The sequence below is a fragment of the Vicugna pacos genome, chromosome 6 (genome assembly GCF_048564905.1).
Source record: "Vicugna pacos chromosome 6, VicPac4, whole genome shotgun sequence".
NCBI classification, from domain to species: Eukaryota; Metazoa; Chordata; class Mammalia; order Artiodactyla; family Camelidae; genus Vicugna; species Vicugna pacos.
Genome location: NC_132992.1, coordinates 68,343,303 through 68,569,481, shown reverse-complemented (window position 1 = coordinate 68,569,481; position 226,179 = coordinate 68,343,303). Strand labels below are relative to the sequence as shown.

Sequence of the window (226,179 nt, the reverse complement as noted above, 5' to 3'; positions counted from 1 at the left end):
TGCAGGGACATGTTCACAGCAGGTTAATTACCGCACCAGCATCCCAGGGGCCATTCAACATGTCAGGTGGATCCTAACGGAGGCCAATGTGGACGATGCGGCGTCTGTGACCATCATTATAACTTCTACTGCCCACCCCTCCTATCCCATGAGGATGGAGAAGAATTCTAAGGACCAGACTGGGCACCGCGGTTTGGAGCCTCAGGACACAGACAGACAGTCAAGGACTCAGACAACCGAGGTAACTGTTATTTGTTGAGTGTGAGCCCCACTTACATGTCAGGCGCCTGCTGGGGGATCTGCAGACACAGGGCAGGGATGGGCTCTGGAAGAGGAGTGGGTCCCTCAGGGAAAAGCTGGTGGGCCTTGGGAGCAAGATAGCCTCCACGGTGGGGAGGGGCTGTGGGGTCACCGGCCGGGAAGCGGGAGCCGGAGAGGGCGGGGATTTCTGGATGTGTCTGAGGTTAGAAACTCTTTCATGTTCAATGAAGAAGAGGAGAATGGTGCGTGCATGTGTGTGTGTGTGTGTGTGTGGGAGAGAGTGAGAGAGAAATGATTAAGAGATCCAAAAAAAAAAAAAAGAGAGAGAGAAAGAGATCAAAGTGCTGCATAATTAGAGAACATGCTGGACTCTGATCCCATTTACCTGCTACATGTTACCTACGACCAGGGGCCCCCAGCCAAGCTCCTGTAGATGGAGGGAGTGGAATGGCCCCCGAGTAGTCCCTGAGGGGACTGAGACCAGGGTGGACAGGACTTAGGACAGCCAGCAGGAGGCCTGGCTTCAGGAAGGGGTGTGCCCACCTCCCTGCAAGTCCTCCTGCAGGAGAGGAGGACGTGCTGGGCAACCAGACAGCTCAGTGTGCCAGCCACCACCCTCAGTGGCAGCCACGGCCTCAATTCCTGCTCCAGGGCCAACGGGTGAGAGCCTCCAAGTTCCTCTTTATGAGGAAATTCCAACCAAAACCAAATGGCTGAAGCTGATTCCATCCCTGGCAGTGGTGGATTTATCAGGGAGGGACCCCCAGGAGAGGACGGCCAATGCCGTGAGAGTGACATGGAGGCTCAAGCCACTTATTTTAAATAGATGAATGAATGTGGTCCATGCTGGGGACACAGCATAGCAGTTACCCACATATTCTTCTTAATCCTTACACAGACTGGGACATAAATTATTACTATTATTATTGTTGTTGTTGTTATTATTATTATTATTATTCCCATTTTGCATCCCTGCTAAGTCTTCATTCAGCAAGCTGGTCAGCTCTGTGCTCACCCAGCCCTGGGGATGGGAAAGGACAGTGGGGTGGGGAGAGAAAGTGGCCTTGAGGAGAGCGGATGGGCTGTCCAGAGGTGACAGGAAAGGCTGGGTCCTACAGTTCAGGGCCAGCATGACAACAGACACTCAGACAATCCCCAGGGAGCCTCAGAAGTGCCTGAAGGACAGTGGGGTTCCAGAAGCTCCCAGGATGCAGGTGTGAATCACCCTCATCTCACTCTCTAAGGGATGGCTGACCCCTAAGGGCTGGGAACAGGGAAACTTGGAAAACCTGGACTGTGTGTACTCACCGAGTCCCCAGTATGTGTTTGAGCATCACAAACTTCATATACATTGCAGGGTTTTTCCATTAAAATTTAAAACAAATATATGAATACATGCTTATAAAAATGCGAAGAGGGCAAATGTGTGTGGAACAAAAAGTGAATCACCTTTGACATGTCCCACCGTCCTCTTTTGGTGAATTTCCTGTCCCTCCTTAGAGATGGCGTTTCTCCCATGGTTGAGGGTTTGGTGTGGGCGCTCCCAGACCTGTTCATAGACACAGGAGACAGCATGTGTGAGTGCTTCCTAGGAACCAGATACTATTGAGTTTACACACAGACACACACTCACACTTTTTAAAAACACATAAATGCGATCACACTACTTTTTTTTCTAACTTGCTTTTCATTTATTACATTTTTGAAAGCTTTTCAAGTCACTCCTTATGAATATGCTGCCTTTAAAAACAATATTTTATCTTAAAACAGTAGTGTGTGTCTGTGGTAAGCAGTTTAGTCAGAAGGACGAGAAATGGAATGTAAAAGTTTCCTGACCCCCCATTTCATTTTGCTCTGAAGTATACACATCCATTCATTATCTAGGCACCTGAGTCACAAAAATATATTTTCACATTTTTTTAATGCAGTAGTTTTGCAACTCCCTTTTCTCATTCATAGATCTTGGGTATCTCCCCTCATTAGCAGATACACATCTGTCACATTCATTTTTAACTGCTGCATAATATTCCACAGAACAAATGTATCATTCTCTATCTAATTGGGCTGGTACTTGTGAATGTCATTTAGACTGTTACTAAGGTTTCCCAATGATAAAAAATGCTACAGTGAACACCCTTATGCCTACATCTATGCCCATGTATATTAGTGTTGTGTTGGAGATTGTTCAGTGGTCTCTGTTAACCAACCTCCTCTGCTTTCTTTAGTCATATAGCCCCTGGATTTTTGTGAGCACATGGCTGCCCAAAACAAAGACTACACTTCCCAGCATCCCTGCATTTAGATATGAACATATGATTAAGTTCTAGTCAATGAGATATTGCAGAAGTGCTGAGTGCTGCTCTTGGACTGTGGCCTAAAGGAGAAGGGGTGGGCCCCCTCAACCCTTTCCTCATGTGGAAGGAACTGCCTTCTGCCATGCAGATGAGGGTGACACTCCAAGTTAGTAGAGCAAAAAATGTGGAACCTAGGCCCCCAATGCCATAGAATCATGCCCCCACCACACCACCCCAGCCCTAGATTGATTAAGCTGAGTTGTTATGTTCCAGAAAGAAATGTATCTCTACTGGGTTTAAGCCACTGTTATTTTGGGAATTATAACAACCAATCCAATATCCTAATTAAAATTAATATATTCATAAGATTAATTCAGAGCACTGGAATTGCTACATCAAAAAGTGTATGCATTAAAAAAATTGATTTTTAATGCCAAATTGCCTTCTGCAGCTATTGTACTAATTAGACTCCCACCAACAGTATGTGAAGGTGCCTGCTTTACGACACCCTTGCCCACAATGTCCATGATCAAACTTAAAATATTTGCCCAGGACTTAAAAATACTTCCTAATTTTAAAATTTGCATTAATTAAGTCATGATGGAAAGTCAGAGCCCTTGCCTATGTTTGTTAGCCTTTTTATACATTATCTTCAATCTTTATCAGAATTCTAAGGCATGTTATCCTTATTCCCACTGAGTTTACCCCTGAAATGTTAAGTAACTTGTCCAAGATGGCACAGCTGGTGAGTGATGGTGCCAGCCTTGAATGCAGGTTGGACTCACTCTGGGCTGGAGACCAGACTCTTTCCTGCATCATACCCGTGGCCTTGCCAGGGCTACCCCGACCCCCACCTGCATATTTATTCAGCAAGTACTCAGGGGCCCAGCTGGGCAGACCAGCCTCCACAACAGGTCCAGCTGGGCCCACTGGAGCACCCACAAATGAGCACCGTCCGCTCTGACTCCAAGTAGCTGGGATTTCTGAACTCTCACGTCAGACAGAGGTAGCCAGGCAGGCCTGTTCTGCCTTTGCCATGGAGCGAGAAGGTCTCACAAGCATCTTCAAAGGCTTTTTCCTTTTGGTTGTGTTTATTATATCTAACACCAGTGGAGAAAATTATCTTTCCACGTAAAGGTTGTAGCAGCATCAACACCCTACATTCCAGGCAGAGAACAGCATCCTGACCAAAAGAAGAGGTGCCTTTAAACTTAAGTTTTAGTTTCTTCATCTTTATGTTGAAAATAATTAAAGCTTCTCATTTTTGGAGGGTGTGCGTGTTAGAGAGGGAGAGAGAAGAAATCATAAATGTTATTAAAAATGTCTCTTTGTACCGACTCAATCTCACAACCATGGCCCTAAGCTGTAGGCTCCCCACTGTACAGTTGGGTAGGTCTGAGTTCAGAGGGGTCCGTGAGCAGCCCCTCCTTGGAGGCAGTGAGCAGTGGAGGCGGGAATTGAACCCCAGCAGGGGTCAGGGTGAACTTTTTAAGCCTCCTCCTGTCCTGGTGGCCTTCTACCACTCAGTGAGCTCAGGCTTCAGATCCCGGCCTGGGCATCCAGCTGATGGTCCCTCTGGGCTCCCACGGTATCCCCCACACACGCACGAAGGCATGCATGCACACATGCCCTGCAGGGGCACCGCCCTGGGCTGGGGCTCTCAGAAAAGGCTCAGGGGGATGTGCTCTCACTCAGCCCTCGAGACTCCTTAATGCAGTCAACTCCAGCGTCACAGGGTAGATTCCCTTCAGGCTGTCAACAGCGAATGTCCCCAACACAGACCCCTGCCAGATCCCTGCAGCCATCACTACGAGACATGGAAGACTTGGGGTCAAGTCACTCAGACAGACAGGAATTCAGGCCTGACGGAACAATACACAGGTCAAACCCCGAGTTACCGCCTTTAACGAGCTGAATTTCCATGTTGGGGGCGGTGGGGGAAACAAGCAGAGTATAACATTCTGTTGCTGAACAGAAATGAGGTTGATCTGGTTGAACTCTCATTTTACAGTTGACACAAGAGTCTGGGTAGTCCTGCTCAAAGTCACCGAGGGAGTTTGGAAAAGAGCCAGGACCTGCCCCCAGATATCTCCTTGTGACTCGACTACACTTTTTTTTAAGGTCTAGCTTTTTTCACAAGGGAACTGTCACACTTTGTTGGGGAAGCCAGGGGCTTGTAGGTTGGAGCTACTGGCGTCTAGTGGGTACAGATCAGGGATGCCGCTAGACGTGGTGCAAGGCATTGGAGCCCCACAGCAAAGAACTGTCACATCTAAACTGTCATTGTGCTTGGCCGTCAGTGGGTGTAGGCAACCAGCGAGGCTAATCACCCAGGCCTCCAGGAAAAGTGGAATTGCAAGAGGGGAAAAAAGGTAGTAGAAACAAGTTACAGTTTAACAACCCCAGTGTTTGGTGAGAAAATGGGAAGCATCTTTTTTTCTGACACCAAGTCTGTGGAGTTTGCCCCACACCAACAAGCAATTCTCTGACACCAACTGGTTGTCCAACAACTCAGTTCTTACACTGCCTGGAGCTAGCACAGACCCCACAGGTTACGGGCTCAGTCTCCCAACACTTCAGATGACAACCCCCCCCACGTCAGATGCCAGTCACTAGTCCCAGGGGCCACCTGCTCTTCTGACCCACCAGCTATAAGCTCAAGGGGTTCCCACAACTCCCTCTTCAGCTTTGGTAATCCGCTAGAAGGATTCCCAGGACTCGGGAAAACACTTTGCTTCCGTTTACCAGTTTGTTATAAAGGATCCAACTCAGGAAGAGCCAAGTGTCGTGGAAGAGACCGGCAGGGTGGGAGGGGGCTGTGCTGAGCTTCCTCGCCCTCCCCGGGCGCACCGCCTTCCCAGCACAGGGAGGTGTTCACCTACCCGGAAGCTCTCCAAACCCCATGATTTAGGGTTTTTAATGAACATGTGATTACATAGGCATGTTTGATCAGATCATTGGCCACTGGTGACTGAACTCCATATCCTCTCCCTGGGATAGGGAGTGAGGGGTGGGGCTGAAAGTTCTAACCCTCTAATCACATGGGTGATTATTCTGGTGATCAGATCCCAGCTAGGCACCCCCCCCACCACGTATCATCTCATTAGCATACAAGACAGTAAATTCCAAGGGTTCTGAGGGGCTCTCTGTCAGGAACTGGAGACAAAGACAACATACTTCTTTTGTATTTTCTCACAACAGGTTAACTCTGAGCCCTAGAGCCTGGGCTGAAGGGGAGGGAGATTTGAGTCAGGAGACGAGCACTGCGATGTGAGTGTCCTGTGTAGTTCACAGCCTCCTGTGTGGTTAGGTGAGCCTCGGGCTGAACAGGACGTGGGTGGTGTGGGGCCCCCAGTACCTCGATAGGCTGTAACCAGGCTACCAGATTGCTCAGAAGCCAGGCTTTTTGTAAAAGTTGCAGAGACGACATAACAAGCTTAAATTTTTACTTTCTCACCTTCCAACTGTACAATTTGCCGACGGAAAGAGCAACTGAGTTTGCTTTCTTTGTAAACCCCCAGGCTGAAACTGAGAGGGAGCCTGCCTTCCCTTATAGTGTCATTTATAACATCTTCCAGGACCCAGCAAGAAGGCAGGACGTGAACCCCACCAGGCCAGTCTCCTTGGTTGTGGGTAAAAGCTGACTGTGGTCACAGGTGATATGTTTCCTGTTGTTGGTGGTGAGATTTCATAGGGGCCTTTTCCTGTCTTCACTCAAAAGGAAATGCATTGACACCAAGGGAAGTGGTAAAACCATGGGCCATTCTATGTTTTAGAAATCTGATATTTGGAAACCTGCAGACCTGAAGAGTCAGGGACTTTTTATGAAGATCTGATACACAAGGGCTATCCAAACAAGGAGCTGACTCATTAGGAAGTGTGGTGTACCATTACCTAAAACCTCAAACCACAAATGTTTCACCTCTAAATTTTGTGGACTTTGTTAGACAGACATTTTTGTTAGGCACTGTGTGAAACGACGGGGTGTCTGGTTTCTTTCCCCTCCCCACAGTGACTACATGCATCTTTCGTAATATGCCCATGCCATGTGGTCAGCTTGCAAGGAAGAGTTTTATTAATGAGTGTGTTCAGGGATTTTCAAATGGAAGAACTTACAGAAGTGCAGAGTAGCTGTTTACACTAAGTGAAAGGACATATACTGTATGATTCCACTGACATGAGGTACCCAGAGCAGTCAGACTCATAGAGACGGAAGGCAAAGTGGTGGTTGCCAGGGGCTGGAGGAGGAGGACGGGGAGTTAGTGTTTAGTGGGTAGGGTTTTAGTTTTGCAAGACGGAAGAGTTCTAGAGATTGGGGTGGTGATGGTTGTACAACAACGTGGATGTACTTAATGCACTTGATGGTGCACTTAAAGCGATTAAGATGGTGCATTTTATAATAATGTGTATTTCATCACAACTTTAAAAAAATACATTCTTTTAAAATAAGGAGGGGTAATAGCACAGGGTTGTTGTGGGGATTAAATGAGTGAATTAGCAGTTCTCTATTAAGGTGCCCCCCTGTCCCCACACACACATAACGTGTTGGGCCCAGAATGTCACAGAGCTGAGGCTGAGCAGCCCGCAGTGAAGCACCCAGCAGAGTGGCTCTCCATCAACAGTGGCGGTGACTGCCATGGAGTTTGCATGGAATTTATCATGCCCCAGAGTTCCTGTTGCCTATCCCAAGGAGCCCAAGGTTACCGATGCAGAAGCACCCGGCAGGACCACCGTAGCAACAAAGGCCTTCAGGGTGAGCCTGCAGGTCCGAGGGCACGTGGCAGTTTATGGTCGTCAGTGGAGTCATAAGGATCCTTCTCCACAAACCTAAGCTTGTTAACAATTTTATATGACTTTATTTTCCTTCAAATTAATTTGGATCACAAACCCTGATCCCCCCAAAAGTGAGCAGAAAATCTGGGCCTCTACAGGGCCAGATGTCCAACGAGGCTCCTCAGGCTGCCACCTGCCCAGGGCTACCTGGTGGCCCCTTCCAACCTGTGTCAGCCCAGGAAGGCCCTCAAATCTTGGCTGTGGCCTGGAGTCCAGGGTCAGGGTTCTAGCATCTCCAGGCCTCCATGAAGTCATTCTCCTCTCCTGCACATTCCATCCCCAGCCGAGGCCCTGCAGCTCCCCTGACTGTGAGGAACCTGCAGATCTCCACCCTTTCTCTTTGTGGGGAATGCCCTGCTCCCCTAGCAGAACCCACCCCAGGCCCACCTTGGGCACCTCGGGGCAGACTTGGTGGCTGGTGGGTCAGCTCTGAGCTCCAAATCCCCCTCCCCACTCTACACATTACCTTTCTCCTCTGTCAGCTGGTCCCTCCTGGGCTCTAACAAGAGGCCAGAGGGAGACTACAAAGTAGGAGGCAGGGGAAGGACAGCCCCTGACTGCTGGCCCCCCGTTCTGTCTCCAGCTGTTCATCAGCTCCAGCTGGGTCACATCCCCACCGGGGGAACCAGCACCACAGCTCCAGGCAGGCCCGGGCTCCACCCACCAGGTCTGGGCATCCACCTCTTCCCCTGGCTCTCGACTCCTACCTGCAACCAACCGCGGGGCAGGAGCTGCTTCCTGTAATCCCCACCCCTGTTCCCTCAGGGCCCTTTCCACTCTGTCCCCATCACCATTTAACCAGCACCTGACATTACACTTAATCAATCACCGAGCATGGCTTCTGTCTGGTGTCCTAGATGGCATGAGTGGCGGGGCCACCAGAGCTCCTGCCCCGGCCAAGAGGCTGCACCTGTGGTGTCACCAGGAAACTGCCAGGATGGAAATGATCACTCTGAGGTGTCAGAAGCACTTAGACGCTCCGCAGCCCATTAACCTTGTCACCGTCACCTGTCCCTGCCTGTCAAGGTGGAAGCAGGGCAGCGGCTCCCCAAGGACAGGCTGAGTGGCTGAGATGTACAGTGCTCCCCGCAGGTCCTGGGAGAAGCCTCACAGCCCCAGGGGACGTCCATCTCCTGTGAGGTTCGGCGAAGCGCTGGAAAGAAGTGCCTTTGCACAGCATGGGCTCGGCAGCCCCGGGGTGTTTTCAGGGGCAGTCTTGGCTGCAGCTGTGGGGCCCACATCGAGCAGGAGGCTGGGACTCCCAGGGGCATGTTAACGGGCACAGGCATCCACAAAGTGTGAATCCGGGGTGCGTGGCCAGGGCAGCTACCTGGGTAGACCCTGGATTCAACCGGCTCCGAGAGCTTTGTCAATCAAGTATTTTTGGTTCCTCCTCCTCTTCCAGCGCGTGTGTGTCGAGGGGTCCGAGCCCACCCCGACACACACCTGTACTCAGCCTCTCCCCTGGCGAGGGTTGAGCTCCTGCTGCCATCTGGTGGCAGTTTGTGTGGGGACACTGGAGAGGCAGAGATCTGCTCCCCAGTCCTACACCTCTGCTTGCAGAGACGGGGAGCTTTCTTGGCATTTCCTTCATGGACAGAAGGAAGACCCGCTCTCCAACCCACCACTGCCGCTTGTGAGGGGCTCACCTCTGATGGGACGCGCCATCCCCGCCATCCACAGGCAAGACGTCCTGTCCCCATGCGCAGTGCAGTTCAGGGAGATGGGACACATGAGGGGGCTGGGGGGTGGGTCCCTGTTGAGAGGGTAGGTACCAACAAGCTGGCTCTGTCCTTCCCCAGTTGTTCAGGAAGTTGTCTCCTGTTCAGCCAGGGATCTGGGCATCTCTTCAGAGAGGGAAGTACAAGCTCCAGAACTAATGAAAAAGCTCCACGACATCACAGGGCTGTCTTCTCCTCTTAGTTGCATCCCCATTCATGTTGCACAGTGAAATCCACTGGGGTGGGGTTTCAATTGTGAGCATCTTGAGGTCAAGGACTTTTCACATTATAATCTGTATCTAGCAGAGGGCTGAGCACAGAGGAGGTATTAAATATTTCTTCAGTAATAGACCTCTAAGCGATCAGGTCAACGTATCCTGTCAATTCATCTTCCAGAAGCCATTCTCTCAGCTGCAGCTCTCCTCTCGGTCCCCCGGGTCAGTGGATGTTGTGTGCCACCCAGGTTTCCCTTCACGGTCACATGCTGATTCCCCTGAGTGTTCCACCCTAAGTCCCTCCCCAGGAACTGCCCTCCTTCCAAAGGAAGCTTCTTACTAAGGTTGAATCTCCTCCTGCAGGCAGGCCACATCCAGTAAGTATTCAACACTGGTGGGGGTGCTCCAGCCTCTGCACCTCTAATGGAGGAACTGGGACAAAGCCGCAGGGCTTCCTGTGGGATGGGCTGAGGCCTTTGCTCTGACTGCATCGCAGCTCACCCACCTCTGCCCCAGCACGCAGCCTTCACCTTTCACCCCCACAGGCTGAGGGCTCTCAGCGCACAAACAGCAAGAGGCTGAGGACACAAGCTGTACACCAGAAACTGACACATCAATTGAAAAAAAGTGACCAAACATGAAAAAAAAAAAAGAGGCCGAGGACATTTCCTGGCCTATTTAAGGCAATCGTTACAATCAAAAGAAATCAAGGAGGCTGAGGGAAGCAGGCCAACCAGGATTTAAAAAAAATCTGTTTCCCAGTTTCTGGACCTGGGCCTGTTTTCAGACCTGGAACTCAGTGACTAAAGGAAAAGCTGGGTCCTGCAGAGGAAGGGCCCTGCGATACCACAGCAACGTGTACAAGATGAGTCCTTCCCCAGGGGCCCGCGGGCCAACGTGAGTGTCCAGAGAGCCTAAGGACTGGCTGGACACAGAAGCAGGCTCTGAGCTGACACTGATGTTGAGCACCCGAAGCATCGCCGTGCCCCTGTTAGAAAAATGGGTCAGGGAAACACCTGGGACCACATAAATAAAACGCAATCAAGTCCTAGTGCAGGTCCGGCTCAGCGTGGGCCCCCCGGCTCTACAGCCTTGCCCGGGGTTCTTTTCCCCCAGTCCCTGAACGTGTAACCAGAGTGGACATACCTGGTAGTCAGGCAAACCAACTAGTTTCAGCCACACGAGGGAAGGCCAAGTGGAAGTCTACGAAACTTCCCCGACACCACGCCCCCGACCCAAGACAATCAATCGCAACACCCTGAGGATGAGAAGAGATACAAAAGGAAGAGGTGGTGGCCCTCGTATTCCCAGCTGATTCACTAGTCAGGTCCCCACGAAAACCAGACACATGCAAATTAACACTGCTTCAGGTGCATGGTGATACTTGGTATATGGTCCCTCTGGCAAACGTATTCTTACCCATCTCTCTTGAGGCCACAAGCATTTGGGTTCATGGGAGGCATACTACTCTATACATCTGCGTTCTTGCCCCAGGGCTGTAACCTCTTCTGCTCTCCATCGAAAGGTCGTCTGAAGGAAGCTGGACCGTGTAGAGAGGCTGCAGGACATCACACTGGTCCATGACATTGAGGACATGTCAGTCAAACTGGATGAGCAAGAAGGGGTAAGTATGTAGGAGGTAAAGCCTATAAAAACTCAGGAGCCTGCTGGAACATCCCCTTCAAAGGAAGGGAGCCTTTCCCTCATTACTAGAAAGGAATCAGAATGCCCATAGGTCAGTGTGGATTCTGAAGTCTGTAAAGTCCATTCCTGGGAATATTGCTCTGACCCGTTCGCCAAGTCACATGGAAAGCTCCGAGTGGGGCCCAGAGCAGAACGACCCTGCAGCCAGTTCAGGACGCGGCATAAACAGCCTTGCCACTTTGTGCATACTACCTGGTATAGCTTACAGTACTCAAGGCACCTACGATGGGAAAAGCTGTCATACAGAGTTTGCGGTAAGCCCAACTGGAGAATGACAAGGTAGACCCATGGGATTCTGGAGTAAGGCCGTGGCATTTGCACCAGCCCTGGTTTACTGCTGGGCCTCGGTAGAGACTGACCATGTGACTCATCAGACATTAAGCCATACCTCCGAGCAGGCCCAGCAGCAACCCATTCAAAGCTGGAAGTGGTGCAAGGGCACTGGACACGAGCAGGGATGAGGGCACAAGCAGGCTGCTTGTGCAGGTGGCCCACACCGCCCACCATGGCATTCACTGTCGCACGAGCAGTCACCTCAGCTCGCATCTACGGCCAAGGGCAGGGGGATGTAACCAGCACCCCAACTTACAGAAGAGGGACAAAGCCAGGTTTGGTTCACAGACGGGTGCGTTTGATATGAAGCTGGGAGCCAAAAAGGGACTGCTGCAGCAGGGTGGCCCCGCTCAGGTGGCCCTTTAAGACAGCGGTGAAGGGAAACCACTGCAAGGCAACAGTCAGGCTTCCCAGCCATCCACTTTGTGTGCAAGCAGAACAGGCCCAAGGCCAGAAAAAACATGAACTGATGGGAGTAGCAAATGGCTTGGCTGACTGGCCAGAGACCGAGGAGGAGAAAGATGAGGTGGTCAGGGACAAGGGTGGAGGAGAATGGACGATCTACAGGAGTGGCCATGGTGTCTGAATGCATGTTAATGGTGCCAGAGAGCATCACTAGGGAAGAGGCACGAAGCAACCAAATAGTCCAAATGATCCAGCCGGCTGTTGTCTGCCATCGTCATTAGTCACACCCGTGCCAGCAAAATGTGTGCCTGGAAGGAGCAGCCATGGTGACAGCCGTGGCAGCTTCACAGTGGGATTCAGCTCACCAAAGCCAGCCTAGACACTGGTGCTGCCAAGTGTTCAACCCGAGTGCCGCAGAGATCACTGCTGTGTATCGTTTATCGACTCAATACCCACGCCTCAAGGGGAACCGCCACCCACTTGACAGCAGCGTGTCTACCTTGGACTCCTTCCAGTCTACATAGGGCAGCTACTTATCTTGACTAGAAGTTATGGGCATTGATCTTGCCTTCCCTGCTTTCAGGGCTTCAGTACTATGATCATATGAGGGTTTACAGAGTGTTAGACCCACTGACACAGGATTCCCACATGGCACTGAATAGGACCTTGGGATTTTACAGCAAAGAGGGTGTGACCGTGGGCACACAGCCATGGAATCCACTGGTCCTGTCGTATACTGTAGAAGCTGCTGGTCTGATAGAACAACCGAGTGACCTTTTAAAGGTGCAGCTGAGACGGCAGCTTGGAAATGATATCCTGTGAGGATGGGCACCACCCTTCAGGATGCAGGATACACCCTAAATCAATGTCCATTCTAGTGTTTCTGTGGCCCCAGTTGGTGGAATACTCTAGACTGGGAACCAACCATTAGAATGGGAATGGCCCTGCTAGACATCTTTACCAATGACCCACTTGGTACATGTGCTTCTTGCTACCGCAACTTCAGGCTCTGTGGGTCTAAACAACCCGGTTATAGCAAGGGAATATAGCAAGAGTCCCACTCAACTCTAAGCTGCAGCTACTGCCCAGTCACTTTGGGTCCTTTGTGCTACGAAGTCACCACCGCGTTCTTTCCTTGGTAGGAGGAAAATCAGGAGGCAGGGCTGCTGCCACACACAGGGGGGAGAAGCGACAGGCCTGGCATCCAGGTGATACCCTTCCCCAATTTAAATGGAGTATGGTCGGTCAAGCGGAGCAGCCACTGCTTGAGAAGGGCCTGGTGAGCAGGGGCTCAGAGCTCTCAAGGATGAGGGAGCCTGCGTCACCCCAGCAGGTAACTTAGGGGCAAGAGCAGGTAAGCACCTGGACCAGCAGGGGTGCTCGTCGAGGAGAAATCTCAACAGGGCAGTAGAGGAGGGAGACCCGCGGATATGAGCAGTGCAAGAACCGGGTGTTGTGGTGCTCTGCCCAGACTCCACTGCAGCACGGAGACAGCCCTTCCCCCAAGCTGTTGGGAGCGTTGCCTTCCCCAAGCAGTGCCCTCAAGACATCTCCGAAGGGCCACCGCAGCTCCAGATCTCCCCATGGATTTTAACTAAAGCCTTTGTTGTAACTGAACTGAGAGTTCATCAACCCAGCTGCCAGCGCTCCCTCACAGATAGCGTCCTGGGAGAGCACTCCCCAGGAAACTTCCTGTGCAAAGATGGCAGGCTCAGAGTCCCCTTGCACAGAAGCCAACTCACTGGAGTCAACGCCTTGGTCCGGGCCAACACTGCCTCAAGGCTGAATTCCTCAGTAGCCTCCAATGACCTCCTGAGGGCTTCCCTGGCAATTCCAGTGCCCTGGACACCACTGAGAGGAAGGTACCCCAATCTCGTCTCCATCATGCCACTTACTATGTATATTATCTCAGGCCAATTACCAAAAATAAGGTAGAAAGCACTTGTATGTCAAGGAAAACTATGCATCGTCTTCAGCAAACCCTCTGTCCTATCAGATTCTGATTCTGTGGGAATTATTTTATAATTTTGTAAAATGTAGGTATCTAATAAGACATGTAAATTATGTCCCCTCTAGTGGAGGTTCAAAGGAACTCCCCTCAAAAAAACAACAAAAAAAGTGTCTCCATTTTACAATTCATTTCAATATTCCTTTAATCCATATAAATTTGTGCTCTTAAAAAGTTTTCCTTTGAACACACCATAACATGTGGTTAGTTCTCCAGACAAATGCGTCAAGTAAAATCTTGAATATGTGTACCTTTTTATATCTGAGAACCATGAGTTTACCTTTTCCTGAAAATTACTTTTAATCCTCAACTTCCACATACATAAGACAACAGTAAAAACATCTGCAGGTTTGTTGTGAATTTATCTGGCGGACAGTAGGCACTCAAGTGCTTACTGCAATAAGCACTTTTCAAAGAAAGTCATTACAACTTTACAGAGTCCTTTTGCTGAAACTTGCAATGGAAATATATTTTCCAGAGTCTTAGATCTGGCAAGAGTTACCACACACCAACCCTTTGCCAAAGACAAGTCAGTGTCTTCAGTTTCTTTCACTAATAGATTGACTGTGTCTAGTCAGTCTGCCATTGTCACTTACTATCTTCCATCTTTGAATATTAAATATTTCCAAGATCAGTTTATTTTACAACAATCCCTTTCAGGCTACACAGACCCCAAATTTTAAACTTCCTTTTTAAAATTAGATTTTGCTTTTAATTTCCTTAAACAGTTGTTTGCTCTTAGCTTAAAAATAAGAGTGAGAAATTTTCCCCTCCCCAATCTGATGGTGTACTTGGAGAAAATTGTTCAACTACTCCTAGTCGGAAATGTAACAGAGCAAGAGGTCGAGTCGATTTGTGCCCTCTGACATGAGAGATAAAGGCACTTTCCCAGGCTTAGCTCAGTCCACTCCACACCTGCGGTTAATACCAGTTGTCCCCAGTCAAAGCAGGAAGGGCAAGGTGCTGAGTCATCCATTAAAGTGTCTAGGCAGAAGCAGAAGCTGACGGGAAGGAAAGCTGCAGCCTAACACTGTCATAGTAACAAACCCGGAGCAAGAATGTGGCAACAGAAGAAATATGGTCTGCTTGAAATCCAGAAAAAGGAAGCCCAAGACCAAAAATTGACAATGTTTATCACAGAGTAAAAAAAACCTGAAGCTGATGGACATAAATATTCTATTGCTAGAAAAGCAGAAAACTTATAAAGCATACTTTTCCCAACCCAGCAAAAAATATGTTTTTGATTACATAAGGAAGAATCACACACTTCCTTGTGCTCTAATTCTCTGTCCACGCACTAACTTCCAGTGACCTAAGTGGCCTATCAGTTACCTTCTGATCCGAGGCTGGGAGTGCCCTCATCTCTAGGACTGCAAACTAATAAACTGGCATTTTGATCAACATACTGAACTTCTACTAGGTTCATTATTACTAGTTGGTCCTGAAAAAAATCAAGTTTCTAAGAAACTTAGGTTCTGACAAAATCAAGTGTAAGCATCGACTCCTGATCGGGCCAAAGCCAACCGTATCTGGCAGCCAGTCTCTCTCCAGAACCACCCTCTTCACGTTCATTCTTGCTCGTCTGCCATCTTACTCCTTTACCTAAAACATGCTCTGTGCAGCTTTAGCTACAAAGTGATGCTGAGGGAAATTTCATCACGAAAAAATGCGTCCTAAATCTGACTTTACTCTCCATGTTATCTAGAAGTGGAGGGGCTGAGGATCTGGCACTTTTCAGGCCCAAAGCCCCATTTTTCTTTGGCTTGCTGCTTCGGCCGCAGGCAGCTGAGCCAGGGCTCGCTGTGGCGGTCACAGCGCACCACCCGGTACCTGGAGACACCAGAGCTTTCCCTACTTCAGCACTTGCCACTTCTCTGGCCCTCTCACCCACGGCCCTGATAACCTGTTGGCTCTCCTTCTGACCTGCATTCCCACAGGGTGACCTAATATAGGTTGAGAAACAGAGATGTTAACAAGGGACATGTTAGAACTCATGGAATTGGATAGTTTTCTGGTTTCCAGAAAGGTAAAGATATTGTCCAAGTGATACCTTTTTTTTTTGCCTCCTGTCCTCTGGCCTCATATTTTCAAAGAAAAAGTCAGTCTAAGGTCTTACAACATGAATCATAAGCCTCCAGATTCGATGGTTTTCCACAAAGAAACCATTTTATTTCTCCACTCATCCCACTCAGCTCAGAAGATTAACCTTTAAGAAACTACCACTTGTCAGACTTTAGTGAAGTATCAAAACAAAACTATTAACAACTATCTGGAAAACTGTTAAAAAAAACCCTCTCTTTTCCAACTATATGCATGACAAGGTTCTCTTCAAAAACTTCAACCAAAATAATGTAATGCAACTCACTGGATGTAGCAGCAGACAGGAGTTTTCAGGTGTCTTACGCAATTTTTAAAATTTGGAAGCACTATTTTAAATAAAAATGTTTTGTTAATGTGTAATTGACTTTATTATTTATTAATTCAGTTAGAAATAACACCTTTGGTATTTGTCGTCTTAATTTTTAAAGCAATGAATATTAATAAACCACATAAAGAAAAGCTCTTGGTGGGGGGGAACTAATTTTTTTAAATGTAAAGCTATTCCAAGAACAGAAGGTTTGAGATCTACAGTGTTAGAAAAACCTGACTTACCAAAACTAACTAAAAAAAAAAAAAAAAAAAAAAGAATAGGAAATCCGAAGTCTTTGAGGAACTGAATCCATGACTAAAAGCCTTCTCCTAAAGACCACCCTATGTCCAGGTGGTTTCACTGGTGAATGTTTCCTTTTTCCCCAACAATTTAAGGAAGGAAATAACTTACATGGAGAAAAGCAGAGGCATGAAGAGATGTAAGGCGGCCTGAGAAAAAGGGCAAACATCCAGATCTACATCCACCTCCGTTCTGCTGACTTTCTGTTCGAGGTCGGCTACAGATGTATCCTAAAACAGACACCTTATTTCTTAGGTGGTCCGAGTTTCTGTTTCTTGAAAACAACACTCAAGCTCTGAAAAGCTATGTACAGACTTGTTGAGGACGTTGTGGTCAAGTTGCACGCACTGTTAGCAACCACACACTCTGGGGAGTGGACTCTGGGTTCAGAGCTAAGCTCTGATTTGTCTGAGCCCATCATGGTGACTGCTCTTGTCAGTGACTGGCTCAAAATCAGGACACAGGGACAAGTCAAGGATCCCACATATGTCAAATCTTACATTAACGAGATGCAAGGAGAAATGCGCTCAGGCTTCTGGGAGATCTTCCCACTCAAGAGCGGTAACAGGAAGTGTTTTTTTCCTGAATGATGATGTATGCGTATGGAATGAGGTCCAGAAACAGACTCCAAGTTCCAGTCTGAAAAGAAAGCCAGCATACATAGGTGGGTAGGGTTGAGAAAATTACAGCCATACAGAGCTGGAGTAACATGAATAAACCAGTTCCCAGAGCCCATCCTACCTTCATTTTACAGTGAGCCCATTTCCTGTTTCAGCAACTTTGAATTGGGTTTTCTCTTTCTTGCAACTGTAAGCATCCCAAATGAATTACTATTTCAGAACTCACCACTTACAGAAGTACTTTCAATACTGTGATTGTACAAAAGGAGTCACTCCCACAGTAATAAGCCAGGCAAATCTGCATTTTGTCTAAAGAAAGGTACACCTTACTTTAGCCGTTTGTGCTCCATTGTTGAGCTCCCTCTGGAACATGCTGTATTATTAATCGGTGTGCAAGTGAGAAGCAGCGGGGTGGTGTGTGAGAGCAAACCCACTCAGGGTATCACAAACACAGAGGCACTACCTGCGATCTGTTTACACTCAGTGCTGTCCCGGGATGTTGACTATCTGGTAAAGGCAGGTCAAGAGTAGTGCTTGCTTCAGGGCGGGACTGGAGACCTGGAGCGTTCTTACACGGGCCAGTTACCATGTACTCACACAACGTTCTTGGGAACAAAATGGGACCTTGGACTAAAGGATGACCTTTTCCCTTTCTGGTACAGTTTACTGGGCACTGAAACTGAATGCTTTCTTAAAAGATTTTCAGACAAGATGGATTCATCTCTAGCCGCTTGCTGTCAACACACTTTCTGAGAAACTACAAAGCAACCTAGGGATCCTCTTGTACCAAACTACATTTTCCCAAGTATGAAGTTCAGTTATATTTAGTTTCCTTTAATAAGCACATATGAAGAAGGGGAAAAGGAAGTAAAACAAATATTTTGCGTAATAAGTGCTGAATACCCCAAATGCCACCAAGTAAGGTCATGTCCTTACTTCACAAAGTGCTTTTTCCCTTCCCCAGAGGAAAAAACACCAACATGCTGAGATTCATTGGCTACAGGTCAGCAAGACATTTCTGGGTCTTTTGGGGGAAAAAATCCAAAGTAAACTGCACTTTAAGAATGAAAAAGAGGTTTTATGGGACCCAAATTACATGTCGACTGCCCTTTGAATCTCTGACTCTTAAGATTATTAATGCAGTTTACACAGAAAATCCCTTTGAAGATGTATTTCATTTAAGCAGTATGTTTCCTGTGCTAGAAAAAATACTATCCTTTAAGATTAAATACCATTACATTTCCAGGTGTGCCACTGTGATCCCAAGCAGGAAGACAGCAAACTGTTTGGGACCCTGATGCAGATGGCACCCAATCTGCACCCTGCTGGTTTTGGTTGTCACTGACAGATAAAATGACTCATTAAAGGCTTAATGCGTGATTCAGTCAAGAGTATATCTATTCTCATTGACAGCATGCATTTTCTTTAATATACATGACATTAGTAGGTTAGCAGACACCTCACATTAGCATCTGCCCAATTTTGATGACCATGATCCAAATGTTTTCCCCATTCTCTGTACTGTCATTTAGTGTAACATTGAATATGTACACATTTTCTCCATCCTCCATGTTTCATCAAATACTGTATCATTAACAGGACACATTCGGGTAAATTCCGAAGATGTAAACTACAACCTTTCCGCCAAGTGTGAAAAGATATCCTTTTATTATGAAATACATACATTTCTATTATAAGCTGAATCCCATGTTTATAGGCCGAAGCTTCTGTTTAAAATGATTATTTCAGAACCAAGTACAAGTCCTAAAAATATACTATGCAGAGCTTAATACGGTATACTTTAATTTTTCTTACTTTGACAAAAATGGGACAGAAGACAAAATGAAAAAAAAAATTTATTTCTTCAGTGTTTTATCCACTGTCAATACTGTATCTTTGATGCAATATATTTGCAAAGAAAAAAACAATCTCAGCTTTTATTTTCCATTTTAAACAACTAGAATATTTACAAGCTGTTCAGAATAACAAACACTCAGACACGCATACACACACACTCACAGACACACTTGAGTACATATATTCTTATCTCTGGTTTATACTGAATGCTGGTAGAGGCAATGAATACTTTCAGAGCCCACGATCAGAAAAAGGAAACCCATTTTCCTTCCTCACCCCTACCTTCCTAGAACCATTTTTAGTACTCCTCCTTCCATTTCCTCATGCAGAGCTCATTGCCAGACTTGTATAGAGTTAAGGTAATCATTTTTTACAATTTATTTTTACTTAAACTATATAAGCTTTAAAAAAGCATAAGCAGACGTGATTTTCCCACCACTTCTATGATTTTGGTTGTAGGTTCAAGCTTCATATATAAAAAATCTTGTTCAACCACAATTACACTAAACCCACGAGGCATCTGGAGCAGCCATCTCATCCTCTACTGCTACTCTGTTCTGAATTCCAGGGTATCGCCCCATCTGTGCAAATAACAACCAGGAATTCATCCTTATCACAATCTCAGATGACCTTTGTTCCTTCTAGCTTGGCTCCACTGAATCATAAATTGTCAGGTACAGAGCTGAGGCACAGGAAAAAAGCTATAACCCTATATAATAGGTATGTCTTAGAACAGAACTGTCATATTATAACCTTGCGATGACAATCAGCTCTGGTTCCCCCAAAGAATGTTATGTTGCTTCCATAAAATGGCAGATAATAAAAGTTTAGCTCACAAACAGAACTCATTTTCTCTAATTTGGAAAGAATAGGTGGCTGATGGGCAATACAGAGATTCTTATCATACATAATTCTTGACAGGATGACTCTGGTGAGATAATTTAAAGCAGGAAATATGCCTCTGTAAGAAACAAAATTAGCAGTCTATTCACATACCTTCCAGATCTGTTTGTATGATAATTTCTTTCCAATCACAATTCTTACCTAAATATTTAATGAGTGAAAAATGAGAAGGCCTGGGTGTTTATCAACCAGATTTTTAAAAGAGAAATGAAGAAAAGAGAAGCTGGTTTTTAAATACTTAATTTAAAGACTATATATATATCCAACATATTAAAATTTATGCTGCACAAATAAATGGTAATATAATATCTAAGTTTCCTCTTTCTCCAGAGTAATATAAACCAAATTTCCACATAAGACTGAAAGTTCAAAGTCTGTTAATAGAGTCTAAGTATCACCTTAGTCTTTATTGAAATTATTCTCTTCATGCATCTTGGAATTAAAGGAAAAGCCTCTAGAATAAAAGTGGATGCTTTATACCTCATCTAAATAAGGTATCACGTCAAAGGGGAACACTGACTGGGTCTTTGTCCAAGCAAAGTTGTTCCATGTGATTACATTATAGTACAAAAAAGAAAAAGAATGAATACTGAAGACTTAAAACAAAACTAAAACAAAAAAAGGGCTTTGCCCATACTCGTGAAAAAGTAACTAAAACAAATACGAAAGTAATTTATAGTTTTATAGTTAGCAAAAATAAATTCAGAGAATTCTCAAGCAAAAATTACTGTTATCTTCTCCTCAAGTCACATATTTAGGAAAAAAGGTTTCTGATTTTCAACTAAAAGAAAAAGATTTTTGCCTTTGGGCATATCTCAAGTTTAAAAGACCCAGTTCTGGATGAATGTGACTCGATGCAGAATTCCCAAGCAGAGGCAGAAGGATGCAGCAAAGTGGAATATATTAAGGCTAAGCAACCCTTGCTTAGATTTGAGGCTGTTTTTTATATTTCAATATGAGATGAAAAAAATAAACCAACCCAGGAAGGAAAATACACCTTCTTATTGAGTTGCAGTTTCCTATGTAAAAACTTGTATTTCCATTGCTTGACATTTGGTACACTGAGTAATTTTCTGTATCTCACTCAGGACAGAAATATTGTCTGACTAACTCTGTTTCAAGGTTCAGTAGAAGTATCTCAGATATATTTGTAATATTTAAAAAAATACTTCAAATCTAATGGAAGTTAATCTTCCAATAATAGAAACTCAAAGAAGGCAGAACACAGATGAAGTCTGTTCACCCATTCCCTGAAAGGTAATCAATCTCCTCTTATCTTAAATACATACAGCCTCACCATCTACTCCCTCAAGCCCCTTAAATATCAACATCTTATACTACTCTAGACTCTTGGAAAAATTACAGTTCTTTAGAAAAAAGTGAACATATAAAGTTTCATCAAGTATTGAAAAATGGTGTAAAAAGAGGGCTCACACCAAGTTATAAGCTGGAAGATGAACCAAAAATTTAATTTTGAGCTATAAAATGATCTTTACCACTGAATAAGAAAAAAATTACAAAAAAGCTAACAATTTATAACTTATTCCAGGATTCTCTCTAGAGGTGGGAACCCCCCACAAAAGAAACCAAAATCAAATGAGAAGAAAACCGGAAAGACACCAATAAAATTATTTAAAGCAAGTGAAAAAAATAAAAAAGCTAGTGTTTTAATTACATATTTTTACTTTCAAATTAGGGAATTCTGAAAGTTTTGGCAATCGTGAACTAAAGACACTAATGTATGTGTGCTGAAGTCTTGTATACCAAGGAAAAAGTTAAGCAGGGAATCTAAACAAATAGCTCACGATTCTCCAAGGCGGTGTGGGATGCAGAGACAGAGTAGAATAAGACACATATGATCAATTTAATTAATGAAAGTGTATATATTTCTATATAACAATTTAGATCAAATTATTCTTAAGACATGAATCCTTCTTCAATGATCAATGCTTCCCGTGATGCACTTATTAGAGACGTATTATGATTTTAAAAAGACTGTAAGTTTTAGACTTAAAAAGTAAGAACAGGGCTCCTTTTAGGGTTCCTAATTCATAAATTCACTAAAGGGCTATCTGATAACAAAATGCAACTTGTTTTGAAAAAAATGTCTATTAACTATCCCAAATCAAGACCCAAATATTTATGTTCCATATAAAATCTAGCCTTGCATTTGCAATCTGACTTTTTATAGTGTGTGATGTGTTTAACAACTGGAAGCAGGGGGCGGGCGGCTAAGGAGAAAAATAATTCTAGCCCCCTGACTGAATCATCTGAAGTTCAGATTTCTTTTTACCCTGTGTTGAAAAATGAATTATCTTTTAAAAAAAGAAAAAAGAAAGAAAAATGCATTATCTTCGATTTAAGACTGAAAAGGCTCTATCTATTTTCTCATCTAGACAATGACCATGAAGAGATCATAATCATCTCAGAAAGGGTACAGCAGCAGAGAGCGTAAGTCTTCTGAAAAAATTTAAAACAGATAAACAGATCATATATCCAGTTTCAGACAAAAAAAAAAAAAAAAAAAGACCTGAACCTTAATGGCATACTGTAGACTTGCCAATGAGGCAAATACAGATTATAATGATAGTATCAGGAAAATTCATTTTAATCGGTCAGAATTTAGAAAGGGCACCTTTGGGTGAAGGTTCAGTAAATTATCTGACAAATATTTTTCAACAATTGGTTTTATAAAGTGTGAAGTCTGGAAACATCAACACAAGGCAAACTGGGTCCTGAAGAACTGCAAAAATTTAAAATTAGAAAAAGGAAAAATAAATAGGTTTTGGAGTGAAAATGCACTAAGATACTATATATTAGCTATCTACCCCTTTACTTTTCACTCCTCCTACTGAAATGTTATGCTATACTGGAAAATTACATCAGAATTAGCAGGAAAAACAGCTTCTCTTTCCTGTTGCCTCATCAAAAGATGCTTTAAACCTGTGCTGTCCCACACAGTAGCCACTCAGCACACGTAGCCAGCGACTGCCTGAAATACAGCTAGTACCACATACTGAGATAGGAATATCTTCAATATAATGGATTAAACAAAATGTATGATTGAAATTAATTTCACCTGCTTCTTTTACTCTCCATTCACAGAGGGCAGAAAGATGGCTGCTCCTAAATGCTCAGATGTACAGTCTTCTTTGGAGTTTCATACAAAAAGAGAAAGTATTCTGAAGGATTTAAAAAATGCCAAAAGTTGAAAATTAAATCTAAATTGCAGTTCCCACCTAGTCCAATTGTAAATCTGAGTTATATATTTCCCTGAATATGTATTTAAAAAAATCAATAAAATTTAAGTTATGAGACAACATATGAATTAAGTCAATTTCATCACAGTTATAAATATTTTAAATTACAACTACACACTATAAATCACAGGAAAAAAATTCAAGTAATAGAACAAGAAGAGCAGAGGAAAATAAAAGGCGAAGTTATTAAAGCGGGATTGAGCAATAAGAACTGCACCATTTAGATAATTTTGTTTGAACAGATTTTACTTGATTAACTGAACTGCATATGAATAAGTTCAAGAGCTAAGACTCTTAAAATAAAAGGCAATCAATCCTTTCTTTAAATTCCTGGACATTCATCTTCTTGTTTGGAAAGCAAAAGTATTTTCTTCCCAGAACTGACCCAGCAGAGCTTGCTCCAAGTGGGAGAAGCAGAGTGGCCGGGGCCCTCACGGCGCTGGAGCCCATCCGAAATGTGGACACGGGAGTGGCAGGAGTGTTCACAGGACCGATTCACCGACTGTTGGCTCCGGGAAATGCCAGTGATGAAGCTATGTATATCTTGAGATTGAGTGTTCACTTTAAAGGAAACATCCAATTTCCTGGCATGAAGTACAGACTACTAACAGAAAAATGAGCAGCATGATTCCTGCTATGTATGTTTATCAGGAAAGGGAGAGGGTTAATCCCAAAGGCAATTTAAATAAATGGTATTTTATTTTTATATATAAATAAATGCTCTGAGAAATCTCAGACTTTAGTGCATTGTTGTAAAAAATTAGTGCAGTTTTTTTTCATTAAAGTTTTTAGCGCTCAAGGAATAAGATAAACCTGTGTCTGTTCATAGTCTCTTTCCCTGTACATTAAACTTTTATACTGCTATATGTTAAACTGAAGTTTTCTACACTGATCTGTTTTTAAAAATCAAGGTAAATGGATTTCATGTTCTATGACAAAACATGGCAATTATTTTTGGCAAAGAAATTAGAAAAATATGAGATCATAGTTTAGAAATCAAGAGTTTGTTGATTTAAAGCATAGGCAATGCATAGGAAAGGATGTATTTTAACAGAACTTTATCCTTCATGCAAAATGTTTTCTCGGCAGCTAACTTAAAAAAATATTTCAGCTTTATTTGGGGATGGAGACAGTGTCAGAGTCAGGGTGAATGGTGAAGGAGAGGTGCTTAACCAAGCCCACTCTATGTTCAAGTCTCTCCTGCAGGATCAAAGTGATACCCGCAGGCATCTTCTGCTAGCTCCTCTTTTCTTCCAATGTCTTGGAATTTTGAGGGAAAAGAAATGTAGTTATAAAACACTGGCTCACACTTCAGCCCCAAGTTCTAGTACCCCAGTTTCAATTACAGTCACGTATTTATCATCAATCTGGACCAGAAGTACTGTCTTGTCGATGTGGGATCTAGTACCTGGATCTCTGCTGCAAGGCACCCATCGGTGAATCACCTAACAATTCAGAATAAAACAAGCAGTTAGTGGCAGAGAACTTGCATACACTCGTAGCCTCTATCCTTAAGATAAGAGGTAGTAATTCAGTTTGATAATTAAGCATAAGTAGATAAATCAGCTAAAAACATGCATACAAGTCAGTTATAAAAAAGGCTATAAAAAAGTCAGAACACCAGATAGCTAGCTTCGTAAGAGAACTTACGTGGCCTTCCATGCCCTCCTGAGGACTCCAGTCTTTCCAGCTGTTTCTCCCGGCTTTTAACCGAATGCCCTCATCAGGCCACTGCAGCTCTTTCCTTTTTGACAGGTTGATCCCATCCAGAATTTGACTGGGATCCACAATCTACATTGTAAATAAACATGGATCATTTCCAATTCATTTCTCCCCTGACGATGAAAAATTACATACTCCCAAACAAGACTTCTTTCACAGAACTCTATGTGTCTCAAATTCTCCACTGCCTACAACGGAATAAAAAACACCCGAAAGGGCCACCTCCCGAATTCCTTTCAGCCCACGGTAGACTTTCCTGCCATGGCCACCACAAGGCAACGCCTGAATAGAGCACAAATACCACCAGGGAAAAACTGCTTGCTTTCCATTTTGATGCTGGCAGAAACCTTTTGTCAACATTCAAAAATGTTCTAGTCTTCAAACTATGTAATAAAAAGTGTCTTTCCACAAGAGTCTTTTACTCAAAAAACAAGAAAAAAAAAAAACAAATGAGGAAGAGAAACGGCGGAAGCAGAACCGCGTGGGCTTACTCACTTGGACTCTGTAAATCACCTCCCCCTTTCTGGCATGTGAATTATTGGCAGGACTTAAGGCGTTGCCCGGCTGTGCATCAGTGGCACTGCTCTGACCTCCGTCAGTCCCAAGAAGGCCCGCGAGGGTGTGATGTTTGCAGGCTGGGATGCTTTGGCTGGAGCTGCTAGAAGAAGGCAGGCCGTGCTGCACGCAGGCCACGCCGCTCTGGCCGGAGGGGTCCATCTGGTTGACCACAGAGAGGCGGGACTGGATGGAAGACGGCAAGTTCCGAAGCGATATCTGACTGGTGGACGAGCGCCGACAAGGCACGAAGCCCGTGGTGGACATCCGGAGAGACGAGTGCCGGCTGCTGTAGCAGTAAGAGGACTGGCTGGCCACGGAGGCCCGCGCAGGGGACTGCCTGGCCAGGCCCGACTGCACGGACTGCGAGCTGTGGCTCGTGCCTGCGGAAGGACAACCGGCAGCACTCACTCCGAGTGCAACGACTCTAAATTCCTTTCTCTGTCATTTCTAAGACGTTCCCCTTGAGCTTCTCACCTTGAATCAGTCGGTGAATTCACTGAACTTAACATTTATACCTAAACCTTTTCAAGTTGCCAAAAAGAAACAAATATCTGGGTGTGTTTACCTGTGTGGTTTTCAGAATACAATTTTTATGTGCTGAAGCTTTTTAAAATTCAAATTCTGGGTCGTAGAAAACCACAAATAATTTACAGCGAATAGCAGTATTTAAGGTTGAGTTAAATCTAAAAATTTCTTTCATAGAAATACTTCAGAATATCAAGAATACCTCTTTAATATATCAGAAATGAAATCTCTCATAGAAATCAGACAGAAATATTTATTACCTCCCTTGGGGAGAAGGAAAATTTTCTTCTGTAGGATACAGAAAGAACTAATCATAAGGGAAAAGATCAGTAAATTCCTCTATACTAAAATTAAGAAACTTATCATCAAAAAAAGTCAAGCCACTCTTCATAGGAAGAGAATGAAAAAAGATACCTCTACTATAGAAAACTGACAAAGAGCTCCAATCCAGAATATACAAATGTAAGTAAGAAAAAGATAGCCAGATAGAAAATTGGGCAAGAGACTTCACATGCACTTGAGAAAGAAGAGCTAATAAACTCATGTAAGCTTCAAATCTCAGGTATTAGAGCAATGCAAATCAAAACAATACAGCCAAAGACCACTTCCTCCTGTCTTTCTGAGAGCGCAGGGCGCAGAGGAGGGATGATAATGTTCAAAGCTGGTGAAAGTTTACATGATGGGCATTCTGATACACAGCTGGGGAGAGTACCAACTGGTTAAAAAAAACACTGGGGGAAAGATTTTTTGGTATTATGTATCATGAGTCTTCAATTTTCTCATTAACTTTGACTTTATGATTCCATTTTTAAAGTTTCCAGCCTAAGAAAATAGTAAGTGATTTATAAAGATTTATATACAAAGATTATTACAACATTCAAAAGAAACCGAATCATTGTTCAACAAGAAGTTAAATATATTAGTTAAAAATTATTAGCCTTTAAAAATGATACTTTCAAAGAAATGCTACTTCAAATAATATATTTTCATATATATATATATATGTAAAACAATTAATATAAACAAGTAGGAAAATGTCCAGCTGGGAATCAAACAAAATATTCTATTTCAATATTTCCAAGTAGGTAATACATCATCTTTCTTAGACACATACTACCTGATCCCCCAGTGGGGAGGCTAACCTTATACATATACACAGTTTTGTTTCGTATTACCTAGCGTTGGAGGGTGAGATGTGACAGGCGGATGGAGCCCTACTCCCGATCCCTGGCCTGCATTTCCCGTGCCCCCTTGGGGCACACCGCTGTGAGGATCATTGGCAGTTGTTGCATTGTTACTGGTGCAGGAGGTTCCACCCCCGGTATCAGAATCTTCAATATTGCCGCCACTGTTACATCCAGCTCCACAACCTTTTCTTAACCTAGGAACAAACACCAGAGTAGGAAGCACCATCCCAAGATCACTTCGATAAGTATTTTATTCTTTTTCTAGCTATTGTGAACATTTAATGCTACTAATGTTCACCTTCCAAAGTCTTTATGGTTCAATCAACATTAGGAACAAAGAAGTCTGTTACCTTTGCATACTGCCCTTTTATATTCACTGCCTCAGTTCTTTCCCATTGACTTCACATTTACACACGCTATCATCTTTGCTCTACCACAGTAAAGAACTGCACATAACAAGTTGTAATTAAGATCACAGCTGGAAACAGAATTCCTGCCAGTGTATACAGACCTGAAAACCTAACTGATTTAAATTAAACCTAATTTATGCGGTAGTACACCTGAAGAGAGCTGCCGTAATCATTTCTCTTCTCCGTTTTTTAAAGTGTAGGGTGACTAACTCTCCTGGTTTGCCCATGACTGTCCGGGTTGGCACTGAGAATCCTGCACCCCAGGAAACCACTCAGTCCTGGGCAAACGAGGCCCTTCCAGCATAGCATACATTTTTTAAAAATAAAATTTCTTTGAACACTACCCTGGTCTGTGTTCTTCCTTCTGTTTCAATAAGGACTGATGTTGAAATGGTGAAATTTTACTTTTTAATGTTGGATATTCCTGGAAGAATTTGAAAACACCTATTTAAGAATTCGCTGCTCTAATCCTGTTTTTCTTAAGTTCTGATATTTAAGTATCTGAACAACTCTTAAGAAACTGAAAATATTCTGTTACTTTTCTTTACCATCCACCAAATAATGATATTCCTACACCATACATTATCATTTTCTAGACAAAAGGCAGAGAAAAAAATTCATGTGCATCCTTGAAGATATTACAGATGCGAGATTCAAGTGTTGACTAGCTTGTTAGAATCTGCATCTCATAATCAGGAGTTTCAGTGTGTATACTGTGCTCCCCCTACTGTTGGAACGAAATAAAAAAAAAACAGAGTAATCAACTTGAACACGCTTCTCATATTTTTCTCTAATTTGCCCTGTGTGCTGACCCAGACATTCCAATAGTGGCAATATGCTGTAATAGAGTTACAAAAAATTAAACAAAGAGAGGGAACTATTCAAGATTCTACAAAATGCTAGAGCAGTAGTTCTTAACCAGAGTTGTACATTTAGATTTATCTAATAAGAGTTTGAAGACACGAATGCTCAGACTCTACTTCCGGAAGTTCAGCTGTAATAGGTTATATTGTGCCATGGCATCTGTATTTTTCCACAAGCTTTCCAGTGATGCTAACGCTGCTTAGATGAAGAGGGTCAGGACACACCACCACTGTAAAAGGCAATCCTATGGCTCACCTGTGCCAGGTTGACACTATGAAGTTTCTGATATTTCCCAAGCTGATAGGTCCCCCAAGAATTTCTTTAAGCTGTTCATGGCTGTCAGAGTAAGAAGTTGTCAGGGGTGAGACAAAGATCGGGTAGCCAATAGGTTGATCACAAGATGAGTTTATCATGTTTCTCAGAGCTTGCTTGGCATTTTGGATGCTGCCTCTCTCTGGGTTACGGTTACGTAGAAAAACAAGCTCCTGCTGCTGCCCTGCCCACAGACCTCGGACACACTCCTTATTCACCTGGAAACCGGACACACGGGAATTAGGTTAAGGGGCCAAGCCTGAAATTTATATAAACAGAGGAGCAGAAATGGGTGGGATATGAAAGACATCACCATTACCAACTGTGAAAAGCAGGAAACAAAGGTAAGCAGGGCACATGTGAACAGGAGTTAACCATGTTCCACTGTCATTAGCAGGCTGTTACGTAAGAGGCACCTGCGGCGCTCTCCCCTCTGTATCCTCCTAGCTGATGTCAAAATATTAAGCAAAATGTAGTCTATGTAGTTTTCCAAATTAGTGAATTTTGTAACTAAGATAAAAGATATTTTTGATAGAAATGAGAGGTAACAAATACTTAGAGAGTGGAAAGAATGTTTGTGACTTTGGGGGTTGATTAAATGAAGAAAAAGTAAACCATTACAAACTATCAAAATAAAAATTTCAGGGATTAAACCTCCAAAAGCCCTGAGATGTTTAAAAAACCAACCAAACAAAAACAAAAAACCAAGTTAATGTTAGAGTGAACCACTCACAGTTAGCTACTGGTCACTATTAAGTACAAGCTATAGTCTTATTTTGCAACCCAAGAATCACATCATATTAGCAATACAGTGTGGACATTTTAATAAGAGATGCTACCCAAATAAGCACATGGGCTTAAGACTGCCACAACAGGCAAAAGACCGCCAAAATAGAAATAAACAAAAAATTTAAGGCTTTAAGGCACATGAGAAAATTTCAAAGGACAAAGTAAATTACTGACAAAATAAATTAAGTGCACATAAGCAACAACCATTAATGCAGTATGATCATATTTTTTTTTCTATATAGGAGTTTCAACTGCTTTTTAAAAGTCTGGATTTTTTTTTAAGACGTGAACCAGTGCCTCAAAGACTTACTTTAATGACCCTGAAGCTCAGGTAGCGCCTGTTGAGCATGATGATTTTGTACTCATTGGTGCCGTCGTCCATGACGTGCCGCAGAGCCAGCAGGGAGGGAGAGTTGGCCAGGACGGCACTCCGCCACGCGGGGTCCCCTTCGTGGGCTATTACGAGGTTTTTCTCATGAGATACAATGGCTTCATAGAGCACAGTAGGGTCATCGTATTCATCTGGAGAAGTGAAATGATCCTATGGATAGAAATAAGAAATACATCTTTTTTAGGAAAAGAAGAGTGACTTCCAGTATGAGGAAAGTGTCTGTGATTATTAAATCAGTTCCTCAGTTGAAGGCCTTAAAAACTGGTTTATATATTTCAAACCAGCACATGTTAATATTATTAGAGATAAATTACAGATTTTTAAGCTTATTCAGGTTGGGAATTAGCACACTACTGCTATACTACTTTTGTAAATTCCTCAATCCAACCCCATCCTGTAAGTTTTAGCTAAACCATTTTTATTTCCAATTTTTACATATTTTGTTTTCCTCATTCAAGTTGGTTTTTCATATCTGTATTTTTTTTTGTTAAAGGATTCTCTCACTGTGATCAGTTAAGGAAGGCTAAAAACTACAGAAAAGGTCCCTAAGTTGTGTTTCTTTTTAAAGTAGGCACTTTTCACATAAAGCCACATCTCTAGAATGGCTTTAATGTACCATTTTATTCTGCCTCTCATCTAGTTAAGGCTCAAAGCTATGAGCTGTGAGGACAGGTTAAGGGTCCTAGTCCTAAGGAAGCTAGTCAAGTCTTCCCCCCAAATCCTCTTGGTCTTAGTAACTAATTATCAAATGAATGAGTAGTTATTTAATATCAACCATGTGCAAGAGTCTGTGGAAGGCAGCATGGATGAAACAAAGGGGTACATGAAATGTATCTCCCATTCAGAAACCTACAGATTAACAGAGGATACAGGACACGTTCCCAAATAATCATAAAACAAATCTGAATTTCTGGGAATGGTGTGTTAAGAAGGAAATATAAATGCTATATTGGCTGCCCTCATATTTATAACCAAGAGGTTGATAAATTTTTACATTCAAGTAAAATAACTCATTTGTGCTCAAGCCAATTGATGGGAATGTGCGCTTCCTGGAGGGGAGACAGGTGAGAGCAAGAAGGCAATAGCCCCAAGGGTGCATCTCCAAGTCTGGGTTCACCTACAGGAGAATAATCTGAGTATGCACTGTACACTGAGTGCACAAGGGCACAAGTTCTCCAAGACACGATTTCATCTAGCTGTCATGACAACCTTGTTAAATAGGCTGAGCAGGTAATACCAGCATTTTACAAATATCAAAACTGAAGCTCAGAGAGGCTTAGCTGCTTCCCAAGTCTAGAAAATTAGTAATGATTGTACTGCCAGGACTTGAACGCATTTTTAAGGTATTTTTTCATTCAGATTTTTAAAATGAAAAAAATCTTTCAAGTCTAGTTGACGTGAATAGAGAGAGCTACACAATGCAGGTGGTTTTGAGCTGGGTCTTAAAGAACGAACACAATTTCAGTGGATGGAGATGGCACTGTGCGAGGAGGGGAAAGGGCTCCAGGCAAGACAACCTGCTAGTGCCTCGTCCGGACTTCTTTTACTAGGCTGGTGCCCTCCTCTGTCCACTGCTTTGAGTGTTGGCTCTTAACAGCTCACAGCTGTGCCCTCTTCTAAGAACTGATGTTAGCTGATGGAGCTGCCTGAGTAGGAAACACCACACGAGGGTTAGTCTCCCCTTGTTGTGGGGGTGCAAGGAAGGTACACAACATAACTCTTGGTGATATTCAGACTCCAGAGCTCCCTTTAGACTCTAGAGGAGGCCAGAATTCAGCGGAAAGACATTTCTGCTGGGTGTCTTCCCTTGTTCTTTCCTGCTTCTATCACTTCCTTACAGATTTTTCTGACGACACCCTCCCAATTAATGTCCTGCACAAGAGTCCTGGACTCTGACTCTGCTTCTAGAGGTATGGCCTAAGATAGCATTTATACCTTGAAATACCGAGACAGTTCTTGACTTCTGTACCTCATACACCAACCACCCTAACCTTCCTTCTAAATACTGAGTCCGCTTTCCTACACCAGCAGACAGCTAGATGTCATAAGACGTGCTCTTTCAGCAAGTAGTTCCATTAGGGGAGGAACAACATCGTTGTTTAGTAGGACTAGTACAGTTATTTGAATGGAAAAGAAAAATGCAGAAATAGGCAATAATCATATTCTTAAGAAAATGGACACAAGGTTGAAAGTCATTAAGCATGCCCAAAGTGCAGAATGCTTACTCTTGCCCAGATGTTTCTTTTCACTGGGCTTAAAAAGGTTGAAAGTTCTATGTATATCATTCAGCACTGTTTTATTGGCAAAGTATGTGAAACAAGCAGAATGTCCATGAATAGGGAAACAGCTGAATACATGGAGTGGAAATTATACTCTGAAATACTACAGAGTCATTAAAAATGTGAGGCACATTAGTATTCCAGATCACTGTATACAGCATGATTTACATTTTACAAAGGAAAATATTTATACATATAGTTTGAAATGTCTATATGAACTTGGGGAAGTCATCAACTTATTGGCAGTGACTGCTTCTTGGGCATATGGAATGATGGGGAGATGTTAGCTAGCTCTTGGGAGATGTTTGCTTTTGAATGTTTTTCACCATTTCTAAAATAAATACAAAGAGATAATGTTCCCAATTCGTCAAGGAAATTTTTCAGAAGCATTCGAGAAATACACTGGAGGAGTTATAAGCAGATACAAAGAAAAGATTTTTTGAAAACAATGAAACTCATTTAACATTCATCGGCCATCAAGCACTGCGCTCAGTGATGAGCACGTGAGGACTGATAAGAAATTACCCCTGTCTGCAAGGAGATCACGGGACTGTAAGGTTTTCACTGTGTAGCTCTTGTATACCAACCAAGCTAGACTCTGGTTCTAACAATCATGTAAATACTTAAAGAGACTAGTAAAAAACAAAAAATAAGGAAATAAGCTGTTATTTTATGAAATGATTAAATAGAGGACAAGAGAGAATACATGAAAAGGACAATTTGCTTACTTTCTCTGAGTTTTGGTTAATCTTCATCTACAAAAATTGGGATTAAAATAATTTCCTGGCTTGTGGGTGACACAATGTGTATGAGAGTACTGCTACAATGTAGGGCACTGTAAGATTATTATACAGGTAACAGTTTTAATTTCTAAAGTAAAAACATGTAACACACTAGATTGGAGAATTAAAAACTAAAAAAACTGTAAAGGAAAAAAGCAGAAGTTAAAAGAACACCTGTGAAGTGCTAAAAACACTATCAAAGACTATGTCTGAAACAAAGGTTAATGGAAATTTTGTATTTTTAGTTCTCTGGGAACAGAATCTCTCTTTTACGAATCCGGTCTGAGGTCTGGTTTTCATACAATAAATTGCATCCATTTACGAGCACAGTGAGATGCCCATGACAGCTGTGCACACCCAGGTAACCACAGCTACGACCTAGACATAGAACACTTCCACCCCGCCGAGTTCCTTCCTGCTCTCTGGCATTGTCTCCACGTCCTAAGCAACCACTGATGTGCAGTCCGTCACTACAGATTGCTCTGGCCTGTTTTAAACTTTATATAAATAATACAATATGCACTATTTTTATGTCTGGCTTCTCTTGCTCTGCATAATGTTTGAGATTCATTCTTGCTGTGGTATTTCACAGTAGATCATTTTTTATTGCTAAGCAATATTCTGTCTGTTGCTGAACGTCTGCGTTGCTCCCAGTTCTGGGCTATTAGCACTAGAACTGCTATGCACATTGCGTGTATGTGAGTCTCTGTGTGGACATGCACTTTCACTCTTTTGGGTAAATATCCGGGAGCAGAACTGCTGGGACATGTGGCAAGTGTGTACTAATCCTTCCTTTTAATATATAAGCCTCTTGCGGATTTTCATGAGTCCCTAACATATGAACTTTGGAGATGACCAATGCTGATTTACATCCCAGCCTGCGGGTCCTTCACGAGCAACCCACTGTCTCGTCAAAGTGATGCTCAGTGAACGGCTGTTGCTTGTTACCTTACAGGTCAATCTCACCCTCTTAATAGTGTATGTGAATCACAGGGCTCGCACCTGGGTTCTCACTCCGCCTCCCCCAGCCCTCCATGGCTCCCAGTTCCTGACTCCACCTCCTGACTCTCCCTGTTCATCACTGCTGTTGCCAGTCATGGCTAATGATGACAGTGTGCTGTACCCAAGTGTGCCTGGCCTGATCATAAGGCAGAGAACCACTGTCACAGGCACTAATGTTCCAGCTAAAAAACATGTAAGGAAATGGACATGGCAGCAACAGGCAAGAGCCTTGTAGGGAGAACCAGGGACAGAGACCTAAGGTGTCAGAAAGCCCAGAGAGCCTGTGCTTCAGTTTCATCTTAGCCACATGGAGATGAAACATCTGTCATGACGTTCAGAGCTAACTGAAGACGTCTGTCAAGAGCTGACAGATAATTATGCTACATAAAGGAGTATTTCTTTTTTTCTTCTTTTTTTATGCAAGTATCTTTTTTTCAACATTTTTTGACTTATAATCATTTTACAATGTTGCGTCAAATTCCAGTGTAGGGCACAATTTTTCAGTTATACATGAACATATATATATTCATTGTCACATTTTTTCTCTGTAAGCTACCATAAGATCTTGTGTATATTTCCCTGTGCTATACAGTATAATCTTGTTTATCTATTCTACAATTTTGAAATCCCATCTATCCCTTCTCACCCTCCGCCCCCTTGGCAACCACAAGTTCATAAAGGAGTATTTCTTATGTAGTAGAGATACAACTGGTACTTTTGAGAAATTTGAAAATTTAAAAAATACTTTAATATGAAGTCATTATCTTTTTCTTTTAAATACAACGAATTTTGTCTCAATGCTCTACACTATTCTGAAGATGGACAATTCTATTTGATCCTAAATGTATATTTTCCCCATCATCTTCAAAATAGTATTCTATTTTTCACAGAGATTTTCAAATAATATAATCCTTATCAGTAATGATCCTAAACCGTATGGGATGTTAACTTCATTTCAACACTTTGGACCATCATAAAATCACTCAAACAGTAATTCACCCTTGGGGGGAAAAATTCAATCTGCTTTGATCACAGCAGATGCATTTTAGGGAATACTTCACGAGGTCTCCATCATCAGACTGATAATTACTGACAAGTGGAATGACTAGAGCAACAAGTGCCAGTACTTAATTTCAAAATATATTCTTAAAATGATCCAGGGCTTTGGATATGCATTCTGGGGCCTCGTTTTAATTTTACTACCTTTGTAGGGTTATTTAATTAAGGCTTAATCTGTCCTAACCATCTATTATTCCATATAACATGCTACGTGAAGCTCACAGTTCAGTAATGGCAGCACTTATAAGACTCGAGACGGTGTCACACTGCGTTGGGAGTCAGCTAACATTCACCCATAGAAGGCGCATGAATTACAATCACTACCATTACAGGGACCAAAGACTTTTATTTCCAGTTTGTCACTGCCTATATTTTCCCTCAAGTTCATGCCCAGATCAGTCACTCTCTAATGTTAAGATTCAACTTTACTGTTAGAAACACAGGTTCCAGCTCATAAGATTTAATATTGTGCCATCACTCATGTTTTTCTTTGTTTTAAATCAGAGTATTTCTCAAAAGGCTGGTTCCTAAGAAACGTAATTTGGAAGTCAAGTGAAGAAGTACCACTGAACACCAGTAATGCATTAGAAATGTCCTCGTCTTACCTGGTGAAGCTTAATGGACATACGAATTCCAGGCACTACTACTTTTCTTAGCAATTCCATGTCAGCAAAGATCCATTCATCTCGAATTGAAGAAATACGGAAATCTCCCTTAAATAGGGCATGCAATCCATAGAGGAATGACTCTAAATTACTGTTAAGATTGGAGATAAAAGTTTACACATTTTGACAAAGATCTTCCATCACAGTGATTCTAACATCTGGTTATGCATCAGAATCATCAGGGAGTGTTCTGAAAACACAGAGGCGAAGAACGAATGTCAGCACCCCTGAGTCAGAATCACAAGGGGCTGCTCGACCTGGGACCCCTGTTTATGAACCACTATAATAGCGAGTCCATGAAAATGAACAACAGGCAAAGTGTCTACAAGTTAAAAGAAATTAAGGAGGGCTTAATGGAAAACATGTAGGAATCACAGAAGAAACATAAAACCTATGGTATTACTTAATTCAAATTCATCCGGATTTATAGGCAAGAAAACCAGTTTATATTAGAGTCTCAAAGTCTAATGTACCATTATATTAAAAGTATAAATGCTGTGAACAAATGTAAGGACATACAGAAAAATAAAAAAAGGTGAATTGTTAGAAAAATAGATCTATACAGGAGAGACCAACCATATGTTATGGGGTGATTATTTTTTAAAATGTCTTAAATCCATAAAATTCTCGTTTTCTTGGGGGAGGGGGAGGTAGTTAAGTTTATTTATTTATTTATTTTTAGCGGAGGTACTGGGGATTGAACCCAGAACCTCATGCATACTAGGCATACACTCTATCACTGAGCTATACCTCCCCCAACAAAATTCTCATTTTCAATGGTTGCCCAAATGTGTGAATTTTAAAAGCCAGATCTGTTAACCACTTAGAACTCTACTATGTTCAGCAAAAAAGATCTATACAATACAATATCTGAAGACACATTTGCAATAAATTAGCATAGAATGCTTTCATAAAAAAAGATTTTGCATTTTTCGGATAGAAATACCTTCCTTACCTGGACATATGGTGGGATGCAGTCCCCAAAGCTCTCCGTCCTAGAACACAGAGTCCATAACAAAGTGTCACCAGAGATGAGTCTTTGTCCACATCCAGTGGCTTTAAAAAAAAAAAAACAAAGAATGGAGTGAAGGGGGTCAAAAGGTACAAACTTTCAGTTATAAAATAAGTAAGTCATGGGGATGTAATGTACAGCATGGTGACAACAGTTAATAAAAATGTACTGTATATTTAAAAATTGCTGACAAGAGTAGGTCTTAAAAATTCTCATCACAAGGGAAAAATAATTCTGTAACTATGTTTGGTGAAGGATGTTAACTAGACCTGTAAAATGTGTGATCATTTTACAATATACACAAATATCAAATCATTGTGTTGTACACCTGAGACGAATTAATGTTATGTCAATTACACCTAAAAAAGAAGGGGAGGGAGGGAGGGAGGAAGAAAGGAAGGAAGGGAGGAAGAAAGGAAAGAAAGGAGAGAAAGAGAAAGAAAGAGAAAGAGAGAGAGAAAGAGAGAGAAAGAAAGAGAGAGCAGAAGAGCACTGGTTACCAGAAAGGTATATAAGTCACAAATCAGAAGACATCTATTTAATAAATCACAGAGGTTAAGGAACTCAACTAGTATACTTTCTAACTCTTCAAATAAAATTTCTAATGAAAAGAAACTTAATAAAACAGCATAAAAAGAAGTATGAATGTGTATGAGGAAGTTCTTTGGAATCTTTAAATGAAATCTAATACTTTATGATACTGGAACATTTTTTAAAAATAGCTATATTGCGGAGTATTAGGGTCTTAGCTAAACATCTCAAAGTACTTGTTGATACACATCAGTACTGATACTGTTCTCTCCTGAAAATACAACATTCTATTAATCAGTTATTTCTGGACTTAACTTGGCAAGCAGGTTATCAGTGACAGCTGCATTAGCCTATTAGTGACTATAACCATAGTAAAGAAAGTCAGATTGTTTTCTGTAGAATATTGCTTCCCCTCAACCTTTTAATTTTTTAAATAACTGCATACTTTGATTACTAATATACTTATCATATATATGAAATATATACTTTAATAATTACATGCATATATATACACACACAAACAAAATGGTATACCTTATATAATACTAAAGAAAATTTTGAGGGGAGGGTATAGCTGAGCAGTAGAGTGCGTGCTTAGCATGTACAAGGTCTTGGGTTCAATCCCCAGTACCTCCATTAAATAAATAAATAAAATAAAAATAAACCAAATTACTACCCCTTCCAAACCAAACAAAAATATTTAAAAAAAAATTTTTGGAAGCATCTCATTTACGAAAAAACAATCCAGCTGAGTGATTCTCACAGTGTAATCCTAGGACACAATATTAGCGTCATCTGGGAAATTATTAGAAATGCAAATTCTTCAGCCACTTCAGACCTATGAAGTAAAATTCTGGAGGTGGGGGCCACCAATCACACTCCAGGTGGTCCTAACGTCTGTTAACCACTGAAGAACCATGGATATAGGGTGATGATGAGCTTAAGCATTCTAACTTTGCCAATGGCATACATATTTGGCTTTATAAACCATTAACTTATAAACAAAAAAGGGCAGCTGGCTAAGACAGCAACTTAACATAGACTGGTTAATTATTACCCTTCAGTTATTTAGTTAACAACAGTAACTGTGTAGGAAGATCCTCTAGTTTCTTCCCAATTAGAGTGGTTTTAAAGATGTATCACCTCTTACAGCACTTATCCTAGTTTCATCAAGCAGGCTATTTGAAGGAATTTTGGGTCCAAGTTACAATACAGTAGATAAAGAATTTGAGAGTACTTGTTTTAAGAAAGAGGAAAGAAAAATACAGGAGAGAGTGGGTGTGTACAGACCTGAAGTTATGTAACTAAAGGTGGTTATAATGGATGATGAAATTATGGATAATTTTCTTCCTTTTCTATCTCCCTCCCTCCCCTACCCAGTCAACTTTCCATGCTGAAACTGTATTGTTTCTGTGATTGAAAAAAAAAATTTTTTTTTAAATTTAGTTGAGGCTTCCGCATCTGGACAAGATGGAGTAATAAAGATCAGATTTGCCGTTGGACCTTAAAGATCTGGACAGAATACATGAAACAATGGTTTTGAGACACTGGATGTTAATCCCTGAGAGATGGGAAACAATCAGGTAGCCCTACAAGAGTTTCCAGGCCAAACCACAAGGAAGAGGAACACAGGGAGAGCCTAGAGGTCTCCAAGCGGAGGAGACAGCTGCGAGTCTGGGGAGGTCAAGGTGGCCAGAGTCGGCAGGGCAAAGCGCCAAGGAGGGAGATCCCTAGAGAGAGCAAGCTCTGGAGATCTGCAGAGGGTCCCTCTTGGAGTCTTCAGCAGATTAACGTTCAGCACATGCAGCAAAGGCCCAAGGCTAAGAAAAGAACCACCAGAAAAAAGCAGAAAGGAACAACGGAAGGTCTTGTGACTGGCTGGAGTGCTCAAAAGAATACTGCCTTGGTAATGGGGAGAAATTAGCCCCAGACTAAAGGCTGCTTTGGTCCCTTCTACGAAAGCTTAGAAGTAAACCCTGAAAGGATCAAAGTGTTCCCAAGGAATTTGATTGTGTCACACAACACAGTTCAAGAATATTTATAGGAATATAAAAATATCCAGCAATCATCACGGTAAAATTCATGAAGTCTCACACCCAATCAAAAACTGTCAGGCTTGCAAAGTAGCAGGAAAATAGGACCCACAATGAGAAAAAATAACCAACTAATCACTCAATCAAAAGTGACCCAGAATTGACACAGATTAGAATTAGTCAATAAGGACATTAAAAGTTATTATAACTGTATTCCATAAGTTCAAAAAGATAGAAGATTGACAGCATGCTAAGTAGAGACATGAAAGATTTAAACAAATAAAGACATAATCAAACCTCAAGAGATACAAAATGCAATGTCTGAGAATAAAAGATACACTGGATGAGATTAATGGCATATTATACAATGCAGAAGAAAAAATAAATAATCTAAAAAATACAGCAAGGTTGGGTATAGCTCAATGGTAGAGCACATGCTTAGCAGGCACAAGGTTCTGGGTTCAATCCTCAGTACCCCATTAAATACACACACACACACACACACACACACGTACAGAAACTATGAAAAATTAAACACAGAGACACAAAAAAGACTGAAAAAAAAATACAGAGCATCAGTGAACTGTAGGACAACTTCAGGCAGCCTTATATAAATGTTTAACTAGAGTCCTCCAAAACAGGGAAAGAGGAAATGACAGAAAACATTTGAAAAAATAACTGAAATATTTCCAAATCTGATAAAAACAATATACACCTAAGGATTCAAGAAGCTCAACAAACTCCAAGAATAAGAAACCTGAAGAAAACTGCATCATAATTAAACTGCTTAAACTATCAATGAAGAAACTCTTAAAAGCAAGCCAGTGAAAAAAGACACACTATTATACACTGTACACACAGGCGTATATTGCTTTTTTGCACTTTGCTTTATTGTGCTTTGTAGATACTGGGTTTTTTGGGGGTTTTTTTGTTTTTTTTTTTACAACTTGAAAGTTTGTGGCAACTCTGCATTGAGCAAGTCTACTGGCACCATTTTTCCCAACAGCATTTGCTTACTTTATGGCTCTGGGTCATATTTTGGTAATTCTCAAAATATTTCAAACCCTCCACCAGCAAAACGATTATGACTTGCTGAAGACTGAGATGAAGGGTAGCATTTTTAGCAATGAAGTATTTCTAAATTAAGTACTGTACATTGATACTTTTTTAGACATAATACTATTGCACACTTAGCACAGTATAAACATAACTTTTATATGTACTGGGAAACCAAAAAATTCATGGGATTTGCTTTACTGTGATAGTCAATTTATTGAGGTGGTCTGGAACAGAACCGGCAGTATCTCTGAGGTGTGCAGTGTACCTTTATTATTTGTGTAGAGGAACAAAGATACGACTACAGACTTCTCATCAAAAACAATGCAAGCCAGAAGGCAGTGTGTAGCCACATCATTAAAATACTGAAAGAAAAAGTAATTGTTTCAATCCTAGTAGCTCTGTTTTGTTACTGCTAGAGAAGGCATGTGGCTTACATCCTCAACTACATCAGAAATTCTCATAAAGAATTCTTGATAATACTAACAACAGTGGTGAAAGAAATGTATTGTCATTTAAGAAAGAGGGAGCAAAGTCAAGTTGAGAATCCTTCCAATTAGCATTCCAGGCAATTTTAATGCAGTTAATCCAGGGCCACACGTACAAAAACATTTCAAGCTCTTTAGAAGACGGGTACAACTATCATATGAAAGATCATATAATATACATAAAATAAAGGAGGAAAGAATAATGTTTTATTTCTGTGCAATATGCAAATTAGAAAACTATCTTGGGGGAAACTGTGGAAAAAGAGTCTGGAGGCAACTTTTTCAACATTCTGGTAAGGGTACCAGAACTTGGGAGTCAGCAGATCCTTCTGGTTTAATTCCCTAGGAGGAGGCTACGCTGGGAATGGTGATTCAGAAGACAGAAAGCACAGTTTTTAGGAGGTAGGGCTAATCTTGCACAATGTAAAAGGAAAACTGGGATGTGAAGGGATTAACATTAATTTTCCTGTTAATTTTCTTCTAGAGGGGAGTACAAGAATAGAATACAAGCCAGACTGCCCTAGTGATACTAAGCTATCTGAAGAGACTGGGGATACCCAAGTTTGGAGGTAAACCTTCTGAATGCATAATTTATCAGCCATTAAGAGGGTAACTTCTTTGAGCTATGTCCATGACTTTGGCAATAATCCCTAAGAGATTATTTATTCCTTAAATTTAGGAAGGATTGAGCCTGTTTCTAAGCAAGTATAAATTTCTAGCCCAGGTGACCATGGTTAAACCAAGCAAAAGTAACCAATATCGTCCAAGCCAGAGAAGGCCATTAGAATAATACGGCCACTACCCGCCCCCACTCCCGCCGCCCCTAAAGAAGTCAGTCCAATGCAAGGATTTGAGGACAGTATGCAAAGCATTCTATTTCATTTATGAAGAAATTAAACTGCTTGTTATGTGTTTGAAAGAAGAGATTAGCTACAAGGTCCTCCATTTCCAAACACTGCTGGTCCTTTTTCTGAGCCTCTTCTTAGGTTATTTTATTCTATTCTTTATTCCTTCTTTAGAAATATGCTACTCTGCTCAGTATCCATTGTGCATCCAGTATAAAAGCTGTTCAGCGAGGAATTACAAGGATGCTTCCTTTCTTACTGAGGAAGTAAGGAGAAAGGAGGCTGATATAATGGGAAATCTTATTCCAAGTAGGTGTAAAGGACTAAACCAGGTGCTACATCTCAAGACAGACAACGTGCACATCCCAAACCATGATGAAGGCACTGGTTGTCAAAGTGGCTCATGAGGCTCCACGATATGGAGCAATCCTGTACGTAGGGATGCCGGTAGTTAAATTGCACAAAACTTGTGCTTGGAAAGCGTAGTGGTGGAAGAATTAGATTTTGGAACCTAGGCCTTGGTACTGTGGTTATGCTACATGGGGTCTATCCAGTGGGGGCAACATTGTCACGAGAGCCATGGGACCTAGAAGGGAAACTGGTAAAGTCGATAATTCACCTTACCTTTAGGATAAAACAAGTTGTTCTGAAATGTGGGTTAGAAAACCCCTGAATTACAATCTCCTGTGTAATACAGATTTTGGGTTCCCAGCCTAGAACTACAGAATTAGAACTGCTCAGACGAGGTTCAGGAATCTGCATTTTTACACATTCCTATGTCATTTTTAGCCATGCTAACATTTTAAAGTCAACAGTCTTGATGAGCATTGTCCAAACCTACATGGGCTATTAAATTTAAATCAATTAAAATTAAGTAAAATTTAAAATTCATTTCCTTAGTCATATTGGCCACATTTCAAGTGTCTCATTACTGCCTGTATGTGGTGGGTTAGCAACTACCACACACAGCAGCACAGAATGTTTCCATCATGGCAGAAAATTCTATTAGCGCTGGTCTAGACTTTGGATTTGGGACAAAGATGTTAAATTATCCCTAAGTGTGGTATGTGTGTCTGAGGGGTGGGGATGTTCCAAAAATTAGTCTTTAAGAAGGTGTTACATGCAATCTGTAACCTAGATCTGTGTGTATGTATGTGCATGCACAGGGTGGAGGGGGTGCTGCTGGGACAGTGAGATGACCACACTGCAGATGAAATGACAAGGGAGACCACTTTCTCGAACCTGTTTTGGCAGAATTGGCTGGTTTGGCCCAAACATAATGAACATAATGAACCAGACAAGTTCTCTTACCCAGAGAGTCAGAACGAGGAAAGTCTAGAAAAACTGATCTCTTTGGAAAAATAGAATCAAAGAGTTATCAACAAAATAAACACACTCTACCTTTGCTCTCCGGGAAGAGCAATACTCTATCCAGTTGAGGTAAATCACACAGAAACTCTCCCTGGATATGCCTGCTAGTCGGTGGTCATAGTCTTCATCAATGTTTGGATTAAATGTAGGGTCCACATCAACGTAATTTCGATCTGCACACAGACGTAGTCCTTCCTGCATTGTCTCATTAGCGAGCCACTCCTCTAATTTAGCAGAGGTTGTAACATAATAAATGATACCCTAATGAGAAAAAGATTTTAAAAATTCAGGCTAAGTCACAATCTGAATTAATTCCAGTTTCTTGGTAAATTAATTCCAACTGTTTATACGGATAGTATGAATCAAAAATACACCATTCTAGCTCAATACTGTAAGTATCCTATTTTAAGAATGCTATAGTAATATACCTCAGGACTTCCTGGATGAAAAAAAATTAATACTTTCAAAATCACAACCATAAATTCAGCAAGGCAACTTCAAAACAATTCTAGTCTACTGAGTTTAGGATCTTCTAAAAACAATTCTAGTCTACTGAATTTAGGATCTTTTAAGAGAGGTGAAAAACCTTTATTGTGGTGCATTTAGAGAAATCTGTCATAGAAAGCTATTAAACCATTTTGTGCTCCTATGTTAAGTTATAAAAATATAACTATAATAAAGTAAGGTCAGTCTCTAGCTTCCTGAGGTTGGGTTTAATCAAACATTAAATAGAAGACTCATGGGTTCAGCCCAATCAGCATAAATGAGGTGGTACACAGAGGTAGTAACACATGAATCATTAAGATTTAGCACACATTTTCCTCTCGAAAATGTTGGCTTCGCCTGTATAACCATGCTGTATTTCTGTAAAATCTTCAGCAAAAATAGAATACCTGTGCAGTAAAGAACTAACCTTGCCCAAAGAGAGGTTTGGCCTTCGCACTTGGGTTCTGGGGGGTAATCTCTAGTCCTTTGGGATGACCTGCCTGGTAAGAGGCTTTGTTTTCTATTATTATTATTTTTTTGTTCAAAAAAGATTTTAATGGAGGTACTGGGGATTGGACCTTATGCACTCTACCACTGAGGTATACCCTCCCCCCAAGAGAGTCTTTATTTACCTGGAGGCTTAGAACCATGAAGTCTAGAGGAGCTGGAGACCAAGGCTGGCCAGGTGGGTGGTCAACCAAGTCTAAGTCACTGTGTATCAATAAAAACTGCGTACTGAGGCAGGTCCCTAGTTGGCAACACCCTGTGGGTACTGTCACATGCCACTGTTACTGGGCACAACTGCACTGGGAGAGGACAACTAGGAGCTCATGCCGCAGGGTCTCTGGGCCTGCCCAATGTACCTCGTCCCTTGGCAGGTTTCAGTCTGCTTCTTACCATCTAACCGTGAGTATAATGTAATAAAATCTGACCGTGAGTATAAGGACTTTGCTGGGTTCTGTGAGTCCCTCTAGCAAATTACTGAACCTCAGTGGGGTCTTGGGGAACCTCCCAAATCTTGCAATACTTTCAGTTTACTGAAAGCAGTGCAAAGCAGTGGCTAACAGCCAGGGCTCACACAAGCCTGGGTTTTAAATCCCTGACTCCACGTGCTAGTTAGAGGACTTTGGCTAAGTTAACTTTTGATCTTTAACTTGTTTATCTGTAACACAGGGATGTAATATTCCTTTAGAGAATTAGGTGAGACACATATATGGGCATGCATGCACATGTGCAGGAGGGTATTCCTTAACATGATGCCTAAAACACATGAGCTCCAAATGGTAGTTATTCGTATTAACGAACAAATGTAATAAGTTCCACTAAAGAAAGAGACTGCAAGAACTTCACAGGTATATTTTACTGACTTGACTGGATAACAGAGAATTTAATCACTACTTGCAAAGCACAAGTAAAACACACACACACACACACACGTGTCTTTTCCAAGAAAAGCTTGTGACTGTCCGAAGAGCTAAACAGGCACATACTCTTACCTTGACGTAGTAAGTGGTGAGTACTTTCCGAAGATCAAAGACTTGAAGCATGGAAGCAGCACTGTTGTCAGTGATGCTATAACCCTCCAGAATATACTTGGTGACTATCACTTCCCAAGCCAGCCAGCGCTGGCTAAATGCAGCATTAAATGAAAGCACATGAGGAACATGGCCAGGTTCACAACAGCAAAATCCTTCATCTTCCTCAACCCCTTCCGTAATGGCCTCCACTTCCCGCTGTTGACAGTAAGTACCTTAGAGAGAGAGAGAGAAAGACCACTGACCATTAAGGTGAAAAAAACATGAAGTAGAAAAACGAATGCTTCAAAGACATAAGAAATTTAGAAAAAAGACAGATTCTGTAACAACTGAAAGTAAGTGGGTGACTTGCCTCAGACTGTTCATTAGCAAACCGCAGCCCGCTCCCAGACCCCAGGCAGGCTATACTCATCTTCTGCGGAACCACAATGCACATTAGCACATTCAGAGCTCTGAGAATTTGTGCAATAAAGTAACCTCCTTAATTCTGATTTGATTCCCAAACTTTTCAAATTTGGGTATACAATTGTATTCGTATCAAATGAAGGCCAAATGAGTAAAGGTACATCTCATGAAGATTTGAGTTAACTTGAAAACAGAAGGGAAACAAGAACTGAGTCATTCCAGGACACACAATGCAGACACACACACAGAACTCAAAGAGTCTGAGCTCTATTCACCAGTACCAAGTCCGTGCTGTAAGCAGAAATACATTTTTTTCTGTTGCCAATTCCAACAATACTTGGATAAGATTACATTATTGGCATTTGAGGCTTACCTGCTGATAAAGTTTCAATTAGGTACGAGGTCTGATTATTTTGCACTAGCAAATGATTCTTTGAAGTTACATTCTTTTATTACAAGATACTTATCCAATACAGGCATTCTCTGCATTAGTGTTATTGAAATTAAAATGCAAAACCAGATTAAATACAGAATTAGACCCACAGCAATTTATGCCAACAAAATATCATCTATCACATTAATGTTAATTTTTACTTCATTCTTGCTTCCATTTAATTTGTAAATTCCTTACATTATGTAAGGACTATAAAGTGATTATACCTAACTTTATAAAGGCACATACTATAGTTATATTATAATAAAAATAACTTATGTGGAAATGCACAATAATTCTTTTTCCTTTACAGAGAAGATATATACCCTTCATGTTGGAAACACTGCTTTGAGAGAAAAAGACGTCATGAAATTTAGCCCCAGCAGTTGGTGGCGGTGGTATGACGAAAGATAAGGCCGAAGAGGCAAGCCTGGCCAAGTTGATGAGCTGACCTGTTTAGTACTCCAGAACCTGCAACAACGCTATTATTTCATTTTCTTGTTTAGTTATGTTGGCGAACACTTCCAAAATTGCATTACATTGTGGTGACAAGAAAACCTCTGTCAGAACCTGGCACTAACAGGAACGCCTGCTGTGGCTGAACATTACACGTGATACTGAGTATAGCTGTATTAAAAACAAAGGATGCACATAATGTTATAAAGTAGTTTTTTAAACCAATAATGGAAATGAAATTTAATCGATTTGCTTTTTAATACTTAAGCTCAAAAACGAAAAATGGATGAACTGGTGTGAGATACTTAAAAAAGTACTGCTGGTTTCTCCTTATCCTGGGCTCTGAGGATTTTTGCATCTGTAGGCATAACTGAATTAAACTACAGTTAGTTTTTTAGCCAGTTCAGTCATACACTGCCATCAGTATTACAGTGATTTAAAAATAATCTTTGAGAAATTTTCCTTCCTTATCCGTACATTAGAATAGATCAGAGAGGGCAGGACAATTATTCAATTTCCAGAAGAAACTTTCTGAGCCTGGGTTTTTAAACTGTGGCATGAGGTTGGGTCTGTTCCTTGGTTTTATATGTTCATTTGTGTATTCATTTTATTCATTTGGTCATCCTTCTGTGAAGTCAGTCAAAGGTTTTTAAGTAAAGAAAATAATATAATGAAAGTGATGTTTTGTGCAGAGGACTTTGTTAGCAGTCCACATAGAAGAGATGTGGCAGGAGGGAATTTGGAGGTTTTGACATTTTCTCAGGAGAGACAGAATGAGGTCCGTGTTCAGAGCAGCAGAATACACAGAGTAACTGATTAACTGCTTTTACTCTAACATACAAACTCCAAGAATATTTTCTACCCCAACATGCCCCAGTAACATATTTTGCTTAGAAAATAAAGTCAACAATGAGCACAGGAACATTAATAATAGAAAACAGAATTCTGAGACGTGGAAAGGTATTCTAGAACATAGTATCTGTGAGGAACTGTTACTAACTGTTTCCTGGATTAGCTAGGTCTTTCCGTCACAGTGAATGCAACTAGTGAAAATAAACAAAACTAATAATTATGAAAACTAGACACGTTAAAATTAATTTGAGTAAAAACTGGAAGGAATCCCATCAGCATAAAAAATTCTGACCTATTAAGTTTGACCCGGAAAACTGTACTTGGCAGAAGTACCATTTACACACAAGAGTCACATTTGCAAACTTGGTAGAAGCTGTAACTAGGAAATTCTGATATACAAAAAACACGATTAATAAACTCAAATCTTTGACAGAAAATTTACATGGAAAAGAATCTTGAGAATATCAGTAAAATGAAAATGAAATAAATATGAAGAGGTTTAACCAAGACCTATAAGAAACTGACCAAGAAATTATTTTAGTTAAGTATCATTTAAAATTTAGCATCCACTATGAGAGACAATAACATCAAAGGAATTAAATTGGCTCAATGGAGTATACCTCAGAAAATTCATCAAAACGCTCAGAGGATCCCAATATCTGCCTGGCAAAATATTGATACTCTTAATTAACATTTTGAGGGGCAGGAGCCGGATGGGACAGGGGCTAACACTGTGAAGGAAAGAAAATAACCAAAGATCACAACAGCACTGGAGCAAAAATAAAATCATCCCTCACGAATGAAGAGAAACGAGAAAAAGCTATATATACTTAGATTATTGAATCATTCTACAAAAGTAATTCTGTGTTCTATGCTAACTGCTGGATAGGTGCTGGATACACAATGATATACAAAGCACATGTGATTCCTGCCCTTGACAGCTTATCATCTATAGCAGAGGTTTACAAAATACAGGCCTGGGCCAAATCCAAGCTAAGAAGAGTTTTTATGTTTCTAAAAGGTTGTTTAAAAGAAAAAGCAAAGAAGACTTTGCTAAGGAGCATGTGCACGGCTCCAAAAGCCTCAACTATTTTACTGTCCAGGCTCTTTATAGAAAAAATCTGCCAACCCCTGGGCTAGAGAAGAAATAAACTTTAAACAAATAAATATAAAATTATAACTATGCTAGGTGCTCAGGAGGTAACGACAGGGTAGTATGAGTGCTAATCACATGGGGCAGGTGGTCAGAGAAAGCTGCTCTGAGAAAGTGATATTTAGACTAATACTTATAAATAGAGGTGGAAGACTGGTGGGAGGAGGGGAGATGGCTGGCACTTTCTGGGCAAAGTGAAGGGCAGTAAGGAGGCCTTAGGAAAGAATTTAGGGGGAAGGTAGAGCTCAGAGATAAGCACATGCTTAATATGCACGAAGTCCTGGGTTCAATCCCCAGTACCTGAATTAAAATAAACAAAGCAATCAACCTAACTACCACCCATCCCCACCAAAAAAAAAAAAAAAAAAAAAGAATTTAGCACAGCTAAGACACCGAAAGAAGCCCAGAGGGGCTAGGGTGAGGAGGGTGGTATAAAGCACAGCTGGAGAAACTGGCAGAGTCCAGATCACAGAGTGCCGTAGGAAACGTTAAGGAGTTTGAACCCTATTTTAAAAGCAATGGAAAGCCACTGAATATTTCAAGCATCGAGGGGGCATGATTGACTTTAAAAAGTCACTACAGCTGAGTGAAGATTTACAAGTACTTCTTCCTATTTAAATTCAGCATGCGTTCAGAAAATAAGGGGTATTGTGTTCCTAAACTGATTTGAGTTTTGTTTGGAAAATTGTGAGAATGTGAATGGCAAAAGATGTAACCAAAACTTTATCTGAATCTACTTGGTACCAGAGAGTAAGCTGAGAGTGAGAATTTGGATCACTTTTTGATTTGGAGAATTTCTCATCAATATGGTGGAATGAGTAGCTGATAAGAACCCTCTCCCTGCCTTTACGATTCACACACATAGAAATGCTAGATAAAACAGCCTCCCCACACGTATTCGTGAAAAAAAAAAGTTAAATTAAAATTAAAAAGCAAAGGTGAACTCTTCAGGTGCCAACAATTTAAAAAGAAGGTGAAGTCATAGCAGTGGTAGGTGTAGTGGTGAGTGGTGCTGACTTTTGGGTGAGTCTAGTTGGATTAGATTTGAACTGCACTGATAAGACGCTAGAAGAGGTGGAATTAAAGTTCTGGGTTTCTGATGGAGACAGAAACAAACAAGAACAGGACACTGTGAAAAAGAAAGAATGGATTAGAAAACAATTACAAATGAATATTAAACATGAACATTTACTACCTTGAGTATTGCACAAATAAAATCTTATTTCCAGTAAATGGAGTAACTTTAGAGAAGCACTTGCGCCTTTAACAAAGATATTGCGTAACAAAGGGGCAAGTCATCTGATTCAACACCAGGGTAAAGATAAAGCTATGGGGTACAGGTCTGATTTGATCCTCTTATCTAGTCAAATGCCTTCTTATTTCCTATTTCAGATTAAAGACACCCAAGGCATTTCCTAGAATAGATCAAACACAGCTTGAATGCTTTCTCTAAAAACTCTCAAGTCCAAATGTTCCCTAGATTGGAAAGATATGCATTAACAGGACTTTCAATTCCTGTAAGTTTCTGTTCATGCTTCCAAGATATTTAACGTACAGCAGCTGATAACATCAAGTTGAGATGTTTCTGAATGCATGATTTTCCGTGTAGAAATAGCTTCATTTGTCATTATACAAAACTGTTGATGGCTGGGCTCGGTGGGGAATAAGGAGTAACTGCTTTATGGGTGTGAGGTCTTATTTTAGCGTGATGAAAATGCCCTGGAACAAGACAGAGCTGGTGGTTGTACAACACTGTAAGTGTACTAAATGCCACTGATTTGTTCACTTTAAAATTGTTTATCTGATGTTATGTGAATTTCACCTCAACAACAAAAAAACTGTTGAGTTACAAAGGCTTGGCAAGTAACTCGGTTAGCTAATTTCTGCCACATTCTATGCTATGAGCCATCTGACAAACATATGCACCTGGTCACAAAGACAGACTAGCAAGAGGGCCAGCACAGAACAACAGAAATTCACTATCAGCAGGAAAACAAGTCTGTTATACACCAGTGGTACTCCTTTCACATGAAGAGCATACAGAGCATACCGCAAAAATGGTTCTTCTCTGAATGTGAAATTTGGAAAAAGCCTAAAAATTACTCTTTAACAACTTTTCTCACTCCAACTTCAAAGATTAAGGATCTAAGTTCATAAATTTTGATTTGAGATGTAAACACATAAAACTCAGATGTCACAGGAGTATATTATAAAAATAAAAGGTGGGATATCTTACCCCTGAATTCGAGCCCCCGCAGCTGGAAAGTCACCAGACCATTGCCTATCTCTATAAGGTGCACTAACGCATTGAGGTAGTCAGAGGCAAGAATGAAACAGTCCCCTGTACTGTGGTTTCCCCACCGTCCTAGGAGCAAGTCACCACAGAGACTGTGTTGCAGGGATCTGGTTAAATGTTCATAAAAGATGGAATTCAGATTGTTGTCATCTGATCCTACAAGAAAGGATTAAAAAAATGTTAAATTTTATCTTAAGTCCCCTTAAGGTTGTTAAAACTATCAAAAAACTAATTTCCACTTAGGGTTATATCTCTATTTCTTTGACAAGGAAGGTAATACTTAGATACCCTTACAATTTCTATATAAAAATGAAATACAGGCTTAATGGGAGAAGTTTCAAATTTAGAGTTAGGAGTCATATAACCTCTCTGATCTGTGATTCCCACCCATAAAATGTGGGAATTGGATTAGATGAAATCTCTTTAATAGTTCATGATCTTTTCTATTACTTTTTAATTAACCATGGCTTATATTAAAACCATGCAAGAGAAATGAAAATGATGAAAGAAATTCAGAACTAGAACAAAAAAGCATACTGGTAAAGGAAGTGGGTAAAGCAATACAAGATCTGAACAAATTGGATAGTCCTAAACAAAGAGACGCTCATCAGTCAAAAAAGCTGTATAATGAGATGCCTAATACTAGCTTAAAAGAAGTAAACTGTATATACAGAAATGGCAAAGAACCTACAAAATTTATTAATCACCCTTTAAGAAAAAAAAGTTGGGATAAAACATCACCAAATAAATGAAATGACCATCTTTAAAAGTAACCCATCCAAAGCAATGATCTATAAATGGGTGCCCAAAGTATAAAATGAAGAATGGCAAAATACACTAAGCTTAATAATTATTTTAAATTCAGCCTAACTAAGCAATAAAATAAAAGGGAAACCCTAGGCTCTAGCTTCAATAAAACAGTTGTATTTAATGCTCTGTCTGCCCATTACAAAAGTGTGCATATTAATTCAGGACATGATCTTTCTGATATGCAGGATGGGGTCTTCAGCTTCGTAATTCCATGTCCCTTACAAGGACATACTGGAGCTGAGATGGTTGTTTTATCTACCAGAACACGACACAGTCATTAACATCAAATAACCAGTGCTCCTTAATCCAACTTTGTAATCACGAATCAACATGATTATTACAATTTAGTTTCTCAGGTAGAGCATTTGAAGCGATCTGCAAGTAAAATGAATACAAATATTCCAGTCTATTGGGAGTCATATTTTTCTTAGTAAAATAATACACTGACAGTCTGGCTGATACATTAATCTTTTATGGTGAGATTCACCCTCTCCGTGCCAGATTACTAACAGGTGGGCTAACAAGAAGATATTTCCCAAAAAGAACCAAACTTCAGATAATGGTAACACTACCAAAATGTCACCCACTGAAGCCCTATCTTAAGTGGCTGTGTGGCTCCTCCAGATGACATCTCTGACACCATGAACTAAATGAAATTACGTATTTACCTAAATATGTGGGGAGGGAGGAGGCACATTTTTCATAAAGTAAGTATAGGTCAGATTGCATACTCTTTAAATTACACCTCACCAGTTTAACTGTGTTCCTTTTTAACCTATGTAAGAACAATCTTCAAATGGCATTTTTTAATTACTATCGGCATTCTTAAAATGCATTTTATAAAAGATGGGTATATAAATTCTAGATCTAATTCACATATACTTTGCTGAAGTAAAACAAAATAAAGCAAAGCAAAGAATATTTAGTTTTTTTAAAAAAATGAACTTTGGATTCCATAGAGGATTCCCAATAGGTTGGGAGTGAAATATATACATCTACAACAGATTCCTTAGACTTGCTTCTTGACTCACAAATAGAGCTGTTACCTGGATTTCTATCAAGCTGGGAAGCCAATCTGGTATTTGAATGATCCACTCGTTTTGTGCTGAAAATGGCAAAATAAAACATATTAAGGAGATTTTTATATTTTTTAAATGTCTAATAATTAACAGGTAAAAAATATGTAATATAGATTAAATATATATTATTCCTTTATGAAAATATCTGGGAAAAATCTATGATTAAATATTGATAAAGCTCTTCAATAGAACAATTTTAGGGGTAAGGATTTATTTTTTACTCTTCCAGCTCCACCATATATAAACACAGTTTTTTCCTAACTGACGTTTCACTGAACACCAAATATAGAAAGACAGTCATGAGTTTAGTGTAAAAAGACAAAACAAAACAAAAACTGATCGCTATGAAAAACTGCATACAGTGCATGAAACACTCCTTGCAAGGGGAATGACTAGTGGCACAATGTTCTTTAGAACAGTGGTTCCCAAAATGTGGCCCACAGAACCTGGAGCAGGGGATCAAGATCTTTTCAGGGAGTTTTCCAAATCAAAACTACTTTTTGCCTTTTCTAACTGGGTTACAATTGCACTGCTGGTGCAAAAGCAATGGTGAGTAAGACTGCTGGTGTTTCAACATAAATCAATGCAGTGGCACCAAACTATACTATTTTTCATTGCCACCCATGCACAAGAATAAACAATGAATAAAAATTCAAGTTTCACCTAAAAATGTCCTTAATGAAGCAATTAAATTATTAAATCACAGCCACTCAATCTTTTTATATTGTGTGTGGCAAAATACACATAAAAGTACTTGTGCTGTATTCAGAAGCAGGATGACCGTGTCAAGGGAGAGCATTTGTGAAATTGTTTGCTGCACTATCTGCTTTTTTCCATGGAAAATGTTTCTACTTGAATGGCTGACAGATATAAACTATGGTTATTCAGACTTGAGCATTTGACAGACATTTCTCAACTGAAGAACATGCCTGCCATTTCAAGGAAAATAACTGACAATATCTGTTGCCAATAATTCAAGGTTTCAAGCAAAAATTAGAATTTTGGAAAACTTTTATCTACCACGATGAGCTTGACAGCTTCTCAGTACTTCTGCCATTTTCTTTTGAGATTGGTGGTAATATGAATGAATATATTTTTAAAATATTGTATAATGAGTCAAAATTTGGAAGATCTACATTACTCACTGAACCAGTATTTTCCAAATGATCAGTAAAGATGTTATAAAAGTATGCATGGGTAAAAGATCCATCCAAAGAATAAGACATATAAATAGATTTTGATGTAATACAGTCCCCAAAATTCACTGATACAGTTTTAGATTCCACATTGCCACTAATCTTTAGGAAACACCATCTGTCAAGTTTTTGTGAAGAATTAAAGAAAAATATCCACAATTGTCTAAAAAGGCTATTAAAATACTTCTCTCTTCAAACTATTTATCTGTGTGGGGCCAGATTTACTTTATATGTTTCAACCAGAACAACATACTGCAACAACAGATTGAATGCAGAAGCAGATACGAGAATCCAGCTGTCCTTTAGAAGCCAGGCATTTAAGAGATTTACAAAACTATAAAAACAGTAACATTCTTCTCACTGATTCTTTTTGGTAGGATGGGAAACATAGTTATTCTTCATGAGAAAAGTGTTATTTATGTTAACATGTAATGGGTTTATTGTTGTTATTTTTGTATTAATTAATGAACATTTATAATTCTGAGTTTTGATTTATGATTATGGTAAATATTGGTAGGTAAAAACCCCTATCAACGAGTCCTTGGAAACTTCAATAAATTTTAAGATTGCGGGTAAAGGGGTTCTGAGATCAAAAAGTTTAGTGTCTGCCACAGACATTATTATGGACTAAATTTAAATGCTGGCCCGGAAAAAAAAAAAGGATATAAAATACTGAAATTCACCAAAAAGGGAAACACTATGTGTGGTTTAAGGTAAGAGACCAGAGCAAAAGTTTCAAATCCGTAAGCCAGTTCATTGTTAAAAAGGTAAGATTACCATATTCACATATCACATGTGCCAGTGTGTGAATGTGGAGAGAAAAACAGTCACAGAGACAGCCAGTAGAATTATAGTTAGTACAAGCTCTTTGTGAATCAATACGTTAATACATACTAAAAGCCTTTAAAATGTTTAAACTCTGTGACTCAGTAATTCCCCTTTAGATATTTTAAACTAAAAAAAAAAAAAAAGAAATTTGGAGAGGTTATACACAGGATAGTTACTAGACATCAGATTAAACAGTTAGCCTAAGGGACTAAGCTTAAATAGAAAACACTTTATCAAAGATGGTCATCAAAAACTTATCTTCATGAAAAACCAGAAATGACCTACAAAAAGTTAATCTCTAGAAACAGCTATTTCTTAGAAAACTATGAGATAACTATGAGTGCTATAATGATGCAACACTGTATAGCATACAGTTTCAGTGTATTACTACTGTGGAACAATTCTAGGAAATAAAATTAAAGGACAAAAAATGAGTATATTCAACTAGAACTATGTTTTTAAAATCATATAAATACAAAAAAGGTAGAGAAATAGAATAATTATTCTGACTTCCAATTTTATATAATTTTGAAACTAAAAGTATTTATAAAATTTTAGCAAAATATTTCTATACAAAAAATTAACCATGAACAATTTATAATAATGCTGTTAATACTTTTTCCTAGTAAAAAAGATAAAAACCAGTTTTCAAATGCTTTTCTTTTACTCACTTATAGTCTCTCTCCCAGAATTTCACAGGTCGCACATATGAAGTGATGAATATTGCACTTCCCAGAAAGGGGTTCAGTGGAGTAGAAAAGAAGGCTGATACGGCAGCCTGGACAAACAACATGGCTGAATCTATGGGAAAACTGGTTAAGGACCTTAATATTCATGAGTACATGCACGCACACACATGCACACACAAATACACATACACACAAATACATCTCACAAACATGTTGCAATTATAGCAATTAGAAAAATGAGGTTCATCAGAGGAATAAAAAAAAGGTGTCACTAGACAGTATAACAGGTCGAAGTAGAAAGATACAGCCAGGAAAGTACAGCCTGACAGGATGCTTTGAAGGGAACCAAATAAGTATCTGCTAACATGTACTTGGTAAAAGTCCACGTATCACTCTTGGGTAGAGATGCATGGTTTTAATTTTCCAGAAGATAAAAACTAAAATTTAGATACAAAAAGTCTACGTATCAACATCTATGTGGTCACTAACCTTCACATTTATTTAGAAAATACTTTTAAGAAATGATGAGAACAGAAAATGTTGAACATAAAGTTTAATTATAATCATACCATTATGCAAAATGTTTTAAATCCTCATTCATTTATAAATATTTCACATTTTGCATACATTGAAAATTCCTGGACTTACACATAAACATAAAAATTTTAATCAGCATTACTTAATTACAAAGCCTTAATACTTTTCTCATGTTTAGATGATCTATGGAGCACAGATATTAATACAAGTTAAATAATCAAAATCAGTACAGGTGTGGACTCAAAAGATTGTGAATTTTTGAAAATTTATCATATAGTAACCTGTCTGTATTCTATGCCTATGAAAGGTTATGGCCACAAACCAACATTCTCACCAAGACTATGACTGCCCTTTCTTACAAAACTTTTATTAGAAGGATACGGGGCACAGCAAAGGGCTGAGCAAAAGCATGGAAAGCAGAACCCCATGTAATTTGCCATGGGGCAATGTAAGTGTACACAAACTGCAACTTATAAAGGAGCTCCCAAAGCTGCAGGAGGAAAAGAAAAATGATCAGTCAAAAGCTTATCAAATTTTTTAATTAGAAAATGAAAAACCTCTAAAATGTATTTTCTTCCAAATAGGGAAATGACACTGAAATTACTGGCCATCCGCATAAAAGGAAAAGAAGTAACAACTGCCAAAACACTGCACGTTTCTCTTTTTCTTTTTCTTTAATGGAGGTACCAGGGATCGAACTCAGGACCTTGTGCATGCTAAGCACGCACTCTGCCCCTGAGCTATACCCTCACTCCTTGCACATGTTTTTAGGTAAAGTTAGTTAGCTGACTTATGGGTTTGTGTTTCATCTGTTAAAAAAAATCCTGTGCTCTCTATTGGTTAGTTACATTATTATCATAAGAAAAACAAAGACAGGCAGGAAATCTAGATGTCTGTAAATCTTGAGCAATACACATACATATATATTACATTTATTTATTCTAAGACATTTCCCTCAAATTTTAGTGCTTTGAAAACCATGTATGTTTTAAATGTAATGTCAAAAGGAATCTGAAACCTGCCAGTCAAGGGATCCAGCTGTAATACAGCTGTCATTGCTGGTTTGCCTAAAACTTAGTAGCGTGCATTAGGCATCTGTTCACAGTCAGAATTGTCGCTGCCAATGGAAACGCAATACATCTTGGAATCTTATTTAAATTAGCATCTGTTTTGTTGCTGAACACGTTTTCAACACTGAAACAGAATTCCTGTGTTCGCCCAGGACTGCCTCTGCATGCGAGGCAAGGCAAGGCCCCGTTCTCAGAATGGATCACAAAATCTGAAAAGCAAGAGGCTCTGTCTAATTCAGTGCCATGATTCAGGCACCAAACACCTCATATTTAAATTATTTAGCTGATTTACAAATGAACTTGTTTAATTTCCAATTTAAAAAAGAAACCACAAAATCAACCAACTAGAAAGTGCAGATGAACCCCTACATTCTTTGTCATGACTCAAAATTACGCTGGCAATCCTCGGTATTAACATGATCAGGATGACAGGAAGTAAAAGCAGCATGTGTATTATCAAGATGTCATTATAATTGCTTAAAAACAGTGATTCAGAACACTCTTCAGTTTCTAAATGTGAAACAGATTGTACTCAAATTTTGTAATATTTAAAAAATGATACACATTTACAAGGATAAATGGTTAGTGGATAAAAATATTTTTGTATACAGAGTAATTCTTTTCTTGAAAGATTATTAAATCAATAGTACATCTTACAATGGTATCTTAAAATAGAAGATACATCTAAAGAGATCCCTTGAATATTACTTGCTTATTAGTAACACTGTTAAGATCTATTCAAGATCCCTTGAATATTACTTGCTTATTAGTAACACTGTTAAGTTTGTAACCATACAAAACACAAACTCCTTACGGGTGGAGTTTTCTGTGTTTTGTTAACCAATGCAGCTTGAGCACCCAGAACTGTTCTGGAACATGTTATGCTTTCAAAAACAATTTGCTTAACAAATGAAAGTATTAAGAAAATCCAAACTAATGTGCGTTAAGTGTAGTGACTATTTTAAGGATTGTTTATATTTTACTACAACTTTCATTCTTTCATTTTTTTCCCAACCCCGTATAAAAGAAGTTTCAATACAATTTCCAATGTAAATATTAAATTCATGAGAAATCGCATGCCTTTTTATACAAACAATTCCCTGCTTAACTTTCTGGCTTCCTCCTTTGGTTAATCTTGCTCACTACAAGAGGAAATAAATGATAAAAATGCTTACAAATTAGTGACTGAACAAATACAATACTGCAATATTTTAGAAGCTATTTATCACAGTATTTAGCTCCATGTTTTGAAACTGACTATTACTAAAACCTTGTTCGGATCCATGGTTTTCACTGGTACTTCCCCCATCCTAGGTCAGACCTCTATCACATCTAAGTTACTGTCACAATCTCTTAAGCTGTTCTCCATACCTTTAGGTTCTCTCTTCCCAAACTTATCCCAAATGTGGCTCACCAGGCTAACTTTCCTAAAACTGGGCTTTCATTGTGTTTTGCAGCTGTTCATATGCTTCAGCTTTCTGTTACCTATCAAATGGGATAATATATGTCAAAGTCCTTTGAATGTGGTCAGTGTTAACATGAAATCTAAACTCTAATATACAAATAATCTGCACCATCTATTTCATTTAGAAAGCTGGTTTGGCAAAAAGTTTCTTTAAGTGGGAGGCAGAAGTTTCAGGTTTTATCGTCTCATTTGTCAAAGGACTAAAAGCACCTATCTCATGGGTATGTAGCATATTTCAGAAACATTTAATAAATTTCAGAATATTCCATAAGTAAACTAATTTCTGATTGCTCCCATGTGGCCTCAGAGCCCTCAGTATCTACCCTCTTCATTTAGCTATCAGGTTATTTCCTCCCTCCATCTATCCAGCAGCCCAAAGACCAGTTCAATTATTATCATGTCTATTTCTAAAACTATTTAAAACCACACCCCCTTTTGGAAGATCCCACATACTAAAAAATGTATACTTGCTAGAGTTTCTCTAATTTTTCCATGTAGCTTAATCTTACCTTCCTAGCTACAGTAAGAAATATGTCTTCTGCGGATCATAGTGACTGGCATTGGTTCGGATTCTAATATGCACCTAAATAGTTGGCTGACTGAAGAAAAGGTATTACTTAAATGATAATGAAGCATAATTCTCACTAAATAGCATACTACTTAGGGCGACACATTTTACAGATGGGGTTATTTCTTTCAGTGATAAATTACCTTGTTGAAGAGTATGGACATGAAGAAGAGATCCAAAAGCATGGTCTCTGAAAAAGCTTCATAGTCAATTTTGAAAAAGAGCACAGTGAAGATGACTGTGACATACTGATAAGTAGGGCTGCTAAAGGAGGATCGCAGCAACTTCAGACCAGCAATGGTGATCATTAAAGCACCTAATCTACAATACAAAGAAAGCAAACTCATCAGCTAGTGACTGAAAACTTCAGAAACTCTACTAACTTCAGAAAGATCACCATTTTACTTACTAAACTTACTTTCTCTATGTATATACATCAAATTTAAACCTTTAAAACCATTATAATATTCTTTTCTAGTAATAATGTATTATGATTCTTGTCTATTATATAAATAAGCAGGTTTAAAAAAATAAGTTAACAGCACTGCAATTCTGACATTTGGTTCTCCAGTTTCTCCATATTTCTATTGCTTTAACATTAGTAACATTTAGCAAATAAACAATAGCAATGCTTACCCAACAACAAGTACCTAGTGTAGGGGGTAGGCCTACAGGAAGACTGTATAGGCAAGTGGCCACCTATATGGCCTGACTTAACCACAGTACACAAAAATAACCATCTCCAAAACTTACAATCTAATATTAAACTTGTTTAATAAATGTCATCTCATAAAATGGTAGCTGACAATGAGCAGTCTGGAGTAGTAACATGCCAAGAGCAGAAACAGATGTTCAGAAAAGGGAAGTCACAGATAAAATTTCACCTGAATTTTCTACACAGTGCTTTATACCAAAGAGATACTCAAAGAGATACTCAACTTTGTTACTTGGTCAATAACTTAAGACATTGCTTACGACAGCCCCCAGCAGTCACACTTGGATTAGAGAAGCACTGCACTTACTCTGTATCCAGTTTTTTTGGACTAGCAATTGTCTCTGCACTGCTACTAAGTTCATTGAGAACAATCAATGGATAGATGACATTCTTCTCCACAAAAAGAAGCCACACGTGAAGTTTCTCAAACCACATCACAGTGGCTGCATCTAACAACAAAGCAATATTAAGTCAAGAAGACCATGTAACTTAATGTATAGAATAGTTCAGCAACATGAAAAAAAAGGAAAATCTTACCATTCAAACTCAGCTCACTATAAATAATGTATGAAATCTAGTACTTCAATCAACTATCAATTTCTATGAATTCTGAGACACATTCAACTCAGATGTAACTTAAGTTTAGATGAATTTCATTTTAAACTTAATTCCTGAAACCTAAGTTTTTTAATCGTAACCTTTCCACATTTATGCCTATAACTTTTGGAGAAAAGGTTACTGTCTCTTTCCCCCAAAATATAAATGATCTATTAAATTATCCATTTTTAAAGATACAAACACAGAACAGATGCGAAAGTATGACATGTTTGGGTTCACACACTTTGTAGGAGTTATTTTCATTGCCAGTAATACTTTTTCGAGTATTTTAGTATCTAATTTCTCTGGGGAAAGTGTCTAGGCTATGCTGAGGTTCTCCGACCATCTGAAAACAGTGTCACCCGGCTCCAGGAAGTTCTCTAGTGAATGATGTTTTCCTTTCAGTTGCTAAGATAAACTCTGCTAATGCCTAGTACTCCTATAAGTCAAAAGTGTTCTATTGACTCAAAATTTCTAAAAATGTAGACTAAATATTTTAAGATAAGAAATAAACAATATGATCACTGATTTACTTTAACAAAAACTGCTCTTTAAAACAAACCAGATATACTTGCTAACATTTATATATGAAAGCAATACTAACAGTTACCCATCAAAAATAATCATTAAGTTGTTTTCCTTATGGTAAGAATGGGTAGTTTCTTACAGCTTCATGTCACTTTCTCTTATTACAAGAGCACACGGTTTTTAAAAGGTCTGCACAGTGCTATTACTACACTCTACAAGTTGTTTATTTAATTATCTATCCAGGACCAAAATGGTGATAAAAATTACAGTGCCATGATGCTTTAAGAAATTTTGTTAAAAGGCCCAGGAAATTTGCTTTGAGAATGCAAAGTCAAGTTTAGTATAGAAATCTTTCAAAAGCTTTGAAGTTCCCTAAAGTTAATTTACCTCCCAACAGCTGAGGAATTTAACTTCTACAGTAATTCATTAATTGAAGAAAAACCTTTGAGGAAAAAACATTGGCTTGTTTAACCACGGGTATATAATAAACAATGACATAGATATTAACTTTTATTATTTCTCTAAAATGAGGAAGTATAGTTTATGACAGGCTGTGGAGCCAATGAACAGGACTGAATACTTGTAACAGGAAAGAAAAGTCAGGATTTAAAGTGGCAAGCAAGAAGCTTGACTGGCCTTCTACTCCTTTTTAGTCATTTTATACATCATCCCAAATATAAATGAATAATAGCAATTACAAACGTTTTTCACTTCTTTTTTCTTGCTGAACTCTTTATCTACCCCTCTCTGGTAGACAAAGCGTCTCTGTGAAAACAGGAACAAAGGTCTCTCTATTCCCCCTATGCATTCAGTTAAAAATATTTCAAACAGGCTGCCTGCATATGGCAAGGAAAACTGAGGGAAAAGGTAGGGACTGGAAAGAGAAGTCAAGGACACACATGAAAGGGTTAACCAATGAGAGGTCCGTGAAGAATAATTTAGAGAATTCTGTGGGAAGTTGGGATTGTAGCACTGACATTTATACTTCGACTGGAAGGAAAGCATCTTGCAAAAGGTCTGACTCATCACAGCATCAAACCAAAGCATCAGACACAAGCCAAAGTGTTACTTGATGTGACCTACTTAACTGTCACCTGTCAACAAAGTAGAAGAAAAAATCCCTAGTCTTAAAAAGAAAACTGTTGATGACAGACTTACTTCGAACCTCATACTGATTATACTCCACCGTCTTCAGCAGAGGGTGAGAGAAGCAGTGCCAGGGCAGCTGCTTCCGGACTTGAGGCAGCACGTAATGGGTCACAAAACCTACGAAGCCCACCAGTGCATACAGCACGTACTTGAGCGCAGGCTGCAAGGAGAATCAAGTTAGGGAAATTAGAAGTGATTCTAAGAGCCACAGGACAGCCTCTGCTTTAACAGTTCAACTTGAGTCCACTTCAGAATCAAAGAACCAAACACGTGTCCACAGTTAACATTTTTATATTATGTAGTTTTCTGATGAATCAGCTATGAAAGTTAGTGACTGTTCATGTATTATCATGTACTTAAAATCGTATTAACTACTTTCTTTGGTGTCTCACACTGTCAGTATACTCAAGAGTGGCCTGAGGTGTATTGCCTGCCACTCCAAGAATGTTCTATGTGACTTGTAGAGCAATGCACTAAATTGTTCTAACTAGTAGAGATCAAGAACATGTAAGTCTATAAGTGAAAAGCAGAATAGGATAAACACAATGTATTCTTTTTCTGCTGTCTTCACATGCTTTGCAAGAAAGTTCTCATGTATGACTAAATTCACAAAAAAATCAAGTACTACCTTTCAAATGTTCAGATAGAAAGTCTTATGTTTAGAAACCGAAAAGGCCTATATTTGGGCCCTGAAAACACACTGGACCTTACTAGCTTGTGAGGTACTCAGGAATTAACAGTTCAAATTGGAAGAGAAGAAAACAGGCAAAAATGTTAAAATTAAATAATACAATCTTGGCTTCTGGACAAATGAAATAATAGAGATTTATTCTCCCACATGAACCAAAACAGAGTAAGATATATGAACCAATGGTTTGCAATATGCTAGACCTAAGGAAACAAACAGTGAACCCTCAGAGAAAGGAAACAGATAAGGCCAATATTCAGTTTACTGCCCCGAGGGTTTCCAGGTTGTAGTGCAGGGAGGGGACCCATGTGATGTCTCCTGAGTTGAGGAGATGGAACTGTGAGCCTGGAGAGACCAAGGCAGCTAGATTCACCAGACAGACAGTGCACCAGAGAAAAGTGCATGGAGAGAGAACTTGGAAGCTCTGCTGAGGGTCTTCAAAGAGTATCTACAGGGGCCAGAGTATTCAGGGGACTCAGAACATGTGTGTGAGAGGAAACTACACATGGCCAGAGAAAGAACCACACCCAAGGATTAGAGAGAACAGTACCCGGCCTCACGCAGGGCTGGCCATAGTGCCTGTTCTCACACATCAGACTGAAACACTCAAGATTCCCAGGGCACTGGTCAGGGTGCTCAGCAGGGTGTTGCCTCAGTTGTGTATGGAAAGGGGGGAGAATATTAGCCCTACATTAAACACAGCCTTAGTCCCAATTAAGCAATCTTAAAAGTTAGATCTGAGAGGATCAAACTGTTAACAAATAACTTAACAGTGCCCCCCCAAAAAGTTTAAGAATATTTCTAGAAATACAAAAATATCCAATACCCAATAAGGTAAAATTTATAATGCTTGGTATCTAATCAAAAATTACCACATATGCAAAGAATCAGAAAATTATGACTCATGGAGGAAAAAAAAACAATTAATCAAAACCAACCCATATGCAGCACAGAAGTTAGATTATGAGACAATGACATTAAGAGTCAGAAGTGAACTCTGTATGTTCAGAAAGGTAAATAGAGGCATGAGAGAGATAGAAAAGACCTAAATCAGACTTCTAAAGATGAAAACTCTGAAGTTCTGAGATAAAAAATACACTGGATAGGATTAATTGCAGGTTACACATTACAGAAAATTAGTGAACTAACAACAAAGCAATAGCAATAGGAAGTATTCAAAATTAAACACACAGGGAAAAAAAAGGAAATCAAATGAACAAAGCATCAGTAAGCTGGGGACAAATTCAAGAGGCCAAAGATATATGTAACTGGAGTTCATAAAGGTGGGGGGAGGGATAGCAGAAGAAAAGGGAAAAAACTTGAAGTAATAATGACCAAAATTTTCTAAATTTGATGAAACCAGGCCACAGATGCAACATACCTCAAGTAAAAAACATGGAGAAAACCATAGGAAGGTACATCATAATCAAACTGACAGCACACAGAAATACAGGTCTGCACAAAAGAACCAAGAGCACAGACAAGGGCGATGGCATGGCCGACAGCTGGGCAGACTGCACTGCAGGGGCACCAGCCACACAGGCCTGACTTAGAGGACGAGTTTCTAGACTTCCAGGGGAACAGAAGGAGACTGCTGGGGGTTTCAGAAGGGGTGGAGGCCTGAGGGCATACTGTGGTCTTGAGTACAACTTGGCTCCCACGGTCCTCACTTGCTGGTATTTATGTCTGCTTGCATCCCCTTCCACATTGTACCAGGGTTGCCCTCTGTGACCAGTTAATACAGAAGGAGTGGTGGTGTGCAACATTAGCCACTCCGTGAGGAAAACTCAGGCAGCCTACGGTGAGGACCATGTGGCGAGGAATGGAGTGCACTGTCTGGCCAATAGTCAGCAAGGTACTGAGGCTTGCTAACGGCTTCAGTTGACTGCAGCCACTTATGATTGTAGCATCGTAACACATGCTGAGCTGGGATCATCTAGCTAAGCCAGTCCCAAATTCACGATCCAGAGAAACAATGAGAAAGTAAGCACTTGTTAAAACCAAACAAAATGCCATATTTTGACATTATGAACAAACAGTACCATCAAATCAGAAATGAATCCAAACCAAGTTACTTTCCCCCAATCAAAAGAACAAAATCATTCCTCACCTGCAATACTGTGAACACTGTGCTTACATGAATAGCAAAATACAGCACACCAATTACGATGCATACTACTAGGTCAGACTGTAAACGCTCACTCTGTGGAACAAACAGAATTATCAAACATTACACAAAATTTTAAAAATCTTTACTCCCAATGATCAAGTTTAAGAAATAAATTTTCAATGATCCTATTCTGTAGCACTTACAGATATTCCTTACATATAATAATTAACTGTAATAAGTCTTATTTTCTTCCTCAAATCTTCATATGTTGGCCGGACACTGCAATACCAAGGGACTTAAACTAAACTTCACTAGTCCCACACAGCGTATAACATATCATAACAAAGTCTTTTTAAAATGAAGATTTCTTCCCCTCACTGGTCTGTAAGTTTTACTTTTACATATGGGAAAAGGAAATGAGATAGTTACTGTATGTTTATAGGGTATATATCCTTTTGGATAACAAAAATGTGTATTTTCACTGGCCTTTTGAAATGTTGAAACTGTATGCACAATGTCCTATTTTACTTACTGGATTTTGGTTATTTTAGTGGTTGCAGTAAAACTCAGAAACCTCTTGATATCTTTGGTCATCAACTGACTCACAGATTCATGCTTTTAAGCTAGACTCAGAAATATCCTACTATATTTAACATGAAATGTCCTTTGCTAGTATGGAAACTCAAGTCAGAAAAACTATATTTTATCTTGAGGCAGTTTTGTACTTTTCTAAAGTTTTCTAAAGCATATGTGAACAGCTCAACTTCAGTGAAGGTAAATATTATGGGTAATTCAAGACCTATATAAATTTAGTTGTTCACAAATGAAAATATGTAAGATAACTTGGAAAAAGAACATTTTGTGTTTTGTCCCATAAAACAGATATGAATCTGTAGAATTCATTTTTTAAATAATTACTAAAAGAATGCAGGTAACACTAAAATTTACTAAATTAGAAAATTTTTAAAAATCACTACATTTACTTAAGTATATTAAATTAGTACAGGCTATTGTCCTCTCCTTCAATCTGGAAAATAAACTCACACACACTTTTCAGACTTGAGAAATGATTAGCATACTATTCAACATGGAAAGAATCCTTGAGGACTGATCATTTCTTACATGTTAAAATTGGAAATAAGATCATCAACCATGTACAGCTCTCTCTAGTTTCTCCCCAATTACTAAAATTGTGTTACTTCAAAAATGATCATGACAATCTGTCTAAAATTTACAATTTTAAAAAGCTAAGGATTTTTAAAAGCTAAAACTTACAACAGAATTTCTAAGTTTTTCAGGCAGTGGATCTTTTACTTCAGACAGAGGGTCTTCTGGATTTTTCTCTTCTGTTTTTGGAAAAATCTTGGATTGTACCAAAGAGCTTTACATTAAAAAAAATGAGAAAATAATTAATTTAAAAATACATTTATAACCTAAAAACTAGTTAGCAAATAAACTTTGCTTCATAGCAATAAAATAAAACTTCATAGCAAATAAAGTTTATAATAGAAAACCAAGTAATCCAAGTATATTTAATCATTAGCAAATGACAAATTCTAAAAAGTTTAAGATGCCACAAATAAGCATACAATAACAATATTTTTATTAAAATATAGTTTTAACACTCAGGAGAGAAAAAGCTAACAAAACCTCTCACAGCCAGTGGTGGTCAGAATGACCTAAAGTTAACATATTTTGAAACCAAATATAGACAAGTTAATAGTATTTTGACAAGGCACTGGGAAAACAGATCTTGGAAGTTAAATTTGAAAGAAATGCAAACTTATTTAAACTTCTTTAATTCAGTAACAACTGATTTCACTTACAAAAGTACAGATGGATCACTGCTTTGTCGGCTGAGATGATAGGACACTGCCACTAACAAACCACAAAAAATGGAGAAAAGTACTGGAACATGCTGGCCATCCCAAGAATCCTGTTAAAAAAAAAAAAGTTTGACAGAATAATACGCTCCTAATTCATAGTCATATAATCCTTTATGTCAATACTTTGGAGAAAGATAACTGAATTCAATAACCTTCTTAGCCGTATTATTAATTGCATTTTATTCCAGACAAATTTAATGTTACTGCTTTCTGATGAACGAGAACCTGGCCGCTAGATCGCCTCCAGATTTCTTTGGTGCTAAAGCTCTACTACACACTATGAATAGTACATGTGTTTCTGGTATGTGTTGCTGTCAATTTCTTTCATATTTTAAGTGGTATTAAGTTTACAGCAAACTACAGTCTCCCTTTTGAAAAACAAAAGAACTTGGTGTAGCAAATTTCTGATTACATATAATGGAGTAGGAAAAGGCAACACATGATACAACACATTAGGCAGACAGACTGCTGACATTCGGTGCGCTACTTCTTGATGCCTTTGTTCATGTAACATGCCACTCTATCCTCCAGAGCACTGAGCAGATAGTCTGTGTTTCCTGAATGAATGAACTGCATATTACTAGAAATAAACAATACAAAGGCTGGCTTCTAAGGCCAACCAAACATGTGGGTGTGGATATCCATGTCTGCTTTGCTCACCGCAGGATCTCTGGAGTCTACAAGCATGGCACCTAGTATAGAATAGGTAACACTGGTAAAAGGAAACAGTTCTTAACAGTTCTTAAGTATGGCCTGAGAGGTGAACACCTTTGTCTTCCTCTGAGGATTCAAGAAGGGAGAATGGCAGGAATGGGTAATCAAATGGTAGTTTATTATACAATTTGCTTCTTCTTTTTCCATTTAATAATAGTCTTGAAAATTATTCCACAAAGCAACAGAGAGATTTCTTTTTAATGGCTACATGAAAATCATCATCATCATCATATTATGTGTTATCACACTACGTGTCGAGCCCCATTCTCAGATCTTTATAAATACTTCCTAAATAATTCTTACAATCATCCCTGGAGATTTGTACTGTTACTCCCCAATTTATAAATGAGGAAATTAAGGTACAAATGGCTTATATAATTTGTCCAGTTAAGTGGTAGAGCCAGGAACTAACCTTCCTGAGACGCCTGAATTCACTGAGAAGAAAGTTACACAATATGTGAAGAGTTTGAGAACGAAAGAGAGTTATATAAATACATATGAAACACAGTAAAGGAGAAAATGAAATGTATGCAGGAATATATTTGCATGGTGATAATAAGGTGAACATATTAGGGGTATGAAGGAGACTGGGTTGGTTGACAATGTATGAGGTGAGAGGTGAAAGAAAGTTAAGCCTACAACTTCCACAAAGTGAAGTTCATGAATAATGCCTAAAACTTGACAGAATACAAGAAGTGGGTGTGTAAATTAGTTACGCAGGGACATGGGAGCAAATACCAAAAGAATCTGCTCAAAAAATTAAAAAGAGATAACTCTGAGTAAGGGGTAAAGGGGTGGGGGGCCTTCCTGGTAGTAAGTCTTGTAGAAATATTGGACTCATTAAAAGATAAGCATGTACAACTCTGGTAAGAATTAAAACTAAAAAACAGACGTCTAGCACAACCACTTTGGAAAACTGGCAACTCCATTTTAGGTATCTACCTAAGAAAAACGAAAACATATGTCCACAAGAAGACTTGTACAAGAAAATTCATAGCAGCCTTATTCATGATAACCCTAAATTAGAAAGAACTCAGACGTTCATCTCTAGGACAGTAGATAAACCATGACCTATTCATACAGACAAAATAAGGAGGATTTAAAACTAAATAGGATACTTAATCTGCAATAAAAAGGAACAAACTATTGATACACATAATGTAGATTTATTTCAAAAATACATTAAACAAGACACATCAGCTACAGAACAGTAAATACAGCACGATTCCATTTATATGAAGTTCAAGAACTGCAAAGCTACAATAAAAGCACCTGGGCAGAGGGGCTGGGAGAGAACAAGAGCAACTTTCTATTGGTGATGAAACTATTTTATATCTTGATAGTGGTGCATATTACATAGGTGTGTGCATTTGTCGAAACTCATCAAAGTGTGTACACAAGATATGTGGAATTCGCTGTATATAAATTTTGCCTCAATTAAAACAAAACAATATTTAGAAAAAAACACAAAATGTCTGTATCTGACAAATGCTTGACATTACTTTTTATTGTTCTCAGACAAAAGAAAAGCATACTTAAATTGGTCTCAAAATTACTTATCTTGTTTAGATTAAGAATTTGGAATAATCACACATACAATGTAATTCAAAAATATGTAAGTCGATAGTAACTACTACCTTCATTGAGTACTAACTAGAAAAACAAAGAGCAAAACAAACCCAGCCACCTCTGAGTTTTTAATAAACTCCTGATTCAAACTGGGAGGAAATTCAGAAACTATGAAAAACAAAACCACTTAGGGAAGTTCACCTTGATCAAAAGATTAAAAGGTGAATTTATTCTACACACTGTAGCAGGTCTGAAAGTTTCTGCTTTATCATGTAATGCCAAAATTCTAGTAATCTCTTAAAACTATGTAAACATCTAGAAAGCATACACATACTAATAAGAAGCACTAAAACTGTCTTAGAAGAAACATTTTAATGTTTAATAAGCTTTAATGGTTAAGGAAAAACAAAAAAGTAAACACAAAGAAAGCAGAAATCAAAAATGATAGATGTAAAAGTCTATATTAGTGGATAAAAAGAAAAATTAAACCATTACTAAATATATGCCATAATGCCCCTCACTGAGTCTAACTGTCCATCAGTAACCTCTATTATCAACTTGCTGTGTATTCTTCCATAAATACTCTATGTATATACATGCCATCAGATGTATTATAACACACACACACAAAGGAAATATCCAGTTTTTGGCATAATGCCTTCTTTTTTATTAAAAATACACACACACAAGAAAATGTGGTATGTTTATGTACACACACACACAGAGGAATGTTATTCAACCTTAAAAAAGACAGAAATCCTGTCATTTGCAATAACATGAATGAAATTGAAGGACATTATGCTAAATGACATAAGCCAGACAGAGAACAACAAATACTGTACGGTACCACTTATACGTGGAATCTTAAAAAAATAAAACAAAAAAGTCAAACTCATAGAACAGGAAAGTGGTTGCTAGCAACTGGGAGGTGGGGGAAACAGGGGAAGGTTCATAAAGGAGTACAAACTTTCAGTTATAAGAGGAATAAAATTTAGGTGGGGGATGGGCAAAATGGGTAAAAGGGGTCTAAAGGCACAAACTTCCAGTTACACGATAAATAAGTTCTAGGAATATAATGTACAGAATGGTGACTATAGTTAATAATGTTGTATTGCACACCTGAAAGATGCTAAGAGACTAAATCTTAAAAGTTCTCATGACAAGAAAAAAATCTGCAACTATATATGGTGATAGATGTTAATTAGATTTATTGTGATCATTTTGCAATATATACAAATACTGAACCATTATCTAAAACTAATATACTGTTATATCAATTATGCTTCAATAAAAAATTAAAATAAAAAAATTTTAAAGATGATTAAGGTCTGAGGACCTAAAGTATAATAACATAGTGATGACAACTGATAACACTGTATTGTACAAATAAAATTTTCAAAGAGAGTAGAATTTAAATGTTCTCACTAAAAAAAGGTAAATATGTGAGATGATCAAGGTGTTAACTAGATGGGGGAATCCTTTACAAAGCATATGTATATCAAATTATCACACTGTACAGGTTAAATATCTTATTATTTTATTTGTCAACTGTATTTCAATACAACTTGGAAAAAAACTGTATGTCTTGGAAATCATTCTATATTTACACATAAAAATCTGTTTTATTCCTTTTTATGGCTGTATAGTATTCCATTGTATGGTCATACCATAATTGATTCAACCAGTTACAAATGACAGATATTAGGTCATTTACAGCTTTTGCTGTTACAAACACTGCTATAGCGAAAACTTTGCACATAATTTTTGCTCATTACATAATTAAATCTGCAGATTTATTACATTATAATGGTGAATATCAAAGACTAAAACAGTCTAATACAAGTGCAATGGCCATGAAAGAAAGAAAAGACTTATCTTCCTTCCTGTCTTAGGACACAAGGTTCTGGCAATTCTACAATTGTTGATCTTCTGTATAATTATAGTTAAACAGGCCTTTAGAAAACTAGAAAACTTACTATACTGTTAACTTCTAGGACTGCAACTTCCAAATAATGACCATTTATCAAAACATGTTCTCCAAACATAGATCTAAATCCTTTATACAATAGGATGGTTTATAGATAGCATACTTGGGAGAAGCTTGGATTTGGATCTCATTGCCTCCAGTTCCTTCGTGGGCTGAAGGTCATCAACTATCTCCCTCTCTACTCAATTTTCCACCTCTCCTTTTAAATGCAATCAAATCTCAGATCTTTTTTTTTTTTTTTAATAAAACCCAGAAAACAATCCCCATCATGCACAGGTTTTCCAACTATATCCTAGAAAGAGTAGAATATATTTTCATAGTATCTATTCAAACTTACATTGATCTAGCTTCTTTAGCCAAAATACCAAAGAAGCTATTTTGTTAAAGTCACCAATATCCTATTAACTGCCAAATTCAATAGAATTTTTTTCAGACTGTATTGCCTCTGAAGTTTCTTTTGTCGGATTCTTGTCTATCCACTGCTTAAATATTGGCATTTCGCAGGGTTCTATCCACATCCATTTTCTCCTGCCAATTCAGACTAGCAGTCTTTTTCTTATACTTAATTTAACCAGTTGATGAATTCTAAATCTTTTAATCATTACCTTAAATAACTTAAATAACTACCAGAGACCCCAAATATATTCATTGTATCCAATTTTAATTAAGTTCCTCATAATATCAAGACTGTAGCACAAGAGTCTCCCTACTTCTGATCCTTTCTGCTTATATCTGAGTCTCCTTCACACTGGGGTCAAGTAATCTTTCTAAAATGTAACACTGATCATTTCCTTACTTTACTTCAAATATTTTGATGGTCTTCCATCCCCAACCAACACGTTCAGGAAAAAAGATACTTCATAATCCAGCCACTGCTTACCTTTCCAGCCTTACTGTAGGCCACCTTTCCTCATGTACCCAAATTCCCAGAGATTCCAAATTGTATGCTGTTTCCTGTACACAACACACTTTCTTTATAACTCTATGGCTCTTTATCCCTTATTTGAACTAGCTAATTCCTATTATCCTCCAAATTTTGGTTAAAAAACTACCCCCTTGGAGAATCATCTTTAATCCCTTTGGACTGAATAAGGTAATATTTGTATGCCTGTAACATTCTGTTTTCACAGCCTTCATCACCGTCTATTAAAAGCATCGGTTGACTTGTTAATCACAGTTAACATATAAGCAACTTAAAAGCAGGAAATGGTATTTAGTACAGAACAGGCACACAGTAAGCACAGTAAATGCTACTGAATAAATGAAGCAAGGAAGGATGCCAAGAGTCACTTTTCATAGCCCTCTCAATTCTATCATTCTTAGATTGTCTTGCATCAATCATAAAAAAATAATCATACCAGGCGTTGAGAGTTGTTTATGAGAAATCTAAAACTTTTACATTTACAATTGGTGATAATTGTTTAAAAACTGAACTAATAAGGCTCATCCAGATCCTTCTAAACCAATAATGACATTATATTTCAATGCAGTAATTTTACTAGAATGTATCTTAAACTGAAGTCCTTGAACTTGTCTTCATATGTTTAAAAAAAAAAAAACCTTGATATAAACAGTGGTTACATGTATTCTTAACTAGAAATCTAATTTTAGTATATGTGCTGCTGAAGCGAGCACTCTTAATTAGAAATCTAAAATTAATTTCATATTCTGTTATTTTCATACCCACCTCTACCTCAGACCAGCCCAGTTTTTAATAATGTTTCTAATATTAACATATGATTATTGCATGAAAAGATTTTTTTAATAATGATTAACTATGAAATTGCTTTCAAATCCAAAATAAATGAGAATGAGAATAATGTCCAACATATGAAGACCATGGAAAATTAAATGAGGTGGTACTAGGAAAAAAAATCACTATTAGTCAATTTAAAACAATTTTCATATGGAAAGACAGACTTAAAGACAAAACATACTCCATGTGTTGCTCACCTTTAAAGCGCCGTAACACAATCCATACAGTAAGGCTACCGCCACAATGCTACAGATGAAACTGTACAGTGCTGCAAGCAGGCTCGTAGTGGCTAGAGAGGAAAGGAAAAAGGAGTCAATATTTATAAACATTTATGGGAAAAAAGGTATCTTAAAAGGTCAATGAAAAGTATTAAAACTGGTGCAATACTGACTATAATTAAATATCACTTGTTTGATTTACAAAAAATTCAGTTTCATCTGTCCTTTCAAAAAATTTTGAAATGACAAAGGTTTACAATCAACAATTTCTGATGCAGGATAAAATATATTCACCTTGGAGGTAATATACAGCAGAAAATAGTTATACCCATATTATGCTTCAAGAATGTTATTTTCTATAAGCATGGGAAAATGAAGCTCACAGAGCCCGAAAAGGAACTAGAATTGTATTAAGTATTCACTGAAGATATTAGTCTATGTAAACAGAACTTAGTGTTACCCACAGAAGTAAATTTATATTCCCATGTGTAAATTAATTCTCACAAAAAAGTATAGATCTGACTAACTACTAACAATAACAACAAAAATAGACCTAATGGGATTACTGATAATAAGGAATAGAGGATGGCTAAGATAACTATCCTTTATTTTTAAAATATGAATTAGACTTTCTTTAATAGTAATTTTCTATGGTGATCATAAAATAAATATAAAGGAAAAATTTTTCTTTAGGAGATATTAAAAAACTAACACCTTGCACAAGTTTATAAAATATAATATGATGACACCCACTATTATAAATTACCTACACTAAACCCTCTCCATAGTATTTAGATGAATGTAGCACCTGCAATAGTCCTTAAATACTGAAATTGTTTTCTACTCATTAAGCTGTGCTGAAGACCAGCCCAGTCTTAATTTACGCTCCTTCAAAAAATTCTCAAAACATTAAAAATGCTCTAGATACATAGCAAATAGAAAAAGCTTAGTTCCTATTTAAAATTTAAACCATAATACCAACACTTTATCAGCAGAGATAATTTCAGTGCACATACTTGGAAGACATGGACTGCAAGTGTGAAGTATGAATAGAAATAAAGTGTTAAGTTCAGTAATTTCTTTCCCTTTCATATTTTTTTCTCTAGTTGTACACTCATCTTTCAGTAGAATGTTAGATGGTTAAACTAAATAAAGGTATATTTTAACCACAGTGGTTACTCAAAGAGTTATTTTCAAGTTTTGTAAAACATTATCTATTCCAGAGTAATTCTGGTATGATCTACTTTATTTTGAAAAGAAAATGTACATATAACAGGGGAATAAATTTTTAAGTATATCAATTCACACCCACATATTCTACTCAAAAAATAGAGATATTTCTAAAAATCTTACTTAGTAAAATGCTTTTACTAAAAGCATTCTGATTTTGGTGTTTCCATTCTAAAGATAAAACAAAGCTCTGAAACCAAATATTTAGACATATTAAATGTTTATAGTGGTTCAAAATCCAAATATAATGCCAGGTATCTGAACTCCATCTATTTGGGATAAATGATCTTTTATAAATATTTCGTAAGTCTAAACAGGCTCCAAATAAACTCACTATAACATTTACTTTTAGACAATAATATTTTAACACCTTTACAAATCAACTCCATTATTCCTGGATCTTTCACTAAAGTAGCAGACTTGACTATTTTTTCCTATACAAATTAATTCCTATTCTGTCTTTAATTCTTAAATAAGTGTCTTTTTCTTTCTAATTTCAATTCTAAAATGAAAACTGGAAAAGCATTTTGATGTTCATTTTATTACATAATGATCTGTAAAAGTAATACTGTAATCTGTAATTTTCATAAGGAAGTACTCACCATTACCACCAAAGATATGAATATCCAATTGTTCACAAAGGTACATTACAAATGTATTCACCTGAGGCAGGAGACCAATGAAAAATACTATTGGGAAACAGAGTGTAAACACTACAGAAGGAAAGAAAAGCAAAGTAAAAATAGTTTATCACATCCATCCTTTTGTCTACCTAAGATCATAAAATAAATGATAAAAAGAAACCTGAGTTAATATAAATTATTAAGCAATTTTTTAAAATTACTTAAAATTACTAAGAAAATTTCTTAAAATATACCATTTTAAATTATTTCTCTCTATATAACTGCTTGAATGTTAAATAATCTTTTCAACTATAGTTTTAAAATAATGTCAACCATTTTCACATAATAGGAAACTGAGATAACGAATTCAAAGGAAATCCTTCATTGCACCTGCTTTAACAGAAGAATTACAATAATATTTGTTCATCATTAGCTACTTTCATTCCTATTAGCCTTACAGTTTTGTTCCTGACTGAGAGGATTACAAAAAAAACAGCAAAATAAGCCCATTAAAACTAGTAATTGGTCTATTTATCACTGCACGGTTTATATATAAATAATGTTACGATCTAAGGTACATTAAGGATGACTCACCTATAACTAAATCCCTGGCTGATATAAGCACCAGCGGATTGGTGAAAGTTATTCCATATAATTTGAACTTGGTTGTAGTAAGGTTTCTGCTACCATAATCCAAGAGCCAAATAAGACCACAACACAAACAGAAATAAACTGGTCTACTGTAGGCAATGATACGATTATGACCCTGAAAATGATATCAAAAAAGAAGTCAGTTTAGTTAATTTTAAGAGTCACAACTGGCTACTGAGACCTTTGAAGGCCTATATTCTAAGGATTCAAAACATTTCCACATGGAAGTCAGGTTTCTGACTGTGGCAGAAGGGAATTACAAATATGGAAATGAAGAAGAACAGAATAAACCTACAATCTTGGGATGAAATTAGAGGTATTAGTATGAACTCATTATTTTTAATATGCATATAAATAGATATAAGAATAGATGTGTGTGTATACGTGTATGTGTGAACGTAAGTGTATACAAATATTTTCTATCTTTATTCACTGAAAGGACCTAGAAGCAGTGACATCCTAGTAATAAAACAAAGGTAACTAGAATCCAGACCTTAGTTTATGAGAAACATTATTCACTAAAAAGAACCAGAGATCCATAGAGAAAAGGCTAGTTTGGGGCCAGGGCAGGGAACGTCTAAGATGAGCCTGGGACGTATTGTTGTGCCAAAAAGGAAGAATGTACTTAAAAGAATGATAAGGATAAGTCACAATGACACCAAGGGCAGTCTGATGGATTCCCAATGGCCAAATCAGGGACAGTTTGAGCATCGAAATAATGATAGTAACATTATAGTTCATTTAGTAAAATAAGAAACCACGAATACACACCTACAAGAAAAGAGAAAGTTCTTTTAGTAAAAAGTCAACTAATAAATGTAGAGGGAATGATGTTAATTAAAAAATCACTATTTGGTAACCATCAAATAATAACTCATTCAGGCAAGAAACATAAATAGATATTAAAAACAAGTAGGCAGAAGTTTGCAGGGTAGGGGGCCTATATATAATCTCAAAGTATCTCCTATGATATACTTATTAACTTATTATTACAAGAGAAAAATGATAACATTACAGTAGGGCAGTAGTTCTCAAAGGAGTAGGAGGGGATTCTGCCCCCTAGGAGACATCTGGCAATGTCTGGAGACATTCTGTTTACCACAGTTGGGGTGGGGGTGTTACTGGACTCTAGTGGGTAGAGGTCAGAGATAATGCTAAATATCCTACAATGCACAGGACAAAGCCACCCCAGCCCTATTGCTTAACAAAGAAATATCCAGCCCCATAGGTTAACTTTGCAGAGTTTAGAAAACATTGTAGGCACCACCCTTAGTCAACAGATTAAAGTTAACACCAACAATGAAAGGATAAACCAACATCTTGTGATTCCTGATATGACGCGCTGGGAAGAACACATCACTTTTGTAATATTCCTACCAAAAAAGCAGAGCCTGTGCCTAATAAAGAAGAAACATCAGACAAACTCAAGTTGAAGGATTATCTACAAAATAACTGGCTGTACCCATCAAAAATATCAATACTGTGCAAGACAAATACTGAGGAACTGCTCCAGATTAAAGAAGGCTAAAAAGAACAAATGTACAATCAGGGATTTTTGATTGCCAATGAGAAAATAATAACATAAATCTTAATTCAATCTGACGTATAACCAAAAAAAGGTTTTGATGAATGTTAAGGAACTGTAAGTTATAGGCATATTGGAGTGACTTACATGTCTGGGAGAAGAAGAATCTGGTTGAACACTCTAAAAATGAAACAGAAAGATAGATTATACTACTGAAGACCTGGTAATTTTACATTAACCTCCAAAATACTTGAAATAATTTCAAGTAAATATTCCTCCCATAGCTAACAAATGACCTACATTAATTCCACTGAAACATCAACAGAAGATGAAACATCAGCTCCAGAACTGCTGTCTCTGATTTTACAACATTTCAAATCTTCCCTACCTCTTAAACTTATTATGGTTAATTAATAATTTGCATCTAGCTTTATGTTTCTGAAATGGCATACAGCTGACAGATCCATCTTAGTGCCTAGCCCATTACAACATGTAAGTACAGTTAAGGTAGAATGCTTTCTTAGGGTAACACTCCATCACAAAATATGGTTAGCTTATAAGAATTCTAGTTCTGCTCACAAATTCCAAGCTTACTGAACAGTTCAGTGGTATTTGAATTAAATATATCATCTGCATTTTCATATCGAACTCATCAAATAAGTTAAGCTGTATCCTTGTAAGAGAATTTATCAATGTTGCATAGAAACGTTCAAAAGATATGCAGCTACCTCCCAAATCATGATTTTTCTTCCAAGCTACGGTTCATTTCCCACAGCATACCAAACAATTTCACTAGGTTGGTCTATCACCATCCTACAATTCTACATTGGACTAAGCTCACTGAGTTTGGCATGTGACCCTTGGCTGGATATGAGACTAGGTAATCTTTAAACTCTTTCAATTTGAACATCTATCCTCTAAAAGCTCTGTTCTCACCTTTCTCATTTCTGTTTATGACATTACTATTCTTCTAGTCAACTAGATTTTAAAAATCTAAAACATCTGAAAGTTTCAGTCATCTTTTGCCTTTTCCATATCTAACCAGGTTAAGCAGTGGATAAAATCAACAGGACAAGGGACATTAGAACTAGGCAATGAATTTAAATGTTTTAAGTCAATAAAGGGATGGATTCAGGTGATTTGAAATGAAAAGCAAGAACAAAGGCCAGAAATTTTAACACAGAATCACCAAATGTAATAAGAGCGACTTATTGTTATCAGGAAGAGAGCAGAGGCTCCAAGATTGGAGTTAGTATACTACTATCAAAGCAAAGAAACTGGGAAAGGAAAACATCAGAAGATGATGACGTGCCATTTTCAGAATGTGCCCAGCTGCCTGTTAAATATACAGGACAAATGCTTCTGAGAAAGGTGAAGCCTGTGAGATATAAATCTGGACATAATTCATATACACGGGCAACAAAGTAATAAAAGAGGATGACTCCACTGACAAGGAACTGCAAACCGAGAAGAGGGCCAAATAAAACCTGGAGAATTTGCATAAATTAAGAAGTGGTCAAAAGAAAAAAGAATCATCAATAAAGGAAAATAAAGTCATTTTAAAAGTAGGATAATCATGAGGGTAGTATTAAGTCACAAATTAATAAGGAGAATATAACAATGGAAGAAAGTATTCACAGGTATTTAAATGATGCAGCACTTAGAGAAAGAAGACTAAAAACAGAACAGAGGTTAGGCAATTAGAGATTATTAGCCCACAGAGACTATAATTTTTGGTACTACAATGAGGAAAAAAGTATGGATGGGTCCTGAAGAAATGGAGCAGTTGACACAGGTGGCTTACACCATGTCTACAAACAGAAAAAAAAAAAAAAGGACAGCTGATGGTATAAACAAAACTAAAGAAACAGTTTTCATGGGAGAGGGCTCTGTATGAAGCTAGACAAATAGTAGGGGAGGGTATAGCTCAGTGGCAGAGTGCGTGCTTAGCATGTATGAGGTCTTGGGTTCAATCCCCAGTACCTCCATTAAAAAATAATTAACTTAAAATAAATAAATACATAAATAAATAAACCTAATTACCTCCCCTCCTCAATCAAAACAAAAAAATCAGGGGAAACTAAATAAATAGCTTTAAGAATAGGAGAGGGTTCTGCATGTTAGTATATATCAGGCAAATAATCCATACGAGCAAGAAAGGAAACAGTCCATGTCACTAGCCTAAGCTAATTTCACAAGGAAGGTGAAAATTTTGGTATCTGATTCTCCCACTTATGGAAAGCTTAAACTTGATAACATTTGCTATTTTAGAGTCACTACGTAAACAAAAGCAGAGCGGCATCAACCTTCTGCTTTGTGTATCCTAAAAGAACGTATGTGCTAGTTTTGACATTACTGTACCCAGCAATGACGAAGTTTAATAAATTTCACCTACATAATAGAAGTCTTAAGATATGAGAGTGGGGGAGTTAATATTGATAAATTAAACAGAAATGAATCTAAAAAATTCAAATTCTTACTTTTAACAAATGGCCAAATATTTTCTTTTAATGTAAAAAAAACTTGAATGAAGCTTCATTTACATACCATTATTTTTTAAAGTTTACATGTCCCTTTTTTCCCTAACCAACATAATATACATCCAAGGAAAACAAATCCAAAAATTAATATCTTAGTATAATTCAATGAATGATACAAAATCTGCTTTTTAACAGAACTATTATTCCGAAGTCTGAAAAGAAAAGACATGCTGGTACCTTAAGTAGTGAGTATTGACAGCTGGCTATCACCAGGCAGAACTGTAAGACCCAGATATCTCTGAAGAAGCCTTGTATGAGGAGAATAGATCCCAAAAAAGCCACAAGAATAGCCAAGATGACAGCTAATACATTCTCCAGGATCTCACGATTTCTGTAGACAGAAAAATTTGTAAGGATATCATCTCTATGTGAAATTAATGAAAAAAAAATTAATGAGAGTGAAAAAAGGGAAAACATCAATATGAGTTCCTATTACACTTGCTAAGATTTTTTTTTTTGGTGCTGAGTTTGAAGAAGGTTTTGGATCATACTGGAAAAGTATGTTTCAGTTTATGTGGAAAACTAGCACAAATTCTTATGTGCAAATAAACCATGCTATAGTGGATTGTGAGGTTCTAATTATAATGCACAATATAGTTTTAATTCCTATTTTATAACATTACTCTTCTTAGCATCTACTTTTCTGTCAAATTTGTTGCCAAATAACTAAACCACTTGGATGGCAAATAAAGGAGATATACTAAAATACAAGTTTGAAAAACAAAATCTCAAAACAGCTTCTAGACAATTAAATTGAAAAGTTATTTATATGACAAAGTTTGTAACCAAATTTTGATAACAAGTGGTTTCATTTCTCCCATCTCTAAATCTGAGATAATCTGAAAATTTATTAAGATTACTTCAGTACAAGCTCTTACATATACTGAGAATGAAAGCAGTGATAAAGACCATCAGTGCTACCTCTATCAATGTTGCTGAGACAATTCTACATTTTACTAAACTGACACTGCAAAAGAAGCAATATGATGCCCAAGACACTACACATGGTAATGAAGGTGATTTTTATATGTCAAACTGAAAATAAGGATCTGTCTCATTACTTCTTGGGGAAATTTTATCCGCAAAATATTAAATATGCACTAAAAGTCTTGGTTTTAAAGAATGTTTACTGACACAGGAACATGCTCAGTGCATCTGCCACACAAAAAAAGCAGGACAGAAAACTGCACAGAAGACATAAGTTCCATTATTGAAAAAACATACACATAAAGGTTTAAAAGCACAATCTATCAGTACACACTACTAATACTGGTTCTCTCTGGATGGAAGGATTATGGCTGGTCTTCTACCTTAAAATCTTTCTAAATATTTACCCCCAGAATGGGTGAAGAATTACTTTTATAATCACAAAAAGGATTTTATTTATTTTTTACTAAGTCAATGCCCTATTTACAATCATCAAGTGACCTAAAAAATAGAATCCACGAACATCTCTGTACTATTTCATTTGATAGTTCTCCCAGATTAAAACAAGTTCAATAGTATTTTCAAATCAATAACCACTAGTATTTTCATTTGTTCCTCCACAGCAGCTGCAGAATTCCAGATCTGCTGATCCAACGATCCCCATCAGTCCTGCTACATTATATTCTGTCCATGTCACTCGTCACAGAACATGTGCTCTCCCTTTAGCTTTTGTGTACATTTTAACTTTGATGAATCCCATGAATCCCAACTTGTTCTTTCACTGATCTTGTTTTTGATGTCACATATGAGCAGTTTAGCCTACCCCAAGGTCACAAAATTCTTATCCTATTCTGCTTTTTTCTGAACTTTATGTTTTTGATTTTACATTTAGGCGTATGATCCATTTTGAGTTAGTTTTTGTAATAAGGTACAAGGTAAGGATACAAGTTCTCTCTCTCTCTCTCTCTCTTTTTTTTTTTTGGCATAAGGAAATCCAATGGTTCCAGCACTATCTGTTGAAAAGCCTATTCTTTCTCTACTTCACTGACTTGGAATATTATTTTGACATTGTCTAGGCCTGGAGTTTTCCTTATGGGAAGGTGTTTAACTACAATGCCCATTTATTTAATAGATATAGGGCCATTAAGGTAATGTATTTCTTTTAGAATGAACTTTGATAATTTCTATCTTTCAAGAAATTTGTCCACTGTCAAATTTATTTACGTATAGCTGTTCATAATATTTTATTATCTATTTAATACCTGGAGAATCTGCAGTGATATCCTATCTCACATTCCTGGATATTGGTTATTTGTAAGCTTTTTCTTTCTTTCTTTTTTTTTCCTGATCAGCTTGGTTAAAGGCTTACTAATTTAATTGAGCTTTTGGTTTCCTTGATTTTTCCCTGTTGTTTTCTGTTTCCTCGTTGATTTCTGCTTTGTGATTTACTATTTCCTTTCTTCTGCTTACTTAAGCTTAACGTGTTCTTTTTCTAGCTCCCTAAAGGTGGAAATGAAGTCAGTGAATTGCCATTTCTTCTTATTTAGTGTTATAAATTCTCCCAAGTACTGTGTTAGTGGTATCACAGAAATTCTAAGTTGTGTTTACTTTTCAGTTCAAAACATTTCTAATTTCCCTCTTTATTTCTTCTTTGATCTATGAATTATTCAAAAGTATTGAGCTTCCAAATATTTAGGATTTTCCAAGGTTTGTTACTGATTTATAATTAACTCCACTGTGGTCAGAGAACACACTATGTATGACTCTCATCCTTCTAAACTTGAACCTTGTATTATGGCCCAGAAACATGGTCTACCTTGGTAAATGTTCCGTGCGCACTTAAAAGAACGTGTATTCTGTTGTTAAGAGTGGAGTATTTCATAAATGTCCACCAACTTAGATTGGCTGATGGTATTGTTCAAGCCTACTATATCCTTGCTGATTTTCTACCTGTTCTATCAATTGTTGAGAAAGGTCTGTTAATTCAACTATAAAGCATTGTTTTAGATGTAGAAACATTTAGGATGGTTAAATTCTATCGATTAATTGACCCCCTTGTCATCATAAAGTGACCTTCTTTTACCTTGGTAACTCTTTGCTCTGAAATCTACTCTGTCTGACATTAATTCAGCCACTCCAGCTTTACTTTAATTAGTGTTAGCATGGTATTCCTTTTTCAATCTTTTTATTTTTAACCTATTTCTGTCCTTATGTATAAAAGTGCATTTCTTGTAAGCAGCAGACTTACGTCTTGGTTTTTTTCTAATTAACAGTTTCTGATCTTTCCCAACTATCATCTTGTCATTTATCTTCTATCAGTCTGTTTTTGATCTTTTTCCTTTTTCTGCCTTCTTTTAGATTAAGAGAGTAATTTTTATGAATCTATTTTATCTTTTTTAAAAAAGTTACTAACTGTAACTCTTCCGCTAATTTAGTGGTTGCTTTAGGGTTTACAGTATACATTTTATGAGAGTCTACTTCATGTGACGTAATACCACTTCACATACAGCATAAAAAACTTAATAGCACACACTTTTTTATGTCCCTTCCTGGTCTTTATGCTGTTGTTTCCATGAATTCTACTTTTACTTATGTTATAAATCACATGATACATCATTATTATTTTTGTTTAAGCATCCAGTTATCTCTTAGAGATTTACCAGTAAGAAAAAAATCTTACATATTTATCCATGTTACTTACCATTTTGAGTGACCTTTGTTCCTTTGTGTGGCTCCCTATTTCATTTGGTATTACTATCCTTCTGTCTGAAAAGATACCCTGTAACATATTTTGTACTGTGAATCTGCTTGAAAAAAATTCTTTCAGTTTTCCCTAATCTGAAAACATCTTTATTTCATCTTGGTTTTTAAAAGATATTTTTACTTGGTATAGAATTCGAGATTGACAGTTTCTTTCTCCTTTCAATACTTTAAAAACGTTGCTCCATTATCTTCTCACTTGCATTATTTCCAACAATAAATCTGGTTTCTTCCTTATAGTTGTTCCTCTGCACAAACTATGTCTTTTTTTCTCCTGTGGTTTTTAAGACTATTGTGACTGGTTTTGAGCAATTACGTGCCTTGGTGTAGTTTTTCTCATGTTTCTTGTGCTCAAGGCTCATGGAGATTCTTCAATGTGTACGGTTATGGTTTTCATCAAATTTGGAAAGTTTTCCATCACAATTTCCTCACAGTTTTTTCTCTCTCCCTGTCTCCTGAAGTAGTCTCATGGCTTACTTTCATTTTGTTTATATGCTCTTTTTGGGGGGATAGGAGTCGGGGAATGGCTCTGTTTTCTTTGTTTCATTTTGCATAGTTTCTATTGCATGCTTTCAAGTTCACTAATATTTCCTTCTGTAATGTTTATGCTTCTTCTGTAATGTCTAATCTACCGTTAATCCCATCCACTCTATTTTTCATCTCAGACATTTCAGCATTCACCACTAAGGCTGACTTGGGTCTTTTTTTTTTCCCCCCTAATATCTTTTGTGTCTCTACTTAACTTTTATTAACATGTAAAGTGCAGTTATAACTGTTTTAATGTCTTTGACTGCTAATTCTGGTATCTGTGACCATTACAGCTTGGTTTTGGTTGATTCATTATTTCCCTCTTTATAAACTATGTTTTGTTGCTTCTTGTATGCTTGGTAATCTTTGACTGGATGGCAGACATTGTGAATCGTAACTTTTTATGTGCTAAGAATTTCTGGATTTCTAAAAATCTTCTTGAGCTTTGTCATGGTACTTGGAAACAATCTGATTCTTGCATGTCTTGCCTTTACGACTTGCTAGGTGGTTCTGGAGCAGTGCTCATGCTGAGGCTAATTACTCCCGACTTTGAAAGCAACACTTTGCAGTACTCTGCAAAATGCAGCACAAAATAGGAATCATGAGCTTCTTTAATCTGGCAAGTGGAGACAGGCACCACTCCCAGACCTGTGTGCCAGGCACCATTTCCCTATTTCTTTAACATAATTCTTAACCTGGTTTTAGCTATGTTCCTCATACATTCTCTTATCAATATTCTGCTGAACAGCTGAGGACACTCAATACAAATCTGAGGTTCTCCCCAAGCAGCAATCCTCTCTATGATGTCCTGTCCTATAGACTCTAGCTGCTCTGGTCTCCCGGGAGTCTTCACTCCATCTCCTCAACTCAGGAAAGCTGCAGGAGTCCACTTCAATACTTCCTTCCTATGTCACAGCCTGGAAACTCTATAAAAGCAGCAAGCTGGGCAACAGCAGGGATCACATAATCTGCTTCCCATCCCTCAGGGATCACCATCCTTTGCTGTCTGATCACCAGTGTCTTGAAAACCACTGCTTCATGCATTTTATCTGTTTTTTGCTGTTTCAGGTAGGAGAGTAAACTCAGGTCTTGTTACTCCGTGTCCACTGAAAGCGGCATTTGGTCACCAAGTTTGTAACTGACTAATGTTGTTTACTCTTAAGATTAATGCTAAGAAATAGTGAAACAGAAGCTTCCTCTTACATCTTTTATATTTAGACTCAATTATGTATAACCTTTTGATCATTAACACCTCATATTCACTGGCTTTTAAGTACAACTACATGATTCTTATTGATAAAAAGGATTTTTAAAATAAATATATTAAAACTGCCACAGAAGAGTGTTTAATGGACTCAGGGGAATCAGTTTTTGGAGGCCCTATTAACTAACTTAAATTTTATCTCAAGACAACCAAAATAGAAAACATTCTCCAACATGGAAACCAAGTCAAAACCTCAAATGGTAATTTGGGACATTTCAATTTAAAAATAAAATCTGCACACATCTTTAATATCACAGCGTATTCTCACCTATCAAACAGGGCCAAAAGTGTGAGTCTGTCAAAGTTAATGCCAATCCATAGCTGGGGCAGGATCCAAAAGCGGTAATAGTGTTTAACTTTTTGGGCAGCTTCTTCTGTTGGACCGTAGGTAGCTGCCAAGTCAGGACTTAGGTCAATGTCTTGTTGTTCCAACAAATCTGTATCGATGGTCAATAGTCTGTTCAATCGAATCTGTGGAAGAGAGAGCTAAAAGAAAATCAGCATTGAAAGGCTTAAAATATCTTTAATCAAGTCATGATTCAGGGGCTACCCAAGAGCTTGCAGATTACCTAAGCCCCCTGAGTTCTCCGTATTACTCCACTCTTGTGGGTACTTTGTGATCATTAGAAACTACAGATGACAACAATAGGAAATGAACTACAATAAAGCAAATCAATTGATATGCATTTTGGAAAGATTTTATTAGGAAATATTTGAAATGTTAGCATTTTAGCCCTGTACAGCTAGTGAATCACTAAAAACACTCACAGTGAATCATTAGTAGCTTCCCTTCTCCCTGCCAGATTTGAGGACTTGTTTCATTAAGCAATGAACCTCACTATGATGTTAATTCTAAGCTCCTCTGCATTGGATTCAATGCCTTCAATTCTCCTTACAGTCTGTTATCACTGTTACTGCTGTTTTGAAATCCCTCCCACTTTCCTTTATTTTTGTCTTGGCAGGCTGCTCATCTGAGACTGTACAGATTATTACCACATTACATTTCTTTAGGCTTTTAACTCATCCATTCACCAGTTCAACAGTTTCCCCTTCCTCTGAAATGATCAAAAGTTTACTGTCTCTAGCACAGCACTAACCAGCATTTTGCTATTCCAAGGCTCCCATATCATTTAACAGTGAAAAATGCTACTATGCCATTTTATATAAAGGACTTGAGAACCCCCAGATTTTGGTATCTGCACGGGGTCCTGGAACTGATCCCCTGCTGATACCAAGGAACGACTATAACCATTTCCCCATTTCTGCTTTCCTATGGAGTTACCAGAAATATACTGCAGTAAAAAAAGCAGGGACAGTTTTTATTTTTCAAGCATACATGGGAGTATAGTCAAGAAAATTTGCTTCCTATATATAACAGCCATTTCCACCTCTAAGCATTGACAAATACCTCCCCAAACACTTGTTTTTCTTACGCTCTATGCCATGGTTTCTCAGTCTGGGCACCACGTATTCTCAGCCAGATACTTCTCTGCTGCGGGGACTGTGCTCTCCGCTGTAGAATGTTTTACAGCATCCCTGCTTCTATCCACTAGATACCAATAGCATTCCCCTGGTTTTAACAAGCAAAAAGATTTCCAGACAGTGCCAAATGTTGAAAACCACTGTTCCATGCCAATTCACATCTATAGTTTTAAAACCCTGCTCACAATTCAACATCTTCAGGAAGCCGCACTAAATTCATTTACTCGTATCTCATACATTGTTTATAAGGATTTCATCTGTTTTATCTTTTCTAAGAACCTCAAAATATACATCTTGATGGCAAAGGCAGTGTTACCTTTTTTAAATAGCCCACTGTATCTCATATGGCATTTTTCATACAGTGATATCATCACTAAGGCTCCCCTACACACACTCATATATGAATAACAAAGAGTTAACCACCAGTCAGATAACTGTACCGAAATCCTAATATTCAAAGTGTAGTTTTAAAATTGGCACAGTTAAAAATGACACAGATTGTGACACTGGTGAGTAAACGGACCTTTACATACCCTCGAAAGTGTAATTACTGGTTCATACATAGCTAATCAAACTCTATGGTACTCTATGTTTGTTTCTTAACAAAGGATTTATGAGAAGAGATCCACCTTGGGACAGCAAAGGTGACCTTGTCATAGTTTTCAGTAACACTGATATTTTGTAACTTAATTAATTTTCTAATTTGTACAGCTACACGATCCGGAAATACATCATTTTATAAAAATAAAGGAAAACCTACCACATCATGTGGATAAAACCGAACTGAGGTAGAACTGGATACATGAGAATCCGTGTCACTAAAATAAAATGAAAAAGACTTCAGGGAATAAACAGCTTGTCAAGTAGTAGAAAGAAAAATAAATCCATTAATAATTACATGGTATCTACACTGTCTTCACTTTTCCACGTAAACTTCAAAATACAAACGTGAAGTTTCCTAGAGTTGTGATTAAGAGCATACATAGCCTCTGGGCCCGAGTATCAGTACTCAAATCTCCCCACCAACTGAATGAGAGCTTGGACAAGGTATCCGACCTTTTCATACTTCAGTTTCCTCATTAGTGACATAGGATAAGAGTACCTCTATAACAAGGTTCTTGTGAACATTGTTTAAGAAAGCAATTAACATATTGCCAGAAGCACAATACATTTAACCTATGATTTAATAGGCTGGAACACAGCAATTCAGTTTCCACAACTCAGTCAAGTTTAGATGTCAAAACTTGAGACCTTACCACATTTATGGTGTTAGGAACTGTTTGTACCCTGAATTATACTGAACATAATAATAAGTGCTCCCATTGCTCCTCCTCCTACTGCTTCCACTGGTACAAAATCATCTAAACGCTCCAATTCAATCATTTTGAGGGGATGAATTCCCAAACTGGACTAACAGAGTTTAAAGAGTGTAGCTTTCTAAATGTTCTATCTTTTCAGCATGCTAAGTGACCACAAGAGCCTATTGCTATAAATGGCCCCTTAGAACTGAAATAACTCAGTGAATGCTGCCCATAGATGTGCAGCATTTAAATAGGTGTGTCCCATTATTAAAAGGAAGTCTTAAAATAAGAATCAAATGACCCTCGTGGAAAAAAAAAAAAAAAGAAAACCAATCAACAATAGATTTCAATGCAGCAACTAGAATAGATGAGTAAGTATAAATTTCAGAAAAAATATTAATACATATTAAACTGTAACTGCTTATGTTATATGATCAAGATTTCTATTTCTTACTTGCTTTTCTCCTAACCTGTTATCTTATGTAATTCCTTACTAAGGAAAGGAGAGAAAAGAATGTATCATATGACCCATATTTTAAGAAACTCCTCCTTCTTAGAGCTGGTAAACAAATTTTAAAACAAAATGAAAGATGATCATTTAAAAAGACACTTGACCAAGCCCCTCACATAAATTTAAAAAAAGTTTGATATTACACGAAGAAAAAGATCTGATGGGTTTGAACTTAGTTGTGTAAATATTTTTCTAATAAGTTTTTGTTCATACTATATATATGTGTGTGTGTATATATATATATATATATATATGGAGCGAGAGAGAGAGTTAAATTTGAAATTGCGGGAAATCTCTGTCCCACATCAAGACTCAGGAAATTTTCAATTAATTTTTTAAAATATATAATAGCTTTTGTTTTAAGAATAATAAGCTTTCTTTTTTTTCTATACCAAAAAAATTCTACTTTAATTCTTTGGAGACAAAAGTATAAAGACAATTTATTTAAGCTAATATAAACAAATGCTTTCAAATTAACTCTTCTATCTCAAGGCTTTAGAACTTTAAGCACAGCAATTATACACAAGTACATAGACTCTCCGAATATGACTTCACACATACCAGATATTGGATGCTCTTCTTGCTGCTGGTTCAAAATTCACAAGTGACATATCACAGCCACCAGTCTCATAAAGCGTAGAAGAGAACTTACCTAGCAAATAAATGATTTTTTTAAAAAAGCCATTAGAATACTCAGAAATTTTCCTTCATGAAACACTAATTTTAAATTTATTACAATTCAAGAAAATGTATTATAACCTTCTTTTTCCAAAATATTTAAAAATACAATGAGCTGCATGTTATCAGCATGACGTAAGTTGAAAAGGAATCCTAAACAGGGGGGCCAAATGTCAACATATATAACAAAGGATTAAAAGTGATTTTAGTCAGCTTTGTGATAGCAGTCTCCTCTTCTCCCAGCACATTCTCAATTCAAGTAATAATATAAACAAATTTAGTGTTAAGGTTCACCTGTCCACTACATACAAAAGGTGAGCGGCCTTTTGGAAGACTTCTTAAGTTTTAAGATAGCTCAAACTGCAAGACAACAAATTTGTGTGACTTTCAGAGTTTTTTTATTTTGTTTTACTTTTAAGAAATGAAAAGTATCAAAATGGATTTAAGGAAGTTCAGTGAATGAGTAATGTTGGCGATAATTAAATTACTCTATTTAATGATTACTAGTTGTATGATTCTATAAGAACTCTACGAAAAGATTTAGGAACACCTATGCTACAGCCAAATATCTCTACAAAACTGGTAAGAGGTTTAGAAATTTTATTGGTTGCAAAGGAATATAGGTTAAAAAAAAAAAACCTCTCTTAAAATGAACCGTGTAAGATAAAATGATTTCTGATAATGGAAATTTAAAAAATCTGAATACTGTCTGAAATGCATTCTTCACCATATCAATGGTGGGCAGGGAGCATAAATAAATGAATATAAACTTTCAGTAGGGCAATGAGATGAGGATTGTTTGGATGTAGTCCAAGCTGCCTTTTGAGTATTTACGAGTTTTCTGTTATTACTACCTAGAATTACTGAGGTTATAAATATGAGAAATCTAGACAATTTCAACTTGGTGGCAAGGCTAAAAGATTTCTCTTCCATGACTACAATGAAAACAGTATACAATAAGAATTATTTAAGTAAAATCCTTGAAAAATGACAATAAAAGGTCCCCATAATATACTAATATAATGAAGGGTTCACAGAACATTTCAACAATTACTTCAGTCTTTAAAAGGACTAGAATCAGAAAAGGTACTTTATTAAATAGGGTTATTTGAGTACTGTCTATGGGTCATAGGCAGAATATGAAAATATTTTATCTTATTCTGGTGTTTTCTATAGTAGCCTTTTTTTTTTTTTTTGGTCAGAAGAATATACTCCTGAAATAAATTAGAGGGGGAAAAAAGCATTCCATGAAATGGAATTATTTCAGCTTACTCGCTGTTTTTCAGCATGCTGCTTATCTAAAAACTCTGCTTTTTACCCCTCTTTTACCCATGAGTCATTCACTCTTAACACCTCTAACAGAAGCCAGAGTATGCAACTAAAATAAAATGATATAGTTTTTTGAGATGATAGGGTGGGTTGCAGAAATTGTTTATTAAAAAAAACTTAAAATACTGCCTTGACTGAGGTTTTAAAATTCTTTTTAAATGGTAATTTTTTATGCTATGCTCTTTCCTCACTTTGCATGGACAATCCAAGACTAACTGTGCTACAGAAAAAAAGAAACATCTTACCAAAACCACAGATTGCATAAATGCAAAAGAATTATAAAACCACATTAAATGACTAAATCACAGAGTAACAGAGCTGGGAGGGCTTGGTTAACCGTGTGTGACGTCCAGTAAGAATGGAATGCATAAACATTTGTGTTTATATCACATTAATTTGTGTGTATTTTAGGAATAAGTTAATTCTATATTCAATAGAGTTTAAATTATTGGACTATATTCTGCGTATTTACATTTCATGGGATTTTTAGTAATGTAAGTCCTATTCTTGGGATACTGAAAATAACAAATATCTATATCCAACTGAAATCAACTAAAAACTCTTTGTAATTTTCAAATGAAACAATAAAAAGAAGATCAAGTCATTAATACAACTATGTTGTCTTTTATGTATAGATGTCTAGTATAAAACTAATATGAAATAGGTACATTATATAAAAAAAAACTCCCCCCAAAAGCTTTTTAAACAGAAAGCAAGCTAGAAAACTTGAGTAGTTTTACTATTACATAAATCTACAACTCGGAATGCATACAAACCAATGACTAACAAGTAATAAAATTTAGAAATTTAAACAAGACATAAAACATGTTTAAGAAAAGGGCAGCCATAATTTCAACAAAAGTGCATGATATCAACTGTGCCTTTTTCTTCCCCCTTGAGAAGCTTTTGTCTTCCTACTAACTTTACAAACACCTTCAGTGTCATTAAAAGTATACATGGCACATGTCAGAACAAACTAACTTTGTATTAAGTTTTCATGGTGTATTTCCAACTTAACTCTATCAAAAGAACAGATTCTATGCCCTCTTTGTATCTCTTGGTTTGGCAACCGATAGCACTTCAGAAGTAACAAATTTCATTCAGAAGATAGCTCAGAAAAAAAAAAAATACACCAAAAAGTGTTTAAAGTTTCAGTGAAAAACTTTGTAGCATTTTAATAAAATATAATATACTAAAGACATCTTCAAAAATAACCAAAACAAAAATAAGTAAATATTGCTATCGGTTTATAAAAATTAAGAATATCTTAAATTTGTACAAATCTTGTTCATATATAGCAATTTTACATATATTTCATTTGAGAGTAAAACCATAATCAGTTAATCTTTAGTAAATGTGCCCTCATTAATAATCCTATTTTAATAGAATATTTGGTATTAAGAAAAATACTTCAAGTTAAATATTAATTATTTCTAATAAACATAAATTGGGAAGAAAGAACTTTCTATTTTCGTATCAATGAACTATGTCCTCCTCACATGAATTATGATTATAAACTAAGTCATCTATCTCATCATAATTCAACTCCCAGGTCATAATTAATATATCTAATAGTAGGGCTCTGTCATGATTTTAAAAGAAAACATTAATTTCTGACAAAATAAATAAGACTGGAATTTCAGACTTAATGATATTGGTTATGAGATAGCACCTCTTAAGATAAAAGAAAAAAGGTAAGTATCTGGTATTTCTGTTTTGAATATTCAATAATGATTGCTATTATCTACAAAAATTAAATTTAATTACACAAAACCATATTTTTTTGAGGTAGGAGAATTTCAAATAACCACAGGTCAATAAATGTGCTGAACAACAGGAATATGAGTAAATTGAATAGTGACTTAAAGAAAAAGGACACTTGACATCCTTCCCTACAAGCCATGAGTGATAGATCAGACAAGCTCAAAATAAACACTGACAAAAGACAAGGATACTAATGAGATTCTCTAATTAGTCCTATCAATAAAAACCCTTGCCACATAGCACAAAGCCAAATGAATGAAGACTGTAAGAAATTCTTACTGCATTCTTAATGCCATTCTCATTTTATTTGTGATCTTAGGAAGCGGTGGTTACTAGAAGGTCAAATCATCCGTAGGGTTTTTCTCATCTTCCCGGTATCAACAAAGAAGGTCTCAAATTTCTTAGATGATTTCCTTCCTTAGACCTGTCCCTCACCCCCATTCATTCTGTGTTCTCCAAGCTAACCCTGGTACACTGCTTACTTCTCATTTTTCTAGCATTACTCTTAGGACAAGGGTGGAGGGGGGCTGCAAGAGCAAAAAGAGAGACATACAAGGGAGGCAGCTTTACAAGTGTTTCTAGAAGACTACAGGGGGACTACATACATCTTTGTGACTAACTTAAGTACCCTACAGAAAGTGCCTTTTTCTGATGGCGATGAGTGCTGTGTTCACAATGCCTTCTCAATGAATATATTACAATTTTAAGAGAGAAGGCTTTGACAAGTTCCAATTTCTTGGATAGCAACCCCCTTATTACCACGAATGGTGGTGGTGTCTACAAGTCTCTGAGGAAACATGAGTTTCCACCCAGAAACAACTCATTTTACTGTTGCTTATAGGTCCCCAGACAGGGGTCAGCAAACTTTTTCTGTAAGAGACCAGATAATAAATATTTCAGGCTTTGTGGGTCAGATAGTCTCTGTTCCAGCAGTTCAAGTTGGCCATCACAGCGTGAAAGCAGTCACATAAAACACGTAACATAAATATTTATTTACAAAAACAAGCATCAAGCTGGATTTAGCCTCCAGGCCATAGCTAGCTAAACCTTGCCCTAGACCAAAAGCCTTAGTCCTCTAAAACCCTCTTTAACTTTTGTACTAAATGGAAAATAAGTCACTGTGCTACTTACAATTTAAAGTTTCAATATTGAGAACCAGTCCTTCTTCCTAGAATGTGCAATGCTGTGCTAGGTTTTTAAAACAGGAGAAGAGTAAGAAAAAAGGCAGGCATGAAAAGAAAGAGATTGGTTTAGAAGAGAGCTTTTGAGGACTCATTAAGGAAAGACAGATAACTCTATTGCTTGGTAAAAGTGAAAGAGATATATATATACTGATGTATCATACTACTATGGTCACTGCTCTCCAGTTCTGACTTAACACAACATGCCTTAATTCACTGTTAAGTCTAATCTCTGGATCAGGTGAACCTTCCAGAAGTGAATGTACAACTACATATTCTGGTAGAATTTCATCATGGCGTATTACTTTCAAAGGGACAGGTCCTCCTTATCTTTTGGTAAAATAATCCGTAACAATTGACAATTACAAATGATTAGATAAACCACCCCCCCCAAAAGCCACAGAATGGGAGAAGGTATTTATAATTTATATCTGACAAATTAGTTTTATCTAAAATATAAAAAGAACTCTTATATGTCAATAATAAAACAAACAATTTTAAAAGTGAGTAAAGGACAGGGACACACTTCACAGAAGATCTATGTCTAGCCAATAAACACGTCAAAAGATCCTATCATTCGTCTGGATAAAGAAGATGTGGTATATTTATACAACGGAATACTATTCAGTCATAAAAACCGACAACATAACACCACTTGCAGCAACATGGATGTTCCTGGGGCATGTCATTCTAAGTGAAGTGAGAAAGAAAAATACTGTATGAGATCGCTCATATGTGGAATCTAAAAAAACAAACAAACAAAACATAAATACAAAACAGAAACAGACTCATAGACATAGAATACAAACTTGTGGTTGCCAAGGGGTAGGGGAGTGGGAAGGGACAGACTGGGATTTCAAAATGTAGAATAGATAAACAAGATTATATTGTATAGCACAGGGAAATATATAGAAGATCTTGTGGTAGCTCACAGTGAAAAAAAAATTGTGACAATGAATATATGTATGTTCATACATAACTGAAAAATTGTGCTCTACACTGGAATTTGACACAACATTGTAAAATGACTATAACTCAATAAAAAAATGTTAAAAAAAGATTCTGTCATTCTTAGTCATAAGAGATATGTAAATTTAAGCTACAATGAGATACCATTACACACCAATTAGGACTAACATTTAAAAGGCCAACAACAGCAAATGTCAGCAAGAACGGGAACAACTGAACTTTCACACATGCTGGGGGAATGCAGAACTACTTTTGAAAATAATTTAGACATTCTATTCACAATAGCCAATACGTGGAAGCACCACAAACTTTGTCCATTGGCAGATGAATGGATACACAACATACAGTTCCTACAATGAAATACTCAGCAACAAGGAACAAATTGCTAACACATGCAACAATATGATGAATCTCAGAAGCATCATGGTAAGTGCAAAACTAAACACGAAAGGCCACGTATTGTGTGACTGCATTTATATGAACTTCTAGGAAGAGGGCAAAACATAATATGATAAAGCACGTAGTAGATGCCTGTGGCCAGGAGCCGAGGAGGGATGGACTGCAACAGGGGCACCATCTTTTGAAATGATGGAAATGTTTCTGTATCTTGATTGTGATATTTCATAGGTGTGCACATCTATTAAAACTCACCAAATTGTACATATTAAATGGATGTAATTTATCATGTCTAAATTATATGTCAATAAAATTAATTTAAAAACAAAGAAGAAAACAATACTGGTCAGGTAGAAGGATGAGCATGAGACAGCATCTGTCAGTGAAATTCCCACAAGTTACCAACCAAGGCTTTGGAGAGTGAGTGACGTTTGTTGTTTCATTTTTGTGTTTCATTTTTAAAATATGATGCATCAAAAGATTCAAAACTAAATATACAAAATGAAGAAAGTTCCCCCACTCCCCAGAGACAGCCACTGCCAAGACCAGTTTCTGTGTTCCTCTGAACCCTTTTACCTACATTTTGTCCCAAGACAAATGGCTCATTCTCCTAATACACACTTACTAAAATTTACTTCTTTTGCTTACTAAATAGCTTAACTTTTCATGTCAATAATACAGACATACCAAGTTCTGAAAATTATATTATGTTGATGAATAATCACCAGGGGCTCTCTAGTAACAGGCATTTAGATTGTTTATAATTTTTTTTTAAATTACAAACAATGCTCCAATGAATATCCACGTACATATATCTTTGCATGTTTGTGAAACTTGTGGGTTAAAATATATAGGTATTTTTTTGGTCTATCATTCTAAACCGCCCTCCAAAAATGTTCAAACTTTCAGCTGTCTATTTCTCCATACCCTTTCTAACAGTGGACATAACTACACATTCAACAGTTGAAAAACATCATAATCCTGTTTTTAATTTGCAATTTTAAAAATGAGCAAAGCTGAGCTGCTTGCCTGTAATTGCAAGCCACTTGTATCATGTATTTCTTTCAACTCTAAATTTCTCTAGTTCACTGATCTTTATCTTACTGATTTGAAGTGTTTATTTTCTTATTGTGGTAAAGACTGATGACTGACCCCCAGTATTCATCTTCTCCTATTCCTTTTAAAAATAGGACCTTAACCTTACTGAATTTTCAGCTGAGTCTCTCTCCATCTGCTTAGAGATATTTCTCAGCTTCTTGCAGCTAGAGGTTGCCATGTGACTACGTATGAGCCCATGGGAGGTAAGAGAAAGTGACAGGCACATTTCCCAAGTCACAATCTGAAAGACACACAAGCTGCCCTTCACAATTTTTAGTCTCCTCCCCTCCCCCTGCTTTCCTGTTTGAGAGGAGCAGTCCCTATGGCCCCGGCAGGGAAGCCATACCGGAAGATAAAGAACCAACCTGTCTGTTAGGGACAACTCCCAACAGACGGTCATAAGAGGAATGTAAATTCCTTTATTTCAGTCACTGATGGGGGATGGGGGAGGGCAGGCCTCTCCATTACAGACTCTAACCTATATTCTAACTAATGCACATACTAATCAACTTTAATTTAGAATCTTAAGAATGTTAATATTAGAAAGCAATTAATCTAGTGCTTCAATCTTTACAATATAGACTAGCAAGAAACAAATTAGATATTTCAACTAGTCCCTGTTATCATCTGTAACATTCCTAGAGAAGTTCAGGTGTCCAAAACTTTAAAAAATAATATGCTAGCAGTCTTTCCATAGCAACAATGATAAACTTCTAAGCATTTCTAGGAAGTGAGGGTTAAAGTAGATAAAACAAAATGTGTCCAGGTTTATTTTTAATTTTAATACTTATGGGGATAAAACAGACACTCCCAAACCCTGCCAGATAAAGTATAAACTGGTACAAGCTTTTCATAAAGCAATTAAGAGTATACATCAAAGTCCCAATAATGTTTCCCCTTGACAGATGATTCCATTTCACTGTGGTTACCCTAAGGAAATAATCACAGAGTACAGAAACATCCGTGTAAAGGATGTTCAACAGAGTGTTTATTACAACAGAAAATATCAGGAATCATCCTGACGACTAACAATGGGGTTAGTTAACTGATTAAATAAATTATAACAAATAATAATGTTAATAATAATTATTATTTTTGTAATTGACTTACTACTGCCAGGCACTGTTCTAACTGCTTTGATATTTTAATAGATATAATCCACACCAAAAACCTATTATTATTATTATTACTATTTAGTATTAGTACTATTACTAAGTACTATCATTGCCCCCTCTTTGGTACATGAGAAAACCGAGGCACAAGTAGAGAAAATAACTTGTCAAAGGTCACCCAGCTAGTAAATGGTAGAGCCTGGATTTGAAGCCAGGAAGTTTCACTCTAGAGTCCACGATTCTATACTATCTTTCAAATAGATCTCAGTGATATTTGCAGTCACTTAAAAACAAGTTAAAGAATATAAGTAAATGTTCAAATGTGCTAAGTGGAAAAAACAGGATGCAAAACTCATACAGTCATGCAAAAGTCATACAACATGATCCCAATTCTGTTTTAGAAAAGTATATACATGCGGACATTAAAAAAGAAAGGAAAAAATTATAAAATGTTAATAGTCACTATCTCTAAGTGATGAGATTATAAACGACTCAATTTTCTTCATTATATTTTCCAATATTTCTACTTGCATTTTTGTTAAAACTAGAATGTGCTTTTCCCATCTTTTACACTAAGAAGTATAAATAGAATATATCCCCCTAAACTCTTAACACTTCTTCCTTCTAGAGATAATGAAGCATTTTTATTATTTCAACAAAAAATAAACATTTTACTTTCACTTATATATACTTTAAGTGGCCCTTCCCCCCAAAAAGTTACAAAAAATAGAATTTATACTCAAAAACAACAATAAAAGACAAAATCAAAGTTGTTGCAAAAAAGAATATAAACTTTTTTGTTTAGATGAATGAAAATGATCTACTGTAATGGAGGAGATCAAAATATACACTCCAAGGTTCCTTAAAGGCATCTTGACTTTGTATTTACAGTAATGAGGAAATGTACCTAACGACATAGCTCAAACCTGGTTTGAGCCAGGTAAACCAGCTCATAGCTGATTACAGAGTAGCCCATAAAATCTATAATCTTTTGTAAAATACTAACTGGTAAAAATCACTGAAAACATTATAGGTCATCTAAGTCTCTGTGTTTTAAAGTTAAAAATTTTAAAGTCTCCAAATTTATTTCTGCTTAATAATGCATTGCTACTATAAACTGCTTAATGAGGACAATAGGGTGCTGTCATATTTCCTTCAAGTCTCTTTCCAGAACTGACCACATTTTCAAGTTAATTCTATAGTAAAGTGGATTATCTCAAAGAATACCTTCTTTGTAAATATATGTACAGTAATGAAACAAAAGAAAACCTTAGAAAAATCAATTCATTCATCACTTTTTAAACCTCTAATACATTAATGAAATTAAGAAAGTCAAATTCGAGGAACACTACCTATGGTATTACTATATTTTATATTTATGTCTTAATAAACATAAAATTCTATTGTCCTCATTTCTTACCTATATTTGTTATTTTTCACACAAAAATAATTTTATATATACTTTTCACAACATATCCTCACCACTGACCACCACTAATTTCATATGCATTAAAAAACAACTAAATTTTCCTGTTTTATCTGATCTTACTTAGAATATTTCCCCTGAGGTGTTGTGTTACACATTAAGAGTTCAACTATCAACTATAATGGAATGGTTCATGATTGCATCAATTTATTAGCCTTAATTTACAAGCAGAAGCTCGGATGAACATAAATACTGAGAAGTGATTACCAAGTTTTACAGAAAAAGCTTAATAGATATAAAATAAAGCATTAAGGCACCTGATTTCAGAGTCTCTTGTGTGGCTTATCTGGGCACTAAGCCACAGCTTGTTCTACTTAGTGTAACTGCAGTTTAATTCAGAATATAGTATGAAATCAACTGCAAATAAGTAAGTTAAACAAAGTCTGTTTCTTTTTACAGGAAAATTTACCTTTAAGATGTGATTTTTAAAAAAAGAACATGTTACACTGAAGGATTTAAGAAATTCTTTGAGAGTAATTTCCTTCTCAAAATGTTAACTTCAAAACTTATCTGTTATAATTTTTTTAAACTAAGTATGCACGGAAATGAAGTCTATAAATAAGAAATGAAACCATCCAAATTTTTCCAGTCACGTTCTAAGTGATACTTATAACTCAGTTTTTAAAATTAAAATTAATTATGATGAACAACTATGCAAGTTGAATATAGACGATGAAAACACACTCTCTTCTGCTGAATAAGCTACTAAAAAGATTCTTATATACCATCCATCTTCACTGAAGTTTTCCACCATGTCCAATGCCACCTGGTAATCTTGAAATGCTAGTTAAAATGCAACAGAAAAATAAGGATTCTCAGGGTTTAATACAGAAAATGGATGTGGTTATCTATTATGACCACAAAGTAAAAATGTAGAAAACACAGTTAAGGAAAACTTAAGCTTGGAATTAAACAATGCCTGACTGCAAGTTTCCTTTAATCGAAAAACGCTACTTGCTTACTTTAAAAGTAAACAGACAATTACTATGTGTATATGCAGACACATACAAACATTTGTATGCACTCAAGCATATACTGGCACAAAAAACAGATACATGGATCAATGGATCAGAACAGAGAGCCCAGAATAAACCCATACACCTATGGTCAATTAATCTTAGACAAAGAAGGCAAGAACATACAAGGGAGAAAAGACAGTCTCTTCAGTAAGTGGTGTTGGGAAAACTGGACAGCAGCATGTAAATTAAGAAATTAGAACACTCTCTCACACCATACCCAAAAATAAAATAAATCCAAGAATATATACATAGCTCATACAATTTAATAGGAAAAAAACAAACAACCCAATCCAAAAATGGGCAGAAGACCTAAATAAGCAACTCTCCAATGAAGAATTACAAATGGCCAATAGGTACAAGAAAAAATGCTCAATATCATTAATTATCAGAGAAATTCAAATCAAAACTACAATGAGGTATCACCTCACACCAGTCAGAATGGACAACATTCAGAAGTTCAAAACGATAAATGCTGGAGACGGTGGGAATGTAGTTTGGTGTAGCCATTATGGAAAAAACAGTATGGAGATTCCTCAAAAGACTAAAAATAGACTTACCATATGATTCAGCAATCCTGCTCCTGGGCATACATCCAGAGGGAACCTTAATTCCAAAAGATACATGCACCCCAATGTTCATAGCAGCACTATTTACAATAGCCAAGACATGGAAGCAACCTCAATGTCCATGGACTGATGACTGGATAAAGAAGATGTGGTATATTTATACAATGGAATACTATTCAGCAATAAAAATAATAAAATAATGTCATTTGCAGCAACATGGATGGACCTGGAGAATGTGACTCTAAGTGAAGTAAGCCAGAAAGAGAAAGAAAAATACCATATGATATCACTTACATGTGGAATCTAAAACAGAGACAAACAAACTTATTTGCAAAACAGAAACAGATTCTCAGACATAAAGAACAAACTTGTGGTTACTAGGGGAGAGGGGATAAATCTGGAGTTAGAGATTTGCAGATACTAACTGATATATATATAGAACAGATAAACAACAAGTTCATGCTGTATAGCACAGGGAACTATATTTGATACCTTGTAGTTACTAATGGTGAAAAAGAATATGAAAACAAATATACGTATGTTCACGTATGACTGAAGCATTGTGCTGTACACCAGAAATTGACACAACATTGTAAACTGAGTATACTTCAGTAAAAAAATATATATATGCGAAAAAAACCCTTCAAAATGGCTTAAAGACTTAAACATGATATAAGACATCATAAACCTCTCAGAAGAGAACATAGGCAACACATTCGCTGATATAAACTGTAGCACTGTTTTCCTAGGGCAGTCCACACAGGCAAGAAAAATAAAAGCAAAAATAAACAAATGGGACCTAATTAAACTTATAAGCTTTTGCACAGCAAAGGAAACCATAAGCAAAACAAAAAGACAACCTATGGATTGGGAAAAAACATTTGCAAACAATGCGACTGACAAGGGCTTAATTTCCAAAATATACAAACAGCTCATATAACTCAATAACAAAAAACCAACCCAATTCAAAAATGGGCAGAAGACCTAAACAGACATTTCTCCAAAGAAGACATTCAGATGGCCAACAGGCACATGAAAAAATGCTCAATATCACTAACTATTAGAGAAATGCAAATCAAAACTACTATGAGGTATCACCTCACACCAGTCAGAATGGCCATCATTAAAAAGTCCACGAACAATAAATGCTGGAGAGGATGCAGAGAAAAGAGAACCTTCCTACACTATTGGTGGGAATGTCATTTGGTGTAGCCATTACGGAAAACAGTATGCAGATTCCTCAAAAAAACTAAAAATAGACTTACCATGTGATCCAGCAATCCCACTTAGGGCATATGTCTGGAGAAACTCTAATTCCAAAAGATTCATGCACCCCAATGTTCATAGCAGCACTATTTACAATAGCTAAGATATGGAGGCAACCTAAATGTCCATGGGTAGATGACTGGATAAAGAAGTTGTGGGGTATATATATATATATATATATATACACACACACACAATGGAATACTAATCAGTGATAAAAAAGACTAAAACAATGCCATGTGCAGCAGCATGGATGAACCTGGAGATCATCATACTAAGTGAAGTAAGCCAAAAAGAGAAAGAAAAATATCATATGATATCACTTATACGTGGAATCTTAAAAAAACAAAACAAAACAAAACAAAGACAGATTCTCAGACATAGAAAACAAACTTGTGGTTACCAGGGGAGAAAGAGGGTGGGGAGGGATAAATTGGGAGTTCAGGATTTGTAGATACTAATGACTACATATAACATAGATAAACAACAAGGTTCTACTGTATAGCATAGGAAACTATATTCAATACCTTGTAATGGCCTATAACGAAAAGGAACACATCTATATAAATAAATCACTATGCTGTACACCAGAAATTAACACATTGTAAATTGATTATACTTCAGATAAAAAAGTAGTATAAACATGGTATACACTCCCACATGTAAAAACTTCACATTTAAAATTTTCAATTCAAGAAACTAAATTTGGAAGGAAGCAATCCTTTGTACTCTACACTTTCATGGAATGTCATGGCTAACTTTAACATATTTGAGTATACAGTACCCAAATTCATTCACACAAAATTATGTTACTTCTGTTAATTAACATCACATAGATAATTAAACTATGCAACAAAAATATTCTAGTGGGCTATATTATAAAAATTAGTGTCTCTACCAATTCCTCCAAGTTCAGCTGTAGTTCATTTTTAGAATCTTCTGTGGCCAACCCTACATGCCATGAAACAAATAGATACACACCATCCACTGATTGTGTGTCTTGTGCTAATTATTATTAAGCATTCAATTTGGCAGCTTTCAACTACCACATGGCCAAGAACAAACTATTAGAAGGCAGTTAACACAAAAAATAAAATCCAAATGTCAAGAGAATATCCTGAATATTCACCAGTAGATGCTAAAGTCACCTCCAATCAGAAGAGGCTTTTTATCCTCAGAACTATTGAGATAGTTGACATGTATATTAGTCTCAATAATTTGCATGTGGCTTCAGGACAGAACTTTATAATTAAATCTTGCTTAGCAAGTTTTTGAGCAAATTAAGAATCTTTACACAGGAAAATCACCTACTGTTTCAATTTATTCTTGATTTCACTTAAGTTTAAAAATCCAAAATGGATCAAAACTAAGCCTTTTATTTTAGCTAATCTACTACCATACCATCAATGGACAATGGTGACAGTGACTGTAATTTACATTCACAAATTGACAAGTCCTCTGTTCACAGGAACTTTGGGTTAACCTAAGAGAAATGTCAGTAACAAGATACTATTTACTGAATATATTTGCAACTAAAAAAGTAACACTATTTTCAGTCAAAGCAAGTAACTAAATTGAAGTCTACCTCACGCTCTCAAACACCTTCTTTATAGACTCTCTTGCCTCTTCAAATTACAAACTCAAAAGCATTTTAAAATTAAACTGCTTTATTGACTTCTCACTTTATTTATAAATCACCATACATTCTAATGTATAAATATATCTGATGACCATTTTCAACTTTCTATAAGATTTGCTAAAGATGATTATTTTCATCAATATGCGTATCTAATACTTATTAATTCTCTCTATAGCTGAAGAGTTTTACAAAATGAGAAAAGGGTCAACAAATAAATAGTGTATGAAATTTTATTATGCCTAATTTGGGCATCCTATATCATATATCCTTCTAGTCGAAGCATCAACTGGATTATCCTCTTTATAAATGAAAGACAGTTATAACATGGATAAACAAGATCATAGTAAGCAAATACAGTATTTTCAAGTGTGTATTTTTGAATAAAAAGATCTCCTTATTATATTTACTTAAATTACTATTAACCTGCATTCTGAGCACAAGAAAGTTGATCTGTACAGAGAAACAGAAACCAAAGTAGTATGAAATCCTGTCTCTTTAAGGCGCAAAATTGATAATCAAGTGGATATGCATCACTGAGGTTTTATATTATACCACCCCTCTGAAAATTAACTACTTAATAACTTTATATTTATAGATGTATTAACAGGAAAAAGAAAAAACTTTATAAAATCATTTTTGTTATTAATATAGAACCCTGATGTCCTCAGAGTACTGCGTTTAGAATTATAGTAAGTCCTACTTCAGATGATAGATATTGAAGTAGCATACAGAATACCTAAAAGAAAGATTATACAGTAACACACCATTAGAAAGTATTTTTGCCTTTCCTGCAGCACATTCAGATAATTCAAAGGAATTACGTTTTAATCAAAATAATTTAATAATAATAATAATAATATTTTTAAAACTCAACATTTCACCACATGTTACAAATGCCAAGAAATAATAGAAATGTCCAAATCAGTACAAAAGAACACTAAAGCATGAACATTTATTAGTGCTTTTAACTACCTACTAATAACAGACACGCTCAAAAGAAAATGTAGAGAAAAAAATTGAAACAGAAAAGGGACAAGCAAAAATCAGATTTTCCTCACACAGGGCAAATCCTATAAAAAGTGTTCTTATGCATAGTTTCTATCTCAGGAAAGAACCGCAATCATTGTTACCCGTTATCTGTTACATCAAAGTTTTATATCACCAAGATTACATAAGGCCTGCATACCAAGTTCATCGTGCAAACTGCTGCCGCCTACAGCAGATGCATTGTCATGTGATGCTTCTAAGTGGAGACTCCCATTTCTCACCAGCAAGGAGGCACTAGTACTGAGCACTGCAGCCTGGGAAGGGGGGCGGGACTGGACTTTGACCTGGGCTGTGGACTGCTGGCCTTGCTGACCATCTTGAAGGCTAGGAAAAAACATGGATTGGGGAGACATTACAGGGAAGAAAAGAGAGAGGAACAAATTGCTAGAAGTCAATACAGAAAACTAATTTCAAAAAAATAAAACCGCTTTCAATGTAAGAAAGAGCTAATGAACTGCAAAATATGCAGATTATACTGCTGGCTTAAAAATTCTGGTCCTTAGAAATCTGATTCATGGTAATGAATATAGAAAAAAGTTTAATGTGTATGTAAATTAACCAATCTGTGCCATCTTTCCACCTCAAGTCAACAAAGATCTAGCATAAGGAAAAAGAAGGCAGCAAAGAAGAATTTCAAATACGTTAAATATATGTAGGTTGTAGCTGGTCTCCCACAGATAAAACCTATTCTTCAGTTCAATATATACTTTTATTTATAACCTTGATATAATTATTCTAGAACTGTTCTTCAAATTAAAACAAAATTTCTATGCACTTGAAAACCAAAGAATCTTCATCAAATGCAACCAATTTTGCATTTGACAATTTTGAATCAAAAGAAAATTACAAACTAGTGAAAACCAGAATAAAAAGCACTGACTCAATCAAGTGAAATGAAAATGACTGCTGAGATGCTGGAAGAAGCATAATGAACATAGAATGTGTTTTTTCTATGAGAAGACTACGTATTTCTGAAATAATGCCACAGGCTTTATATACAAGGTTACTTAACAACAATTATGTTCCCTTAATGAATTTTGTTATTATCCTTTCCAATTCATATCAAGGTTTTATTACAACCCATCATTTTAGAAAACCTTAAAAATAACCTGGAAACTAGTAATTTCTCAAGGCATATTACAATCTTTTCTAAACTTTATAAAAAATTTTAAAATACTCAGTATTTTGTAATTATAAATTTATTATTAAATTTATAAAAATTATCTAAATTATGCAAAATTAAGAAAGCATATTATATTCTTATTTTATATTTTTATATTTTTATTTTAAAACTATGAATTTTAATTTTCTTAGTTTAATACTCAAATTTAAACTAATGAAAACACATGAAAACACTTTGAGTATAATTATTACATGTCATTCTCTACATGATGTTCAACACAACTCTGCATTTTTACTAAAATTATCAGATCTTTTAGGAATTAAAAGAATGCTACTTAGAATAGCCTTATTCTGTAACTTTATCATTTTCTTGAGTATCAACTTGTCTCTAATCCTCTGAATTTAATGCAGTGGTTTCTCGGACATCTACAAAACAACAAATTATTCTGCTGCAGGCTGTGAAGAGATAGCTGAAGTACAGCTGACCCTTGAACAACGCCAAGGGTTAGGGCGCCAACCCTCTCCAGAGTCAAAAATCCAGGTATAATTTATCAGGCCCCTCCTTATCCACAGTTCAACATCCAAAGATTCAACCAACCACAGATCATGTCACTCTGTAGTATTTTTTACTGAAAGAAGTAGGTAAATAACTGAATCAATGCAGTTCAGACCTGTGTTGTTCAAGGATCAACAGTAACCATAAAATAAAAGACTAAGTAGAAAAAACTACATACGTTGCTTAACCCTGTGGTTACGGCAACAGAATACACTCTGGAACTATGGTGTCTAACACATTAGGCACATGTGACTAAAAAACTAAAATTTTAGTTCTTCAGTCATGCTAACCATATTTCAGTGCTCAAAAGCCACGTAACATAGCTGGTGGCGACCATGGCTACCACAGCCACCAGAGTGAGCAGAAGCTAGTAGTCAGTCAGTGTCTATCATGCTGCACAGAGCAGATGACAAAATATTTCCACCACAGAAAGGCCTATTAATTACCACTACCTACATTTTTCAGGCTTCTTTTAGAGCCAGTGAAAACTATATACTTTAAGCAGAGCACAAAAGTGTATGCAACATATGAAAAAATCAAGTCTGTAAAAATGCTGACCTGTCAATGCTTACCAGCACTAATTTTTAAAGTCATAGCTATAAAAGTAATCATTTAATAACTTCTTTGGAGTAGAACCTTTGTACAATAGAACTGAATCAAGAGATGATCTTAGGATAAACTCATATATGTTTGTATAAAACAGACTTATCATCTGTAACTCTTCCTCAGAAACTATCTAAACTTGTCCATAACCTTATCAAAATTTCACAAGGGAGAAAATTTGGAGTAGCTCAAGTACCCTGTCACTTCAGATTCAGAAGACACAATTTTATAATATATACTCAATACATTTTCCATCTATTTTTTCAATTAAAGTCATAAACAAAGGTGCTATCTAGTAGTTGGATGTATTTTAATGTGCATGTATTCAAGAATACACTAATCTTCAACATATCCAAATATATAACAGATTTTCAAAATATTAGGCAATACATGAAAATCAACTCCAGAATAAAGAAACAAAGAAAATTAGACAAAATCTATGAAGTTGTAAATGTCAAGAATTTGAACATCAAAAGCTAGACATAAAATATTTATGTCCCCTGAATTCAAATTTTCAAAACTCCTTCAACAAGGAAAAAGCCTATTATGTTTGCAGAAATTGCTAAGAAAATATTCCTGGAGGGCTGTCCTTCACTTTAACTAATAATTGACAAGAATTAATCTTTTTCATAGTACCAATTACATATCAAAACTACCAGTTTCAGAAAAGGCAGCAACTATTTCACAACACAGCAGAAGGTAGATATTTAAGTCTCTAACTATCAGTTCTCAATAACATCACTGACATGCAATCTTATTAATTAGATAGCTTTTTCAGTTTAAACAATAGGAAAATATAGTTGGTCATGGGTCTTTCCTTCCTCTGTATCACTTACTTAGTATTTGACATGTTCTGCCTTATACTGTTAGTCATCTTTGTATCTTCCCAACTAAAAAATAAACTCTAAGAGTATGATCACATTATTGCTATGAATCTTCAGATCCTGAGGAACATCTTGAACACAACACCAAACAGCAATTATTTGGTGGATTCATTCCTGAGCACCACAAAATGGCCCCTATGAATTCCCAATCATGGACTCAGTCATTACTATGACCTTATTTGCTTATAGATCTTTCAATCTCACATTAAAAAAAAAAAATCTAAGTAAAGTTTTTTTCCCTTCTCCCAAATGCACTGATGGGTTATACTCATTCTAGTCCATTAACTGGAGTTCTGAAAGGTATCATATTTAGGTTGATAAATACAGAACTCTTAATAGTATAAACATTTTAAATACTCATCTTTGTTTTTATCTCTAGTAACTGGAAGAACTAACAAGGGCCTATAAGGCTAACATAACATTAAAAAAAATAACTTTAAAAATAATTCTGAAATAAGATATCCTAACAAGCATAAAAAATACATGCAAATTCTCTTTGAGAGGAAATTGATAATTCACTCCCAATCCTTAGAGACACACATTTTACCAAGTTGCTTTTTAGACTGTCGATTACTTATACTATTCATTAAAGTTTAAAATAAGCTAATAGATTTAATTGATATTTATAGAGTAAGTATAATTGAAGTATTATCATATCTGTTCCATTTTTTTTGACAAACAAGTTTTTCAAGTTTTGCATGACCATGCTACATTTGTCTAAAGATGAGATTATCATTACATAATTCACACTGAAAATTAATACCACTATAATTTATCTGAATATTTTTGCAATTAAAAAGGATGATTTTATTAAATTGGTGTTTCCCCTAATTCCTCACGGCTAAATTTTATCTTATTTCATCCATAATGAGATTAGTCTACTTAAGATACATGCAATCTTTGTACTGGAAGTATCATGGAACCCTAACAAAATCTACATGTTGACTACTGGAAGAGCACTTTCTAAAAATCCTAATGTGAGCCATTTACAAATAAGTTTCATGCCATATCCTCATTTGAATCGTGATATATTTAAAACCTTAGAAGAACATAGATAAATCCTATGTGGTTGACTGGAGTTAGAATACAGTTCTTTAATATTCCACCAGGCAGAGAAGAGGGAAGAAAATTGTCTACATTTGTTTGGTGAGTAAGATCCAGAGAGTGAAAGGATTTAAGACTAAAAAGAGATTTTAAAAAAAGAATTAAGTATCAACATGGAGTGAGAAGGTAAGCAGAGAAAATGTCTATGGCAAGTATTATTCAAAAGGAAAAAGAAGGGGTTAGAAAACACAAAATACATCAAGTAAAATGAAATACTGAACTCTTTCTGCAGGTTGGGACTACAACCCAAGTCCATCACACAAAAAATGTTAGTTCAGGGAGCAAAGGAAATAAAAGAGGAGGGCTCACAGAAAGCAAAAGTGCTCAGAAAAAGCTTCCAGACCAAATGTTTCTTTTCATCAGTTGTACTCCCATTTTTATATTTTAAACAGTGGTTTAACTAATCCATATTCCACTTTATAAATTATGTATTACGGCAGGATTAATTAGGAACATGACCTATGAAAGATAAAGTTCCTGACTGTAATGTAAAGCCTAGAAGAATAATCAAGACTTAAATCCCAGGAATATAGAATAAAGCAGTATTTTAAAGGAACAAGGATTTTGCTACTCTCCTGAGTAAGATTTTAACAGAGGAGGGATTTCTCTCTTCCAACCTTCCATGCGTTCAACATCAGTTACTTCACCAAATGTTCTCCCTTTTGAATTTCAAATTAAAATTTAGGAAAATAATGTGGGTAATGGTGTTTTGGGACAGAGATTAATAAAAGTATATGGTATAACAATATATGCACTGCTTAAGCAAGTACATGTATTTTTGTCCATATTTATATTCTTAAAGCACAAGACTTTTGAATAGGTTTTTAATTGAAGTCATAGACTCTTAAGATTTAACACAATTGAGAATAAAAAAGTTACTAAAATTTCGATAAAAACTATGCCCAAGATTATAAATAGATCCTTTTTTAATTAGGAATATTGGAAAAAATTTAAAGTTTTTGTTCAGTATATTATAGAGGTTGAGAAATTCAACACAAATGTACACACATGTACACACACACACACCCCCAATTAACCATAGTTTACCAAAAATTAAATATTCTAGTGCCCTGTCATTTACTAGGTCCTGGCAATTCATATTCAAGCAATTCAAAATATATCACATTTTAGTGAAATAAAGTAATCAAACTGGTTCATCAAGCTAAGGTCAGTTATCTGTTCCTCCTCAATGAGCTCACCCATCAGTCCGTATTTGTTCACACTGAGCACTGTTCAAGATGCTGGGGAACAATGCTGCATTAATACTATTAATCTGGAGTAGGAAAAAAAATGAAGAGCTGACTTAAGGCCTCTACATTTTTATAACTGCTCTAAAGTGATTTTTCTGATTTAAAACTGGCTAAACCAACCAGATCATTTGTTTAAATAATGCAACGTAAGACATGCATAGTGCAATAGGCTCATGGTCACATGCAGAGAAAGCCTAAACAGCTTACAGGTATAGGAGAGAAACTGGAAGGAAAAAAACAAAGCTATTTAATAAACACTTTCTTGCAAGTGACAGAACAGGTTAGAAGGTCTGTTACATGCATGCTAAGCTTGGTGGAATTTTAAAATACCATACCTTAGGGGTGATCCGATGAGCAATGTAGGAGGGGTAGGGTTACTCCCTGCATTGTGCCGGCGCCGTACTGCCTGGCGCCTAAATGTGCTGCGTTCACGGCGAAATGACACCGCCTCCTCGTTGGCCTGTGCTGCTGCATCAAGACAGACTTAGGTCAAATAGGAGCCTAGGTCAGAGATGTTAATAGCAGCTGAGCCTGTCTCTCCCTTGACTTCCCACCCTCAAAGGTAAAGCAAACCTGACTAAGCCCAAAGGTTTTCATATTTTCACTGTTTATCATATCAGGGAATCTGCATACCTTTTTTATTAAAGATAATTGTTTCTTTAAAAATAATGTTTCTGATCTATTATCTGGCCTCACCATCTTCTCTTCAACTTCAATTTTCTATTTTAAATCTGCTGTTTTAAATCTTAAAGTCTCATTTATTTAGTCCCATATTCCTTCAGTAGCCCTTTAATTAAGTCAGCCTTGTAAGTATAGTATGTATTTGTTAGTTCTGACTAAAGAGAAAATGGCATTAGTTTCTTACTTTCATGAAGACAGCAAAAGCAGCAGTGGTAGTACCTCGCTTGTGACAACAAGGACTAGGCAGGAAGTTTATCTCATGCCACCCTGTGCCACAATTTTGGCAGCATAAATGAAACCAATGACTGCTAGGTTACACAACTAAATTTTTAAACATTCAATTCAAGATACCATGAATATATATTAACTGTAGAGTACTTTGCTGCCATCAAACTTTTTGCCCCTGCACTGGCCCCTCTACTTTAGGAAGCATAAATCAGCAAAATGGCAAGTTCAGACACCCATAGCTTAATAAAACAAATACACACTAAAACCAAATATATAGCAATGAGAAAATCACAATCAAGGCTTAATAAAATTACATAAAATTTTACAAAACCATACCAATTGACTGATTTAGGTTTCTAAAACAAAATGCAGATTGATGTTTATTCATTTGAATCTAAAACAATTGTTTCTTACGGTGATTTAAATATTTTAAGAACCATTTTGATTTTAAGAAAGGGTATTTTGATACTACACATGAATAAAGGCAAAACAACTTAGTTCAGAAAGACTTTTTTCCCAAAAAAATGAAAACTGTTTTCTTTTAGCAAGTATGAAATGGATCACAAAATCAAGAATGTTGTATTTCGATTTCAGCTCTATTACAAGCTGTCTTGACTTTAAAAGCGTTACTAATTCTCATTATATTGCTTAGCAACAGCCATTTCTATCAATTTAAGTGTTGACTTTAATAAACTATAGTTCTAAATGTTAACATTTTTATCCCCTCCCCAGGCTGTCCCAGTAAGTATTCTTTGTGTAATTAAACCATTATAATTAGAAACATACAGATTACCCCCAGAAGGTATGGGCTTCTCTGTCTTTAGGCATTGTTTTCTTTTATTAAAGGGATGACAAGTACAAAATTATTTCATCCACTTAGAAAGCTTCTGACAGTAAGAAGTGTAAGTCACAAATCAGAGGACAGCAATTTACATTACCTCTAGCCTTTTCAGCTCCCCCACTACAGTGAGATTCTAAAGTTAGACAATTAAATCAGAATTGGGCTTTGCGGCTTGGAATCCAAATCAAACATGACTCCTGGAACTGCTGTTTTTCTTTCTCCAGTTTTACTGAGATTTAATAAAAATTCCATTAAATGTGAAAAGGCTGTTACTTGTGATGTAAAAGCTATATATACCAAAATTATATATGACCGATAAGAACAAATAACGTTGATTAAATCTCGTTATTTTGAACTCAGTGTCCAATATGGTAGCCACTAGCCATATGCGGCTATTTACACCCAAATTAATTAAAAGTAAATAAATTTAAAGTTCAGTTTATCAGATTCATGAACCACATTTCAAGCGCTCAACAGCTACATGTGGCGAGTGGCTCCCATTACCAAACAGTACAGATACAGAATATCATCACAGAAAGTTGTATTGGTCAGTGTTGACCCAGAAAGTCAAGGATGCCTTTTTGTCACCACAATCTACAAAGCATACTGCGTGCTCTGCCTATTCCTGACAACCAAGACCTCAATAAAGGAAACAGCAACGAGCACTGTCACAAAGAAGAGAACATATAATATTGGCAGAGCAGTCACTGATGAAGGATAAAACAATGCAATGAAGACAAGCCACTTGAAAGAAATGAAAAATTAGATGAGTGATTTGTATACCTGTTAACAATTCTTAGACATCAGTAAGGTTAATTTGGGTTATGAAATTTTAAATCACTATTTTAAATCTCAATTCAAGACTTATTTTTTGAAATTATGTTGAAGATTCATATTCTATTGTAATAAATTACTGCTCAATTTACAGATCAATTTACTTCATTAAGAAACTTTCAAACATTCTCTCTAGTTTTAGATATTTTGTTTCAACCAAAATAAAAGAGTAAGATTTACCCAGATATAATTTACAGAAAATAATTTAATCCATAAATGTACTAAAATTATTCAAAAGGATTTAGAAAAAAGCAATATAAGACACTGGAATGCTGAGAATAGGGAGAAAGGAAACAGGAAATGATTTTCTTTACTATCTCCTTTCTACTGAAGACTTAATAGGGCTAATTTTAAATAAAAGCTAGTTATTCCATAGTACTGGTATGAAAAGACAAACTAGTGTCCATTTACAGTCACAATGTTCTTTGGCTTCTTCAGAAAACATATTTCTTTTTGCTAGTAACACATCATTTTATATTTTGTCATCTGCAAAATAACTATTAACACTATTTTCTTAATAATAGTTTAAGAAACACGTCAAGATGAAAGTTTAGACATCCATTGAACAATGTATTAAAATGGAGTTATAATTACTGCCTGTGTTACAAATATCTAATGATAAAAGAATATTCAGTGTTTACTAAAGCCATTACTTCAACAGTAGCTAGGATCACACATTTGACTGAAACACTATGCTATAATTTATGGTCAAAACAAGACTAAACCGTGCCTCCCTGGCAAAGTGAAACTTATACAGAACATCTCCACTTGGAACAGGTTCCAGTGGGGGTCCAGTTCAAAGAGAAAAAGTGTCTTTAAAGCTTAAAATAATTTGCTGTAAGCATATTTAGTCACAAGTTATAGCCTTACTTGATGAAAATTCACTTCTACAATACAACTGCAAAACAAATATTTTAATCCTTTATAAGAGAAAGAAAACAACAAAATCTTTTAACTAGGAAGCCAGAGAAGAGAGAAAAAACACGTTTTAAAACCTGGTTTTGAAGTTGACATTTTGACATTGCTTAAAACTCAGTATCCCCTGGCAAAGAATGAAATTAGCTAGTACAACAAGAGTATAAAATGCAAGTAGTAAAAATTTAGCACTCTAGGTACAACTAAATTTTATGCACGTGTAGGTAAAAGAAAAAAATCACAAACATTCAAGCGATAAAAATTATGAAAGACATAACTTTCAAGGGCAGATAATTAGACAAATGTGAGCTTTTTAATAATTTTTTTAGATTATAAGAGTCTTGATTTTCTAATCATTTCTTTGTGTTAAAAAAAAAAAACTTCAAGGCGGGGGAGGGTACAGCTCAAGTGGTAGAGCGCATGCTTAGTGTACACAAGGTCCTAGGTTCAATCCCCAGTATCTGCTCTAAAAATAAGTAAGTAAACCTAATTACCTCCCACCCCAAAACAAAACAAAACAAAAATTAAAAAAAAAAAAACAAAACTTCAAGAGACTGAGTTATGATCACAGTAAGTTTAAAAGAGAACTTCAGATAATTTAGCTCTTTAATTCTGGGTTAGTGATACAATCATTCAATTAAGTTTAAACATTTACTGAGTGCCTAAGGGCAACTCATGCATAAGGCACAGATATCCTAAGACATTTTAGACAGCTGTGGTCTGAACTATTCCGAAAAAATCACAAAGAAAACAAAATACACACCTCCTACCTGAGGAGTTACTTCCCATTTATTTCAATGAGTTAAGGAAAATCCTACACATTCTATTATGAATTATATTAATGCACTAATTTTTTAAATGAGGGTGTTAAAACAATAGACTAACAGGTTGTTTTACTCTGTGAAGGAAAACAAGGGAAGTATTAAAGGCACTAATATACTTTCAGGATGACTGGGTTACACAAAAGAGCATAACATGGCAAGGTAAGAGGTGAGGGTTGTTCATATTCTATTCCAAAAATTGGAAAGTTATGAGCAAAACTATGTATAGAAAAAGATGCATGCCACTTAAAAGTGACATGAATGATACAGCTGACTGCTTAGTGAAAGGATTCATGGGTGGTAAATTACTTTCTAGTTGTTATATCTTGCTATGGCTAGCCTCTTGCGATAGCTCAATTACTATTAAATGAATGAATAAAATTTCAGACAGAAGAAATTTCTCAAGAAAGGTGTTGTTTTCAGTGAAGAGTGTCTATTGCAGGAAAGAAGGGATAAATCTGGGAAGATAATAAAAGTAAACGTGTTTTGGTATCACAAATTAATCAGAAGCAAGTTGTTTAAGCAAACATTTTAAAGAAAGAAAGATGAAAGTATGAAACAAATACATATACATACCTCAGAAAATTTAAAAAACATACGCAAACATTCTGAAATACACTGAAATATTCTTCAAGGTAAAAATTATCTTACTTAAAAATAAAGTTACTACATGAAGAAATGAGTATTTCAGTGATTTTGCAAAAACAGTTTTAAAGGAAGTATTTTAGTCTAGGCATTAAATCTATTTTATCTCAACAGCTTTTCCCTTTCTTTCCATGTCAGCCAAGAACAATGCTAACATCAGCGTGCAAGGATTTTATTCTAATATGGAAACAAATGCTTATAAGAATCCATGGCACAACTTCTAAGCATTCATTCTGAATTAATTTCCATCTATGAAAATATTTTAAGGGACACTCTAGTTTTTGATATGCAAATCAACAAGTAAAAAAACAAACTTATCAGCTGTGTCTTGACTTAAAGAATTTACATATGCTTATTGATACTTTCCATAATCCCAGGCAGCCAAACAAATGTCGCTGGGTAGATGAAGTTAAATGATACTCTGGACTCATTACACAGGACAGCCCCTAAATGATATAGTTTAAGGATTACTTACTTTCATAGGTGGTACCTAATTTCTTTGAATCCTTTGCATATTGTCTGAAAGACAGACCTCTCCTGGAAAACTGTACTCAGAAACAATTTTGAATATATTTTCAGGAGATTCACTCAGTCAGAGGTCATTAGTGAAGAACATACATTTCAAGTGACATATATGAAAAGGAAAGCATCCTTATAAGTGATTAAAAGGCATCAGTGTCTTGGTTCTCATAGTAAATCTACATACAAAGCATTTTTACACAACCAAGCTTGTTAGGGTCTGATCATTAACTGTGAGACAGGCTGAAACAGTTACTATTACTGTTTTACAACTGAGGCACAGGTTTAATGGCTTGACAGACTGTCCACTTAGAAATTAGAGGTAGTATTAAAATGTAACTGTTAGATTCCCTATCTAGAACGTTACTGCTGCTAGAAAGAATGGGTTGATTTGGGAATTCTATACATAAACCCTTATTTGCCTCATCAATAAAATACCTTTTTTCTTGATACTGTTTTAAGAGACCATAATTTTTCCAAGTAACTGAAGCAGCCAAACCTGTTTACTACACAATGAGCATTCATCTGTGCAGTTGTATGTCTAAACTTTCTACTCAGTATAGACTAAATAGAATATAATCTTTCCCTAATGTATCTGGGTTAGTCACAAATACATTTATTAGAGCATTATACTTAATACAGCATTAAGCTATGATACAATGATGTCCCTGAACATATTAAAAGAGATAATTTGCCCCTGCATTTAATGGCCCCCCCACCATTGTTTTTTTGCTCTGGTTTGTATGGTTATTCCAGCTTCTGAAGAGTTAGCAGTGGATTTCTTCCGCTGTCATCACTTTGCCTCTACAAACACCCTACCCTTGCTACTAATTTCCTTCTTCTAACTTACCATGTGGAATGGAAAATCAAAAAATCAAGTTCATTAGAATTTAGAGTCCCTCTATTTAGTAAAATACAAAAGCTTTAATTCACATATTCTTGTCTGTCCAGTCATCTTTGTCTTTTCTTCCAATGATATTTAGGATCAGAATAACCAAAATAAACCTTCAGTTTACACATATGGCACAAATACTTATGAATTGTTTTTCAAAGAGATTTGGCTTTTCTTTAAATAAAGCAAAACTCCCTCAACAAAAGAATATCTTTGGTTCCCAACACAAAAATATTATATAATAGGATCCTATTTGATGCTCACAGAATGGTGACCCAAACATTACATTCAAAATAATTTTCTCAAACAGAAAAACAGAAGTTAAGAAATTCAGAAAAAATACCAAGAATAATACAGCAAATATAAACCTTTCCATTCTGGTTGTTCTTTATTGTCTGTTGAACCATGCAGTAAACAAGTTTAAGTGACCCAAAAGAAAATAGGATACTTTTCTATCATATGCAACTTGCCTGTACTTTTTTATTCTTAAAATATTTAGTCATAAGTTATTAATGATACACTTTGTAATTATTACAGAAAAAGTAAAAACAAGAGATCAACAAAAGAAAATGCCTGAGTCTGAATCTAAAACATTTTCCTGCCTAAGCACACACAGAACATTACCGATGATATCCAACTTTAACCAAAATTCTTGATTAACGGTGAGAAATCCTATGACAACAATCACTTGTTCTATGACTGAATATCAAAAGATAAATTACATGACATATTGCTACCAAAATAAGATTAAAATCCATATTACTAGATTAGATGTCAATAAAAATGTTTTTCTTTTTGGTATTATGTAAGGAATTAGGAATTCAGGGGTTTTTATTTTTTACTATATTGAGTTTCACAATGGCACAGAGTATTTCTAATCTATTTCTATATTTAATCATTCTCTTCAACTTTAAGGACAGGATACATTTGAGTAGCCTAACAAACTGGTCTGTAAAAGAGAAACAGCAGCACTATTAAGCATTTACTATGTGCCAGGCACTGTCGGGAGCATTTTACATCAATTAACCCCTATATTCCTCACAAAAACCCCATGAGACGGATACTATTATCATCCCCACTTTAAGATGCAGAAGCTAGGGTTCAAAGAAGGGAAGCAGCTTTCCCAGAGTCAGGACTATAGCTGAGCCCAAATACTAACACAGCTGTCATGACTCCGTGTCACTGTATTAGACAACCTCCTATTTTAGAGTATTTCATTCTAGTACTTTAAAGTACATTTCCTAGTTCCATTCTTCCATACTACCAATACCATTCAGCTTAAAGACAAGACAAAAAGAAACCATGAGAGAACTCATCAACATATTCAAGTTCATAGTTCATTAGGATGAAGTCTATTTACGGATTAAGTATAGGCATATGAATGGTCAAGCAGTATCCTGTGCTGTGTTGACACATTTCAGGAGTACAATATATAAAGTAAAACAGACAGCCAAGAAAAATTTCTCCTAAATTGCCAAAAGGACTAATAGCATTCATATAACATTTACTACCTATTTGAGATTCTATATAATTTTAAAATAATGAAAACCAAAGTATATCCCCTCCCACACCTCCAACCTTCCAAAAGGCCCAAAGAAGACCCTAATAAAATGTGAAACCAACCAAATATAAACCCAATATATTAAGCAGTTTAGTTTTGCTCTTATTCTAAATACAATGATGCTCAAACAAAAATAGCCTTGAAAATACCCTCCTTTGGCAAAAAAGATGTTTTTGAAAAGCCCACGGATGATTACATTTATTCCTTCTAAAGCGCATGGAAATTTTCAGTTCATTATTAATCGATAGTTGATGGCTGGTTTATTTGTTTGTTTTAAAAATAAGAACACAAACAAAAGAAATGAAAAGCTGGAATCCAGAAAAATGAGGGCTCATATTAGTCAAAGATCTGCACTCAGAAGCAAGTTAAGACCTTTCATATAACTTTTCCTAAAAAACAGAACCCCCTACATTCCCTACAGAAAGGAAATGACATTTTAAATACAAAGACGTAAGATTTACTAGAGCTCTTATATATATTTTAGTATTTAAATTTCAACAATATTTAGAAAGACAGTATTTTTCTATCATTACGTATTAACTTAAAATTGATTTTAATGATGACTTTAATAAAAACTAAGCTGTAATTTAAACCCAATGATTTCTTGAATACTGTGAACATATCTGATATGATCTGTGTGGGAAATCACTTAGAGCATTTCAGACCTTTAATAAAAAACAGAATGACAGCCACATCAGACTTGAGGGAATTTAATTACTATATTGTTACCAAATGGTTATAATCACTTCAAATATAATTAGTTCTCAATATTTAGGTTTGATAGACTGTTTCCTTCTTTAGGTACCAAAGATGTCTTTTTTTTCACATTCCCAATAGAAATTAATCTTTGTTAGGACCTATACCGAAAGAGAAACAAGAGAAATGTTTACCACATTATAGATTTTTAAAATACTGTGGGTGAAATTAGAATTCTTTGGGGGAAAAATCACATTCCTTATGTTTCAGAATGTTTGTAAAAACAAAAATTCAGCTTAACTTTTCATAACAGATTGAACGTTACTACCGCAATAGACTATAATCTTTGAAACTAAAGATATAAGCTTTATTAAAGGATATGGGGTAGAGGATAAAGAAGCCACATGCTAGCAACAGAAGACTTCATTCTTCTAAGTCTACTGAAGAATAAGATTCCACATTAACCAAAACAGAATAAACAAACTATTCTGGGCAGGAGGAAGTACCAAGAAACAACTCTGAAATAAAGAAAATGGCTAATACACAATGACAATATAAAATCACCTGTCAAGTTTCGCATAATTTCCCATAAACCTGAATAAACTATTACTTTAACCAAAACACCATCACTGTTATTATAGGAAGCATCATATATCTACTAATGGATAATAAATGCCAATATAAACTACACGTATCAATTTAATAAACTTTTATGTGAAGTTACAGAAAAAAATAAAAAGTTTTTAATGCCTGAAACTTGAGTAAGCAAGAAGTAAAGAGACAACAAAAAAGAGCCACAAGTTTTCAAAGTACACAGTCAGAGCTAAAGCAATATTTGAAAAAATCTTATATAACAGGTTGAATGATCTAATTCCAAAAGTTCAGTGGCACATAGGGTATAAGAGCTAGCTAAAAATGGCTCAGTGCCCTAATAAAATTCTACATTTTGTTGCTGCTGTGGTTGTACAGTGGAAGAAGGCGGCCAATTTTTTGTTATTCCTGGTAAAACATTAACAGGCAACTGGCTCAGGAGAGGTGAATGCCATCGAGAACAATTCGATACATTTAAATAACAACTGACAAAACATTTTCTTGGTGTTTACACCAAAACCTTTTCTAAGATAAGCATCTCCCTCTTCATGGAAGTTTATTTTAACAACACAGTAGAAGAGGGATATTAACACACAGTATACTTTAGTAAGGATTCTACTCAGTAGTACCAAAACCTGCAGTGACTCTCTGGGAAATCGCCTGTAATTTACTTACCTCCACTGACCGTGTCTTGCTCTTCACCTTCAGGAAGCGCAACCTGGCTTGGCAAGCTATTCCTAGAGCGAGTGACTGTCTCTAACTGGGAAGCCCGTCCCAACAGAGATAGCTCATCTAGCACCTCTCCCTCTTTGGCCTCGAGATCCGATTTTGAAGTGGTTAAGGGTTTTATACTTTCGGGTGCCATTAGCCTACTAGAGTCGTTCAAACAGGCTACTGTGCCGCTGTCTAGGCTCAGCACTCGGGCCCGGGTCTTGGCACTATTTGTGCTGGAAGTCCGCCGTGCTGTCCGCTTTTTGCCAGCCCCCTCAGGGCCCAGGTGGGCTTTGTGTGTGTGCTCGGAGTCAGTGCCCCTTTCTTTAGGGGCATGTTTGGTCTTCAGGGCACTGTACCTGCCCTCAGGAGACTGACACGAATGAGAAGTGGTGCTGGACGAGCTATCGCTGCTGAACTGGTGAGCAGACTGAACACTCGATGCTCTGCTCAAGTCACTTTGGTCACTGGAGTCCTCGTCATGACAGAATACAGCACTATGTGGCTTGGTGCCAGATACCCCTCGAAAGGACACATAGTCCCTATGCCGACTTGAATCAAAACTGCTAGCCCGTTTTTTTCCTGTCCGTCTCCGGCCTGACTTATGGGCAGAGGCTGTCCGGTGGATTAAGCTAGAGGATTTAGGCCGTACATCCCCTTCCTTCTGCTTTCCACCATCTTTACCAACTTTGGAATCCCCTGAAACAGCTGACTTATCGCTCTGTTCCTCTTTGTTTTCAGCAGTTTTCCCAAGAGGCGTGCCGCCCTGTGAAGTAAATTCATTTGCGTGGGGATTTTTATTGGCTTCTTCGGAGGCAGAGGTGCTGAGATCTTTCTGACTGTGCATATCATCAGAGGTCTTAGACCCCTGGGCCTCCTGAGCCCCACTATTTGCACTCACTTCCAAGGCAGTCTGTTCACTACTAGTCCTTTTGTCGCTGGCACAGCTACTCTTGTCCTCTGGGTCAGCACAGCACTCTTTCTTCTGACCACTTTTCGTCCCGACTTTGGGAGACTCCTCATGCTCTGACAAGATGCTCTCTATGTGAGTGGAGCTGGTCTGTTCGCTTTTATAGCTGCTGACGGTACTGTGCGTGTCGCGGTCCGTCCCACTGCAGTAGCTCTCCGTCGACCCACTGCTGCGCGTGCTCAGACTCCGCAAGCTGTCCATGCTTTTGTCTGCTTTCAGGGGTCTGCTCTTCCCACTTTTTGTAGGTGGCTGAGAATTACTGCTCTTCAGCTCACCAACAAGCTGAAATTCCCCAGATAAACAAGAATTTTCCACCAAGGATTCTTTGGATCCAGAATGAGGCTTGGAAGATTCTAACTCACTAACTGGATCTAACCCACGTCTTTGCTGATACAGAGGGAAGTCATTCAGGGAAGTGTCTGGAAAAGCCACAGCAGAGCTGGAAGTCCGTGGTACACCTCGCGGCCGGTGATCTTTCCTGTAAGAGTGTGAATGTAAAGGGACGAGGGAAGCTACTTCTGTGTCACAGGCGCTGGACAGGGACTGATCAACATGGTGGTGGTGGCTCTGATTTGGCAGGCTCATTTTGTCACTGAAATCCCTTGGTAAGTCCTGTCCACATGAGGATAAAGAAGGCTGAATGGAGATGAAGGAATCATTGGACACCAGATGGAAGAGCTTCCGATCAGTTGCCAAATCTGTTTCAAACACATATTTGGAAATGTTAACACAAATCTATAATCTGTTTTTCTACTGTTTAACAATGGGAAGAATTCACAGCATACAGTAAATCAAGCATAAAGAATTCTCAAGTAGCTCACTGAATAACAGCTGGCCATTCATTCCAAAGGGCTGGTTTCTATTTCACAGCTATACAAAGAAAGCATTCTGCTAATGGAATGAACTGAAGTTTAAATCATCAAATAGTCTAAGAAATTGTTCTATAAACTATCAACAATCAAATAAGAGGCAATAAAGAATTATATTAAAATGGACCTGGATTTCTATGCGAGTTCTATCTCTAACTTAATAACTGAGTAATCTTGGGTGACCTTTCTAAGCCTGTTTCCTCATCTATAAAATGTGGTATCAATCTCACTGAGTACAATCTATTTCTAGAAATATGTACTAAAGGATAAAATCTGAGTTAATGACAGACACTGCTTAATACAATGCCTGGTACAATTACTGGTAGCTATCATTATTTTATCTAGCAAAATAAAAAAATCTTTTTGAAAAACTGGTATCATTGTTTTACAAATCCACAAAAACCTAGAGTAATCAGAAACAAGCAAAAAAAAAGGCTGACCAATGCCCAAACAAGATATGATATAATGATCTAAAATATTTTACTGTTCATAATGGTTGAAAAAATTAAAGCCATAATTACAGCATAAAATAATGCATTTTATCTTTCATCATTGATGCAACAATTATAAAATGCTTCATGAAAAAAATATAACCCCCTTTACTTGTAGGACTATTCCTTTAAACCTCTAGTTTTGGCAGTGATTAGTTACTTGAGCTACTATATATACTCTATACAAATATAAGTACAGATATAAATAAATCCATCTATCCAACTACCTACATTGTAATTTATCTTGAAATAAAGCTTGACAACCAAATTGCAAAACAGCGGACTTTTTACATACATATAAGGATGGTTATATCTGCAACTGTTAGTTCAATAAAAACAAATATTATTGTCTTATCTGTCATAACTACATAGGAAAAATCCAATAACAGATTCTATAGTAAGTCAGATTCTTTCCAGTAGAGGTATCTTAAATAATAAAAATACAGATTTTCCCCTAAGATTAATATAAAATAAGGATGAACTACTAGAAATATTTATGCACTTTAAAAAAAACTAAATGTAGATTAGATTTAAATAATTAAAAACTAGAATGTACCATACAGATTGTGATTTATAAATGACGCCACTCGGCTTTATCTCATGTTTTGAAGTCCTCAAGATAAGTGAATCCAATGTTCTTTTCATTTGTCCAAAACTGAGTCACTGTACTTGGGTTCTTATAGTCTCTAAAAACCCAAATTAAAAAGTCAGCACTGATGACTGGGGTATTGTACTGTACAACAGGAACTGACACATTGTAACTGACTATATATACTTCAATTAAAAGAAAAAAAAGAATCAATGAAATTAGTTGCCTGGAAAAAAATAATAAAAATAAATAAATAAATATATTTTTTAAGTCAGCACTGTGTTTGCTTTTCTGTAGTATTAATTTATAACACTATTTCTAAAAACTCTCAATACATATCTCTAATAAGCAATCATGGAATGGTGCAATATTCACATTTAAAGATACGAATTTTATTTAAAAAAAAACTCTAAGCAAGAAGTTAAAAGTCACTAATTCTAACATACAACAAAAGGCTTTAAAACGATAATAATGATCAACTTCAGGAGGTTTTAGGAAATTTTCAAATAAATATGCTTTCTTATACATTTCTTACTGGTGGTAGCAATATAATCTAAGACAGGCTCTAATCAACCCAGAGGGATACTATTTTTCATCTAATTAAACTTCTTTTTCAATGACTGCTACCAGTGCTGTTCAGGATAAGAAAGGTATCTCACATACTGCTCATGGTGGTACAAATTGATGTAACCAACCTTCTGCAAAAGAAATCTGGCAAATAGAGCCAAAAGCCTTCAAAAAGTACACTTACCCTTTGATCAGTAATCTATTTCTAGAAATATGTGCTAAAGGATAAAATCAGATATGCCTACAAGGTTTTTAGCAAAAAGTTGTTCATCTCAGGTTGTTACAAAACTTCTTAAAAATAAAAGTACAAAAATGTCCCAAAAAAGAGGTTGAATAAATAATGCTGTCTTATTTTTAGTGTCATGAAGGCACTCAAAATGTTTCAAAGGTTATATAATATAAGAAAATACTTAAGTGAAAAAAATGGCACTCCATAAAAAATGTGATTCCAGTTTGTCAGAGTTAAAAAGGATAGTAGGGGTGTATGTGCATACATTTGTAGAAAAATAATACATCATATTTAGCCATAAAAAGGAATAAAGTCCTGATATATACCACAGCATGCTAAGTGAAAGAAGCTAGATCTAAAAAGCCACATACTATGTAACTCCATTTATATGAAATGTCCAGAATAGGCAAATGCATAGCAATGGAAGATGGATTAGTGGTTGCCAGGGGCTGGTTGGAGGAGGAAATGGGGAGTATAATGAGTATGAGATCCTTTTTGGGGAGAATGAAAATGTTCTGGAATTGGATGGCAGTCGTGGGTGCACAAATCTGTGAATATTAAAAACCACTGAACTGTACACTTTAGAAGGGTGAATTTTATGCTTTGTGAATGATGTCACAATACAAAGGGGAAAGTGATACGCCAAAAAAAAATTACCAACAGTTATCTCAGTGGCAGAAGTGTTTAATTTTAATTTTCTTCTTCATACTAAACTGTATTTTCCAAAATTAACATGTATTACTTTTATAAACAAAAATCATACTTCCCTCCTCTTCTAGATCATTCTCATCAGTTATAAAAAAAAACAAGCTGTTATTTCTCTTACATATTCTTACAAAATCAAATTTCCCCTCTATCCTCACTTCCCCTGCTAGCTATCACCTTACATCTCTCATCTCCTTTACAGAAATTCACCGAGTAGTCTATATTCACTGTTTTCAGTTCTTCTCCTTTTACATGTATTCTAATCTGACTCCATGAAAAAGCTTACCAAGGTTACCAACAAGCTCTACACTGTTAAAGCCAACGGTCAAGTCTCAGTCTCACATAACCTGACCTATCAACCAGCAACACGTGACAAAGCTGATCACTCCACTCTCCCTGAAATGCTGGGGTCCCTGGGATCCAACACTTCTACCTGACTAGCTGCTCTTAGTCTCCTGGATTTATTACACTGGAGTGGCTCAGAGCTCAAGAGTTTGACCTGCTCATTTTTCTTTCATACTATCTTTTGTTGTAGGTCTCATCGAATTTTCTGGCCTCATAATAACTAAAACTTGGAGATAGCTGTGATCTTCGGTAGGGAAGATGTGAGTGAGGCTGGAGAGGGAAACTGCAGATAATACCTCTTAGAAGAGAAAAAGTAGAGGATACACCCCCACATCCTCAGTTTTCTCCCAATCATCCTGAATCACATTGGTAAAACAAGTGCCAACTAGTCAACTAATTGCTAAGCAACTAACTAAAGGTCACTGTCCTGTAAATGCAAACCAGCCAGAAAGTCAGAAGAGCCCCCACTGATAGTCAAGCCAGAATAAATGACAGCCACTAGGTGGTGCCAAACGGTAGCCAAAACTCTACCTGTTTGGGTCAGGGATTCAGGCTACAGAAACTCCAGGCCAAGTAATCACATTGGCTCTCCCTGTTAGTTTACCAATTTCAAGTTAACCCAACCCCACAATTGACATACTGATTCTTTTTTTTTTTTTTTGAATTTGTAAACTGAAAACTTCTAAATTTAAAACCTCAACCCAGATTTCTCACTTGAAATCCAGACCTTAATTATCTACTAATTATTGCTGCTTAGAAGTCTAGCAGCATCTCATACCTGGTATGCCCAAACTGAACTCCCTCTCTTACCCTCCACCATGCTGTCCCCACCCTAAATCTGCTCCTTCTTGGCCTCCCCCCTTTCAGTTACCGGGGACTCCTTTCCTCCCCAGTGCTTAACCCAAAAGAGTCATCCTTGACTGCTGCTTCTATCACATGATACATTCAAATACATCAACACATCCTCTCAGTAACATCTGCCACACAGTCAGACCACTTCTATTCCAATTACTGCAATAACTTGCTCACTGAGCTCCCTGTGTCAGCCTTGCCTCTTTTAATATATTCTCAACACAGAAGCCAGAATGATTCTGTCAAAAAGTAACATAGATGATGTCACTTCTCTACTCAAAAACCCTTTAGCAGTTCCTCATCTCACTGGAAATTAAAAGCATAATCTTTCAAATGGCTTATCGGCCTATATAATTTGGCCCCTCACCTACCCTGCATCAGACACGCTGTGTTCCTGCCTTAGAACTTTTGCCCGTGCTGTTACCTCTGTGTGAGGCAGCCTCCTTCTCCCCAAATATCCTGACAACTCACTCTATCACTCCTGCAGGTCTTTGCTCTCAGCAAGGGTATCCCTCAAGCACTCTATTTAAACTCACAATTCCCACAGTCCCCAGCCCTCCCTATCCTCTGTCTCTATCACTACATACACACTTATTTATAACAGTATGTTTCCATACTAACAGTATGGAAGTCACATGAGGATAGGAATTTTTTTCTATTTATTCCCCAATTTATTTCTCGTACTTAGAACAGTAATAGGTACATGATGAGTACTCATAATAATTGTTAAATGTTAAACACATGGAAAAAGATGCCATGATAAAAGCAAGTTATAAAACTACATGAAAGCAGTTTAGCACAGTGATTAAAAAAGCAGGATTTAGAACTAGATTTGAATTACAGGACTGCCACTTTGTAGCTGGGTGAATTTGGGCAAGTTTCTTATAACTCCACTCTAAGCCATAACATGCTCTCCTATAAAGTGAGAATAAAAATGGTATTTACTGCAAATGCTTGTCATGAAGATTAACTGAGTGAATGTGTATAAAGTGCTTAAAAGAAGACCTAACCCAGGATTTGATAAAATGAGGCCTCCAGAGCCAAAGTGGCCCTCCGCCTGCTGTTCTAAGTACAGCTTTACTGTAATGCAGCCATTCCTGCTCATTTATATGTTGTTTACGGCTCCTTTCACACTACAACGGCAGAGCTGAGCAGCTGCGAGGGAGACACATGGCCCACAAGCTTTACAGAAGTGTGCCGCCCCTCTCCTGGGCAGTAGCACGCACTCAGTGAGCATATACGTTGTTATCTCAGTCAATATGTATCTGCAAGGGTAGATCTGTGTGAATATAATTCCCAGCCTGCCAGATTACAACATTCTTGCTCGCACAAGGTGCTTTCCAGATGAAAACAGACATATGACCCCTAAGTCTAGTGGCACCAGCCCCTTTAAGATCATTACCTAGCTTTTGAGACACGCTGATGATTATATATTATTAGTAGAAGGAATACTGTAATTCTCAAAAGTAATTAATTCACTTTCCTTTTTACAAGAAAATAGCTTCTATACCATAAAATATGTTTAGAAGTATTTTTAAGGGAGGGAGTAGTCGGATGTGAAGGGTGGTCCACAAAAGCAAATGAACAATGAATGGGTTCTGTACTTCCAAAAAAGCGAGTGACAGTGATAAACCTAAAATTCCAAGTACCAGTAACAAAACATGCTTGTAAGAATTGAGCCTGGGTAAAATACTAAATAGTACTAAATTAATGGGAAAATGTTTTAATTTAGCAATCTATCTGTAATCTCATAAATCAGTTTCATACTTAAATACAGGAAATTTATCGGCCTGCCTGTCTACCAAACATCACGCATAGCTAATAAAAACAACAGACTGGAAATAGGGAGACAAGTTTGTAATCCAATTCTGGCTTGTTGATTATATAATCTGCACTTGAAATGGGTATGACACAGCCCTCCTTTCATGTTTAAAAGTTAAAAATCAAATTTGAAAATATGGCAGTTCTTTAAAAAAAAAAAGGAACTCTATAAAATCCAAAATACTCATTTATAATGGAATTGAGTAAGGAGAAAAAAATATCACTTAAAGCCAAAATTTCTATTAAAAATCTGCTACAGGAGGGCACCATGTTGGAGGCAGGCATAGTTTCTAAGTCCAACAGCAAGTTACTTCTCTCTGTCAAAAGACATTGTTGTTTCTGCGATTGGGCAACAATGCAGCAGCTGGCATTTAGAGGTCATACCGAATGGAAAAGAACAGTTTAACATACGAGGTTATCACTGAGCTAGGCAAGATTCTCTGACCAACAAAAGGAATAGCAGATTCTTATCTCCCATCTCATGTTCATTCTGGGGCATATGCTCAAAAAGTTTCTCTGTTTACTTGGCAGAATATGTATACAGGAATTTCAGAAAGCTAAAAGTACTTATAACTCTTACTGTTATCCTAGCAAGTCATTTTGTTCAATGTTTCTAAAAAAAACCATATCAAATTGTTATAAACTTCTGCCAAAATATGAGCAGCATACTGTACCAACTCACCCTAGTCACCACAATACATAATGTCACCAGGAAACACAATGTTCTTACCTTGCTCTTCACTTCCTTCCTTACAAAGACTAGAGCTTTGGCCCAGACTTAAACTGATATCATCAGAAGTCTTAGCTGTGTCTGTATCTCCTACAAAGTTAAGAGAGACACATGAAGATATTATATTAAAAGTAAAGGCTGTACAGTATGGCATAAAAGGAAAGATATCAAGGAATATAGTAGACACCTATTAACTACAGCAGTTTTTGTAAATCAAGGGTTATAATAATGGAAAATGCATTAAACTAATGAGCAGTATCATGGACTGTCAGGTCACATAATTATTCTCGTAGTGCTACAAACCAAATAATATGGAAAGCTCCATAACATTAGCTAATACAGCTATTTCTTTAAAAAGAGTAGTTTTAAAAAGGAAATGCAAATTATGTAATAACAACTTGAAACAACATAAAATTCCCTCCCAGGGAAAATTAGTAAGTTGTAAAATTACAGTGTGAAAAATAATGAATTTAATTGAAATAGATGTATTGAATAAAAGGCATATATAGGAAAAAATTTTCCTTTTTTAGTGTCTTATTTGTGTTCAAAAGGTTTCACATTAAATTACTTAGTTTTCCATGAACTTCACCAAAACCCATGAAAGTATTTTCCCTCAAGGAGGAACTTTCTCATAGATCAAAATTTAAAATTCATACAATGTAATGCAAATTGTCATGTACTTTTATGAAATTTGGATGATGAAAGGGGAACATAATTTAAATCAAATGATTTTAATGTTAAGATATATAATTTTATCTACAAAGTAACTGAGAATTATTTTTCATTACACGTGAATAAATGATACTGTGTTACCTTTATTACGACCAAAACAGAAATTTAAAGTCAGAGGTAACTTTCAAGTTAGATCACATCTACCTTTAATGGTTGTTGCTGTTCCAAGACGAGAGGAACCAGATCCAATCTGAAAACATGACATGAAGTAAATCAAACTAATTAAAATGCTAGCTATGCCATCAATATAAACTAGCAAGATTACCAAATGCAGTTATATTATCAAAATATGTTATCAGTCACTTTTGCCAATATTAGAGATGCCTGGTAGGCGTGTTGCATCAGAGCCATCGCCTCTGTCTGCTGCGGCACATGCTGCGCGTACAGCACAGACATGCTGGGACACTGTATCCCTCTGCACGCTCTGGACTCCCAAGGGGAGAGCCTCTAACCTCAAGCAATCCGTGTCACACAGTTACTATTTTTTACTTGCATCATAATATGTTCAAGTTATAAACAAGAGTAGAACTAGGTGTTAAGTCTATCTGAAATAAATTTAGACTTATCAGAGCATATAAAGGCAAGTTTTGGAGAACAAATTTTATATTAACATATGCTATAAAGGGCAACCAAAATCTTACTATCAAATTGTTAAGGTATCAATATGTCCTTTCCTGAGTTCCAGACAAAAAGTAAGTACTTCTTTGCAGACTGCTATTGACATATTTTTAAAGAATAAAAAACTAAGGCATCCATAAAAAACAAATTTTTAGCATAAACTGTAACAGAAAACTAAAATCTGCTTATATTCAAAATGATACCACAATTTCCTAAAATTTCATAGCCATTATTTATTATACAACCATAAAAATCACATAAACAACTACGATAAACTCCATGAACACATTAAGGAAACCAAACATAACAACATGACAGTTACTAAATGAACAAGTCTAAGTAACTCTTTCTGTAACCCGTTTTCAAGGGGGATTCAAGAAGAAAATAGTTAAGCAAACTTAACATCTTATAATAAAATTAAGAATAGTTAAATAATACTTTATATTTTACCAAATCTTTCCTTTTATTGATTCAGCGGGACAGGAGTACACAACAAAAATTTGTCAAAATATAGGTTGATACTGACTTTGAAGGAGCATGAGGGATTTTCTTGATCTGGATGGCAATTAAATGGGTGCACACATATGTAAAAATCCAGTGAGCTGTATACTTAATATGTGTAATCTATTGTATAAAAGTTAAAACGTCAGTGAAAAAGTAAGTAAAAATAAGAATTTAAAGGTTAAAACTATTAAGAAACTCTTGATGTAACCAGTAAAAAAAAACAATGAACTTCGTAATATTTTTGAACTGTTTACTAAGTTTGATTCTCCTTAAATTTCCTAATTCCTGCTTTCAATTAGCCATAAAAGGCATTGTAACTAGACAGAAAGAAAAAGGCCAAAAAGCATTTTACCGCAAAAGAAGTTTCATTCTTACTACATCTGCTAGGCAAGTTATTAAACTAACATGTTATTTTACTACTAGAATAATAAACACATAAACTCCTATGCAGAATTGTAAAAACAAGTAAGCAAACAAAAAAACACCACTTTATGCATACCCTTCTAGGAATTTAAACTTTAAAAAAGCTTTTCGAATATGCATATGGTAGTCATGTGCTCACATCTCAAAGTGTTTCCTTTTTCTCTTCTTAATAAGCTTCCCACTTTGTTCAGATGTTGGGCATGTATCTTGTGATTTATGAGAAGAGGGCACAGATCTGACTAGCCCTAGTTCTGGTCAGTGAACCAACGGGAGTCTGCTGGAGGGCTTCTGGGAAAGGCTTTTCCATGTCTGAGAAGATGATGACCACGGACAACTTCCCCGCCCCACTCTGCACCTGCTTCTCACTTTGCAACAGGATCTAACTGAAGCCTCTGTGCTCATCCTGCAACTCTAAGGAAAAGCCAAAAGAACCAGGGAAATTCCAACCTGGAGCCCTAAGATTGTTGAGCTGCTGAACAAATGCTATACAACCACCTCCCAACTTGGGTGACAAAAATAAACTCCTATTTCTTCAAGTTACTTAATTAGTTGAGTTCAATTATTTGCTGACAAAAGCAATCTTAACGGATATAATGGATGGCTATATTTTATTCCTCATGTTTATCTATCTATATTATTTAAAGTTTATTGCCCCAAAATATAACAGAGTCGTGACTGCTCACATTTGGAACAATAGGGGATCGGGACTACAATCCACAGTACATACAAATAAAAGAACGCAATGCATTCCCCAAAATGTCACTGTAGAAAAACTCTTAATGACATTAACACTCATGATCTATTCAGTAAGGAGAGTCAAGTTCCAAAGAGCAAGCACACTAAAATCCCTCTTTGTTTAAAAGGTTTTTTTGATTATGACATTATGGATGATTTTTATTTTCTTCTTATTGCTTTCCTTCATTTGTTAATTTCCTAAAAATAAATACATTTGGAAGAGGAAAAAATTACCACAAAAATGATACCTTCATATATTTAGAGGTGAAGTTTTTACTTACATGGTTTGCACAAACTAAAATGGTCCAGCATTTCTTCTCTTTGATAAGTGCCAAAGGAAAGGTCCAGGAAGGGTAACGGACGTCACAGAAGAAAAATTACTTCCAACTAAAGAGCCATCAGGCAAGGTCACCTCCTCCATGAAGCCTTGCCCCTCTTTCTAGCTAGAAACAATTATTTTTCCTCTGAAAAAATTCCTATGGCATTCTTATGGCAACTATTACTTTGTATCTTATACTTATAGTTCCTTGGTAACATGTATCATATTTATAACTTCAGTTACTTCCAGACTTCTACTATGAAATTGCAAACTCTGAGGGTAAGACCCACTCTCCAACCCAAACAAGTAAAATGCCTGAATACTATCAGACACTAAAATATTTAAAGGAAGAAAAGTGACAAATGGAAAAAGAGGGAGGTAAAGGACATTAAAAAAAAAAAAAAGGAGGGTGGGGAGAAAGGAGAAGGAGTAGAAGGTGGAGGAGAGAAGGGCAGTGGAGGCAAGAAGGAAGAATCACAATAACTATGACAGAGTCACTATGTTCAAGGAGTACACTAACTAGTACAGAAGACATTTATAGACAACTGTGATAAAGCGTCATAAGTGCCACGTAGTCAAACAGGTACAGGAAACATGGTATCTCTGTACTGGTAATAACACTATCAATATATTAAAAAGCCCAACTTTACTTCCCTACTTCAGCTTCCCTAAAAGATAACAATAATTATGTCAATAATTTCTTTCGTCATAAACAGTATAAAACTAAAACACCAAAATCCAAGTAGTATAATAGCCTCTGATATCTGCCCCTTTTTAATCCAAGAGTTAATATTTTAAGAAAAGCCAAATAAGGTGTTCTGTGCATTTAGGTGCAACCATGCTTTAATTACAGTCAAAATGGGACTCCCTCCCTAAAACAAGCAGGGCAAGTTCCAATGGACATAATGCCAAGGGCAGCTACCGAAGGAGGCTGGCCCTGCTGTGCCCCTTTCATCTGTCCTATCAAAAAAAAATTTTAAAGGTTTGGTTCTCTGAAAGTCTGTTGGAAAAATGTAGGCTTACTCCTGAGGGTAAGCTGACATTGCCAACATTCATCATCAAGAAGAAAGGCCAGGTTTAATTAAGAATACAAAACGTGCAGCCATATTTAAGGACCACGTCATTTCATTCTATAAAAAGAGACTGAGAAAAGTACAAGACCAACAAAAAAGAGGATCAAGGACAGCAGCACTTTCCTTCAAACCAGCACTGTAAACATTCAAACTTAAAACGTATCAGCCTAAATAAAATGCCATAGCCCTTTTCTACGTTTGTTTGTTTTTTTTAACTGGGACCTTTCCTACTCCATCTGCTTGTTACAGAAAGAAGACAAACTTAAGGACCTGGTATAGCTGCTCTACACCCAATCACAGCTAAAACTGTTACCAACATGCATCCCCTCGAAGTCTAAATCAGAATTTGAATTTGTAAATTCAAATATAGGCAATTTTCTATCAAAATATGTTAGGAAACAGGACCCTATTCAAGATTCTGATTCACAGAGTATGGTGTTTTTCATAATACTTTTCTTAGAGTAGGGCTAACAACGTGGAATAGTAGAATGCTGCGGGACAGTCAGGAGAACTGGCCTGCTACTTGTCCATTTGTGAAATGAGAAGCAGGCCTGAGTCTACCACTAAATGTCTATTATCTATCTAGACAAATGTAATCAGCAGTCGTAACTGCAAGTCGCGGTGCAGAAGGCAGAACACAGACAGCAGAGAAGAGAAGGCAACCTCCACTGCGGAGACCTGTCAATGACTACACATCATCGTACACCAAAAACTAAGTGCCAAATAAATACCAGAAGGATAGGCTTCATCTGCAAGAGAAAGGGGCCAACACCACAGAGTCTCTGAAAGTCTTGAGGAATAGGGGATGGTTTTAACAAGAGTTAAAGTCAGGCCAGAAAATAAAGAGGACGAAGTCTCTGGAGCAGAAAAGAGGAAGAGGAGGGAAGAGTGGTTTCAATCCACAAACAGTGCAACTGGACAGAAAATCAAGAAGTGGGGTCTAGTCTAGACCCTGATATAACTCAGCTGCTCCTTCTTCTATATAATAAAAGTGCTGACGTAATGACCATTGAAACTCAACAGTTACCTCAAGTTTTAGTATAAGAAGCCCTCTGAAGTTTCTCACTAAGTTTACTACCTTATGCTTACAGAATTTTATTCTAGCTGGTGTGGTCACTGCTGAGAAAGGCAAGCAGCAATAACTGGGACTTTGACTAGTGTGGGAGATGCTTAGGATGAAAAAGAGAAATACAGCAGCAAAAAGGTTAGACAGCATGAGAGTACAGCTGCCTTCAACCGAGTTCTGAGATAATACTTTCAGTTACTATTTTAAGTTAAAAGTTACATAGCAGAAAGACATCAGAATTGGCAAAAGCAGATCTGTATTCTACTCCCAGCTCCATTAACATCTTGAACACTGTGAGACTCTGAGGTTAATTTTTTTTTTTTTGCCATGTTTAAACTAGGTATAACCACTGACATCCATACTTCTCCAGACCCTGTGATGGGAAATAAGCACAAACTACAAGTTCAGTTTCCCAAGGGCACTCACCACAACTGTCTTGATCAAAACTATCCCCAGGCAATGACATATGGTATGTGCTCAGCAACAAGGTACTTAATTAATGTGAAAATTCTGTTTAAAATATTGACAGAAGATGATCAGTAAACAATCAAAAGATTATTAATCAGCAAGATAAACCTAAACACCAACTGACTGTTACAGACCAGAGAACACCTAGGACCACCATCAAGAGGAGGGAAAAGCAAAACAAAACAGCACAGGTACCCACCTGGTTGCCTGGATCCAGGCCAGCGTAAGAATTTCTTGAGCTGCAACCAACGGGGGGTGTGGCCTCTCGAATGAACTCAGACATTTCAATCCCCCCACCAGGATCACTGCAGGAAAAAAAAAAACGAGAAAAGGAGAGTAACTGTCAACATTCTGACTTCAATGGTTTTCTTTTTGCATTTTTTTAAGTTATTATACTTTTTTCTGTAAAACAAAGAGGTTTAGATATTTAACAGAGCAAATCGAAAAAAAAAATCATCTTCTTTTATAAATCTGACCATTGGAACTATTTTATAATCATGTCATACGCCAAAATATTTAAAACTCTCTCCCAAACTGTTTATACAATCCAACATTAGAAACTGGCCTTGATTACAATTGCAGCACACTAAATATAGCACTATTTTATGATATGTGCCATAAAACCACTCCAGCCAAGCAATGACTTGCCTTTTGTTTCCCAACAGCAAAGAGAAATTGGTCAGTGGTAAACACAGAAAGTAATCAGATCTCATAGGACCTGATCTCCCCATGAGCACGGTCTGACTGAGCTGCGTGACACCATAAGGAGCACGCCTGAGAACAACTGTCCTGGTCAAGCTATTCGAACTTGTGTTTTTTAAGTTAAGAGAATTTACCTGGGATATAACTTATTTTACAGAACCAGAAACCTAAGTTTGAGTTAGAAGGTACAAGTTAAAAAGTGAGAAGATGCTATACAGTTATGAGAGGCAAAGGAGAGAAAAGTACTAGGTTCAAAGAACTGAGGAAGCCCACAGACGGTACTTAGAGATAACAGGATCCCAAATCAGGAAAAAATATCACACCAAACGTCAAAACACTTAGACAATTTTATAATAAGTTTCCTCAGGAACACAACTTTTACAACAATTGAGGCCTAAAAGTTACCATAATTCCATTTTCTGCCCATAGTTTTTTTTTACTCATTCTACCTGGTATACAAAGTAACTCAATGCATTTTTTAGCTATTATTATCAAAGATAAAAGTTCTAGTATGTCCGCTGAACTTTACGGTGGATACAAGCTGTTTTGCCATCCAGCATCTAATTCAAACTCCTGGTTAACAACAACAAAAAGCAACCTGAAATTCTTCTGGTGAACCACCTCACCCCAAGCTCTCAGATGGAGGGGTGAGCTCCACTGGCCAGAGTCAGTCCACATATCCCAATCTCTTAGTCATAACAATTAACATTTCTCGAGTACGTACATGACCTAACTCAGGCTAGCATGAATCAGGCCAGCAGTGTCCTATTGTTGAGAGAGGAAACTTCACTGTGTTTGCTGAGAAGACTTAAGTCCTGGACCTGCTGTAGCCCTTTCACCACCATTAAGGGAAAGCCTTAGAAGCCAACTAAAAGAAAGGAGCACAGCCCAGTGAAGCGAACCATGGAGATGTCTGAAATTCTGCACCTTGCCACATTTGAAGACATCCCTCAACACAGACTTTTCAGCAATGTGAGCCATAAATTACTTTAAGTCTGCGTGGATGGGGTATTCCAACAGCTGCAGCAAAAGGTACAAGCAAAATAGAATTTGCTTACAAGTATACCTTCCATTTATGTATTTATCATTATAGCTGTCTGAATTCTAGTTGTTTGTTTTTTTTTAATTAATGGCCTCATAACTATCATATCCCTGTTTGCTTACATGGCCCCTAACTCTAGGCCACTGACTACAGTTAGCTAACTAATGTCTAAGAATGGAAATTAGCTTTCTAACTTACTACCCATTTACAGAAATAAAACATACTGGAACTCAGTTACAAATTGGATGGCCGGCTCTGCATACAAATGTCCATGTGTGAGAAAAGTAGAATATGTTCAAGCATGCTGGCCAAGTTGGTGTTAAGTCACATAGACTGCCAAGGCCAGAATGAGAAATATTCTTCTAATCTGGCAAAATCTTAAGTCTGTATATACAGGCAGCTATCACTCACTGAACAAGTGATGAGTAATACCCAGCAGTATTACTGTTAACTCCACTGGAATGCATTCTCTAATTCAGACTGCAAAGAAATCAGGAGATGGAAAGCAAGGTGAAGACCAAGGAATAAAATATTCAATACCACAGAAAGGACAGAGAACCTTCATCTTGCCTTGTTTATATGCATCATCTTTAATGACATATAATTCATATACCATACAATTCATCCACTGAAACTGTGCAATTCAATGATTTTTAGTATATTCACAAAGGTATGCAGCCATCATCACAGTCAACTTTAGAATATTTTTATCATCTGAAAAATAAAGCCATTTAGCTATTACTCCCCAACCGTTCCCACCCACCCTCTGCTTTCCACCACCAGCCCTAAGCAGCCACTAATCTACATAATGGCTAATACTAACACTACTAGTCATAGTACTAAACTCTATAACCTGCCCATTCTGCATTTTTTTTCATATAAATGGAATCACATACTATGCAGTCTTTTGCCACTGGCTTCTTTCACTTAACATAATGCTTTCAAGGTTCATCCATGTTGTAGCATGTACCAGTGCTTTCTACCTTTTTATGGCTAAGTGATATTTTACTGTATGTATAGAACACATTTTGTTTATTCACTCATCAGTTGATGGACAATCTTGCCTAGTTTCATACATCACTTCTGATAGCAAGCCCAAATGATTACAATTAGAAGGTAAAGTTATAGTTAATAACAAAGCAAATATTTACTAAGTACTTATTACATTCCAGTCATAGAAGCAAGTGCTTTATTTGCATTTTCTCATGAAATATTCCTAAAATCTATGACATAAATACTATCATCCTCATTTCACAAATGGAAAAAAACTGAAAACCAAAAGGTGTGAAAACTTTCCTAAGATCTCAGAGGAGACATAAGCCATGACACTGGTATATGCAGTTCAGGTGGGAAAGGAAGCTACAAACAATACTCATTCAGCACTCTACGATGTCTTATCATATCTGTTTCTTCTGTTTTTCACCCCACCCACTTGAATGTAGGTACTTATAAGCAGCCAGGACTGAGACAAGATTCGAACACCAGGTCTAACTCTAAAGTCTACAGTCTAAGACACCATTAATGTCTTTTAACAAATAGGTACTGAAGTGCTCTTTCCAGTTCAAAACCAAAAGTAAACACCATTATCTACGGAAAGTTTTTAACTTCAGTGTTACTGACATTTTAGGCCACATAATTGACTGTAGGAGACCATCCGGTGCGCTGTTAGGATGTTAGCCGCATCCCTGACCTCTACCCACCAGATGCCAGTAGCACTTCTCCTTGTTGTGATAACCAAAAATGTCTCCAACTATTGCCAAACATCTCCCAGGACGCAAGATCATCTTCAGTTGAGAAATAATCTACAAGTAATGCACAATGGTCAATACGGGGGAAGGGGGTATTAAGGGAGCAAAAAGAGATGAAGGAAAAAACAAACAGCTCCTTTTATAGAAAAACCAAATCCTCTTGCAAATTTACTGTCCCTTTTTCTTCTCTATAAATTCAGAAGTAGAGTTTTCAGTCAGCTGTAGGTGTCCTAATGTATAAATTAACTAAGTAAAACTTTTCTTTATTAGCAAGACTTGCAGATTTTCAGCAATGGAGATTTCAGCACATACCTGGAAAGTACAGTAGTTTACAATTCTCACAGAAGCAAAGTGGTCTACTGCAGTAAGCAATACACCAAATTCAGGGAATCTCTACCTTTATGCCTTAACTTCCTCATCTGTTAAAAAAAAAAAATACCAGGTACAGGGAAAGGCAGAAAAGCAGAAAGGGTCTAATCTGAATCATAAAAGAAAACTTCACAAATTAATTTGCTGATTATTAGTATCATTAACTGCTCAGGCTTTCATTAGAAACTTCATAGGACCATTACAGTACTAAATTCATATATCTAATCTAGATTAAAAGGATGTTCATAAAGGTATGAATAGATGAAAACGAAGTCTCTAAACAGAATAAATCTTCAGAAAATTCAGCCCAAAATTCACTTGCATACCTTTTAAATGGATCCCTAATTTATAATACTGCAAGCATTACTGTGTAAGAAACAGAAAGAAAAATCGGTCTGTCTCCAAAACATTCGTATTCAAATCTTAGAATTCAATGTGTTAATTTCCTCTCCTGAAAGGTTAGAAATGTAATACAAATATTAATGACTTTGACTCTTTCTTTAAGACAAAGATTTAATAAGCATTTTTGAACTGCTATACCATGGCCAATGAAAGCCAGAAGCACAAGCTGTCACTCCTACTGTACTCACTCATTCATGCAACAAGCTGACAGCTCTAACACAACAAGCACAGTGACAGGAGTATTTATTTTCCTGCTCATTTCTGTTCCTCAGAACAGAGATTTGCAAGTGGAAGAGTGGGGGAGAGGAGATGTCAAAAGCAAAAATCTACAACAAAGAACTTATTTATTGGGGGGGGGGATTTAGGTTTATTTATTTATTTAACGGAGGTACTGGGGATGGAACCCAGGGCCTCGTACATGCTAAGAATGCACTCTACCACTGAGCTATACCCTCCCCCAACAAAGATCTTATTTAATGGTGAAACTTAAAAAACTCTTTTTAAGATGAGAAAAAGACAAGGATGTACACCAGCACTGTTTCAGTTTAATCATGTGCTAGGAGTCATAGCCAATGAAAAGGTAAACAAGAAGCATAAAGGCTAGAAAGGAAGAAACAAAACTATCATCATTTATGAAAAGTTAGGAAATAACCTACAAAGTTTTATCAATAAGGGAGTTTAATAAGGTTGCTGGATATGAAGTAAACTGCTACAAATAAAGGGAGAAAAACAAAAAGTAATTATGAAAATTATATAATAGCAGAAAAACTACAAAATTATTTGGCAAATTTAATAAAAGCTATGCAAGCCTTTTAATGGAGAAATGATAAATCTTTACTGAAAGACATTAGAGAAGACTAAATGGAGAGATTCAATACTGTAAAGATATTAATTATCAGCAGAGGAATCTACATATCCAACGTAATTCCAATAAAAACTCTTAAGTTCTTACAGACTTTGCTCAGCAGACTCTAAAGTTTATACCATAGAGCAAAGAGCCAAGAATAGCAAAGTCACTCCTGAAAAAGAACAAGACACAGGTTTGCCCCACCAGAGAGCAAAAGTCATGCTATAAAACTACAGTAATGAGGACAGTGTGATAACAGTGCAGGCACAAACAACTAGATCAACAATACAGGAGAGCGCCCAGAAACATACCCACCAGATACGAAAACTTATGCATACTGCAGCTCACCAAGGAAAAGACAGTCTGTTCAACAAATACTGATTAAACTGGTTATTCATAAAGTAAAAAACAAGAAAACAAGCCTTGAATCCCTACCTGGTAACAGACCAAAATAATTTCCAGTAAAATAGAAATGTACAACAGAAAAACATACAATTTTTACAAAGACAGCACAGGAAAATGTCCTCCTGATCTCTGTGTAGGAAATAATTTCTTAAACAAGATACAAAAATGTTAATTAACCCCAGTAATGCATATAACCAATAAAAGAACAATATAATAAATACATTTTTTAAAACTCCTTCTTCTTAATAAGAAAAAGAGAACTCCAAAGAAAAGTGAAAGAAGACATGAATGGGCACCAGAAAGAACAGAAAACTTAAATGGACCATACATGTGACAGAGGATGTTCAACTTATTAGTTATGAGAAATGTTAACTAAAGCTCAAAATGAGACACACCTAACACTCACCTGTTAAAATGGTAAATTGTTAAAGCTAACCAATATCAAATATTGATGAGGATGTGAAACAATAAGGACTTTTGCACACTAATGGTTAGAGTATAAATTGTTACAATCATTTTGGCAAAAAGCTTGGAATTACCTAATAAAACTGAACATAAAAATACCTTATGAATCAGCTTACATATACTAGATAGACCAAGAAACATACACAATTATGTTATCAGAGAAAAAAAAAAGAATCTGAATGACTATCAATAAAAGAATGGATAAACTGTAATCTGTTCCTACAGTGGTGGATGATACAACACAAACATAAATGACAGCTATAAACATCAACATGGGTAAGTCCATAAAATGCAAAATTCTGCACAAAAAAAGCCCTTCACAGAGAAATACTTATGCATGATTTTCTTTAGGATATTCTAAGGCAGACAAAATTAAATAATCTATGTTTAGGAATATATACAAAGACTGTATAAAGAAAAGCAAGGAAATTATTACCAAAAAATTCAGTATAATGGTCACTCCTGCAGGAAAAAGAGTAGAATGAAATGGGAAAGGAGTACATGAAGACTCGTATGATAAGTGTATAATGTCCTATTACTTAAGCTGTGTGGTGGGCAACTAAGTATTCACTTGATTATTATTCTCTAAACTATACATATAATTGATACACTGTTTGGAAATATATTTCCCAGTAAAATTTTTTGAAAACTAAAAGAAAAATAGACAAATTCAGTAACAGAAGCAATTAAAAATATATACAATTATCCAGAAATAATAAGAGTTAACAATTACTGAGCGGTTACCATGTACTAGAAATGGTTCTAAAAATTAAAAAAAAACAAGAAAAAACCAGAAATGGTTCTAAGTACCTTACATATATGGCCTCATTTATTCTGTCTAGTAATCCTATGACACAGCACTATTATTTGTCTCATTCTTCAGATGAGGAAACCAAGGCATAAAAAGCTTAAGTAACTCCCCCAAGGTCATACTATCAGGAAGTGATTCAAGCCCCTGCAGATTAAGTGCAGAATCTACATTCTGTTTGCCTACCCCCCAAATGAGGGTATGTATTTCCTAACAGAAATAGAATAGATTTTAGAACTGTGAAGAATCCATCAAAAAAAAAAATCTGAAATTTTAGCAGATTAAAAGTTACTTAAAAGACAAGTGAGTAAGTGGATTTATATACACCATGTCTCTAAGTGACACTTTCTGTTTTAAAGGTTAAGTTCTCTCCAAATGCAATACAATTATCATAAAAATTCTATTGAAATTTTCTGGAGGATGAGCACACAAAGGAACACCTCTCAAAAAACTAGCATATGCATGAGAATAATACGGAAAGAAAAACAATGAAGAGGGATTCAGATTGCTCCGTATTAAGCCTATTAAAAGCCATAAAAATAGTATGTTATAAAACAAAAAGAGAGGTCAATGGGGCAGAAAACAAAGCCCAGAAATGGACATAACACAAGTATGCTACATGAAAAAGCAAGCACTGAAAATTACTGGGGAAAAAATGCATTATTTAGTCAATGTTGTTGGTACTAACAAATCTAAAAAAAAAAATGCATTAGAATGTTTTCAGATTGAATACAATTTAAGAGGAAAAAACAAAATGAAAAAATACCGAAAGAAGATACAGGTGAATATTTACATAATTTGGGAGAAGAAAAATATCTTACAAAACTTGGTATCAAAGACAGAATAAACACTTATAGAATAGAATAGATCAGAAAAAAATTGTGGCATATAAATACATAAGTTAAATGCCACAAAGTGAGGAAAAGTATTTGACACAAAAGATAGGATTGATATCCTTCATAAATAAGAATCTTTTCCAAATCTATAGCAAAAAACTAACCAACAAGAGAAAAATATACAATTCACAAAATAACAAATATAAATGGAACAACACAAGAAAAATACCTCCATTTCACTGGTAATCCAAAAACTGAAAAATTAAATAATGAGATATGTACCCGTTTATGGAAATACTAAGTACTCAGTGTTACAAAAGTACAAAAAAAAGAAGCCCTCAAACTGCTCATCACAGTAATTAAAAGGTAAAAATCATTAGAATTTGGCAAAAGATATTCAAAATTTTTTAAATGGGTGTAGCTTTCTAGTAATCCTACTTTTGCTAAATCATGATAAAAAATTTACTCATTTAAAATCTAAACATCACAATGATCTAATATTTAAATTTAAATTGGAAGATAATCAAAATAACTAAAAATTAGATAGCTAAATTACGGTAATATCCACAAAACAGAATACTGTTATCATTAAAAATATTATCACTGAAAAAATGTTTCACTAGTTCAAAATATTTCCTGAGTACCTATCAGTGCCAGACACTGTTTTAGAACCTGGGAATATAATAGTTTGTAAGAAAAACAAGGCCCTGACTTCAAGAAGCTTATAAATGCAAACAAATGATTAAGTAAGATAATTTCAGGTAGTGATTAACGCTATTAACAAAATTACTACAAGGGTAAAAAATCTGATCAATAAACAGGGTAATCATGTTAGGGATGGAGAAAAATGTAACTGAAAAGGGATAAATAAAGCCTTTGAGTCCCTGGAGAATACATAGGAACATTACCTTTCTTAACAGACAAGTGCCCACTTTCAGTGACATTATTTATATCTGGACACCTGAAATATCTCACAGCATTCTTAATGGGAACATGGCACCGTGGTTAAAAGCACAGACTCCAGAGCCTGACTGCCTGGATTATTCGATCTTCTCACCTTACTGTCACACCTGTAAATCAGGGATAATAACAGCATCCATCTCAGAGAATTGCTCTGAGGACTGAATAGGCTAAAGAGAGCTCACACAGTTAACTGTTTAAGAGCTGTTAGTGGTACCTATGACTTCTATAACATCACAATAACCTTTTGACTATAATATGGTAATTCCCTCTGTCAGAAAGAGAAAGTGGGACAGATTGTGACTGAGAGCAGCAGGGGGAATATTTTAGCTGAGACAGGAAAAGAAAGCCTCCAGGAGTGGGGTGTCATCTACAGAGCTGAACCCTAAGAAGTCAGTTATGTTAAGATCCAGGGAAGGAACGGCTAAGTTTCTAAGGTGAGAACACAAAATTGAAAAAACTTCACAATAGATTAAGTGAAAAACGTAGATTATAAATGTCAAGTAAAATATTACCACAATTTACTTAAGATCTATACATTTTATTTATATGTATAAATAAAAACTAAATGCTTAGATTTATAAGCCATATTTTACTCTTTCTTTAAGCTGATTTTCATTGGTTTTGGTCTTCAGTGTGAATAACTATTATGCTATTAAGACTATTACTGTTCTGTCATGTTATTTATTAATAAGGCCAAAGATACTGATTCATCCCCAGATAGCCAGTTAGCTTTGCTGTGATCTAACGTGACAATCGTACCTGTCACTGTATCAGTAGTATTAAGACTTACCACTGCCTTAAAACTGCATGAACAGAACAGGCGTGGCACAATAATCACATCACTGTACACCCGCATCACTGTACGTTGTTACAGACCCAGTGACATAGGTTTCCTTACCTGGGGCCATTGCTGTCTTTTCTCCTTGTTGAACAGTTGCCTTGCTCAGCTTTGGCTCGCTGATCTGGGAACTCGTTTGCGTTCCTATCTACAATTTCTCCAGCATCAAGTGCTCTGTGGAGTCGATAGTTGACCATCTTCAGAACAATGAAAACAGCAGCTATCACAGGACAATAAATTGCTACAATAATCATGGAAGAAGGAAGGGCCTTTAAGAGAAAGAAAATAAAGACAGGCATTTTAAAATACTTTATTCAACTAGAGAAACTTGTAACCAAAATAATAAATAAACATTCTCACACAAAGCAACAATTGTATTCCTAGCACCAAGTTGTAAAAGTACAAGACAGCACTACCGCATACAGTAGCCAGCAGCTACGTGTGGCTGTTGAGTGATTGAAATGTGGTTAGTCTAAATAGAGATGTGCAATAAGAATAAAATAACACTGGATTCTGAAGACTCAGTATGAAAAATAGAATGCAAAATATCTCAATTTTTATACTGATTACATGTTGAAATATATTTAGATTATACTGGATTAAATAAAATATAGTATTAAACTAATTTCACCTGTTTCTTTTAACTTATTTTTAAGGTGGCTACCAGAAAATTTTAAATTACGTATGTGGCTTGCATTACATTTCCATTGGACAGCACTGGTATAAATAAAGTCCAAGCCTTCAGAAAGCTTATAATACATATAGAAAGTTAAGATATCCCATTACACAATACATGAGTCAGACAGGGTTGTGATGCAAATACATTTAATCCCTGTTTATGCGTTCTCTGTAACCTTTTTGAGAACATAAACATTCTTAATGTTCTAGAAAATCCTAAGTTTAAAAACGGTCATGAGAATAACCTTAGAACTGTGACTAAAACCAGATAAGACATGGTAGACATGAAAAATCCAAATATGCTTTATTTTAAAATACTTAAATGCTCAATATACTTAAAAACTGTAATCTGCCAAATAAAAGAATACATAATAGAATGAAGCACTAAACAGATTAATTAAAATAAGTCAGAAACATCCTGGGCATGGGGACTGCAGATCCATCACACCTAAGGATTCCATAATGTGGACTTGAATCTGGAGGTGCCAGGCTTGGAGACCACTCCACTTGGAAGGCATGGTCTCAGAGTCTGTGTTAGCAGAGACCACCAGGCTCCATTTATGCCCCTTTTCATGAGAAAAAAATCATTTTCCGTATAGGTCTAGATCCCACATATTTTCATAAGATTCCACCTCAGTCATCTGAGAACATGGCTCTCAATTTACTTGGAAAGGTTATGCTCAAATTGCTTGAGAAGGTAAAGGGAAAAGGTTCTGATGAAACAGACTGGTTTAGAATACAGATATGATAAAAGTTTAAAAAATAAGAAAGTTACTGGGGAAAGACAGAGTGTGGGTTGGAATTAGGAGGGGGGAAAATGTAAAAGGCCACAGTTTAATACTTTTGGGTTGAGTGTGGGCATAATAGGTAAATATTTGTTATTTTTAAATACTTAGGTTAAAAGCTCTTCATATTAGTGTATCTAAAAAATTAAACCGGTGAATACAATTTAAAATGTCACTGAAAATCAGATTTAGGCTCATAAAATGTATTGAAAATTTTACAAAATCCCTAAGTATCAGGTTTAGAAGAGGTAAGTACTTCAAAAGATCTGTTAGATAATTTAAGCACTTAAAATGAATACAAATTTATGAATGCAATTTAAATTCAAGGGATCTTAAGCTATTTTTAAAAAAACCAAACCTCTTAAAAAATGATTGTTAAAATCTGTTCAACTTGTAAAGAGCTGAGTTTAAAACTCTAGGTTAATTTACAGCTTTAATAAATCTAAATTCATTGTAAAAAAAAAAAAAACCAGTTTCATGAGTAACCTTTTCTGAGCAGAAACATACAAATTTACACAATAAATTTCAAAGTAAACATGCACATAAATACATATGCATAATTCTGCTTTGAGTATTTACAGAAGTTCTGCATGATACTGATTTCCATATGATGTTCACCTAAGAACTGGAATTCTTGGAAATCATTTAGTTCAACACCCTCATTTCCAGACCTACTAGCTTTGAATGACTCAGCCAAGATCACTCATTTTAACAACACCTTCATGACAAAATTAAGCAAGGCTTTTACACCTGTCACTGCAACTTTTTCACAATATACACAATACCAAGTCCATTTTCAAATGTAAAGTACCAAAGAAAAATAAGTCAGTTTCATCATTATTCACAGTAGTCCATATTAAGATTAAAATGACTGGTTATATTAATTAAGTGGATAGAAAGAGAACAACCTCACCACTATTATTCAGAATGGTTGACAAATTCAATGGAAATGTTAATGGCCCCTCCAAATGGGAAAAGATAAAAGACTAGTTAATACAAAATGGTCTATCATACCTGCCTCTACAAAAAGAGTCAAAGATTATGAATGCTTAAAACAGGTCTAAATAAACTCTTCCCCTGCTATTACAACTCCTAAGAGTAGCAGATAACAGTGCCAAGAAACACACTAAAATGTGCAAGATCTATATAGTAAGTACAGAATTTCTTTTTTTAAGACAATGAACATTGAAAAGACTGAAAACAAAAATTTAACCGACCACTTCAGTGGAAATCAGCGTAAGCCAGATGATTAACCTTACACTGTGCAGTTTCACTGCTTAAACCCTGTCAGCGGTACTTTTTGAGGTTTCTAGGTGACAGTGGACAGCTGTGCTAGAACAGTTTCACTTTCCCCAAGGAGATGAAAGTGCACACACACTGGGCTGTTGTCTGACTTCGTTTAAGCTTGTTCTTTACTTGATTACTTCACTAGACTCTCAGCTGAAACCAGCACAGATCACCATACTAGCATCAAATCATAAATGGATCATAAACCCTCCCTATAACTATGCTTAACTTACATTACAGGAAAAATTTAAATGGTGTCTGCCTTTACATGGTTTCAGTGGTCCCCTAAAATCAAACACCAAAAAACTAGAAACTACTTACATCAACTATTCCTCAGTTTTATGGATAATATTCCAAAAGGGCAACCAAGCAATATTTAGTACTCATTTATATATTTTATTAAATTAGATTTATCAATACTGTGTTTTCAAAGAAAGATTTTCAAAGACACTGAGAATTCTATTTATCAGCAAGCAGTACCTCATGGGAAAGCAGGTCCTTTTTCTGAAGAAAAAACCTTGAGTAAGAAAAAATTGCTTATGTTTCTGTTAAAAATACAACTGTTGCTTGCTTAGCATGCACAAGGTCCTGGGTTCAATCCCCAGTACCTCCTCTAAAAATAAACAAACAAACAAAACCCAATTCTAAAGTAAGTATCTATTTTGAAAATTTTTCGCACATACTTATTGACTTAAGGTTAACTATGTTCCATAACAAACAATACCCTGGAAAGTAGTAGTATTTCCAAAGGACATGTTTCATCTTCTTAGGTTAATAGTATTTTATTGTAGTTGTCATCTTTACATTAGTGATGATGTAACCAAAACATTAACTGCCCTCTGATTTAAATAAAAGCCCCATCTATGTTACCTTCATGTAAAAGTCTATGGCTACAAATTGCTTATGTAGAAAAGCTGGTTTTACGTTTTTCCTAGGATACCACAGTGGGCAGTGGAGAGTGAAGCTGGTGTAGCAGGTGGTGTAACACGGATGGACAAACAAGATCGTTATTAAGTAACTAAAAAGGTCATAGCACCGCAAGCTCAAGATAAAGGCCTGCAGTGCCTTCTTATGCACCTTAAACATCTATATATCTTAAACACCTAATGTATCAAAAGGTTATAACATCAAAACAGACAATCTGGGTGTTTTCCAATTCTATTATGCTACAATTAACTTCATGATTTTTGAGATTTGCTTATTATGTAGTTACACTCAGGTATTCCAACCAGTTCAGTCAAATCAGTGGTCTATGCTTAAAACTTAACAGAATTGACAGATATCACCCACAACTGAGGCCAAGGCTGTGAAAAAAAAGTTTAACAAACCTCTTAAGCCATCATTAATGCAAGACACTCCTATGCTTGTCTTTTTTCTCCCAACTATTGCAACTATTTTATTATTTCGGGCTTTGTTTACTAAACTCCTGGTATCAGAGGTTTAATGGGCATTCAAGCAAACACGTGAACTGTGTATTTTAAGTAAAGATTGATCATATTTTAATTTCTTAAACTGACAGATGAATTAAAGACTTTCATGTAAAGAACAAAACTTTAAAACTTTTAGAAGAATTATCAAAGAATATCTTTATAACCTCAAGATATGGAAGATTTCTTAACCATCATTCTCAAAATATACACTATAAAGGACTGACAAATTACAATTCAGAACTTCTGTTTAAAAACAGAAAGCCCAGAAACAAACACACACTTACAAGCCAATTAATCTTCGACAAAGGAGGCAAGAATATACAATGGAGAAATAGACAGTCTCTTTAGCAAGTGGTGCTGGGAAAGCTGGACAGCCTCATGTATAGCAATGGAATTAGAACACTGCCTCACACCACATATTAAAAATAAACTCAAAATGGTTAAAGACCAAAGGTCAAAATATGAGATATGACACCAAAAGACTCCTAGAAGAGAATGCAGGCAAACATTCTCTGATATAAATTGTAGCAATGCTTTCTTAGGTTGTCTCCCAAGGCAAAAGAAATAAAAGCAAAAATAAACAAATAGGACCTAACCAAACTTAAATGCCTTTGCACAGCAAAAGAAACCATCAACAAAACAAAAAGACAACCTACAAAATGGGAGAAAATATTTGCAAATGAGGCAACTGACAAGGGACTAATTTCCAATATCTTATAAACAGCTCATACAGCTCAATATCAAAAAAACAAACAACTAAACAGACATTTGTCCAAAGAAGACATACAGATGGCCAATAGGTACATGAAAAGATGCTCAATATTGCTAATTATTAGAGAAATGTAAATCAAAACCACAGTGAGGTATCACTTCACACCAATCAGAATGGCCATCATCAAAAAATCTACAAATAATAAATGTTGGAGAGAATGTGGAGAAAAGGGAACCTTCCTACACTGTTGATGGGAATGTAAATTGATGAAACCACTGTGGAAAACAATACGGAAATTCCTAAAAAAAAAAAATAACTAAAAACAGAGTTACCATATGATCAAGCAATCCCACTTCTGGACATTTATCTGGAAAAAATGAAAATTCTACTTCAAAAAGATATATGTACACCAATGTTCATAGCAGCACTATTTATAATAGCTAAAAGACCTGGAAGCAACCTAGGTGTCCATCAACAGATGACTGGATAAAGATGTGGGGTGTACACACGTATACACACACACACACACACACACACACACACACACACACACACACACACACACACACACACACACACACACACACACAGACACAGGAATACTACTCAGCCATAAAAAATGAAACACTGCCCTTTATAGCAACATGGATGACCTCAGAGAACATTAACTAAGAGAAGGAAGTCAGTCAAACGTTATATGATATCACTTATACGTGAAATCTAAAAAAAAAAATAAATGAATATATCTACAACACAGAAACAGACTCACTAACACAGAAAAGAAACACGGTTACCAAAAGGGAAGGGCTAGGGATAGGGTAAAATCAGAGGAGTATGGGACTTACAGATACACACTACTATATATTAAATAGATTAACAACAAGGATTTACTCTATAACACAGAGAACAATATTCAGTATTTTGTAATAAACTACAATGGAAAATAATCTGAAATATATATACATGTAACTGAACCACTCTGCTGTATACCTGAAACTAACACAATGTTGTAAATCAAGTATACCTAAATTTTTAAAAAAGAGAACACCTATTTATTGAGAGAAACTATAAACTGAGTGAAAAGGCAAGCCACAGACTAGAAAATTAATTAAAACATGTATCACTGTATATATGTATGTGTATGTATATAATACACATATTATATAAAGAATGCCTCCAAAATCAATAAAAAAAAAGGGCAAACAAACCAATGAAAATAAAGGACTACTAGATAGACCTTACATATAAAAAGAAGTATGAATAGCCAATAAAAATAACATATGAAAACATGTTCAGCTTCATCAGTAATGAGCAAAATGCAATTTGAAACCTCAACAAGCTATTACTTAACATCCATCTTAAGGGACGAAAATTAAGAAATCACACAAAATTAAGTACAGAGAATCAGAATTCTTATAAATTGCTACTAGAAATTGATAGATACATCACCCAAGATCCAGCAACTTTTCTCATATGCATAAAATTGAGAGAAACTCTTGCACTTGAAGCACAAGATTTTTACCAAAACATAGGGAGAAAATTCAATTGAAAATCAACAGGAAAGTGGTAAACTGCAGACTAGTTACCAATGGAATGTAACTATGAAAACTACAGCTACATGCACAACATGAACTGCACAAATACAGTATGTATTATACTCCAAGTGTAAACTTACGCTTTACTGTATTTTGATTTTTTGTAATAAGCATGTATTTTTTCACAATTAGAAAAAAGAGCTAAAATTTTAATAGTGATAAAAATTTTCATATTAGAAAAAGCATATTAGCTTTCATCTTTTACAAAGACTAGACCTATATTCTTCACAATAATGGAATACTTATCAGTAGGTCAAGTTCCACAACAAAGCATTTCTCACCCTAATCCTTATTTGTAAGTTTTTTTTTTAATCTTAACTCTCAATTATATATCCCTGGGAATGAGAGGAAGTGTTAATGTCTGTCAGAGAGCTCTAGATATTCAGATCAAATACAGACTGACTGTAGTAAGCCTCCTTACTGAGAATGTGTTAGATACTTTTAATAAGATCATCCCTCTTGAAAGCTGGATGGATAGAAATGCAAATGAAAAGTACAGTGAAATATCACCACGCACCATTACAATGGCTATCATCAATTAAAACAAAAGGGAAAAACCAGAAAACAACAAGTGTTGGCAAGCACGTGAAGAAACGAAACTTTGTACGCTGCTGGTGGGACTGTAAAACGGTACAGCTTCTATGAAAACAGTATGGCAGTTCCTCAAAACAATTAAAACGAGAATTGCCATATGACTAGAAATCCTGCTTCTGGATATTTGTCCAAAAGAATTAGAAGCAGGCACCTGAGTAGACATTTGCACACTCACATATAAAGCAGCATTATACCCAATAGCCAAGATGTAGAAGCACAGCAAACGTCAAAGAATGGATGACTAGATAAACAAGATGTGGTCTACGTGTATAATGGGTTATTCAGCGTGAGAAAGGAAGAAAGTCCTGTCACATGCTACAACTGGATGAACCTTGAGGACACTGTGCTAAGTGAAGTAAGCCAGTCACAAAAAAGACAAAACACTGGATGATTCCACTTTTATGAGCTATCTAAAACAGTCAAATTCATAGAAATAGAAAGCTGTTAAGAAAAAACTGAGTAAGAGTTTTGTTTCCAAGGTCAAAACACTAAATTCATTCAAATTATTCTTTTTAAGTCCATGCTTCTCTCCTTTTGTGGTTTGGGATCTTTGAATGCTGCCAACTACTAAGGTACTTCTACTGAGCTACAACATAAATAATTACTGACATATTTAGAGAAAAAATTAAACTTAAATCTTCCTTAGCTTTAAAGTTCTATCTGCTTTGTCAATCTGTAGCAGAAAAGGGAGTAAAAACAAAATGGTAGCAAAAAAGGTCTGTCTGGCAAATGAAAGCAAAATTTAACATAATTGGAAAGCAGTATGCCTTATGCCCTAGGGATGACATGGGGAACCACAGATACTAATCCTGTCATAAATTACAAATTCTATTCATAAATATTTGGACTAGCTTTTCTTAACAGTTTTTCAGGAAAAGAAAAACTAAAGTGGTAACAGTAAGGGTGCTGCCTTCCTTCCAGAGTCTACCCCTAAATCCGTCAGTCCTATGGCTATATCTCTGGGTACAAATAGCCAATCAGGCCAAGAATTAAGACCTATTTTATGTAAAATATGCTGAGATAGCCAGCTGGCCTGGGGTTCTAGCTCTTCTACTGGGGTTCTAGCTTTTCTAGCTCTTCTAACCTGAAGGTGGGGGAACACTTATACTTAATCATCTTCAAGGGAAATCCCTTTTGACTTATTCACAAAAAAAGATAAAAGGATAAGCTAATTCCTACAAAGTGCAGAATTCAGTTCCCTATCTGCATCACTTTTCATTTTGGCAGAGAACGTCGGGGGAAAGTGAGGGAGGTCTTAGTAACCAAATATTGCCCATAAATTGTAGAAAATGACTGTTAATTAGGGATATGGGAAGAGGTGAGATCAGAAAGAAAATGGATGTTTTTAAGTCTTACAGTTTTCATACGCAGGCTGCCCCCAGAGGACTTAGAAAAGGCCCTCACATCACAAGCAGGGCTCTAGGGATTCAGCCCTCTTGCCACAGTTTCCTTCCGGGGCTGAGTTAAGCATTCCAGGTAGATACTTCCTTTCAGAGGATGCGGCCGCAGAGGAAAAGGGAGAAACTGCTCCAATGTCAAGATTCAGGAATAATTTCCCATAGAAAAAAACCAAAAAAATAAAATTTTCTGTAATTCCAACTACACAATGAGTCAAACTGATTTCAGCGAGCCATCTGGGAACCTCTAACAGACTCAGAATACACTTTCCCCAAAGGCACTGGTTTACAAGTGAACTATTAGAACTTGAGCCTACCCATATTTCTACAGATGTTTCATCTACATAATAAATATGTTAATATGAATAGAATAATTTAAAATACTAGATACTATCTTTTTCTGTATACATATCCATTTTATATTTATGTCATTCTAAAACACATTTGTATTTACATTTTTACCTACAGAAGAATGTTCTTCTTAGGAAAGCAACATTCAAAAATATATATTAACAAGCTGAAAAGGGACCAAAAATAATATCGTACATACAACTCATCATGAATATCTGTTTATTAGGGGCTAAAGATGGGCAGCTTAAAACATGTATGAGAAAGCAGGGCACAAATGTGAAAAATAAGGGATGAAAAAAAAAACTCTAAGAAATAAAAGGATGCATACTAATAAACTAAAGTAATTTTACATACTTTATAGGATTTTCCTTATTTCCCAGCAAGGAAAGAAAAGGCTTTTAGACAATTTGAACTTATAAAAGTACTTAGATATACTATATTCCCACCCTCCTTTTTCATAGAACATTTCTGTTCAATTTACTCATATTATCTTTAGCAACAGAGCTTTCTTCTTCACAAAAACCATCACGAGCTCCCTAATAGAGACTTACACAGTACATCGTCATCATCTTGGTATATACTGTTGAAGTTATAACACTTTTTGAATGTACATGATGCTGTTACTGGAGATCTTGTTTACATAAATACTTATTTGCATTTCATTAGGGTAATGAGGTAATTCATCTCACAAATGGATATTCCTATCTCTGTATGTAACACAACATTCAATACTTGCAAATTATTGTTATAACCCTAGTAACAGTTACTATAACTAGTTAAATTTTTTAGAATTAAAAAAAAAAACAAGCTGTGTTGCTGAAAACACAAAAAAAGCAATTGGGGGAAAAAGTGAGCAAGCAGCAGGTAATATAAGAGACTTTGTGATGAATCAGATAACATAGTAATTCTTTCTTTGCTAAGAGACAGTTGTGGGAGGACAGGGAGGAATCTAGCCTTATCCAGGCATACCTCTGAGATACCGTGGGTTCAGATCCGGACCACTGCAATAAAGCAAGTCACATGACTTTTTTGGTTTCGTTAGTGCATATAAAAGATGTATTTACACTACAGTTCATTAAGTGTGCAAGCATTATGTTTAAAAAATGTACACACCTTAATTAAAAAACACTTTACTGCTAAAAAAATGTTAACCATCATCTGAACCTTCAGCAAGTCATATTTTTTTTGCAGGTGGAGGGTCTTTGCCTCAACGTTGATGCCTGCTGACAGATCAGGGCAGGAGTTCTGAAAGTTGGGGTGGCTGTGGTCATTTCTTAAGATAAGACAAGTCTGCATTGATCAACTCTTCCTTTCACAAACGATTTCTCTGTAGCATGCAATGCAGTTTGACAGCATTTCACCAATAGACCTTTCAATATTGGAGTCAGTCCTCTCAAACCCCGCCCTTGTTTTATCAGCTAAGTTTCTGTAATACTCTAAATCCTTTGTCATTTCAACAGTCTTCACCAGGAGTAGATTCCATCTCAACAAACTACCTTCTTTATCCATTAAGAGGTAACTCCTCATCCATACAAATTTTACTGTAAGTACAGCAATTCAGTCCCATCTTCAGGCTCCATGTCTAGTTCTCTTGCTATTTCCACCACATCTGTAGTTACTTCCTCCACTGAAGTCCTGAACCCCTCAAAGCCATCCATGAGGTTGAAATCAACTTCTTCCAAACTCCAGTTAATGCTAATATCTTGACCTTTCCCCATGAATCACATGTTTTTAATGGCATCTAGAATGAATACTTTCCAGAAGGTTTTCAATTAACTTTGCCAAGATCACTACCTATGGCAGCTATAGCCTTAAGAAATGTTTCCTAAATAGTAAGAGTTGAAAGTTGAAATTACTTCTTGATCCATGGGCTGCAGAATGGATGTTGTGTTACAAACGTGAAAATCACATGAATCTCATTGCACATCTCCATCAGAGCTCTTGGAGGGGGTCAGGTACATTGTCAATGAGCAGTAGTATTTTGAAAGGAATCTTTTTCTCTGAGCAGGAGGTCTCAACAGTGAGCTTAAAATATTCAGTAAACCATGTTGTAAACAGATATGCTGTCATCCAGGCTTTGTTCCATTTATAGAGCACAGGCAGAGTGGCTTTAACATAATTCTTAAGGGCCCTAGGATTTCTGGAATAGTAAATGAGCGCTGGCTTCTACTTAAAGTCACCAAATGCATTATCCCCTAAAGAGAGAATCAGCCTGTCCTTTGAAGCTTTGAAGTCAGGCGGTGACTTCTCCTCTCTAGCTACTAAAAGTCCCAGGTGGCATCTTCTTCCAACAGAAGGCTGTTTTATCAACATTGAAAATCTGATTAGTGCAGCCACCTTCATGACTTATCTTAGACAGATCTTCTAGATAACTTGCAACAGCTTCTGTATCAGCACTTGCTAGTTCACCTGGCACTTTTATGTTATAGAGACGGTTTATTGCATTAAACCTCATGAAACAACCTCTGCTAGCTTCAAATTTTCTTTTCTTCTTTTTCTTAAAGTGAAAGTTTATTTGGAGAGATACACATTCCATACACAGAATGTGGTCCATCTCAGCAGGAAGAGGGGCCCAAACTTTTCTTCTGCAGCCCCTTACCTCTCTGAGCCTACAGAATTGAAGAGTTGGGGCCTTGCTCTGGATCAGCCTTTGGTTTAAGCACATGTTATGGCTGGTTTGATCTCCTATCAGATCACTGAAACTTTATTGCATATCAGCAATAATGTTGTTTCATTTTCTTATTATTCGTGTGTTCACTGAAGTAGCACTTTTCTTTTTCTTCAAGAACTTTTCCTTTACATTCACAACTTGACTCTGGCAGAAGAGGCCTAGCCTGTCTCAGCTTTTGACACACCTTTCTCACTAAGCTTAATCATTTATAGCTTTTGATTTAAAGTGAGACATTTAAAGTGAGAGAGTTTCAGCTGAACACTTACAGCCCATTGGAGGGTTATTAATTGGCCTAATTTCAATACTGCTGGTCTCAGTGAATAAGGAGGCCTGCAGCGAGAGAGATGGGGGAATGGCTGGTCGATGGAGCAGTCAGACATATATTTATCAATTAAGTCTGCTTTTATACAGACATGGTACGTGGTGCCCAAAACAATTACAACAGTAACATCAAGGATCAAAGATCACAGATCACCATAACAAATAATGAAAAAATTTTAAACATTGCGAGAATCACCAAAATGGGACACAGAGACACAAGCTGAGCAAATGCTGTTGGAAAGACGGTGCCATTATTCTTGCTTGATACCAGGCTGCCACCAACCTCAATTTGTTTAAAAAAAAAAAAAAGCAGTATCTGTGAAGTGTAATAAAGAGAAGTGAAGTTCAATAAAATGAGGTTTGCCTGTATTAAAATATATATAATAATATGACAGACTAGATATGGAACACTGCAAAACAAGAACAAGATGGTAAACAGGAAAAAAAATAGCGTGTATTTTAACAGCAGAGCTTTCCCTCAATTTCCATAATCATCTTTAGATTACCATTCAGAACAAAAGGAAAGTGAAAAACAACAGTCACGTAATTCCAAAAGGGTCTCCAAACAATTCCTGTCTAGAATTTCTCTATGAAGATAGTACACTGAAGTTCAGGAAATTTTCAAAAATGAAGAAAGAGGTAGGCCCTCAAATATGAAGATTCAACAATCCAAACTACATAGGTGGAATTAGTAATTGATAAAAATCCTTTCTAAAGCTAATCCACCTTTCCCTACGTGTTGAAATGGTTTTCTGATGAGACTAAGGTACCTATTCTCAATCCATTAAGCAGCAGCCAACCTAAAATATAATTTAAAAAACCTGATACATCTGGAAATTGTAACTGGTTATTATGTCAGGACAGCAAATAAAAACAGAAAGGTTGAGATATTTATGCATCTAAATTGAAGAGGCCAGTACAGATTTATCTTTCAATATTATCCAGATGGCATTACCTAGAGACTGATTCTATTCCTTACCCAAAAATTACCCAAATGAAATTATACAAACATAAACGGAGAGGCACCAATGTTTTGGTTTATATACGTTTTTCTGAGCAAACCTAACCAACCAGGAAGGAAAGTAGGGTACACTATACTAAGAACTATCTTGATTCATATCTTTTTGTAACTTAGTAACTTGACATTTTGGTATATGAATCACTCTTTCATTAGTTCAATCAGTCAAAGTAAATCCCTGAATAAACTGATAAAAAAATTCATCTAAATGGTAAATATGAGGAACAGAAGCTGTCTCACAAAGTTCAACTTAAATTGCTTGAATTATTTCTTTATTCTATTTGTTTCTAATACATTCTATTGAAACAATTTTTCAGGATTTATAGTAAGTGAAAATAAGAAATCTGTCAGCATGACTTTGCAATTCAGAAGAATAGAAGCTAGGTTATTATCTTTGTACTATACCTCACAAAACAATAGTTCAGGATATATTCAGTGATACTATCTTATAGGCAAAAACACATAAAATAATGGGGTTCTTCCTACACTTACTAGCTGTACTCCTATAACTATAACGTACTATACAAGCATAAAATGAGTAACAGTAACTCAAATTTAAGGCTTAAAAATCACAATAATTCAATAACAAAAGTGTTAAGTCAAAGTAAAACTACAAGGATCAAGTAAAAATAAATATTTTAAAATAAAATATGACTACATACAAAAAATTAGGTTATGGCTTATTGGAAGATGGCGGAGTAGAAGGACGCTCATAAGTCACCCTCTCCCACAAATACACCAAGACCCACATCTACAGACCCACTCAGCCAACCAGAGCACCTGCGGAACTCCGACAGAACATCGCCCTCTTCAAAAGATAAAGACGCCAAAACTCTGGTAGGAGAAAAAGAAAAAAGAAAGAACAAAAGGCAAAGCAGAGCGGGACGGGTCCCGCGGGGAGGCAGCGGCAAAGGAGGACTGGCGCTCGCTTGCTGGGTCTCCCCTCTCCAACTGAGAGGCCAGCGGGACGGAGGGGGAGCCTCCGAGGCTCGGATCTGTACAGAGCAGCCCTTGTCTGACAGAACTAAGTTAAACGGGCACAGAGCGTCCCCCCGACACCCAGCCTGAGACGCGGGCCGGCAGCGGCGGGCAGGGCCAGGCTGCACAAGCCGGGCGGAGGACGGGGGCTGCTGCACGGAGGCAGCCCCGGGGGACTGCAAGGGGCTGGGCGCCGTGGCTGTGGGTGTACAGGACAGAACAACCTGGGCCCTCCATAAAACAGCAAGGTTGATGTGCTCTCAGGGGAAGGGTGCATACCCCCATCTCTGAAAACCTGCGGAAACTTTTCAGGGGAAGAGAGGCGGGGCTCAGGCAGAGCCGCCATATTCTCCGGCGCTGAGCACCCAGGCGGGGGCGGGGGCGAAACCTGCATCCCACCAAAGGGCTTCGCAGCCTCAAAGGCCAGACTGCGACAGGCCTACAGCCTGGAGCAGATAGGATCCTTCCATCCTGGTCCCTCAGAGAACTTGCTCCACAAAGACAAACAAGGAGCTGGGTCTTGGCTCGGAGCAAGGACGAGGCTGTCCCTCCGTCTTCCCGGAGCCCACCCGCGGAGCGCCGACCAGGGCGGAGCGCGTAGCCGCACAGAGCAGCGGAGCTACTGGAGGCGCAGGTAGAGGGAGAGCGGCCCCCCGCAGGTCGGGCAAGAACACAGCCCCTGACCGAGGTGCTGGGAGGGGGCACGACCCGCCCTCCTCCCTGGCCAGTCTGCAACATCTGACTGCGGCATCCGGAGGGGCAGTGACCCGCCCGCCCGCAGCAGAGGAGAGCTGCACCTGACCCCGTGTTAGGAGGAGGCGCGATCAGCTTGCCGACAGGTGCTGGGAGCAGCACGGAAGGGGGCGTCACTGGAGGGCCTCTGAAAACAAGCTAAGCTTCCAAAACAGGACGAAGAAAGACTTCATATTAAAAGCACACAGACTCCAGGAGAACACCGACAACCCTTTTTTTTTTTTTTAATCTGTTTTTACCTGTTTTATTTTCTATTACTCTCAATTTTTACTTCTTAATTCATTTCTATTTCTCTTGGGTTTTGATGTCCTGTTATTGATTAGACACAGGTTTCAAATACATCTATTCATCTCCCCACCCCTTTTCTTTTAAAGGTTTTAAAAGGACGTCTCAACCCGATTAATACTCTGCTTCAACTCGCTCTTCTATTATTCATTATACACTGTTTTCAAACTCTCTTTCTCCCTTCTTTTAAAAATCTTTCGCTCTCTCTCTTATTTTTTTCTTTTTTTCCCCTAAGTTCTATTCCTAAATAGGCATTAGATAGATAAAATCCTTAAGATCCAAAATAGACAACTGATACTCCATAAACCACAGTGCCAGAGAGGTATGAGCAAGATGAAGAAGCAGAGAAACCTTTCCCAATTAAAAGAACAAGAGGAATCCCCTGAAAGAAAGATCAATGAAATAGACATCGATAGCCTACTAGATCAAGATTTCAAAAAAGGAGTCATCAAATTGCTGAAGGAATTAAAAGAGATAGTGTTTAGAGATATAAAATATGTCAAAAATGAAATTGAAGCTATAAAGAAGAGCCAAGTAGAATGGGTAAACTCATTGACAGAGATGAGGAATGATCTAATAGCTGTGCAAAGCCGACTAGGTAACGCAGAGGAACGAATTAGTGATCTAGAAGACAGGGCAATAGAAAGCACCCATTCAGAAGAACTACAAGATAAGCAAATAAAAAATAATGAAAATAGCATAAGGGACCTATGGGATAATATAAAGCATCCCAATATTCGCATAATAGGGGTCCCAGAAGGGGAAGAAGGATCAAAGGGGATTGAAGAGGTTTTTGAAGAAATCATGACTGAAAACTTCCCAAACTTAAAGAAGGAATCAGATATCCAAGTACATGAAGCTCAGAGGGTCCCAAACAGGAAGAATCCAAATAGACCCACACCAAGACATATCATAATCAAGATGGCCAGAGTCAAGGATAAAGAAATGATTCTAAAGGCAGCAAGAGAAAAGCAAAAAGTGAATTACAAGGGAACCCCCATAAGGCTCTCAGCTGATTTCTCTACACAAACACTACAGGCCAGAAGGGAGTGGCAAGATATATTCAAAGCCCTGAACGAGAAAAAGATGCAGCCTAGGATACTTTATCCAGCAAGGCTATCCTTTAGGATAGAAGGAGAAATAAAGAGTTTCACAGACAAAAAAAAGCTGCAGGAGTTTAGCAACACTAAACCCATGCTAAAAGAAATATTGAAAGGGCAATTCTAAATAGAAAAGCAGCAGGATGCTACAGAAATGAGAAACTCACAACTGGAAAGGTGATAACTCATGAATTACAAATAAAGAAAACATACAAATCACTGAGAGTGGGAGAGGGAGGCAGGGAAATACAGAATTTTTTTCTTTCTTTTTTAAATTTTTTTTAACAGTAGGATGGATTTGAGATCATGTTACTATCAGTTTAATAAAAACAGTTATAGTAATGGGTTAATAGATTTACAAAAAAGGGTAACCACAAGTCAAAAATTTACAAGGGAGTCACAAAAATTAAATAAAATCCATGATAATACAAAGGAAAATTACCAAACCACAAAAGGAAGAAGAAAGGAACAAAGAGGATATACCAATTCAACTGCAAAGATAAGTTCAAAATGGCAATAAACACACATCTATCATTAATTACTGTAAATGTTAATGGACTAAATGCTCCAGTCAAAAGACATAGAGTGGCAGACCGGATAATAAAGCAAGAACCTTCAATATGCTGCATACAAGAGACCCACTTCAGGGAGAAGGACACATATAGATTGAGAGTGAAAGGATGGAAAAGGATATTCCATGCAAATGGAAAAGCCAAAAAAGCAGGTGTTGCAGTACTGATTTCAGACAAAATAGACTTTAAAACAAAGGCCATAAAGAAAGATAAAGAAGGACATTTTATAATGATTAAAGGAGTGATACAAGATGAAGATATTACACTCGTTAATATATATGCACCCAATATATGAGCACCTAAGTACATACAAGAATTACTAACAGAGATAAAGGGGGATATTGATGGGAATACAGTCATAGTTGGAGATTTTAACACTGCATTAACATCACTAGACAGATCTTCCAGAGAGAAAATAAACAAGGCAACAGAGAAATTAAATACTACAATAGGAAAACTAGATTTGGTGGATATTTTCAGAGCACTACACCCCCAAAAAATAGGATATACATTCTTTTCAAGTGCACATGGAACATTTTCCAGGATCGATCATGTACTTGGGCACAAAAGAAACCTCAACAATTTTAAGAAGATAGAAATTATCTCAAGCATCTTTACTGACCACAATGCCATGAAACTGGAAATCAACAACAGAGAAACAAAGGAGAAAAAAAGAAAAGCATGGAGATTAAACAATATGTTATTGAAAAAACAATGGATCAATGAGGAAATCAAAGCTGAAATTAAAAAATACCTTGAGACAAATGATAATGAAAGCACAACCACTCAAAACCTATGGGACACAGCAAAGGCAGTGCTAAGAGGGAAGTTTATAGCGATACAGGCCTTCCTCAAAAAAGAAGAACAATCTCAAATAAACAAGTTAACCCACCACCTGAATCAATTAGAAAAAGAACAACAAAAAGCCCCAAAAAGCAGCAGAAGGAAGGAAATAATAAAGATCAGAGAGGAATTAAATACAATAGAGATTAACAAGACCATAGAAAAAATCAACCAAACCAAAATCTGGTTTTTTGAAAAAGTAAATAAAATCGACAAACCTCTGGCCAAACTCACAAAGAAGAAAAAAGAGAGAGCACAAATTAGCAAAATAAGAAAGGAAAATGGAGAAATTACAACAAACAAAATAGAAATACAGAATATCATACGAGAATATTATGAAAAACTATATGGAACCAAACTGGATAACCCAGAGGAGATGGACAAGTTTCTGGAAACATACTGTCCACCAAAACTGAATCAAGAAGAAACTGAACACTTGAACAATCCGATCACTAGAAAGGAAATAGAAATAGCAATTAAAAACCTCCCTACGAATAAAAGTCCAGGACCGGATGGCTTCACCGGGGAATTCTACCAAACATACAAAGAAGAACTCATACCAGTCCTTCTCAAACTCTTCCAGACGATTGAAAAGGAGGGAATACTCCCAAACTCATTCTATGAAGCCACCATCACCCTGATACCAAAACCAGGCAGAGACACTACAAAAAAAGAGAATTATAGGCCAATATCACTGATGAACATAGACGCCAAAATCCTCACCAAAATTTTAGCAAATAGAATCCAACAACACATAAAAAAGATTATACATCATGACCAAGTGGGGTTCATCCCAGGGACACAAGGCTGGTTCATCATACGCAAATCAATCAATGTAATACATCACATCAACAAGAGAAAGGACAAAAACCACATGATCATCTCAATCGATGCAGAAAAAGCATTTGATAAAATTCAACATCCATTTATGATAAAAACTCTTGCCAAAGTGGGTATAGAGGGAACATATCTCAACATAATAAAAGCTATATATGACAAACCTACAGCCAGCATAGTACTCAACGGTGAAAAACTCAAAAGCTTCCCACTAAAATCTGGGACAAGACAAGGAGGCCCACTATCACCCCTCCTATTCAACATAGTCCTGGAAGTCCTAGCCACAGCAGTTAGGCAAGAGAAAGAAATAAAAGGGATCCAAATTGGAAAAGAAGAGGTAAAAGTGTCATTATATGCTGAAGACATGTTACTATATATAGAAAACTCTAAAAGGTCGACACAAAAGCTACTAGAGCTGATTGAAGAATTCAGCAAGGTAGCAGGTTACAAAATTAACGTTCAAAAATCAGTTGCATTTCTTTACACTAACGATAAATCAACAGAAAAAGAAAGTAAAGAAACAATCCCCTTTAAAATAGCACCCAAAGTAATAAAATATCTGGGAATAAATCTAACCAAGGAGGTGAAAGAATTATACACAGAAAACTATAAACCATTGATGAAGGAAATTAAAGAAGACTTTAAAAAATGGAAAGATATTCCATGCTCCTGGATTGGAAGAATCAATATTGTTAAAACGGTCACACTGCCCAAGGCAATCTACAGATTTAATGCAATCCCTATCCAATTACCCAGGACATATTTCACAGAACTAGAACAAATCATAATAAAATTTATATGGAACCATCAAAGACCTAGAATTGCCAAAGCATTACTGAAGAGAAAGAAAGAGGCTGGAGGAATAACTCTCCCAGACTTCAGACAATACTATAGAGCTACAGTCATCAAGACAGCATGGTATTGGTACCAATGGAACAGAATAGAGAGCCCAGAAATGAACCCACAAACTTTTGGTCAACTCATCTTCGACAAAGGAGGCAAGAATATACAATGGAATAAAGACAGTCTCTTCAGCAAATGGTGTCGGGAAAACTGGACAGCAGCATGTAAAACAATGAAGCTAGAACACACCCTTACACCATATACAAAAATCAACTCAAAATGGATTAAAGACTTAAACATAAGACAAGATACAATAAACCTCCTAGAGGAAAACATAGGCAAAACATTATCTGACATACATTTCAAAAATTTTCTCCTAGAAGAAATAAAAGCAAGAATAAACAAATGGGACCTAATGAAACTTACAAGCTTCTGCAGAGCAAAGGAAACCAGAAATAAAACAAGAAGAAAACCTACGGAATGGGAGAAAATTTTTGCAAGTGAAACCGACAAAGGCTTGATCTCCAGAATATATAAGCAGCTCATAAATAAACAACCCAATCCAAAAATGGGCAGAAGACCTAAACAAGCAATTCTCCAAGGAAGACATACAAATGATCAAAAAGCACATGAAAAAATGCTCAATATCACTAATTATCAGAGAAATGCAAATCAAAACTACAATGAGGTATCACCTCACACCAGTCAGAATGGCCATCATTCAAAAATCCAAAAATGACAAATGCTGGAGAGGCTGTGGAGAAAGGGGAACCCTCCTACACTGCTGGTGGGAATGCAGTTTGGTGCAGCCACTATGGAAAACAGTGTGGAGAGTCCTCAAAAGACTAGGAATAGACTTACCATATGACCCAGGAATCCCACTCCTGGGCTTATATCCAGAAGGAAATCTACTTCAGGATGACACCTGCACCCCAATGTTCATAGCAGCACTATTTACAATAGCCAAAACATGGAAACAGCCTAAATGTCCATCAACAGGTGACTGGATAAAGAAGAGGTGGTATATTTATACAATGGAATACTACTCAGCCATAAAAACCGACAACATAACGCCATTTGCAGCAACATGGATGCTCCTAGAGAATGTCATTCTAAGTGAAGTAAGCCAGAAAGAGAAAGAAAAATACCATATGAGATCGCTCATATGTGGAATCTAAAAAACAAAAACAAAAACAAACAAACAAACAAAAACAAAGCATAAATACAGGACAGAAATAGACTCATGGACAGAGAATACAGACTTGTGGTTACCAGGGGGGTAGAGGGTGGGAAGGGATAGACTGGGATTTCAAAATTGTAGAATAGATAAACAAGATTACACTGTATAGCACAGGGAAATATACACAAAATGTTATGATAAATCACAGAGAAAAAAATGTGACAATGAGTGTGTATATGTCCATGAATGACTGAAAAATTGTGCTGAACACTAGAATTTGACACAACATTGTAAAATGATTATAAATCAATAAAAAATGTTAAACAAACAAACAAACAAAAATATATTTGCAAATAAAATGAGATCTAACTGTTAAAAAAAATTAGGTTATGAAATATTCTTTGATTATATTATGTTTCAAAAATTCAGGGGGATAAACTACAAGCTGAAACCCTAAAACAAAAATGTAAGTCAGAAAGATTCATAAATTTAAAAAAAGTATACTAGCTCTTTTAAGAGTATTAACAGAACCCATATGTCATTTTTGCCCTGAGCTCACTCAATTGGCTTGAACCAGAATGATGGCACTGCCTGCTATATAGTCCACTTCTACCTTTAAAAGTAAATGCTAAAATTAGGTAATGTACAACACAGTGAACTTAAGTATAAAAGTTTCCTAACAGAAAAAAAGGATAAAGGAGAGTATAACTTATCTTACTACCATCCATTTCCTCAGCTTCCATAAAGGCAACTCTGACACAATGAATAAGTTTTATTTATTCATTCAGAATGTTACTGATGGGGGAAGGGTTTATAGTTTAGTGGTAGAGCGCCTGCTTAGCATGAGTGAGGTCCTGGGTTCAATCTCCAGTCCTTCCATTAAAAACAAATAAATAAACCTAAAGCTAAACCTAATTACCTCTCCCCCTAAAAAAAATAAAAATAAAAACTAAAAATATATATATTTACTGAACACCTATTAAGCCCCAGATTAGGAATGGAAACACTGTTAATAAATAGGATCCTTTCTCTCCTTGAGCGTCTTAGAAGAATGACCAATGTTTTACCAAGTGCCAGGTGCTTTAAATGGATTATCTCATAATAATCCTTTGAAGAAAATACTATTATAATCTCCATCTTACAGGTAAGAAAACTTAGGCTATGAAGTCACTGCTTGCAGCTGGTAAGTGGCAGAGACGATTTATACCCAGTCTGACTCCAGTGGTTAAGAACCTGAGTTTTTAACCAGTATACAGTCTCCCTCCAAGGCAGCATTTCTCAACTTTTTTTCATTATCACCCTTTTAAGGAGTCTTTTTAGACATTTTTTTCCCGTAATCACTCCCTGTGAAATAACAGAAATACATATATTGTTTTCTGCCCCTGGTTCCTGGCACAGAGCTCCTAAAACCCTGGGGATTTCCTAAGTGATAAGAGAACAAAGAGCATCTTTTGTTCTAATATTTGGCCTTTGACCCTGGTTCCTAACACCTAAATCCCTCAGAATTTCCTGGGTGACAGGAATGCCTTTTGTTCTAATGAGGTGACTCTTGGTAGGCTCCTGGGTGGGGGCAGCTCACCAGAAAGACCAAGCCATGATGAGAAACGGGATTTTCAGCCTCATCCCTCAATCTCCAGAGAGGGGAGAGGAGCTGGAAATGGAGTTAATAATTAACCATGTGGTATAACCTCCATAAAATCCCACTAGTATGAGGTTCAGAGAGCTCCCAGGTTGGTAAACACTGGGTGGAGCTGAAGGCTGGCACAGCCAGAGGAGAGGGCATGAACGCTCTGTGCTCTTTCCCACAAACCCTGCCCTGTGCAGTGCCTCCAGCTGGATGTTCACCTGCGTCCTTTACCGTGGCCTTTTATAATAAACTGGTAAACAGTAAGTAAACTGTTTTCCTGAGTTCTGTGAGCCACTCTAGCACATCAATCAAACCTCAGGATGGGGTCACGGAAACCTCTGACCTATAGTCAGTCAGAAACACAAGTAACAACCTGGACTTTCGATTGTGGAGAGGGGGAGCAGTCCTGAGGGACTGAGACCTTAACCTGTGGGATCTGATGCTCTCTCCAGGTAGACAGTATCTGAATTGGATTAAACTGTAAGACACCCAGCTGGTATCTCAAAGAATTGCTGTGTGGCAAAACCCCCACACATCTAGTGTCAGAAGTGCCGTGAGTGTGGTAGTGTGAGGGTAAAGGAGAAACACACAGAAGTGTGGGCTTTCTAAACACTGCCCCTAATGAAATTTTACCACCACAGATATGCTGTATATCTATATATACTGTTATATACATCTATATTTTGTACCTAAAAAGATTTTATCACCACCCCACCCTCAACCAAAGACTAATTTTAGCCCCCTTGAGGATGACAACACACTCACTGAAAATTAAGGCTATAGAGCAGTTTCTCAGCCTCAGTACTGCTGACATTTTGGGCCAGATAACCCTATGTTGTTGGGGGCTGACCGAGGTAATATAGGATGTTTAGCACAATCCTTGGTCTCTACCCACTAGAAACCAACAGGACCTCTGTGCCAAAGTTAGGTTAAAATTTTCTGTAAAGTTTCCAAACCTTGAAACAACTGCTTCTCTCGCTGCTATTTACATATTCATAAGGACTACCACTCTAGATTTTGTTCATAAAAAGCTGGAATGGACAGGATACAAGCAGACTGCAAAAGCTGCATCTCTGGGGCTGGAGTGAAGGAGCACATGTAATAGCAGCAGCAATGGCATGAAAAGTAGTATTTTATATAAACACAGCAGGGAAAGAGGCCCACATAACACCAGTAAGTAAAAGGATATTAAATTTTAATAGAATCCATTTATAATACAGGCATACCTTGGAGACACTGCAGGTTTGGCTCTAGACCACTGCAATAAAGTGAACATCCCAATAAAGCAAGTCACATGTATTTTTTGGTTTACCAGTGCCTATATGTGTGTGTGTATGTGTATATATATTTATATATATATGTATTGATACCATGCTGTAGTCTATTAAGTGTGCAGTAGTAGCATTAGGTCTAAAAAATGTACGTACCTTAATTTAAAAATACTTTATTGCTAAAAAATGCTAACCATCACCTAAGCCTTCAGCAAGTTGTAATCTTCTTGAAATAGTATACTCAAAGATCACTGATTACTATAACAAATTCAATAGTGAAAAATTTGAAATATTGTGAGAATTACCAAAATGTGCCAAATGAAGCACAGTAAAATGAGGTGTGCCTGTGCATGCTACAGAGTAAGGCTTTTAACCACTCCCTCCAAAATGATGAGACAAATTATCTCACTTCAACTACACGTGAGAACTATTAACTAAATCCCTGGGAGATTTATAATGGGCTTCCACTGTATTCACACAATATGCCAGTCAAGAAGGGGAGCCAGGATTATAGATATAATTAGATGGTGACTGCAAGGGCAGCTCTCAGAGTTCTAGATTCAGAATACATACTGAAAAAGACCAGGGGACACTTAGTTCATCCCAATCGATCATAAGTAGGCTTTCAGGAACAGATTAATCAGAAATGCATCTTGCGAGACTGCGGAGGAGGGTGGTGAAGAGTGACTGTGATGCCGGTCCCGAGGTCAAAGGGAAGAAACGGCAGAGGCGGTCTGCATAAGCCTGAACCAGTGACTTAAGTCCTAGGAGCCTCTGTTTCCTCATCTGTAAAACAGGGTTAATAATGGTATCTTCATTTTACAGGGCTATGGTGAGGATCAAGTGAGAAAACTCCAAAGGAGATGGTACAAGGGCATATAATAGCACAGTAACTATTTGATGTTATTAATAACGTTTAAGCAATGTACTGATAAAACTAAGATAAGTAAACAAAAAGACCTTTGAGTAAAAATGGTTCATAGGAACCAAAGATGAGCTATAAAAAAGATGAGGTCGTTAAGACTTGTGAGACTTCAGAATACATGGAGGTAAATATTAGTCTGATAGTGAATAGCCAGAAGTCACTGGAAAATGAAGAACCATTTCTGTAACACAATGAAGAAAAAAGAATCTTTATTTCAAACAAAAAATTGGTATGATAAATACCAGAATTCCCATTAAAGTAGGGAACAAGGCAAGGCTATCCATATTTTCAGCATTATTTAATACAGATATGTGAAGTACAATGCAAAGCATTATACAAGAGAAAAAAGTATAAATACTGAAAGAAGTTAAAATTGTTATTTACAAATAAACTGCATATCTGAAAGTCCTTTTGAAATAAACAGAAAAATTATTAGAAAGAAAAACCTAATTCCATAAAGTGTCTGGTTGCAAAATTAATAAATTGAAATCAATAGTTTTAGATGGCATCCTGGAACAGAAAAAGGATATTAGGTAAAAACTAAAGCAATCTGCACAAAGTAGAGACTATAAGTTAATAATGATGTATTAATATTGGCTCACTGGCTGTGACAGATGTGCCACAGTAATCTAAGATGTTAACAATAGGAGAAACTGGGTGCATGGTATAGGGGATCTCTCTGTACTATCTTTGCAAATTTTCTATCAATCTAGAACTGTTCTAAAATAAGGGTTTTTTTTTTAAATAAAAGAATGATTTTTCTCACATAGAGCAATAATCAGTTAGAAACACAGTGAAAGAAATGGCTCCATACACTAGTGTTAGAAAGTAAACTCTAAAAATAATAATCCTAAGGGAAAATGTGCAAGGTTAACATAAAGGGAACTTAAAAAAAAAATCTACTGAGGGATATGAAAGTGAAGAGATCACCTCAACTCAATATTATAAAGATATCAAACTTTTCTCCCTAAAATAATCCAAAGTTCAATGTTTTTCAGTAAAAATACATCCCTGAGAAACTTAACAAAATGGAGGAATAAACATGCAAGGATAGCCAAGAAAATAACAAGAAGAAATAACAAAGTTAAGACTACTACTAAGAAAGAAAAATGTATAAAACTAAGATTACTGAAAAATACGGTAGTCATGCAAGAACAGACATATTATAAAATATGCAAATACCTCAGTGGAAACTCAGATTATGAAAAAGTTGGCATAAAAACTATTGAGAAAATGGGATTGTTTAACAAATTAAGTTGACAGGAACAAATGCCTATTAAAAAATTGTTTTTAAACTAGGCATTCATGCATTGCTTACAGCAAAGTAAATTCCAAATGGGCTGAACTATAAAACTATCAGATGTTTTCAATTAGATTACAAAGGACTAACTTCCCCAATATATAAAAACTCTTAGATATCAATAAGCAAGGACCTAATAGAAAATGGATAAAGCACATGAACTATTCATGTAAAAACAGAAGAAAAGAAAGTGATCCTAAAACTGATGAAAAGCTATTCAATCCTACTCAAAGTAGGAGAAATGCCAATTAAAACCACCCTAGGCGGGGAGGGTATATGCTCAGCATGCACGAGGTCCTGGGTTCAACCCTCAGCACCTCTATTAAAATAACAAACAAACAAAAATATTTACCTCTCCCCAATTTAAAAACAAAGAAAAAAAAAAGAAAAGAAAGCCACTCTATGATACTATTTCTTACCTATGAAAATAGCAAAACTGTGTGAGATTGCAGCACACAGGGGCACAAACAAGTACTCTGATACACTGCTTGCAGGCATGTGTGATTAGAACCTCTCTAGAGGGCAATCTGGCAGTCTTTCAAAAGGACAAAAGCATTTACAATTCCTTTGACCAAGCAATCTCATTTTTAGGAATTTATCTTAATACTACACCAAGACACATGGGAGATGGTATTTGTACAAATTATTTACTGCAGCAAAGTTTTTGTTAGAAAAAGGCTGCAAACAAATTAAATATCTATCAGCATAAAACACGATAAACATCCACACAATGGAATACTATGCAACTGTTAAAAAACCGAACCCAACAAAAGTTCAGGACCAGACAGCTTCACTGGTAAATTCTAACAAATATTCAAAAAATTAATACCAATCCTTCTCAAACTCTTCCAAAAAACACGAGAGGACGGAACACTTCCAAACTCACTTTACAAGGCCAGCATTACACTGCTCCAAAACTGACAAGGACACCACCAGTAAATTATAGGCCTATAACCCTGATGAACACAGATGAAAAATCAACAAAATACTAGCAAACCAAACTCAGTAAGACATTAAAAGGATCACACACCATGATCAAGACGGATTTATTCCAGGGATGCAGGGATGGCTCAACATCTGCAAAGACTTGTAAGTAAGACCTGAAACTATAAAATTCCTAGGAAAAAGCAGAGGTAAGCTCCTTGACATAGGTCTTAGTTTAATGATACTTTAGGTTTGACACCAAAAGCAAAAGCAACAAAAGTAAAAATATCAAACTAAAAAGCTTCTGCACAGCAAAGGAAACCATCTCCAAAATGAAAGGGCCATATACTGAATGAAAAAAAATATTTGCAACTCATGTCTGCTAAGGGGTTATTATCGGAAATATACAAGAACACATTCAACTCAACAGCAAAAAAAAAAAGCAATTCAATTAAAAAACAGGCAGAGTATATGCACAGACAGTTTTCCAACATGTACATAAAAGGGTACTCAATATTACTAACCACCATGGAAATGCAAATCAAAACCACAGTGCGATATCACCTCATACCTGTAAAAATGGCTATTATCAAAAAGACAAGAGTAAACAAGTGTTAACAAGAATGTAGAGAAAAGGGAACCCCTGTGCACTACTGGTGGGAACATAAACTGGTGTAGCCACTATGGAAAACAGTAGAGGTGCCTCAATTAAAAATGGAACTACCAGATGATCCAGCAATTCCACTTTGGGGTATTTATCTCAAGTGAAAATATTAACTCAAAAAGATATAGGCATCCCTATGTTCATTGAGCATTATTTACACTTGCCAAGACATAGAAGCAATCAAAGTGTCCACCAATGGATGAATGGATAAAGAAAATGTGGTATATATATATATATATATATATATAATGGAATACTAGTCAGTCATAAAGAAGGAAATCTTGCCATTTGCAACAACATAGATAGACTGTGAGGGCATTATGCTAAGTGAATAAATCAGACATAAAAAGACAAATACTACATGATCTCACTTACATGTGGGTCCTAAAAACAAAAACAGAGATCACAGACATAGAGAACAGACCAGTGACTGCCAGTGGTGGGGGCAGGGGGAGATGTGAAATGGGTGAAGAGTATCAAAAGGCACAAAACTTCCAGTTATAAAATAAGTAAGTCATGAGGTTATAGTGCACAGCATGGTGATTATAATAAATAATACTGTATTGCATATTTGTAAGTTGCTAAGAGAATAAATCTTAAAAGTTCTCATCACCAGAAAAACATGGTAACAGATGTTAACTAGACTTACTGTGGTGATCATTTCACAATATACACAAATATTCAAAAATTATGTTGTGTACCTGAAACTGATGTTATATGTAAAGCATATCTCAATTTAAAAAAAACAAACACTGAAGAAGCCTATTTGGTATTGATGTACAGGTGTTTAAGATATATTAAGTGGGGGAAAAACAATATATAGAGTAGCAAGCTGGGGGAGGGAGACAGACATTTGAATTTGCATCTGTATGCTGTGGTGGGATTCATAAGAAACTATTCACAGTGGTTTCTTAGGGGAGGTAGTGCAGGTGGAAAATTGGGAAGATGGTGGGCAGGCAGAAAAGGGTGACTTTTCACCACATTTTATTTTTTTTTTTATTTAACCATGCAAATTTATTCCCCAATTTTAAAATTTTTAGATGAAAGCATGAATTTTTTACAAACTTTTAAAGGAAAGGTCTTTATTACATGAAGAAAACTAGTAAATGTGATTACTAAAAATGTTAAACTTACATGCTCAAAAATCCCAATCATACAGTTGAAAGACAAATTAGGGGAAATTTTTAATACGTGATAAAGAGATACTTTTTATACATACAAAGGGCCTCAAAAACCACTTAGAAAGAACATGACTTTCAAAAAAGGATAACAGATACAAAAAGTAGTTAAAGGAAAAAATAAATAAATAACTGTCTACTAAGCCTGTGAAAAGATACTCAAATAACCTATTATTAAGGAAACACAAATTAAAACAAGATGCTGTTTACAATATCATACTGTAAAGATTCATAATAGTCAATGTGGTGAGAACAAAGGGAAATAGGCCCTTTCATATACTGGGTGAGAATATAAACTGGTATAAAATTTTCTGAAGTGTAATTTGACAACATCTAGTTTAAACTTAAATGTGCATACCTGACTCAGCAATTTTTCTAGAAACTTACCAACTTCACGAGTGAAATCTTACATACACAAATGTGTACTACAGTATTGCCACAGCATGGTTTGCTTTTAGTTTGGACTATATATATTTTTATTTTAGACTATATATATTTGAGTACACCTGGAACAATTTCTACAACTACTATTATTTTCATGATAAAAACCTAACAATGCTTTTTTAACTGGAGGGTGAAATGCTCCAGGAATATACTATACTGGGTAAAAAGCATTAGATAAGCATTACTATTCTCAGTCCCATAAAAGTCTCCTCTACAGCCAGAATCAAAATTATTCAGTAATTTATTCACCGCTGAAAAGAAGAAGATGAGTTAAACGAACAACCTAAGCAGGAAACAATATGTTATTTTCAAACATTCACAAATAATAGACTAAAGCCTCCCAGGTAGTGACTATTTTCCTGAGACATTCATCAGAAATCGCCTAAGGGTTTTGTTTTTCTATTGTACATTTAGGGAATGTGGTTTTTCACAATACACATGCCCAGAATCTCCCCCAGATACTGATTTATTGGAGTAAAGCAAAATAGGACCTCAGGCAAGTCAATTCTCAGTTATTAGATGGTGGGCTTTTTTTTCTAAGAGGAAAGATAATGGTAGCTCTGTCCTAGGTTATCACTTGTGTAGAAGCCTGTGTCATACGGACTAGGCCAGCAATTCCCAAGTGGAGTATCATGACAAACACTAGTAATGCATGTAAGAATTCCTAATAATCGTCCAAAGCTGCTGAATAATTTCCTTAAAAAAAAAAAAAAAGGCAGATTCAGGATTATCTCTACATCAGCCTCACTCCAGCCTGTGTTGTGATATGCATTTTGCTATAGAAGAAGAGGAGACCAGCAGTTACTCAGAATGAGCAGAGGATTGGGGGCAGGTAGCTTGAAAGCATCCCATGGAGACTTCTGATTTTTATCACCCTTATTAGTTGAGCAAAAACAAAATATATATATATGTTATAATTAGCTGAGAGCCACATGTCAATGCCTAGAATAGTGTGAAAAGCTGTATGGTGCTTTTTGTAATTTTAGTTACTATGACTTTCCATAGTTTACCTACAGCTATTCTTTATTAAGTAAGAAGGTCAAAATAGATATCCAATGTATTAACACTGTATAACGATGTGAACAGAAAGATGCTATAAACATTTGTTAGTAGCTGTGTAAGATTACCAAATCAAAGGCAAAGCAACAATGAAAGGGAAATTTGCAACAGCACACTAATCATGTTAAATATCATGCTAAATTTTATAAGTTCTAAGAACTACAACTTTGAACAATTAAACAAGGTTTAAGAAAGTTTTATGATGTTAAATATATTATAGTAAGATACTTGACAGCAGAGCAAACCATACACCCAGGAACACATATGCTTTCAATAAACAATCTTTACCTCAGGACAAAGATTCACTTGTCTGGTGGGAAGATTATAGGAAATGATGTCCTAGCACAAAAACAAACCTCGTAACGGTCCCCACCATAAGGCCCACCACAGTGACCAGCATACAGTAAATGTTTTCAATGTCTGAACAACTGTCCTTTGCATAAAGCCTTCTAGGAAATAACTGCATCCTCTTTCCAATTCCAGAACAGTTTATGACACATAAGGGATTAGTCATATTCTACCCTGTAACATGGTTGTGTCTGTCTCATTGCTTCTAATTTATAAATCAGGAAAACAGCATTATAAGAGGAAGCTAAGACACTAGTATCCATTTGGTGTGAATGAGGTCTAAAGTCTTTTTCATCTTTAGAATTATTTCATGTCATATAATTCTTCTTATGTAAAATATTTATATTTTAAAATAGCCACACATAGGTTAATAGTCAATGCATGGTTTAAAAATCATTCAGAATACTCTCCTCTTTCATCCACCTAAGATGTATCTATCACAAACATAAAGCCTTTTACTGATTTTTCTTATAAGACAAAATTCAATTAAGCATTACAAATTGTAAAACTTCTTAAAGAACAGAATCCCAGCATGGTAAGGGAAAACAGGAAGAAAACCATATTAAAGATGATGATACTAAATGCAACATAGTGGGTTGAATCCTAAAACAGAAAAGGGACATCCCTGGAAAAACTGGTGAAATCCAAATAACATCTATAATCACTAATAGTACTGTATCAATGTTAATGTCTTCATTTTGATAAATGCATCACAGTTATGTAAGATTTTAATATTAGAGGAAGCTGGGCAAAGGGTATACAAGAACTCTCTATACTATTCTGCAACTTTTCTGTAAACCTAAAATTATTTCAAAATATAAAGTTTTAAAGATGGTAACTGCAGTGCTTAGATCTGCTTAATTTGTATCTAGACAACACTCAGGGAGTGAGGAGGATTAGGAAAAGAAAACAGCCAGATGCATGATTCAAGCTTCTCAGATCTGTGACTAATATCCCTGCCTATTCTCAGGGCAGTTGGCACTCAGGATTCTGCTTGGTTTGTACAAACCTCTGCAAGACAGGGCTTTCTTTTTGTTTTCCCTTAAAACCTCGAAAGGAAATGGCTTGCTTCCCCCAAGGTTTTCTTTTCTTTCTTACCATAACACAAAGGAAAGAGACTGGCACCAAAGGTGCAAGTTATAAAAGATGCAACTCCTCAGGTTCCAATGACAAAGGAAGGAAAGTGTGAACTGTTTTACAACTCTACCAAAGAAAGCATTCAATCAACTTTTGGGGGGACAGACAAAGGAACCAAAGGAATCAGAATCAGCAGCTATTTATTACACTGGGGTTTGGTAAAATTAATCTGTAATGCTAAACAAGTCAGCAGTAGTAAAACCTACAGAATATGTGTTGCGGTCTGCTCTTTTCTATACCACTAGTCTGTGCTATTCTACTGTTACTATTCCCAGTGTCCCAAGTGTCTTAGCCCACCTACAAAATAATTCTCTGTTCTCCTGAGCTATGCACAGAAACACCAGAAAACCATTTAACTCAGATAAAATAACAGAAAGAAACAATAAGTCTTCTCTCAAAGAAATGTTTCTGCTTATATACCAATTACTTGCTGTGAAAATCATCTGAAATCAGATAAAAGTTATGTGACATACGTTAGTGCAGTCAACATCTTTAGTTTACATTAAGAAAAGTCTGGATTAAAAAGTACTTTAAGAGAAATTCTGCCTATTACCAAAACTAGACCATTACTAAAATGGTTTATTCAACATTCCATAAGAAATTTACAATAACACTCTCCTTTGCAGGGTTGAGCAGAGGTGGGAAGACAAGTACTCTCAAACCGCTGATGAAAATTTAAATTAGTACAACCTTTCAGGAGGGTAATTTGGCATTTTTGACCATTATCTTCTTTTTTAAAAACTCTTTTTCCTGGCTTCTTTCTTGTCTCCTTTGCTGACTGTTAACTGCTGTTGGGATCTGGAGTTCTGTCCAAGCCTTTTTCTTTTTAATGAAGTATAGTTTCTCCCCAGGTCTTCTACTCTGTGGCTTGGATTGTCCTCTATAATGCTGATAACTTCCAAGAAAATTTTATCCCAAATTTCTTTCCTGAACATTCCTCTTTCACACTGTGAACTCATGTTCTCCAACCCCAAAGGTACCCTCAAAACTGCCCAGCAATCCTACCGTCTGTTAGTCACTTTCCTGCTCTCTGAAAATAAGGAGAGCATGTCACCTTCTGGAGATCCTCCTCCCACCCGCCATCACTCTCAACAGCAAACACTGACTCTGTACTTTAAGGAGATTACATAACTCATAAGATCTACTTTAACCATCACCAGCAACTGTTTATCCCCTCTTCCATCAGCATTTGTCCTTACCTCCTTCCTTCCTCCTTTCTGAGGTTGATCCCTTACTATCTGTGCTCCCTGGACCACAGACCTATTTGCCTTCTCAGGGACCTTGCATATTATTTCAATTTCTCATTCTCTCACCCTTGTTCTTTTTCATCATAAAGATTCATTCAATGGAAAATAATTATTTATTAAAAAAAAATACTTTAATCCAACAAGTCTACTTCTAGGAATTTATACAAAAACCAGCATGAAGATTTAACTACAAGAATATCCACGCCAGTGTTTTCCAAATAGCTAAAAACTACAACCTGCATACCCAATAACAAGGAAACTATTATAGTTTACTACAGAGCTATTAAAACTGCTACTTTTTTCCCTACATGGAAACATCCACAACTTATAGTCAAGTAAAAATAGGTTTCAAAACAGTACAAATCTTATGAGCCCATTTTTGTAAGGAAGAAACACAGTATGTATTTCTAAGTTCCAAATACATTTTGGTTACTAAAATTAATGTCCAACAGACTAAATGAATGGGATTACAGATGGTTTTTATTTTCTTCTTTTTACTTATCTATAATTTCTCATTTAGCATATATATTTATATTTGAACAAAAAGGTTCTACTGAATTGACAAAACTGAAAAACTGAAATACTGAGCAAATAAAAGTACAGTATTAAAGACTACTAAAGGTGAAATGAGAAGATGAAGTATCCAATTATCATTAAATTATTTTAAATTAAAATTTGGTCTTATTTGGAAAGAGAAAACATTTTTGATATCTAATAAAGTTTTCCAATTTCTTTCAGTTCTGATAAAACCTACCCTCATGCTCAAGTGATACCTTTTATGTTAACAGCCAAAAACTGGAAAGAGGTCCTCCTCATCTATAGGCGAGTAGATCAAGGTGAACAAACTGGAGCGTATTCATACAAAGGAATACTGCTCAGCAGTAAAGGAACAAGCCGCTGAAATACACATCAACATGGAGGATTCTCTCAAACATTATGCTGAGTGAAAAAGACAAGTCCCTACTACGTGATTCCATTTATATGAAGTTTTAAAACAGGGTCAACTAATCTATGATGGAAAAAAATCAGAACAAGGGTGAGAGAACTGACTGGGAAGGGCAAGTGGGAACTTTCTGGGGTGATGCTAATGTTCTACAGCGTGACAGGTTTGCACTACACAGGTGTACGCATTTATCAAAACTCAAAAGTCATTGGATGGTTCACTTTTAGAACTCTAGCTAACAGTATATGTGCTGAAGTGTTCCGGAGTGACTTGTACTGTTACTTGTAACTTAATTCACAAGCAACCCCCTTTAAAAGGAAAAAAAAAGTCTTGATAGAGGATTGCATAGTCAGAGACATGGAATTTTTTAAAAGTTGTAGAATCCAGGTGGTGGCGACAATTCTTTCAACTTTTCTATATGCCTGAAAATTCTCAAAACGAAATATTGGGAAAATTTACTGAAAGTAAAGTCAGCTACAGAAAGCAAACTACCTGGTTAAATCTGTGTATTCAAAGGCTGGGAAAAAAGGAAAACTTTCCTAGTTTTTCAATTACCAAGTGATTTTACAACTTGGAGTAATTTCTCAAATGGCAGGAAACACTCCATCTTTAACAAAAGACACTAATACATTTTAGGAATCAACTGCTGTTTTTATAAATTCACGGGCTTTTCTACAAGTTGACAAAATGGCTGCTTTCTTGGAACCTTCATTTGTAAACCATCTTTGGAAAATGTATCCTTAATTTACCTAGGGGACATAACAGATAAGAACTACATCTATGCAGAGCCAATTCACCTTGATACTAAACACTGAAAATAATGCTAAGAAAAGGCACAGGACATAGGTCAAAACAGATCATCCACTATTCATTAAACTTCTCCTAAAGGACACAGAAAATAATACTAAACAATCATGTTTAATTGCAAATGTACAAATAACTTTCCTAACTTAAGGAAAACATTTTAGGAAACAAATTATAAAATTTGAAAATTTCAGTTTTAGTCATCATAACTGAATCTTGCTTACACTGGTTTTTAAAATATGTTTAAATCTTTAGGAAAGAATGACTTGAGGGCTTCAGAAACACTCACTAAAGCATTTATCATTTTGTACATGATAAAGGTCAGAAGATAAAACAATAAGATAACCAGGAAGAACAAGCTGAAACCTTCATATACTTGATATGAATGCTTTAGTTTTTCAATATAATCTCTCCATAGATTTATACAGCATATACGACTGTATGTATCATGTGTATATTTGTACATGTACATGTAACTGCACAAAGTTGTATACACAAAAAGCAATATATGCTGCACTTTGAGTGACTTAAAGTGTTTTTCAAGTCATTGTGTATTTTTCAATAATTCTATATTCATATTTTTGTCACGCACACTGATACTGAACCTACCCCCCAGATAAGATGTGACTCCACCATAGAATACAGCCTACCACAGTATCCCCCCAACACCAAACTACTCTCTGTCAGTTAAGGTGTTAAGTCTAAAGAAGGTTTACATGTATAACTAAAATATTCATCCAGCGAATATTTATTCAGAATCTAATATAATATAAGCCAAACACAAGAGGAGACACTGGATATACACTGCCAAATAAATCAGATATGGCCTCTGTCCTCATGGAACTTACAAGGTATTGGGAGGGAGGGAACATTAGAGACAGCTAATGAGCAAGCAAAGATATAAATGTGTTTGTCATGAGCACTATAGAAGTTACAGGACAGAATAATGGAAAACAGAACCTGTTTATGCTTATCAGGTTAGGCCTCTGAGACGACTTATAAGCCAGCCCTAAAGACCCAGGAACAGGCAGGCTTGCAAAGAGTAGGAGGGAAACGTGTCCCTTCAGAAGATACATCAAGTGCAAAGAGCCCCCTGGAGGAGCAAGCTCAGTAGGTCAAAGAAACTGAAAGGTGGCCAGTGTGACAAGAGCACAGTGGGAAAACTGCACAAACTGCCAATAAAGGGGGGACTGTCTAAGGATGATGGATTTTATTCTAAGTGCAAAAATAAATAAATAATTGAAGGATTATCAGAAAGAGGGAAGGACACGAACAGAGACTGATGTCTCTTACTTTGCGGAGAAACAGTTGTAAAAGGGCAAGAACAGAAACTAAGGTAGCAGTGCAGACAAAAAATAGCATGAATCAGGAAGTGGAAAGGAAGGCTGATACTTGTCAGAAGAAATGATAAGAATTGCTCATAAGGCGAGGAAGAGGGGGAAGGTATGAGCAACCAGATATAAGACAGTGCCATTAACTAACAGAACAAAGACAGAGAAAGAAAACAAGTTTTTTTGGGGGGAGAGGGATGTGTTTAGTGGGGAATCAAGAACATTGTTAGACATGATGCCTGTGACACAGCCAAGAGATTATGCTGAGTAAGCAGCTGGCTGTAAGTCAGGGGCTGGGAGGCTGAGGCATATTGATCAAGGTTTTTAAACTGACTGGGAGTGTTTATAAAATATAACAGGTCACACTCCAGATCATCTGCATCAGAATGAGCATGCACATATGCACATATTTAACATGTCCAAGTGATCCTCAAGTCAACTGGAGTCTGAGGACCACTTACAGAAAGAGGTTTTAGTGTTACAGATCATCACCTAGGGATACAACTCTTTGGAAAAGAAAATATTATGTTGAATAACAATATGTGAAGTTAATGGCTTGACTTACTTTCTAATCTCTAGTCCCACAACATTACAGAGGAAATACTGTTCTAATCAGCTCTTGCAAATGACATTTACTGACAGCCACTCTATAGGTGAATAACTTATTCTATTTCGTAAATATTTTCTTAAAAAATACCCACGAAACATCTCACAAATGAGTAAATTCAAGTTCAGAAAGGTGGAGAGTCTTGCCCAAAGGGCACACAATCAATAACAGAGCCAAGATTCAAAAATCAAGATGACATGAACCCCAGTCTGCTTTCCACCACATGAAAATGCCACAAAGCTCACGCCCACACAGCTCACCATCTGTGACATGTCATGTACACACATAATTATAGCAAGATAAAATGGGGTGAGTGCCTTAAGGAAAACAGAAGGACAATGAAAGTAAGAAGGAAAAGTTACTTCTTGATTTTCACTACTGAAAAGTTTTATAATTACAAAAGCTATATAAATTTTGTGGATATACAAAGTAGTCACAAAAGCTACAAATAGCAAAGTGTTTGAATCCTATACAAAAAGCCGTAAAACTCTTCCTAACTCAACATACCACTCTTCACAGGCTCTAGGTCTTTAAAAAAAAAAAAAAAAGGTGGGGGGGTGCCTATACAACGGCCTCAAAATCCCAGCTCTGCCTAAAGTTGCAAAATAAGTCACTATGAGGACACAGGGTTTGGGACAGAGAATCTACACACATACTTAATGTATACTTTCGACTACTGCAACACCATAATACGACTGTAGTTTCCTAAAACATTTACCAATCTTCTTTGCTAACTGCCCCTAGACTAGGATCAATCCTTGATTAAAAGCTCAGGGTCATTCTGTACTTACCTTTTCATAACAGCTCTAATGCTTGTAATAGTTCATTTTCCACAAGCTAAACTTGAAGTTCCCTGAAGGCAAAAGCTGTGTCTTGTTCATTTCTAATCATTCATTTAACATGAGTACTTATGTGCTTGACACTGATCTAGGTCCCGACAAAACAGCAGTAAACAAAAAGTCTCTGCCCTCTTGGGGCTTATATTCTAATGGGATAAGAGAAACATTAAGTAATGAATGTATATCAATTCATAATAAGTGCTAGTAAGTGAAGGAGGGTGGGAAGGCTAGGAAGTACTGGAGGAGCTGGGAAGATTCTATTCTACATAGGCTATCAAGGGAAGCCCCACATACAACTGAAACCTGAAATAAGTAGAATATGTAAGTCACACAGACATCTGGAAGAGAGGAGTCATCCAGACAAAGGGGGGAAGCAAGTGCAAAAGCCCTGAGGCAAGAAAACAGTTACTGTGCACAAAAAATATCGTAAGAAGGCAAGTGTGTGTTTGGGGTTGGAGGAGGATGGACACATGGGAGGAGAGGCTCTGAAGAATGCTATGATCTGACTTAAATTTTAAAAAATCACTCAGACATCTTTACGGAGAATAGAGAATAAAAAAAAAAAAGTGAAAGCAGTGAACCTCATTACAACACTGCAGTAACCCAGGAGAGAAATAATGTTGCCTTAAACCAAGGGAGTGGTGGTGTTGACTAGCTGGATTCTAGTTAGGTTTTGAAGATAGAATCCACAAGATTTGTCTATGAACTGGATGTGAAGAGAAAGAGAAGAATCAAGGAGAGCTTTTTAAAAATTTAGGAAAAGTTGAGTTGCCATTAACTTAAACAAGAAAGTCAGAGAAGCAATTTCATTTTCCTAGGACCCAGCAAAATGCCCCGCATATAGTAGACACTCAAAAATTTGTTTGCAGATTAAATTTAACTGAATAAACTCCCAAAATGAAGCAGTAAACTCAATGTATTGCTTTCTATTTGCTTTAAATTTCCTTCAGTAACGTTTGTTAATTACACAAAGAGCCCTAACCCACTAACACAGGTCTGGTGCTAACATGGGAGCCTTACACTGGAACACAGCGACAAATCCTGACATCTCAAGATCCAGCTTCAGTTTTAAATTTACAATTCTCTTGGATATAAAAGAAATCTGCTATGAAAAGCTCTGTGACAGCCTGAGGATTCTTACACCCAAAGTAATTAACCTGTACATTAAATGATGTCATATTCCTGGAAGATAAAGAAGTGCAAATAGAACTAACTTCCTGGGTCAGAATTAACTGAAAATGATGACACTTCGTGATAAATTTTCCAAAAGGGACAAGACTGAGCAAGTCCCCTAAAAAAATAAGCCATCAGTCATCAGCACGTTTTTTTAAATGCCTTTTTAACCTCAAGCAGCAAGTCCTTCCCAAACAATTTCAAAGAAAAATTTAAATTTGCTTGAGGATGTGACATTTACAACATCCTCCCCCACTTTTTCTGCCAATCAGTAAAAATGAGCATCACTTGGGAAAGAACTGAGTATCCTCACCTTTGGCACTCCTTGTAGTCATACTCCCAGATTTTCTAGTCCAGTCCCCTTACTACAGCTTCACGAAGAACCACAAAGTTGGCAGAAATATATTTAAAAGCATTCTCCTAAAACAGAAAGTTACCAAGCCTTCCTCCCTTCCAGTTACTTTAAAATTTTAACTGACGCTTCCGTATCACCTCTTCCACATCAGTCTCCCTAGCGCCCCACCCTAACCTAACGTGTTTTTAAAAAGAAAATGTGCTCGTAACTTTCAGTGAAAATACAGCTTAAAAACTGGATCATTTTGAGAAGCTGACCGCACTAAATTCAGCAACAGGCAGTACTTTCTTCTTTCCTATCAGTAAAAGGCCTTGAACCAACCCAAACAAATCTACTGAAATGCCAGCCAGATTCCCCGTATCTCCCCCGCTCCCTCCCCTAAAAGCTGGCCTGGAAATAACAGCCATTGACCACAGAGCCAAACCGAAAAGAACCAGTGGTAAGCAAAAACAGGATTTTGAGAGGCAGGAAGGGTGAGAGCCAGATTTTCAACCGCCGCGTCTGAGCGAGTTAAGAGAGCCCGGACGCCCCACAAATGCATTCCGAACGGAGCGGCACACATTCTTCGCCCGCTCCAAGGGCTCGGCGCGCGGATTAGAAGCGAGGTGGAGGGAGGGTACTCCCGGGAGAGGAGGGGCGAGAACAGCCTCGGGGGAAGGGAGTGTCCCAGGGGTGCCCGACGCCCGAGGAACCGAACGCAAATAAGCACGCGCGCCAGGGATGGATGCGGCGGCCCCTTCCAGCAAAATGTTCGGCGCCCACCACCAAACGCGGAGGCAGGGAGCCCCACTCGGGCTCTACCCAGCCGGGTAGAAAGGCTGGGAGGGTAGGGGCTCAGGACCCCCTGAAAAGGAGTCCTAGGAAGCTACTATTTCCCAGTAAACGGGCTGCGCGCCCGGGGGCGGGAAGTGGGGGCTGCTGCCGATCCGTTTCTCCCGTCATCACTGAAACCGGGGAAGCCCTCCAGGCAGAGGAGAGTGGGGAGTACGGATGGGGGAGGGGAGTAGGGGGCAAGGGGCCCCTGTGGGACGGGGGTGCGGGATGGTGGGGTGCGCGCACCGAGAGGAGGAAGAGGGCGCCCCCCCCGGCCCGCCGGACTCGGGTAAGCCAGCCAGCCAGAAGGGGGAAGGAGCCACCCTCCTCCCTGCCCCCACACTCACCATGTAGAGGGTGAAGGGCAGGCCGAGCAGAAAGAGCCACAGGTAGAGGTGCAGCGCGTTCACGAACGTGGCCTGGTGCGGGTCGTAGTACCAGCCCCCGCTGAGCGCGGCCCACACCCCCTGCCGGAGGATCTGCAGCGTCTGCGACCCCATCCCCACCCGGCGCCGCCGCCGCCGCCTCCGCCGCCGCCGCCGTCCCCGCCCCGGCCCCAGCTCTGCCTCCGTCGCCGGAGCCCGCAGCTGCCCCGTCTATCCCCCTCCGGAGCTCCCGGAGAGCGGGCCGGAGCTTCGGCGGTCGCTAGGGCTGCTGCAGCAGGAGGAGGAGGAGGAGGAGGCAGCGAACGAGGAGGAGGAGACCGAGGAGGAGGCGGCGAGCGGCGGGGCGGAGGAGAGCGCAGAAGAGGAGGGGACCGGCCTCCGGAGCGCCGCCGCCATCTTGTCTCCTAACACCCGGGGCCGGCGCCAAGCCCCCGCCACCCGCGGCCCGCCAGCGCCGCCGCCGCTGCCTCCGCGACCCCCGCCGGCCGCCAGCCCTGGGCCCGGCGGAGGAGGAGGCCCGGCGCCCAGCAGGGATCGGGAGTTGGCCGCGCCCCCTCCGACTCCTCCTCTCCTCTTCCTCCGCCCCCTGGGCTGGCTCCCCGCGGGTGCGCGCAGCACCTTGACTGCCGCGGGCGCCTCCTGCCGGCGCCCGGGGGGAGCGCGCGCGGACGCGGGCCCGGGTCTGGGGGCGGGGCTCCAAGGTTCCGGGGGCCGGGAGGCGGGGCTCTGGGAGACCCCTTTCCACTCCCGGTACGCGAACCTCGCCAGTTCCTTGGCCAGTCCCCAAACGGGGTCTTCTGCTCCCCGAAACGTCGTGTTTAGAACCCTGTCAGCACCGTGGACGTTTTATGATATCTATTAAAGACCTAGCAACAATGAGGCTAATATCTGAGATGCTCATTGAAGGCCCGAATTAGGTACAGTTGATGATGGAAAATCCCAAAGGCACCCACTATGAGCAAGAACTATGTTGGCCCATGGAGTGAGCTGGAGGCCCTTAACTGAGAAAAATAGCCGTGGCCAGAACTGGAAGGATTTATTACTTCCCAAGACAGGTAAATTAATAGAAATTACAAGAGATGTAAAAGTATGGGGCAGACGAATTGATCATTGTACACGGTGATTTTATTTTTTTAACGTGCTGTAACTTGTAGCTATTGTTATTAACGGGCCAATCTAAACAGGGTTGAAAGATTAACTGTGACTCCACCCCAAGTCACAATAGGGTCTTGTACTTCTCTTTTTATAGCTGTGAAGACTGGGAGCCATTCTTGGCTCTGTGTAATATTTATAAGGCATGTCTGATTTCATTGAATGAAATATACGTTTTTAAAAAGAGTTTGAACTTTGAGCTTATGATAGCAATAAAAGTACTCTGTATTCCTGGATTAAAGTTGCTGTAATTAATGTGAAAAGCAAGAGAGCCAAAAACAACAACAACAACAACAACAACAACAACAAACTGGCGGTGACGTTTGAAGGAGTGTATTGAAAAACCATTGCAATACTTCCCAGAGTCATACAACTTTACAGTTCAAATATGTTCACACTCATTTCATTTGATCTTTGTAATACTCCGGTAAGGGCAGCATGGAGGCTATCCTTATTTTATGAATTAGGAAACCCAAGCTCAAAGAACCTGATTGCCCAAGCTCTCATGAGTAATAAGTGGTCGAGAGTCTTCTGGAACCAGCAGTCATCCTGTGTGGACTGAACTTTGAAAGTTTATTTCTCAGCACTCTCCCACCTTATCCATTCAGATAAAAGTTTAAACTGGTTAACAGCTGCTCAACCTCTGGTCACCTGTGGCCTATTAAACATATGACCAGTTGTTCTCAAAGTGTAATCCCAGGACCAGCTGTGTCAACATCCCCTAAGAAATGTCAGAAATGCAAATTCTCAGGTATCACTCCAGAGAAGCTCTGGGCATGAGACCTAGCTATCTGCTTTAACAAACCCTGCAGAAGATTCTAATATACCCTAAAAGTTGAAACTGCCTTTGTAGAACACCATCCCCACCCTTGATTTGTTCGTTTCCTTATAAGCACAAAGCCATCGAGTTCCAAAAACATGCCTTGAAATTGAAAGGGGAATGAACGCTGGCCAAAATATACTTTAAATATATTAGTATGTCTAAAGTAAAATTAAAGTAAATGATGCAATTTTACAATTAAAATAGTGGCCTTGAGGCTTGGTCACAGACACAAGGTATTGTCAAGTGTTCATTTGTTTCTGCCAAAGGAGACAGGAAAGCTCTCTGAGCAGGTTTTGGAAGTGATCCCAAGCCTTTCCAACACAAAGAAAGATGTAAACAAGGATAAAATTCCAACACCGCATTAGTTTCCACATCAGCAAATATCTGCTGTAGTTTAATGTAAAAAGGATTAACTGTAATATGGGTGAGGTGGACTGGAAGAAGGGGAGACCAGAACTAGATACATCCATGGAATTGGCGGCAGACCCAGCTGGCTTGATGGGCGAGAGGCCAGAAGACAGTATTTGGAGGATACATAACCGGCAGCAGCCAGGAAGGCAGCCAGCGTCAGGCCAGTTCAACACAGCGAATGTGAGTGTGATAAACCAATGGGCAGCTGGAATGCAGCCTTGGGAAATCCAGAAGCAGACAAAATTGGGAACTCATGGCAAGCATTAAGACAATGTGTTGCTGATAGCAAGGTCCCAGCCTCAGTGCTCTTTTAGGTCTAGATTCCTCTCCCTTTGGGGAACTGATGGAAACAAATAGAATTCGGGTCCTTGAGCAAGTACTGGGCAAGTTTGGAGGGCAAGGACTTGGGTTCAGTGCAACGAGATGAGTATCCAAAGGCCAGATCTGGCAGGCGGAAGGAGACTTAGAAAGCAAGGAAGAGCTTAACACCTACAACTGAGACCGCAGTTCACACTTATCATGGTTGCCTTATGTTGATGTCCCAGAGTGTTAATGTGGAACTCTCATTCCCCTCCACTATGGCTGGGGTTGATCCGAGAGCCTAGAAATGGGAGTCCCATGGCACCAGCCACTGAGTAAAATAGGGTCAGCAGGATGAGAAGGTAGAAAAGACAGTTATAGACCACATCTTTCATCTCTGGATTGGTAAAAGCATTTTAGAAAAATGTTAATTAACTGACTTAGGGAGTTAGCCATTCAAAGAATTCAGTGAAATGGATGACCTTTCCCAGAGACTCAGTCTCTGGGGTGGGGGTGGGAGGGGAGAGAATCCTACAGTGCTTTTTATATGTAGCTCTCAAAATGTTTATGAATGTTGCCACAACAAGCTTCCTATTTTACAAATGGGAAGCCAAGGCACAGAGAGGTAACGTACCCTATCATACATGTAAGAGCAGGACAAAAACTAAGGAGTCCAATTCACTAAGTGTTAACCCTCTTAGCCATGCATAAAAGCCATTAATAATGTGACACTTAACATGTCAAAGTTGGCAGCAAGGACATATTGCCAAACTACCCCCAGCATTTGCTTGTCTTTCAGCTAATTCTATTAGAATTATACTTCCTAACTAGTTCCTATGCCCCTTGAGGACTGGAGATGCTTTGACAGCAGATGGTCTCTCCTGCCCAAAAGGGGCAAAGCTGAGCGTGCAAAACCTTCTAATAATCCCCCACCCAAGCCCACCTCAGAGCAGAGGCATACATACCACAGCTCTGGTCAGTTTATGCAGCAGCCATGATCTGCTGAAACACCATAGCCACATGTGCTGCCAACAGTCTAGATGTAGCAGGTGTCCATGTCTTCCTTACACACTTGCCCCCCAGACCAGCCTTTCTTATTTGTTTCTCTTGGTGAAACCAGCTTTTTCCCACTTGCCCAGATTTGGAACCACATATACTCTCCCCCATGTCTAATTTCCTACAGACAACGCAGTCCTTTCCTTTCTCTTGCTCAGTCCTTCCTTTACATTTGCCAGATCAGTCACTCTGGTGGATACACTCATAAACTCAGACCAAATAGGCTCCTACTGCCTCCAATCTCTCTTCAAAACCATTCTGCATTCCATCAACAAATTTATTCCCCTAATCCACTTTTCCCATGCCCTCCTCTTCTCAGAAGCTTTCAGTTTCCTTCTGGTGCCCACAGTTCTAAAGACACACTCCTTAGCCAAGCATTCAAGGTCCCCCACAACCTGAATCACTATTTTCTCTAACTTAGCTCCTGTTATTCATCAACAGGAAACATTTTAACATAAATAGCAGCCTACTCATTTATTCACTTTTATTTATCAGCCCCTGGATTTATCAATTTCTGCCTCTATGCTCTCACTGATGCCATTTGCCTTACCTACAAAACCTTACTCCCCCATCTGCCTACTAAAATTCATTCTATTTCAAACCCATTCATCTATTTTTTGAATAGTTTAGAGTACTGCTATGTTCCATTAATTTAGCACTTAAATGTGGACTACTTTATATCCCATCTAAACTGTACGTTCCTTGAGGGCAAGACACTTCTCAGTCTGTCACACAATGCCCAGTAGCAAGCTGTTAAGATCAATTGACACTCAGTCAACTTAACGTGAATCAATACAATACAGAAAACGATGACTTTTCACTTAAAGATTTTCATCTGTTTTAGCTTTCAGCTGGTAACTCTTCAACAGTCAAAGGCATTTCACCAGCTTAGAAGAAATACGGAATATACCACTCAATGTCCCATCAGGGAAGTAAAAGTCAAAGGGCGGCTGAGGAGGGGTGGGGGGACTTCCCAAGTCTTCCATAATATAATTATAAAATACCAGTATCTGGTTCTGGAGCTAAGTAAGTAAAATAAGAGCAGCTCATCTTTCTTGGAAATCTCATCTCAGTCTACTCTGTTCCTTTTTTTAAATGTCAGTTTCATATGATGAGTACTTTAGAACATGTTTTAATTGACACTAACTAGTTCAGTAATTCTCACTATAGTTTTGTGTCACTGAGAGTATCTTCTGTTGTATATTAAAAAAAAAAAACAAAACCCAATTCACTTTTCTTAAACTCACACACAACACTTTCGGGGTAGGACAATGAAATGAAAGGGTAACTATATAGGATATTGCAAAATTCCCCAGATGCTGGGAATCGCTGAATTATAAACAACATACCCATGCATTGTTTCCCATCTCTTGACATTAAAGGATTCTTCTATGTCAGATGTCCCTTGTGTTTTAGCTCTACCATATTAAGGAGCTTGTTACCATCCCGATTCAGCCAGGGTAGCATAATTCCGGCAGGATGTATTGGGCCAACTGATGTAGCTGAGTGATTCCCCAAAAATCTCACCTGATTAGTAGTTACCAGTGTCGTCTAGAGCATCTGCCCGTAGTTAGGCAGAAATGAGAGAGGTGTCACTTCTGGAGGCTGGATGTCCGGCTCCCCTGGCAAGGAGCACTAAAAAAATTCCTTGGTGGGAAGTAATGTCAGGTAGTGGAAAGATCATGGGGTATGGAATCAAATAAACCTGTGTTTCAATCGAGAGTCTTCTACTTTCTAAATTAGTCCTAGCCCCAAGTCAAGAAATCCGAGCAGAATTCAAGAATCCTGGGGAATTCAGCGTTGCTGTCTCATTGCATTTAGTTCCTAGTGCTGCAGCTTTTTCCTAATGGCAAAAATGAACATCCTAGTGATGTAATAAAAACATCTTTCCCTTGGAGATTTGTCACATATTTCTTTATGGAAATTTTGACAGCACATGGCAACGTATTTCTTACTAGTTTTGTTTGTTCGCTTGGTTTGGTTTGGGTTGGGTTTGGGTTTTGATTTTCAGTTTTGCTTTGCTTACTGTCTCTGGGATTCAGTAGCTGTTAATATACATAACCATTTTCTAATTATGCATAAAGATATTTTGTATATATGTCCTAGGGGAGTGATATAGTCAAGATAAAAATCTCTCAAATAAATAAGGAGGGAATCACAATGCAAAGTATAACCTCCCTGTTTCCCTAGTTTTCTCACTCTCTCTGTTTCCATCTTTTGAACTCATTATGCTCTCAAGTCCTGTGACAAGTGTTTTTCTATGCCTAGTCCATGAACCACCCAAATCATAATCTTCTGTTAAAAACACAGACTTCCAAGTTATGGCATGTCTGTTCATAGGGTATTGAAAAACTCTTCCACTATTGGGAATCCCTGAATTAGAGAATTAATAGAAACACTCATTGTTTTCCATCTTTTAGTATTAAAAAAATAGAATTCCAAGAAGCTAATAGAATATTGAATTAGCTTTTAACAAATGGATATGGATTGATCTTTAATGTATGTGGTTAAGTGCAATAAAAAGGTGTAGAACAGAGTATTTGCTATGGTTTTACACACACACACACACACATATACACACATATGGTATAGGATTATGGTATTGAATGGCCCTAATAGGACATCTGAGAAAATGGCAGCAGAAGTTACCACAGAAGTGAGTGAAGGACAGACTTGCTTTTCCTTGCATGTCTTTTGTACTCTGTGAATTTTATATCACACATGTATTATCCATTTTTAAAAAGCAATTAATAATGTGGAAAAATAATGCAGAGCCCTCAGCTCCACTCAAGACTTACTAAATTGAAGTCTCTGACATGGGGCCCAGAGATCTGCATCTTTGTTAAGCTCCCTATTCTTCTGCAAACTGGTATTGAGAACCACTGTTTCTGACGTTTCTTTTTTAAAAATGCTTCCCTCTTTTCTTTCTCCTGAACCCTCTACTGCCACGATCACAACCACTTCTCCCCACCTCACTTCCTTATCTAGTTTAAATCTCTTGGTTCTGCAATTCAGTCATTCCAATGGCTAGTGCTTTTTCAGTCCTTTACCTACCACCCTTGCCATTAACCAAAATCATGATGCTGGACCTATCTGCCTTTTCTGCCCCTAGCACAGACACTAAGTTTCCAAGTGCTAAATCAGCTGCTACCTGGATTCTTACTAGCAATTCTTTGGTTCTTATTCAATACCTGTTGCATCCTTCTTTTTTTTCTTTTAATTGAAGTACAGTTGATTTACAATGTTGTGTTAGTTTCTGGTACACAGCATATTGATTCAGTTATACATATATATTCTTTTTCATATACTTTATCATTAAGGGTTATTACAAGATACTGAATATAGTCCAGCATCCCTCTTAACAACTTTAAAAATCTCACCAGTATTCTCAAGATGTCTATACCACTCCCATTCCCAGAGCACAAAGAAAATAGAAGATATTGGACTGTAATCTCTCAATTTCCTGCCCTCCTTCTTCTAAATTTATCTACACATACACGCATCTTCTTTTTTCCTTGTCTTAGTGGAATAGACTTCGTTCTGTGTGAGGAAACTATTCCACTTGTGCTCTGGACCCCATCTCCTACAGTCTCTGACCCATACTGTTCATTAAGCTTGGTCCCTCAGGCTCCACAAGCATCCTCTCTCTGCTGGCACTCTCATCCCTAAGCCTTCTGTCCACTCCAGCTTCCACTCTCATTCTCCTCTCCTTCACAGCCAGGTTTCTTAATGGTGAAACAATGTTCCTCCCCTGCCTTGAACTTAACTCTCACCTCTGCTCTTGCCCAAATCACCAGTGATCTCCTGGTTGTGAAGTCCAGCAGGCACTTTTCAGTCCCCATCTTAGGTCATATATTTTGCTTCTAGGTCATTGCTCTCTTCCTGGTTTCCTCTTACTTCCCTGATCATCCTAGACTCAAGCATCCTTTATGGAGATCTCATCTCCCTTCTACTCCTCAAAAGGTTGCCAGTGGGTTAATAAAGGAAAAGAAACTTCCTATCATCCACTTCCAGGATTCTCCTTCATCCAGAAGATGCTAAAGCCTCCCAGCCTGAATCCTGTGGTGACCCTCACTTGTGGGAACTACCAGAAAAATAAAACAAACTCCGCATGAGGGGTGATCGGAAATACGACACCTCAGAAGCATATGTGAAAATCACAGAAAAACACGCTCTGCTCCAATTATTACAGCCTTCATCTAAGGTGGCTTTGTCCATTTTGTTTATTTTATTTATTTATTTACTTTGGTGGGAGAAGGAAGGATTTACTATTATTTGCTGAAAGTAATTTGAACACCTGGGATCTTACCCAAAGCAGTGTCTCCGATTTTGTTTATTTCTAATCCTTCACTCCCAATAGCCTCAGGTTTACTAGGAATTCTTAAACTTCCTAATCCCTAATTTATGAAGATCTTTTGCTAAGCATTTATTTATTTATGTATTAGCCTTCAGGCTTGTCTTTTGAAAACCTGACATTAACTTTTGGCAGTTTGCTTGACCACAGCCTCTCTGCCATCCTGCTTCCAAGTGGCCTTCGGGGCTGTATGTAGTTTTTTCATCACAAAAGTAATACATTCACATACTTTACCTGAGAAAATATTAAAAAAAAAAAAAAAGAGCTAAAACTTACCCAGTAGGCCCCCTACCCAGTCACAAGCACTGTGCATGTTGGTAGCTTTCAGCTCAGCGTCTCCTACCCTTCCCCCCAACTTATTTCTGTACCATATTCTAATTGGAGTTCAGAGCTTGATTTGGAAAGTTTTTATGTCAACACATGCCATGGGCCTTGGCAGTTTGCTAAGTCTGAGGAACTTCAGGAGGCTTTTTTTTTTTCTTTCTTTCTGTCTTACCCATGTGTTTCACTTTGATTCTTGGAAACATATGCCTCTGTGCAATCCGAGTATTAGCCTACGGCTTTGAGTAGCAGAAAATTCAATTCAAACTCCCATAAACAATGAGGAAAAGTATTGCTTCATACAACTGCAAGTCCAGGAGGCAGGGCAGGCTTCAGGGGCAGTTTAATTTAGTGGCTCTGGATCTATTTTCTTGCAATACCCTGAGATGACCTCTCTATGTGTTGGCTTTGACCTTGGGCTGCTTCCTTCACAAATGAAAAGCAGCTGCAGCAGCTGTTAGTTTCACATAGAAATGCCATCGACTTGGGCGAAGTTCATCTAAGAGCAAGGAAACTTCTTTCCCAGGAGACTCTAGCATTCTTGAGTCAACTCTTATTCTCAGGGCAATGCCACGCACTGCCTTTGGCCATAGTTCCTGAGCCAATTACCAGCCGTGAGAATGGAATTATCCTTAGACCAGGCAGTTCCAGATGTGGCCTGAGACATGGGATATATTGGGAGGGGTAGAGGCCTAAATAAAACTAGACTGTGTTGAGGATCAAAGAGGAGGAATAGAGATTGAACAGAAAGACAAGCATACATGGCTTTAGAAACTTGGCTTTTAACTTATTAATAAAATTTGATTTATTTACAATTTTTGGCTTGTTATTATTTTTTATTTCATTTTTAGAGGTTTAATAGATGATACCTTCACGTAGTTGAATATGCAAAAGAACCAAAACTAAAGGATATATGGTGAAACATCCTTTCTACTGCTGACTCCAGCCATACAGAAATATTTCATGTTTATACAAGGAAAAAACTCTATACACACACACACATATATACTCTCTCTCTTTGTACACAAATTATAGCATGCTATACACTCTGTTCTACACCTTGCTTTTTTTGCCTAACAATAGATAGGAGATTATTATATCAGCACATAAAAAGTTTCATCATTCTTTTTTTCGCTGCATTGTATGATACTGTGTGAACGTGCCACAATTAATTTAATGCATATGGATGGGCATTTAGGTAGCTAATAATGTTTTGCTTTTAACTCATGGCTATAATGGGTAATACTGCATATATTTCATCTTGTACATTTGGAGAATATCTAAAGCCTCAATTTGTAGACATGGAGTTAATGCCAATTGCTCTAGCTAGCTGTTTCACCACCTTACACCGCTACTAGCGGGGTATGAAAATGCCTGGTTCAGAACCCCCACATCACAGAGCATGGTATCAGACTTTCGGGTCTTTGCTAATTTGACCACTGAAAATTGGTATCTCAGTACAATTTAAATTTCTTGTATTGTGAGTGAGGCTGAACCATTTTCATGTGCCTGGGGTCCATTTGTGCTTTCTCTTCCAGGCCCTGCTTGATCATATTCTTTGCCCATTTTTTCTATCACACCGTTGGTCTTCTCCTTTCTGATTTGTCGGAGCGCGTATGTTAAGGGAAATTAGTCTTTGGCTATAACAGAGCCGCAGATATTTCCATCCAGGTTGTTACTTGTCTTTCAACTTTGCTTAGGGCTTTTCTATGCGGAAAATTTTAATTTTATGAGATTGAATATATAATCTTTTCTGTCATGGTTCTGGATTTAATGTTACAATGAGAAGGGCCTTCCCCACTCTAAGATGAATAACTGCCTTTTAGCTTCTTCTAAAAGAGAAAATGGTTTCAGTTTAGACTTCAAATATCATATCTGCTTTGAACTTATCCTAGTCCAATGTGAGGAATAAATCCAACTTTGACTTTTTTTTCCCCATTTGATTGACTTTAACTTTATGCTGTTTCATAAAGATACCCCTTTTTGCTTTGTGACACTCAAGGTGCTGTCAATATTCTCTATAAATGTTTAAAAATCTAAGTTTTCATTGACTTTAATTAGCAGAACAATAGCTCCCGGAGTTTCTGTAACTCATCGTGGGCCACGACATATTTTGGAGGCTGGGGAGATGATGGGACGAAAAGTCTTGATATCATACAAAGAATAATGCTTGTTGCACTTCCATCATCACTGCTGTTTGGAAATGTGCTTACTCAGGACATGTACTCACAACATAAATAATTAAAAGCAATGAAGTATGACTTAGGGGTTTAAGTCACCTAAATCTGGCATATTGAATGTTCTACTTAATAATGTGGGCCCTTTTTAGACATGGCGTGATTAATCTCCTGTAGGATCGGGGCAGGCAGCTGACTCCTGTGTGCATCCAAGACGCTGCTGAGGCCCTCGAATCTTAATCAAGAGGCCGTGCACCCCGGGGTCTGAAAGCCCCTCAAGGCTACCCACAGAGTGGGGAACCCAGCAGCAAAGATAGAACAGAGACACATCTTTGTTCCTTCAGCTGTGGATTTTCGCGGTGAGGCTGGTCAAATCCAGATACCCAGGGACACTGTGCACTTACTCTCTTCCACTGCAAGGAGAATGCAATGTGCATTGTGATTCTCTAGCAGGACAGAAACTAACATCTATCCACAGCAACAGTGTCATGGTCACTGCTGAGTAAACATCATTTGACAAGTGTAAAGAGCCTTCTGCTGTAGCACTGTCACATCGCATTACAGTTATTTGTTTACTTCTCCGTCTTCCCCAGGAGACTGGGCACTGTCTAAGGGCAGAAGCTCTTTGTCTTCTTTGAATGCCTATAGTTTGGTCCACTCATCCCTCTCTATAGGAATGCACTTATTACATGCTCCCTGTCTTATGCGGACAGTCTGCTTATGTACCCCACTCTCTAATACTCACCAGTTCTTGAGTAGCTTCCGTGTGTCAGCCACTGAACCAAAGCACTTCGCATGGATTACCTTTTTATTTCTCACAGTAGCTCTATAAGATTGTTACTGTTATTTTCCCCATTGTAATAATGAGGAAACTAAGGGACAGAGAGGTTAAGTAACTTGCCCAAAGTCACACAGACAAAAAATATTGGATCCAAGATTCAAATCCCTAATGGTCTAACTCCAGTGCCCACTAATCTTAATAGCTACATCCCATTGTTTCTCCCCAGTCTGTTGGGGGAAAAAGAATTCTATGTGAAACAGTACTTACACTTTGGCCTTTCAGAACAGTGTGGGATATGGGTTTTTAGTGGTTGCTGTTTTTCGTCCAGGAAAATATTCTGATGTTCCTTCTTGAGTAATCCCACTCCCACCCTACCCAGGGCAAGAGAAGAAAAGAATGAAACAAAGAAGGCCAAATTGCTTTGTATAAGAAAGAAATAGGAATTTGTGAGTTTTTAGCTGGCAGCTCAACAGACAGCATAAGGCACCTGAAAGAGATGTGTAAGACATGAGAGAGTGACAAATAGATGGGGTTAGTGAAACCCTATGTAAGATCGTGGCCAGTGAACCATCAGCAATAGTTGGCAGCCCGCAGTAAGCACATGTAGGAGGTGTTTTGGCAGGATTTGTAATGAGGGAGAAAGAAGAATGGTCCTAGGATGGGACGGAGGGAGGAGGTGAGTAGAAGACACAGGAGTTGAAAGCAACATCTGGAAACAGGCAGTAGCAGTGAAAAAAGTGAAGAGCATCTACGGACCGCTGCTAAAACGAAAGTCACCCAGGAACCCACAGGAAATGTTGGGAGTGACTTTCCACCTATAAGCTAGGCGCTTGAACAAAACTGACTCTCAAAACCTAGAGGACGCAGAGATGGCTCGGTTATAGTAACAAACATTCCCCACTTCTACAATTGAAACTGGTTGTTGTTTGCTCAGCTGCATCAGGTAAAAATTTCTACCAACATGTTTATCCTTTCAGTGTCAGTGGAGATCAGGATTTCAGCCTCAGCTCTGTTGACATTTTGGGATGAATAATCTTTTGCTGGGACGGAGGTGCTGTCTTGTGCATTGTAAGATGTTTAGCAGCATCTCTGGATGCCAGAAGCAGTGGCAAACCAGCCCCCTCCATCACAACAATAAAAACGTCTCCAGATATTTCCAAGTGTCATGAGGGGGAACAAAAATCACAACAGCATTTTGTGTAAAAATGGCTCCCAAACACACTTTGAGTATTTCTGCTATGTCACACTAAGTGGTGCAGTTACTGAACATCTGCAGAGTGGCCAGGAGTGATGCTGCAGCCTGTTCTCAGGTCTTCAAGAATATTTATATTGTATTTATGTAATAACAGTGATTTCAGTTTTTTATAGCCCATATTACAAAGTGATAATTGCCATTAATAGAATACTGTCATTTTGACATTATGTACAAATAAAAATTGAGTTAGTTATATGAGTTTCCCTGTAGACAAAAGTCCGTGACATCGGTATATGTGACGGATGGGTTCCCAGCCTTGACCCAGAGTAGTGGCTCTGGCTCCAAGGAACTGAACCATGTTTGGCCAGAGTCAGATCTGCTGGGCAGGCTGCATGATGAGCCACAGTCATTCTCCACCTGTGTCTCTGGGAGATCGTCAAGCTGGATGACAGTCACACAAGCACCACACTCTAATGGGAGAACTCAGATTCAAACTTTAGTGAAAATTAGTATTTTGTAGGGAAGTGAAGCAGGGCAATAACTTACAATCATGACAACTATTATTGCCTCCACCAGCCATGGTCTTTCAGTGCCATGGCACAGATAAAACTGATACGGGTGATTCCCCAGGGAGCTTGCTGCCATTTGACTCATTCTTCCCAAGCCAAAAGCACATTCAAATACCAGAAAGTGGGAGAGACATTACGTACCCTGATTTATGAGTCCAAAATGTATCATCATTGTACCTGAAACTAATATACTGTTATATTACCAATTTTACCTCAATGTATAAGTAAATAAATTAAATGTATCACCACCAAATCTAATTTTTTTTTGTTAGTGACAAATATTGTGTGATGCACATCACAACTGATTGCCACATGGTGGACTAGAACCTCTGATTTCTTCGGAGGGATGTGGGATTGTGATTCAGAGAGACTGGGTTCATTTCTGGCTTGCAACTCACTGAATGTTGTTTAAGAAAGTGACTCTCTTTCCTCATCTGTAGAATGCATGATAAAATAACCTCTTTTTCTCAGGCTTGTTGAGAGGATTAAATGAGGTTTAAAACAATCTGCTATAAATTGCTGAACAAGTGTCAATCATTGTCATTAAACCTCCCACTGCCACAAGCACCTTGCACAGCTCACCCAGTTTAACTTTGTAGGGTGTCTGGCTTTTTTCTGCTGCAAGCCCGTAGGAAAAGCCTTCTTGGTGGAGTGATACATACGTTACTTTCTTAAGGTGAAAAAGTAATTTCTCTACATTGGGGCAAGTCGAAATACTCATCCAACCCAAATGTCAGCTTGAGCAGCTGCTAGCGGGAGGGATTTATCCCTGCTCCTATTTCTCACTGCTCCTGTGGAGTAAAAACAGCAGCTGAGAGCCAGGATTCTCCGTCTGCATTATATGCTAGGCCAGTATCCTGGGACCTGACATTAACAATCAGGAATTTCTTAAGCAGCAGCAGACTGGGAAAGGCAACTGTCAAGTGCTAAAGAAATCTGTTAAAACTCATACATTTTTACAGTAAAAGTCACGAAGGTAGACAAATATGCTGAGTTGACTCATACTCCTCAATATAGAGCAGTCATCTTGACGGTGACACTCATCCTGACGATGCTAAACAGGTGACCTATTCTGTCACCGGTGGGATCCAGAGCGGTTGGAACACAATGTGTCTCATTATGTCATCTGGGGGCCGGGGAGGGGGATTGTCGACTAAGGCTCTAAGATCCCAAGGGTTTTAATTAATAGGAACAATTGATTCGATCACAGTCATTATATAAATGGAAAGGAAACAAAGAATCAGAGTGATGAGGGTGGGGAGCACAGCAGGAAGCACAGAAGAAAATGCCCTGCAGGCTTGCGATTGGCACCTTGCAAGTCAAGGCTGGATCAGCTAAGAGGCTGAAGCCGACTGTTACCAACAGACACCGAGGCAGGCTGGGAGCTCCCTCCACTGTCATTCTCATCACACTCTCTTATCAAGTGAACTCCACTTCCGTTCTTTATCTTCTCCTTTCAAAGTGCTCACCAGCTGTTCCACTGGTGCCTGCCCTTGCAGGAATGAGAGGCTCAGAGATTCTTACTTGGGTAGGAACAGGATGAGGAAGGTATCTCAGGGTATCTCTTATTCTCTTCTCTCCACCCTCATGAACATCTCCCACTCCCAATGCCCAGAATCTCTTTGCTTAACAAATTCAAACCATTCCTCCAAGGCTCACTAGTTCTACGAAAACTTCCTCGACTTCCCCAGCACATATCAATTTTTTCTTTTTTGGTAACACCTATAATTTGTATATAATGCAGTTAGTGGACACACAGACATATTTTTCTCTGTTGCATGTTGTTACCGAGTCCAAGCTTGTACTGCTTACTACACAACAGGTCGATCAAGAGACGAGTTGCTGGGGCGAGGATTCGTGACTTTATTCAGAAAGCCAGCAGACTGAGAAAATGGTGGACTAGTGTCCCAAAGAAACATTTCACCCGAGTCATAATTCAGGCTTCTTTTACAGTAAAAAGGGAGGGAGTAAAGTCAAACATTTCCTGATTCCAGTCAGCCTCCAGAGAGGAGCTGTTAATTTCTTCCTGCCTGCAGTCACTCACAGGTGGGCCTGGTCAGATGTTTCTGGTGAGCTAAACAAAAGTATTTTAGCTTGACACTCATTCCCTGGGAGGGAGGGTTCCCAGAGACGGGCTATTATGTATAATTTAAGCTTATAAGCAACACCCCTTTAGTGATTAACTTGTGGCAAAAGCAATAGAATACAAAGGGTAAAGTAAAAAAAAAAAAAAGCCAACAGATCCAATATGGAGTCAGATTTGTTCTTCCCTATTATAATGTGTGTTGACCTTTTCTTCCCAAATAGATTATAAACCCCTGAGGACAGGAACCATGTCTTAAACTTCTTGAAATTGCACGCCTAATTCTATTATTTGTCAGTTAGCCCAGTATCTCTATGGTCTGGGAGATTTTCTTTTCCCTGATTCTAGTCTCATGCCTGAGGAGCGAGTCCTAGCAGCCTGTATCTGGGTCTCTTTTTGGTGACCCTTGTTTTATCCCATTTGTTCTGGATGGGGTGCTGGGCTCTTGCTCCCGTCAGTCCCCCTAAGGACCCAAATCCTGCCTCTGAACTGTGCCTTCCAAGGTGCGGTTCCTGCAGCGCACTGTCCACAGCAGCTAAATTGGATTTCAGGCTGCCTGGTCCTCTCTACTGTGTGCGTTGTGCTACCTCTAGTTCATCTCTTCCCCTTCCTGGCACTGACTGGCCCGCTGGCTTCTCGGTCTGACTCTCTCTGCCAAGACCTTCTGGGAACGCCTGCCTTGCTCCAAGGTTTCTGGCTGTTCTCTTAGTCCTTTCCACTCTGCCATCAATTGAGCTATCATTCTGAGAATGAAAAAAAAATTCACCTCAAAGTTAAGAGACAAACACACGTGTGCATGTGTGCACGTGCGCACACACACACGCGCGCGCGCCAATACTCACAAATTCATTTATCAGTTGAGAAGATTTCCACTACCTCCCTAAATTTATACTCTTACTTCATGGGCATTTATCCTCATTTCTAAGTCTGCCAATGTCCAGCTTGAAATTTTCTTTAAATCAAAGGGGCCCTTAGGGATCATTTACCCCAACTCTCTGATTTTATTCCTAGTCTCTGTTTTACTACCCTACGTTTATGCTTCTATATATTTAGAAGCCAGTGGCATAGGACTCCGCTAATGATAACTTCAGCGAGGAATTCTCCCTGTCTGTCGGCAAATTGCCACGGGGGCTAGGAGACTTCATAGAAGGTCTCAACTTGGTAATGAGTTACCATCAAAATGCGTTTATCTGTTGCTGAGATGAGATCATTTCCTTCTCAGCCCCAGAAAGGAGACACACACACAAGCTCACACTCCCAGTGTGATCAGCCAGCTTTCTGCCCGGAACAATCAAAATACCTCCCAGCTGGAACGACAGCATCATTTTATCGACGCTGAAGCAGGAGAGTGATAAAGCAGGTCTCAGCAGGCGCAGCAGAAATGCACTGCTTTTATGATTCATATTTCAAAAACAACACCATGAGGTCAAAAATGCAAAGCAGAGCTTGTTACATGTTGGCAAAAATGTAGTTAAGGGCAGTCCCCTCAGCCATGCCTTCCGAGCTCTGGAGGAAGGGACACCACTACCAGTTCCACCCGCCTCCCCGCCCACCACTCAGAGGTTGCCATAGACACTTGGATTTTCCCGCAGTCGTTCCCACACTGTGCTCTCTGCTGTGAGTGGGCTAAGAAAATTGCGGTGTTTCCTACGTGGTGTTCTTGCTATAGCTTTGGAGGTACCAAGGAGGATTGTGGTAGAAACAGCATCACTCGGATTATATCCTGCCTGGCCCCACCTCTTGGCCACACTCTCAGGACCTAGAATCCACAGGGTGTGCTTTGCTTGGAGAGGGAACTCTCCCCACTGCAGAAGACCCCTGGCATTTTCCTCCCCAACCCAGGTTTCTAGCAGCTCACCTCCCACTTGTCTTCTCTTAGACCTAAGCAAGGAAAACAGCGCTGGGTTAACGTTTTATGAGCCGTGTGACTGTAGGATAATGCCACTGGCAGGAAAACAGGATAGGGTTCAGAAAAGGCAGGCTTGAATCCTGGGACTTCAGTCAGATCTTTGACGTCAAGAGTGTTGCAAACCATCCTTTAAAATGCAGGCACTAATGTTTCATCAGGTCATGTCATCTATGAAGACTCAGAGTTCCTTGAGAAGAAGCCGCTGCCTTCACGTAAATGTTGCTCTCTGTCTGGGGACTTATTCCTGGACAGTGATCATAAGTCAGCGAAAAATTCCTAATCATCTACCTAGCAGTTGCTGTTTTACACTTTGTTTATACCATGAACAGGAAAAGGGGCTTAGCTCAATTTGCTGGAATCTCCCCCAAGACAGTTTGTTTCTATTTTGAATCCATTGTTGGTAAACTTTAATAGAAAAGGAGATGCTTATGACAAATGAGAAGTGAAAGCAGAAGTGAGGTAGTTTATATAGACTCAATTTCCATGACTCTAAAAATACAGAACAATCACCCTGGGGCTCAACCAGAAAACACAAAACCCTTTGTGACAGGCAGACTTCTAAGCTGTTCCCCAAGGTCTCTGGCCCCTGTCCACTCAGCCTTGTCTTAGTTGTTCAAACACTAAGCTAGGTGCTGCTGTGAAGGAATTTTGCAGGTGTAATTAAGGTCCCAAATCAGCTGACTTTAAGATAGAGTGGTTGTCTGGGGCAGTCCTTATCACGTGGCCCTTTAAATCTGGATCTAGAGGTCAGAGGCAGAAAAAGTCCAAGAGATTTGAAGTCTGAGAAAGATTCAACAATAGGGAGCTGGCTTTGAATCCATTGCTGGCTTTGAAGATGGAAGGCTGGGTGACAAGAAAGGCATCGTCTCTACTAGGGTGGCTGAGAGTGGGCCCCTGGGTGACAGTTAACCAGAGAACGGGGACCTTAGTCTTCCAGCTGCAAGACACTGAATTCTGTGACAACCCGAATGAGCTTGGACCAGACCCTTGAGCTCCAGATGAGAACACAGCGCAGATGACACCTTCATTCAGCTTCGTGAGAATCTGAGCCGAGTCATGCTCTTCCCTGATGCCTGACCCACAAAAACTGTGAAATAATAAATGGGTATTGTTTTAAGGTGCTTAGTGTGTGATAACTTGTTACTCAGCTTGGAAAATGAATACATACTCATAAATGGCTTAAAAGCTTATCTAAGACCAAAATCCAAACTCCTCAGGGGAGAAACCTACCAACCATTGTGAACCAAATCTATCAGGCAAGTTCCTTGCTGCTCAAAGTCCTGTCTGTGGACAAGCAGCATACACAGAGCCTGGGAGCTGGTTAGAAATGTAGCCTCTTAGGCCCCAGCAAGATCTACAGAATCAAAATCTTCATCTTTACAAATCTCCTGTGACTCATATGCACACTAAAGTGTGAGAGGCACTGGTTAACATTCTAATTCAGAGCTGGAGTACTGGAATCAGCAAAACTTGAATTCCCAGCCTGGCTCAGGTTTACTAGCTGTGTGACCTTGGATAAGTTGGTTAACCTCTCTGAGCCTCTACTGATTTATAAAATGGAGCAAACAATGGTAGCAACTTCATAGTGTTGTAGTGAGGCTTAAATGGGACACTGTGTAAAATGGGTTAGCCCACTGTCTGGCATGCAGTAAGGGCTGAATAAATGTTGGTTGTTATTGGATTGGGCCCAAAGAGCTGGCTGAGTTCAGTGTAAAGGGGGAAAGCCATATTAGCCGGAAACAATGCAGGATCACTGCGGTGAACGTCCTCCTCTGATGAAATATGCTGTCACAGACTCCTCGGAGGCTGCAGAAGGTTGTGACCTTGGACTTCTATCCCAGTAAGCATCCCCTGATACCAGGCTGGGTCAGTCATGCCTTTCCATCTTGACAACCATCTCTTGTAACCACCTGTGTCTCTCCTCCCCTTCCCTCCCCCATCTCCCCTGCCAGCATTAACCTATTAACCTCGCTGGGCTCCACCTCACTTAGCTAATGAGATCTGGCCAGAAACCATAGAGACGGTTGTCAAAACCCCCGAGCAGGTGGTATCCCTGGATGTCAATGACCGCTCACCCCACAGAAAAGATGAATGGACATGCCGGCCGCAGAGTACAAGCCACGCAGCTGGTTTAACAGAAATCTAAGGTTCTTTTTATTTTTGTTGGAGGGACTGATGACAACAATGACAACGGTGACAGCAGTACGGAGTACAAGAACAAATGAGCAAGCCGACAATTACAAATGGCCAGTATCTAAGTGAGAGAAGTCATTGGGGATCAGTTCTGGGGAGGCCAGGCTCCCCCTCCTGGCTTCTCTGTTCCTGGCAAACGCTCCTCTCACTTGCTGTACCTTCTCAGCCTGAGGAGAAGAAATCTCTATGGTTCAATAGAAATAATGAGGATGACATTGATAATAATAATAATAGCTCTCATTTGTTGAGTGCTCCAAGTGCCAAGCACTTTCCATGAATTATTTATTCTCATTATAACAACCCTGTGAGGTAGACATTATTATGTCCGTTTTTAGTCCAGGAAGCAGATGCTCAGAGAGGTTAAGTGGTTTGCCCATGTTTACACAGCAGATAAATAGTTGCCCTCGGATTCAAACCTGGGTCTGCTTGACTCTGAAGCCTGCGCTCTCTTCACATTGTCTCTACAACACAGCTGCTGTCCTGACTCCTTGTTGAGGCTCCGGACTCTGCCTGAATCCTAGATGTGGGCCTTTGATGCTACTGCCCGGTCAGCTCCTGAATTGCCTTTCTTCGGTCCTCCCTAGCCATGCATCTCTTCTGGATCTCGTGTTCTCTACTCTGATGCTCCCGTCTGGCCCCTGGACACACACAGCACTCACCTACTTCTCATTAGTCCATGTGGTTCTGATCCAGGGTTTCCTCATTTCACTGCTCCTAAGGGTGCTGGCTGGGCCTGACCAATGAGGGACGCCCCTAGGTGCTGGATAACTGTCCCTCCCTCTCCATTCCGCCTCCCAAGTAGTGTCTCCTATAACCTCAGTCCTGGCTCATGATTACAGAAGGGAGGTCCCTGGATGTCCCAGGTGTTAAAGTAATTAAACAAAGAGGCCATTAAATTGATGTGCCTCCAGTGCCTTGGCAGCCTACATAAGAAAACCAAAAGCTAAGCCAGAATCAACGCACTCATACTCTAGAAAATGAAATTTAAGAACAACCAATCACAAACAGCCAACTAGGTTCACTCAAATAAGGTAACTGCTTAAGCTATAGCCAAGCACATAATTTCCCTGTTTGCTTCCAGTTCCTCTCTATAGAAACCTCTCTCCAACCACCTGTGAGTCAAGTGCTCCTAACTGCCTTTGGTTTGGTGCTGCCTGATTGGAACCATGGTATGCTCAAATCTACTCAGAAGGATGTTAATGTGCTTCAGTTTACCTTTAAAGAAAAATCACTCTGCCTAGGTTCTGCTCTTTGCTCCTGCTAAGCTCCGTCTTGAATATTCTTTCTTTCAAAACCACGTTCTATTGCTCAGCTCATACCTGATTCGAAATCCATCCTACTGCTCACAGAATAATACCATGACCTGGAATCTTAGCCCTTTACCATCTGGCCTCAACGACCCTTTCAAGTTCCAACTCCATTTTCCAGCCACCCCTTCCCTGTCCATTCTCTGTTGATTTTCTGCTGAGCCTTTCCTTCTGCTCCACTCTGCCAGGAATCTTTATTCTCTGTGTACTGTTTCTGTATTATCCAAAATCTAACTCAAAATCCCTCCTTTCCACAAAAATGGCCCTAATCGCTGCCCTCCAGCAGGAAACAATATTTTCCTTTGGTTGACCGGCTGTGGCACTGTGTCTACACTTCTTCAGTGACACCCAACAATTTTATACATTTTGCCATAGTTAATTGTATACATAATTTTTCTTACCTTTTAGACTGTAAGGTCTCTGAGAGCAGAGAGAATTTGATTTTTTTCCTTTTGGTAGCCTTACAATACCTAGGAAAATGGCTTGATAAATGCTTGCTCTAAATCTATTGATCCATCAGCCAGCTGGTGGATGGAGGGGTGGGTGGGGAGGTTGAAGGGAGATTGCAAGCATTAGGACTCTGCCTGGGATTTTCCAGCCAGGCCACCATGACAGTAGAAAGGCTGCACCTGTCAGGTGAGCAGGCCATCATAATTATGGAAAAGGAAGAACAACTTGAACAAATGAACCATGCTGGGGGTGAAATCAGGCCATGAGGCCATGCATGCTCACCGTCTTTTTATGTTTACCAGGCTGTATCAGTAGGATAATTTAAATATGAGTAATAGAAAACCAACTCAACTTCAAATTTGCTTCCATGGTAAAGAAACATATGGGCATGAATACAGGGAATCAGAGGCAGTGGTGGGGTTCAGGATTGGTGGGGCCAGTGGCTCTCTCCATTCCTCTGCTCTTCTGTCCCCAGGGCTGACTTTCCCCTAAAGCTTCTAGTAGTTATTGGGCTCACTGCCTCCTTTTTCAAACATTCTGCTAAATTCCTATGGCTTTCTTTTTCTTTTTGTCCTTTCTTTCTTTTTTCTCCCATTATTAATAAGCTCATTTTCACTGTCCCTGAGATCTGTGGAACTCTGGATCCAGGCACAGTCAGCAGGGCTACTTGGTGCTTTCTATGTGTCTCTGTTTCCTGGAATCCTGTTTAGCATCTCCAGAAGGCTCAGCTTCTGAAGATGCTATTTCCAGGAAGGGTATGGTTCCAGGAAGGGTGAGAGAGATTTGGAGCCCAGGCTGATGATATCAAGTACTCTCAATATATCTCTCTCTTCACCCTCTTCTGGCTCCAGAGAAATGAGACAGTTGCTAGAGATTAGTGTTACTCTGTCATTTCTGTATCTTGAACACTTCCATCTCCAAGATCTTGTCCCTGGTTTTTTTCTTTGTTCCAAGGCCTCATCAAGTTCTCTTTTTTTCTGGACATAGAGTCTAGATCTTCAGTTTTGAAACCAAACTTGTGCTTGGCTCTGGAACCCCAATTTCTTTAGCAAACTGCTCCCTGGAATCAATCCCAGGGTAAGGGTTGTCCATAAATGCCTTGATGAGGGTGTGTGATGGAGAGGAAAAGTGGCTGGCATGACATTGTCTGTCTTCACTATTTTGAATCTTCTCTTCAGGGTGATCTTGGTCTTGGCTTGATTCTAAGCCCTCACCAGGTTCTGATCTTTTCTAGAATCAGTGCTTATTTCTTTCATTCTGAAACCAAATCTGAATTCCAGACTCTTCAGTGTTGATTTCTAAAGCAAGTCTTCATTTGGTACCATAAGCTGGGTAAGAGTTTGGGTTGAGTGTGTTGATGAGGATTTTCAATTGGTCTTCTGTAAATTTGGTGCGGCTGCATCCATACTTCATTGCTCTGGTCTTGTTTGGAGAGTTGTCTTGGGCCATGTTGGAAGGGAGTCATGAAGTCTAAGAATGCAACCTGGAGCCTATGGCTCTTTCTTAAGGGTAAGGAAACATATTTTCCAGAAGTGCCTGGAAAACCCCTCTTAGTGACTCATTGGCCCAAACTGGCCTCAGTCTGTCTACTCCAGACATGTTCACTGGCAATGAGGATGGGGCTTAGACCACTCAGGGCCCACCCAGGAGCTGTGGTAGAACTTGTGATGGAGAGTCACTTGAAGACCCAATGCAGTAGACTGTTTTATGGGTACCACTCTCACTGAGGGTCTGCTCTTGTGACCCTATCATTTTAGACAAGCAGTAAACAATGGAAAACACATCATCCAAAAGATCTCATCGCTACAGATTTTACAATGTATCTGCTGGTCTAAGAGTCCTTCAATGCTTCTTGTGCAAATCTGTTGGGTTAGTCAGTAGGGTTTACTGAACATGTGTTGTTTAGAGAGTGTCACTCTAAGCACTGTGCAAAGTTAGAAAAAGAAAAGGAGAGAAAGCAGTGACTCTTTTTTTTTTTAAACAATAGAATGAATGTTAAGAGAAATAGTTCTGATTTAAGGGCAGTGTTACTTCTACTCGGTTATTTTCCAGAATGTGGAAACCACCTGAGTTCCTTCCTCCTTTCTTTGTCTTGTTATTCAACTCTCCCTTTTCTTGTCACTATTCTCCTCTTCTCTTACTCTCTGCTCATTTCAGGAAAGCAATATAACAGATTAAGAGTGTGGAATCTGGAGTCAGACTTCCTGGGTAGGAAAGCTGGCTTTGAGCCCTAGCTATGACATTCTAGCCCATTACTTCTAAGCTTCTAATTTTTGTAGGTAAATTATATTTAATAATTATACCTACCTTCTAGGATGGTACATGTTACAAAGGATTAATAAGGGTCAGCTATTTTAGTTTTCTGTTTCATTCATTCTCTTTCCATTGTGCCACATTTTGTACCAATTCTTTCCTGCTACATCCTAGAGTGATAGATGGTTAAGAAATGAGTCAGGATTACAGTTAAGGAATCAACTTTCTAGTGAGGAATAGAATGGAACCACTTTATTTCTTCTCTTTTCCTTATTATAACTAGGGTATTTAAAGAGTGCTATGTGAATATAATTAAGACTGAGAAGAAAATGTACAAAACCAGTTGGGAGGAACACATATGCACCACATATGCAAGCGAAAGAGGGAATGTTCTCGTTTGAGTAAGAATCTCCCAGCTGACAATTCCAACTTCATCTAGGCCCACTCTGCTCAATTGGTGAGAGCACTTTCTGATAGGACCAAGATGATAGAATGTGTTGACCCTGCTTTATCTACTTTGCAGCTGCAGACTGCTCCCCTGACCCTGACTAGCCATCTGTAAATGCAACCATTGTTCAAAAGATGATCAATGGAGGAGGCTGATGAAAGCTATGCAGATTTATCGTCTTAGGAAACAAAGCTACAACTGAAAGTACATTCTGTCATGGGGGTGGGTTAGCCTTATGTTTGTACATGAAAAGAACACAGACCAGCATCCTTGTAGAGTTCATAGAAGACCCATAGGTTTGAAGCTGCAGGTTCCACAGCAGTTAACGTCTCACAGCAAGGATTGCTTCTGTGTCCTTTGCCTTCAACGTCCCAGCTCCACCCAGAGACCATTTGGATAATTACCATCTGCCCCTTTAGACCAGGCTAGTCTAGTCGGCTACATTTTCTCTCCATGCCAGTCACACACGCTCTTCCACTATTTCCTCTGCCTGAAATAGTCTTCCTCTAGGTACCTAGGGCTAGAACTCACGTCTTTCAAGTTTTTACTCAAAAATCATCTTCTCTGGGAGGCCTTCCAGCCATCCTGGCTGACATTTACCACTCCTTCAACGTTTAAAAATTCCCCTTCATTGCTTTATTTTTTTTCCTTCCTGGGCTATATAAGTATCTATCATACCCCACAGCTTACATATTTATCTTATTTTCTATCATCCTTAATATAATGTAAACTCCCTAAAGGAGAGGTTTTGGTCTGTTTTGTTGACTATATTATCCCCAGTGACCAGTACAATATCTGCCACATGGTTGACTCTTAATTCGTATTTGTTGAATGGATGACTGAAAGAATTTGTGTGATTAGTTGATCAATGCATCTGATTCCCCTCCTAGAACATGAACTCTAAGAAACCAAGCCTGTGTCATTCATTCCTGTACCTGGAGAGCTGAATCCAGAGCTTAGCCGGTAGCCAATACTCAGTAAGAATTTTTTAATTGAGTAATTAAAAATATCAATAATGCCAGTGTTGAGAGAAGGAATTTACTGGTGGGAACATGGTAATGCAGGTATCTTCACAGCTATGAGGCTGCCTAAACAGTTTCCAAATTAACGTCAGAGTAATACTGGGTATTGTTAGGGGTCACTTTTCATATTTGCTTAGGGTCTGACGACTTGAAATGATACACAATAGTGTGTGGTGGTGGTGGTATTGTATCAAGCTTGGAGTTCAAGTTCTAAAAGTCAACACATAGAGTCAAAACCATATCTACGAAAATGTATCATTACAAATCTCTTATATATATGATTAAAAATCCAGCACAGATAACAAGGCTTTATGTATTCTGTGCTATCTCTCTGTAGGTTCAACACAGCCAGTTTCCCCCAGAGTTGGAACAGATGGCCATGGCTGTTTCTTTGGTTGAGCACCAGATGAAGTAGTTGGCTTGAATTGAAGGACCATATTGTTGGGGGGAAAATTACATATATATGTATATATTCATCTGTATTATTTTCTTTTGTTGAACATATAGTTGACTTCAAGCAACTTCAACACTTGTGTATGTAACTCCATTGTACTATTTGGTCCTCAGTGTTGTCAGATGCTCTTCATTGTTTACCATGGAAACAGGTGTAAGGAGGTGGGAAATAACCCTCTGGGAGGATAACAATAGTTGGCATAACCAGTAGAAGAATGTCAACCACAATGATTTTCCAAATTAAAAAAAAAAGCTTTTTATCTAAATTGTAAATAGGCTCTAAATCCCTACAAAAAATAATAAAGAGCAGGTGTGGAGCGACTGCTACGTGCTGGGTACTAGGTTCTTTGTGTATATTGTCTCACTGAACTGCCTGGTAGCAACCCTTTGAAAGAAGTATTACAATCCCTGAGACCCTGCTGTGATTCTTCACAACAGCCAGGCGGGCATGAAGGCTTGGCACATTGCCTGAAAGAACACATTTGGCTGTAGCCAGTGATGGAGACACTCCCTGTCCAGGGCATGATACAAACATTCCTGTCCTTTTCTCTTGGGTCGTCGTTTAGTTCACACCGAGTCTGCCTTGTGGAGATCCTTGGAAAACTCTTCCCCACTCCACAAATGTACCTGGGAGTATCTATTTTAAAATGGTAATAAAAGAAAATCAACTTGTTTCAAGAGTTCTGCATTATGGTGCTCATTATACTGGTACTGTTGGAAAATTTTCTAATCCATTTTGATGGGAACTTGGGAGCTACTTATAAACCAACTCATTTAAGAGGGGGAAAGAATCATGTCCACTTCCTATGTTTCTCTTTTGAACATATTTTCTGCTTAGTGTCCTTTTTCCTACATTAGAAAAATTCTTTGCTTTAATATGCTCTCAGTGAAAAGACTACTTACTAATATAGCACCACTGCTTCAGACAAGCAGCATTGGAATATTCCACCTTGGCCATTTTTTTTTACAGTTCCTCCTATGTTTTCTCCTTAGCCTCTTTAGGTATCCCAGTTGTCTTCCACATCTCCCGAAAACATATTTAATATAGATCATAAGCATGGTCCATGTTGCCAAAATGTCTAAACCTTCTATCATTTTCCCTTCCCTTCTTTTTTATCCCTTCTTCTTCAGGAACCTGGCTTTGTACCACCACCAGACACTGTGTTCAAACTGAGGACAAAGAACTCTAGTTGGCCACACTGAGGAAGATGGAAAACGTGCTGAGGGAGGAGGCAGAGATGTGGCGATGTGACTGCATCTCACAGTGATGTATGACGACACTGGTTCTTGAGGAATTTAAGTAGCCTTTCCCATGTTACCCAATTAGTAAATAGCAGTGCTGGGAGTTGAACCCGGGTCAGCAAGGCTCCAAGACACCTGTGGTTTCCATTACACCCCACTGTTTATCATAGGCAGCAAAATCCTACTAAATGCAGTTTGGGGGCAACAATGATGGGCAGACTTTGTATGAACAGGCAGAATCGTGTGTGGTTCACTAAGTGCGCCTGGTTGTGTGACCTTGGGGGTGGGGGGGAGACGGGCCAGGCTAAGTAAAGGACTTTCCTGAGATGTCCAGTAACAGCGTTTACTCTGTATATGAGACCGTGCTGTGTGCTTTGCAGAAGACACAGGGCATCCTAGAAGACACAGTCTAGTTAAAGGAAAAATCTATGTCTTGTAAAAGTCAGGGCACCTCCTGGGAACAGAGAGCACACTCAAACTGTACAATTAAGAAGAGTTTAAGGGAAAGCAGACTTATAGAGAACAAACTAGTGGCTACCAATAGGGAGAGAGAAAGGGGGAGGAGCAACTTAGGGGTAGGGAGTTAAAAGGTACAAAATATTATATATAAAATAAGCAACAAGGATACATTGCACAATTTGGGGAAAATAGCCAATATTTTATAACAACTATAAATAGAGTATAACCTTTAAAAATTGTGAATCACTATACTGTACACCTATAACTTATATTGTACATCAATTACACTTCAATAAAAAATTAAATAAAAAAAGGGAACAGTTTGAGGGACTAGTCTATTTATATAGGTGTGGGTGAGGTTTAGGAAATTGGGCCAGCGTCCATGGGATTCTGTAACCCACCCCCAACACAGCAGGGGCAAGGGGAAGGGGCAGAGCATCACTGTGTGAAGAGAGAGGGACCCTCCCCTCTTTCAGGAGCTGTAACCTTCAGTAGAGAAAAGCAGCCAGCCCATGGTGACCCATGAGGGAGGCAGCCACAGTAATAAATATCTCAACCTCACTCTACTCTTCAGTCTTCTGATGATGCTTTCCATTAGCTAATCCCAACCAGAAGCTGGAGGGCAAGCACTGATTCCATCCATAAAGCCAGACTCCCAGGCACAGTAAAGAATGAAAAAGGGTAGAGAGTGAATCTCAAAGGGCAGATGAAAGATAATTTTATAAATTGGCACACCACTTAAGTATATTGCAGAGGCTGCTAATTACGAGAGTACTACTGTAAATTATTTTGTGAAATAATATCCTCTTTATACACCTTCACTTCACAGTATCATTTTTAATGTATCCCGATGGTCTCTTATTAGGTTAGTTTCAAATAAGAACAGCCCAAATTAAATACTGAAATAGAATGGCTTCCTGCCTCACCCAAAGTGAGAGGCAAGGTGAGCTTAAGCCTTCCGAATGAGTGCATTTCAATTACGTCGCATAGTTAATGTTTCTGCTCAGTTCTCTTTTCATTGTGTAACTTCATTTCACTCATTCGGATTTTTCTCCATCATTCTTTATATCTTCCTTCCATTTTGCTCACTCCTTTCCTCCAGTAAAAAAATGGGTTGCTTGGCTCTTGCCTCCATCGGCAGAGGCTTGGAAATAATGCACCATGGCAGCTTTGCAAGGATTTTTCTCTTTCCTCCCTCCAGAGAGAAAAACAAAAGCGTAAGGATGGCTTGAGGGATTCGGTCAGAATGTTGTTTGATTGGAATTTGCAGCTGTTTCTGGATGGCAGGAGTCACTGGAGGGAAACAATGTGCTCACGGACTGAAGGAAATGGTTTGGCTCCGATCTGTCCCAAGTCTCCTGGTGAGGAATTTCTCATTGTTAGAGAGGCTGCTACTCAACAAAGATTTTGCGTCTTTCTACAGAGTGTGTGTCGGGGGAGAGGCATGGGAATTTCACATGGGACAGGAGCAAAGAAGGCAAAGGCAAAATAAATAAATAAATAAATAAATAAAATAATAATAATAACTGGCCTTTGTTCCGGGCACAATCCATTTACTCCCTAGGCTCTGGCTTAGATGTGTATCTCAAGAAGGATTCACCATTAATTTCTAAGAGCCTGAGGGCTGGGATGAGTCAATGAGATATCTATTTTCACCCAAACAGCAAAATAAAGATGGGTTGGTATAGGCTGATGGATCTAGTTGATGAATGAATGAGTGAAAACAGTCCACTAGAAGATTTTCCAATGACGTTTATATGGAGGCTCATTTTGGCTTCTCATCAAGCATGAAAGGCTAAATTTATGCCCTTGAGTCCTGCTAGTTCTATAGGTCTATAGGACAGATGAATCCATACACACCTTTGCCCTCATATGTATGTGTTACGGGCACTATTTGAAGAAGGCTCTGAAATTGTGTTTTCTTCTCTAGTACTACCCCTGCCATAGATCGTGTAATTTTTATGGAAGGAGTCTAAAACACTCTGCAGTTAGGCAAAGATCAGGTGAGGCGGGTTGTGGAGACCTACCCAACTTTCATTCCAGCTTCTCTTGGTAGATATTTCAATTTACTTTTGGGTTCACATATATTCCCCCCAAAGTTAGTGCTATGGATTGAACTGGGTTCCCCTAAAAAGATATTGAAATCCTAAACCCCAATACCTATGAGCAGGACCTTCTTTGGAAATAGGGTCTTTGCAGATGATCAGGTTAGGATGAGGGCATTAGGGTGGGCCCTAATCTAATACAACTTACATCCTTATAAAAAGGGCAAATTTGGACAGAGACACAGACTTGCATAAAGGGAAGACAATGTGAAGATGCAGGGAGGAGACAATGATCTACAGACAACCATCTATAGGCCAAGAGCACCTGAGGCCACCAAAGCTAGAAGAGAGACAGGAATAGATTCTCCAGCACAGCCCCAACCTTACCAATGCCTTGATTTCAGACTTCCAGCCTCCAGAACTGTGAGACAATAAATCTCTGTTTTTTAAGCCCCCCTTCCCCCTCCCCTCAGTTTGTGGTGCTTTGTGACGTCAGCCCCAGGAAACCAATACAGTTATGTTTGATGGAATCTTCTGGTACAATCCTTTAATTTCTTCAACGAAGAAACTGAAGTTTAAAAAGTAAAATGGCTTAGTCAGTCACAGAACCAGTTGGGAATAAAGCTCTAAATTCCCAGATCATCTTTCCGCCCATTGATATAACTGGTCTGATCTAGATGAATCACAAAAACAGGCTTCTACTATTGGCTCAAGAGGTGGAGAAATGACATCACTGTCTTCTAATGTATATGCTACATGGCTTTAACAGTTTGGAACCAGATTTTGGCATTATTAACGTGGAGCTGGAGTGCTCATTCTGTGTCAGTGTCAATGAATTTGTCTCTGTGTCAGTGAAGTTCACTTAATGCTCACTGGTTTATTTTTTAAAAACCTACAGAAACTTCAAGATTGTTAGTGGGATATGTATCCATATTACACCTTATACATGAAAAGTGGTGACTACTTGGGGCACCTCTTGGGAAGGTTAAGGAAAATTTCACCTATATTGATGGTGGCTTCTCTTACAAAAATCTAAAGTTCTGGTGAAGCTGCTGGAGCTCATGAGCCAGATTAAGTTGTGACTGGTGGGGCACAGAGTAGGAAGGATCTCGCCTGCTTGACTCAGTCCCCTTCAGCCACTCCTAGGACCAACATTCTGCCTTGCAGTGCCCTGCCTGGGTGGTGGGGGATGTGAGGGTCCGTTAATCTCTCGACACCTGACTCTCTTTTGGTCCTTACTCAGAGCTCTCAGCCGCCAGTCCCAAGATGAGGGAGGGAAGGAGTCAGCCCTTCCGTTTTCTTGCTCTCTGGACGCCAGCACAGCTCACGTCTCACATATCTTCCCCAGGCTTCTCCCCATGCTCCTCCCAACTGGCCACTCCCTGCCAGAGAGGTGGCTAGCAACTGGGTTTGAATTGGGAGAGAAAGGTATCACCCTTCATGCCATCATCATCAGGCTCTGGTGCATCCAAGACAAACACTACATACGCAAATGTTCAATTGAAGTTCAAGACTTTGGGCCCAAAGGACATGGACTCCCAACATAATAATTGAAAAAAGGCAGCTTCTCAGAGAAGATTGGAATTTGTTTGCCTGCATGAAAATTTTGATTTTGTGTCTGGAGAAATGGAGAGGAATTTTAGTGAAGGGAGAGGCAGAAAAGAAGGAAAAAGCTGTCTCATCACTATCTGACACAGTTTGAATCCCTGTGGTTGAGGACCAGGGCAAACAGTGGGCCCAACTGTTTAAGAGAGACTTTGTGATGCATGCATCTTCCTTAGGAAGGGCCACATTACAACTTTCAAGGGCTTGGGGCACTTCTGTCTTCTTAGGCCCCTTCCTCTATGAAAAATATGATAAATTATATTTTATAACTGTGTTGATATAAATGTGAATTTATTAAAATCAAATATGAAAACATTGTTGGGGGCCCTAAAGTTCCGTTTTTTTCTTCTGACTTTAAAAGAACTTAAAACTCTTTCATGGGCCCCTAAAAGTACTGTGGACCCCAGGTGCTGTGTTTATTGTGTCTAACAGACAAGCTGGCCCAGGCTTTAGCGCCCTGAAAATGAAGTGAGGCACAGAGTTAGGAAGGAGACCCTTCTTCCAGCTTCTGCATGAAATTCATACCCACTCTGATATCCTCATCATGAGAGGCTTTGGGAAGACCCAAAGAGGGCACCCAAGGCATGGACTCTGGCACTCTTACGATGGGTGGTGTCATGGTCAAGGTTACTTAAAGTTGTTCTGAGATCAACACACATGAATATGTGGGAGCTAATGCAGGAGAGGACAATCAGGATGGACAACTCATGATGACTGTGGTGACATTTTTACATTTTGGAGACATTAATCAAGGCATTTCCCTCCTGCAACTCTTTAAACCCTTTAATCTTCCCTGATATTAACTAGATATATTCCCACAGAGGACAAATGATAACATAGGGTTTCAAAAGCCAATACATTTCCCCCACTAATTTTATGAAGATTTTAAATTTATTTACAGTAAAATTTATCCTGTATACTCTGTGGTTCTGTGAATTTTGACCAAAGTATATAGTCATGTAACCACCATCACAGTCAAGTTCCATCACCCCCTAAATTCCCCTGGTATCTCTTTGTAGTCAGCCATTTCGTCCACCCCAGCCCCAACCACAGGCAATTCCCGATAGGGTTTCCATCCTTACAGTTTTGTCTTTGCGAGAATGTCTTATCAATGGAATCATATTGTACGTAGCCTTTTGACTTCTTTTCACTTAGCATAAAGTGTTTAAGATTTATCCATTTTGTTGTATATATCAGCAGTTTGTTCTTACAATTCTGGTACCAATTTCAATGTGTGTGTGTATTTTTAACACACTACTGAGCAATTCTCTGACACCAGCCAGGTGTTCTACAATTCAGCTTAATTCTGACACTATCTACCCAGAGACACCATCAGATCCCACAGGTTAAGAGCTCAGTCCCACAAAACTGCTCCCCACTTTAGATAACAGATGCAAATCCAGGTTGTTACTTGTGCTTCAGATTGACTAGCTAAAAAGGAATCCTATTGCCCTGTCCTTGGATTCAATTAATTTGCAAGAGTGGCTATTTTTACTTTACTAATTTCTTACTTACTAAATTTTACTTACGAACTTACCAGTTTACTATAAAAAGATATAACTCAGGAATAACCAGCTGAAGAGATACATAGGGCAATGTATGTGGGAAGGGGTGTGGAGCTTCCATGCTCTCCCCAAATCTCCACATGTTCACAAACCCAGAAGCTCTCTGAACCCTATCTTTTTGGGATTTCATAAAGGCTTCATTACATAAGCATGATTGATTAACTCTTTGACCATTGGTGACAGAATTCAATTTCTAGCCCTCGGTCCTCCCTGGAGGAAGGGGTGGGGCGAAGTGGGGGTCTGAAAGTTCCAACTCTCTACTCACTTGGTTGGCTCCACTGGCAACCAGCTCCCATCCATAGGTGTGGGTAGAGAAGTCAGCTCATTAATATAACAGAAGATACATTTTACACTCTCCTTGCTGGAAATTCCAAGGGTTTTAGGAGCCCTGTGCCAGGAAGTAGATGAAGGCCAAATATATGAATCTTATTGTAGATCACAATATCACAGTTCCTTTTTGTTGCATTGTATAGATGTACCACAGTTTATCCACTGTGACAATAAAGGGAAACCTCACTAAAATGCTATCAAGAGGCCAGCAGGGGGAGTGCTCACACACTTATCACTTGAGGTTGGTGCAAATCCCAACAGGAAGAGATGTACCTTGCATCTCCAGCAAGAATTGACACTGCTTTACAGCTGCCAGCAGGAGGAAGATAGACTTTCTCCTTGCCTGGCAGCAACTTAGCCAATGAGAGACTGTGACAACTCAGCCAATGGAAAGTCACTATTCTTCAAAGTCCCAGTTCCCTCTAATGAACTTTTTGTTTATAACAGCTCCTCCTAACTTCCCCTTCTCCTCTATAAAAGAGTTGACTCTCTTTTGTTCTTCTGGGCTTGCATGTGGTTTGCCATAGTTGCAAGTCCTGAACTGCAATTCTTCACTCTTCCCAAATAAACTTGTTTTGCTGGTAAAATAACTGGCTGTTTTATTTGTTTAGTAACACTATTCACCTGCTGAGGGACATTTGGGTTTTTTCAGTATTTGGTGATTGTAAATAAAGACACTGTAAACATTGGTGTAGATCTGTGTGTGTGAATATAGATTTTTATTTCACAGAGTAAAAACCTGGGAGTAGAGTTGCTGGGTCGCATGGTAAGTATATGTTCAATTTTATGAGAAACTGATAAAACTGTTTTCCAAAGTGGCTGTATTATTTTGCATCCCACCAGCAAAATATGAGACTTCTAGCTGCTCCACATTCTTGTTAACATTTGATTCTGTCATAGTTTTGAGTATTTATTATTAAGCCATTCCAGTGTATCTCGTGGCAGTTTTAATTTGCATTTCCCCAGTGACTATTCATGTTGAGCACCATCCTAAGGAGGATTAACAAAATGGCCACACTTAGGCTAACAGATTGCTTATTCTTATGCTTGCCCTTAAAATGGTCAACTGACCTGACTGACCAGTTGCTACTCACAGTTCCAGGCCCATTGTTAAAACTAAAGCTATTGATCTTACTCTTTCTAATTTATTCCAGTCACTGAATGTAATAATCAAGCTTGGTCTCTGAGTCCTTCTCCAAGAAGGTCACAGGACTGTAACCTTAACAAAATAGCCTGAATTACCAAGACGACCACACCTTGAGTTCTAACCACCAGCCTCTATAGAACTGGTCACCTGGAGGCATCATGATGCCATTCTGTCTTCTGATGAGAATATGATTCTGTTGATTGTAATGGATGCTTCATTGTTTGAGCTATGGCTATATAACCAGCCCACCCCATCCCCAAGGTGGGCTCACAGTTTTGAAGGCACTAGCCTGCTGTGAGTCCCCTTTGCCCGGCAAAGCAATAAAATTGCCTCTTTTCTTCTAAGCTCCAAGACCTCGTCTCTGGGTTATTTGGCTCTTCGGGGATGGGGTCCGATCTTTCGGCAACAATCCTATGTGCTTATTTGTTATCTACATAACTTCTTTGGTGATATTTCTGTTCAGATCTTCTTTTTTTTTTAGTTTGTTATGTTGACACTTTTTATTCGCAAGAGTCTGGGCCTTTGAGCATCAAAAGCCTGGGTCCCATTTCAGCGCAACACTTTGACAGTGATTTGAAGGGAATTCTTCTCCAGCCAGAGTCAGCACTACTTTTTAACTACCACTCCCCAAACGCCTAAGCAAATATTCATAGGCAAATATTGCAGACAGAATAAATATTTTTTATTCCAAGTGACAGAGGATCTGATAGCAAATCTGTGGGGTCCATAGACATCTGGCAGATTCCTGCTCCAAGGCCCTTCAGGCGCCCTGTTGCTGCCCTTTAAAGATAACAAAGAACATTCCTTTCCTAGTACATACTGCCTTAGCTGAACTAACTACCCTAGATAATGATCAACTACACAATGCCCGGAAGCCAGACCACCAGAACCAGTCTAAGCTCCAAGACCTTGTCTCTGGGTTATTTGGCTTGTCAGGGACGGGGCCAATCTTTTGGCACCATATCTGCAGCATAATTCTGACACTGACTACCTGGAATTAGGACAAACTGCCCAGGTTGAAGGCACAGTCCTCCTTAAAACTCCTCTCACGTAAGATATCAGCCATAAACTCTGGGGCTCCCAGGCCACCTGCACTTCTCACCAACTAGCTACAAATTTGGAAGTTCCCACTAACCCCCTCAGATTTGATAATTCACTAGAACAACTCACAGAACTCAGGAGAGCTCTAGCCAAGCAAAGAGACACACAGGATGGGCTCCGGGAGAGTCACAAAGGAAAAGCTTCTGTGTTCTCAGGATGCATCTCCGCACACGGGTGTGTATCACCAAACAGGAAGCTCACTGAGCTTCACAGTTTTTACTGAAGTTAATTCTAATAGGCATGATTGATTGAATTATTGGCCAGGCGATTGAGCTCAGTCTCCAGACCCTCCCACCTCTTCCCAGTAGGCTGAGTTGACATCACATGGCTAGAAGCCCCAATCCTTTAGTCATTAGTTGGTCTTTCTTTTGTGAACAGCCCCCTTCCTGAATCACGTGATCAGTATAAACTCAGATGTGCTCCAAAAGCCCACTAAGAATAACAAAGATACTCCTATTACTAGGGAAATTCAAAGGATTTAGAGTCTTCCTCCCAGCAACCAGGGACCAAGATGGGTCAAATTCTTTATCACACACCACTATTTAACAGATGTGTTGGACAACCAATGCATTTAAAACTGTGTGGTATATAATAGGCACTCTATAAATGGTAATCACTAGTTATTAATATGTGACAACATGTTATAAACTATTAAGAAAAGGTCTTTGTATAATGTCTATTCGGTACCACATGTAAGAAGACACTTAATAAAACATTTTAATGTGCTGAGATTACTTTCTTTTTGCTACAGTTGTTAGGCCCTTGTGGAACTGGTAGCAGGCTCTCTTTGAAATAAAGACCCGCTAGCAGATCTTTTACTTGTGGGAGAGAGGGGATTAAATGGAAAGAAGCCAACTTCATTAATAATTATGCTGACATTAAGATAAATTATAAGTAAACAATTTTAATACACAGGATTCAAAGAGGGTTGGAATAAAATGTTCTTTCCTACCAATAGCCTTTCGTACTACCACTTGAAGATGCCTCCAAAAGCTGTTGCCTCATTTGCTTGCAAAATTTCCTACCTGAGCTTATCGTAGTTTCAGGGAACTTAAAATATCCCAGGCTGGATTCATGGTTAAGGAAGCCTATGATCACTTTGTTAGAATTTTTCATGTTAACTAAATCACAAGTGATATTTAATGATGTGGGAGCTAATATCCCTAATATGACACTACACATTGAAATGATGCAATTTTACCAGAATGGTTCCAATACAGAAGAAAAATGATTAGAAGGAAATGCTCCAAAATGCTGGGGGTGATTGTATCAGTTAGGACGGGGGGAATTAAGGATCATTTATTATTTTTTTTCTGAGCTCCCGGCTTGAAGAAAGTCCTAACTCAAGAGGAGTTGGTATATAATAGGAAGGATGAGAGTAAACTTCAGTCTAGGTAAACTAGATGGAGCCAAAGGAATGTAGATATGGCCATGGATGAGCAGACCTATGGATGGGGGCCCAGTAGGAAGAATCCTGTAAAAGGTGAAGAAATAAGAATGTATAACTATGACATTCACCACAAAAAGAAAGAAGGAGAGAACGAGAAGTTGGAAGAGAATAAGAGAATGCCAATGAGAAGCTTGTCAGAACACGGAGAGGACGTGTTTATTACCTTTTTTATTTTTTTTTTAACAATTTGATTGATTGATTGATTGATTGATGGAGGTACTGGGGATTGAACCCAAGACATTGTGTATGCTAAGCACGCGCTCTACCACTGAGCTATACCCTCCCCCCCCGCCCCCCCGGAGAGGACGTGTTTAGATCAAGAATTAGTCTGCTTAATGCAGAAGTTATTTTCACTTTACTTAATGGGTTTGCTAGAAAAGCTGACTCTTACATTTGCTATTTTCCTAATCTTTTCCAAGAGCATTTCCATTTTCTTTCAGACGCTGATGGAAAATTAGCTTCAGTCACATTCTGTTAAATGAACTAGCTTCAGTGAGCTCTCTTAAGTCAGCCTCATAAATCAGCTTCTCTGATCCCTCGTCATTTATTTTGCTCTTTCCTGGATTCTCCCCTACTTGTCTCTTTCTGGCATGGAGTTATCCACGGCTGAATGCAGTGTCCTTGATCACAGCACCAAGTAAGGGGCATGTTCTCATCCCTATCATCCTTCAGTCCTTTCTCTTCATTCCTCCTTTCCTAGGTCTTCTCTTTAGTGTTTTAGACATGACTTTGGTCTCAACTCTGTCCCCAGGGAGGACTTGGGGCCAAATCTTATCTAGATACTACTTGTGGGTGTCTCTGTCTGTCTACAAACTCGGCAAACTTCTTCAGGCAAGAGTGACATATGGTGCGTTCCTGAAACAAGAAACTCCCACAAAAACTGTCATGAAATTGGGGCTCTCAAACGAATTAGGTGTCAATGGTGAGAAAACTGTAAGGGAGGCCTCAAGGCCAAACTTAAGACAAAATTGTGAAGCTGCCAGAATTTATCTTCAGACCTATTGCCCACTCTCCTTTCAGCCCTGACCACCCTCCTCCAAGTTTTCAATGCTCACATATTCTTCCTGGATATTCTGGTCTCCCATCTCAGGCTTGCCCAAACTGGACAACCAGTAAGATTCTGGATCTAATTTCCTATGCTTATGCTTATTCAAATTTACACTTAATTAGCTCCCAATCAATAACAAAAGGGTAAAAAATTGGAGGAGATATTTCACTAAAGAAGATATAGGAATGACAAATAAGTATGTGAAGAGATGATTAATATCATTAGCCATTTGGGAGATACAAATTAAACCTACAATGAGATACCACCATACGTTTACTAGACTGGCAAATAATACATTGCCATCCAAAACCAAATTGTTTTAAAATTAAAATTTTAAAAATTAAAATGATTGATCATACAAAGTACTGGCAAGAATGTAAAGCAACTGGAAATTCCATACACTGCTAGTGAGATACAAAATGATACAGCCACTTTAGAAAACAGTGTGGACAGTTTTTTTTTAAAGGTAAAGGTACACGGGCCATATGACCCAGTCATTTCACTTTGAGATAGTTACCCAAGGGAGATGAAAGCATATGTCCACACACAGACTTGTACACAAGTGTTCATAGCAACTTAGTTTGCAATAGCCCCACACCACAAATAACCTGTTTTAGTCTACTCAGGCTGCCATAACAAAACGCCATGGCCTGCATGGCTTGAACAGCAGACATTCAAATTTTCTCACAATTCTGAAAGCTGGCAAGTCCATGATCAAGGTTCTATCAGTGTTCTAGCTCTGGGAAGAGCCCTCTTCCTGGTTGGCAGGCAGCTGCCTTGTCCTTTCCTCTGATTATACTTGGAGAGACAGAGAAAGAGAGGGAAAGTGAGAGGGGGAACATGTGCTTTCTGGGGCTGCTTCTTCTGAGAACACTAATTGTATCCCATTAGGACCTCATCCTTATGACTTCATTTTACCTGAATTACCTCCTAAAGACTCTGTTTTCAAATACAGTCACACTGGGGGTTAGGGCTTCAATTTTGGTGGGACATATTTCATTCAGTACATAGAATAACCCAAATGTCTATCAACAGGGGAAGCAATAAACTAATTATGGTGTATTGGCACAATGGTATACTACTCAGCAATTAAAACAAACAAACTATTGATATATCAACACTATGGATAAAACTCAAAATAATCATGCAGAGTGAAAGAAGCCAGGCAAAAAAGGGAGTATATACGAGGTGATCTCATTTATATAAAAGCTTAGAAATGCAGAATCATCAATAGCAACAGAAAGCGGATTCATGACAGCCTGGGGATGGGGACCTCTATTGGGGTGTGAAGAAAAGGGAACCCTCCTACACTGTTGGTGGCAACGTAAATTGGTGCAGCCACTAGGGAGAACAGTATAGAGTTTCCTTAAAAAACTAAAAATAGAGTTACCATATGATCCAGCAATCCCACTTCTGGGCAGATATCAGGAGAAAATTCTGATTTGAAAAGACATATGTACCTTAGTGCTCATAACAGCACTATTTACAATAGCCAAGACATGGAAGCAACCTAAATGTCCATTGATAGATGAATGAAGAAAGAGGATGTGGCATATATATATATATATATATATATATATATATATATATAAAATATATGCACACAGAATGTAATATTACTCAGCCATAAAAAAGAATGAATGCCATTTGCAGCAACATGTATTGACTAAGAGATTATCACATTAAGCAAAGTAAGTCAGATAGAAAAAGACAAATATTATATATCACTTCTATGTGAAATCTTTAAAAAATGATACAAATGAACAACAATACAAATTACAAATGAGAAATTAACAGACATAGAAAATAAACTATGGTTACAAAAAGGGAAAGGAGGGGAGGGGTAAATTAAGAATTTGGAATTAATGGATACACACTACTATATATATAAAACAGATAAACAGCAAGGACCTACTGTATAACATAGGGAAGTATATTCAATATCTTGTGATAATCTATAATGGAAAAGATTCTGAAAAAGAATATATAAGTATATATTTAACTGAATTACTTTGCTATACACCTGAAACTAACACAACATTGTAAATCGACTATACTTTCATTTTTTAAAATTATCTCTCTTAAGTATCCTATACAGAGCCATTTCTGGCTCTTTCCTCACTCCTTGGTCTCCTTGTTTGAGCCAGGATTTTTCGGTGTTCTACCAAATATTAAGAGGCCTGCCTATAAAGAAGAACATTAATCAGGCCTAGCACGTTATTTTCTTCTAAAATGCATTTTGAAATCTGAAGAAAATTACTAAACCCATTTATATGGTTTTACTTATTGCTCCGTGTTAACCTGTCTTTGAAGAAATGAGGTGCCATGCCTGGGGCTAACATGATATCACCTGAGAAGTCACGTGGTGATGTAATTCCCATGCATGTATGTCTGCTCTGTGTACCTGTGCATTGATGCATAGGTGGCAATTACCACTAATGTGTCTATTTCATTTATAATTCATCATAGATATGTAATAATATCCCAGGATTTTAGGTGTCATCCAGGAGCTAAAGCTAAGTCCCCGAGTTCTCAAGCTCCAATGTAGAAAATGTTTCTGTCCCCCATCCACATAGTAGCAGGGGCTGGTGGATGCTGGTTGGGTCCCAGCAATGACAGTAAGAGCCAATGTGTGTGGACGGGGAAAAAATGAAGTCTAGCTATTTCTCACTGTGAAAAGCATGGCCACGATATTTGCAGCTCCTGCTATTGGTGGGTGGGGTCTATTTTCCCACTCCTTGAATTTGGACTGGTCTGGTGACTTACTTCTTGACCACTGAAATGTGGCAAAAGTGCAAGTTCTAGAACCTAGGGCCAAGAGGTTTTGCAGCAACATCCTGGCCCCTTTGGCATGCTCCTGCAGCCATGGATGCCTGCACTAGACTACTGAATGACATCAGCTGGGGAGGAGCCACTAGCATCAAGGCCCTGATCCTGCAAGTGAGGTCATCTTGGCTCATCCTGTTTTGGTCAACCATCCAGATGATTGTAAACTCACAAGAGACCCCAGGTGAGACCGCAGAACTACCCGGGTTAAGCCCAGTCCCGATGCAGAAACGTGGTCAAATAGATGGTTGTTGTAAGTGGCTCAGTTTTGGGGTGGCTTGTTATGCAGTAATGGGTAACTTCAATGCTTACCTAAGGGCCATTTGTGAAATCTAAGACAGTTCCCAGGAAGCTCCTAAGGACCAGCTTCTAGTGTTTTCACTGCCTTGTGTCATGCATGAAAGGGGCAAGTCAGTTACCATCTGCACCTCAGTTGTTTTGCTATTCAAATGGGAACATCATCCTGTATCTCAGAGGATGTGCTGAAAGAAGTTATTCTTGTAAGATAGCTCTATATGTAGTTGTGGGGAGTACATTTAGAAAGTGGGTCTATTTTGGTCATTTTGGCTAATGAGCTTTCTTTGTTGTGGCTGTCCTTAAATAGACTCAACACTAGCCTGTTCTGGTTTTGCTGGCAGACAGTCTTCAGACTACTGATGGCTGCCCTCCCTCTTGTCTACCCCTGCGCCCTTTCTTTTGCCATCCCCATGACCTTCCTGACATCTTTGGGGCGGAGACCTGGATATGTTAGTCTTGTATAGCTTTTATCCTTTTCCTTTAGGAAAGCTTTCATATTATTTCTAGCTTTTGCTCCCAGCACAGTGTCCTACATACAGTAGGTGCTCAATGTATGTTGGACGACACTATTAAACTGCCAATGCCTGGGTAGAAAGGCCCAAGAAAGTTAACATTGAATTATTTCCTTAGAGAGAGAAGCTGCCCTTTAAAAGAGGCCCCTACTGAAGCCCCCATCTAGGATGGGTACAACAAAGGACCTCAGGGCAGATCCTGTTTTGCAAGGATTGGCTGAGTTGGGTCTTTAGTCATGTAAGGAGTGTCCTGGAAGAAGGAAGCAAACATGGCAGGCTTTGTGGCTAAGGATTGGTCTAATGTCTGGTACATGGTTGACCAAGAGGTTGGAGAAATACACATCAGGGGCCAAAGACTCTACCTGAGTAAAAGGGATTTAATACTCAGACTACATCTCTTTGGGGTTTAGTATAATTCAACACTTTCGATGCCTGAGATTCCCAGCTAAGTTCAGCAGGCAGGAAGGGGCTCCAAGGCTCCACTTACATCTATCATAAAAGGAGCCTGGAATGGCCATTTGGGCTCAACACCCAGTACTGAAATTGTCAGATTAGAAAGGCTGATGTGGGCAGAATGTGTCTAAGCCTAGAAACCCTTCCTGACCTAGTGACCTAGCACTTTGAGTGAGCTTTGGAATGAGTAACTGTGTGCGTGTGTGGAACACACAGATGAAACCTCAGGAGCCCAGACTTTTAGAGGTGAGGCAAGACCATTGTAACAGCCAGGGGCCAAACTCCGGCCTAGTGTAACAGTGTGAGGACGGACAGCCTCTTTCTCCATTCCTTACCCTGACAACAATTTTATCTCTGATTAAGAATGTGGGATGTAGAGCTGAAGTACCTGGGTGCAAACCTCAGGTGATGGAGAATTTGCCGCTTCCGAGCACCCCCTTAAACACGTCCTGCCCGAATCAAATTCCTTGTCATTTTTCTTTCATTGGTTCTAATTCTACCATTCACTTTGGGGAGTGAAAAAAAGTAACTGAGTACTAGGTGACTCTGTTTACATTATATTTAATAAGAGTTGGATGTGCGCTAAATTGTGCGGTTTGGATTTTTTATTTGCATAATGCATAGCTCTTGAATATTATAGGGTTTTGTATCCAGATTCTTTGCCAAATATTTATCGCCTAATGGAATAGATAGATAGATAAACAGATAGATAAGGAAAATTCTTCTATTTAAAGAAAATGAATTGTAGTATGAGAGGAGGGGTGAACTGGCAGAAAGAACTCTGACCTAGACTCCAGGCTCCTTTTATGCGCACTGGTCCTGGATCTGCTGTTGGTTAGCTTTGTATTTCTCTGCACCTTGGTTTCCTCATTTGTAAAATGTGGGGGTTGGAATAATGATCTATTATTTGGGATTCTAGGACCCTTACTTTGAGAGGCAAACATTGTGAGGTATGAAATGCATTTTCATGAGGGAATCTGTGTTGACTGGAAAGATTATATCAAGACAATTTATGACAAAAATCACAAGCCTGTTTCCTTAAGCACCACTTGCATTCCACTTTGGAATCTGGGTCCTGATTCTTTTTGCTTCGGAAATGAGCGATAGGTAGCTTGACAGAAGAGAGAACAGGTGCGGGAGGAGCTAACAGGGGCTGGAGAAATGACAGACTTGCTTTCCTGAAATAAGCTTCAGCCTTCAGCCAAATGACTTGTGTAGATTTCCATAAATAAAAAAGAAATCTCAGGGTAAATACAGATTCATTAAAGGGTCTTAAAAATAGGATTGAGGTTTAGGCGAGGGGACCTGATACAGCTTTCCTCTTTCTTCTACTTTCCTTCTCTTTCCTTCACTCATCCATGAGCTTTCATCCAAAAAGATGTGTCAGGACTCTGAGTGACAAATAACTGGCTAGTTTAGTTCAGAAAAAATTTTTGAGTGCTGGGTACTGGAGTGGCTGCAGCTTTAAAGGAACAACTGAGTCCAGGGAGCAGGCTGCCCTGGTCTCAGCAGCACACCTGGGGATCTGTTTCATGGAGTGCTGCTGTGAGAAGACCCTCTGTATTTGCCTCAGCTCAAAATTCAGATTCCCCAGGAAGAGAATCTGAATGCCCAGCTTAGGTCCCATGTCCCCGCTGTGATCAGGAGGAAAGTCCTGTGACAAACAGCCTCACCAGAAGAGCATGGGATGGGATAGGGCAACTCTCTGAAAGTGTGTGTGTCTGTTGGGGGGGGGTTTGAGGGGGGGGTCTACTGACAGAAAACAAACTTATGGTTACCAAAGGGGAAAGGGGGAAGGGATAAATTAGGAGTTTGGGATTAGCAGATATAAAATAGATAACCAACAAGGCCCTACTGTATAGCACAGGGAACTATATTTAATATCTTGTATTAACCTATAATGGAAAAGAATCTGAAAAAGGATAGATTTATATATATATTATATATATGTATAACTGAATCACTTAGCTGTACACCTGAAACTTTGTAAAACAACTATACTTCAATTTTTTTTTAATGAAAAAAAGAAAGAAAAAAAAGAGTGAAGTCTGCTGGCAGCTACCAGAAGTGAGGGGTGGGGATGGGCAGACAGATGTCACAGTGTCCAAAGCTCCAGAGCCTCTCCAGGGTCACTGCAAGTGACCGCAGCATCAGGTGCCTCTGCAGTGCCCCCAGGGCATGTTTGGGGGGTTTCAGGATCTCTGACAGACTGGCCTGAAGGCTGACACCCGGTGGCGAGTGTACATCATAGAGGGTGCAGCCAACTTTTCTTCTTTTATGAGCCTTGCAAATAGCTGACATTCAACAATGCTCATTGACTGACTGACTGAATGAACGAATGGCATAGCTCTTACTTGGGCGAAGGGAGGACTTCCGGTCTACATTAGCCTGAGTTGAATTAATTTGGAAACTGCTTCGTTGCAAGGGGTTGAACGCCATCAGAGCTATCTTTAGCAAGAGATGGTCCTTGCTTGGATGCCGCTTCTGGCAAGCAGGGACAGACATGAACCAAGGACTGAATGCTGGGAGCCTCTGCCTCTTGTCTTACCTCCTCTCTGAATCTGCTCCATTTTCCCATTC

The 226,179-nt window shown here is 38.0% G+C and overlaps 1 protein-coding gene, 1 non-coding gene and 1 pseudogene across 10 annotated transcripts; all 3 read right to left on the bottom strand.

Moving 5' to 3' along the window:
- Positions 1 to 1,754: 1,754 nt before the first annotated feature.
- PCNX1 (pecanex 1) lies at positions 1,755 to 182,851 on the bottom strand. 9 transcript variants are annotated; one of them, XM_072963331.1, is made up of 39 exons: positions 182,224 to 182,851; positions 142,718 to 142,926; positions 133,432 to 133,537; positions 128,171 to 128,216; positions 127,295 to 127,384; positions 119,091 to 120,794; positions 109,527 to 109,659; positions 103,812 to 103,996; positions 88,684 to 88,774; positions 87,071 to 87,128; positions 85,097 to 85,299; positions 79,527 to 79,680; positions 76,957 to 76,989; positions 75,228 to 75,399; positions 74,613 to 74,723; positions 72,760 to 72,851; positions 66,477 to 66,586; positions 65,926 to 66,031; positions 64,651 to 64,743; positions 61,862 to 62,012; positions 59,886 to 60,027; positions 59,007 to 59,184; positions 56,142 to 56,250; positions 55,206 to 55,335; positions 52,478 to 52,536; positions 50,562 to 50,777; positions 44,988 to 45,241; positions 43,036 to 43,266; positions 36,625 to 36,725; positions 35,610 to 35,760; positions 29,802 to 30,032; positions 28,646 to 28,920; positions 27,105 to 27,310; positions 25,342 to 25,784; positions 24,775 to 24,915; positions 24,533 to 24,569; positions 16,985 to 17,123; positions 16,596 to 16,714; positions 1,755 to 1,810 (listed from the first exon to the last, which is right to left on the bottom strand). In XM_072963331.1, the coding sequence occupies exons 1-38, from the start codon at positions 182,374 to 182,376 to the stop codon at positions 16,702 to 16,704; spliced, it is 7,056 nt and encodes a 2,351-aa protein (XP_072819432.1). In that variant the 5' UTR covers positions 182,377 to 182,851; the 3' UTR covers positions 1,755 to 1,810; positions 16,596 to 16,701. The 9 variants fall into 9 exon arrangements, with proteins under 9 accessions (XP_072819432.1, XP_072819431.1, XP_072819430.1 ...); XM_072963330.1 differs by having other exon boundaries at positions 85,097 to 85,314; positions 109,527 to 109,656; XM_072963329.1 differs by having other exon boundaries at positions 1,756 to 1,810; positions 85,097 to 85,314.
- On the bottom strand, positions 36,352 to 36,423 carry TRNAT-AGU (transfer RNA threonine (anticodon AGU)). The gene has a single exon. It is a non-coding gene; the product is annotated as a tRNA-Thr (tRNA).
- A 16,189-nt stretch (positions 182,852 to 199,040) lies between the features above and the next one.
- On the bottom strand, positions 199,041 to 204,792 carry LOC140697047 (double homeobox protein A-like; annotated as a pseudogene).
- Positions 204,793 to 226,179: the final 21,387 nt, after the last annotated feature.

What these genes read in the sequence shown, in the direction of transcription:
- PCNX1 (XM_072963329.1), bottom strand. Translation starts at nt 182,376, where the DNA reads ATGGGGTCGCAGACGCTGCAGATCCTCCGGCAGGGGGTGTGGGCCGCG. An exon ending in CAGTGTTCACAGTATTGCAG is followed by an intron (nt 62,013 to 64,650) that starts GTGAGGAATGAT and finishes TTCTCCTTGCAG; the next exon opens with CCTGCGCTCAAGTACGTGCT. An exon ending in TGTCCATTAAGCTTCACCAG is followed by an intron (nt 30,033 to 35,609) that starts GTAAGACGAGGA and finishes TTCTATCCATAG; the next exon opens with GATCATTTCACTTCTCCAGA.